This window comes from Nyctibius grandis, chromosome 14 (assembly GCF_013368605.1).
Source record: "Nyctibius grandis isolate bNycGra1 chromosome 14, bNycGra1.pri, whole genome shotgun sequence".
Taxonomy (NCBI): domain Eukaryota; kingdom Metazoa; phylum Chordata; class Aves; order Nyctibiiformes; family Nyctibiidae; genus Nyctibius; species Nyctibius grandis.
In genome coordinates, this window is record NC_090671.1 from 1,940,996 (window position 1) to 2,203,526 (window position 262,531).

The following is a 262,531-nucleotide window of genomic DNA, read 5'->3' on the forward strand; positions in this document are numbered from 1 at the left end:
TTTAGCTCACCTGGGGAGCTATTTGGTAGGTAAGAAGCTAGCTACAGACAATAGTTTGGGTGGAAAAGTAGACTGTGAGGGTGGAGCTGAGCTCCTTTAGAACTGACTCGGAGACTATCAGCAGGTTCAAAAATTCTTTCAAGAAATTAATGGAGAGCAGGTCCATAAGAAAATAGCTACATAGAAAAGGTCGGGAAGTCACCTCAAACGTACAGCACCTGTGGATGCCCGGGGAGTGCGAAAGGAAGAGAGAGCAGAACGTGGCTGGGCTCTGGTGTTCTCCCCAAACAGCTGAGCCAGCGAGGCATGTCTTACGTTCTTTCGATCTTACACAATATTTTTCAGGCAGGCCTTGGAACAAAAGGTAGGAGTGAGGTGGTGGCACGTGCTGATGGCACAACGTTGGGAGGCACCAGTACTACGGAGGGAATATCGGTATTGCTGGAAGAGTTGGATAGCATTGAGGGCTGGCACATGGGAAATGGGGTGAAATTTGATAGTGGAAAGTACAAGGTCGTGCACTTGGGAATTACTAATAAGAATCTCTGCTGCAAGCTGGGAGCTCATCAGTTGGAAATGACAGAAGAAAGGAAAAATCTGGGTGTATTTGTTGATGCCAAGATGACTGCGAACTCCCAGTACGGAGCAGCTCTGATGAAAAGCACATAACAACTGAGATATTTCCAGGAGAAGGGGAAAATGTTAATACCATTATACAAAGCTCTGCTGCAGCCCTCCCTGGTATTATGCAGGCAGCTCTGGTCACTTCTAATCAAGGGACACAAACTTAAAATGTGACTGGGGAATAATCACAGGGTAATGCTGAGTTTTTCTTACATAAGGATCTTGAAATAATTTGTTTAGCCAAAAAAAATGAATGCTGAGAAGGGATACAATTGTTCTCTATGAGACTGCAGGGAGTAAACACCAAAGTAAACACATCTCCCTTAAGAGCGAGGGTGATGTAAGAGCAAACAAGTATCCGATGGCCATGAAAAGTCTGGGCTGAAACTTGAGAACACCAGAGCTTCCAACAGCTCAGTCCTGAGGCTCTGGGTCGTCCTTCCCAGAGCTGCCTTACCCTGATGCAGTTGCCACCAACAGCTGAGAACTGACCCTAAAGACTCAACAAAGTCCTCTCCAAACCTCTCTTACTGTTTGAGACACAGCCACGGAGTTACGAGTTGGCTTCTTATGAAAAGAAAAGCAGTACCTGATGTGGAAAGAGGTTCTTTGGGCTGCAGTTGCAGCCCAAATGTCATTTGAGTTATCAGCTGAATTCAGTGAGGGCGCATTGAAGATCTGCGTGTGGTCGTGGTGGGGCTGGCAGCATCCTGTTCTGGAACATCCCACCCTGGTCCCACAGATCATCCTCCCACAGAGGCCCCCTCTTGTGCCCATCCTGTATGTGAGGTGCAAAATCCTTGAGCAATCTGCGCCTGGCACAGCGAGAAACAGCAAAACCAAACGTGTGTCAGGTACTTCCCTGCCCCTCTAACCATCCAGGAGCCTTTAATACCCTTCACTCTTGTGAGCCAAACAGCCAAACTCAGACTTTGTGGGCTGTTTCTGTCATGTTGAGAAACTGATGGTACGGTCGGATACGGCTTTAAAAAAACCCCAAACACCACACCAAGTCCTGACTCTGTAAGAACAGTCAGATCACGAAAAGCAGGGTAGTTTCCTTTCTTAGGACTCCAAACTGGCTTCTTCAGCCAGTTTTCTACACAAAAGCAGCTCTCTTCATCCTTTCACTCCCCTTCTGTTTGTTTTTTCATCTTTTACCTTACTTTGATGTTTTATTCATTTTACTCTGCTTTTTTTTAGCAAATGCCTGCACAGAATGCTGCGCTCAGAGCCGTCTCTGATCACTGTATTTATCCCGTGTTCCTCTTTGTGTAGGTGCTTCCCTTCTTCCTGCTCCCACCAAACGAGCAGGGATTTCATTGATCCCTTGACCCAAGTGGCAGGTGGTGAGGACATCAGGGCCAGCACAGCGTGAGGCGTCCCCTGATTAAAATATGCCAGGTGAGAGGCACCCACTCTGTCAGTCATCCTGATGGGGCCCAAAAAACGGATGCTCTGACTCATTCCCTTGAAAAGTAGATTAATAATTTGTAAATAATGAGATTTTTATTACATACATAACATTTTTGTGAGAATGTTTTCCCACAGTCTCATTTTAGGATTTTTTTGCCTTGTAATAACCCTGTTTTAAAACAAGATGTACTATAAGTGACACTGCTGAAGGGAAGCTAGCACAATAAATCTGGCTGGGCTACGGCTATACATCAAGATGATTATTACAGGGTTAATCAAATATGAAGTTTGGGGCGACTCTGAAAACTTCAGTGGAACAGCTACAACATTTCTGAGCAAATCCCAGAGTGGTTGGGGTTGGAAGGCACCTCTGGAGATCATCCAGTCCAACCCCTGCCCAAGCAGGGTCACCCAGAGCACGTTGCACAGGGTCGCGTCCAGGCGGGTTTTTGGCTTGACTTGTTTAATTTCTATTCGTTTGCCAGATTAAATTTAATTTGTATAAGTAATGCAGCTACATAAAATTATCTCAGTTTTACATACATAGTTAATATCAGCAATGTTTTGGGCAGAGGCTCCAATAGTTCACAGTGTTTTAGGAAATCAAATATGTAATGCACAATTCATAGAATCATAGAACCATAGAATGGTTTGGGTTGGAAGGGACCTTAAAGACCATCCAGTTCCAACCCCCTGCCACGGGCAGGGACACCTTCCACCAGACCAGGTTGCTCCCAGCCCCATCCAACCTGGCCTTGAGCACTGCCAGGGAGGGGGCAGCCACAGCTTCTCTGGGCAACCTGGGCCAGGGTCTCACCACCCTCACAGCAAAGAATTTCTTCCTCAGATCTCATCTCAATCTCCCCTCTTTCAGTTTAAAGCCGTTCCCCCTCATCCTGTCACTCCACGCCCTTGTAAAAAGCCCCTCTCCAGCTTTCCCGTAGCCCCTTCAGGTACTGGAAGGTGCTAGAAGGTCTCTCTGGAGCCTTCTCTTCTCCAGGTTGAACAGCCCCAGCTCTCTCAGCCTGTCTCCAGAGCAGAGGGGCTCCAGCCCTCTGAGCATCAAAAAGAGGAACGGGGCTTCAGAACAGCTTGATGACAGATTCAAAGCCCATGGAGTCACTTAGAGCCTCGCCACCGCTGCTCTGGAGGAAGGTTGGCAAAGGAGGGGAAATGAACAGACACCTTTGCAAGGGAACCATGTTTCAGTTGCCAAATGTGATCCTCAGCTAAACGATCGGAGCAAACCTTGGATCTGACATCATTATTTGAGGTTTGTCCCGGTAAGTTGTTTTGCACAGCGTGTCGGTGCTGCAGCTCCAGCCTGAGGGCCTGACTCGTGTAGTGATATTTGAGAAATACAAGTAATAAATAATTCATTTTAAAATGAGTAATTCAAAAGCTATGGCAAAAGAATGGTGAAAATGGCAGGTTCCGGACAACCTGGAGTGACATTTAAAGCGCAAATCAATAGTACCCTCGAACGCAACCCAGCCTGTGCTGCTCACACGGCAGCATGTGAGTGGGACAGCACTGGGGGGAGCAGCAAACTCGCTGAGGGAAACCCCTCGGCTGGGTGGCCTGTCCCCCTCTCCCCGCCTGCGGGGTGACGGGCACCCCAGCGCCGGTGCAGTCAGCTGGAAGGTGGGAAGTCTCAATACTGACTATCCGGAGTCTGCGAAGGCTTGGACTGGGGGCTTGGATTCCGGGAGCTGGAACCTCGTTACAGCCCCGTTCCTAATTAGCCACGTGACAGAGGGCATGGTGTGGTTTCTATTTCAGGCTACTTTACCATCTAAACCTGGACTCTGGCCTAGGTTTAGGAGCTCACAGCGGTCAAGGCAGAGAACCGAGACCCTTCAGAGCACCTGGATCAGGGAGGGTCGGGTGCGTCCATCCCCCCGCACCCCCCTGTCCTCCATCCCGGGGTTTCCCTGGGCCGTAAGCCTGACTTGCCCTGTCTGTCCTTAGTATCGATTGCGTGTGTATTAATTGACAGGAATTAGACTCGTCCTGCAGCGTCCAACTGTGATACACAACGTGGAGCCAAAGCTGAGGGCAGGGGCGAGGGGCTGTGTGGGGTCCCGCCGTCCCCTTGGAACCCCTCCGGCTGTCCCTCACGGGATGGGCGGGGACAATTACATTAATAAGGTTTCCCTTATAAAAAATGTGATTTATTTAACGAGCTGGTTGTCTTTCAGGGGAAGAACAACCGCCCTGCAGAGAGGGGCTCCCCTCCCCTCGCAGGGCCCTACCGAGTGTCACTATCAAACCGCTGCTGTGACCCGGCACGCACGGAAGCCGCGGCCGTGGGGGGTTAAATACACCCGTTTGGTTCCTGCAGCACAAGCGGGTTTAGGCGCAGCCCGGGGCTCTCCGATCCCCTCCGGGCCTGACCCGGTGCCGGGCCCCGCGACCGGCTGCCCCGAGGCCCCGTCCCGCCGCCAGGGCAGCGCAGGCCCCGCCCACCGCCAGGCCCCGCCCACCGCGGGCACTTCCGCTCCGCACCGGAAGTGCCGTTTGCCTGCGGAAGTGCGGTGCCGGCGGCGGGACGTGGCTGCCCGGTAACGGGGCTCGGGCGGGGCGGTGGGGCCATATGGGGAGAGGCGGCTGCGGCAGGGCCTGGAAGTGCGTGGGGGCGGCCGGGCAGGGAGGCAGGGCCCGGGCTGGGCGGGCGGGGGCCATGGCGGTGGCAGGGACGCAGAGGGGTGTGTGGAGCCGCAGGGCTTGGCCTAAGTGGCGGTGGCTGGAGAGAGCGGCCGGGGCATGTACGGTGCCTGTGTGGTACGTAGGGCTGGCAGAGACGGGACGAGGGGGCAGGGCCTGGAGGGGGCCGCAGGGCCTGGGGGTGAGGTAACGGGGCTTGGGGCTGGAGGGGCTGTTTGGGGCTAGAGGAGGGCGGCTGGGCCTGGAGGGGGTGGGCAGTGGCGAGGTGGCCGTGGTGGCACACGGGAGGAGGGTGGGCAGAGCTCGGTTTGGTGCCTGGCTTGGGAATAGGTGGGGAGCAGGGTGGGTGCCTGGTGTTGGCCTGCGGGAGGGCCTTGAGGTGCAGGAGCAGCAGGAAAATTAGGGCTGGTGGGTTCGAAGTAGGTGAAGGGGAGGGGGCTGCCGGGGCTGGCTCTTCAGCAGCACGTCCAGCGTGTGCTCCTGCTGTCGGAGCACCCTGCCCTGCCAGCAGTGTCCGTGGGTGCCTCGGCCCAGCCGTGTGCACCTCGCCCTGGGCGTCCCCTTGTCCGTGCGCCTCGGTGGAGAGTGTACGAGGCAGAGAACACTTCTGGTGCTGTGAAAACAAGTTTCCTTGGCAAAAGTCTGGTTTGTTGTGTTCTTTGGCAGGGCTGTTTGGCCTTTACGCTGTGTGCCTGAAATCACAGGGTATGAGGAATTAGTCATGTCCGTGTAGTATAGGCCAGAGCTCCTGGGGGGGAAAGGCATATGATACTGATGAGAGGTGACTCTCTGTGTTGAGGATATTCCATACTCAGGTTTAATCTCTTCTCCGGATGAATAAGTGTTTTGTCAGGGGATGTGGTGGGTTGACTGTGTGGCTGGATGCCAGGTGCCCACCAAAGCTGCTCTGTCCCTCCCCTTCTCGGCTGGACAGGGGAGAGAAAATGTAATGAAAGGTTTGTGGGTCGAGAAAAGGACAGGGAGAGATCACTCACTAGTTACCAGCGTGGCTGAAACAGACTTGACTTGGGGAAATCAGTTTAATTTATTACCAATCAAATCAGAGAAGGGTAATGAGAAATAAAACCAAATCTTAAACCACCTTCCCCTCTCCCTTCTTCCTGGGCTCAACCTCACTCCCAATTTCTCTACCTCCTCCCCGACAGTGGCACTGGGGATGGGGGTTGCAGTCAGTTCATCACACGTTATCTCTGCCGCTCTGTCCTCCTCGCGGTGAGGCTCCTCACACTCTTCCCCCGCTCTGGCGCGAGGTCCCTCCCACAGGAGACAGTTCTCCATGAACTTCTCTGACGTGAGTCCTTCCCACGGGCTGCAGTTCTTCACGAACTGCTCCAGCGTGGGTCCCTTCCACAGGGTGCAGCCCTTCAGGAACAGACTGCTCCAGCGTGGGTCCCTCATGGGGTCACAAGTCCTGCCAGCAAACCTGCTCCAGCACAGGCTCCTTTCTTCATAGGGCCACAGATCCTGCCAGGAGCCTGCTCCAGCGTGGGCTTCTCGAGAGGTCACAACCTCCTTTAGGCATCCACCTGCTCCAGCGTGAGGCCCTCCGCGGGCTGCGGGTGGCTAGCTGCTGCCCCGTGGCCCTCCGCGGGCTGCGGGTGGCTAGCTGCTGCCCCGTGGCCCTCCGCGGGCTGCGGGTGGCTAGCTGCTGCCCCGTGGCCCTCCGCGGGCTGCGGGTGGCTAGCTGCTGCCCCGTGGCCCTCCGCGGGCTGCGGGTGGCTAGCTGCTCCCCCTTGGCCCTCCACGGGCTGCAGGGGCACAGCCTGCCTCACCATGGTCTTCACCACGGGCTGCAGGGGAATCTCTGCTCCGTGCCTGGAGCACCTCCTCCCCCTCCTTCTTCACTGACCTCGGTGTGTGCAGCGTTGCTGCTCCAGAGTTCTTACTCCTCTCTCTGGCTGCAGTTGCGCACGTTTTTTTCCCCTTAAATACGTTACCCCAGAGGTGCTGCCACCATCGCTGGTGGGCTCGGCCTCGGCCAGCAGCGGGTCCATCCTGGCGTTGGCTCTGTCAGACATGGGGGAAGCTTCCAGCAGCCTCCCACAGAAACCGCTCTTGTAGCTCCCCCGCTACCAAACCCGTGCCACGCAAACCCAGTGCAGGGGGCCTGTCTCTTCCGAGATGTGATTGGTTTGGACTGGAGAGTTTGATGCATGGCAGGCTTGAAATGAGACACTTTTTTTTTTTCCCCCTGTTGCAAACACATGCTTCTATGTGCAGTTTTCAGAATGACTCTAGAAACTAAGAGCCAAATTCAATATATGATGAGAACTGAAAAGCGCCTTGGCTTATTTCGCTGAAAAGTGTTTTTGAAAGAAATTGTTTATTGTAACAAAATTGAAAATGCTCTTGTCAGTATTCTAATCTTTAAACTCCCTTGGAAAGACGTAATTATTTTAAGTCTTCTAAGCCATCTGATAGATTGGCATTGCTCTAATTTTTTTGGAGGGGAAAAATCAAGCTCTAAAATGTTAGATGACAATTTTTGCCAAAGTCCGTAGGTGACAAATTCTCTGGAACCAAGAATGTTACTTTTTCACTTGCTGTCTAAACCGTGATCTTGCTCCTCGGTCAGTATTGTCCAGGTGTAGGGGCACTTCTCTTGTTTTAGTTGTTATTCTGTCCCAGGCAGTGGGAATGCAAACCAATATGCATATAAGGAGACTTGTGATCTTAGATCTTAACAAGAACATAACTTTTTAGTACCATTTCACAGAAATCATAATACTATAAAACCCCCAAAAATGAAAAGTTCTGTTAAGCTGCAATTTTCACTTTTTGTTAATGTCTGAACTTTTTAAACAGTGCACATGATAATTTCTTTTGAATTACTTTAAGGTTTGACTTACAGTTAATTTCAGGAAGTTAATTGAAATATTTCTGAGCTTAAAAAATGCTGTTGTAGAATAAAATATGGGTTTGTGAGCGCATGGGGAATCGGCAGGGGAGAGGCAGGCTGTGTTTCGTAGGCTCCCCCTGCGTGCCTTGTCTGGATGAGTACTGAGGGATTCTGCCACGTAAGCACCAAAAATATTCTTTTAATACTACGTTGGCAGGGTGTCTCCTGCTTGCCTCTCGGGTTTGTAATGTCAGGAGGTAGACTGCAAGCATTAAAAGAGACTTGGAAAGCAGAGAGTTCAGCCCAGCTGTTCAGGAACCAGATTTAAACATCAAGCTCCCCTATCAAGCGATGTCCCAACGTGCTTTTTGTTGTCCCAGAAGACACCTGTGGCCTCTCAGTAAGGAACAGGGATGAAAGCGTAGCACCACATTGCAGGTTCCTTGAGGCACGTGCAGCTGGCTCTTGGGTGTTCCCTCAGGGTTTGGCATTTGGGTGGTGTATAAATTGCTTTGCATAAATACATTTCCAGCCACTCTGTGTGTGTGTGAGTTATAGGAAGGCTGGAGCCGCTTTTGCCCTGCTTTTGGCTGCTTGACCTTGTAAAATGCATCCTGTGCTGCTTTTGTTTTGCTGAAGACAGGAACAAGTCATCACGATGCCAGCGTTGCCACTGGATGAACTCCAGCTGACAGAAAAGGATCCCAAGACAGGGAAGCTGAGAACTTTACCGGCACTGGTGAGCTCTGTGTTTTTCCTGAAAGCCAAACAAGACCTTTAAAAAATAATTGTTGGGCCTGAGCAAAACTAGCCCTTGGTCCAGGATATGATTAAATTTGGTCAGCTTGCCTGTCAAAGGAGTTTTCTTTGTATTTTAGTGCATTCATATAGTTGAGGATTTTATTTCAGTGATGAGTAAATGAAAACTTGCTGTGTTCAACATCTATAGTAAACTGTGTTCTCCTGGAACTCCTTATTCTTTTGAGGAACAGCCCATTAGCAACGTAAACTTTGCTGCAATAGCGAGAAAGCTTTGGGAGCTTTTGCAAACTCTGCATGAAGTTTAGCTCTGAGCTGTAGCACTGGGGTAAGTCCATCCACTTACTGCCTCCCACGGCCCTCTGCCCTGTGGCTCCAGCGTGGGGAAATCAGAAGATGAAATCCACAGTTATGCTTTTCTCACAGAAATAAGAAGGTGCGGAGAGGCCCTTCTCCTGGGCACGTTGCAGAAATGGGACCTGCTCTTGAGGAGATTTACCCTGGGCGTACGGGTGGGTTGAGGCAGAGCTCAAAGCTGCTGCTTGCTGCTCAACGTGATCCTCATTCTAGGGTGGGAGTATTTGGGGAAAGCCTGTTCAGTGACCCTTGGGAAGTGTAGTGGAATGTTTCTTCTCTGTGTTTGGTGGTCCTGTCTGTTTGACTTCATGGTATGTTGTGCAAGCACCACTTTGGAGGAAAAAGAGAGAGTGCAGGCGACGTTTCAAAGGCATGACATGAAGCTGTTGCTGTTTCGAAGGTGTGGGAGGATTGCTTTGGAAGGCTGTTGGTTAATAGAGTGCAAGAAGCAACATCTACCCAATTATGAAGGTCTGAAAGTATTGCTGATAAATAAGGATACAAACCCACTGACCTGCTGCCTTGAAAGATTAGCAAATGGGAAGTTACCAGGGGACTGAGTGTCAAACTGTGTTAAGGTGTAATTTTGTGTTGCTTTCCTAAAATTCAGTAAGCAGTGCAGGTGGTAACTGGGCATTCCTGTCACTTGTCTGTGGTTTTAATGCAGTGTTTTGGCTTTCTGCAGCACCCAGAAATAAAAGCAGATCGGTCTTTTGTGCTGTACAGACCGCCACCTCTTGTCAGAGACCCTGCTTTAGTGGAAGAATTCTTGGAGCGAGCAAAATTCATTGCAGACGACCTGACCTGGCTTCTGGCTTTGCCTCATGACAAATTTTGGTGCCAGGTAATAATTGTTTTGTGGACACTGGAGAAGCAGCGTGAACAATCTGGGTGCTTGTAAAAGCCACGAACTTTAAATCATTTTCATAAAGACTTGTATATGCTCATTATGTCATTTGTCAACCATTTTAATTACTGCGTCTCAGAGTGCAAAGAAAGTAGCATTTCCCTGTAGAATTTTCACTGTGGATTTTAAGAGTTTGCTGCATTCCATGCGTATGTGAATCCTTTTAGCACTCTTGAATGTTTTAGCTTGCTTTTAAATTGAACTGGGCTGCTCATGAGCACAACCTGTGAATGTGTGACATGCCCTTCTTTCCATTTTCTTATCTCTTGTCGTGCAAGGTGATATTTGATGAGACCCTTCAGAAATGCCTGGATTCCTACCTGTGCTATGCCCCTCGCAAGTTTGATGCGTTGTTGGATTGCCATCCAGAGGTGAATGACATGCAGAAATGCCTTCACCGGAGCGTCTTCCTGACTTTCCTCAGAATGTCTACTCACAAGGAGTCCAAGGTAAATATTTCTTTGCTTTGCAAGTGCTCTGGGCTGTATGGCTTAGAAAAAAAAGACAATTGGAGAAATTAATCATGGTTCTTACTTGCGTGTCCACCTGCGTTCCTCTCCCTGGCTATTATTATCAATGTTTCTCTGTGTGGAGATGTTACTTCAGCTCTGAGTGGTTATCTGAACTATGCGATGATTTCTTAGGAAGGAGATCCAGGCAATCAGCTAAGCAATAGGTTAGCCACATGCGGTGTCATGATACGTCGCTGTAAGAGAAGGAAGAGCAAGTTGGCCTTTGTACAGGTGAACAGAGGCTCTTCAGGCCACCAGTAGCCGAGCATTTGCTCCCTCAGTGCCACTTCCTCTGTGCCGTGCTGTGTCGTGTAATCTGTGCTAATACTTGTCTCTCCTTGAGCTTTCCCCAAGTTTTGGACACACGGTGAAATTGCTCTAAATTACTGTTTTCTTGGCATCGTAATTGCAAGACACACTCAGCCCTAACTGAGTACAACTCCCGTCAGCAGCTGGGGAATCTTCACGAGGCCTTTGGACGGGATGAGCGAGGCACCTTGTGTTTTAGCAGTTACTCCCTTGATACCCTCATCGGTTCGTGATGTGTTCTTTAGTGATGTACTGGTTCTCTTGGTTATCACAATGGTGACATTCAGGATATGTTGAGGAAAGATCTTGGAGTGGGAGTTGCAGGATTGAGGCAGGAACAGGTAGAAGGAATGCTGGAGCTGGCACCACTTCAGCAAAAGTACTCGATACCTCTGTGGTGTCTTTCATTCCAGGATCTGATTAAATCTCACCACTCCAATGAGGCGCACAAGCATTTGAAACCGTTTTATAGTTGAGTAATTTGAAGAGAATGAATAGTCTGTTGTCATGCAGGCGGTCAGCAGGAGTTCTAGAAATTGAACCCAGCCAGCATAAAGCCCTGTCCCTCTGCTTTAGCAGGGGGAATGTGTGTACTATGTTTCACTGTGATTTAAAACATTTGCTATCACAGGCAAATTGGTCTTCTGAAAATCCAAAATTGTGTTTTAGCTTGCTTGCTTCTCAAAGACAATGGAATTTTTGTCATCTAGAATTTTAGAATAAATGCCTTCAATGTTGTGAGTCGTGTTTTTGACCCAGTGTTCCAGCAGTCAGGGTATAGAGCTGCAATCCCTGGGTTTTCTTCCTGCTTGTCGCTGATGCAGTCATCTTTGGAGCCTTGATTCTACTTTTCCAGGGTAGCAATAACCTCAGGCTGTGGTCTCGCATGCATTTTGTTTTCAGTGTCAGTGCCAGTTTAAGCCATTCCAGTGCCTGGCTACTCAACTGCTCCTGAGCTGAGCAGTTCTGGTGTCAGCTCAGCTGTTTACTTGGCCATGTTGTGAGCCAGGTGTGGGAACTGAACGAACTGTAGGTGGCTTTTTGTTTTAACTTTTAGGTTAATTGGTTCTTTTCATGGTGCAGCCTGGCCCTATAATGGGTGGTGCGAGGCCAGGGGGGTGGATGGTGTAGTGGCAGCGAGAAGCGGCTGGGAACATGGAGGAGGAGGGCTCTGCAGAAGCTGGTGTAAGCACAGTTGCTGCCTTTTATGAGATAAAATCATTAATACAACTTTGAGAGACGTTTTTACAGGTGTCATTATAATACTGGAGTTCTTGCAGAGTCAAATAGGGATTATCTTTTAAATTACTTTTTTTTTTCTTTGTAGGATCATTTTATCACTCCCTCTGTCTTTGGAGAGATTATTTACAATAACTTCCTGTTCGACATCCCTAAGATTCTGGATCTCTGTGTGCTTTTTGGAAAAGGGAATGGTCTCCTGCTCCAGAAGATGATTGGTTAGTTAAGCCAAGGAACAACTTGTTGCATTAGGCTTTGCTTACTCATATAATGGCAAGTGATGAGTGGGGTTTATACCAGTGTTACCTCTCTGTAAACAAACTGTTCAGTAGCAACTAGAATCTATAATTTCTAGATCAATTTCTAGATCAGATTACTTTTTTTTTTTTCCCTCTTGTGAACTTCCTTTATGTCAGGGAATGCCTTGTGGCCTGCTGCTTAGATGTCCTGAGCTGGGCTCGTGGTGTTAGGCATGAACCAAGGCTCACTTAAGCCTCAGCAGTTGTTTCCCATGCCAATTAAATGTGTCTTCAGCCGCTGTAAGAGGACCGTGAGGGCTCTGGAAAATCCTGGTAGAGTTGGGAAGGGGCAAACAACTCTGTTCCTGGGCAGGGAGGGAGGAGGGTTAGGAGATGGGGCATAGTCCAACTGCTCATATGAATGCGTTTGTTCCCAGAGTTGGGAGCCAAGTGAAACGTGCAACATGTAATCTCTGGTCTGTGAAGTGGGATTACTTGACATTTCCATGCAGACATTGATTTATGTAGTGCCTTCAAACCACAAAGCACTTCAGAGCATTGCTCAAGCTGTGCTTATCCCTAGATTTCTCTGTATCTGTACAGACAGTCTTCGTTGCAAGTGCGTATTAAGTAACGTCTCAGCCTTGGACGCTAGAACCTGTGTAACGAAGAGAGGGCTTGTTGGTTTGGCTTCTGTATTTATCCTGTGCTCCCTTCACGAGGGAACTACTTGTGATCTTTAACATCCACCTGAGCAGAGATGGAAGAGTACCTAACTTTGGATTAAGTGAGCTCTTCTTCCTAAATTATAACCCACTTTGTCTGCAGTCCATGTCAGGAAATTTTTTCCCTTCTTTGGTAGTTATTTTTGTCTCATTTCCAAGTTGACTAACACGAGCAGCATTAGAGATCATGTGATGTAGCCAAATTTCCAGACCAGAAAAGCTTAGATAAACCTTTGCATTTTTGAAACCCTTTATCCTTTTTCAGTAACTTCCACTCAAAATTCATCTGTCAAGCCTCAGAGGTGGGAAGAAGGCATGACAATGTAGATAGTTCTCTTTCAGATGTGAAGCTTAAATTAGCTGGGTCTTAAAATATTCCGAAGAAGACCTAAGTGTATCAAACCTCATTTGAATTATACATATGCAATATACAATGCAATAATGCTGCATGCACGTCACCAGTGATTTGCTCACCTGATTATTTGCATTACGTTGTGACAGTAATGGCATGAGCAGTTCTGGGGTGTAATTCATAACTTGAGAAACTAGGTTCTTCTCAGGGTATAAATTTTTCTGAAACTGGTCTCATAACTCTTACTCGTGCTCTGTCCTTGCTGGAGAACTCTGTTAATTTTCGTCGTCTGAACAGTAATTCACAGGAAAATAGGCAGCCTCTCTGCTTACTTGGTGAGGATTTATGGTATGCCATTACTCAGTAGAGTATTTTGTAAAGATAATGAAGTCCTAGTAATGTAATAGCAGGTATTACTGAAGCCTCATTACCTTTAAGAAATATTCTGCAGAACATTTTCCAGTGTATGCTGAACTGTTATCAGTAATTAAAAGTCAACTCCAGTTGTCAAATAAAGGAACTGGGAATGTTTAGTGATAGTATTTGCATTATTCATTGATTCAGCCTCTGGGGCGTGAATCATCTAACACCTCGTTTGCTCTGCTCTGATGAGCACGTTCTCATTACCAGCTCTCCGGTTGCCCTGAGGAGCTGATGGGCCAGCGTTGCAGGAGTAGGCCCTGCGCGTGAGTGGAGAAGTGAGCCTGTGCCCGTGTCCGAAATGGTCATTAGCTGGATCTGGAGGGGGTGAGGGGTGTCAGTAATAATACAAATACATCTTCTGGTGCTGATTCGCTTGTTGGCATGAATGTCTGAACTAATGGGAAGTGCTCTCCTTCCCCCTCTCTTCTCAGAAAATATCTTCACTCAGCAACCGAGTTACTTCAGTGACCTGGACGAAACTCTGCCCACTGTCCTCCAGGTACTGCTTCTCTGCTTGGCCCAGAGCACGGATTTCATCTGGAAACGTGGCATAATTTAGAGGGTGAAAGGGAGCAAATGTGGTCATAGGCAGGCAGAACGGGTTTGTAATTGCTCCCTTTCTCTCTCTAGTTTATGCTAATGTGTGTCAGGTATTTTTTGAACCTTTATCTATAAACTATTGATGACTATTTCCTATTACCTTCCTTCAGCTTCTGGCCTTCTCTGCAGTTAATATCAAGGGATTTTTGTTGGGCAGTTCAAAAAGTGTTGTTTGTTTCCCCCCCGCAAGTGGGGGAAGCACTGAAACTTCACAAAATAGAGAGCGTGAGAGGTAGCTAAGGCTTGACAGAGAAAAATGGGTTAGCAGTAATGCTGCAGGTTCTCAGGAGCAAACAAAGGTCTGTTGGAAGGGATGCATTGTTGCGATACAAAAGATATTTGGCACCTCTCCATGTCTAAGCTTTCATTTTTATAAGCAGCTGGTATATTCCCCAGACTCGGTAAGCAGGATTCACATTTAAACAGAGGGGGAAGTTAAGGTGCCTTGACATCTTTGTACCCTGAAAATGTCATGTTTATGTCCTCAAAAAGCTCACCTATGCACAGAAATAAGCAAACCCAAGATATCATTTACCCCAAGACACCTGTAATGTCACTTGACTTTTTGAAAGCCCACATTTTTCTTTCTTTCCATGTGTTAAGAAACAGTTAGAGCTAAATCTCGAGAGGTGGTACCAAGTTTAAAAATTATTCTAGGATGCAAGACCAAACCTTCAAATGAATTATTGGGGAGAACAACGTAGATGCCATTTGCTTTTTGTGACGTACCACATCAGAGCAGTTCCTCTGCAGGACACCAGTTTTACTGTGTATTTTTGTAACCATTGCAGGGTGATACCAGTGTATCTCAAGTGTATGGATGTAACAGCTCAAAGAGATGTGTCATTACTGATCCATAAAGCTATTTATGTCTGTCACTGAAAGGAGCTGATACCTGTGCAGGTTTAGGAGCTTACATGCCCTGTAGAATAGTAATATTAACCCCACGTATGCAACTTCAGTGCCTTTAGCCACCCATTCACATATCTCTGGGATGAGGGTTTGACAAATCCCTTAGGGTGCAAATGTAAAGGAGTTGCCTTTAAGTTGGTCCTACACCAAAGTTGTGAGCAATCTGGAACCTAATTCTGTGGGCTTCTCCCAGGTTCTTTGTTTATAAACAAGAGCCACAAAATCTGCCCTGCTCACCTCAGGGGAGAGGGCAGGAAGGCTTTGGCACTAGCCCGTAAGCAGGAGGTGGCATTAACTTCCCAGCTGTCCCACTGCTCCCTGGCAAGTAGGGATCCTGGGTGGCCTCCCAGTGTTGGCCTTGCTGGCTGACTGTCTCACACAGCGAAGGATCGGGATTAGCCGCAGTCCTTGTCTCAGCACCACCCTATGCACCTGCACTTACAGTGCACACGAGTCGTGTGGGATGTCAGCAGTGCAGCATGGCCCTTCCTGCTGTAGCCTGCAAGAGTCTGTTGCAGCTTCCATCTTACACAGCTCTGTGCTGCATGGAGATAGTCACATATTGCATATAAAGCATGTCCCACTGCTTTCACTTGTCTGTTTTAACACTGTTCTGTTCTCTTGATGTAGGTGTTCAACAATATTTTGCGTAAGTGTGGCTTGCAGTGTGAAGGAGCCTCTGCTGAGCCCCAGAAATTGGAAGAAAGGGTAAATGTGACTCCAGGGAACATGCCCCTCCAGGTACAACTGTTGCTCCTTGCACTTTACTGTTTGTAGTCCTGCAGACTGAACACTCCAGGGAGCAGTAAGACCACAGAGGGTCATTCTGTTCCCAAATACTGGTGGCTCATACAGCACATGGTTCCATGTCATTGTTTCACTGTTTGTCATATGACTTGGTGATAAAGCCTTTCCACCATGAGCTGGTTGCTTTGCTTGTGTGCGTTCCAACCATTGCAGCATGGGTTCTTTTTAGACCTGGCACCTGTTTTTTGCTTAACCAGCTTATAAGTAATGTAACAGCGCATCTGACAGAAGTCTCCACGGAACTCTGACAACGATCAGAGTTGATCTTTTCTTCAGAAATGTTTAACAACAGTGTACTTTAAGTCTAGTTAATTAAGAGGGGGTTTTTATGTGCCGAGTCCTGTGCAAAGACAGGCCCCATCTCAGTGAGCGTGGTCTTCTACAAAATCTTAGTCATGCAAGTCTGTGGGAGTTGTTACAGCTACCCTGGAAATGCATCTTGCACTGAAACAGACCACTAAAATCATCCCTTTAATTCCTGTGTTACTGCTATGCACCGCTTCCAGATAGATGGGAAGAATACTGTGTGTGGAGGATATATAGAGGGCAAAGCCACTGTCCAAGACAGGGTCTGATGAGGATTCTTGTAGTTTCACAGAATCTTTCATGAGAGTGAGCAGTTGGGATTGCATTATAGATGTTTAAAGGATAGAAGTTTTAGTAGAGATGTTGTATCTGCCTCTGGACTCAGTAATGTGTTTATGATTGATAGCAGACTCTCTTTGTGCAGTCAGGACAAAGGCTTGGTCTGAGCACAATGTGTCCCTAGTAGTGAGTTATACTGTGTTCCCAGGAAAACTTGTCTGGCTTTTCTCTCAGTAATTGCTCTTTCTCTCTCAGGAGCTGAAGGATATTGTACTGTACTTATGCGACACTTGCACGACACTCTGGGCGTTCCTTGACGTCTTCCCATTGGCTTGCCAGACCTTCCAAAAACATGACTTTTGCTACAGGTACATCTTGAACTGCAGACAGAGCTTATCTTGGCAAAGTAAAAGTACGGAGTGTGCTGCTATGTCCTGTCCCAGCGCCTTCATCATTAAAAGAGTAGACAGATTTAATGCAACTAGAGACTGCTAGGTTCACACTGACAGGAATACAAAGACTGCCAGTAAATAAATTAATACAGGGATGTCTAGAGTTTGTCTGTTATCTGTTCACCTTCGTCATTATCTAGATCCTAGAGCCAGGCAACCATGACAGTGAACAGTACGTGGTGTGCTTTGGAAGGGGTGGAGAGGGACGAGCAGAAAAGAGTTGCGGACAAAAAGAGCTTCCTGCCATAGGACCCGAAGCAAGAGAAGCAGAAATTCTTATGGAACAATAGTCCATGAGGGTCTGAAAGAAACGTTTTTATTTGATGTTATGCCTAAGTTTTACGCTAGAGATTATTACTGACGTTTGGCAAATGAGCGCCTGGGAGAGGGTGACAAGCCAGCACTATCACAGCGGGGCTGACAGCTAATTCCCTGTCCAACTCTGGATCACAGTGGCGATGAGTCAGGATGGTCTCAAGGACCAGACAGCCGAGTGTGTTCCCACAGAGGCTGCAAGTCCTTGAGTAGCACTTACCCATCTTGCTCCAGGTGTTTTAAGCCCCTAGATCATCTTGTAGAGTCTTGTTGTAACAGCCTTTGTTTAGGACCAACTGAAGTGTTAATTTATTGTCCTTATTTCCCCTCTTTTGTTTGCTAGTTAGTGTGAAGGAACACATTTGTGTTTTGCTTTTGTTTCCAATCATGTTGCAGACTTCTGAAGTCTTAGAGCTGCCAGTGGTTTATGGACCACGGGTTGAGTAATGCTGCTCTAGGGTGCGTAGGTTTCTGTCCTCTTTGGATGTTGTCGTCGAGTTGGTTATTGAAAGAAGAGCAGATTGGTGGACTGCTGATGGCTGTTTGGGTTGGCAAGCAGCACTGCTTACATGCTTGGTTACTCAGAGGAGGAAAGCCTTTTGCTCTTAATTCTACTGTTGATGTCAGAGTTGTGCTAAAATAGCCTTGATCTCTGTGCAGTGGGACAACAGCAACACATTTTCATTACTTCTCAATATGGACTAATCACTGGGTCTTTGGAGTGTGGGGAGGGAAAACTGATTTACATGTCATCTTTTTGGAACCTCTATGAGTCTGAATCAATCTGCTGGCACTCGCTAATATCTCTCCCCGACTAAAAGTATCAACCAGCTTCTGCTCCATTTGCCTCAAGGATACTCATTTAACACGTTTGGCTCTTAATATGAGACATGGACATAATGTTCCTAATGGAGCCTCTGCTCATCAGTTCGGCTTGGCTTTTGTGCAAAGTGCTGCAAACCCTGATTGGTAACATCCAGCTACTCAGGAGCAGTGCTGGCAGTTATTGTCTGAGGGCGTTCCTCTGCATCTCGTGGTGCTCTGGCCCTGGAGGAAAGGGTCTGTGCGGGCTGCCTGGCATGTAAAATGTGAAACTGGACCAAACTAACTTTCTTTGTTTCCTCTCTGCCCCATCCTGTTGAAACATCCTCTTAGGCTTTCTGCGTGTTGGATACCTTCATCTAAATGCCCACCTAGAGCAGAGCTGCATAGCAAGACCAGAAAGACTTGGTTGGAAATCCTATCCTGTTTCATGTCCAGTTTTTAGCATACAGCAAGATAGGGCTGTAAGGATGTTGGAGTGTGAGAGGGGGTGTTTTGGGGTGGACTCAAACATATCAGCTCTTTGTAGACTGCAGATTTGTGTTTGGGATGTTTCTGGGTTGGGCAGGTTGTTCTGTTCAGTAGCGTGATGCTTTTCCAGTGCATTTCTTTGCCTACGCCTTCAAAGACACCTTGATGGTTTCCTTAGAGCGCTGCGCTTTGTTGCATATTTGCTTGCTTGTGTTTCAGGGAACAAATAACAAAGTGGGGTAATGCTAATGAGTACTGCTAGTGAGGAGAATTTCATGACATTACCCATTTGATTTGTCTTTTAACAAATGATTTTTGAAGCCTCAGTTGACAGTTACTGTTTTGTTGCTCCTTTCTACAGATTAGCTTCGTTTTATGAATTGGCAATTCCTGAGCTGGAATCTGCAATTAAGAAGAGGCATTATGAGGATAACAGGTGAAAATGTCTGCAAAGGCTTGCATTTTCTTTTCAATAAAAGTCTCCCAGGGCTTAGTTAAAAATTCACTTCATGCTGCTTTACCCACCTCTGTGGAGTCTTTCTAGCTTTTTTTATGCTGCTTCAAAGAACTCTTCAGAGATGGCTTTTCTCGTTCCAAATTTGCCTGGGCAGTGGGGTGACTAATGATTTCTTTCACTGCTGTCTAAGAAGAAACTTGATGGGAGAAGCATTCAAATTGTAACCAAGTGTGAAAACATGAATGATATCTCTGTGTATAGATTGGTCTCATTTTAAGGTGCAGACTGTGCTGGTACAGTTGAGATATCATGTGTCTAGCTGTCAGGACAATTAGTGATTGAGACCCACTTTGTTTAGAGCATGGATTTTTCCTTAATGAGAACGAAATGGCTCTAATCTCTGGTCCTTGCAGCAAAGAAATGATTCTGCTAATGAAATTCCTTCTCTGGAGGGATAACTCTGGAGTAAAGATGTGTTAAAGATTCAGATTTCTTGTGCTGACACCAATAGTGTGTTCTTTTACTCTCTCTGAAGTGTTTTTGCTGATTTGTGGAGGAGAATTTCACATTCCAGGAAGAAGATGATAGAAGCTTTTCACATCTTAATAAACCAAGTCTGTCTGCAGCCCATCTTAGAAAGCAGGTATTGGCACTCGGGCTATGTGGTACTACCCAGTTATCTGATTGCCATTGAGGGGGAGATTGTTTCCTCATTTTCAGATTTACTGGAGAAAATGTACAGATACTGCTGTTTGTGTTGGGGTCGTGGCCAAAGACTTTGGCTAAGATCAGAAGTCTGTTGTGCTGCATAGCAGGAATGTCCCAGATGAAGCTTTATGATCCAGAATTGGTGTGGTGAGCTGTGTGTTGACCCCACTAAAGTGGGATAAGGCTGTGGTCCAACAAGCTTTCTAACCTCAGTTTGTGGCTAAGTTGCAAATTCTAATGCTGTTTGTGGACACCTTGACTGAGACACCACAGTAGAAGTGATGCAGTGTAATAGATCACTGAAAACAGTCATTTTAAATCTAGATACTGGTGCCTTTACCGAGTTCTACCCTCGCTCCTATTGTGAAAATTGTTAACTAATAGCTCTGTGAGTGATCTGAAAATGAAGGCAAGTATAACTACCCTTATTTTACACTAGAGAAAATGAAGTGAAATGACCCAAAATCATGCTGCATATTTGGAACAGAGCCAAGAACCTGGATCTTGACTGGAAGGCCAGTGCTGTCTTGGGCTGATCCCTCTTTGCCTGTACTCGTTACAGGTTTTGTAGATTGCTGGTCTCTGTGGCTCCTGTTCTTGAATATTTTCCCTGGTTTGATATCAGGAGAGTTGTCCAAGAAGATGAGGAAGTTTGTTGGTGGAATTCCTTATCAGAGACCTGGATTTGCTTCCTTGATTTCCTCTGTGATCTGGACTAAATCACCCAATCTGTCTGGGCTCTAAGTCCAATCCTTAAACAGCAGTAGTAGCCTTGTCTTACCTTCGCTTACCTGAGTATTGCCTGTCAGTACCCACCGGAAAATTGGAAATATAAATGAACCAAAGAGTGTCACATGTTCAGATTCCATGGTATTGAGGACTATATATACCTCAGAGGTAGTAAAGGACAGCTCCAGACACTCATTGCCAGTTTGATGGGAGCTGAGGCTACTGTAAGAACAGTATGGCCAGCTTCTAGGGAAGTACCTTTTTCTTCACACTGCTCTGCTGCAGAGAGCATTGTGTCTTGCTGTGAGGCTTGAGGCGTCAGCAGCGATGGGAGCTTTAGGTGTTATAACAGAAAGGTTGCAATAGGAGTTTGCTTGGCATGTATCCTTACAGAGGTGAGCATGTATTTTCTGGAAGGCTCACTGGTATGATCCCGAGACATATAATAAGAGTGCAATTACAAAAGCACTACACACCCTTTTCTACTTATTGCAAGTCTGAGGCATCAAACTATGGTTTGTAAAGTCTGTCAGAAGTCCTGTAATTCTGTGATACAGCTGTAGATGTAGCTGGCTGAAATGTTTACTGAAGCCATAAAAGAACCTTGCTTCCATTTGACCTGTGAAAGCCAAAAAGTGGACTGAAATCTGTTTTCAAATGGGATTTTCCCTTGGTGTCTGAATGTGACTAGTTTGGCTAGTGAGGCAGAATGTGGCGATCGTGCAGTGCGGTGGGCTTACCGCTGCATTTGTCACTCCCTTGTGCCATTGTTTTCTGCAGCTGTGAGAACATTCAGCCTTTTATTGAGGAATTTCTACAGATCTTCACTTCGGTGCTTCAGGAAAGGAGGTGAGTCTGGCTGAAAGAGGCCCAAGGGGAGGGTCAGCTTGCCTTCCTCTTCCATTCTTTACGACAGAATTGCCTGAGACGTTATTATGAGGCATTAGGATGCATTTGGGAGCTAGAAATCATTCTAACTAGTTGGGAGAACTGCTGTGAGAGGATTTCAGGCTGCAGTGCAGACTTTATTGTAAAGGTGAGGAGGATGTTGCATGACACTGGAGAATGTTATTCTTCACTCTCTTTAATCCAGGCTTTCAAAGTGGAGGATAGCGATTTAGCCATTAGCTGCCTTGACAAGTTAGGCTATTACAACTGAGCTGTGCTTGTCAACTGGGGTGACCAGACCAGAAAGACACCAAGTGCTAATGCTGAAGGTGCCAAGTGAATAAGTGGCAGAACTGGGAATTCGATCTTGTCCTCCTGGTGATGCTGTCATTCTGATCATGTTCAAGTCATAAACCATATTTTCTCTGTAATGCGGCACTGGGTTACAGATCTCAACATCGTGAGGAATGTTGCAGCTGGCTCTGATGGCTTGTGTGGAAGTGTTGCTGCAGTGTAACGGGGGCAAAATCAGACCTGGCAACCCATGCTGGAATCCAGCATGGGGTGAGAGGTTGTACGTGTTCCTGCCTGAGCAGTGAGGAAGTCAAAGTGGCACAGCAGGGTGGTAGTGTGTGACAGGTCTGCTGGTAACTTATTCTTGAGTTCAACTGATTAAACTTGCTTCTGCATTTTCAGATTTCTGCGTGACTACGATGAGCTGTTTCCTGTTGAGGATGATGTCAGTCTGCTTCAGCAAGCATCCTCCACGCTGTATCCTTTGCTGTCACCTTGGGGTTTTGCAGACCTGGCTGCTCTTAGATCCCTTCACGCCAGTGGCATTTCCAGTGTTGCTGCATCTGGTTAAGCTGCATGACTGGCAGTGATGGAAAGTTTCCCTTAAAAAAAGAAAGGGGAATGTGAGTGTAGGCACAGGCTTGGGAGTAACTGAAAACTGCATAGTTGCTTCAAGGTGAGGTCTGAATATGTGCATCTAGAAATGTCCTTAATGCTGTCCTCTTAGAGATGAGACCAGGACAGCCTATATCCTCCAGGCTGTGGAAGGTGCGTGGGAAGGGGTAGACAAGCAAAAAGCACAAGTCATTAAAGATCCACCACCACCAGCAGCATCTAATGGAGCATCAGCAATAGTGGAGAGCACTGTTGGGGACATGGAAGAGCTCGGGGCTGCGTATGCATCGGAGGATGAGGTGAGTAGAGCTGTGTGGAAAGGACTGGGTTCTGCTCTTCCTGTCCTTACTTCATTTGTCTGTGAAGAGAGGATTGGTTTGCTCGGATTTGGGGATTACATGAGATTTAGTCTCATTTCTTACCTTCACTAGATTTCATTGCAGCCCCACGTGCCTTGTGAAATGAGAAACAAAGCTACACCTGAATCCTGGCTTTAACTTGAGCAAGTTGCTCCTAACTCCCGTTGGCTTGGGTTTCCTCTTGCTGTGGTTTATTTAAACACTGTGCTTCATCACTGTAGTTCATGTGCGTATTTTAAATGCACAGTTCCTGTGTTCTTTGAGGAAGGGATTCTCCAGAGTATCCTTGCAAACTCGGCGACAGACAAAAGTAGTTGGGTGCCCAAGTCTGTGTCATAGACCTTGTGTAGTATAAACAACTGAGCTGATTTCTCTTCTTTTGGCTTCTTTGTGGTTAAATTCTGATAACCCAGACTGCTCCTTTCCCTTTCTTAATGTGCATACCTGCCACCCCTCAGCTGCTGTCTCTTTCCAGTAACGCCACCGATTCTGTTTGGTGTACCTAGTGTGCCGGCGCAGCTGCTGCGCCCGTTGCCAAGGTGTCAGGGGTGGAGCTGGACTCTCTGATCTCTCAAGTGAAAGACCTGCTGCCAGACCTTGGTGAGGGCTTCATCCTGGCCTGCCTGGAAGAGTACAGTTACAACGCGGAGCAAGTGATCAACAACATTCTAGAAGATAAACTGGTGCCATACTTGGATAAGCTGGACCGAAGAATGCAAAGGTGTGGGACAACTTCTGCCGTGGCTTTGATGCCTTTTGGGTTTTTTTGTTTGTGGATTATTTAACATCATTATCATTGAAGGTTAGACACTTGTAGAGCTCTAAGAAGTTGCATGTGCATTTTCTTGGAGTAAATGGCTTCAGGGAGAGCTTCTCATTGCCATCTGCCACTAGCTTACTGCCCTCGTTGTGTCCCTGCAGAGGACTGGAACATTCACTGTTCAGCACTTCAGTAGAGCAGATGCTGGGTCGTGTTTTGTGATGGGGCAGGCGGGGCGAGAGGACATGACAGAAATTCTTGTACGTTCAACTCTCAAATAAGACCCATTAAAATTCCATCATGGGGACATGGGCTTAGCCTGGGCTGGGCAATAGAATGTGTTGCCTTCAAAAGTTATTTTGCAGCAGAGGACAGGGTCATAGGTGTTAAAATCCCAGCTGTCCTGCAGGAAAGGGCATCTTCGGAGGAACTAATCCAGCTGCAATTCAACTGCAGGGTGAAATACGGTATTTGAAAGCTACTGATTTGCAATTGAAGAGAACCAGAGAGGTTGGAAATGGCAATTTAGATCCGTTTTCATCTACCCTTTGCCAAACCTGCCAGGCTTTTGCTTGTTTCTCTGGGTTGTACATGGGATGTAAGGTTTATAGCTGGCAGTGGAATTGAGTTGGTTTAGTTTGGCTGCAGCTGCTAGCATGTGTTTGTGCTGCAACAGCAGTTCCTGACTGAGAGTCAGGATGTGAATGTGCTATTTGTTCACATTTCATGGAGGAATGGGCAGACTGTCTCGTTGCATTGAAAAAGGAAAGCATCTTTATCAGAAAAATGAAGTAAAAAAATCTTAGTTTTGCAACAGTCTTCATGCTGTCACAGTCAGATCTGCTGACTTTGGCACAGATGATGTGGGGTGGGCTTGTGGAAGGGTTGAGTTTTTTCTGCGAAGCCAGCACTTACAGAAGATAGGGCTGGATTTTTTTTTTTTCTGCCTTTTGCATCTTGAAACAAAACTGTCAGTTCAATAGCAAGTGTAGAATTTTGATCACTGCTGACTTTAAGAGTGAGCACAGCAGCGTTTTCAGATGCCCAGCTGAGCTAATAGCACCAACCAAATGAATGTAAAAATAACAGCACCAACAAAATGAATGTAAAAATAACAGCACCAACAAAATGAATGTAAAAATAATGGTCTTTTGACTTATAAATTGAACAAATGCAAACCTGGAACCCTGAGAAAGAATTAAGAAGGAACCATAGGGAGATAAATATCCTGAAATCAAGAGTGGCAAATTACTGGAATTTTTTTCCAGCATGTAATTCATCACACTTAGTGTTTGGCTTTCCTGAGTCACTGTTTTGAGACTAGGCAGTCTGTTAAATATTCCATGCTCCTGTACAGTTTTACTTACTTTTAAATGAACAGAAGAATTTTCTTTCTGCTTTCTGTAAGATGCCTTAGTTTCCCAACAAAGAGAAGCTTCGAAAACTCTGCCTTTTGTCTTAGACTGACGCCATGTAGTGGTCGTGCACGTCCTACAGCAGGAATAGCAGCCTGTGACCCAGTCAGCCAGCACCACAAAGAGGATCTTGGCATGCTGTGGGTGACTTCAAGACTGACAAAGAATAAACCAAGGTCTTAGGAAGGAGAGGACTTGGTCTTCCTCAATTCACCTTTATTTTTTATTCTCTGTCTTTTTTTTTAACAGACAGCTGAAGCCAGACCCTACTCCTCTAGTCACTTCTCGCTATAATGTTTTCCAGAATGATGAGTTTGATGTTTTCAGTAGGGATTCGGTGGATGTTTCTCGGATACAAAAAGGCAAGCGGTGAGTATCGTGCACCCTTGATTAACCTTGGCTGTCAGAAGGAATAAATATCTGTGAACCTGCAAATTTATTTCTCATACAAAGCTCCTGCAGGAATTTGTTGGCTGAGGGTAAGGCTGATCAAAAATGTTTCCCACCTGTTTCTCTGGGGAAGTAAAATGAAATATTATTAGAGGGCTGGTTTCAGGTAGTGTTTTTCCTAATTGGCTTTCCTCTGTATGCTGCTAGGGTTTGCTCTGCCAAGCTCATTTGTAACGTCGGGCTCTTGCTTCTTGGTCTTAGTGTTACACTTGTACTGAACAGCAAACCTTGAAAAGCAGCCATCTCTACGAGCCTGGGACTGTGACTCAGAACTGAGAATAAATGATGATTTGGTTTAGATCCAAGTGAAGCTTCAGTACCCATCTACTTCAAAATCTGATAACGCTCCGTGGCTTAGATGACTTTTGTTGTTCCTGCTGCTGTAAGCTTCCTGCAGGAGGGCATTCCCTTTGCTTTCCACCTAGCTTGGCGTGTTGTGCTGTGCCACGCTCCATGCAGATTTACATTAGGGCCTTGTCCTGCTGGCTCCCAGCAATGTCAACTGTATCTCTACAATATGGTTGATTTGTTTCAGCTTCTTTTTATACACTTTCTCTGACCAGCCAAGTCTGGTCTTTATGTTGGTGGGTATTCACACAGAACATAAATAGAAGTCTGGCTGGAGATTGAGCCACGTGACCCTGGGAGCTCCCAGTTAAGGTTTTGGTTGCAAAGCTGCGTCAAACTCTCAAGAGAAAACCACTTTTGTCCCCAAGTCCAGTCAAACAACCGTTCAGCAGCAGTGCTATAGTGCTTATATTGGCTCAACTAGGCAAGAAAATAATCTCTTTTCTCTCTGGCCAAGACGATGACTGTTGAAGTGCCCATAGCTAAGAATTCACAGGCACAATCTCTCTCCTCACCATGTTGCCTTGCTCAGAGTTCAGGCAGGCACCTTGTCAGCAGGAGCCTTGTGCACAAGCACTCTCTGTTATCTCCCACCTCCCCAAAGTTCTGCACATGTGGGTGGCTGCTGCTGGCCAAGGCCAGAGAGCACTGTCCAGGTTCAGCATGTGGAATAACCCTGCTGGGAGCTCCCTCTGCAGATCACTTGCAGAGCTTGGAAGGTTGTAAGTCATCTCTGAGCTGGGTTGTGGCACCCTGCTCCCATGGCATTGCCCTCTGGCTGCTACCAGGGAGGCTGTGTCTTCTCTCCAGTGGTAACATCGCTCCTTGAGAAAGCTGCCATCTCTTCTGTACCCTTACATCACCTCTTGGGATTATCCTCTTCCTGCTGCTGTTCCTGGTGTCTCTTGGCCTCCCTCAGGCTATGTCTTCATTTCAAAACTGTTGTTCTTACACTGAGAACACTCTGCAGGACTCCAGACACATTGTTTCTGTTTTGAGTGGTTTTTAAAACTTGGGGGTAACTAGCTGGGATCAGCAAAGTACACCCTATGCCCAAAGTTGACCATATCTAACTAAATCAAAGGACAAGCTGTAGTACCTTGCTCTCTAGGATTTAATGTTCAGAACTCCATAGATATGAAGAGTATGTCCTTTCTGCAGAAGTGCAATTTCCTTAGTAGTCCTTGTTCCACAAGCAAGAAACCCGGTGCTTTACCCAAGCGTCTGGGTAACAGGGTTCTCGTAGCCTAGTTTTAGATCTCCTTTGGATTAAAATTATATCAATATATCTTTTTTTTTTTATCTTTTTTTTTTTTTACTCCTTATTAAAATCTTTTGCTCACCCAATTCTGCTTGTGTTTAAAGTATTGTTGCTGCCTAAGCATGATGTCGCAGTAGTGCTTCAAGAGCCAGATCAGGTTGGGTCCCATTGTAAGCAGTTTGGGGCAGGGACTGTTAATGTGGAGGAGAAAGCCACGCCGGGATGAGGAGAGAACCAAGCATGAGGAAATGAACGTCCTAGCATATACCTGAGTCTTTGCTGATCCTGAAAAGTGATCTCACCTGCCTCTACCTGCCAGCCATAATTGCTAGCTGAATCTGTCTCTTGAAGTCAGAGCATGCCCTGAACACCATGGGATAGAGGAATTATCCCACTGTTTTTCCTGGAATTGGTGCCTGAAACACTTCATTGCAGCTCTTCTGCAGTCACCAGACCAGCTCAACAGGAAACAATTAGCAAATACTTAGTTCAGTCTCATGCTGAATACAAACAGAAGATGTTAGCCCGGCCTAGGTATGTGTGAACTAACCACATGCTTTGTAGGGCATTTTGCAGCTAAATGCAGGCATGGAACAGAGTGAGTCACGTTAGAGAGGGGAACCACATCTATCTGTCATGGTACTTTGTTTTGTGATTCTTAATGAAAATCAGGCTGCTTAGATCACTTCCCCACGGCTTGCTGGTATGTCACATAAGTCTGTCCATTCTTGAGTCACTGACAGTCTGCCTTGGATGGGTTCTTCCTCTGATAATATCCAGATGCCAAATAGATCATTGATGCATGTTCTTCCTAGACTTTGAGGGCTGCAAGTTGTCCTGTGAATACTTGACAGTGGAATCCCGTGCTGCTTTGCTGTAAGGATATACTTGGCTGGTCTGAAAAATGGGACTTCAAAGAGTTTATGCTTGTGCAGCTTGAGACACAGCATCTCAGTGTCTGCTTTTTAATACCTCTGTCAAAATTCTGTTTCTTGGTCTCCCGTTCTTTAAAATTACTATAATTTACTTGCCTCCTAAGTTTAAAAAACATTGTATATACAGAGCTTTGAGATAGGTTGGATCAGAATCACTAGTCTACTCTGTTTTTATTCTTTTCATTTTTAGCTGTGCTTATTCTAATCCTTACTTGCTGTGCTGGTAATTTTTTGGCTCTCCCCATCTACATTCGTATTTTGCATCTCACCTTTGTAAGCTGAGGTTCTTGGCTGTAAGTACGTACGTGTCCGTGCAGCAGTTACTCTGATGCAGTCCCGCTCCGTGGTTTGCAGCCGTGCGTGCTACCGCAGTGAGACGATGCTGCAGCACGGTGTTAGAGGGCACTCTGGGCCTTGCAGAGCCCTCTCCGAGGCTGGAGCCTGAGCCCTAACAGCTTGCTGTTCAAGAGTCGTGGGACTTCTTGTGCTATTTGGATCTTGGCCAAATTTCAGCTTGAGTATAATTGCCTTTGGCCTCCTGTAAAAGCTTCCTTTCTGTCTCAAATGACAGTGGCGGTCTCCAATTCCTGTTCTTATCTGTTTAAAAATGACTTTATTCCAAGCCAGGAGTGGCTGTTTTTAGTAGCCAAACAGCCCTGTTATAAATCAGAGGGGAAACAGGTAGGTTTAAGTAGCGCTTGTGGAGTTTGAGATGAGGCTTCTGTTGCTTCACCTTCCACTTACTAACAGGAAAAAAAGTAAAATAGAGAAGATCTTTACACTGCCTCTCTGTGTCTGCCTCTCTGCTGCCATGCTGTGGAGCGCAGGAGGGAGAAGGACACGACCAGGAGCTTGCTGAGTGACAAACGCCTGGTGGCTGAGCAGAAGGAGCGCTACAACCAGTACAGCGTGATTGTGGAGGAGATTCCCGTGCAGCAAGGAGAAGCTCAGCTCTACAGGGAGGACTATGAGGACGAGTACGATGACACTTACGATGGAAACCAAGTGGGGGCAAATGATGCTGACTCAGATGATGAGCTGATCAGTAGGAGGTAGGTGCCGTGGCTTCAGTGAGTGGGAGGTTGATGGCAATCACCACCTAGAGCTGTCTGGCTCGCACAAACCTGTTCAACGCTGGGTTTTGGCTCTGTTTCTCAACGAGGACGTGCGTGCTTCAAACCACCCCTTTTTCTGCTGCTGCTTTCTCTGTAACATGCAAGGAGGGAGATTTGGGTCTCTCCTCTCCTCTTGGTAGGGAGTGTTGCCATGGCATGCACGCAGGACGTTCTCAGGCTTCCCCTGCCTGTGTCTGCAGGGCTCAGCCATTGCCTCAACTAATCAACAAATCTAAGGGGGGACTTTGCCGTTGTGTTGAAACTTGCACTCAGCAGTGCTTCTGCTTATGGAAAACATCCTGCAGTGGAGGAAAACGGGCTGTCTTGAATAATCAGGGTTGAGTGTAGCTGGGCAACGTAAAATGGCTGGTTAGCAAAGGGCAACTTCAAAATTTGGAAGACTGTACAACCAGACTTCTCCTTGCCAATGCCCTCTGACATCGCAGAGCGCTGACACCTGGAATTCAGTCCTTGGTGGACTGCACAGCACTCTCCACAATGACTGACAGCTGGAGACAGTTAGCTCTTAGGAAGCAAAGGGTTAGTTTGGGATGGGGATTGTAGAATATTTGTTTTAGAAATAAGAGCTAGAGATAGAAAACGTGTTTTAAAAGCTGGTTTAACATTTCTGAAAGTGGCCTTTTAAATTCTGGTGTATTACGAATTTACATAATCACCATTATGTAAATTCATCATTTTATCACCATTTCTAACCTTAAACCAAAATGCACCTTTGGGGTTCCTTTGTCCCTTTTGCTTTTTTTTTCCCTCCTAAAGCGTGTTGAGGCTTCAATTTAAATCCTTTTTGTGGTTCGCCTGTAACAGTGTGGCACTCAGGTCTTTTCCCCTATTTCAGGTGCTCACTGCTCCTAGAGAGGCAGTAGGAACAATTAGTGGATGTTACTACTGAAAACTGGATCTATAGGTTTGAAGTAACAAAGGCTTTTCTGGTTTTACATTTATTTCTTTGCCAGTGGAATGGTGGATCTGAATCCCAATAGAATTTAAGCCCACGCACACATATATATATTAAAGAAGGGCTATAGGCATGTGGTAAATTCTGCCTGTGCCCCCCCTGGCTGTTTGCTGCCCTGCATGTTCAGGGTGATTCATAAAGCTTGATGGATTTCTCCAGGTATTTCCCCCTGTATGAAACTGGGGCACAGCAATGGAATTGGGGCTCCGTGGATAATCGCTGACCAGTCACAGAGGTTTTAGAGCACAGCACTTTCTGAGCATTAATGTTTCTGTCTGAGTTTAATCTTGAGGTTTGAGGGTTTATCTTTGTATAATAGATGCTCCCTGACTGGTGAGCTAAAGCCTGGCAAAGTGTACTCCTTACTAATGCCTTGTGGCTCTGCCTGGATCCCATTCTTCCAGAGGAAGCAGTTGTTTCCGTGGAGAAATTCCTCGTGAGGTTTCAGGTTTTTCCTGACCTGCTCCTTTTTTAAACTATTATTATTTTCAGTAACAACTTCATAGTGAGCATTCCCCAGGGAAGCACATGTGTTCGTTAATTGCCCATAGTGAGTGTGTCATTAGCTACTGGGTCTCTTTTATTTTTCTTCAGAAAAAGAAGCAAGTCCATGAAGCATGTAGATTGTCATTTTTGAAAGATACGATGCAAACCAAGAAGAATATGCTGCTCAGTGACACATTTGTGGCTGTACTGTCTTCATTGCTGACTGTTTGTGTCTTAATTCTCAGGCCGTTCACAATTCCTCAGGTCTTGAGACCTAAAGGCCAGGAGGAAGGCCAGGAGGAAGAGGATGAGGATGAAGAGGAGGAGGAGGAGGAAGCTGAAAAGGAAAGAACAAAGGTGATATTTAGTTTGTGGTTGGAGTTGCATTGAGATTTATCATATATCTTAACTGCTTCACCTGCAGAGTGATGTGGAGCAGATTTCCTCTTTCAGAGAGTGAATCTTTCCACAGTAGCCTGGAGACTGAGCTGCTTTTCAGAGTGGCTACTTCTGCGGTCTGCTGGACTGTGAAAAGTCCCCTGAGTACAGCTATCCACTGCTTCCTAGGCTACCCGTACTGGAGCAATGACACTTACTCCATGGAGAGGTTTAACCTCCTTTATTCCATAGACAGACGATGCCAGCAGAACACTTTGAGGGTCACTAACGCTCTGTTGTCATGGATATACTGGAAATAGTGATGTTGATGGTGTTGCTGGCAGAGGCAGGATGTGGGATGAAGTCTCAGTCAGGTTTTCTGCCAGGTTTTGTGTTTAGGGTCAGTGACTCCAATCCTGCTGGCTCAGCCAGAAGAGAGAATGGACTCTGTTCCATGGTCCAACAGAATCCCCTCCTGCTCCAGCCTTTTGCATGATGCTCATGAGTTTACTGACCTCTTCCCTTCCTTCCCATGGTAGGACCATTTTGTGCAGGACCCAGCTGTACTGCGGGAGCGAGCCGAAGCCAGGCGGCTGGCTTTCCTTGCGAGGAAGGGGTAAGTAAGCGTCTCCCTCTGCGGGGTGAAACCGTGGCTCTGTGGTTAGCAGCTGTTTTGCTGCTGACTGGGATTGTTGAGGGTATACCTGTTCCTTACCATTCCTGTACATCAGGGTCACTACCATGGTGTTAGCTTCCTCACCCAACTTTTACTTCACTGCTGGTTGTTCTATCCCATCAAATGGGTAGGCACGTCCCTTTATCATAAGCAGAACCCTGTGCAAGGTCGGATCTTGGAGAGCACAGCTTTGCAGAGCTTGAACAGCTCCCATAGGGATTTCAGGATGGTTTAATAGCTGGCTGTAGCTGCCAGACTCAGTGTGTAGAAGGACGCAGTCGTGTGGCTAATGCTGATACTCAGCTATTGCAGAAGCCCTGCAGAGCTGGGGTGAGCCAAGGCTCGAGGCCTGACGGCTGAACTCCTCACACCCACTTGTTTCTCGGGATCGGTATATTTTGTCCCCCGAGGGAGCAGTGTGCTTGTTGTGATGTCCTTTTTCTGCGTACTCCAGGCACAAGCACGACAGCTCTGCTGTTGTTGGGAGTGTGAAGGGCCACGGGCAGAACCGGGAAACAGTGCAGGAACGACGGAAGAAGGAAACAAACAAAAGCACAAGAGCCAACCATAATCGACGAGTCCTGGCTGACAGAAAGCGGAATAAAGGCATGATTCCTTCCTGAAAGACTCTCAGCCCGGGTGTTGCATCATCCCCAGTCCTCTGCTTAGGAGGAGGCAGTTGTGCTCCGTTCCCATCGCTCAGGGGACTGGACGTTGTGGTTCAACACCTGGCACTTCAGCTCCTGCAGAATTGCACACCTCGTGGGAGGGCTGCCCCTGCCCTCCAGGCAGACCCTGACTGCTCTTCAGTTTATAGAGAGATGGGTGTGACGGTGGGCTGCACCGCGATGCATCGGACAGGCTGCACCAGCCACTCGTTTCCTTTTGTACTATTTATAATTCTGAGAATTTTTATTTTCATACTGGCTCCTTGCACCCTCTCTGCAGCTCAAGCAGGCTTCCAGGCCAGCAGCGGGCAGCTCGGGGAGCACGGCTTCCCTGGGAGAGCCCTCGCAGCTTCCTGCTCCACCAAAATGCCTTATCCTGAAGTATAACTTGAAGGTTGGCAGGAAGACGCTCAGGCTGTTCCCGTTGCTGACAGACATACAGGAGTGCAGGTGAATAAGACCTTACAAATTTCTGTTCCTTGAGTGAGGTGTGTGAAAACAGACCGTGCAAATAAAGGATCGAAATCTTTTAGTTGGTGTTTTAGGCTCTTACAAACCGTATTGATCTTTAACTTGGAGGAAGCTCAACAAGCCTTTTAATGTGCTGTATCTGCAGGCAGTGAAATTCAGTTGCTGTTTTGTGTCGGTTTAGTGTAATGAGATCTAGCCCCAGCCGCTGAGGCTAAAGATACTGGAAAATCAGGATCAAGGCATTCCAAGCAAGATGACAGCAGTATGGAAATTGGAGTTGAAGGCAGCAGGGTCAGAGCCCCTGGGGAGCTGCCTCCTCAATAACCGCTTGTCACACTCTGTGAAGCAGAACTGCCCTGATCATCGTGTTTGCTGTTGGGAAGGCGGGGAGCTATTAGTGAACAGCAGTTTGTAGTTGCTGAAAGGACTTCTCCCGAGGGCTCTTTTGTTACCGAGTTGTTCCCTAGGCAGGGAGACACACAAATCACCGGGTTTACTTTGTGACCTGTTTGTGAGGTGCTCACATGCCATGGCAATGGCTGCTGCACTGTGCCTCGGCGAGCCTGGAGCCTCTGCCAGCACCTGGTGATAAAACTGTTCCAGTTGCTGTTGCCACAGAGCACTGGCACGTTTTTGGAGTGCTGTCCCCATCATGGAGATGAACTTTCAGGTAAACAATCAGGCTTGGCGTGGTTAACCTGCCCCAAGTGCCATCTCCCCACCACCACACTGCGTTTTTTCTAGTCCCACAAAGGTGTCTGTGGTTGTCATCTACACGCTGAGGAGATTAGCAGTGGGTGATGTGTTAGAGCTGTGCCAGGGTGAGCCCAGAGCCACCTTCCCCCTTCCCAGCGCCGCAGGAGGAGCACAGTGGTGATAAGCTCAGTGTTGCTGCCTAGTTTTACGCAGGGGGTGGGGACTGTGGGGCTGTATGATTAGTGCTGCTGCCAGACACCGGTGTGCTGGGGCTGTTTTCAGGAAGTGTGGAAATGACTGTCACCGTTATGCCAGTGAGACACAGTCCTGAGCACTCTGAGGACAAGATTTTTCTTTGTGTATCAGTACTGCCCAAACCCCTAATGACAAGGCGTGGGACAAAGGGAATTACATGTACCCCCTTCCCCAAATCCCCTGTCAAGGGAAATCACCTGCTAGGATAACTAGTTCTACTCTTCTAGAGCTAGTTCTCTGGACTAATAGCTTCATTTACCGGTCCACTACACTACCGTCTCCCCCTGCCTCATACTGTATTCATCTTTAGTTCTTGCTTCTAAGAAGCTGCAAATCTCTATCAGCTGCTCAGCACAGCGTGAAGCAATCAGCACTGCAGCCAGAGCTGGTAGTAAAGCGGGCAGTCGTGTACTGTATGAGATTATCCCAAGAAAGCTTAAACCCTTCCTCTTAAGCATCTCTCTAAAAGCACAGCTGGGACTGTGAAAGCTGTAGTTGTTTTTTTTTCTCAAAAAAATATAAGCACAATGTTTTTTCAGTCCTCTTTGTGTTCTTAATGTTTTACTCCCAACACCTCTTTGCAAACCCAATAAAGCTTCTTTCATTAGCACTGGCTCTAATTTGCTCTGCCCCATACATTGCTAAAATTCCTCCTTATGAGTGAAAATGTAGTGAGGAGGGAGGGAGAGATGTGGCTTCTGGGCTGGTATAGTGGGAAGAGCAGGAATCCCTCAGCCAGAGCTTCCTCCAGCCATGTGAGAGCCCAGAGTAATTAACTGAATCATTACCCCACACAGTACCTGAACAGCCCTTCCCTGGGAAGAGAGAGGTGCTTGAAACGGCCACCTGGAACAGGGGTCGACTCTCCAGTGAAGCTGCTGAGAGGAGGGTTACTCCTTCCCCCGTACTGGGCACTGGTGAGGCCGCACCTCGAAGCCTGGGTGCAGTTTTGGGCCCCTCACGACAAGAAAGACCTTGAGGTGCTGGAGCGAGTCCAGAGAAGGGCAATGGGGCTGGTGAAGGGTCTGGAGCACAAGTGTGATGGGGAGCGGCTGAGGGACCTGGGGGGGTTTAGCCTGGAGAAAAGGAGGCTGAGGGGAGACCTTCTCGCTCTCTACAACTGCCTGAAAGGAGGGTGTAGCGAGGGGGGGTGGGTCTCTTCTCCCAGGTAACAAGTGATAGGATGAGAGGAAACAGCCTCAAGTTGCCCCAGGGGAGGTTTAGGTTGGAGATCAGGGACAATTTCTTCCCCCAAAGGGTTGTCAAGCACTGGAACAGGCTGCCCAGGGCAGTGGTGGAGTCCCCATCCCTGGAGGGACTTAAAAGCCGTGTAGATGTGGTGCTGAGGGCCATGGGCTAGTGGTGGCCTTGGCAGTGCTGGGTTAATGGCTGGGCTGGATGATCTTAAAGGTCCTTTCCAACCAAAACGATCCTGTGACCCCCCTCTGCCCGTCAGCTGCTGGAGCAGGGGCTGCAGCCGCACACCCAGCCCCAGGGCTGAAGGCTCCTGGCAGAGCTCTAGGTGACTCCTCTCCCTTCTCTGCAGCTCCCCAGTGAGCAGAGGACAGAGGCAGGCTTGTCACATACCACACAAGCCTGACACGACAGTTCTGCCCCTCAAGTCACTCAAAGAGACAGAAGGTGCACAAATAGCTAAGGAAGAGATCTGCATCCCATTTCAGTAGGTTTTGGACAGGCTCAAAGCTACACCCCATCCCCGTTTTCAGCCCAGCAGACTGACGGGCACACACAGCAATCGCTCAGAGGCTCAAAGGGCCAGTGGCAGATTTCTCATGGGTTGGTTAGGGGCTGGGGTGGCAGCAGCATCTGCTGCCGCTGTGTGACAGGCCAGGAACCAGCCCAGTCCTGCATCAAAGACGTAAATGTGAACAAGGCTAGAAGAAAGCAGCCAGCTGCTTACCCCTCGTTAAAGTTCTCATCAGGCAGAAGCTGAGGGGAGTGTCAGTAAAACCTCAGCTGTACAAACGCTTTCAAGTCTTTCAAACCATTTTTAGGATGTTGTGATTTCTTACAGTGTCTTGAAACTAAGGCCTAGGGCCACGTTTAAGCATTCTCCACCTCCCAGGTAAGGAGAATTTACAAGGAGGCCAAAGGGTAAGTCGGGTGAACACACAGGCATGAGACATGCACCAAGAATTTTTTATTTTAACACAGTAAATTTGAGTACAGCAGCAGAACTCCTTGAGTCCATCTAGGTTTACATCATATCAGTAGGTGGCTGATATGATCTGGCTCGGAGTTGTTCAGGAATCCATTTCCATGGCAATACAACCGGTTTCAGGAGGCCGAATCCTTCTCTGCAGGGTCTTTTGCCACCCCAGGCTGGATCCTGCTGCTGAGCATTTCAGTCTTCACTGCTCTCATACTTGTGCTTGATGTGTTTCCACAGTTTCTGTATGCAAAACAAACAAAAACAACCCCCAAACAGTAATCTTAGCCAGCTTTTCCATGGTCCCGGGATAAAGTTACACTTCAAAATGTGAGTTATCACGAAACCTATGTCCATCACAGGCAACAGCAAGAGGTGAAAGAAGAGTTTGTAGGCAACAACATTCCCAAGTACCACCAGGGTACGTGACAGCGTGGGCACTGTCACCCTGCGCTTCCCTACTACGTGGGGGCACCCCCTGCTCCACCACGGTCCCACCTGAAGGTTGTGGGAGGAGCAGCCAGACGGCAGCTGAGATGAGCTGCTCATCCTGCCTGTGGGGAGGGCAGCTCAGATGTGATTTTATGTTAGATTCTAACAAATGACTTGCTAAAAAGGAGGAGACAGGGACCCTGGTCTTGCTCTTACTGTATTTCCTCAGCTCACCCATCCCCTGGTGAGTTCCTTCAGGGCAGTGAAGCTGTCACTGTGCATGGTATCAGTTTTCAGCTGGCTTCCTGACCTGGTTTGGGCGGCCACAGAGCAGATGTCGTGCTGTCAGGGAAGGGGCAGGGCAGCTCTTTTCAGCATCAGAGCCATTAAGATGACCCGAGCCTTCCTGTGAAACTGCACCCTGGGTGCTCCGAGAGACCCGAGGCACATCAGCACTGCAGGGCAGGGAAGAGGGAGCACTGTGATGCAGACGGGAACGCCAACACACTGAGGGGTTTTTGTACTTGGTGCAAGATGGAAATTACAGCACCTCTAGCTCCTTTTCTTAGGGTATGCAGTGCATCACCTCGTCCTGTCCCTGTGACCCGGTATCCAGTTATTATCCCATCACAGCTCTACTTTGAAATATAAGGATGACTTGACCCATCTCATCTAACATTCATTCCTGGCGCCTGCACGTTCACCAGCCGCTATTCCCTCTGCTAAGGACAGACCGTGACCGGCGAGGGCTACAGACCTACAGAGCGCAAAGCGATCTAAATCCATTTCAACCTTCCCGCATCCCACCGTCTTCGATACCCTTTACCCCAGCGGCCTTCGCAGCCAGAGAAGCCCAAGAACACACCGAAGCCCTCATCACCAAGGGCCACGATGCCAGCAGAGCCTCCGCAGAGAGGGCAGCGCTGAACTGCACCCGCCCTGCCCGCGGCCTCGGGCGCTCAGGGCCTCCTCGGGGAAACCAAGGTCGCCAATTCAGCCGGCGGAGCGGCTGCCGCGGGCAGGGCCAGCCACACACCGAGGGGACAAGCCGCAGGCCCGGGAAGCCGGGGGCAGCCCGAGGTGCGGGCCCCGGGGCCAGGCCCAGGCGGGGCCGGCCTGACCTTCAGGGCCAGGCCTATGCCCGGCGCAGGGGGGGGGGCCGCGGTGCGTTACCGCCGTTCCTTACCCCCTCGTTGAGGTGCTCGAAGATAGCGTCGGCGCCCTGGTCGAAGGCTCGCTCGAAGAGGACGGCGCCCAGGACGATGGTGAGGGCGAAGGTGGAGGTGCGGCGGAACAGGGCGCTGTAGGCCTGCCGCAGCAGCGCCATCTTGCCCGCGCGCTCTGCGCATGCGCAGCCGGACGGGGAAGGGGTGGGGTGGCGCGGAGCCTTCTGGGAGTTGTAGGCGCCGCCCCCCGCCCGCCGCTGGGCCTGCTGGGAGTTGTAGGCGCCGGGCGCCGCGCGGCCCAGGCCTCAGGCCCGGCGGGAGGTGAGTGCTGCCGCGGCGGGCCCGGGGCGGCGGGCTGCGGGCTGCGCTCGGCCTCCGGGTTGAAGCACCGTCCCCTCTTGGCACCCCTTGTCTGCAGCGGCTTCCGCTGGGCAGCCCGAGTCTTTATTTTCTGTTTTTGTGAGGTGAAATCAGCCCCGTCAGCGCAGGCGGGTGGGCTCAAGGCCTCACTCCAGCTACGGCGAAATCAGGTGTGTTGGGTGAGCCCCTTCCCGGGTGCGAGGTGGGGCCAAGGGGGCAGCTGGGGGCCAAGGGCGCAGCTGGGGGGCCAAGGGCAGCTGTGGGGCCAAGGGCAGCTGGGGGCGGTGGGTCTTGCTGGGGGGCAGGAGCCACCTCCTGCCAGAGTGACCTGTGAGGGGTGAAAGGGAGAAGAAGGAGTTAATGTCCCCTTGCTCTCCCACTCGGGGACAGCAGCGGGGGATAATTTGGGGTTTTTTTCCTTCTTTGGGCCAGCTGTGGAAGGCAGTAAGCACCATCAGCGTAGTCTGAGAGGGAGATGGATGCTGTGGCTCCTAAAAGCCGGCGGACGGTCAGATGGTGGCTCCAGAGGCCTCGGGAGGAGCGTGACATGGCCCCATGTGGCATAAGGGACTGGAAACCTGCCCATTCCTGCCTTCTCTTTGTGTTTGTCTTTGTGTTTAACCCCATCGAGGGCAAAGGGGCTCCAGGATGGCTCAAGCGGTGATGGGAAGGAGAGGGAGATTTGAGGTCGGAAAGGGAGGACAGAGGAGGGGAGTGGGGGAATCTTAAAATCGAAGTCGTCCCTCGGTAGGATTCTCATTAAATGAGCATCTACATTAGATTTCAGAACAGATCCTCAAGTGACACTCGCTCTGTTGGTTCGTTTGTCTCAACCACTGAGGAAGAGCACATAGCCTGCCTGCGTAGTCATTTCTCTTGATTTATTTATGTTTGGTTCCCTGCGTGTAGATACTGTGGGATTTCTGGGGTAGGACAAAGCCTCCGCTTGGGCTGGAGGCCTGTACAGAGGCTGGAAGGTGCCTGACATATTCCCGTGCCCTGCATATGGTGTTACCGCTTAGGCAGGTCCTTTGAAAAGCTCAATTATTATTTTTTAAAGTTAACTGCTAGCGATTGTTTAGAACAAATCTCCCCAGTAGCCCATAAACAGCTACCGCTAGGATGGGTTTGTGTTACGCTCAGGTTGGTGTTAATCCCGGTGGCTCTGGATTTACGCCGGGCGTAACGACAGTCAGAATCTGTCCCTCTGTCATTGGGAAGGTGCTGGCAGACTCTGCCGGCGTTTTGCGTGTTCCCGTAGAGATATGAGCACATTTAAATTGGCAGCTGAGTGTCACAAGCTTGACGCTTGGATTTAATTAACTTCACATCTGTCTGGATACCCAAAGTGGCTGAAATGGCCCCAAGCCTGGGCTATAAGGAAGCTGGAAACTGAGGTCAAGGCCCAGCAGCAATTCTCAGGGTTCCGTGTGGAGAAAAGCAGTTGCATCGTGATGACAAGTCTGCCGTGTGCCCGTGTCTGGGTCACCTTCCTCCCTGCATCCACATCTCGGGGAAATCAGTGAAAGCAACCCCGGAGAGTCCTGAATAAAATCTGTAGCTCGTAGAGTGCGATGTGGAGTGGTTTGGCAGCAGTTCGAGAAGGGAAGATGCAGGATGGTGCACATGAGATCTTGGCTGGATGAGTGAAACACCTGCTAGGTGTCTTAGAACATGCTCTTTCTGATCAGACCTTGCTCCGAGAGGCTTACAGCGGAGGATTTTTTTGTTAATACTTGTAAGCATCAAGATGCAAGACAAAGCCCTGGGTTTTGGTTTTTTTTTCGTATTTGGATTTATGCAGAAAGACTTTTAAGCTGGTACAAAGCCTGTCTGAAATCATTGGTGGCCGCCTCTGGGTCCAGGGGTCTATTCGCCTCAATTCAGTTGCAAATTAAGGTCTAGAAATGTTAAGAGCAAATGGCCGAGCTGAAGCAGTTCTTTATAAAGCAGCTACATTTACTTCATTTCATAATGACTAAGATGGATTTAATTAGAAAACATCTCTGTTTTCAGCTGAATAATGCTCTTTGTTTACCGTTTTGAGCCGTTTGGGAAAATGGAAATAGGTTAGCCCGTGGTGCTCAGAAGCAGCTTTTGTTCCTACGTACCAGTTGAGCGCAGAGCGCTGTGCATTGCTGATACTGCAGAGAGTTGTCAGAATCCAGCCAAGATAATCCGTGCAATGGAATTCTTAAAAAGATGGAAATAAGTGTTGGGTGTCGTCTTTGGAGGGGGCGATCTCGGGGAGAATCTGATGCTCCTCTAATTGCTTTTTTTTTTTTTTTTTAATTCCATTCATCCCCTGCAATGGGAATTGCTGGGAGAATTTGGGAGCCAGCACCTCTGGGGTGTGGGATCTGGCTGCCTGAAATCTGGAGGAGCTTTCTGCCCTCGTCGTTGGGGAGGCAGGGGGAACGAGCTGCTGCAATTATTGCTGTCGGGGTGATGAAAGGAAAAGTTTGAAATACGATTTCAAAGGCTGGCTGCTGCTGGGCTTGTGCAGGCAGAATTCCCACCGCGACCGGGGGGAACTTGTGTGGGACCGCTGCAGAATCTCATTTGTTTTCCCCGTTCACAGCAGCCGCTTCTGCAGAGATGGGGGTGCAGGAGCCAGCAGCTGAACCAGGAAGCTTTTATGTTCCCAGAAACTTTGAGAGACCGCGGTGTAAGATGCGGAAGGGGGATTTTTCTATCCTTAGAAGCCCCAGCAGAGCCTGCCAGTGGGCCAGATGCTGAGGGTAAGAGCGTTTCCCCCTGGATTCCGGCAGCCCCACCACAGTGCAGCAAAGCTGGCTGCAAAACTCAGGGATGGTCTAGTAAAGGATGGGGGAAAATTATGGCTTAATGTTCATTAAGCAGCACTTGGTTTTGGTTTTGTGGGCTGGAACAGGACTATTTCAGACCTCAGCCCCTACAGAGCTGAGTTACACCTCGTGAGCAGGAGCCAGGTCTGATTGTGTTTGTAGGTGAAGCGCTTTGCAGTCACGTGGCTGATCAGCACCACCTCCCAACAAGGTATTTCACCTGGAGGACAAGGACAGGACGTTCAAACAAAGAGATTTCAAATTCAGTTGGAGTCTCGGAACATTTTCCTTTCAGTGTGAACGTTTGTGAGCTGATTAAAAAAAATCTTTCTGTTGAATGCAACTGGATGCAGACGGAGGAGACTACGGTTTAACTTGTGGGGTGAGGCCTGAGAGATTTCCAGGGACCTGATTTTGAAGCAGCAGTTCTGGGGAGCAGGGGAAGGAAGGGAGTTTGGCGCGGTTGCTGCTGGGGTCCCAGGATGGCTGGCTGGCAGGAGGGCTGGGCACAACTGCCTTCGCTCAGCGTGCTCAGCTCTGAGGGGTTGCCTGTTGCTGCTGCTCTTCCCGCTGATCCTGAGGAATCGTTAGGGAGGCTGGGATTGATTCTGACCCTGATTTATTTATGAAATCTTTATTTCTTGCGCTGGTCTCTGTGCCGTTTTTTAAATGCATTTTGCTGTCAAGGTGTCAAAAAACCGGAGAATTGCTTTTGGAGTTTATCTCCCAGTCCATCCATCTTTGGCATTTACCAGGTACCTTTATATCACTCAGGAGAGAACTTACAGCTCCTTCAGGGCGTCTGTTGCACCTCCAGCAAGGACAGCTGAGGGGGACAGGGCTGCACGCAATCACAAACCCCGCCGGGGCTGCTCCAGGCCCAGCACAGATGAGAGCACCCAAATTCTGTCGTGTTACTTCTTGATACTCCATGGCAGAGTCTCCAGACACAAATACATGTGTGAGAAGCCCCTCTCCTCTGTGGGAGGAGAAGGACCAGGCGTCTCCGGGTTGCTTTCAGTGGCCGTGGACTTAGAGGCTCTTTCCTCCTGGCTGTAAGGCTGTTGTGATGTTAGTTATTGCAAGTGCTGTACTCAGTGAAGTACAGGTGAGATCAGCTGGTTCATCATCTTTGAGGAGTTCTGGAGTTTCTTCCTTACCTTCTAGAGACGGACATGGGGGAATTTCCTTCCTCTTGCATGGCAGCTTGTGGAGGTTTTCTGTGGCCCAGGGTTGAAGTCCTGGGGCCCCAGGTGGAGGCTATGGCAGGGGCCTCTAGCTCCTCCTGTTTGCACACTGGGTGGTTTCTGCTGCGCCTTCCCTGGTGCAGGTGGTGGCTGGGAGCCGTTGGCTCTCTGGGGTCTCTGGTTGTGTGAGCTGAACTCCAGCACACTCGAGGAAGGAGAATTCTTTCAGCAGAGACGTTGTTGCGTTGGATGAGGGAGGTAAGAAATGCAGATCCAAGCCTGTTCTCCCATGTACATGCAGCAGCTGCTGCCTTGCCAGTCTCTGATGGACAAGAATATATACTGTTGGGTCTCACCTCTTTCTCTGTCTGCCAACCCTAAATGATTTGAGTTCTTCTCCGTTGGAAGCAGGCGCTGTAAATCTTGGATCCTCCGTCCCCAGGGCAGGCATGGCTGAGCGCCGACGACCTGTCTGATGGTTCCCAGGCCGCGCTGATGCTGCTCTGCCAGAAGAGAGATGGGGAAAAGATACTTCTGTGACTACTGTGACAGGTCCTTTCAGGACAACCTTCACAACAGGAAGAAACACCTCAATGGAGTGCAGCATCTCAGGGCTAAGAGAGTCTGGTACGACTTATTCCGAGGTGGGTACTATCAGCTGTCTGCTGCTCCCTTTCTGGGATTGGGGAGGTGATGGATGAGGTGGGGGGGAAGAGATAAAATAAATCAGCGCTGATGATTTATATTCAGATTGTCTGTGCCAGTGAATTGTGGACTTGATACTGTTGCTGCTAAGTGGAGGAGGCAAAACCCTCCTGTGTCTGGATGTGGGAAGGGAAAACTGTAGATGTCAGCTGGGACTTGAGGTGGAAGAGATAAGGAGGTCGTTTCTGAGAACAGGAGTCGCAGATAAAGCTCTCTTAGCATCATTAGCAAATCTGAGACAGCAGACCTGAGAGGACAAAGTGAGTTCCAGTTTCTGAAGGTGAGTTAGGTGCCTTCTGCAAACCAGAGTTGATCTCTGATGCATGAGGAGCAAGGAATAGGGGTGTGTATGTGGAGAAAGCGAGGCGGAAGGCGGGCTGTGCACACAGGCGGTGTGAAGGGGCGGGAAGCTGGCAGCACTTCTCTGCGCTGGGTGGAGGTGTCGGTCCCGAGGGTGGCGTGGGAGACGCTGAGGGTGCGACCGCTTGACTGGGGATCCCAGAAGGGTGAAAGGGCTGGGGAAGCAGCTCAAAGCACTGGTATGCTCAAACCTGTCTTAGCCAAGGGGGCGAGCAGAGGAGGGCTAGGTGCATTGGGGCTTTGGCAGAGGAGGAACTGGAATTCTGGGGCTGGTGGCTGGTGGCTGTGTCAGGACGTGCTGGAGGAAAGCCCCGTGTCCTCTGCCTGTTTAACAGGGCTCTTCTCACCCAGCTCAGTGCTCTGACCTGTCTCCCCACGCAGTTACATGTGTCTCAGTGCCAGCCTGAGGAATATGGTGGGAAAATGTGTTGAGGGTCTGAGAGAGCAAGCAAGACTGTGCATTTTGGCCATAGCAAAGACAGTTTGGGTTAAACTGATTGTGAAACCATTGCCTGTGTGTTCCTCTGCTTCCTTCTGGTTCCTCGGGATCAGGAGGTGAGGCTGTGTGTGTCTCCTGGCTAGCTAGTGAGAAACACCCTGCAGAGCTCTGGGTGCCTCTGCTGTCTGCTTGACCACATGTGGAAGCTGGAAAGGTTCTCTGTAGTGGCCAAGCGTGGAGGACCAAGAGCCCCAGCCCAGCACAGTTCTAGCTGGGTCAGTGATGGTGAGGCAGATTACCTAGTACTTGTCTTCTCACCAGGCTGCAACCCTTGATTTTCCTCTGATTGATAAAATTCCTCATCCCACTCCTGATTAGGGGGTTCATCTCCTCTTGTCTCCAGACTCTGTGACCTGATATCAGCCAGTGCAAGTTCTTCCACAATCTATGGGAGCTGCTCTATTTTTGGGGCTTATTTTCCCCAGGACAGCTCCTGGAGGTGAAGGACCATTACAGTGGTGCCAACTGAAGACTTGGCACAGGGTTCTGGGAGGCCTTGCACAGAGCTTTTTTGAGAGCTCTATGAGTCTACTTGGTCTTTCTCTGCTGTGCAGAAGTGCTGCAGAGTCCTTGCTTTGCTGTCATGCTTCTTTTCCCCTCCTGGCATGGGAGAAAGCATGGAGCAGAAAGCAAAGAAGGTGATATTTGCAAGAAAAGCAGAAGCCAGGGGTGCAAACAGGGACTGTTAACTCTCAGTTTCTCTGTGGCTTAAGTTCCTGGTTGTCATGTAAAACGGCTTCCCACTAAGCAACTGACCTGTTTGGGACCATGGGGTGTTGCTGTGCAAGAGATCTTTACCCTCTTTTGTCCTTTGTCTCCCCTAGATGCTGCTGCTATCCTGCAAGAGGAGCAAACCAAGAAACCGTGTCGGAAGTTTCTGCAAACAGGTGAGTTCTTCTGAGGTAGAAATAACTGCCTGAGCTCCAGCAGCTCCTTCGTGAGCCAGCCCAAGGCTGTTCTGGAGAGCCCTTGGAGGGAGTGAAGGGCTTGGGCCTGTGTGTCGGGCACGCAGGTGTAATGGATTTTGGGTTTGCACGCACGTTTACAAGGGAGGACCCTGTGTGTGCAGCTCTCGCTGAGCTCCATGGTTTTTGTTCCAGGACAGTGTGATTTTGGGTCCAACTGCAGATTTTCCCACATGACAGAGCAGGACCTGGAGAAGCTGAGTGCCCAGGTTCAAGGTGAGTCCTCGAACAAGAAAATGTCCAGGGGTCTCTGAGGAGGGGGAGTTGCTGCAGGGAGCGTGGGCTGCACAGGGGAACGTGAAGGGTTGTGCAGCCAGAGCCTGTGGTCCCGTGCTGCGTGTGCGCAGCAAGCCGAGCGTGGATCCCTCCCGCCTGCCTCTCGGTGCTACAGGAGCCTGTAGCCTGGCTGTTGAGTGCTGCAGTTTTTCATATGCTTTCTGCTCTTGATCTGCTGGCACAGACACAAACCTGGAGTTGAGCAATGCTGTTACTACTTAGCAGCAAGCATCTGAAGCAGCAAGTGGGCTTTCTGAGCCCTCGGGGGTTTGTTCAGTCAGGGAATAAAACCTGTCAGCAGCAGAGGGCACTGGTACATCACTTCCCCTTAAATTTAGGGATTTGATTTCCCCCCACCTTTCTACTATTACCAGGAAGCTTCTGCTTCCACTCTTGGGAAGAGCTAGCCTGCTGTCCGTTGGGTTGTGCTGAGGAGAGGACATGGGCTCTTGGATCCAGAAATGGCCTCTGCTCACGTGGCTTTGGGTGGAACTGAAGTTGGGGCAGAGGCTGAATGGCAGCTGCTCCCCTGCTGTGAGTCTCCAGAGCACTTGTGAACTGTTTCATTCTGGGAAAACCACCTCCTTGCCCTGAAAGGGGTGGCAGCTCTGGTTTTCCTATAGGATTCATTACTTTGGTGGTTAGAGAAAAGGTGAGGTAGGTGTTGGGGAGAACTTGTGGAGTGGTTGAGGTCCTCGCTGGCGATTGTCTAGTCCCAACCCCACCTTCCTCAAAGTAACGTAAGCTAGAGCGGGCTGCTCCGGACCACATCCAGGTGTGGTTTGGATATTTCCAAGGCTGGAGACTTTACAACCTCTATGGGCAAGCTGTTCCAGTGTTTGACCACATTTACAATAAACATATATTTTCTTTTTCATAATTAAATGGAGATGCCTGTATTTCAGTTTGTGCCCATTGTCTCTTGTCCTTTCACTGGATGCCATTAAGCAGAATCTGGCTCCATCATCTTAACTCTTGGTTCACACATGGATAAAATCCCCCCTTAAGCCTTCTTGTCTCCAGGCTAAACAGTCCTCGCTCCCTCAACCTCTCCTCCTATGTCAGATGCTCCAGGCCCTTCATCATCTTTGGGGCCCTTTGCTGGATTCCCTCCCATGTGTCCCTGTCTCTGTGGTGCTGGGAAGCCCAGCTCTGGACACAGCACCCAGACGTGGGCTCACCAGTGTGGAATAGAGAGGAAGGATCCCTTCCTCGGCCTGCTGGCAACGCGCTTCCTAACGCAGCCCAGCTTCTGAGCAGATCTGGTGCCCCCACTGCTGGCTGAAGCCAACTGTTGTTTTGCCAATAGTCTGGCAAAAACAGGTTAAGTGTTGGAAGTGTGTGTGTACGTGTGTGCATACATATGAGATGTGGGGTGTGCGTGGGGTAGAGACTCTCCTGGCTTTCAGGGGGGTTGGATTTGGGGAGGCAGGGCTGTGGTGGACCTGGGGGAGCAGGAGGAAGGCAGGCACTACAGAGCTATTCCAGTCCTTGCTGTTGCTGAGTCAGTCTGCGAGTCCCCGAGGTGACTCTGTGAATCAAGGACTGAACAACCCTGGCAGTCAATAAACCCCCTCTCGTCGGGCTGCGCGGGGGACGGAGCGCTCCAGCCAGCCCTTCTCGGAGCGGCCGTGCCGGGCTGGCACTCGCACTCCTTTTCCCCGCTGCTAGCCCAGAACCTCTCCCCAACCCTTCTCTGCTGGGAGGTTTAAGTGCTGGGCTCCCGAGAGGTCACGTAAGATGTCAGCCTATTTGCAGGAACCTGTAGCGTTTCCAGTCATTGAAGGCTGTTTATTGCAGGAGAAGTGAAAGCTCTTTGGAGCAGAGCGGAGCTGCAGGGGGAGGCTGGCAGGCTGCTCTGCGCTTGGGCAGGTTTCTTTGCCAATTACACTTGTTATTGAATATTGACTTCTGTCAAGTGGGTCAGGTGTAAGTGGAGAATTGGCTAGTGAGAGAGCTGATTCCTGGGAGATTACTTGGAAACCTTGCATTTGTATTACCGGTTCAAACATTTAATTAAACAATTAGACTTCAAGGAGCGATGGCCAGGGGACGGCAGGGTGCCTCATCCTTGGCTGTGCTGCTCTTAACACGAAGGCCTGGTTGTAGAGTTAAATCCTGCTCACCTCTCCCATTGTGTTGCTCCTTGGAAATCCCGTGTGAGCCGAGCGAGCAGGCTGAGCATCACACAGACCTCTAAATCTGATCGCTCGAGCCCACAGAGAGCTTGGAGGGATTTGGGGGAAGGAAGAGCTCAGCAGGACTTGGTGGAGAAGAGGTGCAGCCCTTAACACGGCAGGCTGGGTGGAAGGAACAGCTACAAAAGCCAAGCTGCCCTTTGGGGTGTCGTGGGGATGTTTCACCGCTCCTTAGGCCCCTGAAGCATCGGTGTCTCAGATGGTGAGGCTCAGGGCAGAGCGTAAGGTGACGTGGTGTGATGGCAGGTTGGCCTGCAGGTTGCTTTAGTCACGCAGGAGACCTGATCCTCGTCACCTGCCCGTCAGCACTGTCCCTGTACACACACCCAGCCCCGGTGTTTCTGTGCTGCGAGGCAGCGCCGGCCGCTGCCCGTGAGATGATCCAGTGCGGGTTAGAGCAGTGCTCTGGCTCAGGCTGCCTCTTACTGAATTGTCAGTGTCCTCAGAGATTTCCCATCTGAACCCACGGCAGCTGGGAGATTTTGACAGGCTCGCATCCGTCCTGGGGTGGTCGGGGATTGGAGATGAGCTGAGAGCCTGGAAACTCCAGAGCCCTCTTACCATTTTAGGCAGAGCTTTGTGTGATCGTGCTGGAGATGACCACGCTCTGCCTTTAGTGGGGTAAAAGTGGACGGATGGTCTCTTGGGGGCTCCACAGTGCTGCTTAACTCCGCTTTCCTCGGCTCTGGTGCGCGGACGTGGAAGCAGAGGAGCTGTCAGGCTGTGTTGAACCCATGTCTCCCCTTGTCCAGGGGCAGATGCTTCAGAAAAAGGTGCAAAGAAATCCTGTAGTAAAGTGGTAGTAAAGCACTAATCTGTGCTCAGGGGTGGGCTCACATCCTAAACCACAGCAAAGCCCTTTCTGACTTTTTTTTAACGCTGCTAACCCATGATGGCACTTTTTTGGCATGTCAATATTGAACTTGTGCCTGAATCCCTGCGAAGTGTTTGGTGTTGGTAGTTCTGTGGCAGTGAGCTCTCCTTGCTAATGATGCATTTTTACTACAGCTGAAGGAAACCTCACATTATTTTTAACATTTGGCCTTTTCAATGCAAGGAATTCACCCTGTTGTTTGTGTTACTCTTGTGGGTTAAGTAGGAAAATTTCTGGAGGATTCGCTGTTCTCTAACAGCTTCGAGCGTGTCCTAGTTTGGCTTCAGCGTTTCTGCGCCCCGTAGAATGTACTCATCAAGAAGCAACAGTTTCCACCTTCAGCAGGGAGGGAGGCCTATTCCCAGCTGTTACCGCATCAAAGCATCAGCCTGCTGCATCTGCTGCATCATTCATCAGCCGCACGCTTCCAGGCTGTCATGTGAAGTACAGTCGTGTCAGGAAAAGTCACTGTCAAATTGCCATCTTCTTACTGAAAGTTATTGACTCCCCGCTAATCTGCGTCACTTGTGCTGGTGGCATTGCCACAGCCCGGGCTCCTCGGTGAGCTCTGGCTGGCCGGGACCGCGAGGGGAGAGTAAGGGCACAGCTGAGTGTTTGTGATATAACCATGTGATTGAAAGGATACGAGTGACCCCATTGGGGGTGGCTGTATTCAACCAGTTTAACTTAGAAGGAGCACTCTGGCAGTCGGCTGCCACTTCTTGGCTGCGGGGCGGTAACTTCTTAAGCTGCTCATATCCCAGGGCCTCATCAACCTCATCTCAGCCGCAGTCTGCCGCTGTTCATGGAGTTTGGGCTGCCACATCTTCCTGCCCAGGGAGGGAGCTGAAGGATTACATGTAAATCTCTCTGTTGGGTGATCTTGGTGCTGGTGGTTGCGTCTCGCATACGGTGGTGCCTCGTTCAGGAAGAAAACTCGTGCTAAAAGTTGCATGGGGAGAGAAGATAAATCTGGACTCCCACTCTGACATCGTTAGAGAAGCACTTCGTGGCTACAGATACTCTTTCAAGTGGCTGTAATGAGACTTTGAAGCAAACACCCCAGTGAGGAGGAGGGGGGATGCGCCTTCACGCCTGTCCTGCTGCTGCAGTCTGGCTGGCTGCACGGCCACGTGTGAGGAGCAAGGGCTGGTGATTGTGTTTCAGAGTTACCTCTTGGAATACCTGTTCACATTTGGGGTATTTCCGATCTCGTGGTGGTTTTGGTGGTCCCTGGGTGGGATGTGTGTGCTTCAGAGGAAGATGAGACGAAAGATTTGCCTTTTTGTTGGGCCTGCATCGACGTGGACAGAGCCAGACAGTTGCCCGTACCTGCTGCCTCACTTCTCAGCCCGAGGGTTGGAGTGCTTTGGAGCAGGAGCTCATGGAGCTGCGTGAATGGGGAGCCAGCTGGATGGCTTTCTAATCTGGCCACCTGGGGCCTCGTTCAGGCCAGCGTGAGTCTGGAGTCGTTCCACCGCAGTCAGTGAGCTTTTCTGGACGAGACAGTGAGTTGTGGCTGCTGGAGTCCGTGGGCTCCCACTAGTTCCTGGTGTGGCACTTTGGGGCAGTAGCCTTGGGGCTCCCTGCTCTAAACAGGGAGGCTTTGGCAGTCTCTGGTCTGTTCTGTGTTGGGGCTTGGAGTGGGATGAAAAGGAAATGTTGGTGGGAGGTAGAGGTGGGAGAGGATTTTCTTCCCTGCCTTATCGAAGCCTCTCACAACCACTGCTTGTCCCCTTGCTGAGGTGGGACATGCCCAGGCACTCCATAGATGGAGAAACCTGGAACAAAGGGAAATAAGGTGGCTGTGGTCAAGGTTGCCAGGGAAGTCTAATCTGGGAGCTCAATTCAGGTATTGAATTCAGCTCACCAGCCTGCGCCGCTCGCCTCCTCAGTACCCTGGCCTGGCCCGGCTGTTGGGTTCACCCCAGACAGCTCTGCTGGGGCTTTGCTCCTTGGGAACAACCGTAGGAGCCTTGAACAGTTCTGTCTCCAACCGTGTCCTTATCGCCGGGCTGCAGAGCAGCACCTCGACATCAGGACCACAGCAGGCTGTCTTTGTGGTGGCAGTGAGTACATCGTCCCCCCTCCCAGCAGCAGCAGATGAAGAGGCCGGATGACAAATTATCCATCTCCGGCTGCTCATTGTGTAGCACATTTCTGCCATCCTTATTAATATTCAACAGGCAGATGAATAATTGGTTGCCACCACTAGGATGAAGCGATCCTTCTCTCTGCCCAAGCGATATTAATTTCACACCCTGTCTGGAAACGTACAATATTTTCCTTAAACGTGTGACATATGGTGGCTGGGTGTGGAGGTGGGCACGGCTGCAGGTGGCTGCCGCCGGCGTGGGAGCGCTGGCCGGCTGATCTCTAAATGGGATCAGGGTTCCCCAGAGCGCTTGTCCCCGGAGTGTTTGATGAGCAGGGTAAGAGGGAGTGACATGCAGCTGCCTCGGCTGCCTCTTTATTAATATCAGTGTGTGTTTTGCAAAGTCTCACAGCCCCTTCTCTGTTAGGTGGGAACTTTCCACTAGGCTGAAGATCTAATAGCTGTGAGCGTCTCCTCAGCCCACTGTGCCTCACGCTGTCAGGAGTGTGACCGTGTCGTTCGTGTCAAGGACTCGTGCTAGACCCTCTTCTCCACTAGCATCCCTCCCTGCTTTATCCCTGGTGCTCGGGGGGGACCGGGGAGCTTTTCTAACTGGGCAGCTGCGCATTTCTGCCCAGTGGGAGGGACTGGGGAGTGCTGGGCTGCCCCGCTGGCTCGGTGCCCTTCTGCCTGGGGAGGACAGTGCTGCAGGATGGGGTGCCTGCGGGCATGTGCCCCACGCAACCCCCGCAGGGTGATGGAGGCGTTGAAAGGACCTCAGGCTGCCCTGCCTCGGTAGACAGCAGAGGTTTGCTGCTGGTTTCCTTGCTCGTTCCTAACTTGCATGAGAAAATGCAGGAACTTGTTCCCCTCCGCCCCTCCACCGTGCTGTGCTCTGCTGTTGCACCTAGGCTGGGTGACAGCCTCCCGCCCTGTCTGCACCGGGGCTGGGGATGCATCACGCAGCGTGCGCCTTAACCAGCCCTGACAGCGTCTCTGAAATCCCGACTCCCGCTTGTACGTGCGCTCTGAACCTTTCAGACTCCCGCGGCCTGCCAAGGCTGCATCGATCCGGACAGACGTCCCTGTCACTCCCACCTAACCGGGCAGAGGTGGCAGAGTCCCTCCGGCCAGTTGGAGGGACGTGTCTTTGGAACCGGCTCAGGGCCAGCAGAGGCTGTTTCAGGCGAGGATGAGGATGATCTGCCCCGGGGGGAGATGTCAGCCTCCCTGCAGTTAAGTGCCTGAACTGCCACCGTGCTCGCTGGCTTAGTCCTTGTTCCCGGCTCTGGCTGGCTGGAGCTGTCACCAGCGAGGAGGCCAAGCATCAGATGGCAGGTGGACGGTGGAGGAGGAGGAGTAGGGGCTGCCACAGGCAAATTGCAAACTCTCCACCATAAGAAACTATGCCGGGTAATGAGCAGCGGGTGTAATGGAGTGAAAGGAGTGCAGCGCCAGCGTCTGATAGCCCTCTCTCTCTGTCAACCAGGGGAGCAGAGATCGAAGGAGCTGCGGCAGGAGGGAGCAGATGTCCTGCCTGGCACCATTGAGGACTGGCTGGAGAAGAGAGCAAAGAGACTGAGCGCGGCTCAGAGTAACAGGTACTGGTGGCTGGGGAGCATCTGGGCGAGGGCTGGCTGCTGCTTCTGGTCCCCACGATGCCGAGGGGGGATCCCACAGGAGAGATGTGAGTGGGATAGGAGAGGTGTGGGTGGTCAGAGGTCCCAACTCGATGGGACCCTCTGAGCAATCATTGAACACTCAGCTCGCTCTTAGCACACGCTACAGACACGCGTGTGGATCCGGTCATGCACGCCCACGTCAGAGATGTTCCGTGGCAGGAGCCCAGGCTCATCTGCTGACAGCTTCCCCATCCCCTGCCTGCCCTGTCTGCACATCTCTGCCAGTGAGAGGGGGGCATTAGCTCCTCCTCGCGGCATTCATTCGGATTCGGGTGCCTGCCAGTGCCTGCTGTTTCCTTGCTCACCTGACTGTGCCGCAGGCTTAATTGGATGACATTTGGGCAGGCGCCAAATCTCTCTTTTGTTCTTTTTCTGTTTGCTCCTGTCCTCTCTGTGTTTGGTCTGGGCAGGATCTTCCTTCTGGTGCTTGTCTGGGCTTGTTGCTTTCTCTTCGCTCCATCCATCGGCTTGGCTGCTCTTGGCCTCGCAGCGATGCTCGCTGACAGCCGTAACCTTCCTACCCCTCCCTGTACACTTCACTTGCCCCATTTTGCTTGTCCTGCCCCTGAGTCCCTTCGTCTCGGGGTAGATTGGCTCTTACAGAAGATGGCCATCGCTCTACCCAGAGGAATTTCCAGACCTTCAGAACCATTTGGTCCCTGCTGCCTCCAAAGATGCACAAGACCTGGGACTTGTAGGGTTGTTGCTTTCCACCCAGCCTCTCTGCAGGCCCAGAAACCAGCTACTGCTGGAACTAAACACCAACCTCTCAAAGCTTCTCTTCCCCTGTCTGGCCTCGCCGGTGCCTGTCCCTGTCATTTTTCTTCTCCCTTCGTGCTCTGCCAGAGAAGTTTTGCGTTGCCAAGGAAGAGGGGCTGTTTTGGGCAGGTCCCTTTGCTCCTGGTGCCTGGGGAGTCCCTGTGCCTCCTGAAAATATTTTTAAGGACAAGGAGCTCCTCTCCCTCCTTGCAGTCCTCGAGGTCCCTGAAACGTGGCAGAATCTCTGGGCCTAACGGTGCTTTGGGGAATTTGTGGGTTTGGATGATAACCTGCCCAGGGGCTGCCTTGCCTGGCTGGTAATGTCAGTGAAGACCATTAGTCTGCACAAATCAATTGAGGGCAGTCAGCTCCAGAAGGAGATGCTGGAGACCCAGCTCCACCCCTGTCTTCTCTGGCAGTGCTGAGTGGGAAGGATTCAAGCTGGGATGGAAAAGGTCCTTGGAAGCGCCATGCTCCCAGAGTGTGATGGGAGGGTGTCACTGTGTGAAGTCTCTGCCTTGCCAGAGGCTTTCCAGCAGGATACCTGGCACAATCACTGCCTTGTGCGGGCCCCAAGTACGCTGCAGCGCAGAGAAAACCCTGCGCTGGGCTAGCAGTGGCCATGTGGCCAGGTACTGCCTTGGCTGAAGGGTAGCTCTTCCTTAAAGGCAGTAACTTGAGCACCACATCTGACTGTCACCTACATCAGCCCCGTGGGCGGTGGGTTGTCACGCTGCCTTCCACCCCGTCGTTTGTGCAGCCGCTCTCGCAGCCTGGCTGGGCTCAAGGGACGCTCTTCAGTCGGAAGGCTCCACCTGATGGGTATTTTCAAAGTCACGCTGTGCCAGTTGCTTTATGGAGAGCTGGGGTGGAGTTGGATGGAGTTTGTGTAGTTCACAGAATCACAGAATCAGTCAGGTTGGAAGAGCCCTCTGGGATCATCGAGTCCAACCATTGCCCTGACACCACCATGGCAACTAGACCATGGCACTAAGGGCCATGTCCAGTCTTTTCTTAAACCCCTCCAGAGATGGTGACTCCACCACCTCCCTGGGCAGCCCCTTCCAACGTCTAATGACCCTTTCTGAGAAGAAATGCTTCCTAATGTCCAACCTGAACCTCCTCTGGTGAAGCTTGAGGCTGTGTCCTCTTGTCCTATCGCTAGTTGCCTGGGAGAAGAGGCCGACTCCCACTGCGCTACAACCTCCCTTCAGGTAGTTGTAGACTGCACTAAGGTCACCTCTGAGCCTCCTCTTCTCCAGGCTAAACACCCCCAGCTCCCTCAGCCGTTCCTCATAGGTCAGACCCTCCAGACCCTTCCCCAGCTTGGTCACCCTCCTCTGGCCTCGCTCCAACACCTCAACATCTTTCTTGAAGTGCGGGGCCCAGAACTGGACACCGGATTCAAGGTTCTTCTAGCAGTGGAGCTCTGCCAGGGGTTGATTTTTAAGCTGATTTCCAAAGGAAACGGCGCATGTCAGTGAGCGTGTGCTTCTGCCGTGTGTGGAGCCCACTTGCTGGTTTCCATCAGAAAGGGGCCTGAGGCCTCAAAGATACCGAGATACTAAGGGTTTCATGAATGTGGAAGTTGGTAGAGGAGGGGGATCCCATTAATGCCTTTGGAAAGGAAATATTCTTGACCCTTGCTAGACACAGGCGAGCCCACATGGGACAGCCACTCTGAATGCTCCAGCTCTAGGTGAACCTTTGGTAGCACTTGGATCTTAGGAGACCCCAGGGAATTGAGTACCCAGCCAGCGTCCTCCCTATTGATTGGTTCTGCTGCTCACAGCACAGCTCATTAGGTGATGGCTGTGCTGTTCCACCTTGCAGCGTGCCTCGGCCTGCTCCCCACCCCGCCGCAGTGCTGCCACGGGGGCTCCCGGCCTGCCTGAGCGACCGTAATAAAAAATATTCCTGCCCGAGAGGGGCTTGGTGCGTGTCCTGGCAGGCTGGTCTCGTCCTCGCTCTGAAGAATCCCCGTCCAGGGGACAAGCGTTAGACCAGATGACTTTGCTCTGTGCCGGTTGCCTGGAAAATGCTGCACTCAACTTGTGGAGCTGGCGTTCGGCCACGTCGTCGGCCCTGCAGGGAGAGGAGGGTGCTGCTTCTCCGGTGCATTATGTAAAGGAGTTTGATTAGATTTCCTCTGGCATAACAATTACAAAGATTCATCAGGATCGGAGGTAGAGGCCTGAGAAGCTGGAAGGTTGCTGTCAGGGCTTGTGCTAAAGAACAAATGAGTTTCCTGCACTCAGGAATTAATGGAAAAGGTCCATTTCCAATGAATTTAAACCTGCCCCCCCTGGTGTCTTCAGCTGGAGACAAGCTGTGGTGCTTCTTGCTTTTGCACTTCTTCACTCGGGCGTGTTGTTTGCACCGGCCTCAACTAGTAAACTCGAGGGAGAGAGACAGACCCAGCGTTTCCGAGGCTGGGAGTGGGCGGAGGAAGCCTGTTCCCCCGCTGAAGGGTGCTCCTGTGAAAGCACCCCGGCGCGTTGGCAGGTTCTCTGTTTCCGAGGGCTCCTCGTGCTTTGGGAAGCGCACAGCTGGCTTGGGATTTGCGCTGCTCGGGAGGAAACATCTGCTCGGTTTGTTTGTTCTTCTCAAAACTCAGCTGTGCGGAGAGCGGGGAGCAGCTGGGGTGGGAGGGGACGAGGCCAGCCGTGCTCCCTGCACCTCTCCTGCCAGCAGCTGCCCCTCGCGGGGGGCTGCGCCTGCTCTCCCCCCCAGCAGACCCCCTTACCTTCGTGCTCCCACCTTATTCCTCAGTGGCGTGCGCTGCGTTAGCAAGCACCGCCTGCTTGGTGTGCGGATATCCCTGCTTGTTGATAGCCCAAGGCCTCCTCTGCTGGGGGCTCGCGGAGGGGGCGCAGGGAAGCTCAGCCCCTAAGCAGGGCCTTGCTATCAACCTGAGACAGCCCCGTCTCACCTCTGCCCCTTCCCTCTCCCCACCTCCGCAGCGCTCTGCCTGAGAAACCAGCGCCTTTCCAGTACCCGCCGGGCTGGCCGCCGGTGCAGGATCTGCCCCCGTCCCTGCAGGCCCCCCCACCCGGGGGGTGGCCGGTCCCTCCCACCCTGCAGTGGGGCTGAGGCACGGGGACCCCCGCAGAGGCTGTGCTGGAGATGGACATATTCCTCACCTGCTCTAGGAAAGGTACAGAATTATTTATATACACTTTGATGTCAATAAAAGCCTTCCCCGCTGCTGCAGCCTGTGGGTGTCGTGTTATTCCTCCCTGGGCTGGGCCGGGTGGGCGGTTGTCTCCCTGCCCGCTCTCAGTCCAGGTCCGTGGCTGGGCTCTACGCAGCTGATCCAGGCCGGGGAAGGAAGCTGTAACCAGGCTTTTTAAATTACTGTTTAATGTTTCCTCCAGTGTTTATGAATTAGGTTTGCTTCTGTTAAATTCAGTGTGTAAAGCTGCTTTGGTTCCTAATGAAGAGCTCGGGGAGCTCCCGTACGCCCTCAGCTCCTGCTCCCACTGTGCTGAAGGTGAGGAGCAAGGAGGAAAAAATACCCCAAGGTTTCTCCTTCTCCAGGAAACTAAATAAACAGCGAGTGCCAGCAGGGCAAACACCTCCGTGGGTCGCTCCCTGCTGTGGGAGCCGGCTGGCCACGCGTGTGTGCCGGGGGCTCGAGCTGGGAAGGGGCAGGGAGGGGCTCCATGGGGCTGTACCGGGAGCCGAGGGCCAGGCCCAGCGGCCAGGGAGACCAGCCTGCCAGCCTCCAGCTTCTCCTCTTCGCTGCTCTGCGAGGGCTGCCCTGGGGGAGGCTGTAGGGGTGCTGTTAGGGTGTAGCTTTGGTGTGGCCAAGCCCAGCCCAGCCACGTGGCTGCCGCAGCGAGAGTTTTATGGGGTCATCTCACCGGGAACGGGAGGGATGAACGAGGCCCTTGGCTGGGCGGGTGCTCGGTGTCACCGCGGAGGTGCCGGGCGTGCGGGGGATCCCGCTGGCAGCGCCCCGGGAGGGCAGCGCCCCGGCAGCGGGTCTCTCCAGGCCGGCCGCGCCTGCTGCCAGTGCATTCCAGGTTTGGCCGCGCAGGGAGGCGGCAGGTCCAGATTCATGAAGAGCACAGGCAGGAGCCAGCTGCCTTTGGCCAAGTCTCGCCTGGATCACGCCGGCGCTTGGCTGCCCGGGCCGAGGCAGAGCTCCCGCCTCGGGGTGTGCGGGCAGAGGGTCACTGGGAGCCGTCAGCCCCAGCACATCCCGTCCTGGGACGCAGCTTTGACACGAGCAGGGGCTGGATGTGACGGCAGTGAGCTGCGTGAGCCCTGCGGCAGCGGGGAAACCAACCTTGCCCGGAGCCTGGGTGAGCTTTAAGCCAAACTCAAGGGTGGTTTTATCCCTCCCGGTGTGACTGGGGCTGCTCTGCTGAGCCCTGTGCTTGCTGGTCTTTGGGGAGCGGGAGCCCAGGGCTTGGGCTCAGAGGCTGTGGCATCAGCCCCGTGTCCCGTCCTCGCCCCCCCTTGCAGGAGCCGGCACGTGCGGGTAAACAAGCACCCACGTGGCACCTCTTTGGGGGTAAATCAGAGTCCCCTGAAGGAGGGGGAGCCCTGCCCTCCGTGCAGAGGTTGCACAGCTGCAGGAGGCTGAATTGGGGGGGGGGGGAACCCCAAAGGGGCTGTGGGATGCTCCGGAGCAGGGGTGCAAGCCCCTGGGCTCTGCTCTCGGCCATCACGGGAGCAGCTTTGGCTGCTGTCCCCAACCTGCTGGGATGTGCGTCCCCACGCCCCCGGCACGGCACAGGGGGAGAGCCCTGGGGGCTGCCGGGGGGGCTCAGCCCATCACCGCCCCCGCTCCGCTGCCTTCAAAGGGTGACAAATGGCTTCACTGCAGCTCAGCCGCGGCCGTGGCAGCCAGGCCACACGTGCGGGCACCTTCTGAGCATGGCAGAGCCACATCAAAGCCCAGCCGCTCCCGTCGCCCCCGCGGACGGTTTGAGGCCGGCAGCGAAGCGCGAGCTGCCTGTTTCCCAACCAGCCATCAAAATGCTTTGCAGTTCTTCACCCGTGTTTGGTTTCACCAGCCCCCACGTCCCACCCCTGCTCTGGTCCCGGTATGTTTTGGAGCATCCCTGGGAGGGCGGCTGGGCCAGGAGGTTTTGCTTTACCCAACACTCACAAGCTTCACGGCTCCGAAACTGCTCCTCAAATCCAGCTTAAATTTTGTAGAGAAACACGTCTGTGGCCGAGCAGGCTGGACCCCCGGGCAGCAACCTGGGCGAGCTGCAAAACCCACCTGGAAATTGAAATTCCAGCGTAAAACACAACGGCAGCCGCAGCCCCTCCGCACTCCCCGAGAGACGAGCCGCTCGTGATGCAGAAACTCCCGGCGAAGCCTGGAAGCCGAGAGGGGAGCGTTCCCTGCCCAGCACCAGCCTGGGCGAGGGGGTTAATTAAACCCGGGTTGTCCTGCAAAAGCTGGTGTGATCTCCAGCCTGGGCCATCGCTCGCAGGGTGTCGCGTGTTCACGGAGCCGTGGAGCTCCCGGGTGCTCGGAGGAGCCTGTAAATCACAGGCTTTTATGGGGGGTGTTTTACGGCGCGGTGTCAGGAGCCGTAACGATGGTGTGTGTCACTGCCGGGGCCGGGACGCGGCCGGCGCGGGCTGAGCTGGGCTCAAAGGCTCTTTGCAGGGAGCTGCCCAGCGGGGAGGAGGGCGCCGAGGCAGGACAAGGCGCTCGGCTCCTTCCCTCGCTCCCACGCGGCCCCGGGGCCGGCTGGTACCCGGCTCCCAAAGGATGCTGCAGGGATGCGGGCGGCCCCGCGGGGCTCGGCGGGTCCCGGGGTGGGCGATGAGGAGCTGCGGCCCCTTGGTGACGGCACGAGCCAACGCGGCTTGTCTAGAGCGAGAGCTGGGAGTAATTTATCGGGAAGCTTTTAGGGAAATGAGCAGCTCCTGGGCCCCTGCCAAGGCGCAGCCCCACTGGGCGCTGCCCGGTGTCCTCTGGCAGCTCTTGCTGGGAGAGGAGGGGGGGGACGGGGACGGGGACGGGGATGGGGACGGGGATGGAGACAGGATGGGGATAGGGGTGGAAATAAGGATGGGAATGGGGACAAGGATGGAGATGGGGACAAGAATGAGGATGGGACAGGGATGGAAATGGGGATGGGAATGGGGACAGGGATGGAGATGGGGACAGGAAAAGGGGACAGGGATGGGGATGAAGATGGGAACAGGGCTGAGGACAGGACAAGGACAGGGATGGAAATAAGGATGGGGATGGGGACAGGGATGGAGATGGAGATGGGGACAGGAATGAGGATGGGACAGGGATGGGGATGGGACAGGGATGGAGATGGGACAGGGATGGGAATGGGGATGGGAATGGGGACAGGGATGGGGATGAAGATGGGGACAGGAATGAGGATGGGACAGGGATGGGGATGGGGAGAGGGGACAGGGATGGGGCTGAGCCCCTCCCACACCACTTGCAGCACCAGAGAAATAACCTTTCCTAACCTCTCCCCCTCCCACCCCACACCACTTTTCCGCACTGTGACAACCCCAGCGCTGCAAACCCCGATGGTTTCGCTGCCGGTTTCGCTCTGGCCGGCGCAGACTGACAGCAGCACCAACGCAGGGTCCTTCTTCCTCCCACCTCCCCTCGCCCACGGCAGCCCCGGCACCTTCCCTCATCCCACCGCAGCGCTCACACAGCACGATTTTTTTTCCTCCCTTTTCAATTCCCACGTAATTAAATTAACGAGGAGCATCGCTGTCTCGCCGCAGCCGCAATGAGCCGTCCCCGGCGTGCGGGGAGCATGGCCGGGACCCCTGAATCGGAGCTGCCGTCTCCAAGAAATCCCTTCTCCCAATTCCCATCAAAATTAATCGAGAAGCTTTGACAAGCTGAGCTTGGGGGCTCTCGCGTGCTTCCTTTTATCGAATTTTTCTTTTATGTTATTGTGTTTTCTAGCAAATTAAATTGTCCTTTTTCTTTTTTGGCCTCTTTATGTTTATTCACAGTGTCTATAATAGACCTGGTTAAAAATATGTGTATATATATATATATATATACGTGGCTCGGAGGCCACGTGGCTTCTTTTGGAAACGTCGGTTCATAAAAAAAACCCCAAAGTTTCTGCGAGGAGATGGATGAGATTTCATCACGGGTGCGGAGCCTCCCCGCAATCCGACAGGATTTCACTGCCTGTGGAGCGCTTCCCCTTTTCAGTTCTCATACGGGCGGGTGGTGCAGTTTGGGTGATAAATTATATGAGATTAAAAAAAAAAAAACACCCCAAATGAATGAAACGCAGCCGATTTCTCCCCAAAATGGGGTGTCCCCCCGCTCGGTGCCGGGGGGGGCCCGTCTGGAGGGTGGGAAATCCCAAGCAGGCGCAAGATGTGTTTTCCCTGTGTCGGGGGTCAAACAGGGGCTCCGGGGAGATGAAGGTTCGGGTTGCCCCAGCCCTGACGCCCCGGGGATGGGCTCCTCCAGCCCAGTTCCCCATGGCGGGGGGAAACCCTTGGCCGATACACTCACGGCACCGAGAGCTTCCCCTGGTTTTATTTGTTATTTTAATTTATTTGTTATTAAAAAAATGCATCATTCTGGGGCTCGGGGAGGCCGATGGGTTGGGATTGCCACGGTGGTCGCTCGGTGCGGGGTGGGGGGGTTACACCTGGGGCCAGCCCCCACCGTGGTGTAAATCAGGAGGAACAGGGTGCTCCCCTCCCTGCCAGCTGCGGGGCAGGATCCCAACCCAGCCGGGGGACAGTGACCCCTCGGGGTGTCTCTGAGCCCCCCCCGCCCTTCTCTGCCGTGGGCCCGATCCTGGCTCCCCCGGGTTTGCCGTTAAACCGGGTGGAAGCGCTTTGGGGAGGTGCTTTGCGCTGCGTGTGCTCCCCGCCGAGGCGCTTTGGGAGGGGAATGGCCTTAAAATGTTCATCAAACGCCAACAGAAAATATCAGGGCACAGACACGAGGTAAGGGGAGGGATAAAACCACTTGGCGCTTACACTGATCCACAGCAGGATCCACGGCTGGACCGGGGTGCATCCCCCCGGTGCTGGTGGGATCCATGGGGAAGGTGCTGGGTCCCCTCCGGCCCCAGGTTTGGGGATGCTTCAGCCCCCCTGGGATGCTGCGGGGGGACCACAGACCCCCAACCATTGCCCACCTCCCTTGCCAGGAGGACTCAGCCACAGCTCAGCAGCACCCATGGGTGCTCCCGTGGTGCTACACCCGCCTGGCACCCATCACCCTGCCCCATTGCATCCCCCTCCACGAGCCCCCCCGCATCACCAGGAGCCCCAGCAGCCCCGAGCGCTTCAGAAATCCCAGTTTTATTTCAGATCGGAAACAACCAACCAGGAAGAAAGAAAAATAACCCAAAACCAACTCCAAAAAAATGAGAAACGGCCCCAAAGCCGACCCCATCCCGTGCCCAGGTGGGTGCTACATACAGGCTGGGGGGGCTCGGGGGTGTGCAGGGTGGGGGGTCCTCGGCCTTGGGGTCGCTCCAGCTCTTCCCAGGAAGGGGGGAGTCAGCTCAAAGTGCATCAAGCAGGAGGTCAGGGGTGTCCCCTCATCCCCAGTGGGGAAACTGAGGCACGGTGCGGGGGTCAGGAGTGAGAGGGTGGGCGAGGGGGGGTAAAATCCAGCCCTTGGCAGCCAAGTCCATGCAAACGCTCCCGTCTCAAGCCGAGAAACCACCTCAGGCGCGTGTATTGCTTAGGGGGTGATTTGGTTTGTATCATAAATATAGAGCTGGAGACGCTGGTACCGGCGTATCCGAGGGGCTCCTGTGCCCGGGGGGGCAACGGGGGCCCCGGGCGCGGGGAGGGGGCAGCACACGGGGCTCCATGCACGTTACATGCACTTACGGGGTAATTTTTTTGTGGCAAGGGGGTTTGTGTGTGTCTCTCTCACAGTTCCCACGTTCTGCAAACAGCCATGCGAGCGCGGCGCCCCGGACAGCGGGGACCCGGCGTGCGGCGTCCCCCGTTGGGTTTGCCCCCATCCCGGGGGGGGTTTGTGTGTCTGGGTCCGATGTATGGATCTGTATGTCCGTACTCCCCACTGGAGGTGTGAGTCCCCGATGCAGGGGGGGTCGGGGGGGGCCCCCCCCTCTATTTCATGCCGCTGCGCAGCACCTGGTTGGCGGCGATGAGCATCACGCTGATGATGAAGGCGATGGCGAAGGCGCAGATGAGGCTCTTGCGGACGCAGGTCTGGCGGATCTGCTGGCTGGAGCAGGCTGGGGCGGAGGGGGAGAACCGGGGGGTTACCCCAAACCATCCCCGCCCAGCGCGCCGGGGACGCAGGGCCATCCCCGTGGCGTCGGGGCTGGCATCGCAGAGGGTGCGAGGGCCCCGTGTACCCCCCGGCACTCACTCTCCACGTCGACGGGGCACTCCTCGGCCGTGCCCATGTGGCTCTCCTCCTCCGTCATGATGATGTTCTCGATGTCCTTCATGGAGAGGTGCTCGCAGAAGGTCTCATACAGGAGCCGCTTCAGCTCGTCCACCGTCAGCTTCTGCATGTCGCACTGCGGGGAGCGGGCGGGGGGCTGGGGCAGGGGCTGACCCCCACGGGCGGGGGGGCTCAGTGATGCCGGGGGGTCCCCGGCACCCTTGGGTGCTGTGTTGTCCCCCCGGCACCCCCCCCCTTCATCTTTGGTGGGGAAAGGGCTGGTGTCCTGCTGACCCGCCAGCAGAGCTGGTGGTTCCCAAGAAGAGCACCCAGTGGGTGCCCAACCTCCCACCAGCCGCCACCCCGTGCCAAGGCGGGGACTGAAAAGCCTCAGGTTGGCGTAAGCCTGACCCTAATCCTGACCCAACCCTGACACTAAGCCTAAACCTTTCCACTAAGCCTAACCTGGGGCCTGAGCTAGACCCTCACCCAAACCCCAGTCCTAAACCTGACCCTAACCCTGATCCTAACCCTAACCTTGACCCCAACCCTAATCCTAACCCTTAAACCAACCCTAACCCTGACCCTAACCCAGAGCCTGATCCTGATCCTAACCTTCACCCTCACCCTAACCCCAAATCCAGCCTTGATACTAATCCTTACCCTAACCTCAACCCTTAACTTGACCCTAACCCTGATCCTAAATCTAACCTAAATCCTAAATCCTTGACCCCCACCCACATCCTAACCCTTAAACCAGCTCTAACCCCAACCCTAACCCAGAGCCTGATCCTGATCCTAACCTTCACCCTGACCACAACTCCAGCCTTGACCCTAATCCTAACCCTGACCCCAACCCTAAACCTGACCCTAACCTAAATCCTAAACCTAACCTTGACCCCCAACCCTAATCCTAACCCTTAAACCAACTCTAACCCTGACCTTAACCCAGAGCCTGATCCTGATCTTCACCCTTACCCTAACCCCAACTCCAGCCTTGACCCTAACCCTGACCTTGACCCTGACCCCGAGCCATCCCCCGGTGCCCTTGGGGCTGGGGCCGGGGGTGCTGCCCCCCGGGTGGGAGCTGGGGGGGTTGGGTGTCCCTCTCTACCTTCCAGAAGACGGTGTCGAAGTCGGTGCCGTGGAACTTCTCGGGGATGCCCGAGGTGGACAGCTTGGGCCCCAGCAGCGTCACAAACTCCTCAAAGTCCACCTGCCCGTCACCTGCAGGGCACGGAGGTGGCCGTCACCCCCCTGCCAGGCAGCACCCAGAGCCCCCCCATCCCACCCCGGAGTCACCAACATCGACTCCGTGGTGGCCTGGAGCAGCAGCTGGTGTTATGGGACCTTGGACTCTCAGACTTCAGCAGCTACAGACCCCCAAACTGGCTGGGGACCCCCAGTACCAGCCAGGACCCCATGGCTGGTCAGGGACCACCCCAAAACCAGTTGGGGACCCCAACACCAGCTGGGGTCCTCCAGAAAAATTAGGGGTCCCCCAACATTGGCCAGGATGCCCAACACTGGCTGGTGTCCCCAGTGCCAGCTGGGACCCCAATATCACCTGGGGACCCCCCCAATGCCATCTGGAGACCCCCAATACTGGCTGGGGACCCCCAAAACCAACCAGGTACCCCAACACTAACTGGGGATCTCCAACAAAGTTTGGGGTCCCCCAACACTAACTGGGATGCCCAACACCGACTGGGGTCCTTAGTGCCACCTGGGACCCTCAATGTCATCTGGGACCCCCAGTGCCATCCAGGACCCCGTACACCAGCTGGAACCCCAATACCAACTGGGACCCCAATGCCACCTGGGGACCCCCGCAGTGGCCGTGACCCTGGGGGGGGGTCACTGGGAAGGGGCCGGGGTGGGTGCCGCCGGGCTGGCCGTATCCTGCGCTGCGGAGGGTGCTGTGCCGGGGCTGTCAGGCCGGCACTAACGATGAGTAATGGAGGGAGCGGCGCTTGGCAGCGCTGCCGGAAAAGCTTTTAAATGGGGGGAAAAAGGAAAGCAATAAATTAACGAGCTCTTTAAGGTCCCCAGGAGAGCGGGAGCGTCGGGGACAGGCTGACGGTGGCAGCGAGGACGGGAGGTGCACGGCCAGCCTGGGCGGGGAGGGCACGGCCCGGGGTGCAGGATGGGACCGGGGTGCAGGACCCGGCCCCAGCAGCCCGGTCCCAGCAGGATTGCTGAGCTGGGAGAGGTCCCATCCCCTCCTGCAAGTGCTCCGGGATTGTTAAATCCTCCTAAATGAAGCTGCCGTGATGATGATGGTGATGGTGGTGATGATGGTGATGGTGATGGATGAGCAGGAGGCTCCAGGCATGAGGCAGAGCCTGGATCGGACCCTCCTGCATCCCGCATCCCACGTCGGGTCCTGCAGCCACCAACCAGTGGGGTGGAAATGGGGCAAACTGGGTGTTCCAACAAATGGGGAAGGTGGGATGGGGGTCCCACCCCTGTCCCCGTCCCGGGGTCCTACCATCCATGTCGAGGCGCTGGATGATGACCTCCAGCTCCACCTCGTTGGGCATGTAGCCCAGGGAGCGCATGGCCGTGCCCAGCTCCTGCTTGGAGATGAAGCCGTTGCCGTCCCGGTCGAACACCTTGAAGGCTTCACGGATCTCTGTGGGGTGGGCAGAGGGGATCAGTCCGACTGCGTCCCCCCAGCCCTGGCACCCCCTCGGCCCCAGATCCCCCATGGGACCCCAAATGAACCACCCATCCCGCTGCCCACAGCGGGGTCACCGTTACGGAGGGGAAACTGAGGCACAGCAGGAGGGGCTGCCACCCCCCCAAGCAACACTGTGTGTGGGTGTCCCAGGTGGGGGAATGGTGTAACGGGGTGTGAGTGGGTGACGGGTACACAGGGGGCTGGGTGGTGGGGGGGGGTGGTTGTGTGGGTGGGGGTACCAGGAGGGGGGTGCGAGGCAGCGCGGGGGCCTGTGCACCCCCACACACCCACACATGGGGTCTCCAGCAGCTCAGGCCACCACAACCTCCTCAGAAGGCTCGGACCCCCCCCAAGAAGGGTCTGACCCCACCAGAAGTCTCTGACCCCCCCAAGGGGACCCCAACACACCCCAAGGTCTTCGCTCCAACCCCAACCGCCCGCTCACAGCACCCACCGCTCCCTTGCCACCACCCAACCCTCTGCAGCCAAAACCCCCGTATCCTGCCCCAAAAATGCCCTCCTGGGACGTGCTTGAGCTTGGAGTGCCCACCGGGGTGGGGGGCTGCGGGTGGGGAGATCCCCCACGGCGCCGCAGCACCCGGCTGGGAGCATCCCTGCGCCGTGGGTGCTGGCACGGGGAGGGTGCTGGGTGCAGGGTGTGCCAGCACCCGCGTCCTCCCTGGGGACTTCGCACCCGTCACGGAGTGGCTGCAGCCCAAAAAGGGACCGATTCTGGCTCTGGTGTTCAGCCCCATCCTGGGCAGAGGGAGATGGGACGGAGCCAGGGGAGAAAGTGGGAGGATTTGGGGTTTCTGGCTCAAAATGGGCCCCGGGGCACAGGGGGAAGATCCCTGTGGGGTGGCAGGGAGAGGCTGCGCCGAGCTCGGCGGGCAGCGGGGAAACTGAGGCACGGCGCTGGCCATCGCCCACCCCGTCGGCTCCATCCCGCCTCCCGCTGCGCTCGGGGCTTTGCTGCTTTTTGGGGGAGTTTCTGGCCTTTTTGATACCCCTAAAACACGTGGAGCTCGACCCAGGCTGATGGGAAGGAAGGGACCAGGGGACCTCGTGTCGGGAACTGGGCCGGGGTGGCGGTGGCCTCTTCCTTCGGCACCGCAAAAGCGCAGGTGTTTGCTGGAGGGAATTGTGTTGGAGGAGCCAGGCAGGAGAAACGGGGGCTGAGAAAAATTTTTGGGGAAAAAGAAACCCTGTAGGGTCATGCTGTTGAGCCCCAGTGCTTGGGGACATCCCTGCCTGGATGCTGGCCCCTCGGTGACATCTTCCGAGGTGGTTTTGGGGGGTTTTGGCCTGTCAGCCTGATGGGTAAATCTCCTCCGTGGCCGACGTCCCTTCCCCGGGCAGGGGATGCTCCCTTCTCCCCCCGCTCCAGCCCCGGCACCCCCAGAATTCATCCCTCGAGGTTGCTCGTCCCAGGTGGGTCCCTGTCACCCAGCTCAGGGTGTTGGGGGGAAAAGTAAGGACATGCCCCGGCAGTGGCCAAACCGGGGTCCCATTGGGGGGTGTCATCCCCCCCCCAAGCCAGGGCACCCCGACTCTCCCCGGCCCAGCCAGCAGCACCCTGCCCCTGTTTGCACCCAACGCCAAGCCCCGAGGGGCGGCTGCAGGGCCAGGAGAGCGGTGGGGTGTCACAGGCGTCCCCCCCAAACCGGAGGGTGACCGGGTGGACGTGGGAGCGGGTGGCAGCAGGGCCCCCTGCAGTGGTGCAGGTGTCTGGCACCTCGTGGGGTCACCTTGGGGCTCCCGCTGCTGCCTTGATCCCCGCGGCCGCAGGCGGGGTGCTGGGGGGAGCCCAGGGCTGGGAGCACCCATGGGTGCTGCGCGAGGCTGGGCGCATCACCACGACACTCTGGTGCACACACGAGGTGAGTGTGAGCACATGCGATGCAGTGGGGCTGGGCAACACACACACACCCCGTCCCCTTGCAGTGATGCTGTGCATGTGCGTGCACACGCATGGACACCTCCCCACCATGCAGTGACGCTGTATTTGCGTGTGTGCACACACGGACACACACACAACCATGTTGCAGTGATGCTGTATTTGTGTGTGCACACAAACACCTTGCAGCGACGTGCTTGTGCATGCACACACACACAATCAACTTGCAGCGATGCTGTGCTTGTGCGTGCGCACACAACCGTGTTGCAGTGAAGTACTTGTGCATATACACACACAAAAAACCATGTTGCAGCAACGTGCTTGTGCATGCACACACACACACACAAAACCACCTTGGAGTGATGCTGTACCTGTATGTGTGCACACAATCCCCTTGCAGCTATGTGCTTGTGTGTGCACACACACAACCGTGTTGCAGTGATGTACTTGTGCATGCACACACGCACACAACCATATTGCAGTGATGCTGTATTTGTGCGTGCGCACACACAACCACCTTGCAGTGACATGCTTGTGCGTGCACACACATACTCCAACACCTTGCAGTGATGCTCTGCTTGTGTGCGCACACACATCCCAACACCTTGCAGTGACGTACTTGTGCATGCACAGGCGCGCACACACACACACACACACACCCCCTTTGCAGCGAGGCCGTGCTTGTGTGTGCACACACAACCACCTTGCAGTGATGTACTTGTGCGTATACACACACATAGAACCACCTTGGAGTGATGCTGTACCTGTATGTGCGCACACAACCACCTTGCAGTGATGTACTTGTGCATGCACACACACACACAACCACCTTGCAGCGATGCTGTGCTTGTGCATGCACACACACACACACAACCACCTTGCAGCGATGCTGTGCTTGTGCATGCACACACACACACACAACCACCTTGCAGTGATGCTGTGCTTGTGCGTGCGAACACAACCACGTTGCAGTGATGTACTTGTGCATATACACACTCACACCCCCCCCTTGCAGTGATGTGCTTGTGCACACACACATACAACCACCTTGGAGTGATGCTGTACCTGTATGTGTGCACACAACAACCTTGCAGTGATGTGCTTGTGCCTGCACACACATGGACACACACACACAACCACGTCACAGCGACGCTGTATCTGTGCATGCACACACACACAATCACCTTGCAGTGATGTGCTTGTGCACACACACACACAACCACCTTGCAGTGACGCTGTATTTGTGTGTGCACGCGCAAACACCTTGCAGTGATGTACTTGTGCATGCACATGCACACCCACCCCCTGCAGCGATGCTGTGCTCACGCGTGCACACATGCAGCCACGCACAGAGCCACAGTGCAGCGATGTGCTTGTGCACACACCCCCCTTGCAGTGCTGCCGTGCTTGTGCACACACACACACACACACACACACCCCCTCTGCAGCAGGGCTGTGCATACGAACCCGTCCTGCTCTGACGCTGTACATGTGCGCGCACACACTGCAGCGAGGCCGGCCGTGCGCGCACACACACACACACACACACGTGTGCTGCAGTGGTGTTGCACGGGTGTACGCACACAGACCCCTGTGTGTGAGCACACAAGTGCGTGTGCACACACGTGCAGCGGGGCTGTACGCAGATGTGTGTGTACACACGTGTGCACACGTAACCCCTGCAGTCAGGCTGGGAATGGGCACCTAAGACACACGCACACACACTGTTGCACACCCAGAGTGAACCCACATCTCTGCCTACTCAGGGCTCCCGGGCAGGTTTTAGGGCCAGAGCCCCTCACCCCCCACCAGCCTTGGGCCTCCGTGCCTCAGTTTCCCCATGGGAAGCCCCTGGCCTGACTCCGAGCCCCCTCCATCCTCTCCACACACGGGGCCGTGCGTGGGGCCGCCCCGTGCCTCAGTTTCCCCCGTGGTGCTGGGGCAGCGCTGGGGGCCGGGGGTGCCGCAGCCCCTTTCCCCCCGTACCCAGCAGAGCGGGGCTCCCCGGGACACCCCGAGCCGGGGGTACCGGCTGTGCCCGTCCCGCCGCCCCGGCAAACTTTTGGGGTGGAAAAAGCCATTCTGGCGACAGCGGGCTGAGCCCGGCCCCGCTCATCGCACGGGTGGGCTGAGCCCCGGCGGCTGCTCCTCCCGGCCGGAGCCCGCTGCCACCGGGACTGCCATGCCCCGGGTGGGGTGACACGGGTGACAGCCACCCCCGGGGTCCCCCCCCCGCGACACCAGCCACTGTCATATTATGACAGCGGGGAGGGTGGCCCCGGCGCGCCGGGGGGGTCCAGCCCGGCGCTGCCACCCCCTCCCCCGGTCCTTGCTGTGTCATATTGTCACAACGGCGACACCGGGGCTGGGGTGACACCGGCGCTGGGACACCCCCCCACCCCAAGCTCTCCCACGCTTCCCTTCCTCCCCTCCTCCTCCTCCCCATCCCTCCATCCCTCCGCATCCCGCTCCCCTTGACCCCCCCCGCGGCGCCGGGGGGGGAGGGGGGTTCGCACCCCCGCACCCCATAGGGGCTGAGCCCCCTCCCAGACCCCCCCACCCCCCCCAGGCCCGCTCACCCTCCAGCTCGTCCTCGGGGATCTCCACGGGGTGCTGCTCGGCGAGGATGCTGGGGATGGTGTAGATCCCCCGGTACATCAAAGCCGCCGTTACCGGGTGGAAAGGCATCTTCGGGGCTTCCCAAAAAAGCCAAAGTTTAAACCCAAATCTCCTCGGGGAGGGGGGAAAAAGGCGAGAGGGAGGTGGGGTGCCCCAGCCGGTACCGGGGTACGCTACAATAAACCCCCGAGTTACCGGTAACCGCCGCCCCCCCGCCCGGCACCCACCGGCCAAGGCGGGGGGGGGTGTCAGGGGCCGGGTGGGTGCTCCCCAAGTCCTCCAGGCACCGGTGGTGGGACGGGGCTGGCGGCGGAGCCCCTCACCGGCGTGTCAGGGCGCGGGGGGCTGCCCGCTCCCCCCCTGTGCACATGCCCGCCCGAAGTGCAAACGGGAGCCCAAAGCATCCAGGTACCGGCTAAATCCCGGTGGCAGCGGTGGGGGGGGACGGGGCTGGCCATGTCCGTCCCCCCCCCCCCCCCAACTCCGCCAGCCCTCGGGGGCCGCTCACACCCCCCGGGGGGCCACTGGCACCGGGCCACGCTCCCCGGTGGGGCCCGGCATGGCGGGGCCGAGGCGGAGAGCGGCCTCTTCTTCGTCCTCCTCCTCCTCTTCTTCTTCCTCCTCCCCGGTGAGTGTCCCGGGGCTCGGCTCCCCGCCGCTGGCTCAGCCCCCGGCACCGCGCACCCGCTCCCCCCCCGCCGCCGCCGCACGGAGCATCCTCGGCCGCGGCCCCGGCGGAATCCCGGGAGGAGCGGCGGGGCCGGGGGGGGACGGTCCCGCCTGGCAGATGGGGCGGGGGGACGGGGGACGGGGGGTGGTGCCTGTGTTTCCCCCCCCCAGGTTGGGAGGGTGGGGAGTTGCGGCAAAGAGGGTGTCACGGTCACCCCGGAGCGTCCCGGGCCGGATCCTGCCCCGGTGGGGCCGGCGGAGGAGCGGGTGCTGGGGGGGTGCTGGGTGGCGAAGAACGGCAGCCCCGGTGACAGCGCCAGAGGTGGCGGGTCCCTGTGGAACCCCGTCGCCACCCTAAGGACCCCATATTGTCACACAGGCTGCCATCACCCCAGGGTCCCCCCCATGGCACCCCCTGCCCGGGCAGTCGTCACCCCAGGGTCCCTGCACTTGGCACCCCGGGCTGCCATCACCCCGAGGTCCCCACATGCAGCACCCCAGGCCATCGTCACCCTGAGCCAGCACAGCCGTCACCCCGAGGTCCCCAGGGTGCTGTGGGGTGGCAGGGACACCAGGGCCGGACACTGAGTGGTGGCAGGGGAGGGAAGAGGGGCCAGGAGCGAAGCCCTCTGTCCCCACCCCGTGTCCAGCCGCCCCCGAATTCCCCCCAAGCCCCGATGACATTTTTCTAACTTATTTCTTAATTAACTTAATTAATATTTCTTATTTCTTATTAAACACAGCTGGGCTCACGCGCCGGGGGGGGGGTCCCCACCGTGCCACGTCCCCATGGCACCCATGTCCCCACAGCACCCATGTCCCCACAGCACCCCTCTGCACCCCGGTACCCGCACAGGGACGCTGCCCAGGACCTGGAACCTCTTTCCTCCCCAGTCCCACCACCCGCCTCGTCTGGCTTGTCTCCCCGGGTGGGGATGGCCCCGGCAGACCCCAACCGGATGGGACATGGGTGCCACCGTGTCCCCTGTGCCTGGGTGGCATCTCTCTGCCTGGGCACGGCGGCACGGGCAGGCTGCCCAAGCCCCTGCTCCCCGCCAAGGCTGCCTTCGGAGGGGCTGTGGTGGGAGGGAAGGGGCTGGGGGACCAGAAGGACAATGTCCCCAGAGCCACATGGGGTGGGGACAGAAAGGGCAGGAGCTGGGGGACAACCGGCACCTCGCAGGTGCTCGTCCAAACCCCAAAGGTGCTCAAGAGCAATGGGGAAACTGAGGCACGGCTGGACAGGCTCCAGATGTGCTTCTCGTGTTGGGACTGTCCCAAGAATGCCCCAAAAATTTCAGAACGGGGTTCCTGCCGCTCCAACCCCCCCACTAACCCCCCCCCGGATCCCGCAGCCACGTGCGCAGCCTCAGCCGTCGCCTCGTTCAATCCAACGCTGCCGGGAATTGTCGGGCAGACACAGCTCCAACCCCCCCGTGCCAACCCCGAAACCCCTCGCCCACCGCCCGGCAGCGCTGCAGGTGCAGCCACCACTTTATTTTAACCAGTTGGGGTCCTCTTTAAGCTATTTTTCAGCTTAATTTCCTTCCCCGGCAGCAGCAAACCACCGCGGCCGCGCTCTGAGCTGGGGGGTTTCAGGGATGCTCAAACCCCCGCCGCTGCGGGACCCCAGGGCAGGATCCTGCCCCCCGGCACGTCATGGCTCTGGGGGGGCTTTTTTCCAGCTCTGATAAAATTTCATCCCCCCCCCCCAGGGCTCGGGATGGTGTTGGGGCACTTGGACCTGCACCCCATGGGGAGTCTCCGGTGTCTAATACTGCGGTTGAGCTCCCGGCATGGCCCTGGGGGGGAGGATGATGATAACAATAAGGAATTTTGGGGAGAAAGAAGCCCCAAAAAGGCAAAGCAATCTAATTCAAAATCTCCCTTTTCTCTTAGCGGATCAATTTACTCCTCAATGTTAACGAAGTTGCCCTCCCAATTAATTCTCCCTTTGCCCACCAGAGGCCCCGGGGTGGAAATTCATTGATTTCTCGCCACCCAAACCCCGACAGGAAAAACACCACCAATTTCTGGGCTTTCCCCCCCAAATCCCCCCAGAAGATCCCCGCTCTCGCACCGACTGGGACGTGTCGGAGCATCCTACTCATGGACGGGGATGCAGCCGGGCTGTCCCGGCTCCCGCTGCTCCATCCCTGGGGACGGAGGGTGTGAGCACATGACGGCACAGGGGGGAAAATGAGAATTAAACACCGGCTTAATTGCATTTAAAGTCTTGATTGGGTTTTTTTCGCTCATTAGGGATCACCAGCGGAGGGATCTCGGTGTTTTCCCTGAGCCCAGCTGGAGCCCCCCATCCTGCTCAGCCTCACCGTGCTCTTCCTCACGGGATGAAGGCTGGGACCTTCCCCCAGTACCATCTGCGCCGTCGCCCACCGCTCTGCCCCGCAGCCCCTTTCCTCCCATTTCCTCACTTCTTTTGGGGTGAGAAGCTCTGAATTTGGTTTCCTCCACTCTCAGTCCCTCACCATGCACTGAGGTGATGGGCTGGAGGCAGCGGCGTCCCCAAACCCCCGGGATTTCACCTTAAAATCCCAGCCACAGCCGGGTGAGTTACACATTTCCCACATTGCTGGGACGTTGCGAATGTTCCTCTCCATAATTGTCCCATTATTTTATTCCTGGTTCCTCTTCACGATTCCCCCTTGATTCCATCAGGGGCTCGGGCCGGCAGGTCAATGCCACCGCTCCCCCCATCCCTTCATTCCTCCCGTGACGGCAGCGCCTTCCTGACACTTTTGGGTGATGCCCTAATTAGCTGATCCCGCTAACGAGGTGGGAGAAGCGCGATCCAGGCCTGGTGTTTGGCGTCTTCGTCGCAGCTTTGCGAGGATCTTGCTCTCGAGAGCACTTGCTCCCGGGTCCGCACCCCGACGTCGACGTCTTTATTTCTCTCAGGAAGGAAAATTTAAAAGGAATAAATCCACGCTGGCACAGAGATGGTGCTGATGGAGCTTTAATTTAATCTGCTCCTCCTCATTTGCTTTCTCAGCCTGCCCTGGCGGGGCCGGGATGCCCTTCTGGCTGCCCAGCAGAGACTCCGGGGTTGGATCCTCTCCCTGCCCTGGCACATCCTGCCAACACCATTTATCGGTGTTTGCACGTCCTGTCTGCCGCGTCCCCCGAGTGAAACCCCCAATTGTCCTTGGGGAGGAGAGAGGGAACCTGGCGGGGATGGGGTGGGGTGGGGTAGGATAGTATGAGATAGGGGTGAGGATGGGGATGAGGATGGGATGGGGATAGGGTTGGGGATGGCATGGGAGGAGAGATGAGGATGGGATGGGGATGAGGATGAGGACTGGGATGGGATGCAGTGGGATGGGGATGAGGATGAGGATGAAGATGGGGATGGGGATGGGATGGGGAGAGGGTTGAGGATGGGATGGGGATGAAGATGAGGACTGGGATGGGGACAAGGTTGGAGGTGGGATGGGCATGAGGATGTGGATCCCTCACAGGGGTGGGGATGGGAAGCTATGGGGTTGGGATGGGGGTGGGATGAGGATGGGATTGGGATGGGGATGGGGTGGGGACAAGGTTGGAGATGGGATGGGATGGGACGGGATGGGGATCCCTCACAGACATGGGGTTGGGAAGGGATGGGGATGGGATAGAATGGGGATGGAGATGGGATGGGATGGGTTGAGGATGGGGATGGGGAAACCTGGCAGAGATGGAGATGGGATCCCCCAGGACAACCCCAGGGATAACTCACCCAGAACAGCGCCAGGGTGCTGGGCAGGGTGGGGGGAGCGGCACCGCAGTGTCCTTCAGGGTATAACACCGCTCACGCCGGGCGCAGGGAGGGGACGGGAGCGGCCCAGGGTAGCCCTCGTGTCGTTTTAAAGTCACCAGCTGGCACGGAGCCCTCGGAGGCGCCGGAGGCATCAATCTCCCGCGGCCGTCGCTGTCAGCTGGGTGTTTAGTGAAATGTTTCTTAAATGAACGCTTGATGGAAGGCGAGGGGTGGCCGCGGCGCACCGACCGCAAGGTGAGCCCCGCCGCCGCGCCGGCTGCCAGCCCCCCACGCCGCGGCTTGGCCCGGCCAGGGCGGCTGCAGGGACCCACCGGGGAGGTCACGGGGCCGTGGCTGCTCCTGCGCTCGGGTGAATTTTGGGGCAAATCACAGCTGTGATGGGGGAAACGCTGGGCAAAGCTCCCAGAGGCTTGGAAGGGAAGGGAGAAGGGGAAAGGCTTTGGGAGCCCCATTTAGTTTGGGTTCCCAAGGGGGAAAGTCGTCCCTCCGTGGGGGGAGGCAGGGCTTCTGCCTCGGGTTAATTTTTCTTTATGGAAAGTAGGAAAAATTGGGATGAGCCTGTTCTCAGCATCCCTCCGAGCGGACGCAGCCCGGGGTGCTGAGGGCAGCGGTGGCTCCGCTTGCTCCTGCCAAGAGACCGAGTGGCGCGACAGTTCCCAGAGACCTCAGTCAAGGACCTTCTTAAACTCATTAACGGCATCAAAACAGCTCCGTGGGGAGCGCAGCCTGCCCGGGACGGGGTGCGGGAGCGTGGGGGGATCCGGCTTTTCGAAGGGGCATGTGAGAGGGGGGCAGAGGGGAGCTGCTGTGCTGGGATGCCTCGGTGTCGGGATGCCAGGACCTGGTGGTGCCTGGTGCCAGGATGCCAGGACCCAGCAGTATCTGGTGCCATGATGCCAGGACCCAGTGGTAGCCACTGCCATGATGCCAGGACCTGGTAGTACCCAGTGCCAGGATGCCCAGACCAGGCGGTACCCAGCACTGCGATGCCCAGGCTGGCACTAGGCAGCATCCCGGCAGGGCCGTGATGGTATCCTGGTGTCCCCACAGCCGGGGATGCTGTGGCCAGGCAGGTGGAGGTGATGGGAGCAGGAGTCCAGCGTTCCTGTTCCAGATCTGGCCCCGGGGCTCCCCGAGCGGTGGCAGCAGATGCCCGGGGAGGTCGGGACAGATGAGCTGCTGCTCAAGGTGACTAATAGGGGAAGAAACTTTAATGGTGAGGGAGAAGGGGTGGGATCCAAACTGGTGGGATCCTGGTCGAGGGTGTCACCTTCCCCAGGGCCATGCCCCCATCAGGGCCAGCCGTGTGCTGGTTGGCAGCGCTGGCTCGCTGCCCTCCCTGCCCAGAGAGATACCGGCCCTCGTGCCCTCAGGGCAGCAGCTCCCAGGAGCTCCTGGGCACTGGCTGGTCCCACACCAAAGGTCCCACACCAAACCATATGGTCTTGCACCCCACCGCACGCTCCTGCACCCCACCACGCCGTCCCACACCCCACCAGGCGGTCCCACATCCCATCACACCTCGCCCAGCATCCCCCCACTCAGCCCGAGCAGCCTCCAGTGATTCCCCCCCGTTCACGGGAGAACCGCCGTGGCTGGAGCAGCTCCGCGTGGTTTCTGTTTGATAGCACCCATATATCACCCCCTCCCCAGTGCTCTGCCTCGGGGACACCACTGGCACCAGCCCCCAGCCTGGCTGGAGGTTTCAGCTCAGGACCCATCCTTTCTCCACCAGCAATCCCACCTCTTCACCTATTAAGCCCCTAATTAAGCCAATAGGACACAGGTCGGGCTTTTAATTACAGCTTTGCGGCAGGGGGAGATGCACCGAGCTGGCCAGGTCTCTGCTGGGAGCAGGGTGGCCCTGGGTGTCACCCCCCAGCCAGGCTCCCTCTGCCCTCCCCTCTCCCTCCTCCTTTCATTTTCTTTCCCCTTTGTCTCCCTGGAGGACGAAGGGCCGGGAGGAGGAGAAGGTGGAGGGACGCGGACGGCAGCTCCGTGCCAGCCACCAGCCCACGGTGACGGGTGGGGATGGGTGAGGGCGGCGGGGGCTGGCAGCCACCGGCCAGCGAAGGACTAAGGCCCCCATGTCCCCGAGCTGGCCCCAAAGGGCAGGACCCTGGTCGGCTTTGACCCCGGCCGGCAGCAGTTGATGTTGGCATCCTGCCATGCAGAGCCAAACCCCGTGGGAGCCCAGCACCCGTGGGTGCCCCGAGCTGCCCGGGGGGGTGTCCCTCAGCTGTGCCCCTGACTCCCACCCTGCGCTGGGTCCCGTTGCCAGCGGGCAGAGGGTCACCCCGCAGAGCCACCCGCAGCCCCAGCGTGCCCCAGGCCCCCCGGCTCCAGCCTGCACTGGTGGTGGCCTGTGGCCAGGTGCCTGCTGTGCCGTGCCATGCCGTGCCATGCCGTGCCATGCCATGCAGTGCCATGCTGTTCCATGCCATGACATGCTGTGCTGTGCCATGCCAAGCTGAGCCGTGCAGTGCCATGTAGTGCCATGCTGTGCTGTGCTGTGCCATGCTGTGCCATGCTGTGCCGTGCTGTGCCGTGCCGTGCCAGCCTTCATCCATTAAGCAGTGAGTCAGAGCCAGGCTGATGCTGACTAACGCCCGTGTGCCGGCTCCGAGCACCCGTCCTGCGTGCCAGGGCACCCCGCTGCACCCCGACATCGCTGGGGCGCACGAGTGCACTTGCTGCTTCACCAACACCCCTCTCTGGGCACGCACACCCCCCGCGGGCGGGTGCCCGTCCCTCAAGCACACACACTCCCACATGAGCCCACGTGTGCAGGAGCGCCCCAGGCCCCCGCAGCCAGCCCCAGCCCTGCCCCAGGACGTGCCAGCGTCCCCCTCTCCCCCCACTGACCCCCGCTTCTCCCCCCACCCTCCCCGAGGCACCCAGCGCCGGGGGCAGCACCCCCGGGTGCAGGGGGGCAGCTGGGGCGTGGGGGCGGCACCCCATGAGTTGTGGATGCACGGAGCGAGGCCGGCACACCGACCGGCAGCCCCCGGCGCCATCCCTGCCTCAGTTTCCCCATCCATCCCCACCGCCCCCCTCCGAAGGCCTTTTCCCAGCAGGTTTTGCCAGCCAACACCGTGCACATTTTGGGTTGGTGCCGAACCAGCACCCCGACCCCCCCAGGGCTGCTGGCCCCAGCCTGGACACCCATGGGCCACCGTGTGTCCCCCCCACCCAGGTGGCAGCAGTGACCCCTCCATCCACAGATGCCATCCCGCTCGCAGCCCAAACTTCTCGGCATTTTATTCTTTTTTTGAGAGTATTTAATGGTTTGAAAGTGAAATAACAAGAGTCGAGGAGGGATTGGGGACAGGGACACTCACTAAGTCGCCCTTACGGAGCGCTGGGCACCTGCCCGTCCCCAAGTCAGGACGCCCTGAGGGACTGGGGACAGTGGGACCCCCGGAACGATGGGGAGGGAGAAGCCATCCCGGCCCCATTAAAACCACCCCCTGCCTTTAACTGGAGCAGCAAAAGGCTTCACAAGGGGTTTTTCTTCCCAAAGTAAAAAGACCAAAACCAAACAAGTCCCCCCTACCTCTCCCGGTGCTTGGAATTTTTATTAAAATAAATGAGAAAATGGTTATTTCTTCCGAGTCCAACAGTCCCAGGGAAGGGGAAGGGGCTGTGCCAGGCCACGGCCGCCGAAGCGCAGCCACGTGGCGAGGGGTCGAGCCGAGGCAGAGCGGTTTGAAATAAAAAGGGTTCAGGATGTGATCCGTGACACGCCGAGCCCCAGGGCTGACCCTCCGGCCGGCCCCGGTGTGGGTCAGGGAAGGTTGTGGGAGGAACTGGGGGTCCCCAGGGGATGTGGGGGATACCCAGGGCAGCACTGGCTCGGTTATAGGGTAAATCGCAGCTGGGAGGGAGGTTTCCCCCCACCCCAAAGTGGAGGGCAGGATTTGGGATGGAGACACGAGGGGAAGGTCAGGGCAGCCCCGTTCCCCCCGTGGCCGCTGTCGGGTCCGAGCCAGGAGCGAAGGCACCTGCTGAAGGATGGGCAGGAGCGGGCAGCCCCATCGCCCACCGGGACACAGGCAGCCCCTGGCTATCTGGGGACAGGGGCATCCCCAGGGGGGCTCGGAGGAGCTGGGGGGGCCTCACGTCACATCAAGGGGTGCTGGACCTTGGCACCCAGTGATAGCTCAGCCCCGAGCCCCCGGAGCCCCGCTGGCCTCAAGCTGCCCAGGCTTGTCACAGTCTGCAGGGAAATAAAAAGGTTTTATTTGGTTGGCACCGGCTGTTCTGCTCCTTATCCCTTGCAGAGAGGAGGAGGAGGAGGAGGAGACCTTCCTCGCCACCTCCTGCCCCTGCCTCCCCTCCCCAGAGGAGCAGCCCCCCATCCCCACAGCCGCGGTACCCCCGCTCCCTGCCCGCCTGCCTCCCGCCCCGAGAGCCGCCGCGACGCCCCTGATTTACAGCGCTCCACCCGAACACGCTCCGCATTCCCAATGGAGCTCCGGGCACGGGGCTGCGGGCACGAGGAGGCAGCTCGGAGGGATGGCAGCCCTGCCACGGAGACCCTCCGGCACGCTCCTCCGCCGGCTGCCAGCCTGGGGGGCACGGCCGCAGCCCCGACCCTGGCGCTGGGGGAAAACCTCAAGGGCCGAGCCAAAAAACTACGCTAGAAAAATCAGAAAAAAGCTGGAAAAAGAGAAAAAACCCATGGGCAGGGATGAGGGTGGCTGGACACTACGCTAGAGAACATCACACAGTCCGTGGGCAGCCGGGGCCTGAGTCCGTGGGCGTGCAGAGGCTGGTAGCCCCCGCGGGGCGATGCCCGGCTCCCGGGGGGCCCGGCGGTGCGGGGGGAGCTGGCGGCGGGCAGCAGCGGTGCGGAGCGGCTGGTCGCCTCCTAGAGCTCCTCGAAGAAGGCCACGCGGGACTTGGTGCTCTGTAGGGTGAGCTGCAAGAGAGCAGAGGGGGCGGCTGAAGGGGGACGGGCCTGCCCTGCTCCACCCCGCAAGGTCCCCAGCCCCAGGTTCACCCCTCCCGGGGAGGGCAGCGGGCTGAGCAGGAGGGAGCTGCCGCCGTTACCCCCTCTGGGCCCAGCCCTCGCCCCTCCGAAGACACGGGGGAAGGCAGAAGCAGGGATGTCTGGCAGCCCAGCCCCCCCGCCACGAGAAGCACAGCCCGAAGGTGAAGCACAGGGGCAGCCTGGACCAACGGTGCCCTCGGGGTCCGGTGCGCTCCCTCCTCGCCTTGCCCTGACCGTGGGGGAACACACAGGGCTCCTGCAAAGCCAGAGGAGAAACAGCCTCCGTCAGCTGAGGACAGAGGGAGAACCATGCTCATCTCCAAACCCACAGCTGCCCCAAAGCCTCTGGGACAGCAGGTACACGTCACCTCTGCCACCACTTAGGGGCCCTCCTCTGTCCCATGCTCACGTGCAACCCACCACGCGTGCCTGGCGTGGTCCCCCGCCCCTCCCAGCACCTGCGTGGGGCTAACGCCTTCCCCCAGCTCCGGCATCTCACCCCGGACCTGATCCCTCCGTCCCGCGGCAGGACGGAGCTGGAGAGCGCTCATTGCAGGACTGTGTCATAGCACCATAGAACCATATAACGGTTTGGGTTGGAAGGGACCTTAAAGCCCATCCAGTTCCAACCCCCCTGCCACGGGCAGGGACACCTTCCACCAGACCAGGTTGCTCCAAGCCCCATCCAACCTGGCCTTGAACTCTGCCAGGGAGGGGGCAGCCACAGCTTCTCTGGGCAACCTGGGCCAGGGTCTCTCCACCCTCACAGCAAAGAATTTCTTCCTCAGATCTCATCTCAGTCTCCCCTCTTTCAGTTTAAAACCATTCCCCCTTGTCCTGTCACTCCAGGCCCTTGTAAAAAGCCCCTCTCCAGCTTTCCTGTAGCCCCTTCAGGCACTGGAAGGTGCTAGAAGGTCTCCCTGGAGCCTTCTCTTCTCCAGGCTGAACAGCCCCAGCTCTCTCAGCCTGTCTCCAGAGCAGAGGGGCTCCAGCCCCCTGAGCATCTCCGTGGCCTTCTCTGGACTCGCTCCAACAGCTCCATGAAAGCTCTGTGACCTGCAAACCCAGCCCAGAGAGGCTTTTTGCAGCACTAGTGAGGCCACCCGAAAAATATGACCCCCCCGGCAGAGCCAAACGAGAGATGACAGAACCATCCTCGGCGGCGAGGAAGAACCGACGGTATTTACAGATCACCACCCGAAGGAGCGCGGTGGGAGAGGTGCCACCTCCCCCCCGGCCGCTCCATCACCGTGAGGGTTTGCCAAACCAGCCGGCTAATTGCAGAGGCTTCGTTACCGCCGGGTTCAGCAGCAGTGCCTGGCGCTGGGGACGCCGGTGTTGCTGAAACAGGGATCCTCGGCTCACGGTTACAGCGCGTTAAGCTCCGCCATGGAGCTGCCAAGCGCTTCCCCCTCCCCGCTTCCCCCCACGGGCCTTTCCTCAGTAATTCCTTCACAGCTCTAATTCTGAAAAAATCTGTACTGCAGAGGAAATTTCTGCAGGGGCTTTAATACCCTTTGCTGGCAGCACGGCCCGAGCCAGGGCTGGCTCTCCTCCTCCTCCTCCTCCTTCGCATCCCTCTGCTCCTCCAGCATCCCCTCCAGAGCTGGGTGGAGAAGATGGGACAGGGGCTCCAGGTGCTGCAGGGAGCTCTTTGCTTCTCTCCAAGGCTGGAGAGGGGAAAAGTAACCAGGAGTGGGCAGCCCCAGCCTGCTGCCAGCCCCACTGTCAGCTTCCTTTCGGCTCCTCCAGCAGAAATCCCGCACGTGAGCCCAAGCAGACACCCGGCTGGGCCACGGGCCGGAGAACTGGGCGTATAAAACCCGAGCGGAGATCAGGGCACACAGCACGGCCCTGCCCTTGGAGGGGTGCAATGAGCTGCTGCAAGGACGGGGACTGGGGTCCCCCCGGCAGAGAAGGGCGGTGGGCGAGGGGACGTCCCGGGGCTGAGCAGTGCCAGGCGTTTGCACGAGCGCCAGGGCTCACCCCGGAGCCCACGCACCCACCCCAGCCCGAAATGGGGCAGCTTCGCTTTCCCGTTTCACCTTGCGAGACCCCCGCGAGGCCAGACTACCCCCAGGAGGAACAATGACCTGCCAGCTCTCAACTTCCTAACGCCCGACTGCTAACGGCATCTCTGCTGCAGGGTGGGGGGCGAAGCAAAGCACCCCCCACACCCCACCTCGCCACTCCATCAAATCCCAGCACAGGGAGATGCCCCCACATCCCCCCCAGCAACCGCAGCGCTCCGGAGGAACGCGAGGAGCCAGCTCCAGCCGCTGTCGGGGCGGAGAGGGAAGATGTTTCCCCCAGGCTTACAAGGGAGGTTTGATCATTTGGAGTCTGCCTCCAGCGACGTGCAGCTCCCCGTTAATCCCCCGCGGGCTCTGGTGGTCCTGGGGTGCCACCAAGCACGGCTCGGGCAGCATCGCTGCGCCTTCCCCAGCAACCGCCGCTGCAGCACTGGGGGAAGGAGGCAGAGCTCCGAGGGCACCCAGCACGGGCGCAGGGAAAAGGAGAGGTGCAGCCCTGCTCCTTCACCAGGGACTTCCATCTGTGACCTTCAAAGGCTCCCCAAGGTGCACGGCGTTGTTTTGCCTGTAAAGGGAAACTGAGGCACAGGAAGAGCAGCCCAGCTGCGGGCACACAGGGAAGGGGAGCAGAGACGGGCCTTGATGAGATGGGGTGCTGTGGAGAGGTGCAGCCCTGAATTTCCAGGAGGGCCGTGCCTGCTGCTCAGCGGCACTCGGCACCGGTCAGGTTTTGCCATGCAAAAGGCAAAGCCCAGAGGGATTTAAAGGGGACAGAGCAGGCGCCCGCGCTGCCCCCCTCGCTCAGGAACCCCTGAGGTTCCCATCACCCCCATGTTGTGCTGTTTCTGAGAAAGTCAGGAGGTTTGTGCAGTGCTGGCGGCTGCGCAGGAGGATTTCTTCCCGTTTAGGCTCCGTCTGCCTTTCTCCCCAGTAACCTGGAGGGCGTGAGAAAAGCATCACACAGGATACAGGCAGAGTCGCCCTAGTGCCCATTAGCAGGGTCATCCTTGATCCCAGCTCCCATCACAGGCAGGGCCATCCTCGATCCCAGCTCCCATCGCAGGCAGGGCCATCCTCGATCCCAGCTCCCATCACAGCTGAGCTTACCTCCCAGCTCCTTTCGGCTGCAAAAGCACGAGCCCCAGACTGCTCTTTGCAGGGAAATCCCACCGCCTTGCACTGGGAGCAACTGGTTTTGCTCTTTTCTGCACCGGGACTTGAAAGCAAGGAGGAGAGCAGCTGGGGAGGAGAGCACAGCCCTGCTCCAGCTGCTGGGGGAAAGCCTCCAGCACTTCCACAAACTCTTCTGCGCTGTCTCCCTCCCCTCTGCCCAGCCAGGCAAGGAGAAATAAATGTCCGTACCCGCACCGTAACATCGTGCAGGCGAGGCAGAGTGATTAAGGGCGAGTTGCGTTCTCGTCAGTGCGGAGAGGGGAAAAAAAAATATTGATTTACAAGCAGTATTAGGATAATCTCCTTCCTGCAGGAGGGAGGGTGGGCTCCACCACGCACAGCCAGAGCCGTCAAAGAAAATTTAGAGGGAGAGAGAGAGAGAGGGAACACAATTAAGCGGCCAGAGCTCAAATGAATCAAGACAGGAGAAAAGGAAGAGTCCCACTCCCTGCATTCCTACGCCGGGGCTCCTCGGAGCTCTGCTTTTACCCAGGGCTGCTGGGTTGATTTGATTGAAGAAAAACAAACCCACAAAAGGAACCCTCTAAAGTCCCTCACAGGCAAACACATTTTAGAGTGGCTAACCCAATAACTGCGGGCACATAACCTGCTGGCAGGGCAAACCGCAGCGAGAGAGACCGCCCGGGCTGGCAGCGAGCCCACGGGGCTGGTGCCCTCCCCACGCGCTGGGCACGGGGCGACGGGCAGGAGAAGGGGGCTGCAGACCCCAGCAGCCTGCCCCCATCCTCCCCAGGCCGAGGAACAGGGAGAGGTTTAAAATGTCTCCCTTCCTTGCTGTTTTCTTGTTTATCCTGCAGCCCGGCCAGGCTGGAGGAGAGGGTGACCCAGGCCACCCCAGCAGCATCGCCTCAGCCCATGCGATGCCGGGATGCCTTCCTGCTGCTGGGAGGGAGCTGTACCACCCCTGCTAACCATCACCCGGCCCCGCACACAGGAGATCCCCTTTATCACCCCCCGTTCCCCTGAACGTCCTGCTCCATCCCTGCCCACTCCCCAGTCCCCACCGGCCAGGTGGACATTTCCATTCCCACGTTTACTTTTGAACCCAAAACCTTTCTCTTTTTCCCTCCCCACCCCCTTCCCAGTCCCCACCTCCCCCTTTCTCTCTTACTCCCACGCCGCCGTTTATTCTCTCCTAAGCACAACTTTCCCCCGGCCTCCAACGCTTTGATGAGCGCGTTTAAAAGAGAGAAGATGACGCTTCATTTGAAGGAAACGCTTTTCAAAGGCTGCCACAAAAATAGCTGATAGGTTTGACGTTTCCCAGTTCCCTTTCGCTCCTCGTAAACAAGGAAAGGAGGCTGCCGCGTCCCAGATTAGCTGCCAGGGAGTTTCACTTCCCAGCTCCGAGGAGAAGCAGGGCAGAAAGAAAATGAATCCAGCAGGGACACGGCCTCGATGTGTGGGCAAGACCCACATGGGACGCGCCTCCATCTCCTCCTGCACGCAGAAAATCTGTGCCGAGAGGTGTCTAGAGCTGCTCTGCTCACCGAGGATCCTCACAGCTCCCGAGGGGATGGGGAAACGCCGGTGCTGCTTCTCCGGGGAAGGCCCTCGCTGGTCGTGTGCCCGGCTCTGCAGCATGCAGCCACAGAATCACAGAATCAACCAGGTTGGAAGAAACCTCAGGGATCATCGAGTCCAACCGTTGCCCTGACACCACCCTGTCAACTAGACCAGGGCACTAAGTGCCATGTCCAGTCTTTTCTTAAACACCTCCAGAGATGGTGACTCGACCAGCCTTCCCCCTTCCTGGTGGGAGCGGATTAGCCAGCGATGCCACGGCGATGCTGCAGTTCTGCACAAGTGTCTCCTCCGTGTCCGGGCTGTCACAGCACCCACAGGGAAGGACGGGCGCACCTGCGTGCAGCTCAGCCCACTCTGTGCCACCCAGGCTCCCTCCTGCCCTTCCCAGAGCAGAAGTATTTCTTCTGCTGGTCCCCTCCCTCCGCAGGATGAAGCTCCAGAGGCACAACAACATTCTCCTTCCCTGAAATGGCCGTGGTCCTCCATCTCACCAGCAAACCACTGGAGCAAACCACCCGTTTCATGCAGGGGTGGCTGCAGGTCCCAGAAGGGGAAAGGAGAGGAAGGGAGTTCCCAGGAGATGCCAAAGAAATCCCCGAAGATTTGTTGAAGTCCTCAAGGGACACGTTTCAAGCAAAAAAATGTTAGCCAGCACAGCTGGAAAACAGGCAGAGAAAGCGTCTGCCCCAGCAGCAGCCTCCCAAAACCCTCCAGCCTGTCCAGATGATGAAGTAGCCTCATGACACTTGGTGGTGGCACAGCAGCTTCGTATCTGCATCACGAGAGACTCGGATGGCAGCGCCCAGCGCTAACTTACCCGTGTCCTCACGCTGCTGCAGAGGACAGACCACAGCAGATCCTGAAGGTGAGAGGAGTGAAGACAAGTCCATTTTGCTCTGCCTCGCTCGCCCCTCTGTGCTGGGCAGCCAGGAGCTGCTCACTGCCTAAACCCGAAGGGGACGGTGCTGTGTCTGCAGGAACGTGGTAGAAGGCAACTCTTTGTGGGCCAGTGATACCAGAAGCCCCAACTAACCTACTGGTGATAAATAAGCAGATTTGCCATAGCCTACCCAAACGCCAAGGGCCTCAATGAGAGAAAAAATCCTGCATTATCCGAGCTGAGGGCAACTCTGCGCCGCAACCAGGATCAGCCAGGAGAGGAGCTGGCAAGAGAACCATAAGCAACAGCTCACCAACGCCCGCACAGTCCCCCTGGGATTCCCTAAGGAGGCCAGCTCGAGCCCTGGAGACGTGCTGCGTCCAAGAAAAAGCCAAGAGCTGCCTGGGAGCCCGGCAGGGAAAGGCCAAGCCCGTCCGTCGGAGGACCAGAGCGTTGCTCAAGGACAAAGCCGCTCGTCTGGGAACAGGCGTGGAGATTTGCTCCTTGCCTGGGTACTTCAAAGGGCTTAAATCCCAGTAAATAAGCATGACTGTGCAAGAAAGCAACCGGAATGAAGAGATCCGATTGTGTTTTAGAGCAGCAGCCTGTCCTGGGAGCCTCCCTACACCGGAGGACATGAGGAAGAAGTGGGTTTTTTCATCTTCCAGCCCTCCTGAAGCCGAGCCAGCTGGAGTCAGCAGTGCCAGCCCACGGCAGAGCGCGCCACGGAGAAGGGAAATCAGTTTCCAGACGAGGTGCTTGTGCTGTGCCCACAGAGCTCATAAAAAAGGATTAGCATGTTAACCACGTAATTAAACATGAAAAACTTAGCAGGCGCCTTCAAAGGCAGGCAACAAAACCCAGAGGTCACACCGCAGCACTTGCTGTGTGTCTGGTTTAATTATGGGGGCTCCTCCCAGGCACCGAATCTCTCCCAGCTGCTGGATTAGTCTTTTCACAAGCTGCCAGGGCATCATTTCACCTCCTCACGCTGTGGCCACAAGTGGATTTTGCCTCAATTTCACCTGCCACAGAGTTCCTCAAGCCAGTCAGGACGGGACAGCGGGTTTCAACCATGGCCAGCCTGCCCCAGAGCGACATCCAATGCCATCCCCAAGGTGTCCCGGACCTGCAGGGTCACCCCTCGATTTAGCTGTGTCCTCCCTCTTCCCCAAGGAACCCTTAACAACGAGAGCAGCCCATCTTGGGAACACCCGCAGCCCCCCCGGGAGCGGCTGGCAGCAGCCAGCTGGCACAAAACCCTAAACCTGAGTGATTTACAGCCCTGCCTGCAGTCCTGAAAGGGCTGGTCCGCTCAAGAGCGGCACAAACCTGTGCTGATCGCTCCTGGGTACCAGCCAGGGAGAAATCTGCATCTAAAGCATCCTCCTGCCTCTGCTGTAGAGCTCCAGAGGCGCTGGGAAATCGCTCCCTAGCCGGCTGTTGTGCAGGCAGGGCTGTGCAAGCCCCCAGAGTAGCTTTTAACGAAAGCCTTTCCCGAAGGTGCTCACCACCAGGTTTGTCACCCTCTTTTGTGAGTGCTGCCATGTGAGTTTCTTCCCTTAGTGCTACCACTCAACACTCGCTAAACCCTGTGGGTGTGCAAGAGCCACAGCCGAGGAAAGAGCGAAAAAAAAGCTTCCCCAAACTCATCCTCCTGAAGGAGGGAGTCGATGCTCTGCGCACCGAGGGCAAGTCCTCGGAGGAAAGCAGGCTCTGGAGAGGAGAGCCGTGGCATTACCAGAGCGGGAGGCAGCGGCGTGCTGGAGGAGGCAGGGGACAGGCAGAGGCTTCGCAGGCAGGAGGGAGAGCGGCTCTGACAGCCGGCGTCCCCAGGGCGATGGTGACCAACAGCGCTGCCTCCAGCACAGCCTCCCTGCGCCCTGCCCGGGAGCTGCTGCAGACGCCGGCTGTCCTCAGCCGCCTGCTTTACCTCCCTGTGACACCTCTCAAACAGGCAGACGCTGATAGTGCGTCCACGTGCTGCTCCGCTCCGAGACGGAGGTGCGTGTTTTTAGCCTGTTATGACAGTTTTGGCAGCAAAGAGTTGATGGGGTTGGTTGGTTTGTTTAGTTTTTAATCCTGCATTTCTTTCTGCAGCAAACAAGGGAGAAGGTCCTGGTTTACTTCATTAAAGAAATCTTCAAAGGCCACTCTGCACCTCCGACAGATTCCCAGCCACCGGCAGCACAGCAAAACCAGGCACATTTAATTATTTAAGCACCTACACCCACACTCCCCCACTGATGTTACCAGCTCAACTCTGCCAAGAAAGACACTTCCCAGCACAGAGGATCGGGTGCGAAAATGAATGCAGAGAGGCTGTGAACGGCACCGAGGGGAGCGAGAGCCGGGCGGGGCGGCTGCCTGCGACATGCTGCGTGGGTGCACCACGGCGAGCCCGACCCCAGCGGCACCGCGGCGGTGCGTAAGGAGCGGTGCAGGGGTGGCAGCAACGGGAGCTGGCTAGAGCGATGCGGATCGCAGGCAAGCTCATGCACGGGTTAGTATGACAGCCGGTGACCCATCACCCCACGCAGAGTACCTTGGAATAACCTACTTGGAAGTCTCAAATGCAGATAGGTCTTCTGCCCTGGGCTTGAGGCTAAACCAGCAAAATAAAACGAACAACAACAACAACAAAAATAATCCTCTGTGATACGAGTAACATCAGGTCATTTGTGCAATCTGTACAGCTTGCCCGGAGCGCTGAAGGGATCAGCAGCTTCCAGGTGGGGCAGAGGGTTGGTATTATTTTAAGTGTTGCTAAACTGCTATCCCATTTCCAGCGTCTTGCATTTTCCTTTCCATCACAACTGCAAAGACAAAAGCCCTCCTGACCTCCCAGTGGCAGGAACAAAAGCAGCCTGTAATTTTATTCTGATGTGCTTCACTAATAGACTCTTCTTTAAAAACCTTTGCTCCTCTGGCAGAGATGCAGGAGCTGGGCAGCCTCAGTCACCTCCTGAAGGGAGGGGGACAGGGCAAGACTCCAGCTTCAAAGGAACAAAGACTGAGCACACAGTCCCGATCACAGCGATGAGCCCTGACAGACATGGAAATGATTGCCCAGACACCTTCTGGAGGTGACACAAATGGGACCATCAGCTCTGTCAGAAGTGAAAATTTAGCATTTTCTGTTTAAACTGAGGACTCTGAGCACCGAGACAAAACCTAGCAAAACCTCCTGGGAGTAGAAATATCTTCAGATTCCACAACGACAAAAGGGTCTGTGAAGATTTTTATATTCTCTGCCCTGGAGGGACAGAACCCGAACAGCTCAGGGCTAGCACGGGGAAACCGGGAAGTCTGACCCGCTAGATTCATTTTCCTGCCCCAACTCAATGATCACAAACTCCCAGCTATGAAAGTCAGCAGGAGCCAGTATTTTCAAATCCTTTCAGACCAAAGTCTCAGCAGGGAGTAGTAAGGAGATAAGGATTTGTTTTTCAAACCACATCCCGTGCTGTATAGATTTCCGAACCCTTCCCAAGGACAGCTGCCAGCAGAAAGCCAGCTGGGTAAAAGCCTTTGCAGGTGAGTGGGGCCAACCGTACTGATTATGGATGGAAAAATAAAGAACTGGCTTTGCTGTGCCCTTTCAGGTGTGACCCCCGGGCTAGCAGACCCAGCCACCCTAACTTTTTGGCTAAGTTATTCATCTCAACATCATTTCTAGAGGCAGGTGGTTCCAGGGTCCCCAGCACGGGGAGCAGACACCTCACACGTACACCCGGCTAGCGAAAGATTTTGCTGTTAGTATTTGAAGCTGCACTACAGGTTACTAGAGAAAAGATTACGAGAGGACAAGGTTTTTGGCTTTTCCTACTGATAGCCCGTAAGTCAGGAGTATTTTTGCCCTTATTATTCACCAGCCAAGCTCAAGGCTGCTTCCTTGCAATGCCTGTAGGGAATGGTTGCAAAAGGTAGGTAGGGCTTTCCCTGTTCCTGGGGTCACAAGGGTAGCAGATCCCTTCTAACAGCATCCCTGCACAGCTTTTGTCAAGGTTCAGCAAGACGTTCAACCTCCAGACCTCTGCATACCTTCACACCGCACTGAAAAGACAAGGCTTGGTTGGGGCCAAAATAAACCAGGAGCCACCAGCAGCTGAAATGCTCTGTCCCCTGGTTCAAAGCTAAGCAGGCGGGGAAGAAAGCCTAGATCAAACAATTTTATTATAACAACTTGTGCAAAAGCTAAACCGAACGGGAAGGGTTATTTGGTTGTAGTTTTTAAAGGATTTCATCAGGCGAGATACAAACTGGAGCCTTCCGATACCTTTTTAATAGTGTTGTGCTTGCTGTTGCCTCGGCTGGCGTTCTCGTTGTGCAATATATCCAGAGCTGTCTCTCTCTCCTTTAGCTTCAGCGCCTCAATTTCTGTCTTCAGCTCGTTCAGCTGCTCCTGCAGGTGCTTGCTCTTCTCCATGTACTCTACCCTGGCACACATAAAAGAACCCTGGGTTAGTACCGGCCAGCTGCACGCGGTGACACGATACCGTGGCAGCTGATAATGGAATTATAACAGAAAAAAAACTTATCTTCATCACTTGGAGTGTGTAGAACGGACATAGTAAACTATGAGCAATTTGTTCATTACTAAAATGAGGACCCAGACAGCTGATCCAAGAACAAAAAACTCTTAAGTTATGTTACTATAAAAACCAAAGCCAAACTAGAGCTGCTGGATGGCGTTTGTACGTCTCCCCGTTCCCGAGCGAAGCCGCACCACGACACTGGTTACCATCACCCAGTGTCACTCTACAGGACAGCGGTTTAAGCAGCACTGCTCTACTCCACTGCACCCTCACTCAAACCCAGCTCCCAAACTCAAGGCACGAATCCTTCAAGTAAGTAAGGACACTGATGTACTGACTTCTCATGTTTTAGAGGGGTTTAGCTTGTAAACTGTGTGGGAGCAAGCATTGCCCCCAAAATATCAGGTATCTTTTAGACACAAGCGTCCCTGGGAGACAGAAAGGTCTCCCAAAAAAAGAAAGAAAAAAAAAACCCAAACCCCAGCCATTCTCAGGATGTGGCCCTAACTGCCTGCCACGATGAAGCATCGACTGCAGAAAAATCACACCATGCCAGCCTTGTACTTGTGATTAAACACCAAGACCCAGGTCAAAGAACCAGCAGACTAACAAGAACCTTTTCCGAGTGCCAAAATTTGCAGCGAGGTTTATCTCAGCACCTGAGGAAGGAGAACAGACCCGGAGAAGGCAGCAAATCCTGCTCTTGCTTTCAGCAGTTGGCAGAGCCAAGCTCTTCCTGCTTAGGAGAGAGGGATGACCTAGTTAGCAACCTGGGGACAGCACCAGGAATTAGCCTGTTATTTTCAGCTGCTTTTTCCTTCCAGCTTCAGGAAAAGTTTTTAACCTCTGTCTCTAAGCGCAGCGGTCTGTTATTTCGTACACGGGAGAGGGTACTCAGCAGAGGCAAAATAAACCACCCTCTGGGATTCTGGGGTGTTTCATTCCAGCCCCAGGAAGTTTTGGCCCGAGTGCTATGGCAGAGCCCTTCTAGCTTTGATCTACCACCCAATCAATGAACAAAGCACATTATTACTACAGAGATTCAAATCTGATCTGCTTTGATTGCTGCTAAATTTGTAATTTTGAAGGCTACACTTACACCCTCAGGAAAACACGAGATCAAAGCTCATAATCACATCCCAAACTTGCTTGCGCACATGTTTTATATATAAACATGACACAGATTCCAAGAGAAAGGGGTTAAAGCCCTAACGCAAGACCTCAGCACAGACTCCAGGTATCTTTACGTTCTCTGGACATGTTGCAAACGCTCAAGCACCAACCTGTAACAGTTCAGTTAACTCTTTCTATCAAAATGTACAACTCAAGCCTAAACAAGAGCCAGGTTAACCACACAGAGAGGAATTGAGTGGTGCAGGGCTCAGCATGCTTAAAGTCGCCTCTGAGCAGGCAGCAGGGATGCGTCTGTGACACCAAGTCCTCACCCAGAGAAATGGTCGGCCAGCAGCTACATCATACTCTGGGCAGAGCTACTAATGACCTGGTAAATGTGAACCCAAAAGGCTTCTCCCCTTTTCACCTCACACCGGTGCTCGTCCGGAATGTAAAAGTCACATTCAGCCCCGGTGCTAATTCCTCCCACTGCAAACGAGGCACAAATGGGCCACGAAGATGCTCAGAGGGCTGGAGCTCCTCTGCTATGGAGACAGGCTGAGAGAGCTGGGGCTGTTCAGCCTGGAGAAGAGAAGGCTCCAGGGAGACCTTCTAGCACCTTCCAGTACCTGAAGGGGCTACAGGAAAGCTGGAGAGGGGCTTTTTACAAGGGCATGGAGTGATAGGACGAGGGGGAGCAGTTTTAAACTGAAAGAGGGGAGATTGAGATGAGATATCAGGAAGAAATTCTTTGCTGTGAGGGTGGTGAGACCCTGGCCCAGGTTGCCCAGAGAAGCTGTGGCTGCCCCCTCCCTGGCAGTGTTCAAGGCCAGGTTGGATGGGGCTGGGAGCAACCTGGTCTGGTGGAAGGTGTCCCTGCCCACAGCAGCGGGTTGGAACTGGATGGGCTTTAGGGTCCCTTCCAACCCAAACCAGTCTGTGACTCTCTGATTCTATGAAATCCTGGCCCTGGGCTGGACTAGACACATGCCACATACTTCTCTTTCTCGATTTCCATGGAAAGCCTCTTCATGTCCGTATCTTTGAAGTCAAAGGACAGGCTCTCGCTGATGAGGTTGAAGCTTGGCAGGTCAGTAGGCAGTGCTGTCGTACTTGAGTTCATGGACTGCTAAAGAGAAAGAGTACAAATTAATCACTTTTGTTCACAAAAGCGTTCCTACAGCAAACGTGGTGCAACACAGAGGTAAAATCAGAGCAACACCTAAGCACGCAGTACAAGGTGCTACTTGCTAATGCTGTAATAAGGTCCTGAGCTGCTACTCCCACAGGTAACAACACACTCTTGGAGTTGGGTGTATTCTAACTTGCAGTAGAAGGATCCCATCATTTGCGTGGGGAAAGGGATGACGCAACACAGCTCACAACCCCATTTTGCCTGAAGCAGCCTCAAACTTTCTGGAGAGCAGATTACGAGGCTCTTTTTTAGCTGGTGATCTTTTAACACAGAAGATGACGAGCACTCTGAGGCGCCGCAGGAGCAGAGCAGCAAACAAGCCCAGTGTCCCAAGCCCCAGATCAGCCTGAAGAACCCCTTGCTCCATTCCCAATTTGCTCTTCCATTCAGAGCTATTGCTGCTCTTCAGAATCTATTGACAAAACTTTGTAAAATCTAGGGTTTATCACTGCTGTGCCACTTAAAACAATGCTGGACAGAAGCTGCCTCTTGGGAGACATCTGACAGATGCATCTAACATTATTTAATGTTAAATAAACATTAAATCAAATTTTAAAAGTGCAAGCTGTGAACAGGGGCAACGTGAGACCCTGCACTCCACTGCTCCCCACAGTGTGAGCAAGGAACGTAACCCCAAGGGTTAACTTGGGATGCAATTTCAGTAAGGTCTATGGAGGCACCAATACTTCTTTCTCTTCGCAGCAATTTACAGTTCCAAGTGTTTTGGAACCACTGCTAGGTTCGGTTGGAAATGCAGAGATAACGTAGGGAATCACTCATATCACACCTGAGCAAAGATTTGGGACTCTCTTCCTCCTGCAAAATGCTGTGATATCTCCCACTGACACCTGCTGCCAGGCTCGCAGATTTTATCTTCCCCTAAAAAAAATGACCCTTCTCTCAGTCAAAAATTCTGCTACACTTCTAATAAATGGGCTCATCACCAGCAGCGAAAAGCACCCTGACTCAAATCATCACTCTGCTCTTGCAGTGTGTTAGATGAGGTCGCGAGCAGTGGCAGACGCCGAGCACGGCGCAGCGGCTCCGGACAGCAGACGGTGCGCGTGGACCTGAGTCAGAACTGCTGCCAGCATGCTCAGCCCTCGTTTGGGGTATGAGAAACCCAGAAGGTCACCCATCTCTCTGCTAGATGCTCCTTCTTGCTTTAAGGGATCCCTGTTACGAAAACAACGTGCCCAAACCAGCCCTGAGTTGGGGATGGCAGATGGTGCAGCAGAGACAGGCTGCTCCGGCAGCACCCACCAAAAGCTGGTGGGATGGTTCTAGGGTACCTGCCCCAAACAACAAGATCTGGAGCTTCAGTTATTTCATTCCCTCGTTTCTTCTATTCGGGATACTCCAGGGACTGTTTGCAGCTAGCTCTGCTCCAACAAGAACCGCTAGCGCCGGGGTGGTGACAGATTTACTCTGCGCAATAACCTGCCTCTTCCCTCGCCGCCAGCCTGGAATTCACAAACAGCCAGGGCTCGTCCCCCGCTCGCCCTTCGGCCGGGCAAACCCCAGAGAGACGACATTGCACTCACCCTGCAGAGGCAGAGCTGGAACGCAAACACCTAGTACCAGCATAAACAGGGTGGTACCCAAAACTGCGCTGCTCGGCCTGGCTGGGGCGTTACAGGGAAGTCAGGCTCACGCGACAAGGAAACACGATTCCTCCCTCCCCTCTGCGATCGCCGCTAGCGCAGAGCACAGCCGCGTTAATTCTGGGGCCGGCGCTGGAAGGGACAGCTCAGGACCTGAATCCCAGTCTCGAAGGGAACAGGACAGGTCTGCCAAAGCACTTAACCGGTTTAAATACTTGCAACCCATTGACATTCCAGTCCCTTCTCTGTAAGGCACACAGGTGTTCGCAAAGCCCTCCCCACCCGAGGCTCTCCGATCTCTGCTGTGCAGGGCAGCCAGGATCAGCAGGACCAGCCTGCTGGCCTTCAAACAACCCTTAGCATTTTTTTCAGCACAAGTTTGTTGGGTTAAAAAACAAACCAAACAACAGCAGTAACAGTTGAGCAGGAATTTCAGTTGCTGCAACCATTAAGTGGAGATGCCAATTTGTCAGGGTTACTACAGCCACTGCCTCACCTGTCCTCGGCGCCGCTCTTCCATGAAGCAACGAAAAATTGGTGAAGTCAGAGAGCAGCTGAGGGCTTTTTATGCCCCTTGCAATAATCCTGGGCACGTCTTGCACAAGGTGCATGTCACTGGGACATGGGGTGATAAAGGGGACACAGACCTTTTCCCTTATGTGTTTCCTCACCCAGAACAAACTGTTACTGCATTAAAGGCATTTCCTGCAGTTAACAGAGGCGAGCACCACGCTGACAGTGTCATCCCTCTGGGGCACAGAGCAAGTGAGACAAGAGGATACAGAGAAATCCCAGAGCAAGTGATGTCATGAGGTTTCCCCCGCAAGGAAAGCTCCTCGTGTTGCTGCCACTGCCTTTACTTCGCTGCTCAAGGATTTGGACAAGCCCAAGACGGCCACTTATTACTTCAAGAGGATCAGAGAAGAGATGACTGCCTCTAGTCTCGCCAGGAGTGGTACCTGAAGGGCAATGAAGGAGGCAAAGAGCCGCCGCCAAATCAGTAAAGAATCAATTGTTCTCCCAGCCCTGATGGCCTGAGACTCAGATTCACGTCTTCTTTCTCATGCATCACCTACCAGTCCCATCACAAAAGCAGCTTGGGCTTCAAGGACTAAAAAGACACTGAAACAAGCTTTAAAGAACTAGGATGGGAGACTGGAAAGTTACAAGACAAAAAATGTTTCTTGCCTTTTCTGAAACACATCCATCAGCTCCCCCTGCTCTCGTTCCCCCAGAGGGAAGTCCTGTCTGCTCTCAGTGCCAGAGGACGACACAGCACAAGTACTGGGACCACAGAAAAGAACAAGCTCAGCGTTACACCCTCATTAAGGAAGAGAGGAGCTGGAATCCTGCACCGTTTGGCAGAGCTGCCATTCACCTGAGGGACACGAGCCTCCCAACAGCAGCTTTCAAAACTGCTCCATCCCTCAGGCCACCCCGGGCTCATTCCCTCCCCTGGGCTGCGCCTGCCCGCCGGTCCCTCCGCGCGCTGGCAGGGGAGGCAGGCTCGCCCGAACGCAGCTCTTTGAAGTGGTGCACAGGAACGGGATCTCAGCACATCTCACTCCTCTGCCCCCGCAGCAGAGCCACGAGAGAGGCCACAGGGGAAGGCGAGACCGGCGTAACAGGGGATGGAAGGGCCAGCAAGGTGTTGTCACCTGGATATGGGCACAGCGGTCACACTTGCCTCCTCCTGACCTCGAAAAACAACAGCCGTCGAGTCTGTGCGACACAGGGCTCCTCCCAGGGCTGCAGGAGGGGCAGGAGGAGCGACTGCTGCACAAGGGACCTGCCACCTAACTGGGGAGGAAAAAAGCCCCAACATAAGAAGGACATGGAGCTGTTGGGGCAAGTCCAGAGGATGCCATGAAGATGCTCAGAGGGCTGGAGCCCCTCTGCTATGGAGACAGGCTGAGAGAGCTGGGGCTGTTCAGCCTGGAGAAGAGAAGGCTCCGGGGAGACCTTCTAGCACCTTCCAGTACCTAAAGGGGCTACAGGAAAGCTGGAGAGGGGCTTTTGACAAGGGCATGGAGTGACAAGATGAGGGGGAGCGGTTTTAAACTGAAAGAGGGGAGATTGAAATGAGATATCAGGAAGAAATTCTTTGCTGTGAGGGTGGAGAGACCCTGGCCCAGGTTGCCCAGAGAAGCTGTGGCTGCCCCCTCCCTGGCAGTGTTCAAGGCCAGGTTGGATGGGGCTGGGAGCAACCTGGTCTGGTGGAAGGTGTCCCTGCCTGTGGCAGGGGGTTGGAACTAGATAGGCTTTAAGGTCCCTTCCAACCCAAACCATTATATGGTTCTAGGATTCTATGTCCCCTTCCCTCCTGGCACCAGCAGCCGTGTTGGGAAGGCCAAGGCTTTTTGGGGAAGGGAGAGGACGCAGCACCATGTGTCTGGACGAGGCAGTTCTGTGGATTGTCTCCAGGCAGATGCAGCTGGAGGGGTGGAGCCGAGCTCCATGCAACCCTACAACATTCCTGCTAACGAGGCTGTAACTCCACAGGCAGGAACCCAGCCACAGGCTGCTCACCAGCACAGGCACAGGCATTTAGGCAGAAGGGCGCGTTGCCCGGGGTTCTGCTCGTCTGACTAAGGGTGGACACAGCAACACGAGCGAATACGGACGTGTAAGCGCTGCCCAACCGTCAACACTGATGTAGCCATGCAGCAGAGTTTCAACGAGGACACTCCACCCTGTGCCCAAGTTAAACCCAGCATTAAAGAACTGGTGGATCCGAGAAACCTAATGATTGTAAAAGAAGAGCACTCCAAAGCTAAGCTTTATCAAGCACTGAGGCAGCTAGCACTTGACTGAGCGTCCCAGGGCTAAGAGCACCTGACTATTTTCCATCACTGCCATTTTTAAAAGCTCCTGAACATTTTTGCAGGGAATTTCAGAGAATTGGGATGAAAAGTATCTTCTTCTCAAGCCCTCTTCAATCTGCTCCTTGGAAGTTTCCAGAGGAGGGGGGAAGGAGCCTGCAGGTACAAATGCAAACTTCGGTACTAGACAGGTCGATAACTGCCACGTTCATCTGTTGAGTCTATTCCTGAAGCTGTCGAGCTCTTCCCCCTTCCCTCCGCAGGACAGCGAGGCCGGACCGGCCGCCGTGGCAGGTGTGAGCTGCGGGGAAGGGAGCACTCGATGGGTTTTGCAGGCCCTGCAGCACAGTCAGAGAAGCTGAGGAAAGGAACTGCCAGATGGATCAGAGCAATGGTCACTTAGGCTGGCATTTCAGTCCCCAGCAGCAACCGGGACCAGATGCTTCAAGGGAAGGTGTGAAATCCTCTTAATGGACAATTATGGAATAACTTCCCTTCAAGGAAGTATTTTTTCCAGCACATAGATGCACAGTGGCCAGTTTATACCCAAATGAATTCACAGGTTCTGAACAATGTTCATCCTACCTAACAACAAGGTCATCCTCCATTTTTTAAGTATTTAACCCTATTTTAAAAGCAATTCCTGAGCTGGTTCACTCCACATGTGCTAGCAACGCGTGGCTCTGAATGTTTGTTAAATTGCTTTCAAATTTGCCACCTTTAATTTCACCAGTGGCTCCAAAAAAAAAAAAGAGCAAAGTGATCTTCTGCTGGATGGGGTACCTGGGTGAAAAGGGCAAGCACTGCTGAGGGCTCCTGACCTTTGCTAAGTGATGCAATGAGACAGCTCATACCCCTCCACCGACGGGACGGAGATACAAGACCCCTCCAAGGTCCAGAGGAGGGCGTATTTACGGGCTGGGAACTGGGGACTACAAGACAGCTCGCTCTTACTGTATAGGACGACTTGCTGGTGATCTCCAAAAGCTTCTGCTTTGCTCTCCGCTCAGACTCGCGAGCCTCCTGAAGGTCTTGTTTGAGCTGATCAGCCTCCTTCGCCCTACAAAGGAAAACAGCAAATGGCAAATATCAGATTGAAGTTGAGAGGAATGAGAAGATGGAGAAGCAGGATTATAGTGTAGGTGCAGCATAGGCTGAGATTTGTTCCACAACAAGACCTAAACTAAAAAAATTGGGAAACACCAGAACCTCTGACATGTGGGATGTTTTAATTAGCACAAAACCCCAAGCCACAGAAGGGCAGCTCTGACATGGGCTCTGCATGAGCAGCAGCGAGTAAGGCTAAGGGCTGAAGAAGTGTGCTGAGATGCTAGAATGGGGAGAACAACCTCAGAATTTAAGTTCAGACTGACAAATAAGCCTCTACTAACGACTACTTACTACATTTAAAAAAGGCAAAAGCACCCAAGATCGCAGAGCTTGCCTACTCGCAGGGCCCAGCAATTCTAAAACCAGTATTTACCCCTGAGGCTCAAGGACCTGCTGCAAGGAGAAAGCCAAAGGAGGGAAGGAAGCTTTCTCTGCTGGACCGAAATTTGAGCAGAGACTTCCCAAGACAGAGATCAAGGCAAGAAGAGATAGACAAGGGCAGTGTTTGTCCAAGCAGAAGGGCTGACACCGAGCAAGCTCTCACACGGAAAGGAGTAATCGGTTGGAAGGAAACAAGAATGATCTTTTACTTGCTCACTACCGAATATACCATGGGATCTGGGCTCTGCTATCAAGAGGATGGAAACACCAGTTTTAACTAGAAGTGAGGACTCCAGGAGCTAGGGAGACCTCAAGGCTAACCTGAAACAGAGACCTCATGACTGGTAAGGAGAACTTAAACAAGTAAGAGGGAACTAGAGGAGCAAATGTAGATCTAACAGCCAGAAAAGAAAACCCCCAAGTGTCATTAACGTTGTCAGATACCTTGGGGAATGCAGTGGGTGTTTGCAGAAATCACCCAAAAGTAGAGCTGGCTTCAGCTGCTGCCGTCAGGGTGTGAGAGCCACAGAAGGCAGCGTGCCAAGGACCACGGTACCTTCTCCCCCGCTAGCTGACGGCCCCTTTCCCTGCTGCTTTCACCACAGTATCTCTCCCAAAGAAGGCTTCAGAGAAGGATCTCCAGCTCCAAGGAAAGATCAGGGCCACCACTGCTCTACCAGCACCGTTTCCTATGTGGGGACAGCCCAGCTGTGGTGAACAGCGAGATGGAGAGAGAAACCAGCTGAGCCTTGGGGCCATTTGCTGTTGTACACGCACAGGAGGCCAAGGGCTCACTGCAAACCGTTGGATGCACTAACTCAAGGCAGGAGCCACTCTTTCAGCTAAGTCAGAAGGGGGTTGGAAAGCAAAGCAGAGGCAGCTGCAAGGTTGTACCCTCTGACCTCCTCTCCGACTCCTCCGCCATTTTCAGTGCCAACATCTCTGCCTCTAGCACCTTCTGTTCCATCAGTCGCTTCTCCTCCTCCGTCCGGATGGCCGTGGCTTTGATTCGCTGCATCTCCTGTTCAGCCTCAGCTGCTTTCTGAGCCAGGAGCTTGGCCTCCTCCTCTGTGATCTGAGCCTTCTCAGCCAGCAAATCTGCTGTCTCTTCAGACCTCATCTGAGAATTAAGGTACATTAAGCCATCAAGAGCACTGAATGTCTCCCCGCATGTGCTTACAACCCCCGGAGCAGGGCCCTGAGCTGCTCGCTCTGCACGGCCACCATGGCCCACAGAGTCCCGTCCTTCCACAAATGCCTGCAGCCTTTTGCAGCCAAGACCTGGATGTGCCCAGGCTCTGTCCCAAATCACCCTCCTTTGTGCTCCTGCCACAGCAGGCTAGCAGGATGAAATCAACCCCATCCAGCCTCCTGTTCCCTGTCCACCAGCAGCGGTTTGAGAATAGCCACAGGACAGTCACAGTGTGCTTCCTAAAATGCTTCAGCAGGGGAAGGAGTGAGGAACAGCTACAGTGCTTCGGGAAACAACCTCCCAGAGACTTACCAGAGCCTCGTTGGCCATCGTTGCCTCTTCCTTTAACTGCATCAACCTTCTCTCCAGCTCATCTCTTGTCCTCTCAGCCTCTTCTCTCATTTGCTTCTCTCGAGCCAGGCGCTGCCGTTCCATCTAGGCCAAAGGGATTGGGGAAAGCGAGGAGAAATAACACACATTAGAAAGGCTTTCCGTAGGATGAGAAAGCGTCACTACACGGTCAGAGCACAGGACTGCACTGCTGCCTCCTCTCTGCTTATCAACACGGGGAACTTCACTGAACGAGGGTGATCTGATGCACCCTATTCCCTTGAAGAGTGCCGTTCCCAAGGCAATCCCCTGATCAGGCTGTTACCCACAGCGCTGCCCCACAAGCTGCCTGCAGCTGATTACGACCCCAGACAGCACCCTCCTACGCTGGCTCCCAGGGCAGACTCACACGAGGAGGGTCCCAAGTGCTCCAGCTATGCCTAGAGTTTCTTATGGCAAGTTGAACAGACGGCAAGACCGGGCTGAAGGGCAGTCCGAGGGCATCTTCAAAACATCAAATCTAGACACACTGCAAGGCAGGAGTTTGAAGGACGTGCATAGCTGCTGCTTCTGATCAGACATCTAACCCAGCACGCTGGAAGCTGCACTTCCACTCATTTCTAGGGGAGGTCACAAAGAGCATGACCACCCCTATCGCTTCCTAGATATGATAAATTATCTCCCCCAGCTCGGTCTGCAGGAAATAGCAATGCTGCTCCAGGAGAGAAGATCCAAGTCACGCTGAGATAACCCACCAGAATCCGGCCACCTCTTCCCAGAAGAAGCCGAGCACATTGTGCAGACAGAACGTGCCCAACAACTGCCTCTCTGCTAGCCAAGCGCCCAAAGGGAGCCATCGGGCTAATTAACACACCAAGTTGAAGCACTCTGGTACGACAGAGATGGGTGCATTATAAATATCCACACCACAGCAAGGACTCGCAGCACTGCACAGGCCACCTGCTGGGTTTAATAAGGGAAATAAGTGCGACAAGATACATTTCTCTGCTCCTCAGACACCAACTGTGTTCTGAAAGCAGGACGCCCACTGCTCTAACAGCTCTGCTTCCTTCTATTAAAGGTTCCCCTCATTAATTATCATTACGATTTGCATCCCAGTCAGGACTTCCATTAACAAGAATTCCCGATATAAAAGGACTATCTGGAACCAGTTAACTGTGGATCCTGGGGAGGGAGGAGAGAGGTGGCTAGCTCAGGAGAGGGCAGCCAACCCAGGCAGAGCCCGACCTTTCCCGGGGAGCACAAGCGCTCTGGATTCGAGAGCTCGTGCGAAGCGATAAGCTGCTGCTTGCCTTCAGTGCCCTCACCTCCCCCAGCAGCACCACTAAGCCCAGGATCTCAGGTCTTGCCAGCGTTATTCAAACGCATCAAAAACTCACAAGACTGTAAAACCTGTCCCTGAAGCCACCAGCGCTTGGACACCACGCTGCTCCTCCCAAGGAGGAACCTTTTGCTCCACTGATGCCAACTCCTTACTGACCAGAGGAATCGCCGTGGGAAGCAAGAAGCCCACCCTTCCCCAGAGGAGCTGGCCTGGTTACCCTCATAGCGACTCGTGTCCTGTCCTCTCCTGCCACCCCACCAGCTACAGGAGGGAGAACTGCTTCAGGAGGTGTCTGCAAGACAAGCCACGTCACATCTCCAGGTCAGCTGAGCACCTCAACACCGATTCCAGCACCACGCGGGCACCTCTGTGGACATGCTCAACTCCATTAACTCAGCAGTCCCTTGAGCAGAAGGCCCTCCTGGGTGCAAGTGACTGCTCTGGTTTCTTCTGCTGCTATCTAGCGGCTTTATCGCAAAAGGGACATTTATATTCTAAGCACCAGCACTCAGATTAGCTGTGCGGGTTTCAGTGAGTAGAAAAGGTCTACGAGCAGAAAACAATGATTCACACAATCCAATTTGCTGATATATGCTCATCAGCTACACGCTGCTGCCTCCAAAGAGCCGTTTCTGTCGCCTGGGCCGACCTGCAGCAGATAAAGGAGGCCAGCACCCATTAGCATGCAGGCTGCACGCCCCGAAATGTCGGCGTGCATTCCATCACCACCTAATTAGAAAATGAGGCGAAAAGCACAGCTCCCCCTCACAGCCCCTGCCTTAATTACAACCAACTACCCCAACATACTGCATCTTTCCAGCTACATCGCCCAGGCGTAAACCGAGGCAGGGACGATGCACACACACTTGCAGGACACTCAGATCAGCTCCTCCCTCCCGTCCTCCTGGTTTTTTTGATCCCAAGTGCAGGGGCTGGACTCGGGCTGCCATCAACCTGCAGTGCCAAGTTGAGAATGACTGGCGAGGTGGGAGCAGGCTACTAAAAAGAGATGTTCAGCTGGACCTTCCCTCAAAGCTGCTCCGTGTGCTTGATGTCCTTCTGGAGACTGTTCCTTCCCAAGTTCATTTGCATTTCTGATTTTGGCTCACGTCTAGTTATACGAGATGTCTCTCACCTGCTTCCTGGCTTTCTCCTCCCTGGCCTGTGCCTTCATTTGCTGGACCTCCAACGAGTCTGCCTTTCTCCTCCTCATGAAGAGGTCGTGGTTTCCGATACACAGCTGAAGAATCTATTCCAGTCAAGGGTGAAGAGTGGAGAGAAACAGCTGTACACATGATGACGATGAGGTAGTTTGTATTCCTGACACACAAAACCACTAGAACTGCTTTGGTTTGGTGCTTGTAAGCACTTCCACCCACCGATCTCAAGCCCGTATGAGGGGCGGGGAGCCAAGGCACAGCCTAAGTGCCACACCAAACACCAGTTCCTGGGCTATCAGCTCTTTGCAAAGACCAATTTTCTGTTTTCTGTGCAGCCAGCACAGAAGAGTTCTGGTGAGTTTTACACCAGCCCCCAAAAGGCATTAGGCCAAATAATGAAACAAAGCCTTCTACAGCTCCAGCCAGTTCCCTGGTTCTCACTGCTCCCTTCCTCTAGGTTCAAGGATGAACCTAGAAAAAGAAGGAAAACCACTTTCCATCTACACACAAACAGAAGGCTTATCAAAAACGTCCTTGGACGCCTTCAGTTACCTTTGCTGAAGGGTTTTGAGCACCAGTGTGGTTTCCTCTGGCACTCAAGGAGAAAGACAAGGAAGGTGGCAATACTAGAGGAGGGTTAGCAAAGGGGTGGGTACACAGAAGAATGAAAGCTCTTTTCAGCAATAAAAGCAGGTTTCTAAACTCAGATTCTTTTCTAAAGGACTGATTCACACATCTGTCTTCCATTTCACAAGTCACAAATGACTTCTCTGGAGTCAGAGGAGCTACAGCACTAGGAACCTGATGAGGGCCATGGATGAGGCCCTTGTTAGGAAGCCCCACTTCCCTACGGCATGTGAAGTACAGGACAGCCTATAACCAGGACAGCAAAGTTCCCCTCCCTCTCTTAGAAAGGATGGCAAAAATATCCCCCCTGCCTTCTGCAGGTCCCTCGTGCAACTTAACACGGTGCACAGCTACTACAGAATGTGGATCAAAGCTGCTCCAGATACCAACTCCAGAACACTAACGTCTAACACGGATGCTGAACAGAAAAGCTCAACGTAGCCCCCTCCATCCTTGTACAAGGAGAGTGTCCCCAGAGGGGATCAGCCTAGGAAACAGCCAGGACTGCGGCTCTGATAACGGAGCATCCCAGCACAGAGAGACCTACATCACAGGGCAGAATGGAACAGATCCACAGGGGAAGAAAGGGGATCTGCAGCAAAGACGGGGGTGACAAGAAAGTTTTACTTACTAAGTGCTTCCGCCATGCAGGTCAGATGTAACCACAGAGCTTAGAAAGGGAGCACAAAAACAGGGGAGGGGAAAGAGGTTCTGTCAAGGAGCTTGACTTGAGCTTCCCCCTTCTCTTCTAGAGGCTACGACCGAGTAGTAACTGCTACACCAAATGACATCTACAGTCCAGCCAACACGCTCCCGCCGACTGCTCGAAGGAAAAGCCCCAAAAGAACATTGTCTCATACTGCTGGCAGAAACTACTGCTGCAGGTAATAAAAATTACTCTGTCTGTAGACTTACCAGCTTATTCACACGCAGCTTTGATGAATTGAATTTAAAAACATCAATCTTTTTGTCCAATGGCTTAATCGTAAACTGAAAAGGAAAAAATAAAGAGGGAGAGAGTTATCACAGAGTGGTGCATTTAATAAAAACGCAGCTATAAAAGTCTTACTGAAAGCTTTGGCTCAGAGGAGGTCAGCAGTGGCAGACAAACAAGGCTGAGAGCCGTCCCCGTGGCTTCCAGCCAAGCAAGAGAACTAGTATCAAAAGCAACCAAGGAGACAACTGTTCCTCCGGTCAGAAAAACGCGAGTGCCACAGAAGCAATGAGTGTGCTGTCCACCTCCAGACTGCAATGCCCGACAGCCGGTGTCCTCTGCAGAGCACCTTGAGGAGGGCAGACAGCTCAGCACCTCCCGAGGCAAGATGCTGCTCTCCTGGCAGCTGTAGAGAATGGAGAAGGTACCGCAGAAACTCATGACACTTCCAAGGGAGGAAGAACCAGCTCAGCTACCCAATAGGTGGGCAGAAGGGTTGCATCGGGGACACAGACACAGGAGCTGCTGTCCTTGCTCGCAAGGGCTCCTCAAAAGGATTTTCCATGCGTTTTGTTCTCCACAAGTCAGCCATGTCACAAGACTGCTCTGCAATTCAAAGTAGTATCCCCTTGCTTTAACTTCTATTTACACACTCTGTGCCAACCGAAGAGCTCTAACCATGGCTTGGGTTTACCCTCTCCAAAGAGCTTACCCACAGCGGGTGTCTCAAGAGGATATGGGTGGCATCGCCAGACTCAAGAATTTCGGACATGGGGCCCCTGGATAGACAGAAGACTCTGAACTAATCAAAGGGTAGAATCACAGACTGGTTTGGGTTGGAAGGGACCTTAAAGCTCACCTAGTTCCACCCCCCTGCCATGGGCAGGGACACCTTCCACCAGACGGGGTTGCAGGTAGTTGAAGAGATGGAGTGCTCCGCAGCACAGCGTGTTTAGAAGGCATGCACACATTCCATCACTCCTCCACAGGCTACAGAAATAACCGCTGAAGACAGCGCTCGAGCAGGCAGCCTGTGTCCATTAGAGCGGGTCTATTTGTCAATACATTGTACTGCCTGAAAAGGGCTCAGCCGAACTCACCCCGGCCATGTTTTGTTTTGTCAGTTTAAGAGCCAATCTTTTAAGACTTTCACACAGGCAGACGTGCGTGAGTGTCCCTGGACACAGGCTCCGGCAGAACCCCCACCAGTCATCGAATTAACACCAGAAACATGCCAGAGGAGGAATTTCAGTTCCATGTAAACACTCAATCTTTGTTAGGAGGGATTAAACCCCTCTGCTGAGCCGACGTCGCTGCCATACCCAGCTATTAAGCCTGTTTACTATCACGTCAGGTCTACTTGTGGTCAGCTTATTACTCAGATGATTGACCTGATGGAAGGTGGCAGTCCTTGCCCCCAAGAGCAAGTTCTATTGCAGTCTTGTGTCAAGGCCTGGTTACGGGGGCTTCAACCCCCAGATTTCTGGAGGCAATGCCCCATCAGACAGCTTCCACTGCACCCATCTGTCACGGGCAGGAACGCCTGCGGGAGGGACTAAGCGCAGAGTTGGGAAGCTCCTTATTTTTAAGGAGTAAAACAAATGAAGAGAATTCCAGCACGGCCTTACTACTTATAAAACTTCGCAAGACATGTGATAAATGCAGCTGATGAGAAACCCTTTGCTTTTACTCTGATCAATATTATGTTTAGATTAGAAAACAATTTTTAATTAAGAAGTTAATTTTCTTCCTTACCGCGAAGGCAGCTGGTTTCTTTGAGCAGCTCTCTCAGATTGAAAATTGAGCCCATCAGCTTCCCCTCCACAGCCCATTGCTGTTCTCAGCTAGGTTTGGTGGCCAACGATTCAGAAGATTCATATTTACTCTCTGGATTTAATAAATAACTATCCAACAGCAGGCTTAAATCACTCAACTTCCTAATAACATTCCAGCTGTTGTGCCCAGCCCAACAGCCTGAAAACTCAAGATGATATAATGATATGGCAGGAGGCGAGAACTCTTCTCACCAGGAATACCTCTCACTATATGTCATAATACAGTATATATACACAGTAATATATACTGTAATATATACACAGTAGAGATCTCAACTTCCAAACTCTGATATTTGGGCTAAGCACATCAACAGCAATGTTATTTTTGTTGGAAAAATTACATAGAGGGTTTGAACGTACTCTAAAACCAAACAGAATAGCTCCCAGTTGACCTTGTACGCCCACTCCTGGAAGGTTTCAGAAAGGCTGGGAATTAAGGTTTCAGTTGGAGAAGCTGAGCTGCCCTTCGCTTAGCTGGTGATTGCAAGCACAGCAGACAGAGAAGCGAAGTGAAATCATTTTAAATCGCAGTTGTGTTCTTATTGCTCTCAGGGAAGAGGGGAGACGTACCCATACCTCTTTATCGCTGTATGAGATATTCCGGATCTCGTTCCATGGGAAGGAGATTTTAGGGGTCAACCTGTTGTCTGGATCATAAATATGAAGACCCAAGGCATCAACTCCAAGGAGCAGTTCAGTGCCTTTTTTATTCTACAGGAGGAAATAAAAGAGCAGAAAACCCTTTCACTCCACTCGGGTATGACATGAACCATTGCTAGCTTCACCGACCAGCCCCAAGCAGTGACCCACCAGCACTGCATACTAAGAGAGCTCCTGCCTCCCAGCAGCTGGCAGCGAAGCTCACTGCAGCAGGGACTCTCACCAACGCACCGCAGCCATCTCCCAGGTCTGCTGGCTCTCCAAGGCTCCACGCATCCAATCTCACAGCAACACAGAAGATGAAGACTAACGCAGGAGCTACGCCGGCAAGAAAACATGACCCACAACCTGCACTCACCCTAATCGCAAAGTAGTTCACTCCGTACATCTCCAAGTCCTGAGCTATCTTCAAATACTCCATTTCAGCTTCATCTCTGTCAGACAGGAAAAGGCCAGCGTTACGATGTTTGGTAGGATCAGAGAGAGGGGGGTGGCTGCTCTTTCTGATCCTAAGCACACACGAGGCTTTAAAGCCTGGACGGTCTCCATCGCCACAGGTCAAGCCTGTCTTTGCTGGCAGGATCAATAAAGTCCAACAGCAAATCCCACTCTGCAGCTCGCCGGCATCTTAACGGCCGCTGACGCCTGCGTAGCGAGATGCAGCACTGCAAGCCTTGCTTTGTCCTTCTCCCAACCCCTGAAGCATGCATAGGAAATCCCTGGCTGGGAGGCCCCTGTTTCAGGTCCATCTGACTTTAGGCTTATCCCCCACAAGGAGCATTTCACCACCCGAGGCAGCAACACACCTCATCAGTCTGAATCCCCATTTCTCTTCCTGGCCCCAAAGGCACCCTGACCCCTAGGCAGGGCTGCTGGCCTCCCGGCCCCTCTGCAGGCACTCCCCTACTGAGCATCAGTCCTCAATTCTCTCAAGGACCCCATCAGCGACCAGGGGACAGCAGGGCACGTGCAGAGCAAAGAAAGCCCTTTGCCCTTCACAAGTCTGCTACAGAGGTGTGCTGGGTTAACCCTGCTGCCAGCAGAGCTCATCCCTCACCTGCCCAAGTTCCCAAAACCCCGCTGAGTCTTCAGGCGAGAGGACTGACCCCGACCCACCGCTCCAGCACACACTCACCTCGCTCTGCCTCGGTGCTCTGCATACCAGGCTGTTATCCTTTCCTCCCACATCTCTGGAGTCATCTGGTACAGGTTTATTACCTGAGATACGTACAGAGACAGACACCATGTCACATTGCTGCTCTTGTCACAGTCTCCTTAGCCAGCAAGCAAGCCAGAAACACCCCAGCCCCAAGGAACCCCTCCCCAGCCCCACGTCCGACCTCAAGACAGGCGACTCTCAGCAGGGCACGCTCAGCCCCCACCCTGCAATCGCCCAGCGCTCGCTCAACCCTCCCAAGCACACAGCACAGCAAGCTGTTCCCCAGGCCACTGCGAGGGGATGCAGGCAGGATGAAACCGTGAAAAGAAAGAAAACATTTGCTTCTGGTTTTATTGAAACATGTCAGAAAGAGATTGAATTCTCCTCCCTCAAGACATCTTTTGGGATTGTTTGCCTTGGTAAGGAAGCCCAAGGAAAGCACAGCAGCATGCACCCCACAAGCAGTCCCACTGAGACCCCCTCTGCAAAGGGCTCTGTTACACCAACCACTACCCAGCTTGGAAACCTTCTCCTCCCTCGGCCGAGCTCCCTACCCGCTTTGGAAGCAACTCCTCTTGCGCCAAGAAGCCTCGCTTGTGGACGTTGGGATCGTAATCGCCGTACTGGAAAGAAGCACAGACATCGTACCCGCCCCACGTTAACAACACGGGCAGGTAAAACTCGTCACACTTACACATCCACCCCGTGGGGAGAGACAGTAAATGCAGCCTGCTTACACCCTTCACAGCACAACCTGTTAGAGCAGAGAACATGTGCTGCTCGGTAAACTTAATAACCCTATTTTCTTTGTCATTTGATTGCTAATAGAAACTTACATCCTCCTCCTAATCAGACAGAAGTGAAAGCAGAACAAAACTTCCCACCACCAGTTGACGTCCACTAGTTGACGTCCACCATCAGGACTAGATGATCACTGTAGGTCCCTTCCAACAGAACAATTATATTCTACTCTAATTATCATGCCCAGAAAACACCTCCTCAGATGCAGGAAAAGACCCACTCTATAGCTGAGAGGTTCTTGCCATCCCACCAGTAGTGGGACAGGGAATGAAGATTATGGACAAAGATCTGTCCCCAAAGACTGATCGATACCAGTAATTCGGGTGAAGCAGATGGTGGTTTCTCTGTCGCTGCTCACCACCCTAATGAACAAATATCAAAAAAAATTACAGGAGTTTAACAAACTCCTCTCAGGCAGGTGTGGGCTTTTCTGCCAGAGGGTCTGTTGCTCAACTAGGTCGTGGAATCCAATTCAGATTTGTTAAGTGCATCCAGTAATTACTAGTATTTGTTTAGATTTACATCTTTTTGAGCAGCATATAAAGTGACTGAGAAATAAAACTGCTTATTAACAGATTGAAAAGCCGAGTGTCCCTGCGGTGCATGTGAAAATGAATTTACCTCCTGTACAGTTTAAAAGGGCAGGAAACCGCCAGCAAACAGCACCTCGAATAACCCAGCAAGTTCAAGAGAAGAGGACGACGGAATGTGAGGCACGTCCGCGAAACGCTGCGATTTTCATTCACCTGGCAAACAGGGCTTCTGCAGTGACATTACCCAATTACACAAGACACGGCAACGTCTGCTCAAGTCACCCATTTTGCAAGGGAGACAGCCCTTCCCTCCCTGCTTTTCTGAAGAACCTCAGCTCAGGAACGACAAAATGGTGGCAATTTTTAAAGCCAAGACCAAGACGCACACGGTGGTCACGTAACAAGCCAGGAAGCTTTCCGTATCGGCCTCCTTTTAACGCCAGAACCATCCCGTTGTACAACAAAACCAGAGCTCAGCATCAAAAGTCTCCACACACATCCCCTCCGCAGCCCAGCGAGCGACGTTTCATAAACAACAAGCAGGGATTAAAGATGCAAATATTGATGTGGAGCCAGTGCAGATGCACAGGAAGCATGCAACAATCACCACTGACTCAGCCTCCAACAATATAATGTAACAAAACCACCCGGGATTTCATTCGGGAGGGTGCTGAGCAGCACCAACTGCCTTCCTTCCAAGGTCTCCAGATGCTCGGAGCTCCTCAGACAGCAGCGCGCTGCAGGCACACGTCCCTTGAACCCACATCAAAGGGGAACAGCAATAAAAACGTGGCACCGGCAAAGGAAACAACTCCAATAACCTTGGAGAGGCAGAAAATAAATCATCTTTAGGTGATGAAAATAATAGCAAATGGGATTAACGCGATTATTTTCTGTTGTGATCTACCGTGGAGATCCAGGACTAAGTATGGATTATGTGATTGTCATGTGGTGAAAAATATTGCCATGTCCCAAAGGAATATTTGTACTGAGAGAGAGTCTGGATGAGAACATTAATTATTCACAAGTCAAAAATCAACAAATGGCTTAAGTCTTGCAGTACATGTTGGCTCAAATGATTCAGCAAACATACTTTCAAAGGCTTTTTCAATAAAATCATTATTTCAAAACTGTCATGGAATTTCAGCTCCTGTTAATTGAACTATATGATTAATATGGTTACACATGGAAGTTGCCTTTACCTCATTCATACACGTGGCTGACATCGTCCTGGATAAACACAGGCATGTTTAGCTTCAATTAACACCAAGTATTGTTTGTTTGGGGGAAAAAAAACAGAATTAAAATAAAAGAGCCCTTTGCTAGTGCTACAAGATTTGAAGTGCTGAGAGGGCTGCAGCGATCTGCATTTAAGGGGCAAGAAATGGAAGAACCTCCTGGCCATTCCCACCTTCTGCCAGGACGTATTTTTCAGTAGATTCCACGTCTCTCACAGCTATTTAAAACCTGAACCGCCTCCAACATCTGAGAGCAGTGTGGGTGGTTTGAATGCAGGGCTAGAGGGGAAACCACACGGTAATTCCCCAAACGAACACAACGCTCTAGAAATAAATAAGCTTTTATTTTTATGACCCCCACGCTTACTTTGTTATTGCAGGTAGGTGTGCAACAACAGCACAAACCAACCTGGCTGTCAATCAAATGGCTACATTAGATGCAAACACACCGCTATGTCAGGCTATTATGCCCCTAATCATGCAAATCAGCACGTTATTAGTGAAATTACTATGCTCAGTGGCCGCTTTCCTGTCCAGAAAGGACATCATTATCCTATTTAAGTGGAAGGAGGTGACCTGCAACATCTTTCTTCCCAGCTCCGTACTGAAAACGTGCTTTCAGCTTTCTCCTTTGCTGAAGAAAAAGGAGACGGGGCAACCCAGCCTGGAGGGGCTGCAAGGAACGGCGAGGTCTGATGCAGACATGAAAGCACATTATCAAAGATCAGAAGAGGCATCCCTCTTTCACCTTCCCACAATCTCTGTGCAGAATCAAGACGTGCAAGGTTAGGAGAACTGCTCCGACTCCAGCTGACCTCCTCCAGACGACCGAGCGTCGAGCACGTCGAGGGTGCTACTGAGCGCAAGGTCAGCGGCCACGCTGCAAGAAGAGAAAGGGGACAGCACAAGTGTCCTGTACCAAATCACAGCCTGTTCCCGAGCGCACGAGCAGGAGCTGTCACGGCCAAGAGTTAATAGCACTCAATATTTACCCAATGGTTTATTCATTTTAGCAACAGGGAAAGTCATCCCCTACATATCCTCAGCTCGGCAGGTCAACGGAGAAAAAGCCAAGTAAGTGTTTACTCATGCATTCTAATAAGAGTGATGAATGTTTCACACAAATAGAAACATTTCTAAAAGCAACTTGTCTTTCCCTGGCTCATGAGTCTCTCAAACAAAATACGGTTTCATCAATATTCCGCCTATGAGGAGAAAACATCTTTTTCTAGTGAATTCAAACATTCATCACCAAAGAACAGCGCTGCCCGTCACCCAGGGCTGCATTCAGACAAACTGGGCATGGACTAAAGGGTTATGAGGAAGATTATACAGCAACACAGAAAGAGCCATGGCAGAACACTGAGGACCAGCCTCTGCTTTCAACCAGCCTGGATCAGGCCCTCTCTTCAGGCCCTCTCTTGGATCAGGCCCTCTCTTCAGGCCCTCTCTTGGATCAGGCCCTCTCTTCAGGCAACGGAGCCACCTGCACCACCAGCTAAGTGGTCTCACAGACCAGAGAGCTACCCTGCTTCTCCAAAACTGCTCGACAGTCGTGCTCCTCAAGGACAGGCAGATGGGCCAGACCCAGGGCACGGCCACCTGCCTACGGTCCTGCGAGCCAAAACGCCTCCCTAAATGGCATCCAGAGAGTCAGAACCGACTACGACCACGAGGCTATGGAGATACCGTAGCTGGGCTGCGACCGGACTCCAGTCGCTCCTCTTCCAAAGACGTTATCTTTACACATATAAGAGGGAGATTAGCCAGAAGACTCGTTAATAGAGCAGCAGTACATGATGTGCACATACAGCGATAAATTACTTCCCCTCCTGCAAGAACATCCCCACTTCTGAACCTTGGGCTGCTCCTTCTGTCCCAGGAGTCCCTCTGCTGTAGGCCGCTGCAAGCTGTCCAAAGCTGCATGCTCCAGACTGGAAAACAGTGTTCTCTTAAAGAAATCTACAGCAAAACGCACTGACTCCGGGTCCAGAGCAAAATTCAGCCAAGGAATGAGGGAAACTTAGTGACCATTGACTTCTTCCTCTGCCTAGTGAGGCCAAACACCCAAGATCAAACCCAAGATAAAGGGAGAAGCCTGTAAGAGCCCTTTAACACTGCACTAACACAGCACATTTTGAGGCTGTAGCACTCAAAATAAAGCAGTTATCATGAGGACAAGTATTCTGGGGAAGCAGTGGAGCTGTGAGTCCCACGGCTGGTTTGCCTCTGGCTACAACAGCAAGAACAGGGAGGAGATCCAAAAAAGCACGGGCTCAGGGAATTCACCTGCTCCAGGAGTAAGCCACACTTGAGCAGGCACTGCAGCTCATCAGCTGAGCACTTGCTAAAGAGTCCTGGAAAGAGAAAGCAAAAATCTGTCCAACATCTGAAGGCAGCCAGGAACCTGCAGCGCGGAGAAGGCGATATTGCTAGGGTAGTCCCCTCACTTCTGAAGTTTTAAGAACTCCCCCTGCCTCCCCCTTCCTCAGGAAGCAGGTTTATTGCAGAGCCTCTCTTCCCAGGAGCAACACTAACCCACCGCCCGATGTCATCCAGCCCTTGGAGAATCCTCCCGTGCCTACCTTGGCTTGGACGGCGTAAGAGGCCAGCAGGACAGAAGCTTCAGGAGGACAGTAGATCTTCTCATCCAAAATCTGCTTCTTCACCTGCACGTAGCACCAAAGGACACATAACACACGTTTAGTGGAGCAGTGCAAAGCACGACTGTCACAGCAGATGGCTGCAGTTTGTTTTAACTTGAGCTGTCAACCACACAGTTAATTTTCCTGACGCTAATTACAGTTCAGGCCCAGGAAGTCTCTGGTGGCTCAGAAGGGAAGGGCTCAGGCTTTCACGGGCCACCTTTTTCAGACAGGTTTGCGAGAAGAGCTAAATTTATACGTGGAAAATGACAGAACCTCTATCCCATGGCTAAAGGCAAGAGGAGGTAAAAAAATGTTCTGTCTGTAAACACAGAGATAAAACCTCTTAAGGCATAAGCTACGGATTGATACGACATCTATACATACCACTATAGTAAAAAAGAAGTCTGCAGCCGAGTCTCTGAGCACACAAAGGTTTTGCTCTGGGATATTCAGGCCTCACTATGAGTCAGTGCTCACCTGTGCTCGAGGCCAATTCCCTCCAACCCCACCGGCAGCAAGGAGAGCTGCGGGTCACCTCCGTGGCAGTGCTTTTAGCAGCAGGCAAAGCCCTGCACACCCTCCCACGGGAACCAACGTGCAGTTCCCAAAAGCCACAGCTTTGAGTTTCCTGGCTTCTGTGCATTAAAAAATTAAACCTGTCATGTTTGATATTTTTTGGTTTTGCACACTTAATTTTCCTGAATAAAGACAGAAAAAAAAGCGTACTATTTCCTGGGAGACTTAAATGGATTGTCACAGAGATGCAGTAACATCAGCTTGAATTTATAACTTCCTTTGAGTCCTCAAAGTTGGTTACAACATCATTGCAGAAGATATTCTCCTGCATTAAGATAAAAACAGGAGAGTTTGCAAGCTTATGTGCGCTCCCGTTCTCCATACACGTTACAGGAGCCCAGGCTCCTCTCATCATCAGAAATCCTAGTGGAAAAGTCACGGTCTGCATTTATAAAATGCAGCTTTAACTGCTTTTCCTCTCCAATTTTCCTTTTCAAAGATGCCAGCAGCAGTTTTCCTCATCAAGGATAAAACCCATGGCAAATGGGACGTTTAAAAACCGCCCTACAGAGACACTAGTGCATAAGACAGACCTTGGAAATTAACAGCAACACTTTGCATTTACAAGTCCTTTAGATGTGAAGAACAAAGATGAACTTTGGAAGAGTGAGGAGTACCAAGAAGCTGGTGAGCTCACTCTGATACCCATCTGAAAGGGCAGGGCACACTGAAGCCTACAGTGGTATTTCCAAGAGCATCCAAATCCAGGTGCCTCTACTTTGGTGTGACAAGCATAAGAATGAGTGTCTTTATTTTTATAACTTATTTACTTTAGAAACTTCAAATTAACAGCCACAGAGCAGCTGAAACACCCCAATAAGTACGTAGGGGTCTGACCAGGACTACTCTGCTCCCTGTAACCGTAGTTGACACAACCCTTCACAGGACATAGTTTCAGAAAATTGATCTTGTCTGAAAGAGAGCTCCTGTGACAGACGCTCTTCGTGACCAGCCACGCAGCACTTCTACAACAACACCAGCTGAGCTGATTTCTCAGGACGCAAAGTTTTGTAGCGTACTTTAAATAAAAAAGAAAAAAGCCTGAAGATGCGTTCAGCACAGTTTCCAAACGCTATCGTAAGGGCAGGAGTTACTGGGGCAGGTGGGAGCGTTGGGTTTCCCCTTCTCCTCTGACGGAGCTGTGCTTCTGGGATTTTCTTCTGCTCCAGTTATTTGGAGGCTGTTTTGCGAAGAGGTGAACCTCGCTGTACAGCCTGAACACCAAACAGGCTGGCTGCATTCTGCTCTTGAGGATGAAATTCTCCTCCTCACGGAACGATGCTATCATGTACAAAGGCAACTGCCATCCCTCAGCACAACTGGCATCCACACCCTGCAGAGAGGTGGACTCCAAGGCTGTGCGTGTCATTCAAGCCCACATCTGACAGATTCATTTCCCCTCGTTACCACACACTAGTATTACAAATCACCTCATCATTCCTGACAGCCAGTTTACGAGGTCTGCAAGTCTGGGCATCTGTGACTGCTTCATCCAGACAAACCATCTTTGACCTATTTTAAGGAGTTTTTGTTGTTGAAGACAACTCCCTTTGGAGAGGTGCGAACCTAACGATGAGGTTCCACACTCTGCTGACCAACTTTCTGACCCTGGAACCTTCTCGCACTTCTGCTCATCCTGGCTCCTTCTCCCTTGGGTTGGAAAAGAGTGTACTGACAGGGCTCCTACCTGCAGGAAGAACAAGTGCTGCGTGATTTCCTGGACCAGTTCCTCCTCTGCGTTCTCAGGATAAAATTTGGCCAGGAAGTGAAAGGTGACAGGCTCCTCTGTTGGGACATCGTGATCCAGAACCTGTAAGATACAAGAGCCTTTCAGCTGGTCTTTCCAGCTTCTTCAGGGCTCTGTCTCTTGAAGCCAAGACACAGCTCCCTTCTGTTCAGACCAGCACATCTTTTGTCAAGCACTTTAGATATCTAGAACAGACCAACCAACCTAAGTAGTTCAGAAATCACAGTTAAAAAAGGAAAACAAATAAACATTTCTGACACTTCTAAGGATGCAAGAAAACAAACAAGGCAGAAACAAACAGCATGCGAAATGAGGCAGGAACGGTTGATCCTGATCTGCTGTGCACACACTGCCTCTGCCGAACCTCGCAGAGCGATGCTGTATCCTGCTACGCCACCACCTGACTTTCTCCTTGCTTCCCTGTGCTGCCTCCTCTTGTATTTCAGTGCTGTTCCTTGCTACCTTCCTATTGTGCTGGCACCATCCAGTTCAGATTCATGTCAGTTTAAAACCTTGGCATGACACACGAGACACCCAGACCTCCCTCACAGCCTTGATTACCGTCTGGTTTTAGTGTAACACCCTTTGGATGCAAACAGACCCACATTATCACTTCTGTAACCCACCCCTCAGCAATCTGAGCCTTGCATATTTGGGAAGTGTTTCCACTCTTATCTCCATCTCCTTTTCACTCCTCTGGTTCTCCTCCTCCCCAGTTCTTTGTATGTCTCAGCAACAAAAGAAGCCAAGATGCAACTTCACTTTTCGGCTAAAGATTTTGTCATTCAGGGGCACAGAAGAGAGACTTCGAGGTTTCATTTACATTACAGCCACCCTGAAGCAAGGCATCCCAGCGTGGCTGTCTCCAAAATGCATCAAGGGGATTCAGTGTGCACGGTCTGAGACTCCACACCTCAAAAGGAGCTGGGGTGGGGTATCTCTGCCAACTCTTCCCCGTTTGACTTACAGACACCATGGGGATGAGATTTAAACACACTTCGATACCACACGTAATGTGACCTTGGGTAATCAAAGAAAGAGGAAAAAAAGTACATCCTCCTTTGTCATCCCACACCTCTCAAGGGAAATTTGGTGCCAACCTTCTTGTCCATTTTGAGCCAAGCCACCGTATCCTTGATCGTGTATTGAAGCCCGAAGAACCAGGTTTCTCGGAGTCCTAGTGTCCTGCATACTAGATCGAACAGGTCCTTCCCTTTCCACTTCACCTGCAGGAAAGCAAACAGGAAGCTGAGTTACAAAGATGGATTCAGAACTTCATCTCCATTCAACCCAATCCATTCTCTTTTCACCTCACAACACCTTTGCGAGTGTGGAGAAGGCATCTGGTACAGATAAGGAAACATCCGAACGAAGCATACTTTATATCTTTCCATCTGATCTCACCTGCCCATCACCAACTCCTCCCTCACTAGGAAACTGAGATGATGGTTTTTTCCACCCCAGCAAACACCACTGTAAATAAACCCGCCCTGTTTCTTCCTCCAGCAACCCACCGACATTCAACAGAGGTCCTGAAGGGTTTGTTGAGGTTCCTTTTGAGCCATGCGCTGCTACGAGCAGCCTGTTTCCAGCAAGAAATAAAAATCACTCTTAACTGCCCCTTGGTGGCTTTAATGTCTCTACCTACAGCCCCAGGAAGCCCCACACAAACTCCAGTATCAGCAACAGGGCTTCACAGACAAGGGCGCATCGCACTCCCAAAAAGCATGAGTCAAACGATCTGTGTATGAAGTGCGTTCGTCCGGAGCTACCCCCCCTGCGGAGGTGAGAGGGAAAAAGAGCTCAGGAAAATAAAATTATCCCTGAAGTCAGCGGTTCTCTCTGGGTAGAATCAAACTGTGTTTTCTGCTGAAAATGTTGGTAACAAAAGTAGCTCAGGAGCAGAGAAAACCGGTCCTGCTCAAAGCCCACGTCCTTCGAGCGATCTTGCCGCTGCATCTATGTTGTCACTGAAGTTTGCTCATAAAAACAGAAGGTGTTGGGAGGCAGAAAGGTGAAGTGGGACATAAACCAGATGAATCTAATATGCCAAAGCCACTTTAGTCTTCCATCTGCGCCCTGGAAACAATTGCTGGACCGAGACATATGGCCATTACTCTAAAGCCCGAGGGTGAAAGGATCTGGGCACATTCTCTTGTCACTACAGCTCAATCTTGGTGCCACCTGGACAGCATCAATATTAATGCTCAGGCAGGGCAGGGACCGCTGGGGCGGGCGCCGCGCCGCTCCCGCTGTCCCCCACTGCCGCCTCGTGGGCAAAGCCGCTGCGGACGAGCTTATCGCCGTTCTGCTGGCTTTGATTAAACGAGTATATCGCTATTTTCTCCCCCTCCCAGGGCACACGCTGACAGTCCCAGAATAGAATAAAGCCGACGCTACCCTCCAAAACACACCACCCCCGGCCGGCGCGCCACAGCCTCTCCGTAATTCATATCAAGCGCCGTCAACACCTCGAGGTCAAAAACACCAGGAGGAGCAAGTTTTGCAGCACTGTAATTATAAAACCTTAATTTCACGCATTTAGCTAGCCTCCAGCCCTCGTGATGAGCTCCAGCTCTGCACAGGACGGCTCAGATTGCAGATCTTTTCCTAACTATTATTTTAAGAGGGAGGGTTAATTTGAGGGTCCAGACAAAACAGAGCGAGACACATTTAAACAGCTATTTTGTATTATTTCTGTAGGCACATACAAACATGCTGCCATCAAAGGGCTGTTTCTTAACTAGAATTAAAATGCTTTGCATAAAGCGTTATTGGCTTTTTCTTTCCTTTCTGCAAAGCCCACGTTCCAGCCCAGTGCTTCAGAGGAGCGATCGGTGCCCACGCACACAGCCCTGCACCAAACTTTTCCCAGCGCCGCCGAGGGAAGCGTCCCCTCCCCAGACACCGTGGGATCGGTGTTTTGAAGCTCCAGCCGTGCTGTGGGCTGGAACCCCACCGAGTTCCCCCCAGCTGGGATCTCCCCCGGCTGCAGCTCCCCACCAAACCCCCCTGCAGACTCTCACGCAGGCACCCACACCTTCCTCACCACGCTGCCCCAGCCGGCACGACCCAAAGATCTCCTCCCTAAAAGCAAGCTGGCAGTTAAGTTTCAAAGACCAGCAGCGAGCAGTAAAGCAAGAGCTTTGTGTGTTTTCCCCCCCTCTGCAATTTTAATTTGGTGATGAGAATATTTTAAGCGATTGCTTCTGCTGCTGGATTTTACACCGCCGCTCTGTCACTGCACGGGTACGTTATGGCAGAAATATATATTTAACGTTGTCTCCAACCATAACACTGCACAGCCATCCTCCCGACTTGTGCTGGATTACCTTCATTAAACAGAGAAATGGAACAGCAGCCACGTTTATTTCAACATACATGATTTCGTTCCACACCTCGGTACTTAAAATAACGATCTGCATTCAAGTGGCGTCTTTTGACAGCTGAACTCCAACGGTTTTACAGACTTTCAGGACCTCAGCCCTCCTTACCCTCGTATCATTAACTGCCACATTTCCTGGCCATAAAATACGAAAAAAAAAGACCCCCCCCCCAGGCATGGGGAGATGAAGAGAGCTGCTGTCCAAGGCTGGGCAGAGAACCAGGACGGGCTGGCAGTGCCCCGGCCCACCCTCTGCCCACAACGCCATTCCCCTGCTCTGCACTGAAGTGACACCTGAAGCACACAGACAATTTTGCGAGCTATTACGAGCTCCTGAAAACAAACCAAAGAGGCTTAGGGGAGAAAAATCCCCTCGCAGCCATATGCCAGACTGGCTGGCACGATGTTACACAATAAAGCTCAATCTCCCAATAAAAAGCTACACCACGATAACCTGAATCTGCACAGCCACCACCCGCAGGACGGAGCAGGATGCGACCGTGTGGCTCCAGCATCCTCAACTGGCTGCAGGCGTCACCTCTTACACCTGCAGCTTTGCATCCTCCCGTCAGCACGGTCGCAAGACGGGTTGTCAGATCTATTCGGCGAGTTGTTGAAGGAACACGTGGACAAGCTGCTTTATAAACAGGGTAAGCGCTGCAGGGCTGCTATTCTGCAGAGCTGGAATTTATGTTCTTTACTAAGCACAGAGCGCTGACAATACATCAGCAGAGCGGTTTAAGTAAACAGCACTAAACACTTAAAACTCAGCAGCCAGTGGCTAAAATAGAATACTTCCAGGACGGGTTACTGGCATCATCTTTTTCTCCAGCGGAGACATCGCATTGGGCATCTATTAACGGGGTTTGCATTATTTATTAACCTGCACCAAGAGTCATTTCCAACTCGCAGGCAACCGGACAATTTATTTCAGTGCAGAACCCTCCTGTCAAGTTTCACAACGGCTCCTTAGCTAACGAGTCGATAAACCAGGCACAAAATGGAGCAGAAGGGTTACGAGATCCCCTCCTCGTGGGGTGACAAGGCCAAGCGCTACAAAAAACAGGCACGAAGGCACAAGAGGGTGTAACCATCCTGCATGGAGAGGGTCTACAGAGAAAAGCGATTCCCAAAACCCACTGGCACAGGCTGATGCTTTTCTTCTAAGGACACCAAATTGAATTTACGCCAGCTACATGGAAAAGGGAAAAAGGATATTTTTTAACCATTCAAGATTAAGGTTCCTCACGTGAGAAGCTCTCTCGGACAAGAGGGAGGTGCCCAAACAGAACTGGGCTCTGTCCGGGGACAGCACACAGAGATCTCACCTCCTCGTCATCACCAACACAAACCACCGGAGCTTCAGCTGTCCCTGGGGTCAGGCTGGGGAATAAAGGCACAAACAAGTGAGTGGAGGAGTCTGAGACAGCGCTCCCCAGCTCAGCCCGGGCACGCTGCTTCCCAGGGCAAACCCATCACAGCGGTCCCTCCGTACCCCAGACAACGCAGGCACAGTACCGGGTTAAAGCATGACCTTGAAGAAGTGACTAACATCTACAAAAAATTTTACTGCACCAATTTGTCCTTCAATAATGCAGAAAATTGCTTTTCACCTTAACAGATCACTTTAATAAGTGTTAGTTCTGTGCTAGAGATGAGAAGAGAGCACAGAGCCCCTGCTGTGCTGACATGACAGCCTAAAAGACCACACAGAAAAGGGGACCGAGCCCCAGGAGCAGGGCTCAGCTTCCACCAGGTCACGTTATCTCCATTTAGAAGAAAGCTTTAACAAGAGGATGTGACACCTCTGCACCGAAACAGGGAGGGAGATGGCAGAAGGGAGAGGGCAGGGGCTGAGCAGAGCGTCCCTCCATTAACCACCTGGGAAACAATACATGGGCAGGCTGTATCTATTCCTCATCCCACCAGGAGATGCCCAAACAAACCACCCACAACAGTTTACATCTGAAACAGAGATAACTTTGAGAATGTAGACTGCATTTATTTCACCTTCTGGACTTGAGTGATAAGGAGTGCCACAGACAACCATTTATTTGGATTTAAAGCTCATTTGGAGCAAACGGGGAATCAAATATGCAATATTCTTCCATTTTTTAAAAAAATAAAGTGATGTCAAACACTTTCAATTGCCGCTGACTGAGCCACAAGACAGGGCTGTAGAAGTTTTTTTTATTTACTAATGCTACACGACAACTCGATAATGAGCTTCTAATTAAAATCTATTTCTGTTAACCACCAAGGAGGCCAAAAACGCACCCAGGCGTAACAACGCAGATGGTGCAGCCAAGCACATTTCGTGGTGTCTGCCCAAGACAGAGACAGAGCGGGGTGTGCAGAGAACAAGCTGCTGCGGGAGAGGCGGAGGGGACAACAACCCATGATGTCCCAAAGCCTCACGTCACCCCGTAAGTTGAGGTTGTGCAGTTTAAGAGTTAAAGAGTCAAGCAGCAGCTGGACACAGGGGAAGAAGCTCCAAGAGACTGAGATAAGGATCCCTGAGCGATCCCCCAGCCAAGCCTTACCTCTGTGTGGGAGCTGGCTTTGCTGACGGACACGGGGTGTTTCACAAGCCTGACCTGCTCTGATGATCTTTTGCCCGCTGATGCACTCCGAAACAGACAGCTTACACCAGGGAAAGCCAAGCCAGGCTTTAAGAAGCCAGTGTTGTCAGCCTCAGGACAGAGGGATAGCCTTGCCCCGGCTACAGCATGTTTACCTCGGAATGCAGCAAGGCTAAACCACGTGTGCTGTCAAATGCTTCTCTTCCAGTCTTAAGGGCTGCTCGATTTCCTAACCAAGTGCTGCCTCCCAGCTTCAATGAGATTGTTTCCAGGGCTGCTTCCCTGTTCAAGTACTTTTAATTTCAAAAACCACCTACTTGAAAGCCACTGCCTGTATACAGGAAAAAAAAAAAAGAGGTATTAAATGGCATCAACACTGGAGTACCTACACCGAGAGAGAAAGATTTTCTGTCCCAAACGCCTTCCCCTCCTGCCCCTTCGCACCAACGCACCTCCTCCGGATTAACCACAGGGAGAAGGACTGACAGCAGTTTTGAAGCATCTTTGGAGGGAAGTGGATAACACGGAGTTTCATAACCGGCTTAGAAGAGGCTGCAGTGGGACACAGGGGAGCCAGAGGGTGTTTCAGACACAGGGTGCAGGCAGAGAGAAGCCAAAGAGGATGCGCGTTCGTAACAAGTCTCACGTGACTTGTGCACAGCTTGAGGGAACGCAGAACTGAACCGCACCAGGCAAGACATCTCCGAAAAATCAATTCCCAAATGCCACTGCTGTGAATCAGCAGAATTTCTGACTTAATTTGGGATAAACCCCTCCAAGACGTGAAGTGAGAAAACAGCCCTTACCTGCCACATCTCATAGAGAGAGAAGAGCAGCAACCAAACAGCACAAACCCCTGAGTGCTCGCAGAGCCGACGCAGACCCGCGCGCTAAGGAACCAGAACATTGACTTGACAGCTGGTATCCCAACAATTTACTGGAGATCATTTTGTAGCTGAGGGGGATTATTTCTCACAGCTTTTTAAAATAGCTGTTACTGCCAACAGATTCGTCTTTTCCAGTTAACTTTCTGCCTGCTTAGCAGCATTGAGAGGTCACTGCCCCTACTAGCATCACCGAGCTGCTGCTAAACATTTAACGGCGAAGGAAGGATCTTTCTAAAACCCCTTCAAAGTATTCGGCAAAGCAGAAGGAAGCTGGGGCACTCTGCTCCCTAATTTCCTTCTCTTGCCTTTTTATTTTGGTGCAGTGACTGGACAGAGCTCAAAACTCGACCCTGAATTACTGCGCCAGCTCTTATTCAAAAACTTATTTGGCCCCAGATTTTTACTGCCAAATCTTTGCTTTCTCCTGTTCCAGAGGATGAGCTTTGGCAGCTCAGCTACGTAACTCCCTACATCTCTTAACAGAGACTAACGCTCAGCCACACGCTGGGTCTTGTCTACTTACAAGCGAACAGCAAAGCTTTACAGCCAACCTCACCCACCTGGCCCTGCACAGAGTAGGGGGTCACCGGGCTAAAAAGATCCCTTCCAGTCAAGATCATTCTCTGGACAGAGAGAACCAGCTTAAGCATTGAAGCAGTAACAGGATGCATGTTTAGACCAGCAAATACATCAGTTCAAATTTGCCTCTTCTTGCTGCTTGAACACTACAGCTGTTTCTCTAGGTTGGTTGTGAAGCTTTTCTATTCATTTTTAACTCACGACCCACAGAAGCTGCTGCTGTCAAAGGATTACGGCTGGGAAGCAGCTGGGTGGCGAGCTGCACCTCGGTGGAATAACCACCCCTGCAGGAGTTTCAGGCCCAAGATCACAGGCACGATGGAAAGGGCTAAAGAAAAAACACACCCTTCAGAAAAGATGCTGTGGCTTCGGAGACAGAGAGCTACTAACCCGACCGACCACTGCCAGAGGAGGAAACGGGCAAAGCCACGCACAAGGCCAAAAGATTGATGGGTTCTCCTATCAACCAGGGAATTTGGCTCCTGGAGGAAAAAAACTGCATGTGGGAAAGCGTGAGACCAAGGACAGGACGAGCGATGCCTTGGAAGACAGGGACTCAAAAACAGATGTTACACCAGAGGTAATGGATAACCAACTGCCTCACCTAGAGAGGCACCACCAAAATCACGTTACCTTTGCCACATCAACTGCTTTAATTTGGTTCGGGGCCACCGTCAGCAGGTTGCACCATCGGGGTGGCAACAGCAGAGGAAACCATCAGCCCCGGCAGCCTCCTGGCACCACACTCTGAGCTGACATCAAGCACCACGGCCTGGCAAGCTCTGCTTTACTGCCAGCTTCAAAGAGCTTCCCAAGTCGTTACTCCAGCAGCGTGTTGCCTATCACGGTGCTAATCACAGGAGAACATCAACATGGAATGTCTTTCAAGAAGGTTTCTCTCTCTGAGCACAGAAAAGCTGAGGGACCAGGCAGGCTCGGGGTGTTCTCAGGAAGGCGGGGCAGCTAGGGATTGGTTTAACATGGGGATTTTAAGAGCTATGCAGATGTCTATCCCTCCTCAAGATGCTATCAATTAATTAGGTGCCAGGCTCAAACAGCCGCGATGGAAGTCACAAAAAGGAAGACACTTGCTTTGCGCCTTCAAGATTTCCCCAAACAAATTATAAGTCTTTAAAGTGAAACCTCAACTGTGATTATTAAGCTTCATCGCTGTGTCAGAAAGATTAAGATTTCATTTCTATAAATTAGTTTAGATTTAGGCTCAATTTAGAGACATCATTTGCAGAGTAAATGGATGCAAAGCAGGTTTAATCTCTTAAAATACACAGCTGGGAATTTCTACGGGGCAGATTGAAAAATTAACACAGAAAACCAAGGTCCCCCCCAGCTACGGCGGTGTTGGTGGGCTCAGAAGGACAGCTGGGACAGGAGCTGGGGCTCTACAGTCTGCACCGAGCAACCTTCAGCCCAGCCCCGAGAGCCAGGTTACGGATTCGGATCTCCCAGCCTCTCCGCACGCCCTCCTCGGGGGCCGGGGCAGCCCTCGCCAGCCCCAGCTGCTCGCTGCCCTGCCCGGCCGGTCGCTGCCAGGTCCTACACGCCGCAGGCTCTGCCATTCCCAGCTGCCCGGCCAGCCTCGAGGTCTCGGGCCTCCGCTGTCACTGCCTCGAGGTGAGGATGTCGCCTCTGTCCTGCACGGCGAGGCTGGGAAGTCTAACTCGTGACAACACAGAGCACACCTCGAGAGCTCTGCAACAAAGTCTGAAGAAAAAAACATCAGTTGTATTAATCCCACATGGAAAAGCCGCTACAGCAAAGCGCTGATCGCTCAAATGTGTTTACCAGCAACATCACCAATACCAGTTCAAGAAATCACCAGTTAAGCTATGCTAAAGACAAGCACACGTAGCATCAGCCTCCCCAGAACGGCTACACACACCCCGGACCACTCCCCAGCCAGGCATCCAGCCTCTGGAGAAGGAAAAGAGGGGAGAAAGCAACATGGCAATGCTCGGAGCAAGGCTGGGAGCGCAGAGGTAAGGCATAGAGCAGTGGTGATTTTCAGGAAGGTGGAGGGAGGATGAGGGCTTCTGGAAGTGGATGGGACCGAGGGCAGGCCAAGATGGCACGGCAGGATGACAGAAATCAGCCTGCTCTGCCCGGACCGCAGCCTCTCCTCCCCGGGGACCTGCAGGCCCAGCACACGGAAGAGCAGGAGGGAGCAGGAACCTCCTGCTGCCCCATCCTGCTACGAACACCCACCTCACGGCTCCCGAGGCTCAAGCAAACCGCACTCCCCGGACGGCTGCTGAGCAGGTAGGGCTCCCAGGCAAGGCCATTTGGGGTGAAGCTGAGATGTCAGTGTGGATAAGGCAGCAAAACATTCCTGTGCTCCTTCCTCTGCCTGCTCGGCTGCTGTTTATCGTGGGGTTTGAAGCCCAACGCAGGGAGCAGGTTCCAACAAAACCCAGCCAGAGGTACGAGCCCCGGAGTACTGGCCTCGCAGAGGAACTGCTGAACCCCCAGCTCTCTCCCTGTGTGGAGCCAGGCAGTGCCCATGGAGGGGACGAGCACAGGCAGAAGCCAAGAGGCAGTGGCGCCTCCCCCACGTGCCCCCAATAGCAGGCTACCAATGTGACCTCCAGAAACCATCCGCCCTCCGTCCCTGGCAGCGTGAGGTGGCATTCATGGGCATTCATGGGCTGCAAAAACACATCGCAAGAGCCCCCCAAACAGCACGACAGCAAGACCCCTGCTGTACCTCCTTCCACCAGTCCTCTAAAGAGCGTTTGTGCAGCAGAGGTTTCACCCCCGCAGCCTCCTGCCCAGCTCTGCAGTCCTCCTTCCTGCCTGAAGCAGCCCACCGCATCGCTGCACGCACAGATACTCGGGCAAACAGAGTGCTGCTCTCCCATCTCACCCCTCCAGGGCCTCAGCCCAGCAGACCTTCGCACAAAGGCTGGATCCTTTCAGGGAGGAGCAGGGTCCTCCCTAGATCATCGCCTCTCCCACCCCTTTGACTTTCAGCAGGGGCAGCCAAGACCACTATGGGCACGAGCTCTGCTCCAGGTCTCACCACGGGCTGCCATGGCGAGGACCAAGCCAAGCCCTTCCCTGGGCCACCTTCTCATCCCCTCCCTCACGTCAGCCCCAGCGACTCGAGGCCACAGGGTGCGTCTGATCCATCTGCGACGTCAGGCGTTGGGCTCGGTGCACTTCTGCGGCGTCAGCAAGCCAAGGAGCTGCCCCCAGAGCCGTACAACTACAGGACAAACACGGGGGCAGAGACCCAGCCAAGGAGCTGGACTGCTTGAATAAAGCTTGAATAAAACTCACACCTCAAGCTGGGCTTGAATAAACCACGCCTGGCCTGCACTAAGCGTGGTGTGAAACAGCCCCATCGCCCGCCGGCACCCAGCTCTGTCCCCTCCCTCTGCTTGAGGCCTGAGCACTCTGTGCTGAAGGACACCACCTGAGTTCCCCTGTGCATCCTTCGTGCACCGGCTCTGTCAAGACACAGGAGACCAGAGCAGGACAAGACACGCAGCTCGTGAGCTCCTTCCTGCACTTCCAGAAGGGCTGGAGAAGTCTATCTGCAGCGACAAGCTTTTTTGGCAGGAACCTCCCCGAAAAGTCATCTGAAGATGCACAAATTGCACGGTCAAATCCCACCCGAGAGCGTTGCCTTACCGCTGCGCAAACACCGTAATCCCAACATGAAACAACAAGTGGCAGCACCATTAAAAAAGCAGAATGATTTACTTTTCATCACAGATTATTACTGGCAGCCTCTGAAAAACATGCAAGAACGGAGCCAGGACACTTAAACTCTCCTGGCAGCGTAACGGTGGGAAGGTCGCACGACTACTGTCTAAAATAAATCCTTCATCCCTGGGAAAGGCAGAAAGTTCTGCAGAGCTGACAACACATTTCAAGAGCAAGAAAGTTTACAACAACAAATACCCCTCAGTTTATGGACACTGGAATTCCATCGAGATTTGGACCACACTAATGAAATATAAACTATTAAATAAAAAAGTTAAACAGGGTAGAGTTGGTTTTCAATGTTTTTGTGTCTGATCCCTCTAGATCGGCTGAAAACGCAGCAACAACAACGCAGACCCCCAGGGCCTGACAGCAACCGCCCGGGGGAGAACATTTAATAACTACCAAGGGCCCAAAAAAGGAAAGAATCAGAGAAAAACCAGACACAACGGGAGTGGGTGCCAGGCCACGACGCCCCAGAAACACCCTCGTCCTCGGGGCTCGGCTCCTAACTCATGGAAACGTGACAGTTTCACGCCCGGGCGCTGGCTGAGGGCTGTGGGTCGGACCCTCGCAGAGTGGAGCCGGGCCACCGGGGACGCCTCCAGCCCCGGCCTCCTCACGGCGGCGGCTGTGCTGCGGGCGACTTCAGCTGCGGCGGCAAAACAGAGCGGGATCATACAGGAACTAAACGTGAGTTATCACCAGGACAAAGCCGAACTACAACCAGACCCAGGCCGACCCGCAGCCGCCCCGCCGTGCCACCCCGCACCCCCCGAGCGGCTCTCCGTGCCCCTGTCCCGCCCAGCGCAGGCCCGGGGCCCCCCCCCCGCCCGTTCCCGCTTCCCCGCCGCCTTCCGCGGGGCACCGGGCCGCGGCCCCCCGCTCCCACCGGCGGCCCGGCCCCACAGCCGGGCTCAGCCCCGCGGAAGGCGGCGCGGGGTGCGGCCCACCTCAGCGGGGCCCCCCCGCACCGGGAAGCCCGGCCCGCCCCGGCCGTCACCTCGCAGCTGAACTCCATCTCGGCGTCCATGGTGGCGATGCGCACCGTGAAGGTCTTGGGCTGTTTCCTCTTCAGGGAGCTGAAGCTCATGCGGGACGCGATGGCCCCGGCCATGGCGGGGGCGGCGGCGGCGGCTCAGCGCGGAGGCAGCGCCATGGCGGCGGGCAGGGCCCCGGCCCCGCGCCGAGCTGCGCCCGCCCCCGCCGCCTCGCCATTGGTCCCGCGTCGGCCTGGTCCCGCCTCCGCCACGAGGGTAGCGCGGTGTGGCAGCCAACGGGGAGGTCTGTGATGGAGGAGAGGGAGCGGGAGAGGCTGCGATTGGGGGAAGCGGGCGCCGCTCAAGGGAAGGGGGCGGGGCCACTCCGCGGCGCGGTGGGAGGGAGGCGTGGGGCAGGGGCGGTGGCGCCCCCTAGCGGCGGGCGGAGCACTCTGCATCGTGATGTGCGCGGGGGGGCGCCAGGCGCATGCGTGGGAGGGGGAGGGGCGCTAGGACCCGGCGGCGGCCGGGCGCACCGGGACCGGGACCGGGATCGGGATCGGGATCGGGACCCCCGCGCTGCCGGAGCGGGGCGGCCCCACGGCGTGACCGTGACTGTGACCGTGGGGTGGCCGTGACTGTGCTGCCGCGTGGCGCTGCTGCCCTAGGGCGACCGCGTGGCTTTGGGACACGCAACCTGCCGTGGGGGTGCCCGGGCGGGGGGGGCCGGGCGTTCCCGGGGGAACACCGACGCCTCCAGGCTCGTCCCGCCCCGGGCGGGCGCTGCCCAGTTCGGCCCCGGGGAGGGTGGGGGCAGAGACCGGGACCGGCGCCCGGGGAGGGCGGGACGGGACTGGGACCAGTACTGGGGTAACGGGACCGGGACCAGTACCGGGATAACAGGACCGGGACCAGTACTGGGGTAAAGAGACTGGGACCAGTACCGGGATAACAGGACCGGGACCAGTACTGGGGTAATGGGACTGGGACCAGTACCGGGGTAACGGGACAGGGACTAGCACTGGGGTAACGGGACGGGGACCAGTACTGCGATAGCGGGACTGCGACCAGTACTGGGATAACGGGACAGGACTGGGACCAGCAGTGGGGTAACGGGACTGGGATTGGAACTGGGATTAGCGCTGGGCAGTGGGACGGGACTGGGAGCAGAACCAGCGCTGCCGTAAGGGAACTGGGAGCAGGGGATGGGAGCGGCACCGGGATAGTGGGGGGGGGGGACTGGGAGCAGCACCAGAGTGAGAGGGCAGGACTGGGACCCGGATCAGCGGGGGGGTACTGGGACGGGACTGGGACCAGCACTGGGATAACGGGACAGGGACTGGGACCAGCACTGGGATAATGGAATGGGATTGGGACTAGTACCGGGATAACGGGACAGGAACTGGGACCAGCTCAGGGTTAATGGGACAGGACTGGGACCAGCACGGGGTACGGGACAGACCCGAGCCCCGGCAGCAGCGGGGGGGGGGACAAGGGGACCAGCGCGAGGCCAGAAGCCCCCCCGGCCCCCCCAGCTGCCCCCCCGGCACCCCGGGCGCCCCCGCAGGGACATGAACGGGGCCTCTGTCCCCGCGGGGACAATGGGGACATTGACGGGCCCCCCCGCAGCACCCTCATGGCAGACGGCGCCGAGTCCCCCCGCCGGGCCCCCGCCCCCGCCGGCACCCACGGCCCCGGCACCCAGGTGGGGATGGGGGGGGCATGGGGGGGTATGGGAGGTATGGGGGGGGTATGGGGCCATGGGGGGGCCATGGGTGCTGGGGGGGTCATGGGGAGTTCTGGTGGGGGGCCATGGGGGCTGGGGGGGGGGAATGGGGATGTATGGGGTGACCAGGGTGCTGGGGGGGTCATGGGGAGCTATGGGGGGGCATGGGGCCTGGGGTGGGGGCATGGGGACATATGGGGTGACCAGGATGCTGGGGGGGTCATGGGGAGCCTAAGGGTGACCGGGGGGCTGAGGGGGTCATGGGGAGCTATGGAGGGGCCATGGGTGCTGGAGGGGTCATGGGGAGCTATGGGGGGGGCATGGGGGGGGCCATGTGGGACCCAAGGGATCTCAGGGGGGCTGGGGGGGGGGCATGGGGAGCTATGGGAGGGGTATGGGGGGGCCAAGGGAGCCCAGGGGGGACCTATGGGGCACAAAGGGGGGGCATGGGGGGCCCAGGGAAGCCCTGGGGAGCTGGGGGGGGGTCATTGTGGGGGGTACAGGTGAATGGGGGTGGGGGGGGCTGGTGGGGAGGGGTCGGGGGCCGGGAGGGGCCCCCCGGGAGCCCCCGCGCTGGGTGAAGCCCCTGCGCAGCCCTGCCGGGCCGTGCGGCGGGTGCACGCCTTCGGGAAGGGGGGGCAGGCGCTGCGCAGGGACCCCCGCGCCCCCCCCGCCATGAGGGGCTGGCTGCACAAGCAGGTGGGGCGGGGGGGGCGGGGTTGGGGGGTGGGAGGGCTGTGGAGGGACTGGGGGGGTTATGGGGTTTGGGGGGTTGGGGTAGTGGTGGGGGGCTTATGGGGTTTGGGAGGTCTGGGTTGGGGGGGTGCTGGGGGGTTATGGGGTTTGGGGGGGGTTGGGGTGGTGGGGGGTGCTTGGGGGGTTATGGGGTTTGGGGGGGTCTGGGGTGGGGGGTGCTGGGGGGTTATGGGGTTTGGGGGGGCTGGGTTGGGGGGGGTGGTGGGGAGGTTATGATGTTTGGGGGGGTTATGGGGTTTGGGGGATCAGTGAGAGTTGGCGGGTTTGGAGTGGTGCAGGGTGCTGGGGGTTGTTATGGGGTTTGGGGGGGTCTGAGGTGGGGAGTTCTGGGGTGGTTATGGGGTTTGGGGAATCAGAGGTGTTTAGGGGGATTTGGGGTGGTGGGGGGTGCTGGGGTGGTTATAGGGTTTGGGGGATCAGAGACAGTTGGGGGGTCGGCGATGTTGGGGGGTCCTGGGGGCGGTTATGGGGTTTGAGGAGGTTCTGGAGTGGGGGACTCCTAGGGAGGGTTATGGGATTTGGGGGATCGGAGGGGGTTGGGGGGTCTGGGGTGTTGGAGGGTGTTGAGGGGGTTATGGGGTTTGGGGGGCTCTGAGGTGGTGGGAGGTGCTGGGGGGGTTATGGGTTTTGGGGGATCAGAAGGGTTGGGGGGTCCGGGGCAGCAGGAGGTGCTGGGAGGGTGATGGGGGGGGGCTCAGCCCCATCCTGCTCCCCCAGGACAGCTCGGGGCTGCGGCTCTGGAAGCGCCGCTGGTTTGTGCTGGTCGATCTCTGCCTCTACTACTACCGGGGTGAGGGGGGTCGGGGGGGCACGGGGAGCTGGGGGGGCTGGGGTGACCTGGGGGCCCTGGAGGGCCCTAGAGGGGTCAGGGATCCTGGGGGATCGGGGGTCCGTGGGGTGGTTGGGGGTCCCTGGGGGGGTCAGGGATCCTGGAGGATCGGGGGTCCATGGGGTGGTTGGGGGTCCCTGGGGGGCTGAAGTAGTCCCTGGGGGGGGTCTGAGGTCTGGGGGGGCCCCGGGAACTTTGGGGGCAGCCAGTGGGACTCAGAGGGGGTTCCCGGCGCCCCCCTGATGGTGCTGGGGGTCTGTAGGGAGGGAGGGCTCAGGGTGCCGGGGGGTCCCTGGGGGGTTCCCCCCACCTGACACCCCTCTGCCCCCCCAGACAGCAGCGAGCAGCAAGTGCGGGGGGGCCTCCCCCTGCCCGGCTACGAGATCCGCGTCCTGCCCCCCGCACCCCGCACCCCTCGATTCCTCTTCACGGTCAGCCCCGGCCCGCCGGGTCCCTGGATCTGAGGGTGCCCTGGGTGGGGGGGGGGCACAAGACCCAGACACCTGGGTCCCCTCCACCATGGCCCCCCCATCCTCAGGCCGAGCACCCCGGGATGCGAACGTACTGCCTGGGGGCCGAGACCCCCGAGGAGCTGAACGCCTGGGTGTGCGCCCTGCGCCGGGGGGCATCGCCCCTGCCCGGGTGAGGGGGGCACCGGGGGGGGCACATGGGGAGAGGGGCACATGGAGGGGTAACAGGGGGGCTTGGGTCCATGGGGGGGTTATGGGGGCATGGGTAGCGGGGGCGGTGGGGTAGGTTTGGGGGACCCCAGGGGGCAGGAGGTGGTTGGAGGCTTTGGGGGAATCAGGGTTTGGGGGGTCTGGGGGGTCACAGAGGGTTTGGGGGGGGATCTAGGGGGCAGTTAACCCTTTAACTGCTGTTTTCTCCCTTCCCCCCCAGCTCCCCCAGCTCCGTCTCCCTGCAGGAGTCCCAGGAGCCCCGGGGTGCGGGTCCCCCCTCGCCCCCATTGCCCGCCCGCGCCCCCGGTGAGGAGCTGGGGGGCCCCCCCACGCCCCCTCCTCGCCACCCTCCGGTCCCTCCGCTGCCACCCAGCAAGGTGAGCTCGGTGGGGGGGGTCACTTCCCAGGGTGACCCCCAAACCAGCCTCCTCTCCCCATCCTGTGGCATCTGGGGACTGGGGGGCTTCGAGTAGGTACCCTTGACCCCCAACCTTCCCCCCAAGCTGCTCTGACACCCTCTGTCCTGGGGTCCCCCAGGTGCTGGGGTGCCCCATGGGTGTCATGGTGCCCCCAGGAGCAGCAGCTGAGGGGTCTGGCCAGGATGGCACCCCCATAGGGACCCCAATTCCCAGCCCCTCTAGTGACCCCCCAGCACTGGGGCCCTGCCCTTGTCCCCCATCCCTGCTCCCCCGGGCTGGGCCCAGGGGCTGGCTGTGGGTGCTGGGACTACGGGGGGCCATGGGGTGCCCTGACCCACAGCCGGCACCATGGCACCGCTGGGACTTGTACTGGGGAGGGGGACATGGGGGGGGCAGAGGTGATTGTGGGGCAGGTCTGTGGGGTGGGTGAGGTTATGGGGCAGGCTGGGGGGGCCATGGGGCAGAGTGGGGGGGCTATAGGGTGGGAAGGGGGTATGGGGCAGAGTGGGGGAGCTATGGGGAGGGAGAGCGTTACGGGGTGGGAGAAGGTTATGGGGCAGAGTGGGGGGGCTGTGGGGCAGAGTGGGGGGGCTGTGGGGCGGGAGGGGGCTATGGGGCAGAGCAGCAGCTGCCCTCACCCCGAGCGCCCCCACCCCAGGAGGAGGCCCCGGCCCGGGCGGGGCCCTGCGGAACCGAGGACACCCAGGCGCGGCCGCGGGGGCCCCCCGTGGGCGCTGTCGCCGCCGCCGCCGCAGGTGTGTCCCGGCCCCGGCCCCGATCGCGGTCCCGGCCCCAGCCCGGGGCGCCCCCGGGCCCCGCCCTGACCCCGCCCCCCGCAGGGAGGAGCCCGCCGAAGCCCCGCCTCCCCGGAGCAGAGTCCAATCAGCGGCTGCCCCCTCTGGCCGGCAGGGGGCAGGATGCGGCGGAGCAAGACATCGCGGCCAATCAGACACTGGCTTCTCCACCTGGCTCTTCTGATTGGCTGCTGGCATCCGAGGGCTCAGATGGGGCCCTGCCCTCCTCGGGCACCGCCTCCCCGCCGGCAGCCAATGAGAGCTCGTCTTGGCGAGGGGCGGGGGCGAGCGGGCGGGGCTTGGAGCGAGGAGGTGCGGCGGGCCGCGGGGGGCGGCGGCCAATCAGAATCACCCTCCTCCAGGCCAGCTTCTGAGGGGAGGGCGGGGACGCCCCGCCCGCGGGGGGCGTGGCCAGACCGAGGGGTCGGGGTCCGATTGGCCCCGCCCCCGCCCAGGCCCCGCCCCGCTGCGGGGGAAGATGGCGGCGGCGGCGCGCGCGGGCGGGAGCGCGGCGCTGCGGCGGCTGTGGGGCGGCGGGGCGGCCCCCGGCGGAGCGCGGTGAGCGGGGCCGGGCCGGGCCATCCCCCCCCTGTCCCGGCCGGGCCTCGGCCGCCCCCGCCCCTGATCCCCCCCCAGGCCCCGCTCCCCACGACACCTCGCCCCGGTTCCCCTCCCCGGGCCCTGGCGCGGCGCCGGGCGGGCGGAGGCCCCGCTGTTAATGCCTCACCGGGCGGGCAAAGGTCCGGCCGGAGCGCGGCCCCGAGGCACGGCGGGCACCGTCCCCGTTCCCCCCCACCACCACCCCGAACCCCCCCCGGGGAGCACCGGTGAGGTGCCGGTGGGGGTCCCCGCCAGCTGGGTGCTGCGGGGTGGGGGGGGGCTGCCCCCCGTGGCTCCGGGAGGGGCAGCGTAGGCCAAACCCCCCCGCCCCGGAGCCTGCGCTGGGGAGAGCTGCGCCTCCGTTCCCCCCCGTATCCCCTCCGAAAGCGGGGCCGTGCCCCGCTCCGTCCCCCCGCGATGGACTGAACGAGTGACCCCCCTCTGCGGTGAAGCCCCCCGAGCCGGACGGTGTCTGCGGAGCCGGGGAGGCCGAACCGGCAGTGCCACCTTCGGGTCCCATCCACCCTCCAGCCGGTCGTTCCTGGGGCAGAGCTGCCGGTGTTCCGGGGGTGTCGGCGGGCGCTTCCCCCCCGCGCTGACCCCGTGTCTCACAGCGGGTACTCGAGGGACGCCGAGGGCAGCTGGTTCCGCTCCCTCTTCGTGCACAAGGTGGACCCCCGCAAGGACGCCCATTCCAACCTCCTCTCCAAGAAGGAGACCAGCAACCTCTACAAGATCCAGTGTGAGTGGCCCCGCGGCGAGGAAGGGGCCGGCGGTGGGCACAGACGGGGTGCACCCTGTGCTGGCCCCTCCTCGCCCATGGGGACCCCCCCTGGCTGCTCTGCCTCGGGCCCTGCTGCCCCCCGGGCTCTCGGCTCCCGCCCTGGCAGCCCCCCTCTCCTCTCCCTGCAGTTCACAACGTGAAGCCGGAGTGCCTGGACGCCTACAACAGCCTGACGTGAGCCCCGCCGCGCGTCGGGGGGTTGCCTGCCGTCCCAGGGGGGTGTTGGGGTGCTGCTCTGGAGCAAGGGGGGTGGGAGGGCTCGTACAGAGCCCCTCAAGACCCTGAGAGCGTCCGTACCCCTTCTCCTCGCCTCAGTTTCCCTCCCTGTGAAATGGGTGCATCCCCCAGGGCTGCTCCAGCAGCCCCTTCTGTGCCCAGACCCCTCGTGCTGGGCTGGGAGGGGAAATGGGGGGATATTGGGAGCGTTTTGGGGTGGCTGCCTGTCCCCAGCCGCCCTCCCTGTGGCCCCACAGCGAGGAGGTGCTGCCCAAGCTCCACTCGGACGCTGACTACCCCTGCGACCTCGTGGGCAACTGGAACACGTGGTACGGCGAGCAGGACCAGGCAGGTGAGGGCGGGCAGGCAGCGGCTCCCCCGGGTGCTCGTGCCGGGGGCTCGCCGTCACGCAGGAGGAGCTGCTGGGTGGGCTTTTGGGGTGCTGCCCCCGCCTCCTCCCCAGCGCTGTGCCCTCTTCCCAGTGCACCTCTGGCGCTTCTCGGGCGGGTACCCGGCCCTCACGGACTGCATGAACAAGCTGAAGCAGAATAAGGTACCGCCTGGAGGGGGGGCGCTGCCCAAGCGCTGCCCCTCGCCTCTGCCTGACCCCCCCCGGCCCGGGTCGTGCTCGCCCCCACCCCAAAACCCCCGGCTGGGGCTGTCCCCAGGAGTACCTGGAGTTCCGCGAGGAGAGGAGCCGCATGCTGCTGTCCCGCAGGAACCAGCTGCTCCTGGAGTTCAGCTTCTGGAACGAGCCCCTACCCCGCCAGGGACCAAACATCTACGAGCTGAGGACCTACAAGTTGAAGGTGCAGCTGCGGGGGGCCAGCCCGCACCTCAGGGCGGCCTGCGGGTCAATATAACCCCGGCACGTGGGCCCTGCCTGGCATTTTGGGGGGGGCAGCCCCCCAAATTCCTCCCTCTTTGGTGAGGAGCAGGTGGGATCTGGCTGCTCACTCTGGTTTTTTCCCCTCTGTTTCCAGCCAGGGACCATGATCGAGTGGGGCAACAACTGGTAAGCGACTGTTCTCCCAGCACGGAGGTGGGAAGGTGTCCCCCTGGAGCAGGGGGGGCCCCTCGGGCAAGTCCCCCCCCCCGCCACGTTTCCCCCGCTGCGTGCCAGGGCTCGGGCCATTAAGTACCGGCAGGAGAACCAGGAGGCGGTCGGCGGGTTCTTCTCCCAGATCGGGGAGCTGTACGTCGTGCACCACCTCTGGGGTAAGTGGGGTCCCCACCACCCCATGTGTACCCCCACTGGGGGGACTGGGGGGCCCTGGGTGCCACCCCGTCACCTCCCCGCAGCCTACAGGGACCTGCAGTCGCGGGAGGAGACGAGGAACGCGGCCTGGAGGAAGAGGGGCTGGGACGAGAACGTGTACTACACGGGTGAGCGGGACCCCCTGCCCGCGCCGGGGACCCCCTGCCCACGCGGGGACCCCCTGCCCGCGCCGGGGACCCCCTGCCCTCACCTCTCTCTCTCTCTCTCTTTTCCAGTCCCGTTGATCCGGACCATGGAGTCGCGGATAATGATTCCCCTGAAGATCTCACCCCTGCAGTGAGCGGGGGTCCGTGCCGGGGGGTCTGCCTGCCCCCGGAGGGGCTCGCTGCCCCCCCCTGCCTGCACCCCGGCCCCGCTGGGGAAAGGCTGGGGGTCTCTGCTCCCCCACAGCTCCTGGTTCTCCTTCCTTCCCCCCCAGCCCTGTTTTGGGGTGCCCTGTGGGGGATGAGAGCGGGGAGGGGAAGGGTGGGTCCCCCCATCCTGGGGCCGGTCCCCCCATCCTGTGGTGGGTCCCCAGGTGTGGCAGGGGACGGTGCTGCCCGGGGGGGGCTGGCCAGGCTGCAGAGGTGGGGGGAGTGTCTTAATTATCTCTGATGGGCCCAGTGCCTGTCCCGACTGCGGGACATCGCCAATTAAATATTTAATATGCCAACGCCTGGCCCTCATGGGGAGGGGCGGGGACACAGGACTGGGGGTGCTCGGTCCACCCCGGCGCAGGGAGCAGACCCCCCCAACCTCATCTCACCCACGAGGACACCCTCCTGCACCCCCCTGCACCAAGGGGGGGCCACCCTGCCCCCAAAGACCCCCACCCAGGGGTGCCCTGATACACTGAGCCCCCCCAAAGCCCATGAGTGCCCCCAGTACCCCCGAGGGCCCCACACCGTGCCCCCCCCAAGCCCATGGACACCCCCAGTGCCCCTGGGGACCCCCAGCCAAGCCCCCCCTTATGCCTGCGGGTGCCCTTCAGCACCAGGACCCCCCCACCGCGGGGGGATGCGGAACCCCCCCCCCAGCAGCGCTTGTCAATGGGGCCGTGACCCCGCCCCCCCGCCCGAGGCCACGCCCCCGCCGCGCGTTGCTCGCGGTCCTCCGGTGGGGGGTGTGTCCGCCAGGGGGCGCCTTTAGCGGCTGCCGCTCTGCGCGGCGCGCTCGTTTGCTCCGCTGGCGTCATTTCCGGGTGGCGCCGAGGCGAGGGACGGAGCCGGCCCGGGGGCAGCCGAGGCGAGGCGGGGCGGGAAGGCGGCTGGGGGGGGCCCGGGGCAGAGCTGAGGTGAGGGGGGCGGGCGGCCGGCCGGGAGTGCTGGGGGTCTGGGGGGGCCCGGTGTGCGGGGGGGGCTCCGGAGGAGCACAGGCCTCTGGGCCCGGTGTGCCGGGGGGGCTCCGGTGGAGCACGGGCCCCCGGGCCGGGTGTGCCGGGGGTCTTGGGTGGCTCCGGAAGAGCGGGGCTCCCGGGCCTGGTGTGCTGGGGACCTGGGGGGGCCCGGTAGAGCATAAGCCTCTGGGCTCGGTGTGCTGAGGGGCTCCGGGGGAGCTCCGGTGGAGCACGGGCCGCCGGGTCTGGTGTGCTGAGGGTCTGGGGGGGCTCCGGAGGAGCGGGGGCCGCCGGGGCTGGTGTGCTGGGGGGGCTCTGGTGGAGCACAGGCATCGGGGCCTGTATGTTGGGGGTCTGGGGGGGCTCCGGTGGAGCACGGGCCCCGGGTACAGTGTGTTGGGGTTCTGGGGGGGCTCTAGTGGAGCGGAGGCCTGTGGTGTGCTGGGGGTCTGGGGGAGCTGAGAGCTGGGATGGGGGGAGCTGGAGGGGAGAAGCCCTGGGACTGGGTGGGCGGGGAGGAGGCACAGGGGCTCACTGGGCAGGCTGGCAGAAGGGAGCCCGGGATAGCCCGGATCCCAGGTGGCTTTGGCCCCCCCTCAGATGACGACGTCACCTCTCGTCCCCCAGCTCTTGACTGGCAGCACCATGTCTTCGGACTCCAGCAAGAAGAGGAAACCCAAAGTGATCCGCACGGATGGGGGCCTGCAGGAGGGCAAGCGGGGCAAGGCCGATGCTGACCAGGTAGGGCCCGTGGCTGCCCACGTGCACGGGCAGAGCCTGCTGCGGGCTGCTTGTGTCCTGCCTTACGCAGGGCTGTTCGCACGCCTCCTCTTTGCTGGCCTTATTCTCCCCTTTGGGAAGTTGTGGGACTGTTCCCACAGAGCCAAGCCGGCTCCCAACGTCTCTGAAACTCCTGCTCTGAATTTGTGGACCTGATTCCATCTCCTTCAGGAAACACAGCGCTCGAGGAGTCAAACGCTCCTCTGGAGGCACAGGGAGAGTGAGCATGAGGCTGAAAGGTCCCTCGGGGGTTTGCAGGTTGCCTTGAAACGCTCCCGTGAGCAGCAGGGCAACTTGGGTTCAGCCTGGGTTGAAGAAGTAATCACCTTCCTGGTTCATCCTCTGTTGTGATTTGGGTATACCTGGTACAGGACAGATACTACTTTAAATTTACAATAATTGTGTAAGAGGCAGCCTGAAATTCCCCGGTGTCTTAATGCCTGGTGGTGTTTGTGTCCAGGATCCTTAGCAGAGTCCTCTCCTGTGTGTGAAGTCTCCTTGGGTGTGGGATTAACGGGCAGAGCCAGGAACCAACACCCAGCAGTTTGTTTCCCAGTGCCCTTCCCAGAGAAGGTGGAAGGCCCCAGCCCCAGAAGGTGCTTTGTGCCCTTGCAGGATGTTAGGTACTACAGCGAGGAGGGCGAGGTGGATCTCCGTGACCCTATCAGAGACTACGAGCTCTACAGAGAGACTTGCCAGGAGCTTCAGAGACTGATGGCAGAAATCCAGGAGCTCAAGAGCAGGGGCGTCAAGGACAACGTAAGGAGAAGCCTCAGTGCTTGATTTAATGTGTTCTCTTCTTTAATGTTTTTCCTTAATCTGAGAGGAAGGAGTGGGAGCAGTGGCCGTGCCGGCTTCTGGGGAGAGTCAGGGAAGTGGAACTTACTTAAATAGAGTAAAACACGATCTAGCTGAGGCATTAGTCTTGGCTGAGCAGCCATTATGCAGACCAGGTTCTTCTGAAGCATGTCTGGGCTCCTGATGGGTCGGGGGCTCCCGGGGGAGGAATTGAGCCCCTGCTGATGGCAATGGGGTGGCCAGGCTCTCGCTGTCCCACAGAGGCCCGTGGCTGGGGAAGGCTTGCGCTGCGGCTGCCCGTGCTGTCCTCTGCACGGCAGGGTGGGCGCTTCAGGCTCCAACTCCTCTGTTCCTACTGCCGAGAAAAATCGCTAGAGTGAGCCTGGAACCCCCCCAGGGATTTCCAGTGGGTGACTGTGAGTCTGGCAGCGGGAGGCTCCCGCAGAAGCCCTGGTGACGTTAATTGTGGCTCTTTAGCGAAGCGCGGAGCCCCGTTTGCGGCAGGACTCGCAGGAAGTGCCTGCAGCAAAGGGGCTTTGTGACAAGAGCCCTCTGTCCCGCTTCCAACACCTTCCTCCCACCACTCAGGCTTCTGAGATCGACGAGCGGCGGATCCAGAGCTGCGTCCACTTCATGACCCTGAAGAAGCTCAACCGGCTGGCTCACATTCGGCTGAAGAAAGGGAGAGATCAAACCCACGAGGTACAGAGGGGGGCTGGGGGGTGACAAATGCAGGTCAGGGTTTAGTGGGATCAGAGACGGTGCCATTTCTGCCTGGTCTGTGTATGGATGTGTGAGAGGAATTAAACGCCAGCCAGGTTGTGGGTTTTGAGTTAGGGGTTTATCAGGAGACTCCGCTACGATGAAGCAGAAGCTGTGTTTATACCAAATGGTGAGGGAGCAGTATCTGCTCCTGTCTCAACTACACCAGGGAGTGAGAAAGCTCTGTCTCAAGAGGCCGGTGTGCTGCAGGCCTGAGAACCGTGTACACGGTTGGCCCTGAAGCTCCTCACCCAGACTTCTCAGCTTCTCACGGCTCATTTGCACTGTACCACTGAGGAAACTGAGGCACAGCGACAGGAAGGGACTCGGCCTGTGTGTGCCCCAGCAGCTCTGCCCTGTTCTGTGCCTTGTCCCCAAAACGTGCCACCTCCAGAGCGGGATCAGTTTGATGTGATGACCATTTACTTTCCCAGCCCTTGAAAATGTCTTTTGACCCCCAAAAAATTGTTATGTACCCTAAAACCCACCCTCCCTAGGTGGTGACTCTAGTTGGTGACTCTCTTGTGGGGTGTATTTGCTGGCAGGAAGGTAACAGGGCTTCATCCCCTGCTCTGACCATGGCTGTGTTTCAGGCAAAGCAGAAAGTCGACGCGTATCACCTGCAGCTCCAGAACTTGCTCTACGAGGTGATGCACCTGCAGAAAGAGATCACCAAATGCCTGGAGTTCAAGTGAGTTTGTCTTGGAAGGAGAGGGAGTGACAGTGTGTCTGAGACGGGGTGGGATCTCTTGTCACGCTCCCTGTGCCCGCTGTGGGAGGAGAGTGGGTACTCCAGCTGCCACTGTGCAGAGTTCTTGTGCTGGGACATGGGGGAAGAGGGAAGAAGGCAACTATTGTGATAGAGGGACAGCGGAGGAGAAAACAGGTCGATGTCAAAGACGCGACCATGCTGGTCTCTTCAAGGACTCTCTGGCCTCTGTACATCAGTTTTGTTCTGAACACCAAGCGTTCTGTCATGCCTGCTGCACAGGCAGCGCTCCGAGCTGCTTCCAGGAGGGCTCTATTTACTGGTGCCTCAAACAGTGCTTTGGTTAACCGTGCAGGGAAGGTGTCTCCATGAAAGGAAGGACCCTGACCAGACCTTCCTCTCCTCTGCTGAGCTCTGCTGCGGTTCAGCTCACTGATGCTGTGGTGTTTCACTTAGCAGAATGAAGCTGGGGCACGGGATGTTGGCATTGAGTGTTCTGCTGTGAGGCACAGTTGAGTTTGGCCCTGCTGCGGCGTTTCCCACCCTTCCCCGATCTGATCTGCCTGTCCTTGCAGGTCAAAACACGAGGAGATCGAACTGGTGAGCCTGGAGGAGTTTTACAAAGAGGCCCCCCCTGAAATCAGCCGGCCTGCCATCACCCTGTCTGAGCCCCACCAGCAGACCCTGGCCCGCCTGGACTGGGAGCTGGAGCAGCGCAAGAGGTGGGTCAGCGGCGTCTCGGTCCGGTGTCAGCGTGCTGCACGCTTCACAGCCCCCTGGGTGAGCTGCACAGCCACTGGGTGAAGCAAACGTGGGTGATAAAGGTTTAACACCCTCTTGAAATAGTGTAGATCAAGTGACAGGTTCATTGTGTCACTGAGCCCCTGGTGTGCAGGAGCACTCTGTGTGTGGAGCTGGGCATGGTGGGATCCTTGTTTCATAGATCAGGGAGGTTTCTTTCACCTGCCTGACAGAAGAGAGCTCCAGGGATCCGGGGAGCAGAGCAACCTCCAAACCAGCGCGAGAGAAGCCCTGAGCCAGCCGCAGCCGCTGTGCAAGAGGGACTGCCCGGCTGGGCCCGCACCGTGTGCTCTGGGTGATGGCAGCAACGGCACCTTGGCTCTCCTGGTCAGCCCGCGTGCTCTCTCACTGAGGCAGTGAACATCGGTGCTGGCTCGTGGGTATCGAGGGAGGAAAATGAGTTTTATAGCTTGATGTTTCCCCAGCGTCTGCTTGGAGGCTCTCGCAGCAGGGGACGGGGGTGCTGCCCGCCGTAGGGGTGGTACTGAAGGACGGGCGGTTGCACGCTGCCATCCATAACCTGGTTCTGTGAGATGTGCCACGCAGGGCCAAGCAATTCCTGTTTTGCCTGCTGTGCTGTGGCACGAGGAACAGAATTAAACCAGCCTGGCTTGGTGGCACTGGTGCTGCTGCCTGTGCTCCTAGCGCTTGCCACAGCGGGGAGCTGCCCGCGCAGCGCTCGCCTGGGCTGTGACTGGTGCTGTCGTGCTGGCAGGCACCTCCTCGGCGCAGGCCCTAAGCCCCAGGGCCCTCCGCTGGTGCAGGCAGGCCGCGTGGCTCAGCTGCTCCCTGGACTCTTGCCCCATGCGAAAAGCAAACCATGACGCAACGTCGCTGTGTTTTGCTAACAGCCAGCAGCTTTGGCAGCCAGGCAGTGGCAGAGACTTCGGGGGAGATCAGTCTGAGCCTGCCGGTAGCTGCTGCGTGAGCAGGGCAGCTCAGCAGAGCGGGCTGGCGAGAGGTGCTGCGGGGCTCAGACACCTCATGCTTAGCCTCTCCCAGACCCTTCACATCAAAAAATAAAGGTGGAAAGCACCTTCACACTGCAGCTGAGATGCTGCGGATGGTTCTGCCTGTGGCACACGCAGGGGAGCGTTCAGCCTGGAGACCTCTTGGGGGTTCTCCTTAAAAAGGATTATTCATTGCAAACTGCGTGGAGGGCAAAGAGGAGCTGAACTGAGCCTGACCCGCAGTTGCACGTTGAATTGCTGCAAGGCCTTGCAACTCCCGGTCCTCACCCCGCGGGATCTAGGGAACACCACTGGTCACCTCTCGCCACCGTTGGGGTGGGGAAAAGCCTCTCAGCTGCCTCATGAGCAGATGCCGGGGTGCTTTGGGTGCTTTCTGATGCTGTTGGGGTTGTTTGTGTCCATCCATACCTGTCACGGCGTTTTTAGCTGTGCAACCATGTGGCGTACTGGACTTTGGACTCTTCTGAAAGGTGCTTCTTGTGTGGCGTTGCAGGGCTCTCTGTGCTCTCCCTGGCTTAGGGGGCTCACTGGGGGTGTCTGCATTGTGTGGGAGCCTGTTGGGGTCCGCGTTGACCCAACACAAGTATAGTTCTGTTTAGAAACAGAAGCATTTCAGTCCCGTGATGTCAAGTGTGTTGTTCCCCTCAGAGGAGGGTTCCTCTGTGCTACAGGTGCAGTGGGGAGCAGGGTCCTGAGTGCCTGAGCCCCTCCAGCCACTGCTCCCCCTGCCATGGCGGTGGCTTGTCCTGGGCTGCACACCTCCGTAGCCAGGTTTCCCTGCTCCCACTGGGTAGGAGGTTGTAATCAACAGCAATAAGGAGGTTTAACGTGTTCTCCCTAAACATGAGTGTACCCAGGGCTCAGAGGGTCGTGGGGACTTGCATTTTCCTGGGCTTTCTGCCCAGTTACAGAGGACGACTTGCTAGTGTATTAAAGCTTGACTCTCACGAGTTTAACTAAGGAGCTGACGTGGCATGAAGTGACTCTGGTGATGTGAAGTGGAAAAGCCTCTTCAGGAGCTTGGCGGGGTTGGCAGGGCTGGCGGTGTGGCTGCTGGCAGCAGAGACTGCCGTGGGAGCGGGTCTGCTGAGGGAAGATGCAGTTACTGTCCCTTCTTGGAGCACAGCACAAGGCTGAGCTTCCTTGTTCTGTCCCTGTTTGTTTTCCAGCTCTAATCAGTTCCTTTCTGCCTCCACTTCCCCTTGGCCTTAAGAGCTCTTTGTTTGTCACCGTGTCTGAGCTCTCCTGGTTCCTGCAGTGACTTTTGCCAGGTCAGGAGAGGTCAGCTACAGGCTTTGTAGCTGTGGTGGTAACCAAATTCCCACCCCTAGGCTGGCAGAGAAGTACAAGGAGTGCCTGACCAGCAAGGAGAAGATCCTGAAGGAGATCGAGGTGAAGAAGGAGTATCTGAGCAGCCTCCAGCCTCGGCTCAACAGCATCATGCAGGTACTGGAGCTCTGCAGGAAGGGGAGAAGGCCTCCGGGGCCAAGCTGAGGTCACGCTCTGAGGGCTGGTAGAGAGGTACAACGCCTGGGCTGATTCTGCTGGGGAGATGTCTCACTCCCAGTGCGGACGAGGGGTAGATCTGCCTCGTGCCAAGACTTCTCCTGAGTCTTGTTGTTTATGCGGCAATTCCTGCAGAACTGCGGGTGGAGGAGTCGTTAAATGGGCCTTTCCCTGGAGAGTGACAACGCAGTTCCAACCCCTTGGGGTTGCCTGGGGAGGGAAGAACAGGAGAAGGAACTGGGTTATTTTCAGATCCAAAAGTTTTCCAGCAAAGGAGAGCTGCCAGCCCTTCCCTGGGGGCTCGCCGTGCCTGTGGCTGCGTTTAACCCCCCACCACGGCTGCTCTGCTGGTTTCCAGTCTCCGCTTGCCAGCTTGGGGTGAGGAGGGTGAACTGCTCCGTTCCCAGTGACGAAGGTTTGCCCTCTTGTTCCCCCAGGCCTCCCTGCCTGTCCAGGAGTATCTCTTCATGCCTTTCGACCAGGCACACAAGCAGTACGAGACGGCCCGCCACCTCCCGCCGCCTCTCTACGTCCTCTTTGTCCAAGCCAGTGCCTACGGCCAGGCCTGCGGTGAGCACCCAGGGGGGAGGGTGACACCACGAGGGGCTGTCACCAGGCGGGGCTGGGGTGCAGTGCTCCCCCCCACGGGCCAGATTTCACTCCTGCTTGCAGAAAACCCTGCTTTGGGGACAATTTGGGAGGTCCTTGTTGTCTCATCTGCTCTGCTGCCGAATTCTGCTGAGCCCAGAGCAGCAGGGTGGCCTCAGGGCCAGCACGATGAGGCAGCAGCACTTGAAACCTTGTTTGCTCAGCTCCCTCGCTGGAAGAACTGCTTGGAAAGCTCGCTCCCCACCTCTGCCCCCTCTTCTCAAGGTTGGCAGGGACGTCCCTGCAGCCTGTGAGCTGGCTCGGTGCTGACACGGCCTCCCGAGAGCTGGCAGCCCGTGGGGTGGGTGCTACGTTGTGCCACCCGTGGGTGGTGGTGACTCCAGGCGGTACCTCTGCCTGCCCTCACAGAGGCCCTTCCCCGCAGGTCACCTGAAGGCCTTCATCCCCTTCAGGCAGCTTTGCATTTCAAGGGGCTTTCTGAAGCCTCCCTGGGTCCGGAGGGATTTCCCAGCAGGGCTCAGGATCCCCCTGGGCTGTCCAGAGTGGGCTTAGCGTAGTGTGAGAGCTGCAATCCCACCATCACGCCGCTCTGGGAGTGGGGCAGGTGGCAGAACCACACCATGGCACTTGGCCACACCAGGTCGCCGCTGATGGGCATCTGTGGCCATCATGACACAGCTCCTTGCTCCCTGCTTGTGCCAGCCAGACCCCAACCCCCCCTTGGCTCTTGATAAAGATTTGGCCTTTATGGTTTCCAGGGACAGTCCCTCAAAACCCAGCATTTTCCCTCCGCTGACCCTGACCTACCCAGGTGATCCAGCCCTGTGGTGGCCCCACAGAGCCTTCTGGCCAGCTGCCCCTTCCCACTGACCCTTCGTTTGAGCTTCCTCTGCTGCGGGGCTCTGCCTTCTGCAGCCGTGAAGGGGGAGCTTTTCGGGGCAGGGCTGCTTCTAACTGCCTTTCCCAACCAGAAGTGGGATTCGTAGCTTAGTTTTCATGTCTCCTCTCCAGATAAAAAGCTTGTGGTGGCCATTGAAGGGAGCGTAGAGGAAGCCAAAGCCCTGTACAAGCCGCCTGAGGACTCGCAGGGTGAGCTGGGGTGGTGGTGCAGGTGGTGGTGATACAGGAGTTGGGTGGAGAAGCGGGTGGGTGCTGAAATGGCGCAGCGCCTGGTGTCTGCACTGCTGACCAAAGCCCCTGGCAGCAGATCCCCTCTGTCCCCAGCTCTTCCTTCCTGTGAGATGTTCACAGCCCCTCATCTCTTGGAGTGTCCCCTGGTACTGGGGATGTGTTCCTGTGTGTCTGCATCCTGCTAGGGCCCTGCTTCTGGGGGGATGGTGAGGTCTGGGGGAGCTCTGGCCTTGGAGACAGGGCTGGTGGTCCTGCTGGGTGGGGGAGAACTGCCTTGCCCCGGTGCTGAGCGCCAGGCGTCCCCGCTTACACCTCTCTCTTTGTGCAGATGATGAAAGCGATTCTGATGCAGAGGAGGAGCAGACCACGGTAAGGGATAGCGCTGTCCCCTCCTGGGCCCTCTCCAAACACCGTGTTGTGTGGGCAAACCGATCTGCACCTGCTAACTGGGAAGTGCTGGGGGACTGGGTGGGGCTGGGAACTGGTCCCTCCGTGCTGTGAGCTTGTGTGGAGTTGCCCTGACATTAAATCCAGCTGTTTCGTGGGAGGAGAGAGGTGCCATTTCCAGCTTCTGTCCCGAATGCAGGAGAGCCAGGGTACAAACCTGCTCCGCTCACTTCCCACCGCGCTCGCACCCCACCCGGCAGCGGCAGCTCCTGCTGGAGCTGCTCCACTTTGTATAAATAGCCCCAGCCTGGGAGGCTGACGTCCGGCGGGGAGGGCTGCACGTCTGTCCCCTGCCACCTCCCAAAACCACCGAGCTGAACTCTGCCCCAGGGGGTTGTTCAGCACTCCCTCGGGGTGGCATTTAGGTCCTACAGGTTGTATCTTCTGGGTGCTGGGGAGAGGCCATAGGTGCTGGCTGCCCGCAGCATCAGAGCCTGAGGGGTCTGTGCCCCCACTCCCCCCCACCCAGCAGCAGCACCTGGTATTGCTGTGGGGAAGGGCCTCAGCTTCTGCGCCTCGTGGTGGGGAAGCTTTTGGGGCCAGCAGCTCCTTGGCCTTGTCTCACAGGCGTGGGGACACTCCTGGGAGCTGAAGGGACGACAGGAACCAGAGCTGCTGTGTCCTCACCCTGCAGCAGGGCGAGGGTTTCCTGCTGCCCTCCCTCCCCAGGGCTGCTCTGGCTGCAGCACTGCGGGGTTGGGGAACTGGACCAGAAGGAAAGAGCAGTGGGAGAGGAGGGTGGGGGCCGTGGGCTGCCAAGGGTCTGACAGCTTTGCTTCGCCCTCCCCAGAAGCGGCGCAGGCCCACCCTGGGCGTGCAGCTGGACGACAAGCGCAAGGAGATGCTCAAGCGGCACCCCTTGTCCGTCACCGTCGACCTGAAGTGCAAAGGTGAGCCGAGCCTGGTGGCCCTTGGCGGAGGGCGCACAAGGGTGTGTGACAGCAGGCCAGGGAGCAACCCGGCAGCTTGGGATCGTTGGGGAGAGCTTGGGGTGCGGAGAGGCTTTCCTGCCCCCGGCCCAGTGGCCTTCCAGGGGAGACTGAGCAAGATTGTTCGTCAGCTCTGTCTGCTTGAGCTCCTCTCACCCATGCAGGTGGAGTGACCTTGCTCTGAAGCTTCCTCCCTCTAGTTGGGAGCTTTTCTCTTTTGTGAGTGGTCTTGGGCCTGACAACCACAGCCTGGCAAATGCCGATGGGATGGCGTCGGAGGGTACAGTGCATCGGTTGCCAGCTGCTCCCCGTGTTGTCTCTCTGCCCTGTTTGCTGTTGTCCTGGCAGAGGAGCATGTGTATCCACCTCTGCAGAGTGCTCTGAGCTAGAGCAGATGGCAATGTCGCCCCTCCTCTCTTGGCGCAGATGAGAACGTGCTTCACCTGACCTTCTACTACCTGATGAGCCTCAATGTCATGACGGTGAAAGCCAAGGTCACCACTGCTGTCGAGATGACAACTGCCATCAGTGCCGGGTAAGGAGAGCCCTGGGCACGCTGAGCCCGGAGCTGGCTGCACTCGTGCCCAGCCCAGAGCTCATCTGGCAGCAGCCCCTCCACTGGTCACGAACACCCTGCCCTGGTGTCCTGCCATGCTCTGTTTGAAGTGACGCGTTGGCAGAGCGATGTAGTGCCGAGGGCAGTGAGCGGTGGCAATGTCCCTCTGCTGAGCTGTGCCTCCTGTGCCCCGTGGGCTGGGGGCGCTCCGTGCCCAGCTGCCTGCTCCCGGCAGGTGAGGTTTTAACCTTAGTCCCTTATCCTACCTCGCCTGGGGCACTTTAAGGGCCGTTGTGCAGAGCTGCGGTTTCAAAGTGCTGTCTTGGCTTGTCCTTTGGTGGCCAAAGGAGACCCCAAAGAGCACAGCTCCATGTCTGCCTCTGGGGAGCACTTCCAAGATCCCTTGCCCTGCAGTGTCCTTCCCCTTAGCTCCAGGGCCCTGCCAGGCTGCTGCAGCCCAGGCAGCATCCTCCTCCTCTCCCTCTGTCATGGCAAGCCAGGGGCAGGGAGGTTGGGAACCTCCTAGGGGAGCGGTGCCAGACCTTGTCCGGAGCCGGGGCATGCTTGTCGCATTCAATCACCCTCTCGCAGCTGAACCGCTCTCCTCCCCCCTGCAGCCTGTGCCAGCTCCCTTCACCTGCCTGCTCTGCAGGTCACCTTGTCCTGAGTGCCGAGGATGCGGCTGCCTCTCCCTGGGCTCCCCAGGGACTGCTGGAGCCTGGTTTGTGTGAGGAAGAGCTGAAATGGCAGCTGTGGGAGCTCCCATCAGCTGCCAGCTCTCGGGTGGCTCTCCCAGACCAGGAGGAGGTGCCTGAGGAAGAGGGAAGCAGGAGAGGCTGGTCTGGGCTACCTGGAAGCCAGTGCTGCCTCCCAGTCTGTCCCATGTGAGGCCTCCTCATCCTCTTGGGGTTCTCCTTTTCCTGTAGGTACCCAAAACCCTCCGTGACAGCAGCTGGACTCTCGTTGCAGGGTGCTCCCTCCCTCACACTGCCCCTGGCTCTGTTACCCCAAAGCAGTGCGGCTCTGCTTTGAGCCAAACCCCAAATCCTACAGCCCTTTATGCTTGGTCGGGCTTGGGAGTACAGTCAGATGGGAAGAATTTTATTTCCTTAAGCAGAATTCATCTCTGCTTAAGCTTGTTGGGTGGCAAACAGCCACCAGGCCGTGCCCTGCCTGTGCTGGTCTTCAAACCCAACTCATGGAGCTCGTAATCTCCTTCTCCGGGCTCAGAGCCTGTTAGTGACCGCCCCAGGGAGACGTGGAGCCCCAGCTGCTCCTGATGAAGCTTTTCCTTCCTCCTGCCAGGGACCTGCTCTCCCCGGACTCCCTCCTCAACTGCCTCTATCCTGGAGACCACGGGAGGAAAACGCCCAACCCGGCCAACCAGTTCCAGTTCGATAAAGTGGGGTGAGTGGGGCGCTGCCCCCCGCAGCTGGTGTGAGTGCCCTGCTCCCGGCATGGCGTGTCCCTCCCCAGCTCATCAGGGTGGGCTCGGTGGCCGGGAGGCTGGTGTCCTGCCAGTTGGCATCGGGTGGGCTCGCTGGGCATGGCTTGGGGTGCAGGCGAGAGAAGGACCTGCTCCCTCCGGCCGGCTCGCAGGCTGGGTGGTGGGGGAACAGGGGGGGAACGCTGTGGGGTGGCATAACCCTTCCTTGTCCCCACAGCATCCTGACCTTGAGCGACTACATGACGGAGCTGGGGCACCCCTACGTGTGGGTGCAGAAGCTGGGCGGCCTGCATTTCCCCAAGGACCAGCCTCAGGCACGTCACATCCCCTTCCCTCTCCCCTAGAACATCGAGCTGGGATTGGGGGAGGTTTTTGGGGGACGGTTGTGTCCTGTCCCGTCCCCTCAGAGCTCCAGCTGACACCAGCTGCCCCCAAACCATGACGCACCCTTGGCTGGGACAGGCTCCGTTGGGGTGGTCTGTGCAGCGGGGCCACGCCAACGTATTTTCTCTCCCACGTGTGACAGCCTAAGCCCTGTTACGGGCACCGAGCAGGGACCCGAGCGTGTGCCTGCTCCTGTGGCTGGGTGGGGTGGCTCCTGGAGCGTGGGGTCCCCAGTGGGGACCTGCAGGCTGGCATGGTGGTGACACCTCCTCCTGCCCACAGCACACGGTCACCGCAGACAACTCGCTGAGCGCCAGCCACATGGAGCTGACGGTGAAGCTGCTGCGGAGCCGGCTCCAGTCCCGCCTGGCTCTGCACAAGCAGTTTGCATCGCTGGGTGAGTGCCTGGCTGCCCACCCTGTGCCTGGGGCGGGAGGGGGGCGGTAGCAGGGTCCTTTTGTCACAGGAGCTGACTGATGTCACCTTTAGTGGTGCTCCGGGTCTGCAGTGCCACCTTCAGTGTTCCCAGTCCTCAGTACCAGCAGTGGCAGTGGGGCTCTGAGGGCTGCCTTGTTGTGGGTGGGAGGGGAAGGCTGTGCCCCCTCTCCGTGCTCAGCACCCCTTTGGCACTGGCTGTCCCTGTGCTGGGACTTGATTCAGGCCGTGGTGGGAGGTGAACCACACACCCACGCATGCGGTGCCCGTCGAGCGGGCCGGGTGGGCGCTGCCAGGGCTGCGAGCTCCGGTGGGGTCGCAGCCGAGGCCTCCGCTGCTCCTCTCTGGGCACCTGATGGAGGTGTTGGAAGGATGACAGTGTCCCCAGGTTCTGGTTTTGGAACATCCCCACCCTCAGGACAGTGACAGCTCTGTCCCCAGCCCTCCCCTGCTCAGATGGCCTTGTCCTTGGTTGCAGAGCACGGCGTTGTGCCAGTCTCCAGCGAGTGCCAGCATCTCTTCCCTACCAAGATCGTCTCGCGCCTGGTGAAGTGGGCTGCCGTCCCCTACGAGGATTACGCGGTGGGTGCCAAGCGCGAGGCCGTGTCCCTGCCAGCTCCCGCGCGGCGCCGGCAGCTGCTCACTCCTCTTGTCTCTCCTCGCAGGAGCTGCCCTACACTAAAGACGTGATAGAGGCCGGCTTGGCTGAAGACACTCACCTCTACTACATGGCCCTGATAGAAAGGGGCACAGGTCGGCACATCTCCTTCTGGCAGTTGCTAATTCCCACACTGGACGCCCCCAGGGCAGCTTGTGGGGCATCTTCCTGGGAGATCCCTCCGTTTGGAGGCCCCATGGGCTGTGGGTGACATTTCTTCCCTACCCTGCTCAGCCAAGCTCCAGGCCGCCGTGGTCCTGAACCCCGGTTACTCCACGCTGCCGCCCGTCTTCAGCCTGTGCCTGAACTGGAAAGGAGAGCGGAACAGCAGCAACGACGACAACATTCGGGTAACCCGGGGTGGTGGGACAAGGGGCTGGAGAACCGCTGGCTTTTGGGGGGTGGTCCCGTGTCCAGAATGAGTGAGCTGGTGGCCCGGCAGCTCTGGGCAGGCCCGTGAGACCTGCCCCATGCAGCTGTGGGTGCTGGGAGGGCAGAGCCTGCGCCGTACTGATCCCTCTGCCTCTGCCAGGCCATGGAGAGCGAGGTCAACGTGAACTACAAGGAGCTGTGGGGGCCCAAACCAGGCTACCAGCTCCTCACCAACCAGCTCCAGCGCCTGTGCATGGTGCTGGACGTCTACCTGGAGACGGAGCCCCACGACCCCAGCGTGGAGGGGCCTAAGGAGTTTCCCCAGGAGAAGATGTGTCTGCGCTTGGTCAGGTGAGAGCCTGGCACCCTGGGGGGACCCTGGGGCAGCGAGGAGCTGGGTGAGGGTGCTGGCAGGGACGCTGGTGACACTGCTGTCCCCTGACCTGGTGCCAGCCTTGAAGCCTCTCCTTTAGCAGCCTGTGGGGACCTGCCCCCCACAACTGGGCAGTACCCCAGAACCAGGCCCTTTCTGTGGGGGCCGTGGGCTTCCTGACCCTCTTCTCCTCTTCCAGGGGGCCCATGCGCCTGAAGCCCTTCAAGTTCAACTACCCTCAGGGGTTCTTCAGCCATCGCTGAGCACCCCACTGGGCATCGCTCTGGGATGGGCTTCGTCCTGTCTGCGAGGGGGGGAGCGTCCCCATCCCACCATTTCAGTTTCTTTTACGAGGTTTTGGGTTTCATTTGGAGGTTTTGTAGCCAAAGGGATTAAACATTGAACTGAAGGAAAAGTGTGTGCATGCCCCATGTGTGCGGAGAGGAGACCGTGGGGGCTGCAGCAAGCCCTGTCCCCTGGCTCTGGCAGGTGTCTTGCTGCTGGCACATCCCTACCTGCCTCTGCCTTCCCTCCCCACCGCAGGGACCGCGGCACTGAGCTGGCTAAAAATAGCCCCTTTCCGGAGCCCGCACTGCAGCCCCAGCCTGTCCTTGCCTGCGCTGGCTGCCAGCCAGCTGACTCAGCACAACCCCCCAGCGAGGGGGGGCTTTGCTGCTTCCCTGGGCTTGCAAGGGGGGAGCAGGGCAGCCTCCTGGGAGAGGCAGGACCCCACGGCACCGTGCGAGGGGTCAGGGCTCTGGGTGGGAATCCCAGCACCCCGGCTGGTGGGTCCTGTCCCACAGCCAGGCTGGCAGCGTTGGGGCTCCATCCCCGCTCCCAAGGTCCGTGTCCCTCCTGGTGTCTACCCTGTGGGTGATTTCTCTCCTGGGAAGGCTGACAGACCCCTCTCCTGAGCAGGCCCTGGCAGCAGGGCGGTGCTGCAGGCCATGGGGGCCACACTTGAAAAAGAAAAGGAATTAAAAAAAACCCCTGAAATCCTTTGCAGAGCTGGGGGGTAGCTGACCCTGTTCCCAGCCCCCCAGGACACACAGGCCTTTTTGCCTGCTCTGGGGTGGGCTTTCCTCCCAGGAAGGTGGCCGGGGTGCTGGAAAGCCCTGTGTCCCCCTCCCCAGCCCCGGGTGACAGCTCCCAGCCCCCCCAGCCAGCCTTTGCTGCCTTCCTTCCCCATCTCTTCCCCCCCAGAGGAGGCCAGCAGAGCCGGGGCATCTCCGTAAGCACTTTATTTTGGTTATTGCACAGAAAGCAAATAACAGTGGGCTGAGGTTCCTGGTGCACAGTGTGGCTGTGAGCGTTCCTGCGGCACCCGGCCTCTGCCTCCGAAGCCGGCTGCAGCCTGGGGCACTGCTCAGAGGGACAGACCCCCCCAGGACCCTCCCATCCCAAGCAGCTAGAGCTGTGTTGCACTCATCCATCCATTGCACATACATTAAATAAATGCACTTGTTGGCGAGGGGCGGGCGGTTCCCCGGGGTCTCGTCTCGGTTACAATTCACGTGTTTAAGTGGCGCTCGGCGTGGGTCACGGTCTGCGGGGGAAGCTGTCGGCACACCGCCGGGGCGGGAGCGAGGGGCTGCGTCTCTCACCAGGACAGATTGCTAAGGGAGTGTCCCCACCCCGGGCCCGGCCGTCGGAGGGGAGCGGAGCAGCTCCCGCGCCCAGAGGTGCTCTTCGGCGCCCGGGGCTCTGCTCACTTCTTCACCGCGGCGGGGGCCGGCTCTGGGGCTTTGCCCTCCTTGCCGGAGGGGGCCTCGGCCTTGGGGGGCTCTTTACTGGCTTTGGGCTCGTCTTTGGGTTTCGCTTTAGCTTTGGGCTCCTCAGCCTTCTCCTTCTTGGGCTCCTCCGCCTTCTCCTTCTTGGGCTCCTCCGCCTTCTCCTTCTTGGGCTCCTCCGCCTTCTCCTTGGCCTTTGGCTTCTCAGCCTCCTTTGCAGGTGCTTTGCTGACCTCCTGCTGAGGTTTTGGTGGAGCCTTCTCCTCGGCTTTTCCTTCTTCCGCGGGTTTGGGGACCGGCTTGGTGGTCTCCTTCACCTGTGGAGCTGGAGGCTCTGGCACAGCAGCTGCCTTCTCCTTGGGCTTCTCCTCTACCTTGGCTGGGATATCCTTCTTGGGAGCTTCCTCTTTCCCGGGCTTGGAGGGAGCCTTCGCCTCCTTGGGCTGCTCTTCCTTCGCAGGGGCTTTCGGTTCCTTTGGAGGGGAGGGGGTGGGCTCCTTGGCTGGGCCCGCTTCCTTCTGTGGAGACTTGGCCTCCTCCTTTGCAGGAGATTTGACTTTCTCAGGGGATTTCACAGTTGGGGTCTTGGCCTCCTCCTTTGAGGGGGTTGGGGGTTTCTCAGGGGACTTCACAGCTGGGGTCTTGGCCTCCTCTTTAGAGGGGGTTGGGGGTTTCTCTGGGGATTTGACAGCTGGGGTTTTGACCTCCTCTTTTGAGGGGGGTGCAGGTTTCTCTGGGGACTTCACTGTTGGGGTCTTGGCCTCTTCTTTCGAGGGGGTTGAGGGTTTCTCTGGGGACTTGACAGCCAGCCTCTTGGCCTCCTCTTTTGAGGGGGATGCAGGTTTCTCTGGGGATTTGGCAGCCGGGCTCTTGGCCTCTTCTTTTGAGGGGGTTGCAGGTTTCTCGGGGGACTTCACTGTTGGGGTCTTGGCCTCCTCCTTTGAGGGGGTTGATGGCTTTTCAGGGGATTTGACAGCTGGGCTCTTGGCCCCCTCCTTTGAGGGGGTTGGGGGTTTCTCTGGAGACTTCACGGCTGGGCTCTTGGCCTCCTCTTTTGAAGGAGGTGCAGGCTTTTCTGGGGATTTGACAGCTGGGCTCTTGGCCTCTTCTTTTGAGGGGGGTGCAGGTTTCTCTGGGGACTTCACTGTTGGGGTCTTGGCCTCCTCCTTTGAGGGGCTTGGTGGCTTTTCAGGGGACTTGACAGCTGGAGTCTTGGCCTCCTCCTTTGAGGGGGACTCAGGTTTCTCTGGGGACTTGGCCTCATCTTTTGCAGGAGACTTAGCCTCCTCTTCACCCTCTGCTTCAGCTTTCTCTTCTTCCTTCTCCTCTTCAGCCTCTTTCTCAGCCTCATCCTCCTCTGTGACTTCTTCAGTCACCTGGATTTCCTCTGTCTGCTCCTCCACAATCACTGTCTCCTTCTCAGATTTTTCCACCACCTTGGTCTTCTCCTCACTCTTCACCTTGATGTTAGTGGTGATGCTGGGAGCCTTGGGGACCACCTCAGGGAAGGAGATCATCCCAAAGCCAGACTCGATCCGATATTCCTCCCCTTCCAAGAGCTTTCTGCCAGGAAGAGACCAGAGCAGGGCAGTCAGTGATTGCTTCTCACTTCCTCCCATGACCAGGAGCTGCCAGCCATGCCCTGCAGCTCCATGTCCCTCCTTGCCCTGCAGCTCTATCTCCATCTCAGCTTTTGACATGCTGGCTGACCCTCCTGCTCCTCTGCCCGAGGCTGTGCAGGTTTCCTCACCCTTCCCTCCACAAGCCATGTGCAGGCCTGGGTCACCCACTTGGACATTGCCCACCATCTTGGGGGCATGGAGGTCTCTTTCTCACCAAGAAGGGCCCAGGCAGTTGTGAGGGCCCTCAAGGAGTGTCCCCAGAGACACCAGCACTAGGGACTGGCTGAGACCCTTCCCTTGCCACGCCGGTACCTGTAGGCAGCAATTTCAATGTCCAGGGCCATTTTGACGTTGAGCAGATCCTGGTACTCCCGGAGCTGAGCTGCCATCTCCCACTTGGTGTTCCTCAGCTCATTGTCAAGCTGCTGGATGGTTTCCTGCGGCAGACAGAGCAACTGGTGACATGAAGGGGGGCAGCACAGGAGCAGGGGGGGACATAGAGCACCCCTAAACAGTCCCCTGGTCTCCAGAGGAGGGACTGCTTACCCAGCACTGGGGTGCCCTCAGAGGGGTCTGCAGCTCTGGGAACATTTCTAGGACTTGGGTGAGTCTGGTGGCCACCAAACCCCAGCCTGAGGCTAATAGGGATAGAACAACACCCTGGGACAGTATTTCAGTCCATGGCCACCACCCGGTGCAGCACTCTGTGCTGCAGCTCCCAGCTCTGGGACACAAGACACAGCTTGAGCCCTGGGCAGGGTTCAGTGATGTTTGTGACCAACATCAAGGGCAGCTGAAAGCCTGGCAGATACATGGGAGAGCTCTGTCATGGGTGAAGGACACAATGGTCTGGATGCAACCTCAGGCTCTGGGTATGTGATCACCAGGAGCTGGGGAAGGCCGACTCTAGACACAACCCTGAGTATTTGCTGCTGGTTGTCACCATCTCTGAAGCCATAGCACCAGCACTGCTCCTCCCCGGCAGCTGGATGGTCCCTCCCCACCAAAACATCAGGTCTGGGATACTGCCCACTGCGCCACATTACCTGGTAGGACAGGACATCTGCCTGATGGCGCTCCTCGGAGTCCTGTCTCTGCCTCTCCAGTGACTCCTGAGTTCCTTTGAGAGCTTCGAGCTCGGTGGTCTTGGACTGGAGCTGGCGGCGGTACTCGCAGATCTCCTCCTGGGCCACGCGCATGGCATCTGTGTTCACCTTGGCAACCTCCGACAGCTTGTCCAGCCTCACTGCAACAGGGGAAAGGAGAAGCTGCAGGGAGGGAGGGGGGGAAGGAGGCTGCAGCCTCCCCTTCTTGGGGAACCTCCAGTTGGGTGAGGCTGGCAGGGGCTCCCTGGCTGTGCTGGTTTCACTGGCCCTCGCTCTATCTGTGCCAGGGAGGTGAAGGTGCCCAGCCTGGGCAGCTGGTTTCACCATCCTGGACTTTTTCCAGTGCAAACCCACCCTGCAAACCTCCCTCTCCCCTTCGGCTCCTGCCCCAGCCCCCAGGACCCCCAGAGCCGCCTGCTCCCCCCCAGCACCCCGCCTTGCTGTGCGGGGCTGCGGCCGGACGCGCCGCCCGGGGCGAGGCGGGGGGTTTGCCGCAGTGCCCTGCGCTCACCCCGGGGGACGGGGAGGGGGGACGGGTGTGTAGGGGGGACACAGAGCCTGCTGCTCCGGGTGCCATCGCGGGCAGCCCCCGCCCCGCGGGACAGCGCGCCCGTGGGTGCGGCGCCCGCCGCTGTCCGTGGTGCTGAACGGCCGCTGTCCAGGGTGCTGAAGCCCCCTCCCTCTGTACCGTAGTGCCCCACCCATCAGCACAGCAGGGACGCTCCCTGCTCCCCCCCTCTTCCCCCCGCCAGGGATGCGGCACCACCTCCCCCCCCCCGCGCCGTAGCCCCCTCCCCGCAGGGCACCGCAACAACTCCTGGCCTTGCTCCAGCGGGGAGGGACCGGTCGGGCACCCCGCCGCATTAGGGGGGTCCCGGCACCCCACAGACTTGCGGGGTGCCGCGGCAGTGACCACGCCACCCTCCCCGAAACACACTGCGGGGTGTTGGGGGCGGGGGGGGGCTGGCCAGCGCACTCACAGACACCGAGGAGCTGGTGGCAGGGGTGGGGTCACCGTAATGCCCTCCCGGAGCGCTGGATATAGAGGGGGGTCCCTGCACCCCCCGGGGGCGGGGTTCCCTAACGCTCTCCCGGAGCACAGTATATATGGGGGGGTTCCTGCTCCCCCCCGGGGCTCGGTTCCCCTAACGCCCTCCAGGCGCTCGGCACGCAGGGGGGTCCCCGCAGCCCTGGCGATGGGGGGGCTGCCCACGGATCCCTTCCGCGGGGTGCGGTGTTAGGGGGGACACTCACCGCGGAACCACTCCTCGGCCTGCAGGGTGCTGCGGGTCGCCGTGCCCTCCAGCTGGGCGCGCAGGTCGCGGAGGGCGGCGGTGACCCCGGGGCGCAGAGCGGCGGGGGTCTCGGCGGCGGGCTCGGGGCGGGCCCCGCGCAGCAGCGCACCCACCTCAGCCCGGTGCTGCCGCCGCAGCAGCTCGGCCTCTTCCCGCAGGGCTCGGGCTCGCTCCTCCAGCGGCCCCCGCGCCCGTTCCGCCTGCGCGGAGAGCTGGGTCAGCCCGCGGGCCGCCGCTTCCAGCTCGGTTCGTTGTCGGGCTTCTTCCTCCAGCCGCCCCTGCAGCGCGGCCACGTCCTCGGCTAAACGCGCTCGCTCCAGCCGCAGCTGCCCCTTCTCGGCGCCCAGCCGCAGGACTGTCCCCCGCATGTCGCGCAGCTCCCGCGCGTACAGCTCGCCCATAGCCGAGCGCCCGGCTTGTTGCTGCCGCAGCGCCTCCGCCTCCGCCGCCAGCGCCCGGTTCTGCTGCTCCAGCGCCCGCACCCGCTCGATGTAACCGGCGAAACGATCGTTCAGCACTTGCAGCAGCTCTTTCTCGTTCCGCGCCCGCGGTTCGCCGTTCACCGAGTCCAGGCTCTCGGTGGAGGAAGCGGCCGCGCTGCCGCCCCCCCGAGCTCGCCCCACCACCGGCCCCAGCCACGAGTGGAAGCCGCTGGAGGCGGCGGACCGGGGGGGAGCGCGGCCCGGTTCCTTGCGGAGCCCCCCGGGGGGGCCCAGCAGCGTCTCCAGCATCAGACTCATGGCGACCGCCGCCCTTCGCTGCGGCACCGGCACCGTCGCCTCCCGCTTTATAGGGCTCGGGGCGGCCGCTCCGCCCCGCCACCGGCAACGGGGATGGGCACCGGCACCGGCACCGCCCCGCGCCACCCCTGCAGCCCCGCTGGTGCGGGGGGACCCCACGGCCACGCCCCGGGTGGGGAGAGGGGACCCGTGATGGGGAACGGGGGACATTCGAGAAGGGAGCGGGGAGCCCCCGGGAGGAGAACGGGAGCGCCCAGGGCAGAGCGGGGACCCCCAGGAAGAAAGCGGGGACCCCCGGGAAGGGAGCAGGGAGCCCCTGGGGTAACATAGACCCCCCGAGCAGAGAGCGGGACCCCCAGGAAGGGAGTGGGATCCCCGGAAAGGGAGCGGGGAGCCCCCCGGGAAGGGAGCGGGGGGCCCCTGGGGTAACATGGACCCCCCGAGCAGAGAGCGGGACCCCCGGGAAGGGAGCGGGATCCCCGGGAAGGGAGCGGGGAGTCCCCAGGGGGAGCACGGACCCCCCGGGAATAGAGCAGGACGCCCGGGAAGGGAGCCAGGACCACCCAGGGCAGCGCAGGGCCCCGACCCGGGGTGGAGGAGAGCGGAGGGACCCCCGGGGGGCACAAGCAGCCCTCTGCCATGGGGAGGATGACAAAGCAGGGACCCCGGGGGGGACTCGGAACCCCCCACTATGAGACCCGCCGGGGGTCGGGCGCTGCTTGAGGGGTTCCTGCCGGCTGGAGGGGGGGCCCTGGGCTGACATGGGGGACCCCCGGCCCCGCCCCAAGCGGACAGGGGACACCCCGCAGGGTCCGGGGGGCTCCAGGCAGGGGGGGCGGGAGAGCCGGGTCCGCCATCCCGGCAGGGGGCGTCCCCCCCACCCTGGGGTGGGGCCCAGTTCATTTGCATGTACGGCCCACCCGGCCAATCAGCACACGTAGACCAGCTGGCCAATCAGCACAGGTGTAGCTCAGCCAATCAGCATAGAAAGAGCTCAACCAGTCAGCAGGTACCTACAGGGCAGCCAGCCTGCAGGTAAGCAGAGCTCAGCCAATCAGCAGCCAGGTACACAGAGCCCAACCAATCAGCATCCAGGTACACAGAGCCCAGCCAATCAGCACTCCCGCAGCAACCCGGGGGGAGGTCGGAAGGGTGAGAGCTGTGCCCCCCCCCCGACCCCAGTGCGCCCCGGTGCATGCCGGGACGGAGGGGGAGCTCCGGTGCCGCGGTGCGGGCCGCCCCACCGCCCCGCCGGGGCCAGGGCGCGGGGGCCGGGAGGAGCCCGGGGCCACGACGGCACCGCTGTCACCGGCCGCCCCTGGGCAGCCCCTCCCCGCCATAGCCCCGCCCAGCCCCGCCCGCTCCTGCCCTGGCCCCGCCCCGGAAGCGCTCTCCCGCTCGGCGCTCACTTCCGGTGGGCCGGTGGCAGCGGGCGGCGGTGGCGGCAGCAGGTATGGGCCGGGGCCGGGGCCGGGGGTTGCTCCAGGCGGCCCCGCTGCAGCCCCATCCCTGGCGGCGGTGGGGGTTGATGTGGGCTCCGGCCGTGAGCACCCGGGCTGGGCCCCCCCACCGGCGGGCTCCGCTGTGGGCCGGGCCATCCCGTCCGCCTGGGCCTGGGCCTGGGCCCTCCCGGCCTCCCCACCTCGCCGCCAGCCCGGGCGCGGCAGCAGCCGGGGCACCCTCCAGCCAGGAGCCCGGCTCCGGCCTCTCCCCGCCCCGGCCAGGGCCGCATCCTGCCCCGCCGCGGGCACAGCCCGGGTGAGCGCCGGGGCTGCCCCTCTCCCCGTGCCCCCGGTAGCTCCGTGTGCCAGCCGTGCCCTCCGCATCCGTCCCAGGTGTCCGGGGCCCGGGCTCTGCTCCCCTCTGCCAGCTCTGACCCCTGGCAGCACCCAGGGGACCGTGTCCTCCCCGGCAACCAGAGCCACCGCCGGGCAGGCAGGACCCGTTGGGTGCGTGGCTTTCCCTGCCTGCCGTGGCTACCGGGGCTGTGAGGCCCGGCATGTCCCCTTTGCCTCCATCCTGACCCCACAGGTACGGCCGGAGCAGCCCCATGCCCCGGCAGAGCCCGGAGCCGCACGGCTCTGCGGCGGGAGGTAAAAGGACTCGAGAGCCGATGGGCACCCGGAGCTCACCGGCACACCGGGCCCGGCCCGGGGCTGCAAGTGGCTGGGGGGAAAGGGGAACCCGCTCCCCTGCCTGCCGCTGCTCTTGGGTGGAGGAGGAGGAGATGCTTCCTGGGCTGGGGGTGCTGTGTGGTGCCTGGGGCGGCGGGTGCTGGGGCGGCTTTGGGCACTGGAAGCCGTCGGTGTCGGCTTATGGGGGTCACAGGGGCAGCGCCGTGGCTCAGAGCCCGGCGAGGCACCGTGCAGACCCCTGGGAAGAGGTCGGTACGTGAGAGATGTGAAATAAGGTGGGAGCTGGGCACGGATCAGACAGGGTGGCACCGGTCTGGTGTCCTGTGGAGGTTTATGGGGGGAAAACCCCCAACTTGATCAAAAGGAGCCTGTGAGACAACTTCTGCCTGAAGGAGGCGTGTTATAAGTGTTCCCTCCTTCTCTGCAGGTGCTTTATATCGTACGGAGTTTGCCAGAGTTATAAAGCCTGTCAGGGACACCAGCCCCTTGTAGCAGCGGGGGCTCACGTGGGGTTTTGCCGTCCGCTCTCCCTTGGGGTGTGGGATGTTTCGGGGGTTCCTTGGGTGAGCACTTGGTTTGATCTGGTTTTCTGCCCCCAAACCTGGCGGTGGGGTCCCGTGCTCCCCGTGCCGCTCAGGTTGCCGGACTGAAGGGGCTTGAGGCTTTGGGACCCCGAGGGGTTTCCAGAGGTGTGGGGCCTTACTCGGATCAAGCCCAGCAGGAGGTGTCTGGCCTCGGAGTCCGGCGAGGGGACGCGCTGGCTGCCAGCTCGCTGGGCCCACAGACCATTGTCTGTGCTCGGTGCTGCTCTTAATTGGTGGCTCCTCTCGTTATAGAAGGTGCAGGATAACTGGTGGCACTCGCTGGCTTTGGGGAGGATGCAGGGTCTTGCCAGCCCTCGAGGTCCGGTGGCACAGCGCAGGGCACCGTGCCGTACCGTGGCAGTGCGGGTGGGTTGTTCCGTGGCCTGGCTGGCGGATGGGACCGTCCGGGTCCCTTCGGGGAGGTGGGAAGGTTTGAGCCGAGCTCAGGACACGGCAGCGGGCTCCCAGCCCCGCGTTGCTGCGTGCCGCAGGGCTGAGTGTGAGCGAAGGCTGGCTCAAGTGGGGCCGGTCCTTAGGACAAATATCTTCCTCGGGAGCGTGGCTGGGGCTGGTGTGAGCCCCTGGGGCTTTGTGCGGGCCGTGGGGCAGAGGTGGGGATGAGCACGGGGATGGGAGCTGTGCCCACGGCTACGCACCGTCTGCGGGGCAGGACGCACCACGTAACTGCGCTGCTGTGAATAAGGAGGGAAAAAAATAATTGGGTTTAGCCCGAGGCTCGTTAGCTGCTCGCTCCGTATCCTCAGCCACTCGTTCTCCTTTTCCAGGCTTGGGTTTTTGTCTTACCCCGCTGGTGTCTGTGCCTGGGCCGGGGGTTGATTCGCCAAGGCTGGGACGTGCAGTGCTGCTCAGAGAGGTAGGGCCTGTCACCGCCTCGTGCCTGCCTGGCCTTGGCTTGAAATTGGTTCGTATCAATGGAGAATAGTTGCGTGAAGTCCCCACGGCTTCAGTTGCCCATCTCAATATTTAGGATTTTTTCAGTCTACCTTAAGTTTCTTTAATTATACCGACTTATTGGGCTTTCCTGGTCCACCTCTTGCCCTCAAGTGCTTTGTGTGCAGCTGCGAGAGGGCGTGTTACTTGCTCATAGGAGTATTTTTCCCTGCTAACCCTCAGCTGACCCTCTGTTTTCTAGGTGAGCTGTTTCCTACAGGCCTTTCCTTGGAGTTCCTGCTCCTCTTTGCCTCTCCCTCCACCTTAGGTGCCAGCATATACCCCCCAGCACACAGGGGACGTGTGTGTGCAGGGCTGGAGCAGATGTATCTCCCTGCATTTGCTTCCTTCCTCCCCTTCCCACCTGCCTTGTCAGACCCTCCTGAAGACACAGGTCAGGCTGGGTAGATCAAAACTTACTGTCGGCCACTAAACTCCTGTTCTGGGCTGTCACAGAGTCTGCAGAAAGGTTGGCAGAGCTACGGTGAGCCCTCTTGCTGTCATGACCAGGCACCCAGCTTGTCCTGGCCATGGTTTAAATGCTCCTGTGATGCTTAGGTGACTTGTTCCTCTTCCAGAGGGATGCTACAGGCTGGGGGAAGAGTGGCTGGAAAGTGCCTGCTGGAAAAGGACATGGGGGTGTTGGTCAATGGCGGCTGAACATGAGCCAGCAGTGTGCCCAGGTGGCCAAGAAGGCCACCAGCACCCTGGCTTGTGTCAGCACTAGTGTGGCCAGCAGGACTAGGGCAGGGATCGTCCCCCTGCACTCGGCACTGGTGAGGCCACACCTCGAATCCTGGGTGCAGTTTTGGGCCCCTCACGACAGGAAAGACCTTGAGGTGCTGGAGCGAGTCCAGAGAAGGGCAACGGGGCTGGTGAAGGGTCTGGAGCACAAGTGTGATGGGGAGCGGCTGAGGGACCTGGGGGGGTTTAGCCTGGAGAAAAGGAGGCTGAGGGGAGACCTTCTCACTCTCTACAACTGCCTGAAAGGAGGGTGTAGCGAGGGGGGGTCGGTCTCTGCTCCCAGGTAACAAGTAATAGGACAAGAGGAAACGGCCTCAAGTTGCCCCAGGGGAGGTTTAGATTGGAGATCAGGGACAATTTCTTCCCCCAAAGGGTTGTCAAGCGCTGGCACAGGCTGCCCAGGGCAGTGGTGGAGTCCCCATCCCTGGAGGGATTTAAAAGCTGTGTAGATGTGGTGCTGAGGGCCATGGGTTAGTGGTGGCCTTGGCAGTGCTGGGTTAACGGTTGGACTCGATGATCTGATCCCAACCAAAACGATCCTGTGGTTCTAAGAGCGCTTTCCCTGCATCCCTTCCCAGGCAGCGGGTCTCCGCTGCTGAAAAACTCCTGTCAGCAGCATCTCAGCCTTCGAGGATGGAGGAATTGGCCTAAAACAAGGCAGTAAAAATAGCTGGCGCTCGCTAATGAGTTTTCTTCTTTCACTCTGTAAGAGGAAACGAGTGGCACCAGCGACGGCTTATTCGGTGCCGGTGTTGTCCCCGGGAACCCGCTGACAGCACCCGCCTCGGCAGGAAGCACCGTGCTGCGGTTGTTGTTGTATGTCAGATTTAGGAGCATCTTATTCATCTGGGACCTGGGGTGGCAGATCCAGGGTCCCAGGGAGGGTGTGGGTTTGTGCCGCTGCAAAAGCTTGTCCTCAGAATGGACCCGAGGAGCCCGAACGAGGTGTGGGTGAGCTCTGGGTGCTCCCCTCCAACACCCAGCCGCTGTTTTGCTACCAGATCCTTACAAACACTTTCAACTCCTTGAATCCGGTTTGCAAGACCAGCTTAAAATAAGCTTGGCAAGAAGGTAGGGTCAAATTCGAGCCACCACAAGGTCAGGGGCTTTTTGTCTTCCTCATTTTGTTGCTGCAGATCTCACGTCCTGCTTTTGCTGAGTGCTGGTGCTGCGCCCGGCTGTCGGGAGCTGCTGCTCTGCTCGGCCCCTCGCCGGGACACCAGCGAGTGCCCGCACTTCAAGAAAGATGTTGAGGTGCTGGAGCGAGTCCAGAGGAGGGTGACCAAGCTAGTGAAGGGTCTGGAGGGTCTGACCTACGAGGAACGGCTGAGGGAGCTGGGGGTGTTCAGCCTGGAGAAGAGGAGGCTCAGAGGTGACCTTAGTGCAGTCTACAACTACCTGAAGGGAGGTTGTAGCGCAGTGGGAGTCGGCCTCTTCTCCCAGGCAACTAGCGATAGGACAAGAGGACACAGCCTCAAGCTTCGCCAGGGGAGGTTCAGGTTGGACATTAGGAAGCATTTCTTCTCAGCAAGGGTCATTAGCCATTGGAAGGGGCTGCCCAGGGAGGTGGTGGAGTCACCATCTCTGGAGGTGTTTAAGAAAAGCCTGGACATGGCACTTAGTGCCCTGGTCTAGTTGACATGGTGGTGTCAGGGCAATGGTTGGACTCGATGAGCCCAGAGGGGTCTTCCAACCTGGTTGATTCTGTGATTCTGTGACATTGTTCTCAGCCTGGGAAGGAGCTGGGTGGGAATCGCTGGAGCCGGGGGAGCAAACGCTGTGCCACGCGTTGCCACGTTGCTGCCATCTCCCTGCCCGCAGGTGAGCTCCTGCCTCCCGTTTCTGCTCGCCAGGTGCAGGGTGTTCAGCAAGGGCGGAGTATTTGCAAAATATTTATGACTCTGAACAATCAAACGAGATGATTGAGGCTGTTGGCTCTGGATCTGACACCCCCATGCTCCTGCGTGCCAGAAATCTGGCTTATTCACTGTCGGGCTCGGCACAGGGGACGCTGCCCCATCCTTCCCTTTGCCCAGTTCAAACCGGACAAAGACGGGCGTAGAAGGAGATGGGGTAACGCCAGAGCTGCTCTGCAGTCCCTGAACCGTTTCCTTTGCCCTCCTTAAAACCGGAGCCAGGCAGCAGCGTTGGCCCCTGCCCAAGGGCTGAGCTCGGGGGAATTCACCTTCAGCAGGGCTGTGCTGGCAGCCGTCGCAGCCCCGGGCTGGCAGGCAGCCCTGCCTCGTCGCCCTTGGGTAGCCTGGGGCAGGGGGGACACACGTGGTGCAGCTTTGGGGGGTGTTTGGAGCCTCGCTCGGCCTCTCGTCACCCTGCTCGAGGCGTTGGGTTGCTTCAAGCCTGGTCCTGCCGCTGCGGAGGTTGAGGTGTTGGTGTGGGGAGCGAGGGCTGCGCCTTAATTCTTGAGCTTGGCTGGAGGAGGAGGAGGAGGAGGCAGTTTGGTTTCTGGAGGCTGCTGGCGGCGTTGCAGGGCTTGAAGGGGTGAGGGAGATGGGTGGCTGTGTCAGTCGCTGAAATTAGTGGGGTTTTGGGAGGGCTGAACCACGCTGCGGGGCCCCGGGGGCTCTGGGGGACCGGGAGGGTGCAGGAAAGCAGCAGGCGTGATGCATGTCTCCGAGCCGGCTGCAGAAATTCCCTGGTAGGCTTCAAGTTTGCTTTCCAGGCACTTCTGCAGAGCAGGGCTGAGCGCGAGCCAGGGCGGCGAGCTCGGAGGGACTGCAGTAAATCCTCCTTCCTCCTTCTCTTGCAGGCCGGGATCCGCAGTGAGGCGCAGAGAGCTGCTGCGGCGCAGGCTGGGAGCTCCCGCTGGTCGCTGGAGAGCCATCGGCCTGGGGGGGGAAAAAAAGGCTCTGAATAAATCCCAGGTAACCGAGGCAGGGAGAGGAGTGTCGGGGCTCACACGAGGCTGCCCAGGACGGGGTTTGCTCCCAACAAGGGCTGGGGTAGCGCACTCCAAACACCCAACACGAGCCCTGAACCGATGCAAACTCCTTTTCTCTTACTGCCCACCAAGCTGGCTCTGCCTGTGTGCTCTGCCCGGTGGCCTCAGCCCCCAGATTTTATCCAGATTTTATCCAGATTTTATCCAGATTTTATCCAGATTTTATCCAGATTTTATCCAGATTTTATCCAGATTTTATCCAGATTTTATCCAGATTTTATCCAGATTTTATCCAGATTTTCCTTTGATCCCTGTTGGGGACCTCTCTCCAGCTTGGACAGGGAGCAGAGGACACAGTTCATCTGGCTGCATCTCATGTGCTCACAGGGGATTGCTGCATTTGGCTTTCAAGATGCTTATTTACATTTTAAAACCATTTGCAAGCTCTTTTTTTTTTTTTGTTTCCCCTTGGCTTTGCTTTCTGTGCTCCTGCCCCTCCAAAACAGCAAGGCCACTGCAGACTTTCAAGGACGATCCTCTGGTTTCTTTGCTGTTGAAGGAAAGATGGGTGAAAGAGCCATAAAAGACAAATCCCCGCTGACCTTTAATTTAAGAAAGGCAATCTGCTGCCTGCACATCGGGCTTCCTCAGCCTGCTGAGCCATAAATCTGCCCTAAACTGCCTGAATTATATAATGTAGCCCCAAGTGCTGGGCGGAAACCTCGTGCCCTTTGAATTTAAAGCAACGCTGCTGGAGCGGGGATGGTTTCTGGCAGAGGCTCCTTTTGATCTCGCCGGCGTGCTCGGTCGGGCGCTGGCAGACTCGTGCCCCTCTCGGCTGTCCCCTCGCTCCGGCGTTGGTCTGAGCCTCGGGTTTTGCTCTGTTCCTGTTCCCATCCCAGAGCTGTTCCCTGCGTAGGTGTGAGGGAGGGCTGGGGCTGAATTTTCCCTAGAAAAGTGTTTCTTGGACAAGGAGACCCAAACCCAGAGGAGATTTGCTGAGCCCTTGAGGCAGGGTCCGTGTGGGATGGGGCAAGCAAAGTGGCTGCTGCTGCTGCTGAGAGAAACAAGTCGGGGCTGGAGCCTGAGCAGGGGTGAACGTTGGCAGCTTCAGTGACTGCTTTCCTCCTCCTCCTCCTCCACATCCTCGTTAGCAAACCAGCTGATTCCCCACTCATCGGCAGAGCCCACGGTGTGGCTGCGAGGTGCTTGCCCTCCCTTGGGGAACGGGCTCCTCCAGCAGTGCAGGAGCTGAGGGCTTCTCCAGGCACTTCATCGTGTGGCTCTTCCCAGGACATTCCCAGCTCTTTTCCTTCCCGGAGCTCTCCGTAGTGACCTCAGCAAGGAAATCATCAACCTCAACCTCTCTCCTCTGCCTTTCCTCCCAGGGACGTGCCTCTAGCTGGAGCCCACCATGACGGACTCGAAGTACTTCACCACCACGAAGAAAGGTAAGAGAGGGAGCGGGAGGGTTACACCATTTTTCCCCAAATAATCAGGCTTTTCTTACAGCTCTAGAAGCCAGGTGGGGGAGGGCTGTGTCCCTGCTGGCGGAGGTGCCAGCTCTCATGGGAATGCCCTGAGCCCATGCGGGATGCTGTGGCTGACACCTCGCTCCGATGCCACCAGGGCCGCTCCTGGGCTGCTGTGGGGTCACAGCACCTTGTCACCAGCCCCCTGCACCCAGACAAGGCTGTTGGCACCTGAGTTACCAGCAGCTCAGGAACGGCTGCGGGACATGGCTCCCCCCTAAACCCCCCTGGGCTGGGACAGAAGTGCTCGGGGTGTTCAGCTTAAGCACTTTCCAGACCAAGGAATTAATGTGGAGGAAAGCCATGTGGCATCTTCCTCTTCACTCTGCCTGCCTGGGAGTGAACAAAGAGCTCAGCGTGGCTTCGTGAGGGCAGGAGATGATGCCCTGCGGCTGGGTCTGGAGCTGCTGGTTGCCCCCAGCAAGGTGCTGGGCTGGGGGATCGCTGCCACGTGCAGAGCGGGATTTGGGAGCCACCAGCCCTCGCACAGGCTTGAGGAGCGGTTCCCAAAATCTTCCTGCGTTGGCTGCGGCAGGTGCCTGCTGTCACCCGGGCTGCGGTGGGCTCTGCGGGAGGGGAGGGCCTCCCAACAGCCCCGTGCGGGGCTGGGGCTGCGCTGGGTGCTGCGGTAACCGCCCTGCAGCCAAACCTACCTGCTGAATGTACCCCGTGTTCTGTGCTCGGGGTGTGGGCTGCTGGTGCTCATCACTCCTGTAGTGTCCTGGTCCTTAAAGCCCTCTGGGGCTGGAGAAGCAACAGGGACGTGCCAGCACGCTCGTCTCCATTTCCATGGGTGAGAGCTGAGCCCCCAGCACAGCTCTGGCCCTTGGCGAGACATTGGGGAAGCTTAAATCCCCCCTTCCCAGCTCCTGGCACCCAGGGTGGCAAAGGAAGCCCTGGCACGCAGTGGGTGGGAGCTGTGCTCACCCCACCCTGGGAACAGCACCCAGCAGAGGGGAGGGTGCCCCATCCCCTAACCCCTGAGCTCCCCCTTTTCCCCTTCTTCCAGGGGAGATATTTGAGCTGAAAGCCGAACTGAACAGCGACAAGAAGGAGAAGAAGAAGGAGGCCGTGAAGAAGGTGATCGCGTCCATGACTGTGGGCAAAGACGTCAGGTACGTGGCGGTGCTGTGCCGGGGGTGCCTGGGCCAACCCGTGCTAGGAGGGTGCCCGGGTGGCTTGTGGGTTTGATCCTGTAAGCAGTGGCTGGGTTTGTGATGACAGAGAAGCTTCCAGAAGCCAGGGGACATCTATCCCGTGGGGTGGGATAGCTCCTGCGTTAGCCCTCTGATCTTGATTGCCTCTCCTAACGTGGTTTAATAGTCTAATTGGGCTGTCTGTATCTTTAATAGTCTAATTGGGTTGTCTTTGTTGTCTGGGGTGAAACAGCACCTCTGGCATCCCGCAGCTGTAGGGTGTTCAGTCCTCGCCGGGGTGAGGATTGGGAAGGGGAAGCCCCCAGCTTGGCAGCTCCGCTCCGTCCTGGCAGAGCATCCTGCTGCAGGGCTGGCCCGGGCGAGCGGGGCTGTTCCTTACACCCAGCCTTGGGGCACTGACTTCTCTAAGATTTCTGGTGTAGGACGTGGGGTGAGCGCTCAGCAGTTTGCAGCAGGACAGGTTTGATGTCCGCAAAAGCAGAGGATGGTTTTGGTGGGGCTGTGTGGGAGGGATGGTGCAGAAGGCGGGGGGGGAATGGCTCATCTCCCACGTCCTCTCGCAGGTGCCGGAAGCTTTCACACCATCTGGGTGGTGTTGCCCCTTCTCCCGGGGCAGTGGGCGCGCTCAGATGTACAGCAGAGTGGTGTGGGAGAGCTCCATGGTCCATTGGGGCCATTTTGAGCAGCTCTTGATACAGATCCGTAAAGAAAAACCCACTGGGGACGGGGGATTTAGCTACATCTGCTGCAGGGTGGGCTCAGGTCCTGGGTGAGCCTGGGCTCTTCTGGCTTCAGGGTTGGGTTGAGCGATGGGAAGGGGATGGCCACGCGTGTGGGGAAGCGTGGGGTCCCATAGGCAGCGGTGTCTCCTTCCAGCTCAGCAGCGTGGCCGTGTCGTGCCGTCACGGAGGTGCTTTGTGTTTCAGCGCTCTCTTCCCGGACGTGGTGAACTGCATGCAGACAGACAACCTGGAGCTGAAGAAGCTGGTCTACCTCTACCTGATGAACTACGCCAAGAGCCAGCCGGACATGGCCATCATGGCAGTCAACACCTTCGTGAAGGTGAGAGGAGAGGGCGGTTCAGCCCACCACGTGCATCCCTGCTTTCAGGCGAGGCCACCACGCTCTGCTGCTACCCACCCCGAAGAGGGAGCGTGGGCAGGCTTCCAAAGCCTCTCCCTTCAGGAGCAGGGGCATAACTGTGCAAATTTGCCCAGTAATGCAGAAGAAAAACCTTTTTTTGGCAGCTGTACTGTGCCACGTGCTCTGTCAGTGGCAGCTTCGGTTGTGGGCAGCTCCCGTGATTGAGCTGCCGTCATGTGAGCTTACAGGCTGGAGTCTCTGCAGCTCAGAAAGCCCTCGTGATCTTCCAGTTGGAGCTGGGAACTGAAGAACTGTGTTTGTTAGGAGGCCAAGATATTGCCAAATCACTTTGTGAAAAGGCTTGGTGGGCATTAGAGGGAGTTTTGGCTTTTTAGGAAGAAAAAAATCCACACGATAAACCTGATAGATGCATTTCCCAGGTCAGGTGGCTGTTCTGCAGGGCAGCAGCTGACTGCAGATGCTTGGTGTAAGCGATGGAGGCATCACATTCCTGGAGGTGTGTTTGGAGTGATGGTGCTAAAACTCTGTGGGTGCCAGATTGCAGTAAAGGGGATCAAACCTCTCCCTTGGGTGACTTATTCTTTAGACCTGAGTGTTCAAACCTCTAGACTTCAGGTACCCAAATGACAATGGAGGTCCCGAAGCCACCACTGGTGCCTGTGATTCAAGGAGAAGCAGCCCTGGAAATGTAACGTCCCTCTGTCATCCCTGCAGGACTGTGAGGACCCAAACCCCCTGATCCGGGCTTTGGCTGTGCGGACCATGGGCTGCATCCGCGTGGACAAGATAACGGAGTATCTCTGCGAGCCCCTGCGGAAGTGCCTCAAGGACGAGGACCCTTACGTGCGCAAGACGGCAGCCGTCTGCGTGGCGAAGCTCCACGACATCAATGCCCAGCTGGTGGAGGACCAGGGCTTCCTGGACACCCTTAAGGACCTCATCTCAGACTCCAACCCTATGGTGATTATTTTTTGCCTTCTCCATCCTCTCTTCTCTTTGTCTGAATGGCAGTAGATGCTCTCCCTTCATCTTCACATGCTGACTCCCTTCCTCCTGTGCTTCCTTTGGTGCTCTTTTGGGGGCTTAGCAGACCCCTTTTGGGGACAGCTGTTTCTGAGGGTTGCAGGCTTGTCCTGTCTCCTGGATGGAAGGTTTCTCCAGTTCCTTGGCAGTGTGTTATTAGTCTGTTCCCAGTGTGGAGGAGGATGCCCTGGCTGGCTCGAAGCAGGGGATGGCAGCAGAGAGGAGCTGATGCTTGGCTCTGATACCACGTAGCTGGTGGCTTTTGCCTCTGGTGAGGGTTTCCTAGCAGCTGGGCTTGGGCGAGCATTAGTCTGCCTGCCTTTCCCCAGGCGTCAGAAGCTTCAAAGCCTGCTTCCCCCAGGGTTTCTCCTCCTTCAGCCTTTGCTGCTCTTCAGATCTTACCACAGGCGCAGCGGCGAGCCCGGGAGCTGCCACAGAAAGCGGTGGGGCTCCACCGAGCTGCCTGGGGATGGGGAGCGAGAGCGGGCTCCTCCACGCCGGGCACGGGGCCAAGGCTGAACATGTGTGAACCGTTGGAGATGTGGCGTGGGTGGTGGGCCCGTGCTGGTGGTGATTGCTCATCTCCTGAGGACCAGCTGGTGGTTAGGAGAAGCTGGTGCCCAGATGTCGCTGGGATGCGAGGTGCTGATAGCAAGGATGCAGCTCATCCGCTTGCACCAGCTTTCCCCCAGGACGTTGAACCACACTTGGTGTCACCTAATGGTTGCTCTCACCTAACTTCTGCCCTGTCCCCTCTGGCAGGTAGTGGCCAACGCAGTAGCGGCTCTTTCAGAAATAGCGGAATCTCACCCCAGCAGTAACCTCCTGGACCTCAACCCCCAGTCCATCAACAAGCTGCTCACGGCCTTGAACGAGTGCACCGAGTGGGGCCAGATCTTCATCCTGGACTGCCTGGCAAACTACATGCCCAAGGATGACCGGGAAGCCCAGAGGTGAGGGAGGCTCTGGGTGCTGCTGGGCCAGCGATGGCTTCAGGGCACCACGGACCGGCCGGAGCGGGGCTGGGAAGGGGACGGGGACAGGCGGGTATTGACACTGCCCGTTCTCCAAATATCTTCATCCTCCTGGCTCTTGCCATCCTGCTGCAGGAGGTGGGACAGTGGGTGTCTGCCAGCCACCATGCCTTGGGCATCTGCTGGCCACCGTGCCTTGGGCACAGCCATCTGGGGACTGCCGTTGTCCTGCAGTGAGCCCTGTCCCCTTGCTGGCACAGGGTTTGTGCTTCTTGAGCTGCTTCGAAATGTGGCCTTACCATGCAGCAAGGGGGGCACTAGGGAGCTCGGGAAGGGGGTCACTGCAGTAGGGATTTGTAAAGGCTGGGAAACAACCGTTGTTGGAGCATTTAAGAGCCAGTTCAGCATCTCTTGAGGTCTTAAGTGCTGCTCAGCTGTCCTGCTGCAGACTCTGCCAGTGTCTAGTTCTTCTTCGTCAGTACTAGCAGCAATGTTGAAGCAAGAAGATGAGCTGTGATCATTTTCTCTCCCTTCTTCCCCCTCGCGCTGCCAACACCTCCAGCATTTGCGAGCGGGTGACGCCCCGGCTGTCCCACGCCAACTCAGCGGTGGTGCTCTCGGCGGTGAAGGTGCTGATGAAGTTCATGGAGATGCTGTCGAAAGACCTGGATTATTACGGCACGCTGCTGAAGAAGCTGGCCCCGCCGCTGGTCACCCTGCTCTCCGCAGAGCCCGAGCTGCAGTACGTGGCTCTCCGCAACATCAACCTCATCGTGCAGAAGAGGTGGGTGCCCCGGCGCAGCAGCAGGGACAGCCTGGCCTGGGCTTTCCCTCTTCTCTACGGGTGCTGCTTCCCAGTGCTTTGAACCCTCTGACTGCGGCGGCAGTGGGGCTTCATATGGGTTGTTTCTTCTTTATTATTTAAAATCCGAGGGCAGTGGTCAGGGAGCTAAGCTGGGATCTCCGGGGGGGTTATTTGAATTTATTGTTTATTTCATAGAATTAGACTGGTTTGGGTTGGAAGGGACCTTAAAGCTCATCCAGTTCCAACCCCCTGCCACGGGCAGGGACACCTTCCACCAGACCAGGTTGCTCCCAGCCCCATCCAACCTGGCCTTGAACACTGCCAGGGAGGGGGCAGCCACAGCTTCTCTGGGCAACCTGGGCCAGGGTCTCACCACCCTCACAGCAAAGAATTTCTTCCTCATATCTCATCTCAATCTCCCCTCTTTCGGTTTAAAACTGTTCCACCTTGTCCTGTCACTCCATGCCCTTGTAAAAAGTCCCTCTCCAGGGACTATTTGGGGGAGCAAAGGGTGGAAGGGCCAAAAGCTGAGACTTTGGTTTAGTTATTAAACGTCTAGTGAGGAATTTTTGTGAGATCAGCTTGTTTCTATGTAGTTGTCCTCTTTGAATAAGTGCTGAGAGTCCTTTTGTCCCTTTGCTGATCTAAAATTGCTGGTGGACAGGAGGTGTGCGAGGCCCCACACGTGTGCCCCAAGCAGAACTGGCCAGCTGGAGAGCCCCGCTCCGCAATGACAGCCCCATCAGATGATTTGTTATCCCACCAGTTATCGCCGTGGTTGTCTATTAAAAATAGCTGCAACTTCTGGGAGAAGTGGAAAGCAATTAGTGTCCCTGGGAGCGGGAACGGGGAAGGCAGGTTGGCTCCTTGGAGCTGGACCTGCCCTGTCCCTTTCTCAGCTTAGAGAGAGGATGATCTGGTGAGAAAGGTCCAGTGTAGCCCTGGGGTCTGTGTTTGCATCCCTGCTCCCCCCAAGACGTCCCTTCCAGCCTTGGCAAGACAAACGTCCCCCGTCACCTTGCGTCTGGTCTTTGTTTGTGGCAAGGTTGGGCTCTGTCCCCTGCGTGTGCCAGCGAAGGGGAGCCAAGGGACAGAGTCCTGGGGGGGATAATAGCAGTGTCTTGTATTCCTTGGCGTTGAACGGCCCCCAAAACCTTGTGCTAGTGGCCAAGGAGCATTGTCCTCCTGGCCTGGAGCTGCTCGCTCTCCAGCTCTGGGTTTCCCCAGCTTATGTCCTCGGTGTCCTCAAGCCTTCACCAACCCACCTCCAGCCGTGGTCAGGGAGTGACGATTCATGGCTGTAGCTGGCTAATGAAATTGTCCAACAGCAGTGCTGGGTGTCCAGAAAGCTCTGGAGAAAACCATGGCTTCTGGAAGGTTTTTTTGACGTCTCTTTTTTGTGGTCAAAGTGAAGGAGTGTGTGTCTCTTAACCGATGCCTCTTGTCATCCTCCAGGCCCGAGATCCTGAAGCACGAGATGAAGGTGTTCTTCGTGAAGTACAACGACCCCATCTACGTCAAACTGGAGAAGCTGGACATCATGATCCGCCTGGCTTCCCAGGCCAACATTGCTCAGGTCAGGGTCTGCCTGGCTCTGCTGGGTGGGCACCAAGGCAGGGGGCGTGCAGGGGGCTCCAGCCCCATGGGGAAGGGATTCACCTGAGAAATCCTAGACCCAGCTTTGCAGGGTGCGGACGGGAGCAGCTGTACCACCCCACCTGCTTCTGCTGGGTTGCTGTTGTGCTTTTCTGGTGGCTTTTCTTGCTGCCAGGCTCTCACCGCCTTGTCCCCTCCGGCAGGTGCTGGCAGAGCTGAAGGAGTACGCCACAGAGGTGGACGTGGACTTCGTAAGGAAGGCGGTTCGAGCCATCGGCCGCTGCGCCATCAAGGTGGAGGTGAGGGCTGGGCCGCTTTGGGTCCCCGTGGCAGCTGTGGGTAGGCAAGGCATCGCGCTCCAGCACGCGTTGGGTGAGCTGGAGGTTGTCTCACCCCCGGAGTTAGTGCTGCCCCGATGGGCTGGAGCCTCCGAGGGCCTGGGGACGAGCCATGGTTGTTCCACGGGGCATGTATGGGGTGTAAGGAGGGTATTTCATCCCCTTACCCTTTTGCTGGAGCTGTTTTAGGATCCTGCCCACCCCGTGCTCCGTTGCAGCTGCCTGCAGCTGTGCCTGATGTGTTAATGCAGGGGACGTGGCTGTTTCAGGGGCTGCAGGTGGGGCTGGGAGGGAGCTCATCCCTTCCCGAGGGGCCGGGAGGCTTTGCTTCCCCTCAGGGGTCATTTGAAGAAGGGGATTATTACAGACCTTGCCGAAACGGCCGCTGTGCTTTGCTGTGGCTCTGCGTGGCCTGGGTACAGGCAGGCTCACGGGCAAGGTCGTGGAGCTTTGGGCCAGCTGATGCTGCGCTGGGTTTGCTGCAGAGCGTCCTCAGTCCCAGGAGACAAACGGCTTGGCAGCAGCGAGCTGGACACCGGTGAGAGGCAGGAGGAGATGTGCTGGAGCTGGCTCAGGGTTTGCCTCCCGCCCAGAGCTGAGCTCTGCCGTTAGATCCGTCCCTCCCCTCCGCAGTGAAGCCAGGTCTGGGCTCGCTGCTGTGCTCCTCCATCTGAAATGCATCCCCTGGGAGCAGGGAGCAAGTGGCGTGGGGGGAGAGGGGGCTCTGGGAGCGTGCAGGAGGGCTGAGGAGGAGCCAGGCCTGGCTGGGAAAGGGAGACCATGCTTGTGTGTCCCCTGTTCTGGGCTGGGTTGCGTTTGGGAGAGGTATGGAGGGTAAGGCAGCAAGGAGGGGGGTGGGAAGGGCAGCGGAGGCTTTGGGATGGGGACGTAAGGGAATCGCCGCTGACTGACCCGGTCCCTCCGACAGCAATCGGCCGAGCGCTGTGTCAGCACCCTGCTCGACCTCATCCAGACCAAAGTCAACTACGTGGTGCAGGAGGCCATTGTGGTCATCAAGGACATCTTCCGCAAGTACCCCAACAAGTGCGTGGCAGCTGCCCGCGAGCCTCGGGGCTGTGGGGGGATGCTCCTGGTCCTGGCCAGGCTCTTTCTGCCCCTCTGTGCTTGAGGGGGGGCCCTACAAAGACCCAGGTGTGGGCAAGGGATGGGGCTGCTGCTCCCTCCTGGTGGGATGGGCGGTGGTGGAGCCACCTCGAGCCTCCCTGCAGTGAAGGTGGCTGTGGGTTTTTTACCAGCTGGGGCTGTGATTGCCTGTCAATGCTGCCCCAAGAGTTAAGCTGGGGGCAGGAAAGCTGTCCCCAGCCCCAGGGACATCCCCAACCCCACGATGACAGTCCCAGATCCAGAGACCTGAACGGACAGGAGCTGCCAGAGACTTTGAGGTCCCTCACGTCAGAATAAACCATCTCTGGCTCTTAATTCAGCGCTCCTGATGCTGGAGCGAGGGCAGGAGGAGGAGAGGGGAGTGCTCCGGCTGAGCCGGGATGAATAGGGAGCTGCATGATCAGGAAGTCGTGTACTAATAGTGGTAATAAGTACTAATGAACTGAATTAGTAACGAACGGGAGCTCTGCACAAATAGCCAGCGGCTCAGGGCTGCTGCAGAGAGGAGGGAGACCGGCGGAGCGAGGCTGAGGAGTTAATTCAGCAGCGGGGCTGGTGAGCAGGGGAACACGCTCTGGGGCCAGAGAGGGATCGATGTGGGCAGCGTCATGCCGTGCCACAGCCCTGGGGAGAGGGGACAGCCCCAGGCAGGTGCCCTCAGCGATGTCCTGGTTCTGCTGAGGGTGATGGGGTGTGGGTTGGAGTTAGAGTGGAGCTGGGACTTGGGTTTCTTGCTTTTGGTGAACGCGTGTCCTCTCCTGGGGAAGGTACGAGAGCGTGATCGCCACCCTCTGCGAGAACCTCGACTCCCTGGACGAGCCCGAGGCCCGGGCTGCCATGATCTGGATCGTGGGAGAGTACGCCGAGCGGATCGACAACGCCGACGAGCTGCTGGAGAGCTTCCTGGAGGGCTTCCACGATGAGAGCACCCAGGTGCGACGGGACAGGGGCACAGCCCCCCACACGATGGGGGGCTGAAGGGTGACACTGTGACAAAGCTTGTGCTAATCAGAGTGTAACAAAGCGATTTGCTCTAGCAGGGGCGTGAAGGTGTTTTTCTTGCAGGCAGCGGTGTCCCACGGCGGCTTTGGGTGTAGGATGTGGCCCATGAAATGCCACCATGGTGGTGTCCCAAGCACCTTCCCTCCTTCATAGTTGGCAGGGACCGCCTGGTCGCCTGGTCATTCCTCTGTGTCAGGACAGGATCAGCCCTTGGGAGCTGGACAATGGAGTCAAGCAGCTGAAATGAGCAGAGGGACGTGCCTGCACCTTCTGCTGCGGCACCCAGGGGCCAGTGGTTTGGCCAGTGGAATATTGGGGGGTTTCCATGTATGGAAACTTCCCACAACCCCACTGAGCAAAACACGGTGAAACTATAGTCAGGGTGAGCAGGGGAAGGTCTATGACTGCAGAACAGCAAAGCCAGCGATCCCGTCTGCCCTCCCTCAGGTGTAAGGGGGCCGTCGGAGGTGAATCGCTGCTGCTTATCCTCAAAAGTCAGAGGATGCTCTGGCCTTCGCCCTGTGGACCGTGTAACCCTGTTCTGAGATCTTGCCCAGTAACCTGCGGCTCTGATGGGCTGAGGGTGCAATAATCAGCTTGAAATGGGCTGCAGACCTGGCTGGGAGCCACGCAAGGTGTCCTGGCGCTTGTCACTGCTGCCTAAGTGATCACTGTGTGATCGGTCCCTTTGAAAGGCAGCTTGGGGTCACGTCCTGGCAGCACAGATGGGGAAAATTCATGTGTTCTTGCATAAAAATGGTGTGATCTGTCTGTCTGTCTCTCCCTAAGCCTGTTTGTCCGCCCGCAGGTTCAGCTGCAGCTGCTCACGGCCATCGTGAAGCTGTTTCTGAAGAAGCCCACCGAGACGCAGGAGCTGGTGCAGCAGGTGCTGAGCTTGGCCACGCAGGTGGGTAACGGCTCCCGCACGAGGGCAGAGCCCCAGGGCTGCGGGAACGGCTCGGCAAGGCAGCAGCCATGACAGGAGGCAGATAATTGGAGCTGAATTCTGGAAAAGCTGATAGTTAAAGCCCTGGAGAGCGAGGACGCAGCCTCCCGTAGCACAGGAGGCACCTTGTGGTGTTTCCCTGCTGAGGCTGGTGTAGCAAAGTGGTACAGCAGAGATGTGACTGAAATAGCTTCAACTTTTATCCCCGTGATCCCTCTAATACTACAGCAAGAGCAAGATGCTCTGAGTTGCCCTGTAGTAGCTGCCCCTTCCCCTGCCCCACGCCTTTGGCACTAACCCCTGTGCTTCCCAAAGGATTCGGACAACCCCGACCTGCGGGACCGTGGTTACATCTACTGGCGCTTGCTCTCCACCGACCCCGTGGCCGCCAAGGAGGTGGTGCTGGCCGAGAAGCCCCTCATCTCTGAGGAGACGGATCTCATCGAGCCGACGCTCCTGGACGAGCTGATCTGCTACATCGGGACGTTGGCTTCCGTCTATCACAAACCTCCCAGCGCCTTCGTGGAGGGGAGCAGAGGGGTCGTGCACAAGAGCTTGCCCCCACGAACGGGCTCGTGAGTAGCTCTGCTTCCCCGGGGTGACTCCCTACCCCGTGGGGGGGCTTCCAGGGTTGGATCCGTGCAATGGGCAGGTCGGACGCTGAGCCAAGCGGCTGTGGGGCTGCCGTGGCCACGCACAGCTCCGTGCAGAGCTGGCTGTGTCTGCTGGGCTCGGGGCGGAGCTGAGGCCCCCCTTCCCCAGGGGAGGCTCCTCTGTAGGAGCAGGGCTGTATGGAGTCCATACTGTCCTTACAAAGCTGAAGGAGTTGTTGGAGCACCAGTGTGATGAGGAGCAGCTGAGGGACCTGGGGGTGTTTAGTCTGGAGGAAAGGAGGCTGAGGGGAGACCTCGCTTTCTACAACTGCCTGAAAGGAGGGTGTAGCGAGGGGGGGTCGGTCTCTTCTCCCAGGTAACAAGTGATAGGAAGAGAGGAAACGGCCTCAAGTTGCCCCAGGGGAGGTTTAGATTGGAGATCAGGGACAATTTCTTCCCCGAAAGGGTTGTCAAGCACTGGCACAGGCTGCCCAGGGCAGTGGTGGAGTCCCCATCCCTGGGGGGATTTAAAAGCCGTGTAGATGTGGTGCTGAGGGCCATGGGTTAGTGGTGGCCTTGGCAGTGCTGGGTTAAGGGTTGGACTTGATGATCGTAAAGGTCCTTCCCAACCCAAACGATCCTGTGATTCTATGCGTGATCTCAGACTGAGATGGAAGGTGATCTCAAGAATGTGCCATGCTGGATCGGGGTGTCTCTTTGAACACTCGCTGCAAAGCTGGGAACTTGCATCTCCAGCGGGACCTGTCAACTCATCCGGAGCTCCTCAGCATCTCCCACCTTTTCCTTGCCGTTCCCTCCAGGAGCGAGAGCGCCGAGAGCCCCGACACGGCTCCCTCGGGGGTGCAGGCGGCAGAGCAGCCGGCCGTCATCCCCACTCAGGGCGACCTGCTGGGTGACCTGCTGAACCTGGACCTGGGCCCCCCGGTGAGCGGGCCTCCCGTCGCCACCTCCGCCGTGCCCATGGGCGCCGTGGACCTCCTCGGAGGCGGCTTGGACAGCCTGGTACGTCGCAGCCCCGGGGCTGCCCGGCTACCCTGGGGCATCGTGCTGGGGTTGATGCTGGCTCCTGTCTGGAGCTCCTGGGGATGGGACGGGCTTGTCCACCCAGAGACGTCTGGACTTGTCCTTTCCTTCTGGACACAGGGGCGCTGCACCCTGGTTTATCTTGTCCTCATCAGATGGCTGGAGCGGGGCAGGGGGTTAGTGCTCCCGGGTGCCTTTTCCCTGGGTCCATGAGGTCTGTGTAGATGCTCCCACTATCCCCCCTGTGCTCTGGGGGTGACTCCTCTTCCTGGGTCTCCCTCAGCTGCATGAAACAGGGATGTGCCCCAAGCTGCTGCGGGGCTGGGATGAGAGATGCCCGCTCCCAGCTTGTGGGGTGCTTTAACAGCTTTGGCTGCAGGGTGAGGAGGGATAGAAACCTCCCCCTGGTTGGGACCGCCTGCCCCGTGGGTGCTGGAGGTCATCCAGGCTCCCCGAAGGAAAAGTTTGGGGTTTTCTCCTAAAACCCAGCAGCTCTGCCCCAAGGGGAGGCTCCATGATCCCCCAAGTGCCACCCTGGCTCTTCGTGGGCTCGTGGGGTTTGGTAACGGGCTGGCGCTGAGGGCGGGGATGAGACACCCTGGTCATGCTCCAGGGCAGCCACGGATGGACAGATGGATGTGTTGGATGCACTAACCTCTTTCCCCTCCTCCCCTTCTCTCTGTTTTTTCTCTCTTCTCTCCTGGCTTGTCTCTCTGCATGCGGCTCCTCTCTCCACCTTGCCTGCTTCTGCTTGGAGATGGGGGACGAATCGGAAGGGGTATGGACCAGCCCTTTTCTTAGCCCTCGCCACCATGTGTAGCCCCCACCCCTGGCTGCCCCTGCTCCCCCCCATGCAGCCTGAGCCCCGGTGACACCCCGCTTCCCTCTGGGGACAGCCAGGGCCTCAACCAGCTCCTGGCACGGCACCTCTGGGACCGCTGGAGCATCCCTACCGACTCTGGGCCCTCGCTAGCACCCACTGATGCTTCTAGAGAGTGCCCTTGATGGGGCGTTCTGTGGGCCCCCTGTGCCCTCGGCGCACTGGCCCCTGCCCCTGCTCATGCCCCTTTCTTCTCTTGCAGCTGCGAAGCGATGCGGGAGGCAGCCCTGCCGTGAGTGTGCCCTCGTGCCTGAGCCCCTCTCTCACCCTCTGCATCCTCCTCCTCCTCCTCTCCCTCGCCCCACGGTGCCCCCCATAACCCGCTCCCTTGTCCCCCGCAGATGGGCGGCGGCGGCAGCTTCGCACCAGCACCCAGCACCGCGATGCCGGCAAACCTGGGGGCACCCCTCGGCAGCGGCCTGGGAGACCTCTTCGACCTGACCGGTGGGGTGGGGACCCTGTCGGGATCCTACGTGGCACCCAAAACGGTGAGCGGGACAGCTGAGGGCCAGCCGGCTGCTGGCAAAGCTCAGGGCTGCGGCGTGAAGGGGGACAGAGACCCCCATACCCGCTCCCCATGGCAGGGCCTCCCCAGGGAGAGGTGGAAGATGAGCCCCCTTTCCTAGCACGGCAGCAGGGTGGGTGAGGGGGTGGTCTGCAGATGGAGAGGACGCTCTAGGGCTTGCCCGGGCGTGGGGATGTGGGGCAGAGGTGGTCTGCATATTCCTTGGGTGGCACAGAGCCCTCAGCAGAGGTAGGAGCAGGGATCTGTAGGGTCATGTCTGGGCCAGCCCTGGGTTTGGGGCTGGGCTGTGCCCGGGGTGAGGTTTGGAGGAGGCAGCAGCTGACTGTAGGGTGAGGGTGACCATGTCTGTAGTTGTGGAACACTCCTAGTTTTAGAATCACGGCATCATTTTGGTTGGGAAGGACCTTTAAGATCATCGAGTCCAACCCTTAACCCAGCACTGCCAAGGCCACCACTAACCCATGTCCCTCAGCACCACATCTACATGGCTTTTGAATCCCTCCAGGGATGGGGACTCCACCACTGCCCTGGGCAGCCTGTTCCAGCGCTTGACAACCCTTTCTGTGAAGAAATTGTCCCTGATCTCCAATCTGAACCTCCCCTGGCACAACTTGAGGCCGTTTCCTCTCTTCCTGTCACTTGTTACTTGGGAGAAGAGACAAGCACCGTGCATGGCTCTGCCAGGCTGGAGAGCACCAAAGGGTTTGCTTTGGGTAAAACCTCAAGGGTTTCTTGTCTCCTTAAACCCAGGTCTGGCTCCCTGCCATGAAGGCCAAGGGGCTGGAGATCTCCGGTACCTTCAGCAGACAGGTGGGCTCCATCTCCATGGACCTCGTGCTAACGAACAAAGCCCTGCAGGTCATGTCTGACTTCGCCATCCAGTTCAACCGCAACAGGTGAGGTCCATCCTGGGCTGTGAAGATACTGTGTGACACCTCCGAGCTCAGCCCTGGAGTGGTTGTGTGTGGAAAAGGGTGGGAGGAAGGCTGCCGGGGCTGGGAACAGCCTCACATGATGATCCTTCTCTCTCTGATGGCTGTGGTGGTGATGATCATCAAACCAAAGCCTCTAAGAAGTTGACTGAAGAGGCTGTTCCTTGCGGGTCTGACCACCGTCCTGTTATTTGTCCTCCTGGTGAACTGATGCTTCCTTTTCCCTCAGAGGGACAAGGGAATGGTGCAGGAATGCTGACAATGGGTGTGAGTCTGTGTAGGAGGAAGGGGTGAGGTTTTGGGGCTACCTGTTATTGCCCCAGTGTGGGCAGGGCAGGAGCCAGCCTGGTCCTGGACTGCACAGGGGCAGCAAGATGAGCTGGGACGTTCCTGGGGTCCAGGGGGAGGAAGGCAGGGAGTCCCAAGGTTGGCCCGGAATGGACGGGCAGTGCCTTCTGCTGTCATCTGCTCCCCCCACCCTGACCCCCTGCCCTCCTTGGTTGTCCCCCCAGCTTCGGCCTGGCCCCAGCAGCTCCTCTCCAGGTCCACGCGCCTCTCGCCCCCAACCAGTCCGTGGAGATCTCCCTCCCGCTGAACACCGTTGGCTCCGTCATGAAGATGGACCCCCTGAACAACCTGCAGGTGGGGTCTCCCCTCCTGGGGAGCTGGGGCAGGGGGTGCCCCAGGGCGTGGGAGGTGTGAGAGGAGGAACCACGCTCAGCTCATCTCCTCTGCTGCCAGAGCTCAGTCTGGCTCAGGCTGCAGCCCCGGCAGCTCCCCTGTTCCCCCTGTGCGCTGGGGGTAGCGGCACTCCTGAGAGCGCTCCGGCACGGGGGGTGGATGGTGGCCTCTCCAGCTCCTTGCTGGATGATGCCTGGCTCAAGAGGGACGGGGTGGGATGGGATGGGATGGGGTGCTCGCTTTGGGGACCACTTGCCTGCTGTAGGTCGGAGGAGGTCTTGACGTCCCCACGTCCTTCCATCCCAGGTCGCGGTGAAAAACAACATCGACGTCTTCTACTTCAGCACCCTGTACCCGCTGCACATCCTCTTCGTGGAGGACGGGAAGATGGGTGAGTTGGAGCGCGGGTGCCTGTGGTTCCTGCCAGGTGCATTTCTGCCACCGGTCTGTAGGTGCCATCCCGGCCCCCGAAATCCTCCCGTCCGCGTTCCCAGCCCTGGGGTTGGAGCGGGAAGCTGTGAGGAGCCGCATGCCCCTGGCATTTGTAGATGGGGATGCTGCTATGCCAGCATGACTAAGCTGTGGCTACCTGAGATGGCCTGAGCCACCTCACTGCCAAGGAGAGCTTCACTTGCTGCTTACTTTGCCTTCTCTGGCACTCACCGGCCTCTCCCCCGAGCCAGCGTAGCTTGCTAACCCCCCCAAAGCGGGTGGCTTTCCCGTGGCTGGTCTTGGGAAGCTGCTGGAGGGGGTGGCAGTGAGATCCCTTCAGCCACCAGTGACGTGGCAGCGTGGCCCCCGTGTTGTACCACCTTTGGGACGTGGAAGGGGAGCAGCCGGTGCTGTGGCCTCACTGTGTGTTTCGTTCCTCATTGCAGAGCGGCAGATGTTCCTGGCCACTTGGAAGGACATTCCCAACGAGAACGAGACCCAGTTCCAGATCAAAGACTGTTCTCTCAACGCAGGTGGGTCCAAACCCTTCAGAAGGACCCGGCTCAGCTGGCCACTGGTGACCAGCTCATCCCAGTTATCCCAGCCCGGGCTGTGGGGAGATGGGAGCACCTTCCACCCCGTATCTCCAGGAAGGAGCTGCTGCTTTGCTTGCCGTTGGCTAGTTGTAGAAACTTGGCAGCCTCAGAGATGCTCTGCCCAGCGGAGATGTCCCTGCTGCCGGGGACGGTGGCTGTGCCCTGGCACTGCCCAGCCTCGCAGCAGCCGGACCCGGCCAACCCATGGGCAGGGCGCAGCGGTCCCGTGCTCACAGGCAGCCGTGGGCAGGAGCTGGGGCCAGACTCCCTGGTGCCTCCTCGCTCCCCCGGCTCCTTCCCTGGCAGATCTGGTGCCAAGCGGGACGTGCAAACCCCGGGCAGGGACAGCCGAGTCCTTTCAGTCCCGCTGGCAGCAGCGAGCTGACCTTTGTGGGGTGGCTCCGCTTGTGAATCGAGCTCTGGGCTGTCGCCTGCCCTCCCGGGGAGCACCCGGGAGCCTGGCTGAATGGGGCCCTTCTCCTCGCTGCGTGGGGACGGCGGGTTTTGGATGTGCTGCATCACGGGGTGGAGGAGACGGGGCAGGAGCAGGCCCAGAGGGAGGCGATGCTCAGCCCGGTGCCCGGCCCCGAGCAGCCCCCGCAGCAGCTCTCTCCTCCCACGCAGACGCCGTTAGCAGCAAGCTCCAAGGCAGCAACATCTTCACCGTGGCCAAGAGGAACGTGGAGGGCCAGGACATGCTCTACCAATCCCTGAAGCTCACCAACGGCATCTGGGTGCTGGCAGAGCTCAGGATCCAGCCCAGCAATCCCAGCTTCACGGTACGCACCTTCACCCCCGCCGGCCTCCAAAACGGCCCCGCGGCGGCTCCGAGCCGCGGGTGCTGCCCGCCCTGCTGCCCACCCTGCCTTCCCCGCGCTCTGCTCCGAGCTTCGGTCGGGCTGGATGGTCCCACAGCAAGTCTGCGGTGGCAGGACCCCTCCCTGGGCTGCTGTCGGTGCCAGCTCTGTCCCCAGTGCCAGTCCCGGTGTCCCTCTCGCATGGGGAGGGCGAGACACAGCCTGTGCTGGCTGGGCTCTGCTGGGCTGCCCTCCCGGCACCGAGGTGGCAACTGAAGGGAGCAGAGAGGTCCCAACCCACCACCACTCCTCCCTTAAAACACAACCCCCCAAGGCCGTGCCCTTCCCAGGGCGCGCCTGGCTCTGCCTGCGGTGCTGGGCAGCTCACACAGCCTGGCAGCAGAGGGCTGTCCTGGGCACGAGCCACCCCGACATCCCGCTGCCCCGGCCCCTTCCCCACCTTCCTCGCAGCCTCTTTTCTTTGGGTTGGGAGGAGCTGTGTTGCCTTCACTCACCTCTCTGTGTATCTCCGCACCCGCCGCTGCCTGCCCTCGCCGCCCTGCCCGCTGGTGCAGGATTTGGAGGTTAGCAGACTGGTTTTTACCCCGCCTTTGGGCTGTCTCTGGCTGCTGCCTGGTTCTTGCTCCCCTGACGGGTTTTCCTGCCAGTCCTGCGTGTCTCTTGGTGCTTCTCACCTCTCCCTCCTGGCAGGGCTGGCGCGGGGCCGGCGCCGAGAGCCGAGCTTTGTTGGAGGTGAACGTTTCAGAGGGTCAGAGCGTTCCCATCACCCTCCTCAGCTCACTGGGGATGAGGATAAATCCTTATCCTGGAGGATTCCCCACTCGGCACCCCTGTGCTGAGCTCTCCCTGTTCGCCTGAGGACCTAATTGAGTTTAAAGTCATTTAATATTTAATCTTTGAGCAAATAAGTGAAGGGGGCTCGTGCTGCCGAGGAGAGGAGGATGCCTTTGGGGGAAGCGTTCACCCTCGAGCTCCAGGCAGTGCATCAAACCCCAGGAGACGAAGCGTGTGCGTGCCCCTGCCTGCCCCCTGCCCTCCCTGCCTGCGCTGCATGTGGATGGCTCCGCTCCTCAACCGGGCGGGGGGAGCACCAGCAACCCCGGGGAGGGCGTTTAGGGCACTCGGTGCCTTTTAATATCTTCTTTTATCCAGCTGGAATAAGGAGCTGAGGCTGCCCCGTGCCCCGTGGGGGGGATGCTGCAGCATGCAGGGCTTTGCTTTGGGGCCGGTGGCTTTGCTGGCGTGGGGCGAGGTGCCGTGACCCCCTCTCCGTTCTCCCCACAGCTGTCCCTGAAATGCCGAGCGCCGGAGGTGTCCCAGTACATCTACCAAGCCTACGAAACCATCCTGAAGAACTGAGGTGCTGCTGCAGCTCTTCCTCCTCCTCCTCCTCTCCTCCTTTCCCACCTGAGGAAGCGGGGCAGGACCCATGTGCATGTTTCTCCTCTCCTTCCTGCTGAGGAACCAGCCCCCTGGGCATCTCCCTCCAGCCCTGGGGCCCTGAACATGGAGCTGGTGCCCCGTCGCTGGTGGGGCTGGGGAGGGCGGAGGGGGGTCAGGGGTGTCCCAGCCCCTCCCTGCGTCCCTGTAGCAATCTGTGTGTGAGTAACGCCGTGTCCTTGCTGACGTTGCCCCCTCAAGAGCCCAGTTTCCCCCTCCACGTCCCAGTGACTGCTTTTTTATCGTGGGGGGGCTGCTCTCCTCCTCCCCACCCTACAACAATCCCCTTCCCCCAGCACATCTGCCTGGGGTGGTGTCTGGTGAAGGGTTCAGCACCCTCGCAATAGCACCTGGGGGCTCGCTCTGAGCCTGTTTGGTGCCAGTCGGGGCTCCAAATGCTGTGGGGTTGGGTGGCTCTTGCTGCAGCCCCCCCTGGGGCAGGTGGGAAATGGCTTTGGTGGCTTCTTCTTTCCCTTCTGGTACCTCCTTCGCTGTCCCGGTGTTGGTGGGGTCCTTCCCCTGCTCCCCTGGCTCAGGACCCACATCCTTTTGGAGAGGCTCTCGCCCCCATGAGCTGTTTCCCAAGGGCTTGAGGATCCCAAATTCGAGCCTCTTCCTACGTGCGCAGTAAAAAAAGGGCTTTTCCCCTCGGTGGGGCTCAAGCCTGCCCCATCCAGCCCTCGCTGGGAGGGCTCTGAGCATCGACTCTTGCCCCCCTCTGCCCCCTCCCCAGCCCCACGGCTCCCTCTCCTCCCCGCTGTCACCCAGGGGGGCTGGAGAGGCCGTGCCACCTTCCCCTGCGGTGACACTCCTTGTTTCTCCCCTTCCCCTAGAAATAAAGCCATGGGTCACCCCGAAGGGGGAGCGTTCGGTGCAGGAAATATCTAATATATAAAAGAGAAATATATTGTATGTTCACTTGTTTGGAGGGAACGTTGAATAAAGGTGACATCTGCCCCCGGAGCTGCTGTCGGCGTTGGGGGGGTGCCCCAAGCCATGCCCCGTGAGCCCTAGGGAAGCAGGATGTCCTGCCCTCACAGGGAGGAGACAAGCCCTCTCTGGGGTTAGTGGCCATGGCCTCTGGTTCGGCAACTTGCCCGGCACTGGGTGTGTGGCCAGAGGAAACGGGGCCTGGCGCCTCTGCGGGGACAGGACAGTCCTGGGGGAGGATGAACGGCAGCTCTCAGCCCTGCGCTCTGCTCGGGGCTGGTGCTGGAGCCTCTGTGCCAGGGGGGGTGCAGGGCCCTGTCCCAGCCTGTGAGTCCCTCCTGGGGCCGGGGGGAGTGCAGGGTACCCAGGAGGTGCAGCGGGTCCATGGGGTGTGACAGCACTGGGCACCAGCGCCCCATCGGGCACTGGCACTGCCCCGGGACACCCCATGGGACACCAGCCCTGCTCTCAGGACACCCAGCTTTGGGACCCCCAAAGCCAGACCAGATCGGCCACCACCAGCAGGTCTAGAGCCCACGGTGACCCACAGCCTGCCCAGCCCATGGCCGCCCTGGGCAGCAGCAGACAGGGGCCGTGCCCCCACTGAGCAGCTCTTGGCCGCAGGGCGCATTTGGCTCCAGGCAGCCCCGAGGGCTTTGGGGATGTGGAGGGGTCCCAGGTGCAGCCAGGGGGTCCCTATGGCTCCAATGGGGTGCAGAACATCGGGGCTGACCCTCCCCAGAGGGTCTTGCACCTCCAGGACAGATGACTGGACATGGTGGCTTCAGCTCTGTTGGTCTTTACTGGCTTGGGGGAAGATGTGCAGGGCTGGAGGGGTGGGGGCTCCACGCACAGCCCCATCATGCCTCAGGGACAGCAACATGCTACAGACACGGCTGTGGCCGGCTGGGGGCTGATGGGTGCTGGAGAGGAACAAGCAACCCCCCCCCCCCCGCAAAATACAGGTTGTGACAACAAGCTGCATGTCCCCAAGTCATCTCAGGTGTGGCAAGGAGGAAGAAGAAGAGAAGAAGACAAGAAGAGAAAGTCGCCAAGAAGAGAAGAAGGACATGAAGAAGAGAAGATGAAAAGAGAAGGCCAAGAACAGGAGAAGGGGGAGAAGGCCAAAGAGAAGGACATGAGGAGAAAAATGACATGAAAAGAAGATGACAAGAGGAGAAGGCCAAGAGAGGATGACAAAAAGAGAAGAGCAAGGACAGAAGACAAGAGGAGATGAGACAAAGCAGAGAAGAGAAGGACAAGAAGAGGGACAAGAAGAAGAAAAGAGGAGAAGAAGGAGACGAGAACAAGAGAAGAGGAAAAGGAGAAGAGGAGAAGAAGAAAAGTAGAAGAGAAGAGGTGGTTGCTCTCCAGCCCTGTTCCCAGGGGGCCAGGACGCAGCTCTCTGCTCCAGCCACCACCGTGGCCACACCACGGTCACCCCCACGGGGCTGCTCCCCTGGGGCGCATCCGGGGCCCTGTGTGCCTGGCTGGGGCCGGGGGCTCCCTGCAGGCCCAACCCCTCCTGCCAACAGTCACCAAGCAAAGGAGTCCCAGCTCCCCAACTGTCCCCGGTCCATGGCCACCACCACGGGGCCTCTCCATGCGGGTGCCATCACCAGCAGCAGCTCCATGACGTCCCTGGGGGGGGGTTGCTGGGGGCTTCTCTCCATCCTGCCGGCCACCCACGGCCACCGCGCTGGGCGTCTCAGGGCCAGGCGTCCTCGTCCAGCCCCTCGTGCTCCCGCGGGGCCCAGGCGGGCTCCAGGAAGGAGGAGAGGACGCTCTGCAGAGCCCCCCAGGGCTTGTGCTCCCCGGCCTTGGGGCTGCCGGCAGGGGGCCGGGGGGGTGCCCCATAGCCCTGCGGCGTGGGGATCCTGGAGGGCTTCTTGTGGGGCTGCGTGTCCAGGCGGGGCTTGGCCCAGGGGCGCGGGGCCGGCGCGGGGAGGGAAGGCACCGCCCTGGGGGGCCCGTCCGCCATGGCGGGGGGCTCCTCCGTCTCCGTCAGCTCGTCCTCCCCGGGCGCCCAGTCGGTGTCGGACTCGGGGCCGCCCCGCGTCTCCCGGGCGTCCCAGGAGGCCGGGAAGCAGCTGCTCTCGTCGGAGGAGCTGGAGAGCACGGGCCGGCGCCCCGCATCCGCCATGTCGGGGGGCGGCGGGGGGCCAGGCCCGTTGGCGCTCCGCCGGCCCTCCTCGGCGGGGCCGCCGTGCTTCCCCGCCACGCTGAGGGACGACGAGGAGGAGCTGGAGGAGCAATAGGCCGAGTCGGTGGCGGCGGTGGGGCCGGGGGGGCGGCGGAGGGGGCGCGGCGGGGGTCTCGCCCTCTCCCAGCTCCTCCATCATCCTCGTGTTGGCCAGGAACTCCTCCTCGAGGCGGCGGAAGAGCTGCTGCTCCTGGCCGGGCTCCAGCCGCAGCGGGGCCCGCAGCCGCCTCGCCAGCTCCTCCAGCTCCCGCTGCCAGGCCTCCGCCGCCCCGCCGCCGCCGTGGCCGGGCGCCCCGAAACCCTCCTCCAGCGAGGAGCGGCGCGGGGTGGGGGTCCGGCTGCGGGGAGGGGTCTGCGCCCGCGCCCACGAGTGCTGCCCGTCCCGCCGGCGGCTGATGAGCAGCAGGGGCTGGGGGCCGGGGCGGCCCTGGCTGCGGGCACGCGGCGGGGGGCGGCCGGGCCCGTTGGGCACCCGCGAGCGGCCGCGCTCCTCCGGGGAGGGTCCGGCGGCGTCGCGGGGAGGCTGCGGGGGGGCCCCGCCCCGGCGCCGAGGGGTGCCCCCGTCCCGCGGGCAGCTCTGCGCGGAGGAGGCTGAGGAGTCGCTGTCGCCCGAGCAGCGGCGGGTGCGGGCGGGAGCGGGGTCACGGGGCCTGGGGAGAAGAGAGAGGGGGCTTGGGGTGGGCAGTGACACCCCGGTGCTCTCCCCATTGCACCCCCATTGCACCCCTCCATTGAACTCCCCCATTGAGCCCCCATTCCCCCTCATTGCACCCCCCCAGTTCCTCCCATTGCACCCCCATTGCCCCTCCATTACACCCCACCATTGCCCCCCCATTGCCCCCATTGTCCCCCCATTGTACTCCCCCATTGCCCCCACTGCACCCCCCATTCCCCCATTGTACTCCCCCATTGTCCCCTATTGCACCACCTCATTGCACACCCCATCCCCCCATTGTGCCCCTCATTTCACCCCCACTGCCCCTCCATTGTACTCCCCCATTGCCCACCATTGCACCACCCCATTGGCCCCACAACACCCCCCCACTCCCCCCCATAGCCTCCCATTCCCCCAAATTGCACCTCCATCGCACCCCCGCCATTGCACCCCCATTGCCCCACATCCCCCATTGCACCCCCCTATGGCCCCACATTGTCCCCCCATTACATCCCTCATTGCACCCCCAATGCCCCCCCATTGCACCCTCCCATTGCCCCCCATTGCACCCCCATTGGCCCCATAGCACCCCCATTCCCCCCCATTGTCCCCCCCACTGCCCCCATTGCATACCCCATTCCCCCCCATTTTGCCCCTCATTGCACCCCCCCACTGCACCCTGCCATTGCCCCACATTGTCCCCCCATTCCCACCCATTACACCCCCATTGCTCCTTCACTGCACCCCCTCATTGCCCCCCATTCCCCCACTGCACCCCCTCATTATACCCCCATTGCTCCCCCCATTGCCCCCCATTCCCTCCCATTCCCCCCCCACTGCCCCCCCCGCGCCGCCGGCGGTGGGCCAGCCCGCCCGACCCGCCAATCATCACCGAGGGGCGGGGCGTGCCCACACCAGGCCCCGCACCGCGCGCACCGCGCCTGCGCACTGGCAGCGGCGGGAAGAGGCGGGAAGGGGGAGGCGGGAGAACGCCATGGCCGCCCCCCTCAGAGCGCGGGTGGCGCGGGGCAGGGCTGGGCCGGGGCTGGTTCCCTCACGGGGGGCAAGGCCTTTGCCCCACGGCAGGCCCCAGCCCCACGGCGGGGCGGATGCCCCGCCGTGGGGCTGGGGCCTGCCGTGGGGCTGAGGCCTGCTGTGGAGTTGGGCCCTGTCATGGCGCTGAGGCCTTGCTGTGGGGCTGAGGCCTGAGACATAGTGGGAGCACCCACCTTCCTTCCCCTGGCACAAGGTGACAGCAGGCGATTGTCCCACCCCACCCCACCCATGGGTGCCCTACCTGAGCGTGCCGGCTGCCCGTGGCTCAGCGGGGCTCCTCGAAGGGCTGGCAGAGCCAGGCAGTGGGGCCGAGCCCCTGCGTGGGGGCAAACCCTCCTGCCTGGCACCAGGCGGTGGCTTCGGGATGCCCGTGTCGCCGACACCCTTCGGCTGGTGGCTGCCCCGCTCCGTTCTGGTGTGGCTGCTGTCCCCCCCGCCCAAGGCAGGGCCGGTTCCACGGGGACGGCGGGGGGTGCTGGGGCTGGGGGCGCGGCGTGTGGGGGAGAAGCTGCCGGGAGCTGGTTTTTGTGAGGAGAAGCCCGGGGTGCGGGGCTGGGGCAGGCGGTGAGCTGGAAACAGAGATGACAGGGTGTTGGCAGGGGGGGCACCCCTCACCACCCACCCGCCCTTCACATCGCACTGGCACCCACCTTTTCCCAGCAGGGCTCCCCAGGCTGTGGGTTAATCACCTTGGGAATTAATTTGGCCAAACTCCCCTTTTTCTCCCTCCCCTTTTCCCCTTTCAGCCGGATCAGCGCCCTGAGCAGCCCCACAGAGAACCAGGAGCAACGCAGTGTGGTGAGGTGGGGTGGCACCAGCCAGGGGGTGAGGGTCGGTGGGCTGAGGGGGGGTCCCTGGGGGGCACTCACAGAGGGAGGAGCAGCGGCACGGGTCGTGCTTGTCCAGGTAATGTTCCAGTGTGTCCCAGCCGCCCCCGACGCGCACCATCACGTGGCTCCTCAGCACCTGCGGACAGCCCAGTGCCTGTCACCCTGCCTGTCCCCCAGGACGTGGCCAAAAGCCACCCCACTCCTGGGGCGAGGGGAGCTATATGCGCTGGCCGCAAACAGCCCCCCCCCGCCCCAGGTCCCCGATGTGGGGAGTAAATTCAGCTCAGGGCCCCCCCCCCTGCCATGGGGTCCCTCAGGATGGGTCCCCACCATGCCAAGGAGCAGGGAGAGGAGGAGGGTGGGGGGGGTCCCGGCGTAGGAACGGGGCGAGAGGCGCGGCGGCGGCTCTTACTCGGACGAAGATGAGGGTGCTGGAGTCGCCCACTTTGTATTTGCCCTCGGAGACCTTGACCATGGGGAACTGGGAGGGGCAGGAGCAGCAGCCCAGGATCTCCCGCACCTGCCGGCAGAGGGGGGAGAGGTCGGTGGGGCACGAACCCCCAGCTATAGGGCCAGCCCTGTAGATAGGTGCAGGCAGAGGGGCTGTATAGACCCCCCCGGCCTGGCAGCTCCCTGCTCCTCCTGCCCCTGCAGGAGGGGGCAGGCCCGTGGGTGCCGGGGCCTGCCGGGGAGCAGCTGGGTGGGGTGGTGCCGGAGCCCCAGGCAGCGGGGAGCACCCACAGCACCCACACGCCGTGGGAGAGGGACCCGAGGGGCCTTCCCATGGCCGGCCACCCCTGAGCAGGCTGAGACCGGGCACAACTCGCTTCATCTGCTGCCAGCCCCGCTCCCTGGCACCCACCCGCTCCGGGACCCCCGGGTGTGGGGAGCTCAGAGCTGCCCCGAAACTGGGAATGAAGAGGACCCCCCCCAGCCCTGCTGATCCCCAAACTGGGGGGATTTGCCCCCCCCCCAAGCACCCCACTATGGGGCAGGGACCTCCTGCACCCCACATCCCCCAACAGAAAAGGGTTAAAGCCCCATTTTTTTTCCCATTTCCCCCCCCAAACAAACACTTTATCAATGGGCACCAATAAAAAGCCGGGGGGCTGCCTGCCCTCCTGCCTGCCAGCTGCCTGCACTGGCTGGGGCTGACGTCAGGGATTAGGCAGGGAGCCACGGGGGGGGACGTGGGGACACGGCTGCATCCTGCCCCGGCCCCGTGGGGGGGGCACACGCAGTGCTGCCTCCCCCACCCCTAAATTTGTTGTAGTTTTGGTATAATTCCCCTTTTTTTTTCGCAGGGGTCCAGCCAGGGCGGGATCCGGCCGCTCCCCTTCCCACCCGGGGCAGCAGCTGGGTGGCAAGGTCAGCGCCGGCTGGGGAAACTGAGGCACGGGGGGGGGGGGGTGAGGGCTGCAGGAGGGGCTGGGGGGGGGGTCCTGCCCCTGCTGCCACCCTGGAGGGGGGGACGTGGGGAGCAGCGGGGCCGCATCCGGCCCCACCAGGCTCCTCCCCGGCTCCAGCGCTGCCCATAAAAGCCGATGGCGAGGAATTACGCAGCCCGGAAAAATGCAGCCGGGGCTGGCAGCGCCTCGGCCAGGGGGGCTGGGGGGGGTCTGGGGGGGCAGCAGCGGAGGGGGCACCCCCTTGGGTAGCGGCACCGGGTGGAGGGGGGGTGCAGGATGCTTCTCCCCCCCCCCCCCCCAAGTATGGCGGCTGCGGGACTTAACGAGGAATCGGGGTTTCAATTAAAACATGGCTTTGAGCTTAGGGAGTCAGGGGAGGGCAGATCCCCCCGTCCCCCGCTCCGTGTCCCCCCCCGTGTCCCCCCCCGTCCCCGTGTTAATCCGCTGCCTCGCGTGCGGGCCGGATCCTGCACCCGGCCTGGCTCTAATCCCCCCTGAGCCGCCCCTGGCGGGGGGTCCCTGCGCCCCGGCTGGTGGAGGGCACCCCCAGCTCCTCGGCACCCCAGATGGTGGCCGTGAGCAGCCGGGGTGTCCCCAAGGCTGGCTGGGGACACCAGCCCCACCCTCCAGGAGGGCTGCAGCCGGGCAGGAGCAGGTTCCTGGGGTGGGGACAACGGGGTGGCCCCCCCCCGGCAGGGAGGAGGTGGCAGGGGCAGAGGTGACACCCACATCCTCCCTGTGATTATGGCCATGGCCACCAAAATAACCCGTCGTGATGTCAGGAGGCACCACCGGGCACCGGGGCTTGGCTGGGGGGCTGAGGACCTCCCATGGGCCACGGAGAGCTTGGTTGGGCGGCTAGAGGGGACCTCCCATGGGCCACTGGGAGCCAGGTTGGGCGGCTAGAGGGGACCTCCCATGGGCCACTGGGAGTCAGGTTGGGCGGCTAGAGGGGACCTCCCATGGGCCACTGGGAGCCTGGTTGGGTGGCTAGAGGGGACCTCCTATGGGCCACTGAGAGCCTGGTTGGGTGGGTGGAGAAGGACATCCCATGGGCTGCAGCCAACCTGGTTGGGTGGCTAGAGGGGACCTCCCATGGGCCACTGGGAGCCTGGTTGGGTGGCTGGAGGGGACCTCCCACGGGCCACTGGGAGCCTGGTTGGGTGGGTGGAGAAGGACATCCCATGGGCCACTGGGAGCCTGGTTGGGTGGACAGAGAGGACCCCCCAGGCCATAGAGCAGCCGGTTGGGTGGACAGACAGGCCCCATGGGAGGGCATCTCACCAGCTCGTCCAGGTTCCTCAGGTCGCAGAGGGCGATGGGCCGGGCCCTGCCGGGGTAGGCGGGCGCCCGGGGGTCCCGGCTCTCCTGGCGCGTGCCCAGTGCCCCGTAGGCCATTTGGTCCCTCATCTCCTCCTCGATCTCCTCCTCCATCTGGATCAGCATGGGGGCCAGCATGCCGAACTTGGAGCCCCTCCTGGCCACCTCCAACAAGCAGAGGACAAAGTTCTTCTCGTTCTTTTTCAGCACCAAGTCGTTGGTCTCGAACATGAGGACGTCCTGGATGCCGAGGTCCTGCCGGCACCACCGGATGAAGTTGGAGACGTTGTCCCGGGCGACGAAGGACCCGGGCACCACGTTCTTGGCTTGGAAGACGACCTCGTTCTGAGGGACGTGCATGCGGGCGGCCACCTCGGGGTGCTGCCGCTGGAAGTCCAGGGCGCTGCGGTTGACGTTGTTGGCGTGGCGGCAGAGGTGCCAGCCCGTCTCCAGGCTCTCCAGGAACGTGTCCACCTGGATGTCCAGGTCGTAGAGGGTGTTGAACCACTCGGCCAGGTCCTCCTTCATGGCCTCCAGGTACTCCTCGCTGGAGCGGAAGGGCCGGATGCTCTTGGAGGCGGCCGACTGGATGTGGCTGGTGTCGGCCATGGCGAGCTGCCACCGCAGGGGGCAACGGGCAGCGTTACAGGCAGGTGACACCCCCCCCTCAGCCTGTCCCCACCAGCGGCTCCTCCCCAAGCAGAGTTTGGCCACCCAGTGTGTGTCCCCCCCACTCAGTGACCCCCCCGTGCCTCAGTTTCCCCCACCCCTTACCCGTGGGCAGGAGGGTCACCACCACTGCCAGGACCTGCCTGGCACCTGCAGCACTGGCACCCCGTCCCCTCACCTCCCTGTCCGTCCTTCCCCGTGTCCCCTCACCCCGTGTCCCCCCATCCCCTGTCCCCTCACCCCGTGTCCCCCCATCCCCTGTCCCCCCATCCCCTGTCCCCTCGCCCTGTGTCCCCCCATCCCCTGCCCCCTCACTCCCATGTCCCCTCACTCCCCTGTCCCCCCACCCCGTGTCCCCTCACCCCGTGTCCCCCCACCCTCTGTCCCCCCACCCTCTGTCCCCTCACCCCTGTCCCCCCATCTCCTGTCCCCCCGTCCCCTGTCCCTTCACCGCCTGTCCCCTCACCCCGTGTCCCCCCATCCCGTGTCCCCTCACCCCGTGTCCCCCCATCCCGTGTCCCCTCACCCCCCTGTCCCCCCCCGTATTCCCTCACCCCATGTCCCCCCACCCCCTGTCCCCCCACCCCCTGTCCCCTCTGCCCCTTCTCCCGCATTAATGAGTCACTTCTTGCCGATCCCCCCCCAAAGCTGCCCAGTCATGGTGGGTGTCACCGCTGTGGGGGTGTCACCATCCCGGCTGTCACCACCGCAGCAGCAGGGGACACCCCGAGGGACCGCAGTGCCCAGACCAGGGCCCCCCCCACCCCCCCCCAACCCCGAGGGGCTGCCCCACGGGGGGCCCCAGAGCCCAGCCATGGCGGGGGGGGGCTGCACCTGGGGGAGCCCCCTGCCCTCTGACCTGGGGGGGGGACAAGTGCTGGTGACCCCCCACCCTGCTGGGGGGGAGCCCCATTGCCCCTCCCTGCTGCCCCCCAGCCCCACACCCTGGGGGGGTCCCTGCTGCCGGGGGGGTGGGAAGGCTCTGCTGGGGGGGGTTATCTACACCCGGGGGCCCCCCTCCCTCGGGGGGTGTCCCCTGCGCGGGGGGCCCTGCCCCGGGGCGGGCGGTCTGTTGCGGGGGGGGGGGTCAGCACCTGCGAGGCAGATGCCGACTTGTGCGGGGGACACGCGGGGGGGGGACGGGACACGGGACCCCCCCCCCCCCCCCCCCACATACACGACACGGGTGGGGACACGCGGGGGGGCACAGGGACACCCCTTCCCCCCCCCCAACCCCCCCGCACTCACCGCCGGCTCCGCGCTCCGCTACCGCCGGGCCGGGCCGCGCCGCCCGCCCGCTCCCCGCTGCCGGGGGGGCCCCGCCGCCGCCCCCGCCGCCATCCGCCGCCGGGAGCCCGGGGCCGCCACCGGCACCGGGATGAGGCCCGGGAGCGGGGCCGGGAGCGGAGCCCGCCCGCCGCCGCCGCGTCCCGGCCGGGAAGTTGGGGGCGGCCCAGAAAGGGGCGGGGCGGGGGCGGGCAGACACGGGGGACACGGACACGGCGGGGGGGACACACAGAGCGACACCCCCGCACCTTGCCCGGGCGTGAAGTGACACAGAGCGGGGGGTCACACGCCCCGGGGACCCCCCAGTTGGAGCTGTGTCCCCCCCGCAGCACCCCCGCACCCAGCCCGGGGCGGGCAGGATGGGGCCCTTCCCCCAGCCCCAGCGGAGGGGGCAGATGGGGAAACTGAGGCACGGGGCAGCGCGGGGATCCCTCCAGCAGCTCCCGGGGGGGCAGCGGCGGGGTGGGCGGGCGGCACGGGGCTGTCCCCCCCCCCCCCAGACAGGGACACTCTCGAGGGAGGCCAGACGTGTGTGTTCGAAACGTGGCGGTTTCATTTTATAACCCGCCGTTATCGCCCTCCCGGCCCGGCACAGCACGGGGCGGGGCACGGGGGGGCCGGTGTCATTAACCAACCGCTTTTTAACGGGGGGGGGAACAGAAAAACCAAGGTGATGACACGGTACCGTTGAACTTGGGTTTTAATGTTTCTCCACAACCGGTGAAAAATACTAAAGTACAGACGAGGAATCATCATAATGTTGCGGCCAACATTATAAATATGGAATTATAAATTTTAAAACATTTTTTTTTTCATTTTTTTTTTCTGGTTTAAAAAATAAATCTGGGAGGAACCGCAGGGCTGGGGGCGGGGGGGCCGTCGCTAGTAGGGCCGGTCTCTGCGCTCCTGGCGGTGCTCGCCCCTGTGTGCCGAGGGAGAGGCCGGGTCAGTTGTGCGCCCCACAGCCCCCCCCACATCCCAGAGCACTGGGGGGGCTCCTCGCCTCACAGCCCCCCCCCATCCCGGAGCACTGGGGGGGTCCTCACCCACCACCCAAACCCCACCTGGGTGACAGGGGGGAGGCACGGAGGCCCCGGTGCCACCCCGTCCCCCTTCCCCGGTGACTGAGGCACCTCTGGCGTGTCGGGGTTCGCCCCCCCCCCCCCCCCCCCAAGCAGACCCCAGGCCACCCCCACCCCCCGTACGTACTTGTCCATCTTGCCCGGGCCTCCGCGCCGTCCACCTCGCCCTCCGCCTCCCATCGGCTCCATCAGGGGTCCCGGGGGGCCCCCAGGGCCTCCTCCTCCTCCTCCTCCTCGCCGGCCGCCTCCTCCGTAGCCACCTCGATCCATACCCCGGCCTCCTCTGAAGCCACCTCTCTCTCCACCGCGGCCACCTCTGAACATGCCACCGGGTCCCCCGCGCTCCATGAGGCCACCTCCTCGCCCGCCTCTCATCCCCCCGGGGCCACCTCTACCGCGGTCTCCGCCTGGGAGAGAGGAGAAGACCCTCAGCGGGCAGAGCCGGCCCGCTGCGGGCGCTCCTCCGGCCCCTCCAGCCCTGCCCCGGTGAACCCGGCCCTGCCAGCTCCGGCGCCACAACCGGGAGCAGGGCCAGGAGCCGCTGGGAGTCCTGAGGGCAACCAACACACCTCACCCAGAGCCAAGGAGAGACGGGGCTCGTTAAGAAGGTGCCTAACGAGGTGCTGCGGGGAACTGAGGTGCTGAAGGCAGCCCCAAGGAAGAGCTGAAGAAGTTGGCGTGGGAGGACGGGAGGGCAGGGCGGGCCCGGCCTCCCCGAGGAGGGGTAAAGCCCCTGGAGCTCTTTGGGGCTGTGACGAGCCGCTCCCCGAGGAGCCCCAACCAGGCCGGGGGGCAGCGGGCTGGGAACGCGGGTGCCTCCAGCCCCACACAGACGTACCTGGAGGGGGAAACGGGGGGGGCAGGAACCCCTCGGGTTTGGGAGCCTTGCACTGGTTGCACTCTGTTCTCCAGGCGAAGTTCTGGTTTCCGCAGCCCCTGGGTTAAACACGAGCGGTTACGGGACGGGCGGGACGGCTCCTGCCCCGGGGACCGCAGCGCTGCCCCGCGGCACGAGCCGGTCAGCGGCACCCGGAGCAAGTTGTCCACGAGCCCCCCTCCCTCCTCTGGATGGGAGAAAGGCCCTTCCCCGCAAAGCCCAGCGGGTTCTTTTAGGAAAGGCCCGTTTATCCCGGGTCCCCTCGGGGGTGACAGGGCTGTTGTCCCCCCGCGGGAGCGACCGCAGAGGCGCCGGGCGCAGGCGGAGGCGCGGGGCCGCGGGGGGTACTCACGGGTTGGGACACTGCCAGTCGCCCGCACGGTGCTGGACGCTCCCGCCAGAGGGGTTTCCCCTGGATCCCCGCGGTCCTCGCGAGGAGAAGCCACCTCTGTCGCCACCTCTGCCTCCCATCCGGCCCATGGGGCCGCTCGGGCCACCAGGCCCCCCAGGGCCACCGGGTCCCCCCGGCCCTGTAAGGAAGGCTGCGTAAGGGCAGGCGGCACGGCCGGAGGACAGGGCACAGCTCGGCAGGTGCCCTCTGGGGGGGCTGGGGGGGCAGGACGGTACCTCCGCGGAGGGGGGGAGGCATTCCCCGCTGCTCCCGGGGGGGCAGCCCCCCTCGCATGCTGTTCATCGGGCCCTTCTTGCGTGCCAGGGTCACTTTGAGCTTGCTCCCCTGGAAATCCTTCCCTGGGAGGAACACAGAGGGCAGGAGCATCACGCTGGGCGGCGAGTTTCCAGGTCTCACACAACTGCACCCACTCGTTAAGTCAAGGGGAAAATTTTCCCAAGACAGCAGAAGGGCAAAATCCCAGGGATAAATTCTCGCCAGAGGAGATAAAGGGTGGCAGAAGCCTGGGCCACTGAGGGCAACCACAACCCAAGCACCACGCTTCTCTGTTCCACTGAAAACCAGGAACTTCTTAGGCAAATGCCTGAGCGCCCAGAGCTGGCCTTGAACGCCCGCGGTCCTTGGCGGGACAAGGACTGAGCTCTGAAGTGGAGAATGAAGCGGTTCCATCCCGACACCCCCCCCACCTACTCACCATCAAACCACTCAACGGCTGTTTTGGCGGTGGACGGGTCATCGTAAGACACCGTGGCGTCTCCTTTGGGTTTGCCCGTTTCTTTGTCGATGTAGAGGTTTATCATGGGCTGCCCCGTCCTCTTGTTCATCTGGAGGGACAGCAAAACGTCACCTCACCTCATCACCTGAGCGGGGCTCTACTCTCCTCTGTCCTGCTTTTGACTGAGACAACCCAGCTTCATTTTGGTGACTCCGTGGCAGAAGAAAGGGCCCCTTGGCGGCAGCTACCGCCCAGACAACCCAACACGCAGAGGAACCGGCCCCAACAGCGCTGCCCGGCCCAACAGGCCTCCCCCGTGTGCACCCGGCAGAGAGCCGAGCTGCAGCCTCCCCACAGCCCCTCCCCGCCGCCCGACCCCTCACGCTGTCGCACGTCCCACCAGCGGCCGATCCTCCCCGGCTCTGAGTGCTGGTGTTTCCACAAGCCTCATCGCACCAGAGGGACAAACCCTGCCAAGGCTCTTTGGGAAAGCCTGAGCCACGGGTCAGCACCGGGCTGCGGTCACCCACCCAGAGAGCTCCCAGCTCCCGGGCTGAAGGGAGACGGGCAGTGCGTGGGCAGGGAGGAGGTGGGCGACCTTTTTCCCCCCCAGCCCTGCCAGCTGGAGGCCGACCCCTGCTCTCCCTCACCTTGACCACACCGCACTGTTTGAAGAAGTCTGCCAGATCTTCCAGGGTCACATTATCATTGAGTCCCTGCACATACACTGAGCTGTTGTCCGAGTCCTCGTCCGGATCCATAGGTGGGCCTAGGAGACAAGGCATGGTGTGAGGGCAGGGAGAGGAGGGCAGCGACACAACAGAGCGAGGGCTTTTCGTCACGTCACCCCCTCGGCCAGCTGCGCCCTCGCTCTCAATGAGCGTATTTACGAAGGGCCACGAAAACCCAGCGGTGGCACGGGCTGCTGGACAAGCGCCTACGAGCTCCAGCCTCAAAAGGGCTTTCTGCTGAGCCCCAGAGCGGCTCCCCAAAGCCCTCCTAGCTCCCATGGAGAAGGGTCTCGCATCTCACAACCACGTGGCTGTTTTCCACCAGTCCAGTTGTTCCGATGAATCAAGAAATAAATGAAACGGGGCATAAAAAAGAGACCGCAAAGGGCAGTGCATCCTTGAGCTCCTCCAGCCCTGCAGCCCTCGTCCAGAGCAGCAAACGAGCCTCAATTTCACGACTTGGGGAGAGAATCCGAGTAGTAACTTGACAATTACCTAAATCAAGGTCCGGTCCCTCCTCCATGTGTCCTGCCAGGTGGGAAAGAATCACAAGAAGGCGTGTTAGTGCGGGCCCTGCGGGCTGCAGAACACACACACAACACTAGCTACTCCTGGCCACCCTTCGATGGCGCCGGTTAAACTCCGACTGACCCGCGTTGCCCCAACAGCAGCAACGCACCTTCACCTGGCGAGCGCTTCGAACCATTAACCACTATAACGTGTTTTTTTTTTAATGCTTTACCAGGCCAATCAGGTTTTTTTTACGTTCATTACTAAAAAGTTACTTTACCAAACCAAAATTTATCAAATCCAAAGCATTTTTCCCCAAATTACAGAAGTGGTTGCTCAATTCCTCCGCGTTACCCTGCGTCCTGTAACCGCGTACCCCTACGGCATCGCCGGCAGTACCCATTACAGTCTTGTTGCATTTTTTAACAGCTTAAAACTAATACAAAATTACACTTTGTTCTACAAACTGACTGCAATTTTTTTTTTTTTTTAACACTATCCATTGTAATGCTCAAAAACTTACCACCAGGCTTATTGAAGCCACCTCGCTCTCCAGCGCTGCTGGGGGGATAAACGAAGAAATGAAGGCCTTTCCCTTTACAAAGCCAGCACCGCTCGGAGCCTCTGCGGCTCACGGGGAAGAAGGGCACTGGCTAAACATCTCCAAACAATGCCATCTGTCTGTCTCTCTCTCTCGGCTCGGCACTATGCCTGTCTTCAGGGCAGCTCGCTCAAAATGGCTTTTACACACAAGGCAAACCTCGCTTGTCTGGGTTTTAGACACCGCTTTGCTGGCGGTGCCCTGGGATCACTCGGGTGGGTATTAGCAGTGCAATGCTTGGCCAAAAAAAAGATGGTTTTGAGTGTTTTAAATCATGCGTCAGAGCAATCGTGGGGTCGTTTGCTGGTCAACTCCCTCCCCTCCGTGTGTCCATAAAGGTGCACCCTCAGCCTCTCGCAGCCCCGGAGCGAAACGAGCCCGCGGGTCCCTGACATTAACAGTTACAAAAGGGAGGAGACAGCCACACGCGAGCCCTGCACACAGTTCCGATGACATCGCCGAAGAACCTCGGTGTAAAGCCATACATTCGGGTCACTACTGAGTGGAACAAGTCTCTGCGGAGGGAGAACTTACAGCGTACAGCGAGGGCTCGAAGGGCCGGGGTGCAGCTTTGTGGGCACGGAGCACAAGGGCACGCCGGGGCGGGTGCCGACGCCGAGGGCCGGCCGCAGCCTTCCTCGAAGGCTTTGGCTGAGGTGTGCGCAGCTACTTAATTAGGAAATTAATTAGTGTGCGCTGCTTAATTAGGAAAACGCCACCTGGGAAGGATTTGGGGGGTTCTTGCTCTTTTTTTGGAGAGCCAAGAAGCTGTTTGGAAGGAGAGGAGCAGAGGAGGGAGAGCACCGCTTGTTTTCCAGCAAGTATTGCACTTCTAATACTGGGGAGGGGGGAAAAAAAGCCGTCAATACAGAGTTTCAAGCTGTTGCATGCAGCTTTGCCCCCTTTTGTTAAAGTACACACCATTTTACGTCACGTCTCTCTCTTTAAACACATACGTTTTACACTTTTAACGTTACACAATTCTATAGTATATACCTGCTCTGGCTTTATTACCAAAAAGACAAGTGCGCAGTTACCAAAGTTACAGAAGGATTCCGTTTTACACAATGAATACATTGGGTTAAAAATATTCTATGTATATTTTTTTCCTCTCCATATGGACACCGTGTCTAGTCCCACTTTTCATTATGCTGCCGGCTGAGTACTGAGTACGGGTACTTTTTAAGTATTGAAGTGTAAACAAGGCTCTCACTTTGTAACCTGTAGCATATAAATGCGACAAAGCATGTTAAAAAGTTTCCATGTTTAACAGCCAATGAAAATAGAAACGAATCGAGTCAATGCAAAAGGGCACGTTAATAACATCGAGCTCCTTACCTGCCGGAGACACTGAAATCCATCACCACAGCATGATAAGAAGGGCCGAGTTCCCCTACCCGCCCCTCGGCGTTCATAGGAAGGTCGCCTCCTCCATGGACAGCAGAAAGTCTACGTCCATGAAGCAGGGGACCCTCTGTAAGGGTCTAGCGAGGCGGAAAGCGCTCCGTGCGCAATTTAGGCTCGGATTAGGGTGTGGATGGCAAATCTTTTGCACGAGAAGCTCCGAAGGGGCTAGAAATTTTAAGATGTGATGATAGACGTTTCAAGTGTCTACATCTACTTTAAACCATCAGAGATAAACAACAGCATGGGTGAAATCTTTATGCAGAACCCCGGACTCTGTTCGACCCAAAGCCAATTCAAGCCAGATGTGTTCCAACACAAGCCAGTCTTTTTCTTCTATTTCCTTACACCGGTAGTTGTATTTCTCCAATAAAGATTTCATGCCATTTCAATTCATTTCGACAGAGCTATGCAGAATGGGACTATCGATTGCCAAACTTCGCCTGCCATCAGGTTGTAAAACACCTTTAGAAGTTGCCTATCAAGGAGAAAGCTGCGACTCCGGCTGCCCTGCCGAGCGCCAGGGCCAGCACCGCGCATCCCCCGTCCCCAGCCTGCACCCAGGGACACTCTGCATAGCTCTGACCGACGGTAAGGGATGGAACACACACAAAGCCACATCCTCCTTCTCTGAGGAGCCGTGGGGATCAGTCCTCCTTCCTCGCCTAGCGAACAGCACGGACAGGGAGACACGCCGCTGACCCGAGGGCGCAGGTTTGCCAAACCAGGTTTTGCCATCGGTTACAATGGCCCAACTGATTCAGAGCACCTGCGAGCTCCAAGGGGGAGCGGTCCTGGGAGCCAAGCCACATCGCTTTGGCTTTCTCGGGGTCTTTTCTTCATGCTCCAGCCAAGCTCCAAGTGGTGTGGCCACTCAGAGTCATGGCTTCCGCAGCAGCAACCTGCCCCAGGCGTACGCTCCCGGACGCAGCTCTGCGTGCTGCTGGGGTGAGGAGGCTGACGGCGGAACAGGGGGCTGACACGAGGCTTCTGCCTTGGACACACCTGAACTGCCAAAATCCCCCCCACTGAGGCACAGAGAGGGACTCCTGGACCCGGCGGCAGGTTTGTGTGTGTTCCACCCGGAGTTACTGTTAAACCCCGCAGAGGATTTCACCTCTGCGCCACCACGAAGGGAGCTGAAAGTTCCAGGTTTAGCAATACCCCCAATTCCCCTCCTCCCCGGGCCCAACCAGCTGCAGGACAAAAACCAATAGATCCTGCTCCTGTTTCCCCTAGGATAATATTTCCATGGATCAGAAGCAATGCTGCTAGAGAGACATTCCCCATGGAAGTACCGTCGGGAATGTCAACCTTTCAGTCCCTTCTTTCCATTTCAAATCCTATGGGTAAACCAGAATTAGATAAAAGGAGAAAAGATTTGCTCTTACCCCATTCCACCGCGTCCTCCTCCCCGCCCACCTCTGCTCATGCCTCCGCGATCATATCCCCCTCTTCCCCTGCCCCGGTTATCAGGGCCGCTCATGTTCCGGTTCTCTCCTGGGCCTGAAAAGCCCCCGGATTCCTGTCCGTAGACGTTCATGCTGCTGGGATGGTCCTGGCGGAACGAGCCTGAGGACAGGGGTAACAAAAATGTAGGGAGCTGCAGCCAAGAAGCGAGTCCAGAGAAGGGCAACGGGGCTGGGGAAGGGTCTGGAGCACAAGTGTGATGGGGAGCGGCTGAGGGACCTGGGGGGGTTTAGCCTGGAGAAAAGGAGGCTGAGGGGAGACCTTCTCGCTCTCTACAACTGCCTGAAAGGAGGGTGTAGCGAGGAGGGGGTCGGTCTCTTCTCCCAGGTAACAAGTGACAGGACGAGGGGAAACGGCCTCAAGTTGCACCAGGGGAGGTTTAGATTGGAGATCAGGGACAATTTCTTCCCCCAAAGGGCTGTCAAGCGCTGGCACAGGCTGCCCAGGGCAGTGGTGGAGTCCCCATCCCTGGAGGGATTTAAAAGCCGTGTAGATGTGGTGCTGAGGGACATGGGTTAGTGGTGGCCTTGGCAGTGCTGGGTTAGCGGTTGGACTTGATCTTAAAGGTCCTTTCCAACCAAAACAGTTCTATGGTTCTACAGTACAATCCAAGACTGAGTCGAAGCCGCCTGTCCCCTTTTTAAGCCCTTTTACCCGCCTTCAGCACCAGAACATAATCATGACAATCATTTGCTTACAGCAACAGTATTAATTTAAGGAGAGACGGGTGACTGTCTGTTTGCAGGATCCAGTTTTCAGCGAGAAAGGGCAAAACCCACCTACGGTACACGCTCTCCCTTCAACACAGCTACAAACTAACGCCCGGCCTCCTTCAGAGACAGCCCACCCTTACAAGGGCACGGGAGACCGGCCCTCTCCTCCCCAAGCACGCAGCTCTGCCGAGCACACTCACTCTGCTGGCCGTAACTGCTGCTCTGCTGGCTGTACTGGCTGGGGGCCTGGCTGTAGGATCCCGTCGGCGGGGGGTAACTAGTCGGTGGCGGCTGCTGCGCGTAGCTGCTTTGCTGGCCATAGCTAGTCTGTTGTCCGTAGGTGCTCTGTTGCCCGTAGGTGCTCTGCTGGGAGTAAGTGCTCTGATCGTAACTGCTTGGCTGTGTGGAGGGATAGCTGGAAGAGAAGAGCATGGGAAGATGGAAAGATGAGCCAATTCACTGGCAACGTGCATTAGGCTAGAAGGTAATGCAATTATCAGCCATATGTACTGCTGTAAATCATTTAAGAAGGTGAAGTCATCCTATGGAGGCTAGTCTGGTGGCAGGAGACAAAATAAACCTGGGACACTTCTAAAAGCAAAATCCACGCGACCACTCACAATTTATTCTAGCAAGAGGCAGAAGTGCCAGGGGAAAAATCAGTGGCAATGCAAATAACAGTCTCCCTTTCTGCCTTGGCACTGAAGTATTTTCAGCTGATGGATAATAAAACACTCCCCCCTCACGCATCTCCAGCTTTGAGAGTTTCAAAACAGACACTTTAGAAGTCAGCATATTAAAGACACCTGAGGGGAAGAGGTGAGCCCCTCCTCAAAGCCATGTGTAAGGAAGCAGCAAAAGGTCATTACAACACACTCCATATCTAGGAAATGTCTTTAAAACATTTACCAGTTACACCTTGCTACTGCGGGTGTGTACGAAGAGACACTTACGGACTCAGTCACAGCCTCACCTTCCCGATGACAAGAAGTGCCTCAACAAGAACCTCCTCCCGGGACACCAAACCTCCTCTTACATCTGTTCATTTAACATCCTTTGAGAAAATCCCATTTGCCCAAGCTGCCCTGAAAGCTCCCCCGCCAGCTGCACGGGGCCCAGCCTGCTGGGAGCGTTACCTGGTCGGAGGATAGGAGGGCGGCGCGGTGACTGGCTGCAGAGGGTAGCTGGCAGGCACCTGGGGGTAGCTGTAGTTGCTCTGTCCGTAGCCGAGGCTGGGCTGGCTATAGCCTGTCGTACTCGATTGTGGCTGGCTGGTCTCTGCTGGTTTGCTGCCATCCTGGGGTCTAGGGAGCAACATGGAACAAGAGGGAAACGGTGGTGCAAAGCCCCACCTCTGGCAGCAGCAAAGGCGCTCACATTTTGCCCCGAGACACCACAGCACTACCTGTTTCTCACATACACGCTCACTAAACACTAAGGCCCGGGCAGCATCCTGGACAGGGAGCACAGAGCACGGCAGCTCCTGTTCACCAGCTGTGTTACAAAACCAAAGGCGACGGAGTCAGACTTTGGCTCTAGAATGGAGTCGAGGATGTGAAATGGCCAGGAACGCGGTCAGCGGCGCGGCCCCTCCGCTCGAGCTGGTGTTGCACCACACTTGGGAACGATTAGCTCCAAAGCAGCCAGGAACGCTGGCAGTTAAAGGCACCATTGTTTGGTTTGGAATCCAGCACAAGCAGATATTGCCCCACATTTGTTATCCGATGAAAGGATGTTGGGGGTTGGACTAGATGACCTTTAAAGGTCCCTTCCAACCCAAACCATTCTGTGATTCTATGTTTAGTATTAACTCTCAAGGCCTGAAAATAAAGAGAACCCTTTGCATGTATAGAATCATAGAATCATAGGATGTGAGGGGATGGAAGGGACCTCTGGAGATCATCGAGTCCAACCCCCTGCCAGAGCAGGACCAGTCTAGGGCAGGTTACACAGGAACGCATCCAGACGGGGCTTGGAAGTCTCCAGAGAAGGAGACTCCACACCCTCTCTGGGGAGCTTGTTCCAGTGCTCTGTAACCCTCACAGTAAAGAAGTTCTTCCTCATGTTGAGGTTGAACTTCCTGTGCTCCAGCTTGCACCCGTTGCCCCTTGTCCTATCGCAGGGCACAAGTGAAAAGAGGTTGTCCCTTTCCTCTTGACACCCAGCCCTCATCTATTTATACACATCAATCAGATCCCCTCTCAGTCTTCTCCAGACTAAAAAGCCCCAGGTCTCTCAACCTTTCCTCCTAAGGCAGGTGTTCCAGTCCCTTCATCATCCTCGTAGCCCTCCGTTGGACTCTCTCCAGTAGATCTCTGTCCCTCTTGAACTGGGGAGCCCAGAACTGAACACAATACTCCAGGTGAGGTCTCGCTAGGGTAGAGTAGAGGGGGAGGAGGACCTCCCTTGATCTGCTGGACATACTCTTCTTAGTGCACCCCAGGATCCCACTGGCCTTCTTGGCCACAAGGGCACATCGCTGTCCCATGGATAACTTGTTGTCCACCAGGACTCCAAGGTTCTTCTCCACAGAGCTGCTCTCCAGCAGATCACCTCCTAACCTGTACTGGTGCATTTTATTACTCCTTCCCAGGTGCAGGACTCTGCACTTATTCTTGCTGAACCTCATGAGGTTCCTCTTTGCCCAGCTCTCCGGTCTGTCCAAATCACACTGAACGGCCGCACGGCCTTCAGGTGTACCAGCCCAACCTCCCAGCTTTGTATCGTCAGCAAACTTGCTGAGAAGACACTCTGTCCCTTCATCAAGGTCGTTGATGAAGATGTTGAACAGGACTGGACCCAGTACTGATCCTTGGGGGACTCCACTAGTTCCAGGTCTCCAGCTGGACTTGGCACCATTGATTACCACTCTTTGGGCTCTATTGTGTAGCCAGTTCTTAACCCATCTCACTGTCCTTCTACCTCACACTTCCTGAGTTTGCTCAGAGGATGTCATGGGAAACTCTGTCAAACGCCTTGCTAAGGTCAAGGTAGACTACATCCACTGGTCTCCCTGCATCTACCCTTTCAGTCACGACACCATAGAATGCTATCAGGTTCGTCAAGCATGATTTCCCCTCGGTAAATCCATGCTGACCACTCCTGATAACCTTCTTCTCTTCCACGTGCTTAGAGATGACCTCCAGAATGAGCCGCTCCACCATTTTTCCAGGGATGGAGGTGAGGCTGACTGGTCTGTAGTTTGCTGGATCTTCCTTCTTGCCTTTTTTTTGGAGCCTGGAGTGACAGTGGCTTTCCTCCAGCCCTCAGGCACCTCTCCTGTTTGCCACCATCTTGCGAAAATGATGGAGAGCGGTGACTTGCATGTCTCCTTTTATATTTCTCCCGTACTGTTTATAATCTCTAAGTGTTTATCAGAGCGGAGTAGAAAGAGTTAAGTTACTTTTATTGTACAAGCCAGGAAAAAATTATTTTAAATGATGTCAGGATTCATAAAGTGTAATCTGACATACAGGGGCAGAGCGGTGCCAAGCTCCACCCTTCCTCACTGCAGCGGTTGCTACAAACATCAGGTAAATGAATACAGCAGTTTTTATTCACTACTAAACAAGTTTCCATTATGTATTCTAAATCTCACGTATCCTGAGAGAACAATTAAACTAAATATACTATTGACTGTGCCCAGACACAAGAGATTTAAAAAGGAAATAGTCTACAGCGTGTGCATCCACTTCAGCAGTCGGTACGTAACGGTATCCTGCCTGACCCCGTGACTCAGGCTGGGATCACACTGGCCTGTTTTCTGTTCTGCACCGCGAGTCAAGAGCCCGTTTTTGCCGCTTGGTTGCTCTGCCCATCTCCCAGGAACGGTGCTGACTCACCGCGCCGGAGCAGAACCCACCCACGCCGCTTCCCCCAGCCCCGAACCGCACCGGGAGCAGATGCAGCAAGAGCAAAGCTCAACAGGCAGAGAAAAGGTGTAAGCAGAACCAGTGGGCCCCAGTTCAGGCGGTGGTGTGCTGGGGCTCTGCCCCACAGCAGAGCAAACGCAGCCTGAGGAGGAAGCGAGGAGGCAGAGGTTACCTTGGGGGAGCGGAGGCTGCTGGCGGCTGCCCGTAGGCTGGGTAGGCGGGCTGGGTGCCGTAGGCGGACGGGGCTGCGTAGGACGCCTGGGTGGTGGTAACCGTAGCGGTGCTGGTGTCGTAGGCGGCCGTGCCGTAGCCCTGGACAGGCTGGCTGTACGCCGGGGGGGCGGTCGGGGTGCTGTAACCTAGGACAGACGACAGCCTCATCAGATTAGTTTGGTGACCTGCGCTCGGAACGTTTCACACCACTGTGCTCCTGTCGATGGTTTATCAGACCTCGGGTACAGCATCGATTTTCCCACTGCAACAAGTACCACAGATAACCCCAAAACCATGAACTAACCCACGTCGTCGGAGAAACCCCCTGCCCTAGGAAGCCTCAGCCCAGAGCCCCAGCTCTACCCTCCCCACCCAAAACCCAGGCTCCATGGAGCTTTCTGGAAGCCACGCTTCAACCAGCATCCAAAGGCTGGTTTGTTTACAGCTCCCGAAGCTCACGGCTAATGTAATAAAGCGCACGCAAGGGCAGGCTGAGGCATGCAGCGTCTTCTGCACACAGGGAGGCTAAACAAAGCTCCCGTTAGCCCTAAAGTAAAAGAAATCCAATCGATTTAAGAAGTGCAGCCCCATCCTTTCAGCTCGTTTGAAAAATAAAAGCACCAAATGGCAGCAGGCTGACTTGACGAGTCTTTTTGAGCCATTTACGAAGCCTATTTTAAAGCAGTAATTCTGGAAACAAAAGAAAAGCACTTTACATTTGCTTTAACTTAAGAGAAAGGTCAAAAAAAACTCCTGATGTTTTATGTACCTTCGCTTTTCTTAGAATCTCAGTTTGTTTTAGGTAAACAGCTTAGAGCTCATCTATTTATTTCTGAACAATCATACAAGAATCTCCAAGATCCCAAACCAGCTCCATTTAAATGACTCCTTCCAGCAGCCACCGCTGTATAATTTAGCCGACCGTTTGGCTCGTCTATAAACTATATATAACTATAAACCCGGCGTTAACACAGCGGCTTTTTACAGTTACAAACCCTGCGAGCAGGTTTTCAAATGATGAAACAGGGACTTAGATGAAAAATGATCAATTAAAGGTTTTGTTAGCCAAAGCTGACTCACTGAACGTGTACAACACCGATCGCCAAAGAGCAGCCGACTGGTCTCAGTCTTATTGATGTGATCTTAATTGCATCAATTAAGACAACAGCTTCTCTATTGCTTCTTATTTTTAATAAACACAGGACACTTGTGACATACTCTTCCTTCTAATTATACAGCATTTTAAGCAAATTGTGCTGTAGCTTTTTATTTCAATGCCCTCATTTGCAAAACAAACGTCCTTCCAGCAGCATACAGCGTGCCCTCCCGAAGCACCGTGGCACTTCCACATCTTGCTGTCCCTGCCACAAAAAAGCAGGACCCTTCCCCACGGCTCTCTGAATCAGCGAGTGCAGAGGAAGTGAGAGGAGGAAGTTTGCACAGCGCATTAGTTAAAAAAAAAACAAACTTCAGCTTTCAGTCCCGAGCGACGCTCTTTTCTGGTTAGCCTCAGGATCCTGGTGAAGGGGACATACGCCTGTCACCTTGGCACCTGCAGCAGCTAGCCTAAAAGCCCCTGCCCGCTCCCACGAGCCTCATCCCTCCTGCCCTGGGCCCCCCACGCTTGTCACGCTACCGCCCTCCTGCTGAACGCCACAGGCTGGCTGCCGCATCGCAGGGCTGCCAACCTGGAAACGGGAAAGCCAGAGGGTTCAGTTGGTCTCCCACCAGGAAATAACTTGCACAAATCACAAGTAAATCACTTTTCCTGTCGTTATTTTTTGTTGCTGAGAGGTTCTCTGAAAAGCAAAGCCCTCTTCTGAGCGGTGCTGAGCAGGGTGAAGGGGATGATGCCCAACAGGAGAAAATGAGCGTGATTTTTAGAGCCTCAGACAAATTTAAACAGTCCAAACACTTAAATGTGAGTCACCACAGCGTTTCCACAGAGAGCACCAACATCAGAAGTTAAAGGAATCCTTATTTTAACTGGCCAAAGCCTGACCACTTACTAAAAAAGCCTGTTGTTTGCCTAAGTACAGCCTGCAGTAAGTGCTGCTGAAGCCACAGCCTGGCCCGGGGCTGCTCTCATCCCTCACGGTGATCCTCCCCCATCCGAGCCCCTTTCTGTCACCGGCAGCACTAACCTCTCCAGCCAAGCGAGCAGGTTTGTTGACACCTGGCTCTGCCCAGTCAATACAATAAAAGGGAGGAAAATAAAATAATCCTGAATTTTAATGCTTCAGCTCTAGATGGAGCAGCATTTCTCTCGAGCACGCGTGCTCAGCAGGAAGGGTTTGTACAGGTGGTGATCGAACATCCCACTGCTCTCAAATGTCACTGCAACAACTTAGTTTATGTACTTTGAAAATCCTCAGGAGCCCCCTTTTGAGGGGGCCATTTACATCACATCACTTCTCTCTCCTCCCTCCACCAGTTAGTAAGATAAACGGTGAGTCTGCAGAGCAGATACTGTTAGAAAAAGGTAACAGAGCTTTGATAACCTGCTTTAAGAAGCCCAGTTACGTGGCTCGGTTTCCTCTCAAAGCCTGAAAGCAAAACCCTCACTGAAGTCTAGGAATGTGTATCTCCTACCAGCGAGGGTCTGGAGAAGGGGACGCAGAGGCTACCCCCTCTCTGCTCCACTTCGGTAGAACAGATTGTTGTGGTAGCCAAGGCAGCTGTGGGGGCGTCATTTCAAACTCTGAATACATCAGGAACTTTAATAACGCTGACAGGTAAAAAGCGAAGTGGGGGCTGGCTGTCTTTAAACAGTAATTCCCACTTTGCTCCTTAAAGGAGATTCATCCTTGGACCTTTGAAATGACGTTTCTGCCCCCAAAGGACACCGTTAGAAAGCCAATAACCCCACCAGATGTAGCTCTCTGTTTACTCTTGTAATTCATGCTTATACACCGCAGCGATTAAAGAGCAAACCATGACTACAGAGCTGGTGGTGCCCATTAATCCCCTAATCCAGTTACCATCCCGGGCGCTGCAGAGGAGCCCGCAGGCTCCTGAACCCCGCAGGCTCCTGAACCCCTCTTCTCCGTACCACAGTGACAGTGTGACTCCAGGACACCTTTCCCTACAGCCCTGGGGAGGGAAGAAGCGCACCCGGGGTGGTAACCCTCACCTCGGCCAGCCCGGGAGGCAGCGCAAGGGGACGGCGAGGTCCCCGGCCAGGCTACGATAGCCCTCCTCGAGGCTCTGAGAGCCCTCCTCGAGGCTCTGAGGCGATGCAGAGGAACTGTCTGTGTTCCTGCCCAGTCCAGAGAGGGTGCATCTGCACAGGACTTGGAATTTGCCTGACCGCAACGGCATCTTACCCCCCAAAAAATAGCCTGTTAAGACAAAAAAAGGCACTTTCCATGTAAGTAATCGCAGACCTTCCCCTGCTACAAAAAGGCAGCGCTTAGGAAAAATAAATTGAGATTCAACCGTAAAAACTGCACGTCTCTCAGGGCATAAAGATGTATGCTGCAGGCAACACCCCGGGCTTTATTTAGTATGAAAGGCAGAGACAGAGAGAGGCAGACAGGCTTTCAGCACTATCACTCTCGTTTGCTCAAGGAGAGGCAGGTGTAGGAAGAATAAATACAACCTGGCACTCTGCCTGGAGAGGAACACCGACAGTCCTGCCACAGACCAACGCTACACGCCTTGAGGCAAATCGTACTTGCGGGTCTGATATGATCTTTTGCTTGACCACTTCCTGAGGGTTTGGTTTTTTTGAAGAAAATGAAGCTTTTTGCCTAAAAAAAAAAGAACCTGTGCAGAAAAAGTGACTAATATTATTATTCCTCCAACAAATACACTCTTAAGGGACAAGGAAAAACATAAACCATGCAGCTTCCTGGGACCCCAGCAGGACTGGAGTCCATAGTAAGGATTAAGGGACTCACACATTTCTAAGAAAGGAATTTTGGAAGTCCATAAATCCTTTTGGCTGCCAATTTATGTCCACATACTTTTAAATGAAAGGAAAAAACCTGTAGATAACCCACAGCGACTCTGGCTAAAGGGCATGGCTCTCATTCCGCAGGACACGCACTCACTGACAGGCTGAAATCTTCCTCATCCCTGTAAAGATATTCAATATTTTAAGTGCCACATAACTGGACAGGCTACAGGTTAATATTTTCTCTCCACCTCTTCCTTGTGAATCATTCCTCAGTGGCTTCTGTGGCCAGATACCCATCGCCTGCCTGTCCTGGTATTCCCTGGCTTTGGGAAGTATTTAAGCAAGCTCTTACTCTAATAGATGTTTATAATGTCTCTCATAGCAAAGGATGAATCTGCAGAAAACGGTACCCAAGGCATTACCTGGAGGAAAATGTGGTTTCTTTTTCAAGGTCTCCTGAATATTTAGTCCAAACACACCAGAAATGAGCGATACCTCACTAGTTTCTTTCACACATTAAGACACTCGTACATACAAAGCTCCAGTTCAAAGAGCACACGTTGGAGTAGTTTACAGCGCATTAATGAACATGTGACGGAGGCGTCTGCACTGGAAATCCAAACACAACACGGATCATGCAAAGGTGGTGGTCAGGACGTCGGGACGTGTCTAACTGTGCTGTTTACCCTCTAGGAAACGGTAGGACAATGGGGTTAGATGCACCCGCAAGGTCTTGGCACGGCTGTCGTTAGTGCTCAGGAGGTTTTATCCACCAAGTACGTCACTGGGAGACCTTACAGAGTGTGGAGATGGCAAACAGCACCGCAGCCTCGCCAGTTCTTACTGTCACTGTGTGCGCGCTCTGACGCTGGAGGTTTTTAGCGTTAAAACCAAGTGACACCTAAAGGGTTAACAGCACAAGTTCAGGCAGGATGAGACAGCACTTTCCATGCAAGAGTGAGCAGGAGAGTCAAACCTGTACTGGTCCCTTCTACTGTGGGAAGCACAAGACAAAAAGTAGAGGGTACACTATCAGAACAGGCACACATCACTCCCACTGATGGATTTTCAGGCAGCCGAAGGGCTGCGGACACGGTTCTCACAAGCAGGCAGAGTCCACGCTCCCAGGGAGCGCTGCCGTGCGGCTCGCGATCGCTTTGCTCTAGGCACAGCACGCTCTGCAGCCGTGCTGAGCTCCACAGCACGACCCAGCACCCAAAAGGCTCCCTGAAAAATTACATGGGCACGTTCATTTACCTCTTCTCAGCCCACCTGCACCTTCACATCACTTTATACTGCCCTTCGCCCAAGGCAGGCTCTCGAGGAAGGAAGCCCTTTCCACATCAGAGCTGCCCAGAGTAATTCAGTATGGTTTGGGCTGGAGTTCCCCAATCAGACTTGAGCTCAACTCTCTCCCCAGGAGAAGCCAGGCCTTGCAGCACGGGGGCTCTTACCGGTAGGAGGCTGCCCGTAGGATGTCGCATACGCAGTCTGCCCGTACGTCGCAGTCGTCTGGGGCTGCGTGTAGCTGACGTCGGTGGGTTGTCCGTAGGTCCCGTAACTCTGTTGCCCGTACGTCTGCTCCAGAGAGGAGACAAATTTAATTCATGAACAGCAGTGACTCACGGGCGTCGCAGAGATACACACGGGCTGTTTCAGTGATGCACACAGACTGGGGGGTCTGTGTTACCTGATGTCCTGAAAGCAATCGGAGTCAAGGCTGCTGTGAAAGTTTGGGCACTAGTGCAAATTGCAGTGCAGAACTGCAGTGCCTGGTTTTTCAATGCCAGGACTGGAGGAGCAGCCTCTTACATCTTCACAATGCACCTCTGCTCTGCGTAAAGCAAAATATGAAAGCATCCAGCTCCTCGTAATCGCCTGGGCATCCATCAAGGTGCCTCCCGAGGGCTAACCTGAAACTCGGGGAGTGGGACTACTCAGAGGGCAGAACTGCACAGAGTAAAACAAGCCTGTTATTTCACCATAAAGCTGCTTTAGTGCTCACTAGAAGAAACCTTTAGAGGTTTCAGTGAAGTTATTCTGAATGTTCTTCATGTCTATCAGTCAGTAGTTTGAAAAACAGGAGTTTATGTAGGCGCGCGAGGAGGGGACCAGCAGGAGCATCCAAGGGTTTGCCATCACCAAACCATCCCGGTTACAGCTTCTCCCACCCCGCTGCCTTCACGTTCAGCCAGAGATCAGCTCTCAACTCGCACCCTCCCTGGAGCTCGTTTTCAAGTCTAGACTATCACTAAAGGACCACTCCTGCCCATGGGCTGGCTCATGCCCCAAGGCAGCACCGCCAAGCAGCTCCTCAGCCGCGGCGATCCGACTGGCAGCGCGGCGTGGCTGGATCAGCGCAGAGCTGCTGGCGCTGCAGTTCCTACCAGCTGAAGAGCTCCCTCAGCCCCGTGCCACCGACCAGCCGGCTCAAGCTTCAGGCTTTGTGCAGCCAGCAGTTTGCTTTAGGATAGAACTCTAGTCACGGCTCGAGAAGCGGCACAAAGACATCCAGATTCTCAAAGGGATTTACCGACTCCTGTAGGAGCTCGGACCTCAAACACCTTTTGGGATCTACGCCTGCGTTACTCGTGAGCCAGCCTCCCTGAGCTCAAGCCACAGATCTTAAGGAAGAACAGAAACGCCTTGACCAGACTGAATATGTCTGTGGAAGCTCACCACACCAAGAGGCAGGACAGGCTGCAAACCTCCCGTGGCTATTTGCCTGCGGCTGAGTTTAGCTGGTCAGTTGTTTCGGTCCCTCACTAAGGATGCTGTTGAGGCCTGCTGTTCCTACACTTGTCCTTCCGTGTAACCTGCACATCTGGGAGCAGTTCTCGTACAACTGTTCTGTCTCAAAACACTTAATTCAAAATAAAAGTTACCGTCACTTTCAGCGCCAAGCTGTCGCCACAACCAGAATTATCCAATTTAAAGCTGCTCAGTAATGCTCCAACACGACAATGTGGTGGGTTTTATCCCCGTAATACAGACACTCTTGGGTGGAAGGATTTTCCCTTCAAAAACCTCTCTGGAGGGGGAAAAAAACCTCTCTGGGGGGAAAATTAACCTACACCACTTTTTGAGGACAAGAGTTTACCTTTGAAAACATACTTGGAGTGTGTGTACGAATGTGTTTTTAGTCACTTGGATTCTAAGGATTAAAAATACGCATCGTTTAATTCACCTTCTAAAGATCATAAACATTTTGCAGTCTAGCCAAGAGAGTATTAATAGTTTTAGCAACAATGCCTCCAGGAAAAAATCTGTTCCCTCCTCCTCCTTTGTCCAACCGCCGCAATCTCACACATGGTAATTTTCCCCCCTTTTTTTTAGGTTTTCCTCTCCTACACCGCTGAGTAAAACACCCACCAACACGGTGGGGCCAAACACACCCCGAGCGTTACGCTTTTATAATCCTCTCGACAACAACGACCTCAAGCTTGGATATATTAACAAAGAAGGGGACTGTCGAGGCTTCTTGATGTTTAGGTTGTTTTCACTTTAACAAAGCAGTTTGAGCTGCGTAAGAAGCTACAAGAGAACTTTTAATGACAGATTTTGATGCTGCTGCGCAGCATTTTTCGCAGCTGGCAGAGCCCCCACGTAGTTTACTGTAAGACACGTGGTTCAGCAGCAATTACAGAACCGTCCCGTGCTTTACCTGGGTGGTCTGTGCGTATCCTTGAGCCGGCTGGGGTGCGTACGCGCTGTAGCTGTAAAAGGAATTTCAAGATGTTTATAACGCGCCCCCGTCTTCCTGACGTGCACCAAACATGCATCACACGACAACTTTCACATGTCTAAATGCTTTCTGTTGAAATACAAAATCTAAAAGTTAAAGGAAAACCATAGGATTGACAATCATACCTGAGTTAAGACTAAACCAGAATTATTATCTACTTATATGACATCTTTTTAAAACAGAGAGGATAAGACCATAATGCTACTTACCCCTGCTGAGCTGCGGCTTGGCTGTAGGTACTATAATCTACAAGAAAAGAAGGAAAAAAAAAGGGAAAAAAAGGTTGACTAAGGCTTAACGAAATTAACAGTGTAAGAGCAGAGCAGCTGGAATTTCCTCCTGCAGCTCCAACGAACTGCTATAAACCGCTGGAAATCCAGTTTCAAACGAGCATGAAGGTACACGCACTTTTTCAGCCTTTTTGAAGGAAACAAAACCTCTCCTCCCTTCATTGTCACTGCTGTTCGCAGCAGCAACTTTGATCTCAAATGACCCTGCTTTCATTTAACTGCCACCTTGGATGACACCCGAGGGGGCTGGCAGGAGGGGGGTTTGTTTTGGAACAAAAGAAACAGGGGGGCTGACACGAGCCCTCCCCGCCTGGTTTCAAAGGGCCAGGTTGCAAGTTTTGGGGTCTGTAGAAACCATCACGCTTCACTCTTTAACTTTCAAGGACACAACCAAGTGGCTGGAAAGTTCTACCACTTGTCCCCTCGCCGGGGTTCCAGACAGGCAGCTGGCAGTAATTCCTTCCCCAAGGCCCTGCTCCACGCCAACACCCCGATTTAGAGCACCGAAACCCTGAAAATCCAAGCAGAAAAATCTACACTGAACCAGTTTGCCGGCGGGAATGGAAAATGCATCCACATGGCAACTCCAAGGCTATATTTGAGATGATTACAGCTCCTAAATGTGTGCTTTCCCTCAAAGTCACCCAGCAGCTCCAGCTCCCATCCAAACGTCTGGAGCGATCGATGAATTCATCCCTCAGCCCAGACCTTGCCAGATTCCAGCTCTCCCAGCACCACAAAAGCCCTGAGGAACAGAGACGAGGAATGAGTTCAGCCCTGGCTCGCCTCTGCTGCTCGGGCCACGGCGTCTGACTGAGCTGCAGGCAGAAGCTGGACGTTAGTGGAGCCTTACTGAGGCAGAGCCGGACAACCCTGCGCAGGGAGAGGGTTCGGTGTTCCCATCGTGATCGCACCTGGGCTACGCTGAGCTCGGTTAGAAAGCTGAAGATGATGAATTTGAGGAACCCAGCGTCCTACAGCCTCCAGTTACCCCGAGGCTGTCACAGAATCACAGAATCAGTCAGGTCGGAAGAGCCCTCTGGGATCATCGAGTCCAACCATTGCCCTGACACCACCATGGCAACTAGACCAGGGCACTAAGTGCCATGTCCAGGCTTTTCTTAAACCCCTCCAGAGATGGTGACTCCACCACCTCCCTGGGCAGCCCCTTCCAATGGCTAATGACCCTTGCTGAGAAGAAATGCTTCCTAATGTCCAACCTGAACCTCCCCTGGCAAAGCTTGAGGCTGTGTCCTCTTGTCCTATCGCTGGTTGCCTGGGAGAAGAGGCCGACTCCCACTGCACTACAACCTCCCTTCAGGATCGCTTCAATGCCTTTATCACGCTGTTCACAACTGAAGCTGATGGAGCACCAGGAGTCATTTGGAAAACACCATTTTCATACCCCAGAACCTCCCGTTTCCTGATCCCGCGGGCTCACCCCCAATAAAGCTTTCCTCTCCTCCTCCCAACCCCTCTACGTGAGCTTACGGCTTCTCCTCCTTTGCGCTTCCCTGCACTCACGCCAGAGCTCAGACCCTGGGGCGCATGTTGATGGACAAGGAAAGGAAATGCCGTGACTCCGGCAGCGATTTGTGACAGATATTAATTACTTTGACCTTGGTACTTCGGTGTGAGTACACAGGGAAGGTAACCAAAACACCACGTACAATAAAGAGGCTGAACTGCCACCCAAGGGCTTCCCCGCTCCCAGGACGCACCGCACAAGTTGCCAGACTCCTCTGGCACCGCTCCTGCTCTCCTTACAGGTTGTCATGTTTAATATCGGAAAACCTCGCCTGCTAAATTCAGGGTCGATGCTCTTTTTTTTTCAGTCTACACGTGGCTCTAAGCTCTGCTAAATCCTGAGTCTTAAAAACCATTAATGCCCATTCCCCTCATCCATCTTCCCTCTCCCGCCGCCTCCTCGCACCAGCACCCCTCCATTCTCCCCCACATCGTGCCATACACCCTCGTGCCCCCCTGCCTCCTCTCTTCCCGGCCCATTCACCCTCCAGCCACCGAAACCTCCACACTCCTCATTTAATTCCCATTTTCTGCACCCCATTGGGTTACCACAGCCTTCCAGGCTGTTAAGAAATGGCCAGGCTCCTGAGCACGCACCTCCTCAACCTTCATCCCTCACTGTAGACCCCCAGAAACCTGTCACCCTCCCAAAGAGCTGCCGGGGCCTTGAGCTACGCTCACGGTCTTCAGTTAAACCCCCATCGCACACCCCTTCCTACACCCTTCCCCCAGCCCTGCCTAGACACGACATTCTCCCCTTCGGATTTAAATCCAGGTGTCAAATTTGCAATTTGTCTCCGGTGATCCCTCTTTTCTAATTTGCTCGAATTTAGATTAATACAAAACTTAAAAAAAAAAATATTATGGTTCATTTAGTTAAAACCATCTCCGAGCCTGTATTTCCAGTGGGAAATTAATCTTCATCCTTCTCTTTCGTGAGGCTCAAGAGCACAATAGAGCAGCCGAAAATAGCAGCTCCCACGGAAGAACATTTCCATGTATTAAGCGGAAAGACAGCTGTATTTTTAAACCCTATTTTGACAATTCCATTGGCACATGTTTCTTTAGTAACTTTGTTTTTTTAAACCTCTCCAAGGTGATATTAGTCACATTCCCCCACACTCCACGGCTTGTGACACTCTCCTCTGTGGAGAGCCCCGACCTTCGGCTCTTGGGCTTTAAGGCTGATGTTACCACGGTTGGTTAAATCTCAGTTTTGACCTATTCGCATCCAGCTGGAGCCCTCGTGTATAAACAGGATTCTTTCTATGCTGCTTCACTGGTTTTATTCAAAGAAATTACCATTTGCACCAGAAACCGTCCTGAATAGCCAGCAGAGAGGCCGGAGGAAGCCTGCGGTAAGGACAGTGACTCCTGCAAGAGCATAACTCAAAGAATCTCCTGGGGCTGAAGCATCGAGGAGCCACTACTGTAAACACCCCTTTAATAAACATCTGGGAGAGATAATCTGGGCACCGCAACCCCCGGGAGGCACCGGAGGGTCCCGGCCACCGCGGGGACAGCGGTGCTGGGGGTACACGGGCTGGGCGGGGGCCAGGACGGCCACAAAGGCCGCAGCCCAGCCGGGAGGGACCCGCCACCACAGCGCGGGGGGCCCGGGGCCGGCGCCTCGCCCCGCCGGGACAAGGCCGCGGCCCGGCCTCAGGCGCTTCCCCTGCCCTGCTCCGCCCAGCCCGGGCGGCCGCCGGTGGCCCCAGCCCCAGGCTCCGCCCATCCTGATGGGCCGCGGCGCAGGAGGCCGGCGCGGCTTCAGCCGCTCCCGCCGCGGCGGCCCCCGCGGAGGCCCCGGGCCGGCCCGTCCCCCCCGGCCCCGCTCACCCGTCGACGCCATTTTCTCGCCTTCCTCCTCCGCGCTCCCAACGTCCGGCCGCCGCCGCCGCCTCGCGCTGCGCATGCGCCGCCCCGCCCCGCCGGCCGTACCACAGCGGCGGCGGGGGGCAGCCCACGGGCGGCCGCGTACCGGGGGCTCGCCCCGCCCCGATCCACCGCCCACCCGGCAGCTCCTGCCCGCCACGGAGAACCGGGACTACCTCGCGCCCCGGCGGCCCCCGCTCGGGAGGGCGGTTCTCCCACGGCAATGGACGCTCCCCCCCCGCAGGGTCGCGGGATGGTACGGTCCGCAGCCGTTAGGGACCGTCGCGCAAGAACCGTTCAGAGCCGGGGGGGGCGGAGCGGGGGGCGGGGCTACGGCGCGTGATGTCATCGCCGGGCGTCACGCGGCAGCGGGCCGCGCGCGGGGGCGGTCCTGACGTCACACGCCGGCGAGCGGCGGCGCGCGCTGCACGTGACGTCGGTGTGATATCGTCGCCTGACGTCACGCTCCAGCGAGTGACATCACGGCCCGCGCGTGACGTCACCGCGTGTGACGTCACAGGGTGTCACATGTCACGTGCAAGCAAGTGGCACCGCAGGCCAAGGCGGGCGTCACCGCACGGGGCCCCCGCGCCGCGCCTGGCGCTCCAGCCTGCCCGCACGACGTCATGATGGGGTGACATCACGTGTGACATCATGCGTGCAGCTGCCACTCCGCGTGTCCCCCCCCAGCACCCTGTGCCACCCTGCCGCAGGACACGGATTCAAGAGACGTTTAATGACCTCGAGGGTCCCAAAGCAGCGGGACGAAGCGCGTGCGGTGCAGTGGGGGGGTCCCCACCGCCACCCCCCAGAGCCCCGTCCCCGTGCAGGGGTGGCCGTGGGGGCTCGGGGAAGGCGTTAAGCACCCTCAGAGCTGCCCACGGGGGTGGGGGCAGAAGAGGGGCAGGGGGGGCCCTGGCACCCCTTTGTCCCCCCCCGGGGGGGGTTTAAGCAGCAGCGATGGGGGGGCAAAGCGGGGGGGGTGGTGCCGTGCCACCAGCTAGCACCAAGCGCCCTGTGGGGCTGGGGGACACGGGGGGTGACCCCCATCCTGCCCCCCACCGGCACGGCAGTGGGCACAGGGGGGTGGGGGGGGTGACAGTGGGTGACCCCCCCCCCAGGGCTCCGTCACTGCTTGTCGGGGGGTCGCTGGTGGGGGGCCACGATGCGGTAAGGGGGGTGGCCACTGCCACGCTTGCCACGAGGGGGTCCGGGTGCCACCGTGCCGGGGGGGCCACTGCCCGAGCCGGGCTCTGGTTCTGCGGGGAGGAAAGGAGAGAGGGGTCAGGGTGGCGGACACCTCCCCCCACCCCAAAAAGTCACCCTGGCATAGGGTGCTGTGGGTGGGGGGTCCCCTGCCCCACAGAAATGGTGTTCACTGCTGTCCCCAGGGACCCCCGTGCTGGGAGAGGCACACTGGGACCGGGGACACGAGGACCCCCCCCGCTGGCACCCCTGCCTGGCACCCCTGCCCGGCACCCCGAGAGCTGGGGTCCCCCCTGCAGGAAAGCGCAGCTGGAAAGTGGAGGTGGAGCAGAAGGGGGGAAAGAAGGTGGGGGGCACACGTTGTCCCCTGGCTGGGCACCCTGGCCAAGGGGGTCCATGGTCTCCTGGGGTCCCAGAAGGGCTCCAGGGACTCCCTTGGTTCCAGAGCAGCTCCATGGCCTCCCATGGTCCAAGAGGAACTTCAAGATCTCCCTTGGTCCAAGAAGCCCCAGGAGTTCCCTTGGTCCAAGAGGGTCCCCATGGTCTCGCTTGGTCCCAGGACCTCCAGGATCCCCCTCAGTCCAAGACAGTCTCCATGGTCTCCCTTGATTTGAGAGGGGCTCCAGGAGTTCCCTTGGTCCAAGGAGCTCCAAGGTCTCCCTCAATCCAAGAGAGTCTCCATGGTCTCCCTCGATCCTTGGAGAGCTCCAGGGGCTCCCTTGATCCAAGGAGGCTCTAGGGTTTCCCTTGGTCCAGGAGGGTCTCCATGGGTCCCCCTTGGTTTGAGAAGGGCTCCATGGTCTCCCTTGATCCTTGGGGAGCTCCAGGGTCTCCCTTGATCCAAGAGGGTCTCCATGGTTGTCTCTCTCAATCCAAGAGGGTCTCCATGGTCATCTCTCTCAATCCAAGAGGGTCTCCATGGTCTCCCTTGGCCCAAGAAGGTCTCCATGGTCACCTCTCTCAATCCAAGAGGGTCTCCATGGTCTCCCTTGGCCCAAGAAGGTCTCCATGGTCACCTCTCTCCATCCAAGAGAGTCTCCATGGTCACCTCTCTCAATCCAAGAGGGTCTCCATGGTCTCCCTTGACCCTGGGGTGCTCCAGGGACCTGCTCCCAGGGGCTCCAGCCCCCCGTGCTCCATGCCCGCTCCCGGGGAGGGCCGCGGCACACCCAGCTCATGCGGGGAGGGGAGGAGGGAAGGCGGCGCGGTTACCTGGCCAGATGATGGCTTCCAGCAAGGTGACCCTTCTAGCCAGGACCTCCAGCCGGGCCTGCTGCCGCAGGAGGGTTTGGAAGCTACTGGCCTGGGGGAGAGTGAGAGAGCAGAGAGCAGAGCACGCGTTCACCCCGTGGCGGGCACGGCACGGGTGGCATAGCACGGCATGGGTGGCATAGCGTGGGTGGCAAGGGGTGCCGGTGCGATGCGGGGGGGTGCCAGGTCTCCCAGGAGGGTGCCCCCCTGGTCTCAGAGGGGTGCCGGGGGCTCCCGTGGCCCCAGGGGGATGCGAGGGGCTGCCCCATCCCCGTGGGTCCAAGGGTGGGGGCTGGGGGTCCCTTGTGCTGACCCTGCGGCACCCGCAGTGCCTCGATGTCCCCGGTGGCGCCCCGATGGGGACAGGGCTGTCCCCTGCCTGGGCGAGTCCCAGCGGGGCGCTCCCTCTGCCACCCCCCAGCACGCTGAGCCCCCAGGTGGGGGGGGGGACATGTCCCCAACCTGCCCGGGGGGCCACCACCTTGTCCCCAAGACGGAGACTGGGGTGTCCCTGCCCAAGGCGGGCACCCTGGGTGCAGGCAGGGGGTGCCCCGGTGGCCCGAGCCCAAGCCCCCAGCGCTGGCAATGATGGCACAGCGTGGGTGATGACGTCATGCACGGCGGATGACGTCACGCACGGCTGATGACGTCACGCACGGCTGATGACATCACACCGCAGCCAAGGCGGCGCGGACGCGGGGGGGAGAGGGTGCCCAGGGACCCCTCCCCGCAGCGAGCCAAGGGCCACCGCAACGCCCTGGGAGCCTGGTGACCAGCTGGCGGGGCTGGGGGCCACCCCACGGAGCGGGGGCCACCCCGGGGTGTCCCCGTCCCCTCCCGGGGCCCGGCCTGGCCCCCCCTACTCACCGTAGAGCCCAATCATTGTTTCCAAGATTAAAACCCTCTCCGCTAAGATCTTCAGCGCCTCGCGGAGCTGGTGCAACCCCTCCCCCTGCGGAGAAGAGGGGGGGGGGTGAGGGGGGCCAGACCCCCCCCCAGCCCCGGGCCACCTCCCCTGGGGGGGCACTGAGGGGACACACGGAGGGAACATGGGTGCCCCCCACCTCCCGGCACCCCTGTGAAGGGGTGGGGGTACCCCTGGGGGGGGGCAGCCCTACCCCTGGGGGGGCCACCCCACAAGCACAGCCAGGGCCCCCCGTTCCATCACCAGGGTCCCCAGGATGGGACGTTGGCACTGGGGACAGCTGGGGACCCCCGTGCCACCGTTGGGGTCCCAGGGACATGGGGGAGAGCAGGGAAGGGGCTGGGGGTCCCCCCCCTGCACCCATCACCATCCCCCTGGCACCCGTGGGGACAGCGGCTGTGCCCCCCCCCCACTCGTGTCCCCGGTGCCACCCGCCACTCACCCAAGTGCCCTTGTCCCCTGGCTCGCCCCTGGGGCCCGGCTCGCCCTGCAACACAGAGAGGAGAGGGCCTGGCAGCGGGGGGGCACGGGGGGGCTGCGGCCCCGGGGGTACCGACCCCGCTACGTACCTGCGCCCCGTCCTGCCCGCGGCTGCCCGGGTGGCCCTGGGGACCCTGGGGGGGGAGAGAGCCCGTCAGCACCCAGGGGGCACGGCCGGACCCCCCCCAGCTGAGACCCCCCGACCCGTGTCACGGGGCACTCACCCTGGCGCCCTTCTCGCCGGGGGGGCCGGCGGCTCCGGGGGCCCCCGCTCTACCCTGTGCCAAGGACAAGGCGGGTGCCATCAGCCCTGGGGGGGGCACACACCCAAGGGGGGCTCAGCCCGCCCCGTGCCCCCCCACCCCAGCGCTCCCAGCACTTACGTCGGGTCCTGGGGGGCCGGGTGGCCCGATGGGACCCGGGGGGCCGGGGGGACCTGGAGGAGGAGGGGACACAGCTCAGCTGGGCCCCACACCGCTGCACCCCCCAAAGTGCTGGGGGGGCAAGGGGGGGGGACACCCACACTCACCCATGGGCCCCACGGGGCCGGGGGGGCCGGCGGGACCCACGATGCCCCCGGCGCCTTCGGGGAAGGTGTTGGAGAGCAGGGGGTCCCCTGGGGCAGAGCGTGGGGGTGGGCAGGGGCCAGAGACCCCCCTACCCTGGGCGATGCTCCCACCCTGCAGCCCCCCCCAGCCCCATCCTGGGGGTCACCCCCCACCCCACAGCCCCCATCCTTGGGGTCACCCCCCAGCCCACAGCCCCATCCTTGGGGTCACCCCCAGCCCCCCCAGCCCCATCCTTGGGGTCACCCCCCAGCCCACAGCCCCATCCTTGGGGTCACCCCCCAGCCGCCCCCGGCCCCATCCTTGGGGTCACCCCCAGCCCCCCCAGCCCCATCCTTGGGGTCACCCCCCAGCCCAGCTCCATCCTTGGGGTCACCCCCAGCCCCCCAGCCCCATCCTTGGGGTCACCCCCCAGCCGCCCCCGGCCCCATCCTTGGGGTCACCCCCCACCCCACAGCCCCCATCCTTGGGGTCACCCCCAGCCCCCCAGCCCCATCCTTGGGTCACCCCCCAGCCCCCCCAGTCCCTCCTTACTGGGCTCGGCGATGCGGGGAATCGCTGGCCCCACGGGCGCAGGGGGCCCGGGGGGGCCGGGGGGGCCGGGTAACCCCTTCTCTCCGGGGAGGCCCCTGGCTCCATCACGGCCGGGGGGCCCTGGGGGGCCGGGGGGACCTGCAGGGAGGAAGAGGAGGGTGAGGATTGGGGGGTGCCTGGAGCCCTTCCGAGACCCTGAGACCAGGGGGCCAGGGCTGGGCACTGGGCTGGGACCCCCCCCCACCATGGCACCCGTCCCCCCTTACCTGGGGGCCCCGTGGGACCCTTCACCCCGGGGACGCCTGAGGGTCCCCGTCCTCCTGCGTCTCCCTTGGGGCCGGGGGGGCCCCGCGAGCCGGGTCTCCCTGCGGCCGAGCAGCACCCTCAGGGGAGCACCCCGGGGACCCCCCTCGGTGGGTGCCCCCCACCCACCCCCTGTCCCCGTCGTGCCCTGTCACGGCTCCCTGCTGCGGCCCCGGTGTGGGGGGGGCACCCCAAGGGCAGCAGCCCCACACCGGTGCCCCCACCCTGCCCCAAACCACAGCACTGGGCGGGGGGCAAAGCCCCTCAGAGCCCCCCCGGAGCTTGGGCCCCACGGGTGGCTCCATGTCACCCCCGTCCCTTGGGGACAGTGGGGGTGGGACTGCAGCCCGCTCACCCAGGTGCCCCCCCAATACTGATAACACCCGGGTGCTTTTCCTGGGCGGTGGCACCGCTGGTGCTGCTGGGTGGCATTGCCTCCACTGCCAGTGACATGGGATGTGGCATTGCCACCACTGCCGGTGACATGGGATGTGGCACTGCCATCACTGCTGGTGACACAGGATGTGACATTGCCACCACTGACAGTGCCACGGGATGTGGCATTGCCACCGCTGCCAGTGACATGGGATGTGGCATTGCCACCGGTGCCATGGGCTGGGGGTGGCGTGGGGACAGCCCTGCCTTACCTTCCTCGCCGGGGCTCCCGCGGGCAGCCGGGGCCCCCCAGAGCCGCCCGGTCCCCGGCGCTGTGCCCGGGGTGCCGCCCTTGGGGGCCGGGGACGTGGGGGCTTCGGCCACCGCCAGACGGGCCACCTGGCAACGAGACGGGATAGTTGGGTGCCACCGCCCTCAAGTGACCCCCACCAGGGTCCTGCGCCCCTCGAGGGGTGGCACGGCGAGGGGGGGGTGGCCGGACCCCGGGGTGGTGGCACGTTGGGGGTCACCTGCGCCTCGAGGGTGGCGAGCCGGGCTGTGAGCTCCCCGAGGCGGCTGCAGTTCAGGCACCCTGCGGGGGGACACGGGGGGTGGGTGGGGGGCACCCACCCCTCTGCGCCCACACTGGTGCGGGGTGTGGTGGCAAGAGAGGGGGGGCACCCACCTGAGAAAGCCGTGGGGCGCAGGGGGGGCCGGCGTGGGGCGGCGCTGGGGTGGCCTATGTCCCGCAGGGCGAGGAGGGCGTGTGCCTCTGCCGAGGGAGGGGGGTCAGGGGGCACCACCCCGAACCCTCAGCCAGACCCCCCAACCCCATAACCACCCACCAGACCCCCCCAAACCCTTCCTAACCTTAACCAGCCCCCCCAACCCCATAACCACCCACCAGACCCCCCAAACCCCATAACCACCCACCAGACCCCCCAACCCACCCCCTAACCTTAACCAGCCCCCCCAAACCCCCCATAACCACACACCAGCCCCCCCAACCCACCCTCTAACCTTAACCTGCCCCCCCAAACCCCCCTAACCTTAACTAGCCCCCCCAATCCCCCCATAACCACCCACCAGACCCCCCAAACCCCATAACCACACACCAGACCCCCCAACCCACCCCCTAACCTTGACCAGACCCCCCCAACCCCCCCATGGTCCTGACCACCCTCCCCAAACACCCCCATGGCTCCCAGCGAGACCCCCCCAGGCCCATCTCAGGGTGGCTTTGGGGGGGGGCACTGCCCACACCCACACCCCATCATGGGGTCCCACCACCTCGTCCCCTCTGAGGGACCCTGGGGACTTCAGCTCGGGGCCACCCAGCGTGGCAGGAAAGGGGTGTCTGGGCTAGAGCTGGCGGCATCGTGTCCCCCCCGTGCTGCCACCCCACCCCGGCAGGGCCACCGCCATGCTGCAGGGGACAGCCAGCGCCGCCCTAAGCAGGCCCAGATGTGGGGCACCCGGCCAAGCACGCACGGAGCAGGAGGAGGAGGAGGAGGAGGAGGAAGAGCCCCCCGCCTCCCCCCGTGCTGCTGCCACCCAGCTGGTTCCGGAGCCCCTCGTGCCACCCCACTGTCCTGCAGACCCTCGGTGCCACCCCGCTGTCCCCAGGGTGTCACCCGCTCACTCTCCAGCCCCGGGATCCCCGCAGAGCCCCGCAGCTGGGGTCCCAGGGGAGGGAGGAGGGTGCGGGTGACAACGGGGACACAGACCCCCCGTGCCACAGCTGCCCACCCACCGCCCAGCCACGCAGAGGGGCAGCGGGCAGGCGGGCAGCTCCCCGCGGGCACGGCCACGCACCCACCCCCACAGGAGTGTCCGTCCGTCCATCCACACCCCGGCCAGCTATCAACCTTCCCAGTTACCCACCCTCGGGCAAGGCCAGACAAGCATCCATCTGCCCACCCACCCACCCACAGGAACCTCTCTCCACCCACCCACCCACACACAGGGACACCCACCCACCCACCAACAGAGGAACACCCAGCTGGCCATCTATCCACTTACCCATCCATCCACCCATGGGCACAGCCAGCCAGCTGCCCACAGGGACCTCCATCCATCCACTCACCCACCCAAGGGAACACCATCCATCCCTCCACTCAACCACAGGAACATCCATCCCTCTGTCCATCCACCCACACAGAAGAACATCCATCCACCCATCCACCCATCCACCCATCCACCCATCCACCCATCCATCCACAAAGGAACATCTATCCCTCCATCCACCCCCACAGAATAACATCCCTCCCTCCCTCCCTCCCTCCCTCCCTCCCTCCCTCCCTCCCTCCCTCCATCCCTCCATCCACCTACCCAGAGGAACATCAATCCATCCATCCACTCCCACAGAATAACATCCATCCCTCCATCCCTCCATCTACCCACACAGAACATCCATCTATCCATCCATCCATCCATCCATCCCTCCATCCACCCACCGAGGAACACCCATCCCTCCACCCGCACAGAAGAACATCCATCCATCCATCCATCCATTCATCCATCCACAGAATAACATCCATCTATCCATCCATCCATCCATCCACCCACCCACCCATGCACAGAGGAACATACCTCCCTCCATCCTTCCACCCACACAGAAGAACAGCCATCCATCCATCTATCCATCCATCCATCCACGAATAACATCCATCCATCCATCCCTCCATCCATCCATCCACTCACACAGAAGACCATCCATTCACCCACAGAGGAACATCCATCCCTCCCTCCATCCACCCACACAGAAGAACATCCATCCACCCATCCATCCATCCAGGAGAACATCCATCCATCCAGAAGAACATCCAGAAGAACATCCACCCACCCACCCACCCACAGAGGAACATCCACCCCTACACCCAGCCATCCCGCCCACACATGGGTCCATCTCTCCATCCAGCCCTCCCCACCCTGCCCCTCCCAGCAGTGATGCCAACGCCTGGGTACCACAGCCTCTGGGTGACACCACCCCACCCCAGCCATGGAGAGGACGAGAAGCCCGGCGCCAGCGCAGGATGAGACCCCTTCCCACGGCTGTGCCGGCTCCCACCTTCCTCGCAGTTGGCACCGGCGTGCCCGGGGCAGCACCTCCACTCCAACGCCGTCAACGTCTTGTAGGTCACCCTATAGATGGGCCGGACGATGGTGCGGTAGCTGGTGGCACAGAGCGGGGCAGCGCCTTCAGACCCCTCCCGGGTCCGAACCCTTGGGTGCTGGGGTGGGACACTGGGTGCCCGCCGCCGGGGGACGCCGGTGGCACCGCTCACCTGCCCCCGCTGCAGGCCAGGGGCCAGCGGCAGCCCTGGAAGACCCGTTGGAGGAAGGTGCCGTTCTGGACGTGGCACGACACCGTCCGGGTCACCGTGTAGGAGCACCAGTTGCTGGAAGGGGAAACCACCGGTGCCGTCACCCTCCTTGGGGGGCACCACGTGTGTGTCCCCCATCCCAGGGGGTCCTGCCCCAAAAACTGCCCCACAAGATGCCCACCCCCAGCTTTGGGGGTGCCCATGGGGGGCACCCTCCCGGGCGGGGGCTGCCCTGGCTGGCTGTGGGGTGGGGGGAGCTGGGGCCCCACATTCCTGCTGCATTCCCGGCCCGGCCCGGCGCTGGCGCCGCCCGGCCTGGAGCAGGGCCCGCAGCCCCCCCGGCCCCCAGCCCACCCCACACAAAGGCCCCATTCTTCGGGCGCCCGCTTTGCCCCACGCCGCCTCCTCGTGCCAGGCGCTGCCCACCCCGGCCAGCCCCCCAGCCTCAGTTTCCCCCTGCGGAGGGGGGGGACACACCAGTGCCACACCGCTGTGTGCCCCCGGTGAGCAGGACTCGCTGTGCCCCCTTGGCACCTCCAGACCCTGAGGTTTGGGTCCAAACCGCAGCTTTTTGGGACCGCCCGGCCCCGGCGAGCAGGGAGGTGGTGACAGCGGCGGGGACGAGCGGGCGCCGCGGGGGGACAATTGTCTGGGAGGTGCCGGGACACACACACACACACACAGAGCAGGGTGGCACAGGGCTTTCCGGCTGGGCAGCGGCCCAGGCGGGCGCCGTGCCAGGGCCACGCCAGCGCCCATCTCCACACTGCCCAGCAGGGTCCCGGGGGGTGGTGGCACCCAAGGTGACAACCCCTGGCGTTGTCCCCCTACCCTGGGTGGGCATCCAGCTCCCGGGCGATGCTCCCCACGCACATGGCGATGGCGTGGGCAACGTGTGGGGATGCAGCCGCAGCGGTGCCAAGCCCAGCTGCGCCGGGTGCCTGCGGGGATGGGGCTGGGGACGGGGCTGGGGACGGGTCCCGGCCCGTTTCGCCTCCTGCCTGGCAGAGGAACTGCCCTCCCGGGAGCGGGGCAGGAGCTGGCGGGCACCGGCGTGCCAGCGCGCGCATGGCCTGGCACAACCCGGCCCACCCGGCACTCGTGCGCCGAGCGCGCCCGGGCTCCGCTGTCGGGGCACGCACACACCTGGGGGCAAACCCGCGGCGGGGCTGGCTCCGAATGCCACCCCCTGCCCAAAACCAGCCTCTTGGCTTCGTGCCCCCACCTCCCGGCTTGGGCACGTGGGACCAGCGATGCGGGTGGGGGCTCGCTGGCCACCCCGATGCCAACAGCAGGGTGGTGGGTGCTGGGGGTATCTGGGGGGGCACGGCAGGGTGGTGCCAAGGTGCCGGGGGCTTCCTGGGCTTGGCCGGGAGGGGAAGGGGAAATGAGGCAGCTTCTGCCCGTCGCCGCGCCGAGCCGGGCGGAACCGGGGGGGCCCGGCAACCCGGGGCCGGAGACACGGCCAGAGCCAAAGGCTTCCTGTAAACAACCCCCCCGCCACCCCCCGCCACCCCCCCGCCGCGCTGGGACCGCGGGGCACAGGGACCACAGCCCCCCGAACCGGGCAGCGGCCGCGCCAGCCCCCGCCACCTCCCAGGGACGGGCAGCCCCAGTAGCCCCAGTAGTCCCAGTGTGCCCAGTATGCCCAGGCAGCCCCAGCAGCACCAGTGTGCCCAGGCAGCCCCAGTAGCCCCAGCAGCACCAGTATGCCCAGGCAGCCCCAGTAGCCCCAGTAGTCCCAGGCAGCCCCAGTAGCCCCAGCATGCCCAGGCAGCCCCAGTAGCCCCAGCAGCCCCAGTGTGCCCAGGCAGCCCCAGTAGCCCCAGCAGCACCAGTGTGCCCAGGCAGCCCCAGTAGTCCCAGTGTTCCCAGGCAGCCCCAGTAGCCCCAGCATGCCCAGGCAGCCCCAGCAGCACCAGTATGCCCAGGCAGCCCCAGTAGCCTCAGTAGTCACAGTGTGTCCAGGCAGCCGCAGTAGCCCCAGCAGCACCAGTGTGGCCAGGCAGCCCCAGTAGCCCCAGTGTGCCCAGTGTGGCTAGGCAGCCCCAGTAGCCCCAGCAGTCCCAGTGTGCCCAGGCAGCCCCAGTAGCCCCAGCAGTCCCAGTGGGGCCAGGCAGCTCCAGTAGCCCCAGCAGCACCAGTATGCCCGGGTAGCCCCAATAGTCCCAGTATACCAAAGTAGCCCCAGCAGCATCAGTGTGCCCAGGCAGCCCCAGTAACACCAGCAGCACCAGTGTGCCCAGGCAGCCCCAGTAGCCCCAGCAGCACCAGTGCGCCCAGGCAGCCCCAGTAGCCTCAGTAGTCCCAGTGTGCCCAGTAGCCCCAGTAGTCCCAGTAGGGCCAGGCAGCCCCAGTAGCCCCAGCAGCCCCAGTGTGCCCAGGCAGCCCCAGTACCCTGCTAGCCCTGGTAGCCTTGATAACCCCAGCAGTGATGCTAGACCCTGTAAGTCCTTCTAGCCCCAGTAACCCCCCAGTAAGTCCCAGCACATCCCACTAGCCCCAGTAACCCTCAGGCCCAGTAAGTCCTGCTGGCCCCAGTAACCCCCAGCGCTATTAAGCCTAGCTAGCCCCAGTATCCCCCAGTAAGCTCCAGCCCCGGCAGCCCCCAGCAGCCCCCCAGCCTTCCCAGTCCCAGTAGCCCCAGCAGCACAGCACAAGCAGCCCCTGCCCTGCCGTCTCCAGTACCCGATGCCCCCCGGTACCCGATGCCCCCCATGCCCAGTATCCAATGCCCCAGTACCCAGAGCCCCCGGTGCCTGGAACCCCCTGGTACCTGATGCCCCCCAGTACTCGGTGCCCCCCAGTACCTGATGCCCCCAGTACCTGCAGCCCCTCGTGCCCGGAGCCCCCCAGTGCCTGATGCCCCCTGTACCCAGCACCCAAAGCCCCCCAGTACCCGATGTTCCCCAGTACCCGCAGCCCTCAGTACCCACAGCTCCCTGGTGCCTGATGCCCCCCCAGTACTCGGTGCCCCCCGGTACTTGATGTACCCCAGTACCCGCAGCCCCTGTTGCTTGGAGCCCCCCGCTACCCAATGCCCCCCTGTACCCGGTATCCGATGCCCCCAGGTACCCAATGCCCCCCAGTATCTGCAGCTCCCGGTGCCTGATGACCCCCACACCCAGTACCCGATGCCCCCCAGTACCCGATGCCCCCCGGTACTCGATGCCCCCCGGTACCCGCAGCCCCTGGTGCCCGATGCCCCCTGTACCCGGTATCCGATGCCCCCGGTACCTGACGCCCCGCGGTGCCCGCAGCCTCCCATGCCCGGTGCCCCCCTCCCCACCTCTCCAGTGCCCCCCCACTCCGTACCCAGCATCCCCCCCCGGTGCCTGCGCTCCATCTCCCCGGTGCCCCCCCCGCCCGGTGCCCGGTGCCCGGTGCCGGTACCTGCGGGCGGGGGGCTGCAGCGGGGCCGCGCTCCAGGGCCCGGCGGCGGGCGGCAGGAGCAGGCAGCAGAGGCACAGGCAGAGGCGCAGGAGTGCGGGCAGGGGTGCGGGCAGGGGGGCGGGCAGGGCCGGGCAGGGCCCCCGGGCACGGCCCGCCATGGCTCGGGCTGCGGCGGGCACCGGCACCGGCCCCGGCCCCGGCACCGAGCGGGGCGGCGGGGAGGGACGGGACGGGACGGGAGGAGGAGGAGGAGGAGGAGGGATGAAGGAGGAGGAGGGACCCCCCGCGCCCCCCCCCGCCTTCCGCCCCGCCCGCCCGGGGGTCCCGCTGGTGGCACGGACACGGGGGGGGGACACGGGGGGACACGGACGGGGGGGGACACGGACACGGGGGGGACACGGACACGGGGGGGACACACAGGGTCGGTTTGGGGCGGTGGCGGCAGAGCCCGGGGGGCCGGGGGGGGGTTGGCCCCGTGGGAGCGAGAGTGTCCCGGGTGGGAGCCGGGCCGGGACACGAGGGGGGACACGGGGGGGTGTGGGCATGGGGACGTGTGTGTGTTTCGGCATGGGGACACACGAGTGTGTGGGGGAACACGCGTGTGTGTGTGTACATGGGGACATGTGTGTGTGGATGGGAGCATGTGTGTGTGGGGACATGCATGTGTGTGTGTGCATGGGGACACGTGTTTGTGTGTGGGCATGGGGACACACGAGTGTGTGTGGGCATGGGGACATACGTGTGTGTGTGTGCATGGGGACACGTGTGTGTGCATGGGGACACGTATGTGTGTGTGGGCATGGGAACACGTGTGTATGTGTGCATGGGGACACATGTGTGTGGGGGCACGGGGACATGTGTATGTGTGTGGGGACATGCGCATGTGTGTGGGCATGGGGACATGTATGTGTGCGTGTGTGCATGAGGACGTGTGTGTGTGCATTGAGATACGTGTGTGTGCATGTGTGTGTGCACGGGGATGTGTGTGTGCATGTGTGTGCATGGGGACAAGCATGTGCATGTGCATGGGGACATGTGTGTGTGCACATGCATATGCGTGGGTGCTTCTGTGTTTGTACATGTGTGTGCATGGGTACACGTGTGTGTGCTTCTGCGTGTGCACGTGTACACACGTGTGTGTGAATCTGCGTGTGCATGGGACACACACGTGTATGCTTCTGTGTGCGCTGGGTTACACGTGTGTGTGCATCCCCTGTGTGTGCATGGGTACAGGTCTGTGTGCATGGGTACGTGTGTGTGTGCATGGGTACACACATCTGTGTGTGCTTGGTACACACGTGTGTGCATGGGCACACACGTGTGTATGTGTGTGCGCATTGGTACACAGATGTGTGTGCCTCTGCGTGTGCATGAGTACACACGCGTGTGTGCATGTGTGTGCACATCTGCGTGTCCTCCTGCCCACACCCGAGTGCCCACGTGCCCACCCCTGTGCACACACACGTGTGTGTTGGTGTCTGTGCGTGTGCCCACGCGTGTGCCCGGCCCGGGGCTGTGCCCATCTGCCCGCCTGTCCGTCTGTCCTCCCGCGGGTGCGTGTGTGTGGTCCCCGTGCTGGGCCGTGCGCGGGTGGTCCCCGCCGGGGGGGTCGGGGGGGCCCCGCCGCCACCGTGTGTGTCTGTCTGTCTGTCTGTGCCTGGGGACAGACCCCCAGGACCCCCCACCCCTCAGCCCCCCACCGAGGCTGTCAGCACCCACCCCCCCCCCTGCACGGGGGGTCCCAGGGGTCCGGGCCCCCCACCCATGGGGTGGGGGGACAAGCGGGGGGCAGGAGGTCTCTGCGCTGGAGCAGGTGGGGGAGCACCCCCACGAGGACCCCCCCACCCCACCCATGGGTGCCACCTCCCTCTGGGTGGGGGCGGGGGGGGCTGGCAGAGCGCAGGTGGGTGCTTTGGGGGTGCCCCCACCCACACCTGGGGGGCCATCGCCACCCCCGCAGTGCTTAGGGCACGGGGGTGTCCCCAATGCCCTCCGTGCCCCCCCGCAGCGCCGCGGGCAGCCTGCCCCCCCCGTGTCCTTGTCACAGGCTGTTCACCCCGTGGGTGCTCGGGCGGCCGAAGGTCACCCCGCTCCTCCTCAGACTAAACATGGCACCCGGGGGCCGGCGGGGGCCCGGCGGTGGGGGTGGCACCGGGTGATGCACGTGTCCCCCCCCCCGTGCACGGTGGGGACAGGGCTGGGGTGCTGCGAGGGCTCAGCACCCGCGGGACGGGCCCTGCCCGGCTCTGCCCGCTCCCCCCGGGGTGGCAGGCACTGGGGTCCCCGTGTTGTCCCCCCATTGGGGCAGCCCCGCTCCCACTGCTCCCTGATGGCTGTCCCAGGCTGTCCCCAACCCGGAGCTCCCTTTGTCCCCACGGCTCCCCTGAGTGACCCCCACCCGGCCCTGGGGTCCCCTCACCCGTGCCCACCCTCTGCTCAATGCCTTCGATCCCTCCAGGGCTCCTCAGGGGTGCTTCAGCCCAGCTCCAGGGCCCTGTGCCGTGTCCCTGTCCCTGTGCTGTGTCCCTGTCCCAGCTCCATGTCCCCATGCCATATCCTGGATCTAGGTGCCTGCCCTGGCTCCATGTCCCCATGCCATGTCCCTGTCCCAGCTCCATGTCCCCATGCCATATCCTGGATCTAGGTGCCTGCCCTGGCTCCATGTCCCCATGCCATGTCCCTGTCCCAGCTCCATGTCCCCATGCCATATCCTGGCTCTGGGTGCCTGCCCCAGCTCCATGTCCCCATGCCATGTCCCAGCTCCAGGTCCCTGCCCTGACTCCAGGTCCCCATGCCATGTCCCCGTCCCAGCTCCATGTCCCCATGCCATGGCCCATGCCTGGCTCCATGTCCATGTCCCAGCTCCATGTCCCCATGCCATGGCACAGGCAGGGCTCAGAGCTGAGCTTAAATGAGGCCCCTGGGCCAGGGGAGGGCTCGGAGGGTCCCATGTGGGGCCACTCAGGGCAGTTAAGGCCTATTAGTGCCCACAGGGCCCTGCCCCATGTCCCCACCAACGTCCCCAGCTCTGCGTCCCCCAAACCACCTCCGTGACCCCATCAGCTCCCCGAACAGCATGTGCTCTCCCAGCCCGGCTCCTGGAGAGTTGTGGGGCACACCGGGGTGGGGAGAGGCTGCTGGTGGGTCCCAAGGGTGCACCCCCCGGGCCCCCCGCCCCTGCCTGAGCCATGGCACAGGGTGCCAGCCCCAGCTCTGTTTGCCCTGGGGCCAGCTCCCGGCATGAGACCCGGGTGCAGCTCATGGCATGGGTGGGGCAGCGGGTGGCTCCTGCCCACACGGGCCGATGGGGAGCCGAGTCCCTCACTGCGGGGACGGGGACAGGGACGGGTGGGTGATGCCATGCTCGACCCCACTCAGCCAGGACCCCCTGGGTGCCACCCCAGGCTGCCACACTGTGTGACCAAGGCCATCAGGTGGCACTGGGAGGCCACCGTGGCCATCGCTACCTGGCCCATGGCCACCCCCAGGGCCAGCCCCGGTCCCCGGCTGTCCCTCCTGGCCACCCCTGCGGCCCGTCAGTGTCCCCTTCCCTGCAGCAGGGAGGGGAGGATGTGGCTGGAGCCCAGGGGGGAACAACCCCTCTGTCCCCAGATGTGTCCCCAATTCCATGGGCATGGCCACTGTAGCAACGCCTCTGTCCCCAAACCTGCCCTCTCCATGGGTACGGCCAGAGTAAAAAACCCTCTACCCCAAATCTGTCCCCAAATCTGTCCCTCCATGGGCACAGCCAGAGTGACAACTGCCCTGTGCCCAGCTCTGTGCCCTCTGCAAGCAAGGGCAGAGTGACTCTCCCTCTGCCCCTATATCTGTCCCCAAATCTGTCACTCTGCAGGCAGAACCCAAGTGACAACCGCCCTGTCCCCAGCTCTGTCCCCAAGTCTGTCCCTCAGCAATCAGAACCATGAGCCCCGGGGTCGAGACGGGTGGTGATGGGGGCGAGAGGGGCAGGCACTGGGGTGTCCCCACGGCTCAGGGCCTCCTGCCACCTCCCTGCCTCAGTTTCCCCCTGGAGCTGTGGGAACCACATGCCCTAAGGGGGACAAGGTCCCCCCACCCTGAGCCAGGCTGGTCAACCCGTGGGGCAGCCCCCCATGGGGACACCCCCCCCCACGTGTGCATGGTCGCCCCTCTGACACGCCTGTGTGCCCGTGACCCAGGGCTGGGCCACCTGCGGGTGCCTCTGCCTGGTCCTGCGCTGGGTGCGGGCTCCTGGTGCGGGTGCTGGGTGTGGGTGCCTGTCCCCAGGGTGGGTCCCCAATGCAGGGCACCGCTGTGTGTCCCCGGTGTGGGTGCCCAGGCCCCCGTGTGGGTGCCCAGTCCCTGGTGTTTGTCCCCAGTGTGGGTGTCCAGGGTGTCCAGTCCCTGGTGCGTGTCCCCGGTGCGGGTGCCCGGCCCCGGTGCGTGTCCCCGGTGCGGGTGCGTGTCCCCGGTGCGTGTCCCCGGTGCGGGTGCCCGGTCCCGGTGCGGGTGCCCGCGCTGCCGTGCGCGCCGCCGCCGGTGCCCGTGGCCGCTTGGCGCTGGCGGAGCGCTGCCACCGCCCGGCCCCGCTCCCGCTCCCGCTCCCGCTCCCGCCGCCGCCGCCGCCGCCGCCGCTGCTCCCGGTGCGGCTGCGGGTCCCGCTGCGGCTGCGGCTGCCGGAGGTACCGGCGCGGGGCGAGGGGCGATGCCGGGCGGCGGCGGCGGCCATGGCGAGGCGGGGGGTACCGGCTCCGGGGGGCCACCGGCTCCGGGGGGCCACGGCGGGACCGTGCACCGGGGAGGGGGGGATACCGTGCACCGGGGGGCTGGGGGCTGCCGTGCACCGGAGGGACCGAGCACCGGGGGCTGCCGTGCACCGGGGGTTCGGGGGGCTGCTGTGCATCGGGGGCGCCGTGCACCGGGGGGCACCGAGCACCGGGCGCCGGGGGCTGCCGTGCAACGCGGGGACCGAGCACCGGGGGAACCGAGCACCGGGGGTTGGGGGCTGCTGTGCACCGGGGGGACACCGAGCACCGGGGGCCAGGCCTGGCCTTTCTACCCCCCCCCAAAGCAACCGGGCCCCGGGGAGGGGCGGCGGGGGGCTGGCACCGGGGCTCATGGCCACAGCCCGGTGCCGGGGGGTGCCCGGGGTTGGGGTGAGGGTCCCCGTGGCCCCGGCGGTGCTCGGGGTCATGGCGGGTGCTGGGTGAGCGGGAGGGTGCCCACGCGTGTGGAGGCGTGAGGGTGCGCGTGTGCACGCGTGTGTCGGTGCGTGTGTGTGTGTGTGTGTGCGTGTCCATCCCTGGGGGGGGGTGATGTGCTGCCGGGGGTCCCCGTGTCTGTCTGTCCCTCTGGGTCCCGCTGTCTGTCTGTGTCACCGGCTGCGCGTGTGCCAGCGCGTGTGTGTGTCTCCGTGTCAGTGTGTCTGCGTGTGCCCGGCCGTGTCCGTGCGTCTGGCTGCCTACGGCGCCTGTGCAGCAAAACTGCCCCCCCTGCCCCCCTCGCAGCCCACCCCCGTGGGGCTGGGGGCTGCCGTGGGTGGGTGAGGGGCCGGGCAGTGGCGCCCCGGGACCCCCCAGCCCGATGCCTGCAGTGCAGATCATAAATCAGCGGCGGCTGGCGCGGGCTCGGGGGGCACCGGGCTCCCCGGCCCCCAGAGCGCCTGGGCAGGGAGCGACGGGGCTCCCCGGCCTTGCGGGGTCCCCGCCAGACCCCTGGGGCCGTGGGCAGGGTGTCCTGTCCCCCCCTGTCCCCCCATCCCTGCTGTCATGTTGGAGGCTGGGGCTGGCAGGCAGCCCACGCTGCCAGGGCTGCGGGCACAGCGGCCTCGCCGCCTCCGCGGGGGTGATGGGGACGGTCCCCCAGCTGCCACCCGCCTGGCGGGACGCTGGGTGACCAGCACTGTGGCCCTGTTTTGCAGGTGACACCCCCCTCGTTTGCCACCGGTGAGGTGCTGGGTGGCAGGGACAGCGGTGGAGCCACCGCGGATGTAGGCTGAGCAGCAGGACACGAGGAGGAAGAGGAGGAGGGGGTGTCTTGGGGACAGCACCGTGACTGTGTGTCCCCAGCATCGTCTGCAGCCACCGGCCACCCTTGAGCTGACGCAGCCCGGCCAGCGCAGTGGGGAGGAGGAAGGGCCGAGGAAGACGTGCCGGGTGATGGATGACCCCAGCCCGGTGCGGCGGCCCCAGGGGAGCGGGACCGGGCAGCTCGGGGACGTCGAGGACCTGGCTGGCAGCACCCTCCTCTGCGGAGCCCCGCGGCGCGTGCTCTGCTGAGCGCCGGATTCAGAGGACAGCCGTGAGCCGGGGCATGGCGCGGGGCTGAGCCGCCGTCCCCCCGGCATGGCGCGGCAGGGCGCGGGGGCCATGCTGGCCTCGGGCACCCTGGGCTTCCCCCCGCAGAACCTGGCGCGGGTGGTGGTGTGGGAGTGGCTGAACGAGCACGGGCGCTGGCGGCCCTACTCGGCCGCCGTGTGCCACCACATCGAGAACGTGCTGAAGGAGGACGCCCGCGGCAGCGTGGTGCTGGGCCAGGTCGACGTCCAGCTGACACCCTACGTCATCGACCTCCAGTCCATGCACCAGTTCCGGCAGGACACGGGTAAGGGGCTGGCGCTCAGCCGGGAACATCCATCCACCCATCCATCCATCCGTCCATCCATCCGTCCATCCTTCCATCCCTCCATTGTTCCTTCCACTCATCCATTCACCCATCCACCCACCCTTCCATCCATCCATCCCTCCCTCCATCCCTCCATCCCTCCATCCATCTAACCATCCATCCCTCCATCTTTCCACCCATCCTTCCACCCATCCATCCTTCCATCCCTCCATTGATCCTTCCACTCATCCATCCACTCACCCACCCATCCTTCCTTCCATCCTTCCATCTATCCATCCCTCCATCCTTCCACTTATTCATCCACCCATCCTCCATCCATCCATCCATCCATCCATCCATCCATCCATCCATCCATCCTTCCGTCCCTCCGTCCATCTATCCATCCATCCACCCACCCCAGTGTGTATCTATTCATTTGCCTGTTTTTCTGTCCATCCATCTGTCCATCTGTCCATTCATCCATGCATATATCTCACCGTGCACCTGTTTGTCTGTCATTCCATCCATCCATCCATCCACCCATCCACCCATCCACCCATCCATCCATCCATGCACCCACCCAGTTCCCTGTCCATCTGTCCCTCCATCCCATTGCACACACCCTCCTCTCCATCCATCCATCCATCCATCCAGTTCCTTCTCTCCTCCCCTCGCCCTCCTGGGTCCTGCTCCCCCCACGGACCCTGGGAGGCTCCTCCGGGCCTTTCCCCCTCCACCTTGGCCCCCTGCCCCACAGGGTCGTGTCCCAACTCCCTCTGTCCCCTCTCACCCCTCACTGGGTGCTGTGGTGGGTGCTGTGTCCCACTGTCACACCAGCCACCCCACAAAACTGCTCTATCTGGGGACCCCAAGGAACTGGGGAGGCCCCAGTCTGGGCTCTGGGAGCTGCGGTGGGCACTGGGCTGGCCGTGGCCACGCAGCCATGACGGCCCTGCGGACGGCGCCGTGCTGCGGCACGCATCCAGGCCACGCATCCTCGGGGGAAATCAAAGCCGGGCCCGTGCCGGCGCCGAGCCCAGACCCCATTAAACGTGTCCCCGTCGCGGTGTGACCCACTAACCCGGCACGTGCCGGCTGTGCCGCGGGGGACTCGCCAGGTCGGGTGCTTCGCTGGCCACCCCTGCCCGCCCTGCCTGCGGGGACACGTGGGGCTGCCGAGGGCAGAATGCGGCCCCAAGCCAGGCAGAGCGAGCAGGGGACCTGCCACACTCCAGGTGACACTCCCAGCCCCCCCCAACTTGCCTAGGGGCCACCCCAGAGCAGGACCCCCAGGGCCATGTCCCGGCCACTGAGGCCACCACCCCAGTGACTAGCGATGGCAAATGACCCTGTGTGCAGATGTGGCTCCTGCGATGGGCTGGGGACCGAGATGGGGACTGAGCCACGGACCTGCCACCATCCAGCTGATCACGGGCTTGGCAAGGGGCAACTTGGCACCCACGGCCCTGAGTCAGCGCGGCTGCGGCCGCCGGCACGACCTATGGTCGCTGACTCAGGGCCGTGGGTGCCACGGGGACACCCTGACTGTCCCCATGCCAGCTCCTGCCAGCTTTGGCCAGGACCCATCCTCCAACAGCGGGTCCCTGCCATCGCATCCCATGGCCATGGTGCTGGGTGCTCCTGGGGGACATTTGGGGGTGACCAAACCCAACGGCTCTTCCTGGCATGTCCCTGGGTACTGCAGGCCCTGTGCCAGCAGGGCTTGGGGACAGGGATGCTGAGAGATGGGCCTCGCTGTCCCCAGGGATGTCACGGGAGGGGATGTGGCCACTGCTTTGGCTCCATCCCGTAGATGGTCCTCGGCATCGTCGGCTCCGTGTGCCCCATCCCTGTACCCGCCTCCATCCGTCATCTCTGAAATGCCTCCGGGGTCCCGTGGTGCTCGGGGACACGAGGGTCCCCTGTGCTGAGGGTGCTCCCGGTGCCCGCCGTGGCATGGGGACACACGGAGGGTGGGTGGGAGGCGGGGGGTGAGTGGGGGCTCGGCCCACACCATGCTCGGGGAGGGAGAAACCCAAGCAGTGTGAAACGAGGTGACCCCGTTCCGAGCAGCGGGGACACACGTCCTCTCCCCGTGGCCCTGGGGACGCTGGCTTGGCCCTGCAGCGTCGGTGCGGGCAGGGGCTGTGGGGCTGGGGGCAGCTGGTGGCCCTTGGGGACCTGGAGATGCGTGTGCCCATGTGCATGGGCTGGGGTGTCCTCCCTGTGTCCCCCTCTGCTCTGTGGCAGTGGGATACGGATGTGAGCGGGATGTGGGATGTGGGATATGCGGGATGTGAGTGGGATGCAGGATACGGGATGTGGGATGCGGGATGTGGGATGCAGATGTGAGCGGGATGCGGGACATGGATGTGAGCGGGATGCGGGATGCAGATGTAAGCGGGCAGTGGGATGTGGGATGTGGATGTGAGTGGGATGCGGGATGTGGGATGCGGGATACAGGATGCCGATGTGAGCGGGTGTGAGCGGGCAGAGGGATGCGGGATGCAGATGTAAGCGGGATGCGGATGTGAGCAGGCAGCGGGATGCAGGATGCGGATGTGAGGACCAGCGGGTGTGGGACATGGATGTGAGTGAGATGGGGGATGTGGGCATGAGTGAGCAGCAAGAGGGGGGACGTGGATGCCAGGAGGCAGGCATGGATGCGAACACAAGCGGGATGCAGGACGGGGAGGTGAGTAGGATACGGGATGCGGGATGTGGGATGTGGATGTGAGCAGGCAGCGGGATACGGGATGTGGATGTGGGCGGGCAGCGGGATTCGGGATGGGGGCAGGAGCAGGCAGCGGGATGAGGGGTTCTCCAGGGGCTGCTGGAGCAGGGAGAGCAGCCTCCCTCTGTCCCTCCATCCCTCCATCCCTCCGTCCCTCCGTGCCACCCGCGGGGCCGCCGGCAGAGCTGCCTCAGCACAAGCCGGCAGCTGGGGCCAGGCTCTGCTGTCTGACGCCGCCGATGATTAATGACCCTTATTAGCGTCGTTAATCGGGCTGGCCAAACGGTGCTGGCGAGGGGATAGGAAGGCCCTGGGCGCAGGGGCACTGCCGGGGCCGCGGCTCAAGGAGGGGGCTGCAGTGCCTCCCCTCGCCGGGGACCTTCGCCATCCGATCGGGTCGCACCCAAGCGGCGAGGGGCCAGGGTTTGGCCGTGCACGGGGACAGCACCTCGCTCCCGTGACTGCCAGCGCTGGCCGGAGCCGCGGCAGCTCTCAGGGAACCCTCCTGACCGGGACATGCTCCCCCGGCCCCGGGAACGGCAAGGGGAGCCCAGCGGGGAGGGGGGACGTGGGCTTGGGCCAGGGGGGTGGGAGAAGGCTCTGGGGGCCGAGCAGCATCACCGGGGCCGTGATCCCAACCGCCGGCAGCCCGGCCAGTGGCCAAGGCGCCACCGCTGTCACCACAGATGGCGGGTTGCTGAGCCGCAGGAGTACCCGGGGAGCCAACACGCCGATGGATCCGTCGCCCGCTCGGCAGAGGGGAGGCAGGTGCTGCCTGTCGGGGTGCGGTGGCCGTCACCCCTCCTGCACCTCGGGGTGCTTTGTGGAGGGTGAAAGCAGCTCCTTGCACCCCAGAGTGCCCCTGCATCCCCATCACAGCATCACAGAGTGGTTAAGGGTTGGAAGGCACCTCTGGAGATCACCCAGCCCAACCCCTGCCCAAGCAGGGTCACTCAGAGCACGTTACACAGGGTCGTGTCCAGGCGGGTTTGAATATCTCCAGAGAAGGAGACTCCCCCCCTCCCTGGGCAGCCTGTGCCAGGGCTCTGGCACCCTCACAGTGAAGAAGTTTTTCCTCAAATTCAGATGGAACTTCCCATGTTTCAGCTTGTGCCCGTTGCCCCTTGTCCTGTCGCTGGGCACCACTGAGGAGAGTCTGGCCCCATCCCCTTGACACCCGCCTCCAAGGTATCTGTGAGCATTGATAAGATCCCCCTCAGTCTGCTCTTCTCCAGCTGAACAGCCCCAGCTCCCTCAGCCTCTCCTCGTAGCAGAGATGCTCCAGCCCTCTGACCATCTCCGTACCCCTCCGCTGGACTCTCCCCAGTAGCTCCTTGTCTGTCTTGAACTGGGGGGCCCAGAACTGCACACAGTTACTCCAGGTGTGGCCTCACCAGGGCAGTGTAGAGGGGCAGGAGAACCTCCCTCGACCTGCTGCCCACACTCTTCCTCACGCACCCCAGGACACCATTGGCCTTCCTGGCCCCAAGGGCACGTTGTTGGCTCATGGGGAACTTGGTGTCCCCCAGAACCCCCAGGTCCTTCTCTGCAGAGCTGCTTTACAGTAGATCAGCCCCAAACCTGTACTGGTGCGTGGGGTTATTCCTCCCTGCGGGGTGCCAGGCTGGCAATGGGACACGCAGTCCCTCCGCTGGCACCCCGGGGTGCTGGAGCCCTGCGGGCGCTCACCCCTCCCTGTCTCCCCAGGCACCATGCGCCCCGTACGGAGGAACTTCTACGACCCGTCCTCGGCCCCGGGGAAGGGCATCGTGTGGGAGTGGGAGAACGACAACAGCTCCTGGACGCCCTACGACATGGACATCTGCATCACCATCCAGAACGCCTACGAGAAGCAGCACCCCTGGCTCGACCTCTCCTCCCTGGGCTTCTGCTACCTCATCTACTTCAGCAGCATGTCCCAAATGAACCGGCAAACCCAGCGCAAGCGCCGGCTCCGGCGCCGCATGGACCTGGCGTACCCCCTCACCATGGGCTCCATCCCCAAGTCGCAGTCGTGGCCGGTGGGCACCAGCACGGGCACCCCCTGCTCCTGCCCGCAGTGTCTCCTGGTCAACAGCACCCGCGCCGCCTCCAACGCCATCCTGGCCTCCCAGCGCCGCAAGCTCTACCCGGGCGCCGTCCGTCAGAGCAGCACCTTCGCCGGGGCGGCTCTGTGGCCGGCGGGGACGGGCACGGTGGCGGTGGCGGGTGGCACGGCCAAGGGCGAGGGGCTGCGGGTGCCCGGCGGGGCGTTTGCCCCCAACCAGAGTGTGCCCGGTGGGGTGCCACTGCCCGGGCTCAACAACCTCAACCGACCCGGCACGCAGCGGGGGGCCGGGCTCGGCGCCCGTGCCACCGTCCCCCCGGGGTAAGCTGGCTGGGGGAGGGTGGCACGGGGAAGGGGCCGGCTGCGGTGTCACCGAGGCCACGGGGATGCCAGGCGAGGTGGGCGCAGGGCTGGGCACACAGAGGGAGGGGAAAGGGGAGATGGAGGTGCCCTGTCCCCTGCTGTCACCTTGCACAAGGAGCCTCAGCCCTTCTGGCACCATGTCACCTCCAGCCCAGGCTCCCACCCTGGGGACGTGGTGGCAGGGGGGCAGCCCCGGCAGCTGGCTCGTCCCAGGTGGTCCCCTGGATCCCGGCCCCTGCAAGAGGGGCTGCGGTGATTTGTGCAGCGTGCTGTGCCATGCTGTGCCATGCCATGCCATCCTGTGCCACTCCATGCCATGCCGTGCCATGCTGTGCCATGTCAGCTGGAGGAGATGGAGTGCTTGGTCCCAGGGGACATGTGTGTTACCCCGGCTCATGGCCTGATGCCACCAGGCAGGTCTCTCTGGGGAGGACACGGTCATGGGGACCACAGCCGTGTCCCCTCCGTGGATGGGAATGACTTGCCGAGGGGCTGCAGATGGGCGAGCAGACCCCCACTGGGGTGTCCCCGGGGGTGTCCCTGTCCCGGCACCCAAGCCCCCCCAGCCGTACCCCTCGGTGGGGTCAGCCTGGTGTCCCCTCAGGGCTCTCAGCACTGGGCGGTCACCGGCGGAGGGGCAGGGGGTCAGGCAGGGGCGGCTGTGACCCCAAGCCCGTCCTGGCGCGTGGGCTGTGACCGCGCAGCCGCAGCCCCCGGCGTGGGGAAGCCCCGGTGCCGCTCGCTGGTGTGGGAACCGGCGCCGATCCTGCCCCGGGGGGCTCAGTCGGAGCTGCCCCGGAGGGGAGTGAGCACCCTGGGCTGCAGCGAGCTGCCCCGGGGACAAGGGGACACCCGGTCCCATCCCTCCCAGCTCCCTGCCCTGGGGGCAGGATCAGGCCCCGGGCTGGGGGGCGCGGGGGGAGGGAGGTTTGCTGAGCCCCCGGCCGGTCCCGGCGTGTTTCCTTCCCCTGCTGACGTGCTGCTTTCGCTTCCGTGTGCTGGGCCAAGCAGTCCCTGTCCCCGTCCCGTCCCCGTCCCCATCCCATACCGTCACGCAGGCCCCGTCCCACGCATCCCCATGGACAGGTAGGAGGGGGCCAGTACGAGCCCGGGGTGGGGATGGGCTGGGACCCCCACCTCTGCCCCGGCCTCGGCGTGGATAGGGGCAGCTCTGGGAACGGGGGGGAAACCCCCCCAGCCCCGGCTGGTGCGGGGCTGAGCACTGCCCAGCTCATCACCACGATGGCTGCGGGCGTGGGGGGCTGCTGGGACCGCGGAGGGGTGACACTGCAGGCAGGGTGCTGGCGGTGGGGTGGTGGGGTGCGGATGGGAGCCGGCAGCGGGATTCGGGGAGCGGGCAGTGGGGGTGAGAGGTTCTCGGGGGGCTACTGGAGTGGGGCGAGGGTGGGAGAGGGCTTGGCCACCGCGCAGGGCTGCTCAGGTGGGCTTTTCTGTTCACCCGCCATCCTGGTGCATGACCCATTCCGTCCGTCCATCCATCCATCTGTCCAATCTTCCATCCACCCACCCATCCATCCTTCCTTCCATCCATCCATCCACCCATCCATCTATCCATCCATCCTTCCTTCCACCCATCCACCCACCCATCCACCCACCCATCCAATCATCCATCCATCCTTTCATCCTTCCATCCTTCCACCCACCCATCCATTCCTCCTTCCACCCACCCACCCATCCATCCTTTCCCCCATCCCTCCCTCCATCCACCCCACCCACGGGCACAGCCACATCCATACCTGCACCCACCTGCGCACGAGCCCCCAGCTCCCAGCCAGATCTGCCTGCGCTCCCCACCCAGCCTTGCACGCATGGGTGCACCCACGGGTGTGCACCCACCCAGCCATGGGTGCACACAGGTGCACAGAGGGGTGCACACACGGATGCACGCACGGGTGCGCACCCACCCAGCCATGGGTGCGCACAGGGCTGCACCCGCACACAGGAGGTGCCCTGGGTCAGTGGGGGTGAGCAGGCACGCAGGCACTGTGCTGTCACCCTGGGAGTCTTGGTGCTGGCAGCCCTGGAGGGGTGAGGGTCCCCTTGGGGCATGGGAGTGATGGGCAAGGTGGTGAGGCACAGGGGTGTCCCATGGGGGGTGTGGGACGTGGGACATTGCCATCGAGGCACCCTCCCCGGGTCAAGGAGGACGTGGTGTCCCCAGTGCCACTGTGTCCCCAGGGATGGACACGTGGCGCTGGGCGACAGCCCCATGGGACATGACAAGGGGACCCCCTGCCCTGTGTCCCACGGGGAGGACGCTGCCCTGGGGCCGTGCCATGCGCGGGGGGCACAGTGCCAGCGCTGCCAGCCCGGCTGAGCCCCGTCCCCTCCCGTCTCCACGCAGGGTGCCAGCCCTCCCGGTCAAGAACCTGAACGGCACCGGCCCCGTCCATCCCGCCCTCGCAGGTAAGGGGGGTCCTGCCACTGGCCGTGTGTCACCGTGGGGTGACATCGTGGGGCTGGGGGGCAGGGCACAGGGCTGGTGGGAAGGATGGACGGATGCTGGGTGGCTGGACAGATGGACAGCCCCTCTCCCCCCGGCGCAGGGATGACGGGCATCCTCATGTGCGCCGCCGGGCTGCCCGTGTGCCTGACCCGCGCCCCCAAGCCCATCCTGCACCCGCCGCCCATCAGCAAGAGTGACATCAAACCTGTGCCCGGCGTCAACGGTATCTGCAGGAAAACCAAGAAGAAGCATCTCAAAAAGAGTAAGGAGCCGCCGGCGCCCCAGGGGAAACTGAGGCACGGGCACTGCTGCCACCTGTGGGGGCTGGCACCCCCAAGGGGTTTGCCTGAGGGTTTTGGGGTGATACCCACAGCTCCCCCGTGCCACATGCTGGCACCCCCTCCTCCGCGTGCTGTCCCCATCCCGGTGGCAGGGCTGGCAGGGTGTTGGGGACACCGCGGGCAGGCTCTGATGGCATCCTCCGTCCCCTGCCCGTGACAGGTAAGACCCCCGAGGACGTGGTGCGCCGCTACATCCAGAAGGTGAAGAACCCCCCGGATGAGGTGAGTGGGCACCCCTGGGCACCACGGCTCGGGCACGGGGGAGCCTCGTGGGGCTCGGGCACAGGGCGAGGTGTGGGCAGGGGATGGGCAGCCCCCGCCATGGCAGAGCTGGGGGTGCTGTCCCCACCCCAAGCGGGTGCTGATGGACCCGTACCGGGCAGGATTGTATCATCTGCATGGAGCGGCTGGTCACCTCCTCCGGCTACGAGGGCGTCCTGAGCCCCAGGGGCATCAAGGCGGAGGTGGTGGGCAAGCTGGGCAAGTGCGGGCACATGTACCACCTCCTCTGCCTCCTGGCCATGTACAACAACGGCAACAAGGTGAGCGGGACCCGCCCCGGCGCGGGCACACGGCACCCGGCCCCGCGGGTGGGTGCTGCGGGGTGGGTGCTGCGGGGTGGGTGCCACCCCTGACGCCCGCCCGGGTGCCCACGCAGGACGGCAGCCTGCAGTGCCCCACCTGTAAGGCCATTTACGGGGAGAAGACGGGGACGCAGCCCCCCGGGAAGATGGAGTTTCACCTCATCCCCCACTCCCTCCCGGGTTACACCGACTCCAAAACCATCCGGATCGTCTACGACATCCCCACTGGCATCCAGGTGAGGAACCTGCACCCCTGGGAACCCCCCCGCCGGGGTGGGTGCCCCCACGCTGTGCCACCCGCTCACCCCATTGCCCTCCCACCCAGGGCCCGGAGCACCCCAATCCCGGCAAGAAGTTCACGGCGCGCGGCTTCCCGCGGCACTGCTACCTGCCCGACAACGAGAAGGGCAGGAAGGTGAGCGCCCCTGTGGGGTGGGGTGGGGTGGGGTGGGGTGGGGATGGGGATGGGATGGGATGGGATGGGATGGGATGGAAAGGGATGGGATGGGATGGGAAGGGGTGGGATGGAATAGGATGGGAAGGGATGTGAAGGGGATGGGATGAGTTGGGATGGGGTGGGATGGGATGGGAAGAGATGGAATGGGATAGGAAGAGAAGGGGTGGGAAGGGTGGGATGGGATGGGATGGGATGGGAAGAGAAGGGATGGGATGGGATGGGATGGGATGGGATGGGATGGGATGGGATGGGATGGAATAGGATTGGAAGGGATGGGATGGGGATGGAATGGGGATGGGATGGGACGGGATGGGATGGAATAGGATGGGATGGGATGGGATGGGATGGGATAGAATGGGAAGGGATGGGATAGAATGGGAAGGGATGGGAAGAGGTGGAATGGGATGGGATGGGAAGGGATGGGAAAACAAGGGATGGGATGGGGTGGGAAGAGAAGGGATGGCAGGGGATAGAGTGGTAAGGATGAGATAGAATGGGAAGGGATGGGATGGGAATGGGATGGGAGGGAAGAGAAGGGAGGGGATGGGATGGAGAGAAGAGATGGGATGGGGTGTGAGGGATGGGATAGGATGGGAGGACAAGGGATTGTAAGGGGTGGGATGAGATCGGAAGGGAAGGGATGGAACAGGAAAGAATGGGAACGGATGGGAAGGGATGGGATGGGAGAGGATGGGAGGGGATAGGATGGGGTGGGAAGAGATGGGATGGGGAGGATGCAGCTGTGCCAGGGCTGGGGCTGGGCTGTGCCACAGGGAAGGGTGCCACCATGCAGGCATCATGCTGAGGTTCAATCCTGCACCCCGGGGTGCTGGGGGCCGCGCGGTGCCGGGCGGGAGGAGGGCTGGGGGTGCCGGGTGGGCGGGCGATGGCCGTGCCCGCCCGCCGCAGGTGCTGAAGCTGCTGATCGTGGCCTGGGACCGGCGGCTCATCTTCACCATCGGCACCTCCAACACCACGGGGGAGTCGGACACGGTGGTGTGGAACGAGATCCACCACAAGACCGAGTTTGGCTCCAACCTCACGGGGCACGGCTACCCCGACCCCAACTACCTGGACAACGTCCTGGCCGAGCTGCTGGCCCAGGGCGTCTCCGAGGCCACCCTGAAGGACTGAGGCAAGGGTGAGGGGCTCCCCACTGGCCCCTCGCCCCCGCACCCCCGCCTGTGCCACCACCACCCGCGCCGCTTTGCTGCCGACGCCGCAGCCCTGCCGGGTGGGCTCGCCCCGCCGTCCCAGGCCACCCAGTGCCACCCGCCACGCGTCCCCGTGTCCCCTCCTCGTCCCGGTTCGCCCCGCTCCCGTGGCCATAGCATCATGGGCTGGCGCTTTTCTTTTTCTACATGTGCCCTCTCCTCGCGTCAGCCGCCGCGTGCCACCCGTGTGCCACCCGTGTCACCCGTGTGCCACCCGCGTCACCCGTGTCACCTGTGCCACCCACCGCCCCACGGAGCCGCGTACAGCCGGTGCCATGTGTACATCTCTGTGTTATAGAATACACCCCACGCCGGGACAGTGTCCTCACCGTGTCCCCACCACATCCCCACTCGCGTCCCTGCACCTCCTCCTTCCGGGGGTGCTGGGTGGCATCGCCACAGGATCGGTCCCCCGGGGGGTGGGTGTCACTGAGGGTGGGTGACAGTCACTCCCTGCGGGGATGCTGGGCTGGTGGGGGAGGGCTCGGGGGCTGGGGGGTGCTCAGGGCTCGGGGTGGGGCTCGGGGGTGGCCCTGGGGACTCCGTCCTGGCAGGTGATGGCCTCATGGGTGCAGTCCAGGTCCCGCAGCACCGCCTTCAGCTGCCCCGTTATGGCCCTCCCTGTGCCCCCCGGCAGGGTCAGCGCCCCCTGGCACCCCCCCCCCCAGCACCCACTCCCAGCACCCACCCATGACACGCACCCCCGGACCACCACACCCCACCCCACTATGTCCCCCGTCCCCTCCAGCCTGTCCTCCCCTGTCCCCCCCATCCCAGCCTGTCCCACCGCCCCTCACCCGTGTATCCCCCTCACCCAACACCCCACGGGGACGGGGATGGGCACTGCTGGGGGGGGTGCGTGGGGATGGGGGGGTGTACCCGGGGGGGAGCGCGTGCGTGCGTGTGAAGCTGGGAGGGGGTGTGGGTGTGCCCACGCATGCACCCGTGTGTGCGTGTCTGTGTGTGCACACGTGTGTGGGCATGTGCGTCCTGCTGGGCGTGTGTCCCTGTGTCCCTGTGTCCTGGTGTTCCTGTGTCCATGTATCCATGTGTCCCTGTGTCCGTGTGTCCTGGTGTCCCTGTGTCCCCATGTCCCTGTGTCCGTGTGTCCCCGTGTCCCTGTGTCCATGTGTCCGTGTGTCCCTGTGTCCCTGTGTCCATGTGTCCATGGCCGCGTGTATTTGCTGTCCCCTGGTGGAGGGAACCAGCGAGGTGCTGGCCGTGGGTACGGCGTGTGCGTGTGCACGCGTGCGGGTGTATGTGCACGCATGTGTGTGTGCATGCATGTGCCAGTGTGCATGTGTGTGAGCATGCGTGTTCATGTGTGTACAAGGATGTGCATGCACGTGTGTGTTCATGTGTGTGTGAGTGAGTGCACGCATGTGTGTGTGCACGTGTGCAGGCATATAAAGTGTGTGTGTGTGCATGTGTATGCGTGTGCACGCGTGTGCCTGCGTGTGCCGGCTGCCCCACGCCGGGACCGCCCCAGGCAGCACCCTGGGGTGCAGGGTCCCCATGTCCCCCCCGTACCTGCCTGCCCCGGGCCGGGGGGCTCGGCCGCTGCGCTGCCCTCGGGACCCTCAGCCCCCGCCGCCCTGCGGGACGGGGACCCCCAGCACGCGCCCACCCAGGGGCCCTGGGGACCCCCACGCCATGGGCCAGAGCCCCCCAGCCTCGCCGCGGCCAGGCCCCCATGCGCCGGAGGTGCCCGTAGAGGGTCTGTGCCGCCGCGGCGGGGTCCAGGGGGTCCCCCCCCTCACCCAGCACCAAGGAGTTGTGGGTCCAGCTGCACCTGGGTGCTGCCAACGACAGCCGCAGTGGGGGTGCTGGGGTCCCACTGCCCAGGGGACCCCCACCCCACACCGCTGGCCTTACCGGCGTGGGCAGGCTGCAGGCAGCGGGCCCAGCGGCCGGTGCGGAAGGTGCCCGGGTGGCAAGAGGGCAGCATGGCCTCGTTGGTGCCGCTGGCCTGGCACAGTGCCCAGAGCCACTGCCACAGCTCCCAGGCGCTCTGCGGGGACAGGGAGGGAGGTTGGCACCCCGGCAGGTACCCACGGCAGGGAGGAGGAGGAGGAGGGTGGAGGTGGGCACGGGTGATGGTGATGGGGTCCCTGGCAGGGCTGGGCACTGGGATGGTGGTGGGCACTGGGGATGGCGGTGGGCACCGGGGCCAGGTGACTGGGGGTGACAGTTAGATGGCAAAGGTGCCCAGGTAGGACCTGGTGGGGAGGTGGCACCATGGGAGCCAGGGTAGCCCAGTGACCCCAGTGTAAGTAGGGCTTGGACCCCAGTGATCCCAGTACAGCCAGGGCTGGTACCCCAGAGACCCCAGAACAGATATGGCTGAATATCCCAGTGATCCCAGTATCCCAGAGCCAGTACCCCAGTGACACCAGTACAGATATGGCTGGAAACCATACTGATCCCAGTACAGCTGGGGCTGGTACCCCAGTGACCCCAGTACAGCCAGGGCAGGATACCCCCCTGACCCCAGTACAGCCAGGGCTGGGCACCCCAGTGACACCAGTACAGATATGGCTGGAAACCATACTGATCCCAGTACAGCCGGGGCTGGTACCCCCAGGGGTCACGGTGTGGGTGCTGGGTCCTTTGGGGGGTCCTGCTGAGGGGTGTCACTGCCGGGGGGTGGCACCATGTGGGTGCTGGGTCCTTGGGGTGCTGCTGCCGGGGGGTCACCGAGTGGGTGCTTGACCCCCGCCTGCAGCCCCAGTCCTGAGGCCGGCCCCCGCCTCGCCGCCCGCCCCCCCCCAGCACCGGGGGGGACACGGGGGGACCCAGCCGCGGCCCGGTCCCGCTTCTCCCGGGCACCTTCCCCCCCTCCCCGCAGCACCCCGGCTGCCCGGGCCGCGGCGGGGCGGTGCCGGAGGAGGAGGCGGAGGCAGCCGCGCTCCCTCCCCGCGGAGGCCGCTACCGCCAGCCCGGGCCTGGGCCTGGGCCCACGGAGGCCGCGCCGGGCCCCGCCGGCGGCTTTGCCGTGACCAGGGCGGAGGCGGCGGAACCGGGGGCCGGAGCCGCCATGAAACCGAGCGGAGGTGAGGGGCGGGGAGCGGGGGCCGGGGAAGCGGGTACCCCCCCCCACCCGCCACCGCCTTCTCCGGGAGCTCCATCCCGGGAGGAGCGGGGTGAGGCCCGGGCCCGGGCCGGGGGGGTAACACGGCCGTGCCGCTGCCCAGAGGAGCCGGTGCTGCTGGCGGAGCTGAAGCCGGGTCGGCCCCAACGTTACGATTGGAAATCCAGCTGCGAGACCTGGAGCGTGGCCTTCTCCCCCGATGGCGCCTGGTTCGCCTGGTCGCAGGGACACTGCGTGGTGAAGCTGATCCCCTGGCCCTTGGAGGAGGCCGAGCTGTGAGTAATGGGGGGGCAGCTGGATCAGAGAATGGTTTGGGTTGGAAGGGACCCCAAAGCCCATCCAGTCCCAACCCCCTGCCATGGGCAGGGACACCTTCCACCAGACCAGGTTGCTCCCAGCCCCATCCAACCTGCCCTTGAACACTGCCAGGGAGGGGGCAGCCACAGCTTCTCTGGGCAACCTGGGCCAGGGTCTCACCACCCTCACAGCAAAGAATTTCTTCCTCAGATCTCATCTCAATCTCCCCTCTTTCAGTTTAAAACCGTTCCCCCTTGTCCTCTCACTCCACGCCCTTGCAAAAAAGCCCCTCTCCAGCTTTCCTGTAGTCCCTTCAGGCACTGGAAGGTGCTAGAAGGTCTCCCCGGAGCCTTCTCTTCTCCAGGCTGAACAGCCCCAGCTCTCTCAGCCTGTCTCCAGAGCAGAGGGGCTCCAGCCCTCTGAGCATCTCCGTGGCCTCCTCTGGACTCGCTCCAACAGCTCCGTGTCCTTCTTCTGTTGGGGCCCCCAGAGCTGGACACAGCACTGCAGGGGGGTCTCAGGAGAGCGGAGCTGAGGGGCAGAATCCCCTCCCTCGCCCTGCTGGCCACGCTGCTGGGGATGCAGCCCAGGACACCGTTGGCTTTCTGGGCTTCAAGCCCACACTGCCGGCTCATGTTGAGCTTCTTGTCACCCGTCACGCCCAAGCTCTTCTCCTCAGGGCTGCTCTCAGTCCATTCTCTGCCCAGCCTGTATTTGTGCTTGGGATCGCCCCGACCCACATGCAGGACCTTGCACTTGGCCTTATTGAACTCCATGCGGTTCGCATGGGCCCAGCTCTCCAGCCTGTCCAGGTCCCTCTGGATGCCATCCCTGCCCTCCAGCGTGTCCACTGCACCGCACAGCTTGGTGTTGTCCCCAAACTTGCTGAGGGCGCATCAATCCCACTGTCCATGTAGTTGACATGTGCCAAGCCGGGGTGGGGGATCCTGGGGGTGCCAGGGTGATCGTGGGTGAACGTGCCGCCCTCCTTCCTCCCAGCAAAACCTTGGAGCGCAAGAGCCGCGGCAGCAAAGCGGAGGTGAGGAGCCGAGGGGTGGCCAAGGAGAAGACGCTGGAGTGCGGCCAGATCGTGTGGGGCCTGGCTTTCAGCGCCTGGCCGGCAGCAGAGGAGGGGGAGACAGACCCCACCTGCACCGTGGGTCTTCCCTGCCTGATCCTGGCCACCGGCCTCAACGACGGGCAGATCAAGGTCTGGGAGGTGCAGACAGGTGAGCGGCCCTCACCGGCAGCGGCAGCAGTCATGGCTTCAGGCTGGTTTCTCTCCCCTTGCTCCCCCTTGGAAGGAGATATCATCTCCATCCTTCCCCAAATACTTCCCCGGGTGAGCGGGAGCCCCTGCCCTGTCCCAAGTGGGACTGCCTATGTGTGAGGGGCACTGCCTTGTTCCTGGTGGCACTCAGCCTGTCCCCTCTCTGCAGGACACCTCCTCTTCAGCCTCTTGGGGCACCAGGATGTCGTCAGAGACCTGAGCTTCGCTCCCAATGGAAGCCTCATCTTGGTGTCGGCCTCACGGGACAAGACCTTGCGTGTCTGGGACCTGAGCAGAGATGGTAGGAGATGGTCACCTCTGGCTGAGGCTGGGCTTTGCAGTGGGAAAGAGGGGGGAGAAACCCACCTTGGTAGGGGAGATTGGGGGGGAGGATCTTTGGGGACAGTATTCAAGGAAGAAGGGGAGAGTCCTGCAACGCGGAGCAGAGCCGTCGCGTTCCAGGCGGGGCCTGGGAGGTGCAGGAGTGGGTTGCAAGTAGACAGAGCTTGGGGTCTGCCCAGGGGAACCCCAAAGCTCCACACGCATTCCCTCGGGAAAGGGAGGGGGGAGAAGGGGCAGGGCCCAGCGCTGCCCCTTGTGCTCCCCTCTGATGACTCGCGTGTCTGCTGTCCCCAGGGCGGCAGGTCCAGGTGCTGTCGGGCCATGTGCAGTGGGTCTACTGCTGCTCCATCTCCCCAGACTGCAGCATGCTCTGCTCCGTGGCCGGAGAGAAGTCGGTGAGTCCCGCTGGGTGGGAGCTGTCCTGTGTCCTGCTGAATCCAGCACTGCCCTTGGCCCTTCGTGTCCCCCAATGCAAGAATTCCCATGTGAGAAGGGGCCAGGCCAGAGCCACCCTCGCTCCTCAGCCGTCCAGGCTCTGCATGGAGGAGCTGGGACCAAAATCCGTGTGGCTTCAACCCCGAGATGCTTCTCCTCCGCTCCTGCCCCGGGGATGCTCCCGGCCTCAGCCCCTGCCCGTGTCCCGCAGGCGCTGCTCTGGAGCATGCGGTCCTACACCCTCATCCGGAGGCTGGAGGGGCACCAGAGCAGTGTGGTGTCCTGCGACTTCTCGCCGGACTCGGCGCTCCTCGTCACCGCCTCCTACGACGCCTGCGTCATCATGTGGGACCCCTACACCGGGGAGCAGCTGAGGACGCTGCGGTACGGAGCTGGGGGGCGGTGGGGGACCATGGAAGGGGGACAGAGCAACGCCGTGGGGGTTTGTTAGGGCTGAATGTGGCCTTTCCTCCTAGCTGGGCACAGCCACCGCCTCTCCCCTGTCTCCAGCAGCTGAAAGAGGGCTCTGGCTTGCCTGGCTTGGCCCCTCTGCCAGCCCCAGAGCCCTGGGGCTGGGGTCCGTGGCAGCCTGGGGCTGACGCTGAGCTTGTTCTCCCCACCCGCAGCCATGTTCCCCTGCACTCAGCGCTGGACTACAGCGGCGAAGTCCACACCAGCTCCCTGCGCTCCGTCTGCTTCTCCCCTGAGGGCCTCTACCTGGCCACGGTGGCGGACGACAGGTGAGTGAACCCCTCCTTGGGGACCTCCAGCGGGTAGAGGGTGCCAGGAGGACACCACCAAAACAAACCAGGAGCTCGGGACGTGCCAGCGGGGAGCAGACCTCGCATGCCAGGTCCCCACCAGTGCCTGGCGTAAGGGGAAAAGGGCAGGCTGCCGGGGACACCGTGGCTTGGCTGTGGCAAGGGGCAGCAAGGTCAGGGCCCTGTCGCCCTCGTGAGCGATGAGCCGAACCCGTGCCCTCCGTGCTGTGCCGCCCTCGCTGTCCCCCTCACCGCAGTCACTAGCTCTGTCTGCATCCAGCCCAGCTCTACAGGGGACAGTGCCTCCTGCCTTGCTGCCGCGTTGTGACACTCCTGGGATGCTCTAAGCCCACGGGAAGAAAATCCTTCTCGAGAGTTTGCATGCGTTCAGGTGAACCCAGAGGCTTTACTTTAGCCGCGGGCGCTGCGTGGACGTGGGCCTGGCATCGTGTCCCTCTCCCTCTCTCCTTAGGCTCCTGAGGATCTGGGCGTTGGAGCTGCGGTCTCCGGTCGCTTTTGCTCCCATGACCAACGGCCTGTGCTGCATGTACTTCCCCCACGGTGGTTTCATTGCCACAGGGTGCGTATGCGGGAGAGGAGAGAGCGGAGAAAGACGTGGCTGCTCCCTCCTCCTGCACCTCTGGGGCTGCTCAGCACATTCTGGGCTTCCCTGGGGGTACAGGCTGCTTCCCTGGGCTGGGGAACGTGCGGTCGTGGCAAGCCCGGGATGTTTGGGGGTAATTGAGCTTTCTCCAGTCTCTCTGTGCTGTGCTCACGACTCGTCTGGGTCCCGTTGCAGGACCAGAGATGGCCACGTCCAATTCTGGACTGCTCCGAGGGTCCTCTCGTCGCTGAAGCACTTGTGTCGCAAAGCTCTGCGCACCTTCCTGACGACGTACCAGGTCCTGGCGCTGCCCATCCCCAGGAAGCTGAAGGAGTTCCTCACTTACCGGACCTTCTAAGGCAGCGCAGCAGAGGCACGGAGGCGAGAGCTCCCTGCCCGGCGGCGGGGCTCGGCCTGCCTCGGAGGAGGCACCGCAGCGATGACGTCTCGCTGATCCGTGAGCCGTGGGGCAGGAGGATTGCTGCTCCCCTTGCTTGGGGCTGTGTCTGGGAACGCGGAGGGATTTTTCGGTGTAATAATACTAGAACCCAGCAAAAACAATGCATGCGGAGGGCAAGGGGCACGGCTGCGGTGGCCCCGCAGGGGACACAGGTCCCGCTGTCCCCCTGCTGTCTGCAAGTTCTGTGTCAGGTGCTTTTGCTTCCAAGTGCAATGTGGGGGTTGGAGGTCAGCAGCCGCAGCCTGAGCGGAGCTTTTGTCGTTCGTACAAATACGGGGCTACAAGCGTCCCCCCAGAACTGACCCTCACCGGGACCGGCTCGTGCTGGAGTTCCCGGTGGGGCACGGGCTCTGCCACTGTCCTGGTCTGGGTGTGGGCTGGACAAACCTGAGCAGGTCTCTGCGGATTAGGTGACAGAATAAAAGATTATTCCTCATGTCTTTCCTTGGCTTGTGGAGGTGGCCTGGGGGTAACTGGCAGGGCAGGCTCCAGCCCTCCTGCTGCCGCTCTCGGGGCAGCAGTGAGGGCTCACTGGGCTCAGAAGTGCTGCAGACCAGTGAGTTCAGCGCTGGGGAGGAGCGGTCCGCCGTGAGGTGGGACACAGGCTTCACGCAGCCCCCAGCTCCCATTCCTCTGTTGCCTTTTCTCCCCGCTGGAGCTCTGCCCTCCGGCAGCCCGGTGTCCAGACATGCTGTGCGTGAAGCACTGTCGTGTGCTTGTCTGTGTCCCGAGTGACAGCATGTGCTTTGAGTCCCCTGCCTGCTACAGGGCTCCTTGGTCTGCACACAAGCCCGTGGCTGTGACCCCAGCTGAGGGACACCTCGGGGAGTGTCTCCTCTGAACTCCTCCCTGGGATGTTTTCCCTCGCGAGCAGCTGAACGCAGAAGGCTGGTGTTTCCCCAGCCTGTACAGGTGTGACCCATAACCACATTCCCTCCTGTAACGGGGACCAAGTGCAAGGTCCTGCACGTGGGTCGGGGCAACCCCAAGCACAAACACAGGCTGGGCGGAGAATGGATTGAGAGCAGCCCTGAGGAGGACTTGGAGGTGGTGGGTGATGAGAAGCTCACCATGAGCCGGCAACGTGCGCTGGCAGCCCAGAAAGCCAACGGTGTCCTGGGCTGCATCCCCAGCAGCGTGGCCAGCAGGGCGAGGGAGGGGATTCTGCCCCTCTGCTCCGCTCTCAGGAGACCCCCCTGCAGTGCTGCGTCCAGCTCTGGGGGCACCAACAGAAGAAGGACACGGAGCTGTTGGAGCGAGTCCAGAGGAGGCCACAGAGATGCTCAGAGGGCTGGAGCCCCTCTGCTGTGGAGACAGGCTGAGAGAGCTGGGGCTGTTCAGCCTGGAGAAGAGAAGGCTCTGGGGAGACCTTCTAGCACCTTCCAGTACCTGAAGGGCTACAGGAAAGCTGGAGAGGGGCTTTTGACAAGGGCATGGAGTGACAGGACGAGGGGGAATGGTTTTAAACTGAAAGAGGGGAGATTGAGATGAGATGTGAGGAAGAAATTCTTTGCTGTGAGGGTGGTGAGGCCCTGGCCCAGGTTGCCCAGAGAAGCTGTGGCTGCCCCCTCCCTGGCAGTGTTCAAGGCCAGGTTGGATGGGGCTTGGAGCAACCTGGTCTGGTGGAAGGTGTCCCTGCCTGTGGCAGGGGGTTGGAACTGGATGGGCTTTAAGGTCCCTTCCAACCCAAACCAGTCTGTGGTTCTGTGACTGTGTGAGGGGAGGTTTTGCAGGCAGGTGACAGCAGGTGGACGTCGGCCCGTGTGGGTGCGACGCCTTTGCAATGGGACAGGGTGGGGGTGAGTGTCGACCACCTCCCTTCAGTCCTTGCTGTACAGGAGGAAAAAGAAAAGACAAGGGCAACCTGCTGGGCTTTAGAGGCATCTGTATTTCCAGACGAAGCCTAGACACAACGCTGCCCGACTCTCCCACAAAGGACAGGGGAAGCTGTGGGGAGCAGCTCCGGGCACGGGGCTGACGAGCCCGTCCAGCTTCTGCGTGATCTGGCCTCGCAAGCCAGGACCCACCCAGCTGGACTCAGGCTTCGGCCACGATCAGGTCCCTGGTGACTTGGAAAGCCGCGATGAGGGAGCTCAGCTGAATCTTTTCACTGGTCCCAGCAGCCAGCCGGTACCTGGAGCAGGGGGCAAGGGCAGGTTCGGGGGTTTACACCAGCGGCCGCGTCCCGACAAGGCGACAGCCCTGGCTGGGCTGTGGGTGCCTGCCAGCAGTGCCCACCAGCTGCCAGGACCCGGCGCAGCGCGGCAGCGGGGACCCCCATGGAGTGGGCATGCTGGCAGCCCCCAGCCGGGGTGTTTTGGGGCAAGGGGCGGGGGCGAGCCGACGCTTACTCGATATCTGCCATTTTGATGAGCAGCTGGATGCGGACCGAGGGTGGGAAATCGACTGCAGAGAGAAGGAGCCGGCGTGTGTCAGCGCGGGCTGGGGGAGGGACACACGGTTGGCCCTCCCCGGGTTGGCCAGGAGCCGGCCCCGCAAACCCCTACCTCTGTGCACAAAGAGGTGGATCTCGGTGAGGATGTCCTGCAGGGCCAAGCCCTTCAGCGTCTTCAGCTCTGTGATTTCTGAGACGAGAGCGAGTGAAGGGCTTTCATCCAGGCCTTTCCCCACTCCTCATCCCCGTGACAACCCCAAGGACCCTCCCCAGCCAGCAGCACCCACCCCAGCCGGAGCAGGAGGTCACAGGAGGGGAAGCCCCAGCAAAGAGGAGGATTTAGAGCAGCGGGGATTAAACCCCAGGGCTGGCGGAGGGAAAAGGATACTGCGATAGGCTGTGGAGAAGTCCTGGTTCAGCATCCAGTCTAGGATGTTGGCGATGTCAGACTTGAGGGGGTGTCCTGTGCAGGTGTAGACGTTCTCCTCTGTCACCTTCCCGAAGGCCATAGTGGTGCTCTGAGGAAGAGGAGGGTGGAGGAAGGATGAAGAGCTCGGCCCTTCCACCGAACCCACCGCTACCAGCTTACACGAGGAGGAGAGCGGCTGTGGCCACGCTCTGTACCTGCAAGATATTGAGGGCTCTGCGCATGTCACCGCTCGAGAGGGTCACCAGAGCCTTCATCCCATCCTCGGTCACATCCACCCTGGAACATAAGACCTGGGGCTGCAGCGGGGAAAGAAAACCTCGGAAAGCTGAGCCCGCTGCTCCTCCCTGTGTAGGGAAAAGGGGGGAAAAAGGGGGTGAGGAGGATGCTGCGGAGCCCCCCGCGTGCCACGCCGCCCCCGGCTCACCCCTCCTCCTGTATGACGTGCCGCAGCCGGGGCACCATCAGCTCCGGGGTGAGGGGGCCGAAGCGGAAGCGCGTGCAGCGGGACTGCAGGGCGGGGATGATCTTGGAGAGGTAGTTGCAGATGAGGCAAAAGCGGGTGTTTTCTGTGAACTTCTCGATCACTGCGCAGAGGAGGGAGGAGAGGCCGGTCCTCATCTGCCGCCTCGTTACAGGCTCCCGTCCCACGCTGGGCTGGGAAAGGCTGAAGGGGTGCCAATGGCGTGGGGTCGCCGGTGCCCCTCACCTCGCCTCAGGGCGTTCTGAGCATCCTGGGTCATGGCGTCGGCTTCGTCCAGGATGACGAGCTTGAAGCCTTTCCTTAAAAAACAGAGAAAAAAAAGGGGGTGGCTTTGGTCCTGGTGCTGGAGATGGGGGAGTGGGGGATGCTCATTCCCAGTGTGACCTCCCCTGAACGCTCCCAGGGAGCCCTCCTTTCCCCTCTGCACCAGCATCTTCATCACTTATCTTCACCACCCTCATCCTCCTCGCTCGCTGGGCACCCCTGACTCCTTCCCATCCGCTCTGGCATGCTGCCCACCCCAGGAGCCCCCCAAACCTACCTCCCAAGCGAATGCTGGGGTAAGGCTGTGTCAGAGGGGGGGTGACGACGGGACGGGGAGCTCTGGGTAAGCGCAGACTGATCACTTAAAGATGGTCCTGGTGCTGGAGAAGGGGGAGTGAGGGACGCTTATTCCCACCGTGACCCCCCTGAACGCTCCCAGGGAGCCCTTCTTGCCCCTTTGGACCAGCATCTTTATCACTCATCCTTATCACCCTCATCCTCCTCACTTTCAGGGCACCCCTGACTCCTTCCCATCTGCTCTGGCACGCTGCCCACCCCAGGAGCCCCCCAAACCCACCTCCCAAGCCAAACGCTGGGGTCAGGCTGTGTCAGAGGGGGGTGAGGAAGGGACGGGGAGCTCTGGGTAAGCGCAGACCCATCACTCACTTAAAGATGGTCCTGGTGCTGGCGAAGCTCAGGATGGGCCCGCGGACGATGTCGATACCGCGGTCATCGGAGGCGTTGAGCTGAAGCGAGACCACGCGGATGCACATCCCTGCTTGGGGATGCACCCAGGGGTGGGGGGCACCCCCTCGGTCACCCGCCCCATCCCATCCCCACGTACCTCCAGCACCATGGAGCCGAACTCCCGGTCCCGGTAGAGCTGCCTGGCACACGCGAGGATGGTGGAGGTTTTCCCGGTGCCGGGAGGGCCATAGAGGAGCAGATGAGGCAGCCGGTCCTCGCTGATGAACCGCTGCACTGGAGAAGGGGTGAGGGGGGTCGGGGGGACACGCCTGGGGTGGGGGTTGTTGGGGAGAAGGGCGAGGCGGGGTCAATTACCGGTGCTGAGGATATCGCGATGAGACACCAGCTCGGCCAGCGTCTGCGGCCGGTACTTCTCTACCCTGTAACGGGGCACAAGGGGGGGGTCAGGCTGGGGGTGGTGCAAGCTGTTGCCCCCCCCTGTCCCGGTCCCGGTCCCGATCCCGATCCCGATCCCGATCCCGATCCCGATCCCGATCGCACCACGGCAGGTTCGCACCGCCCGCGCGCGCCATCGCTGTATCGCGATAACGCCGGGATGGGGCGGAGCGGCTGCTACTCAGCTCCGCCCCATCCCGGAGATATCGCGAGATAAAGCGGTGGTTGTGCTGTAGTTAAACGGGGCGGGGAGTAGGCTTATGGGGGTGGGTTTGAGGAGAGGGAGGTGGTGGTTGGTGACATCAAAGCAAGGTTGTGTTTGTGGTTTTGGGGAGAGCGCGGCGCTGGGAGCTGCTAAAGTGAAGTTGTGGGCATGGTTTTGCGGGAGGATGGTGCTGCGGGTTGCTAAAGTGGATGTTCTGGTGGACACCAAGTTCCCCATGAGCCAACAACGTGCCCTTGGGGCCAGGAAGGCCAATGGTGTCCTGGGGTGCGTGAGGAAGAGTGTGGCCAGCAGGTCGAGGGAGGTTCTCCTGCCCCTCTACACTGCCCTGGTGCGGCCACACCTGGAGTAACTGTGTGCAGTTCTGGGCCCCCCAGTTCAAGACAGACAAGGAGCTACTGGAGAGAGTCCAGCGGAGGGGTATGGAGATGGTCAGAGGGCTGGAGCATCTCTGCTCCGAGGAGAGGCTGAGGGAGCTGGGGCTGTTCAGCTGGAGAAGAGCAGACTGAGGGGGGATCTTATCAATGCTCACAGATACCTTAGGGGGGGTGTCAAGAGGATGGGGCCAGACTCTTCTCAGCGGTGTCCAGCGACAGGACAAGGGGCAACGGGCACAAACTGAGACACGGGAAGTTCCATCTGAATATGAGGGAAAACTTCTTCACTGTGAGGGTGCCAGAGCCCTGGCACAGGCTGCCCAGGGAGGGGGGGAGTCTCCTTGTCTGGAGATACTCAATCCCGCCTGGGCACGACCCTGTGTGACGTGCTCTGGGTGACCCTGCTCTGGCAGGGGTTGGGCTGGGTGATCTCCAGAGGTGCCTTCCGACCCTTAACCACTCTGTTATTCTGTGGAGGTGTTATGGGCTTGGGGAGAGCGCGGTGCTGGCACTCACCAAAGCAAGGTGGTGCGTGTGCTTTTGGGGAGAGCGCGGCACTGGGAACTGCTAAATTGAAACTGTGGACATGCTTTTGGGGAGACCACAGTGCAGGTACTCGTGAAAGTAAGGTCCTGCCAAAGCACTGCACCAGGAATTGCTACAGCAAGGTTTTAGGCATGCTTCTGGGGAGAGCACGGCACCAGGAATTGCTAAGCCAAGGCTGTGGATGTGCTTTTTGGGGGAACGTGGTGCAGGTCTATTTTTTTTTTTCTGGTTGACTAACTTGAAAAATCAGCCCCATCTTCTGCTCCAAAGCCCTTGGCTGAGTAACAGGGATGTCTCTGCTCAGGGCCGGGTGGCTCCCGGCTGTTCTGGAGGTGCTGGATGCAGTGTCCTCTCACCAGAGTCACCTCCAAAAGAAGAGGGGTCTGTGCTGTTTCAGGCTGGGCTTTGGGAAATGGCTGGAGCTTCCCTAGAGAAGGGGCTTAGAGGGGAGAAATAATATAAGCCGGCTGGTGGGGATGCTCTGGCGCTGCTCTGGGCTCCGTGCCATGGGTGGAGAGAGGAAAGGAGGGCAGCAGCGAGAGGGTCCGGCTTGGGAAGTGCAGGCGGGGAGGTGATGGGAGGTGATCCGTCGGGAAGGAGAGGGGATGAGGAGTGAGTCGGAGGGGTGAAAAAAATCACAGGGAGATCCTGTCACTGGCAAGGGAAGGGAAAACATGAAGAGCTCCAGGTCGGATCTGATAGAACCCCAAAAAGCTGCTGAAATTTTTTTTCCTTTTTTTTTTTTCCCTATTTTTTTTCGCCCCAGCCCCGTAAGGGAAAGCAGGAGCTGGGAGCTGAGCTCAGCGAGCCTCACTGGTTCCTGTGGGCACGTGATGGCCGTGACAGATGGCCCTTGCGAGGGCAGGGCGAGGAGCTGCGAGGTCCTTCCCGAGCGCCTGGGAACCGCCTGGGACGTGCGACCTGGAGCCCTGACGGCCTCGGGCTTCTCCTGTGCGGAGCTGCTGGTCTCTCCTCACCTCTGCCTTCGCCTGGGGCAGGCTCTTGTCCTTCGAAATGGATTTTTCCAGGCGTTTCCCCCCTCGCTGTGCCCCATCATTAATAAATCTTGAGCTCCAGACCTGGCAAAGTCTTTGGAGGGGGCAGGCAAAGTCTTCTGCTCGCGGCCGGTGCGCGCGTTCAGATCCACGGTGATGTTTCTCAGGGGCGATTTCACCTTCCTTGGCCAGATTGCTTTAAATATTATTTATTTTTTTTAAGTTGGTTGTTGTTTAATGTTATTATAGTTGATGGGTGCATCCCCCTGCAAAGATTCTGCGTCGTTAGAACCGGCTGAATTATTAACCAGTGTCTGAGCTGCCTGTCTTGGCTTATTGACTTATTGTACCTCTTGGGTAGGGGACGGGCAGGTCACATCAGACCTGGTTAAACAGCGCTATAATAAATTTATAGTGCTGTGAATAGGTTCATTAACAGCCCTGAGGCATCAGGTGCAACCCTTCAGAAGAGGACGAGGGAATTGTTGCCTGGGAGGCCTCTTCTCCCAGGCAACTAGAGATAGGACAAGAGGACACAGCCTCAAGCTTCGCCAGGGGAGGTTCAGGTTGGACATTAGGAAGCATTCCTTCTCAGAAAGGGTCATTAGCCATTGGAAGGGGCTGCCCAGGGAGGTGGTGGAGTCACCATCTCTGGAGGGGTTTAAGAAAAGCCTGGACACGGCACTTAGTGCCATGGTCTAGTTGCCATGGTGGTGTCAGGGCCATGGTTGGACTCAATGATCCCAGAGGGCTCTTCAAACCTGATGGATTCTGTGATTATATAATTCCAGGTGGTGGAGGTGATGATGATGGTGGTGGAGATGACGATGGTGGCGGAGACGGTGGCGGTGGAGATGCTCTTTTGCAGGGAAGAGAATGGGGGCTCCTTGAGAAGTGAAGTCCAAGAGACGATCCTATCCAGCATGGAGCTGGTGATGCTGTTCAACATATTAATAATAAAGAAATAAAAATACTAATATCAGAAAGGCCCCTTGCACGCAGAGCGGCACCCAGACTTTAAGACCAAGGGAGACAACCCCAAATTTAAAGGGTCAGCACCAAGCCAGAGCAACAGATTTAGCACTTGTGGCCCACAGCCGACGGCACGTGAAAGCCTCGCGGGGTGGTTTTATGGGGGATATGGTGGGCAAAGCCTCGGGTGACGCTGCGGGGACTCTCAAGGCAGCGAAGGGTTGGTTTCCCACGGGTGGGTTTGGTTGGGCTCGCGGGGCGGGTGACGAGCCGGCCATGCCGAGGGGATGATGCCCTCTCCTTCTCACTCGGCGCCATGTGAAAACGAACCCGATTTCAAGAGGCTCTCGGGAGCTCTGAGCTCACGGACGTTCGAGGGAACCAATGTGGGTGAAATAAGTCACGACAAGATACGTTTTATATAAACTGATGGTGCCCAAACCAAGTCGTGTTCGAGAATGTCACGGGGTGAGAACGTGCACAGCCGGTCTGGGCATGGGGTCCAGGCACCGGTAGCGAAGGAAATTAATGATTCAAGCTGCACAAGGCTGTGGAATAGAAACCCCGGGTTTTCTTACTGATTTCAGGCCCGTTCCCAGTGTTCAGAACGTGCGTCCGCCTCCCGCACCGCAGGCCAGCCCGGCTCTGGGCGCCCCGGCTCTCGCACCGACCGCGCTGGGCTGGGGGAGCGCGAGGATCGGCGGGTGCCTGAGAGCACTGCAGGGCTGCTGCTGGGGGGGTGGGGGGAGTTTCCAGCCGAGTCCCTCTTCTCGCATTTTATTTTATTTTATTTTATTTTATTTTATTTTATTTTATTTTATTTTATTTTATTTTATTTTTACCAGCTTCTTTCTTTTCCTTTTTTCCTTTCTCTTTTCTTCTCCTTTCTTCCTCCTCTTTCTTCCTCCTCTTTCTTTCTTCTCTCTCTTCCTCCTCTTTCTTTCTTCTCTCTCTTCCTTCTCTCTTCCTTCTCTCTTCCTTCTCTCTTCCTTCCTTCTTCCTTCCTTCTTCCTTCCTTCTTCCTTCCTCCTTTCTTCCTCCTTTCTTCCTCCTTTCGTCCTCCTTTCTTCCTTCTTTCCTCTTTCTTCCTCCCTCCTCCTTCCCTCCTCCCTCCCTCCTTCCTTCCTCCTTCCTCCTTCTTTCATTTCTTTCTTTCTTTCTTTCTTTCTTTCTTTCTTTTTTCTTTCTTTTCTTTCTTTTTTCTTTCTTCTTTCTTTTTGTTATTTCTTCTTTTTCTTTCTTCTTTTTCTTTCTTCTTTTCTTTCTTTCCCTTTTCCCTCTTCCTTCTCTTCCTTCTCTTCCTTCTCTTCCTTCTCTTCCTTCTCTTCCTTCTCTTCCTTCTCTTCCTTCTCTTCCTTCTCTTCCCGCTTTCTCTACTTCTCTTTCCTCTTTTATTTATCTATTTTGAAGGGCAGACCCTGGGAGTTGTTTTTGCCCTGGAAGCTGTCGCAGTCGTGGGGAGGGGGAGCAGCAGCGTGGGCGCAGGCTGCCGAGGGGGTTCCGCTTGCTCCCCAGCACCCTGACTTGGCGCTGGGGCTCAGCACCCTCTCTCCTCCGGGTACCAGCCCATCCTTCCCTCCCTCGTGTTGGACCTGGGACCAGCGGGCCCAGAAATGGCTGGGAGCTGGGATGTTTTAGGGGAAAAAAATATAATCTGTTGTTGCAAATGCGCTGAGTACAGAGAGTGCCTTGTGCTCTTATCGCCGGGCTGGGTCTGGGAAGGCTTGATTAACCACAGAAACCATCAGGAGAGAAAATTCCCAGCGTGGAGGGCTTGGTTTTTATTTTCCTGTGCTTCAGTTGATGATGGGAACAGTGAAATACCTGGGCGGTGGTGAAATACCTGGAGGATGCTTCTCCCCTGGGACCCCCGCAGCCCCTGGGGCTCCACCAGTGCCCACCAGTGCAACCCAGTGATGCTTGCTCCCATCCACCCCGGCTAAAACACCCGGTTGAAACATATAAATATATATATGCACCTATATATGCGTGTGAAATTAAGAATAAACCTGAGAACGCAGCCCGGCTAAGGTGGGATCCTCGGTGTTAGGGAACTGCAGCAGGTTTTTCCCCCCAGCTGCCGGCTCTGTCACTCTGGGGGGTTTTCACGGCCTGGACCCGCTGGGCTTTGCGCGGTGCCCTGTGGCACCCCAATACGGCTTCCTCAGGCCTTTGGGGTGCCCGGCCCCTGCACCCCCCCCAGCTGCACCTGCCCTGCAGTCGCACGCAGACAGCCCGGGCTGGCTGCCCTGCAGTGGGGCTCCCCATGGCAGCTGCACCCCCATGGCACCAGGAACCCCCATGGCACCAGGAACCCCCACGGCACCAGGGACCCCCACGGCACCAGGAACCCCCATGGCACCAGGAACCCCCATGGCACCAGGGACCCCCATGGCAGCTGCACCCCCATGGCAGCTGCACCCCCATGGCAC

The 262,531-nt window shown here is 58.3% G+C and overlaps 16 protein-coding genes and 1 non-coding gene across 40 annotated transcripts; 9 read left to right on the plus strand and 8 right to left on the minus strand.

Annotated features, from left to right (window-relative positions):
• The first annotated feature begins 4,585 nt into the window (after nucleotides 1-4,585).
• Nucleotides 4,586-32,403, plus strand: ASCC2 (activating signal cointegrator 1 complex subunit 2). 2 transcript variants are annotated; one of them, XM_068412312.1, is made up of 19 exons: nucleotides 4,586-4,604; nucleotides 8,207-8,306; nucleotides 9,369-9,527; nucleotides 9,869-10,039; nucleotides 11,739-11,868; nucleotides 13,821-13,888; nucleotides 15,532-15,642; nucleotides 16,549-16,661; nucleotides 18,715-18,789; nucleotides 19,346-19,453; nucleotides 21,028-21,096; nucleotides 21,832-21,906; nucleotides 22,157-22,343; nucleotides 22,910-23,124; nucleotides 24,828-24,947; nucleotides 28,400-28,624; nucleotides 30,395-30,506; nucleotides 31,067-31,143; nucleotides 31,658-32,403. In XM_068412312.1, the coding sequence occupies exons 2-19, from the start codon at nucleotides 8,226-8,228 to the stop codon at nucleotides 31,824-31,826; spliced, it is 2,265 nt and encodes a 754-aa protein (XP_068268413.1). In that variant the 5' UTR covers nucleotides 4,586-4,604; nucleotides 8,207-8,225; the 3' UTR covers nucleotides 31,827-32,403. The 2 variants fall into 2 exon arrangements, with proteins under 2 accessions (XP_068268413.1, XP_068268412.1); XM_068412311.1 differs by having other exon boundaries at nucleotides 4,596-4,668; nucleotides 8,211-8,306.
• A 3,029-nt stretch (nucleotides 32,404-35,432) lies between these two features.
• UQCR10 (ubiquinol-cytochrome c reductase, complex III subunit X) lies at nucleotides 35,433-37,254 on the minus strand. The gene is made up of 2 exons (XM_068412756.1): nucleotides 37,082-37,254; nucleotides 35,433-35,706 (listed from the first exon to the last, which is right to left on the minus strand). Exons 1-2 carry the CDS (start codon nucleotides 37,220-37,222, stop codon nucleotides 35,659-35,661), a joined length of 189 nt encoding a protein of 62 aa, XP_068268857.1. The 5' UTR covers nucleotides 37,223-37,254; the 3' UTR covers nucleotides 35,433-35,658.
• A 74-nt stretch (nucleotides 37,255-37,328) lies between these two features.
• ZMAT5 (zinc finger matrin-type 5) lies at nucleotides 37,329-55,041 on the plus strand. Of its 6 annotated transcripts, none has more exons than XM_068412565.1 (6): nucleotides 37,329-37,382; nucleotides 41,827-42,059; nucleotides 43,804-43,866; nucleotides 44,080-44,160; nucleotides 50,877-50,988; nucleotides 54,792-55,041. In XM_068412565.1, the coding sequence occupies exons 2-6, from the start codon at nucleotides 41,933-41,935 to the stop codon at nucleotides 54,919-54,921; spliced, it is 513 nt and encodes a 170-aa protein (XP_068268666.1). In that variant the 5' UTR covers nucleotides 37,329-37,382; nucleotides 41,827-41,932; the 3' UTR covers nucleotides 54,922-55,041. The 6 variants fall into 6 exon arrangements, with proteins under 6 accessions (XP_068268666.1, XP_068268667.1, XP_068268669.1 ...); XM_068412566.1 differs by having other exon boundaries at nucleotides 37,339-37,382; nucleotides 41,824-42,059; XM_068412568.1 differs by having other exon boundaries at nucleotides 37,344-37,382; nucleotides 41,858-42,059.
• Nucleotides 55,042-60,906: 5,865 nt separating this feature from the next.
• On the minus strand, nucleotides 60,907-68,457 carry CABP7 (calcium binding protein 7). The gene is made up of 5 exons (XM_068412898.1): nucleotides 68,349-68,457; nucleotides 63,681-63,824; nucleotides 62,304-62,416; nucleotides 61,172-61,325; nucleotides 60,907-61,034 (listed from the first exon to the last, which is right to left on the minus strand). Exons 1-5 carry the CDS (start codon nucleotides 68,455-68,457, stop codon nucleotides 60,907-60,909), a joined length of 648 nt encoding a protein of 215 aa, XP_068268999.1.
• A 4,348-nt stretch (nucleotides 68,458-72,805) lies between these two features.
• On the minus strand, nucleotides 72,806-125,358 carry NF2 (NF2, moesin-ezrin-radixin like (MERLIN) tumor suppressor). Of its 7 annotated transcripts, none has more exons than XM_068412210.1 (17): nucleotides 125,176-125,358; nucleotides 114,114-114,239; nucleotides 112,954-113,076; nucleotides 110,628-110,711; nucleotides 106,025-106,093; nucleotides 105,447-105,529; nucleotides 104,670-104,745; nucleotides 104,228-104,362; nucleotides 101,798-101,872; nucleotides 100,231-100,344; nucleotides 97,733-97,855; nucleotides 97,131-97,348; nucleotides 95,692-95,797; nucleotides 90,115-90,245; nucleotides 87,745-87,904; nucleotides 86,026-86,070; nucleotides 72,806-72,992 (listed from the first exon to the last, which is right to left on the minus strand). In XM_068412210.1, the coding sequence occupies exons 1-16, from the start codon at nucleotides 125,287-125,289 to the stop codon at nucleotides 86,035-86,037; spliced, it is 1,773 nt and encodes a 590-aa protein (XP_068268311.1). In that variant the 5' UTR covers nucleotides 125,290-125,358; the 3' UTR covers nucleotides 72,806-72,992; nucleotides 86,026-86,034. The 7 variants fall into 7 exon arrangements, with proteins under 7 accessions (XP_068268311.1, XP_068268312.1, XP_068268309.1 ...); XM_068412211.1 differs by lacking the exon at nucleotides 72,806-72,992 and adding an exon at nucleotides 76,382-77,759 and having other exon boundaries at nucleotides 90,115-90,242; XM_068412208.1 differs by lacking the exon at nucleotides 72,806-72,992 and adding an exon at nucleotides 76,382-77,759.
• Nucleotides 125,359-125,684: 326 nt separating this feature from the next.
• On the plus strand, nucleotides 125,685-130,831 carry LOC137669974 (pleckstrin homology domain-containing family A member 4-like). 6 transcript variants are annotated; one of them, XM_068412491.1, is made up of 9 exons: nucleotides 125,685-126,126; nucleotides 126,782-126,857; nucleotides 127,473-127,577; nucleotides 128,352-128,424; nucleotides 128,797-128,894; nucleotides 129,002-129,105; nucleotides 129,364-129,520; nucleotides 130,221-130,317; nucleotides 130,402-130,831. In XM_068412491.1, exons 2-9 carry the CDS (start codon nucleotides 126,789-126,791, stop codon nucleotides 130,728-130,730), a joined length of 1,032 nt encoding a protein of 343 aa, XP_068268592.1. In that variant the 5' UTR covers nucleotides 125,685-126,126; nucleotides 126,782-126,788; the 3' UTR covers nucleotides 130,731-130,831. The 6 variants fall into 6 exon arrangements, with proteins under 6 accessions (XP_068268592.1, XP_068268591.1, XP_068268593.1 ...); XM_068412490.1 differs by lacking the exon at nucleotides 125,685-126,126 and having other exon boundaries at nucleotides 126,360-126,857; XM_068412492.1 differs by lacking the exons at nucleotides 125,685-126,126; nucleotides 127,473-127,577 and having other exon boundaries at nucleotides 126,360-126,857; nucleotides 128,333-128,424.
• A 3-nt stretch (nucleotides 130,832-130,834) lies between these two features.
• Nucleotides 130,835-133,879, plus strand: NIPSNAP1 (nipsnap homolog 1). Its single transcript, XM_068412496.1, has 10 exons — nucleotides 130,835-130,914; nucleotides 131,571-131,698; nucleotides 131,869-131,914; nucleotides 132,214-132,308; nucleotides 132,439-132,509; nucleotides 132,625-132,765; nucleotides 132,940-132,971; nucleotides 133,080-133,174; nucleotides 133,259-133,342; nucleotides 133,451-133,879. Exons 1-10 carry the CDS (start codon nucleotides 130,835-130,837, stop codon nucleotides 133,513-133,515), a joined length of 837 nt encoding a protein of 278 aa, XP_068268597.1. The 3' UTR covers nucleotides 133,516-133,879.
• A 510-nt stretch (nucleotides 133,880-134,389) lies between these two features.
• THOC5 (THO complex subunit 5) lies at nucleotides 134,390-148,631 on the plus strand. Of its 2 annotated transcripts, none has more exons than XM_068412453.1 (20): nucleotides 134,390-134,459; nucleotides 135,178-135,291; nucleotides 135,946-136,089; nucleotides 136,717-136,830; nucleotides 137,484-137,581; nucleotides 138,175-138,321; nucleotides 140,703-140,817; nucleotides 141,315-141,447; nucleotides 142,498-142,575; nucleotides 142,946-142,986; nucleotides 143,855-143,954; nucleotides 144,420-144,528; nucleotides 145,855-145,956; nucleotides 146,214-146,310; nucleotides 146,663-146,777; nucleotides 147,294-147,397; nucleotides 147,481-147,568; nucleotides 147,708-147,823; nucleotides 148,006-148,196; nucleotides 148,418-148,631. In XM_068412453.1, the coding sequence occupies exons 2-20, from the start codon at nucleotides 135,196-135,198 to the stop codon at nucleotides 148,479-148,481; spliced, it is 2,052 nt and encodes a 683-aa protein (XP_068268554.1). In that variant the 5' UTR covers nucleotides 134,390-134,459; nucleotides 135,178-135,195; the 3' UTR covers nucleotides 148,482-148,631. The 2 variants fall into 2 exon arrangements, with proteins under 2 accessions (XP_068268554.1, XP_068268553.1); XM_068412452.1 differs by having other exon boundaries at nucleotides 134,402-134,508.
• A 935-nt stretch (nucleotides 148,632-149,566) lies between these two features.
• On the minus strand, nucleotides 149,567-154,711 carry NEFH (neurofilament heavy chain). Its single transcript, XM_068412607.1, has 4 exons — nucleotides 153,931-154,711; nucleotides 152,617-152,816; nucleotides 151,883-152,007; nucleotides 149,567-151,511 (listed from the first exon to the last, which is right to left on the minus strand). The coding sequence occupies exons 1-4, from the start codon at nucleotides 154,709-154,711 to the stop codon at nucleotides 149,927-149,929; spliced, it is 2,691 nt and encodes an 896-aa protein (XP_068268708.1). The 3' UTR covers nucleotides 149,567-149,926.
• Nucleotides 154,712-156,085: 1,374 nt separating this feature from the next.
• On the plus strand, nucleotides 156,086-182,531 carry AP1B1 (adaptor related protein complex 1 subunit beta 1). 3 transcript variants are annotated; one of them, XM_068412393.1, is made up of 24 exons: nucleotides 156,086-156,162; nucleotides 161,893-162,007; nucleotides 163,413-163,475; nucleotides 164,566-164,671; nucleotides 165,640-165,775; nucleotides 166,532-166,777; nucleotides 167,603-167,793; nucleotides 168,377-168,598; nucleotides 170,075-170,195; nucleotides 170,419-170,514; nucleotides 171,482-171,597; nucleotides 172,446-172,611; nucleotides 173,489-173,587; nucleotides 173,942-174,201; nucleotides 175,041-175,242; nucleotides 176,021-176,041; nucleotides 176,346-176,375; nucleotides 176,485-176,631; nucleotides 177,420-177,565; nucleotides 178,114-178,243; nucleotides 178,589-178,673; nucleotides 179,161-179,247; nucleotides 179,935-180,089; nucleotides 181,413-182,531. In XM_068412393.1, exons 3-24 carry the CDS (start codon nucleotides 163,439-163,441, stop codon nucleotides 181,485-181,487), a joined length of 2,874 nt encoding a protein of 957 aa, XP_068268494.1. In that variant the 5' UTR covers nucleotides 156,086-156,162; nucleotides 161,893-162,007; nucleotides 163,413-163,438; the 3' UTR covers nucleotides 181,488-182,531. The 3 variants fall into 3 exon arrangements, with proteins under 3 accessions (XP_068268494.1, XP_068268496.1, XP_068268497.1); XM_068412395.1 differs by lacking the exon at nucleotides 176,346-176,375; XM_068412396.1 differs by lacking the exons at nucleotides 176,021-176,041; nucleotides 176,346-176,375.
• Nucleotides 177,664-177,768, plus strand: LOC137670280 (small nucleolar RNA SNORD125). The gene has a single exon (XR_011049237.1). It is a non-coding gene; the product is annotated as a small nucleolar RNA SNORD125 (small nucleolar RNA).
• Nucleotides 182,532-183,073: 542 nt separating the features above from the next.
• Nucleotides 183,074-191,961, minus strand: GAS2L1 (growth arrest specific 2 like 1). The gene is given in 7 exon segments (XM_068412579.1): nucleotides 183,074-184,788; nucleotides 184,790-185,351; nucleotides 186,654-186,981; nucleotides 187,282-187,378; nucleotides 187,655-187,762; nucleotides 189,936-190,586; nucleotides 191,889-191,961. Coding segments are annotated over 6 exon segments (2,322 nt in total). The 5' UTR covers nucleotides 190,581-190,586; nucleotides 191,889-191,961; the 3' UTR covers nucleotides 183,074-184,206.
• A 651-nt stretch (nucleotides 191,962-192,612) lies between these two features.
• EWSR1 (EWS RNA binding protein 1) lies at nucleotides 192,613-215,909 on the minus strand. Of its 3 annotated transcripts, none has more exons than XM_068412539.1 (17): nucleotides 215,830-215,909; nucleotides 212,383-212,419; nucleotides 212,093-212,144; nucleotides 209,883-210,006; nucleotides 204,487-204,673; nucleotides 201,579-201,746; nucleotides 200,643-200,857; nucleotides 199,651-199,831; nucleotides 196,778-196,812; nucleotides 196,240-196,272; nucleotides 195,664-195,782; nucleotides 194,993-195,122; nucleotides 194,514-194,636; nucleotides 194,239-194,416; nucleotides 193,848-193,945; nucleotides 193,137-193,416; nucleotides 192,613-192,849 (listed from the first exon to the last, which is right to left on the minus strand). In XM_068412539.1, exons 1-17 carry the CDS (start codon nucleotides 215,903-215,905, stop codon nucleotides 192,810-192,812), a joined length of 2,076 nt encoding a protein of 691 aa, XP_068268640.1. In that variant the 5' UTR covers nucleotides 215,906-215,909; the 3' UTR covers nucleotides 192,613-192,809. The 3 variants fall into 3 exon arrangements, with proteins under 3 accessions (XP_068268640.1, XP_068268639.1, XP_068268641.1); XM_068412538.1 differs by having other exon boundaries at nucleotides 196,778-196,815; XM_068412540.1 differs by lacking the exons at nucleotides 192,613-192,849; nucleotides 193,137-193,416; nucleotides 193,848-193,945; ... (4 more) ...; nucleotides 196,240-196,272; nucleotides 196,778-196,812 and adding an exon at nucleotides 196,824-198,076.
• Nucleotides 215,910-216,823: 914 nt separating this feature from the next.
• On the minus strand, nucleotides 216,824-228,382 carry EMID1 (EMI domain containing 1). The gene is made up of 15 exons (XM_068412873.1): nucleotides 228,225-228,382; nucleotides 224,793-224,906; nucleotides 224,576-224,679; nucleotides 222,191-222,277; nucleotides 222,036-222,097; nucleotides 221,778-221,904; nucleotides 221,094-221,192; nucleotides 220,828-220,965; nucleotides 220,257-220,343; nucleotides 220,111-220,163; nucleotides 219,952-220,005; nucleotides 219,817-219,861; nucleotides 219,690-219,734; nucleotides 219,190-219,274; nucleotides 216,824-217,124 (listed from the first exon to the last, which is right to left on the minus strand). The coding sequence occupies exons 1-15, from the start codon at nucleotides 228,380-228,382 to the stop codon at nucleotides 216,994-216,996; spliced, it is 1,389 nt and encodes a 462-aa protein (XP_068268974.1). The 3' UTR covers nucleotides 216,824-216,993.
• Nucleotides 228,383-234,547: 6,165 nt separating this feature from the next.
• DTX1 (deltex E3 ubiquitin ligase 1) lies at nucleotides 234,548-245,144 on the plus strand. The gene is made up of 9 exons (XM_068412757.1): nucleotides 234,548-234,806; nucleotides 239,248-239,908; nucleotides 242,316-242,377; nucleotides 242,518-242,679; nucleotides 242,919-242,980; nucleotides 243,142-243,300; nucleotides 243,417-243,578; nucleotides 243,668-243,757; nucleotides 244,709-245,144. Exons 1-9 carry the CDS (start codon nucleotides 234,548-234,550, stop codon nucleotides 244,931-244,933), a joined length of 1,842 nt encoding a protein of 613 aa, XP_068268858.1. The 3' UTR covers nucleotides 244,934-245,144.
• Nucleotides 245,145-247,928: 2,784 nt separating this feature from the next.
• WSB2 (WD repeat and SOCS box containing 2) lies at nucleotides 247,929-252,498 on the plus strand. Of its 2 annotated transcripts, XM_068412514.1 has the most exons (9): nucleotides 247,929-248,066; nucleotides 248,208-248,379; nucleotides 249,401-249,630; nucleotides 249,841-249,972; nucleotides 250,308-250,408; nucleotides 250,660-250,832; nucleotides 251,075-251,188; nucleotides 251,682-251,789; nucleotides 252,009-252,498. In XM_068412514.1, exons 1-9 carry the CDS (start codon nucleotides 248,051-248,053, stop codon nucleotides 252,169-252,171), a joined length of 1,209 nt encoding a protein of 402 aa, XP_068268615.1. In that variant the 5' UTR covers nucleotides 247,929-248,050; the 3' UTR covers nucleotides 252,172-252,498. The 2 variants fall into 2 exon arrangements, with proteins under 2 accessions (XP_068268615.1, XP_068268616.1); XM_068412515.1 differs by lacking the exons at nucleotides 251,682-251,789; nucleotides 252,009-252,498 and adding an exon at nucleotides 251,490-251,622.
• A 1,650-nt stretch (nucleotides 252,499-254,148) lies between these two features.
• On the minus strand, nucleotides 254,149-257,123 carry RFC5 (replication factor C subunit 5). The gene is made up of 11 exons (XM_068412654.1): nucleotides 257,092-257,123; nucleotides 256,906-256,970; nucleotides 256,688-256,824; nucleotides 256,510-256,589; nucleotides 255,805-255,878; nucleotides 255,523-255,682; nucleotides 255,293-255,374; nucleotides 255,057-255,186; nucleotides 254,781-254,858; nucleotides 254,625-254,679; nucleotides 254,149-254,407 (listed from the first exon to the last, which is right to left on the minus strand). The coding sequence occupies exons 1-11, from the start codon at nucleotides 257,121-257,123 to the stop codon at nucleotides 254,311-254,313; spliced, it is 990 nt and encodes a 329-aa protein (XP_068268755.1). The 3' UTR covers nucleotides 254,149-254,310.
• Between the last annotated feature and the right edge of the window lie 5,408 nt (nucleotides 257,124-262,531).

What these genes read in the sequence shown, in the direction of transcription:
- ASCC2 (XM_068412312.1), top strand. Translation starts at nt 8,226, where the DNA reads ATGCCAGCGTTGCCACTGGATGAACTCCAGCTGACAGAAAAGGATCCC. An exon ending in CTGGACCGAAGAATGCAAAG is followed by an intron (nt 23,125 to 24,827) that starts GTGTGGGACAAC and finishes TTTTTTTAACAG; the next exon opens with ACAGCTGAAGCCAGACCCTA. An exon ending in CTGAAAAGGAAAGAACAAAG is followed by an intron (nt 30,507 to 31,066) that starts GTGATATTTAGT and finishes TTCCCATGGTAG; the next exon opens with GACCATTTTGTGCAGGACCC.
- UQCR10 (XM_068412756.1), bottom strand. Translation starts at nt 37,222, where the DNA reads ATGGCGCTGCTGCGGCAGGCCTACAGCGCCCTGTTCCGCCGCACCTCC. An exon ending in TCGAGCACCTCAACGAGGGG is followed by an intron (nt 35,707 to 37,081) that starts GTAAGGAACGGC and finishes TTTTGCATACAG; the next exon opens with AAACTGTGGAAACACATCAA.
- ZMAT5 (XM_068412565.1), top strand. Translation starts at nt 41,933, where the DNA reads ATGGGGAAAAGATACTTCTGTGACTACTGTGACAGGTCCTTTCAGGAC. An exon ending in TCGGAAGTTTCTGCAAACAG is followed by an intron (nt 43,867 to 44,079) that starts GTGAGTTCTTCT and finishes TTTTTGTTCCAG; the next exon opens with GACAGTGTGATTTTGGGTCC. An exon ending in GCTGAGTGCCCAGGTTCAAG is followed by an intron (nt 44,161 to 50,876) that starts GTGAGTCCTCGA and finishes TCTGTCAACCAG; the next exon opens with GGGAGCAGAGATCGAAGGAG.
- CABP7 (XM_068412898.1), bottom strand. Translation starts at nt 68,457, where the DNA reads ATGCCTTTCCACCCGGTAACGGCGGCTTTGATGTACCGGGGGATCTAC. An exon ending in CCCCGAGGACGAGCTGGAGG is followed by an intron (nt 63,825 to 68,348) that starts GTGAGCGGGCCT and finishes CCCACCCCACAG; the next exon opens with AGATCCGTGAAGCCTTCAAG. An exon ending in CCAGCGCCTCGACATGGATG is followed by an intron (nt 62,417 to 63,680) that starts GTAGGACCCCGG and finishes CGTGCCCTGCAG; the next exon opens with GTGACGGGCAGGTGGACTTT.
- NF2 (XM_068412206.1), bottom strand. Translation starts at nt 125,289, where the DNA reads ATGGCCGGGGCCATCGCGTCCCGCATGAGCTTCAGCTCCCTGAAGAGG. An exon ending in AGATGGAGTTCAGCTGCGAG is followed by an intron (nt 114,240 to 125,175) that starts GTGACGGCCGGG and finishes GCTTTCCTGCAG; the next exon opens with GTGAAGTGGAAAGGGAAGGA. An exon ending in TCTCATACAGCGATAAAGAG is followed by an intron (nt 101,873 to 104,227) that starts GTATGGGTACGT and finishes TTTCCTTTTCAG; the next exon opens with TTTACGATTAAGCCATTGGA.
- LOC137669974 (XM_068412491.1), top strand. Translation starts at nt 126,789, where the DNA reads ATGGCAGACGGCGCCGAGTCCCCCCGCCGGGCCCCCGCCCCCGCCGGC. An exon ending in CCCCTCGATTCCTCTTCACG is followed by an intron (nt 128,895 to 129,001) that starts GTCAGCCCCGGC and finishes CCCCATCCTCAG; the next exon opens with GCCGAGCACCCCGGGATGCG. An exon ending in CTCCGCTGCCACCCAGCAAG is followed by an intron (nt 129,521 to 130,220) that starts GTGAGCTCGGTG and finishes CCCCCACCCCAG; the next exon opens with GAGGAGGCCCCGGCCCGGGC.
- NIPSNAP1 (XM_068412496.1), top strand. Translation starts at nt 130,835, where the DNA reads ATGGCGGCGGCGGCGCGCGCGGGCGGGAGCGCGGCGCTGCGGCGGCTG. An exon ending in GACGCCTACAACAGCCTGAC is followed by an intron (nt 131,915 to 132,213) that starts GTGAGCCCCGCC and finishes GTGGCCCCACAG; the next exon opens with CGAGGAGGTGCTGCCCAAGC. An exon ending in CGGCGAGCAGGACCAGGCAG is followed by an intron (nt 132,309 to 132,438) that starts GTGAGGGCGGGC and finishes CCCTCTTCCCAG; the next exon opens with TGCACCTCTGGCGCTTCTCG.
- THOC5 (XM_068412453.1), top strand. Translation starts at nt 135,196, where the DNA reads ATGTCTTCGGACTCCAGCAAGAAGAGGAAACCCAAAGTGATCCGCACG. An exon ending in CAGAGGAGGAGCAGACCACG is followed by an intron (nt 142,987 to 143,854) that starts GTAAGGGATAGC and finishes CGCCCTCCCCAG; the next exon opens with AAGCGGCGCAGGCCCACCCT. An exon ending in GCAACGACGACAACATTCGG is followed by an intron (nt 147,824 to 148,005) that starts GTAACCCGGGGT and finishes TGCCTCTGCCAG; the next exon opens with GCCATGGAGAGCGAGGTCAA.
- NEFH (XM_068412607.1), bottom strand. Translation starts at nt 154,711, where the DNA reads ATGAGTCTGATGCTGGAGACGCTGCTGGGCCCCCCCGGGGGGCTCCGC. An exon ending in GGCCGAGGAGTGGTTCCGCG is followed by an intron (nt 152,817 to 153,930) that starts GTGAGTGTCCCC and finishes CCCCTGTTGCAG; the next exon opens with TGAGGCTGGACAAGCTGTCG. An exon ending in ATTGAAATTGCTGCCTACAG is followed by an intron (nt 151,512 to 151,882) that starts GTACCGGCGTGG and finishes TCTTCCTGGCAG; the next exon opens with AAAGCTCTTGGAAGGGGAGG.
- AP1B1 (XM_068412393.1), top strand. Translation starts at nt 163,439, where the DNA reads ATGACGGACTCGAAGTACTTCACCACCACGAAGAAAG. An exon ending in CAGTCAACACCTTCGTGAAG is followed by an intron (nt 165,776 to 166,531) that starts GTGAGAGGAGAG and finishes TCATCCCTGCAG; the next exon opens with GACTGTGAGGACCCAAACCC. An exon ending in CCCAGGCCAACATTGCTCAG is followed by an intron (nt 170,196 to 170,418) that starts GTCAGGGTCTGC and finishes CCCCTCCGGCAG; the next exon opens with GTGCTGGCAGAGCTGAAGGA.
- EWSR1 (XM_068412538.1), bottom strand. Translation starts at nt 215,905, where the DNA reads ATGCGCAGCGCGAGGCGGCGGCGGCGGCCGGACGTTGGGAGCGCGGAG. An exon ending in GCAGCCTCCGCTCCCCCAAG is followed by an intron (nt 201,747 to 204,486) that starts GTAACCTCTGCC and finishes GTTGCTCCCTAG; the next exon opens with ACCCCAGGATGGCAGCAAAC. An exon ending in AACAGTGCGGTGTGGTCAAG is followed by an intron (nt 195,123 to 195,663) that starts GTGAGGGAGAGC and finishes CTGTCCCTCCAG; the next exon opens with ATGAACAAGAGGACGGGGCA.
- EMID1 (XM_068412873.1), bottom strand. Translation starts at nt 228,382, where the DNA reads ATGGCGGGCCGTGCCCGGGGGCCCTGCCCGGCCCTGCCCGCCCCCCTG. An exon ending in CCGGCGAGAAGGGCGCCAGG is followed by an intron (nt 219,862 to 219,951) that starts GTGAGTGCCCCG and finishes CTCCCCCCCCAG; the next exon opens with GGTCCCCAGGGCCACCCGGG. An exon ending in GCGGGCAGGACGGGGCGCAG is followed by an intron (nt 219,735 to 219,816) that starts GTACGTAGCGGG and finishes TCTGTGTTGCAG; the next exon opens with GGCGAGCCGGGCCCCAGGGG.
- DTX1 (XM_068412757.1), top strand. Translation starts at nt 234,548, where the DNA reads ATGGCGCGGCAGGGCGCGGGGGCCATGCTGGCCTCGGGCACCCTGGGC. An exon ending in CCAGTTCCGGCAGGACACGG is followed by an intron (nt 234,807 to 239,247) that starts GTAAGGGGCTGG and finishes CTGTCTCCCCAG; the next exon opens with GCACCATGCGCCCCGTACGG. An exon ending in TGAAGAACCCCCCGGATGAG is followed by an intron (nt 242,981 to 243,141) that starts GTGAGTGGGCAC and finishes CGTACCGGGCAG; the next exon opens with GATTGTATCATCTGCATGGA.
- WSB2 (XM_068412514.1), top strand. An exon ending in CCCTTGGAGGAGGCCGAGCT is followed by an intron (nt 248,380 to 249,400) that starts GTGAGTAATGGG and finishes CCTTCCTCCCAG; the next exon opens with CAAAACCTTGGAGCGCAAGA. An exon ending in GGTCTGGGAGGTGCAGACAG is followed by an intron (nt 249,631 to 249,840) that starts GTGAGCGGCCCT and finishes CCCTCTCTGCAG; the next exon opens with GACACCTCCTCTTCAGCCTC.
- RFC5 (XM_068412654.1), bottom strand. Translation starts at nt 257,123, where the DNA reads ATGGCGCGCGCGGGCGGTGCGAACCTGCCGTG. An exon ending in CTTCTCCACAGCCTATCGCA is followed by an intron (nt 254,859 to 255,056) that starts GTATCCTTTTCC and finishes CTCTCGTCTCAG; the next exon opens with AAATCACAGAGCTGAAGACG. An exon ending in ATCAAAATGGCAGATATCGA is followed by an intron (nt 254,408 to 254,624) that starts GTAAGCGTCGGC and finishes CCCCTGCTCCAG; the next exon opens with GTACCGGCTGGCTGCTGGGA.